This window comes from Anopheles gambiae, chromosome X (assembly GCF_943734735.2).
Source record: "Anopheles gambiae chromosome X, idAnoGambNW_F1_1, whole genome shotgun sequence".
Classification (NCBI taxonomy): domain Eukaryota; kingdom Metazoa; phylum Arthropoda; class Insecta; order Diptera; family Culicidae; genus Anopheles; species Anopheles gambiae.
In genome coordinates, this window is record NC_064600.1 from 4,112,637 (window position 1) to 4,328,615 (window position 215,979).

The following is a 215,979-nucleotide window of genomic DNA, read 5'->3' on the forward strand; positions in this document are numbered from 1 at the left end:
CTGTCAGTCAGACAATACATCTGTGTACATATGTGTGTAGTAGCCAGTGACTAAAAAAAAATTAATACAGAATGGTTTGCTGCGGAACAGGAATATCGACCACCTTATAGCCACAGAAGAGATTATGGAATCAAATAAAAACACTCCAACCACAGAGAAAGAGCAGCTAGAAAATGCAATCAATGGACGTTTTCTGAGCGCAAAAGAAAAATGTGAAAAAGAGCTTAAAATTGCGAAAAAAGTTTTAAAAACAAATTGGTTTTTCGATGCAATTCAATACAAATTTAACGTCAACGTTCTACAAGACTGCCATCTCTTATACTTCCTCTTATTCTTATTTTTCTCCTTTTGCTTCTTCTTCTTCTTCTTCTTCTTCTTCTTCTTCTTCTTCTTCTTATTTTTCTTGTTTTTTTTTTGTACGTGTAATACCAATAAATTATGGGAACAAACTAAAAATCTATGGGATACGTTAAAAAAAATCGTGGGAATGCACCAAAAAATCATGAGAACTGACCAATAAATCGTGGGAAACCCCGTAATTAATAATTTATAATTTCCAACATTTGCATAGTTTTATGGCAATAAACAAGATTTTGTACGTAAAAATAATGTGCAAAAACTGGCCCTGACTAACGCGTTAGTTGCAATACAGAGCAGTATAGTTTGTAAAGAAAAGTTGATAGTGGTGTCGTTTTGAGTATCAACCGTTTTGAGCTGAAATTAAAGCAGTGAATGCTTACTTTTGATGCTGTCTAATGTCCGTAAATTACAACAGGTTGTTCAGTCCACTTCAGACCTGTTACAGTGGAGTGGAAGGTGTTATGTACAAGTCCTTAGTACCCGTTGTTACCTTCCTGCCAATCTCCATAGAAATCTTCATTCATTATGGCGACCAAAATCAGAGTCATAAGCCCACCAGTAATTAATTCCAGTTGGCTAAGTTAATTTGTACAAACTAATAAGATTTTGTTTATTTGTACAAGTCGTTTTCTTATAGAGATTGCTTAATTGGTTGCCAAGTGCTTTGATTGATGGCTTAACAATAAAAAAGTAATGTTCCTAAACTACCTACATATGAGTAGGACATTCGCAAGTTGTTTATTTTAAGAATTGTTCATCAAATATTTGTTGCTAACAAGTTCAATCATCGGAAAGGCTATCACATAGTTTTTACAGCTTTTTTTACCATTTTACTAAAATCATGCGACATTGACAGCTCAGATTCATCAAAATAACTATGTTTGATTTTCTTTCTATGAATATAACAGTTCTGGCAATTCTTATCTTTTTTATATATGCATACATATAGAGAAAGTAGGAAAAACCGACAAGGTTTTATGATGATGCATGATCTGACAAATAGAAACCTGGGAAGTTGAACATATCTTCATATTTCAGCATTGACTGACATGTACTATAGAAGGAGAAGTGCTTCTACAAATAATTTTTGGCTCAAGCGGCTTGATACCTTTGCTTTAAACAAACGTATGCTTCATAAAGGCTTATACAAAAATAAACGAATTATTCCGGTGCCGTGACCAGGATACGAACTTGCACATCCAGTTTGGCAACACTGGTATTCATTGGATGTAATCATTGGCTATTTGGATTTCAGTAAATTCCAAATATGGACTGGTTTGTTTTGGTTTTGTTAGTGAAATGGCAATTGTAGCTCCCCGTCGCTGTAAACTATTGAAACCATCAGAAGTAAACAATTTAATACACTTCAAATAAAATTTTCCCATGGAGCGTACGCGTTTGCAATGGTTTTGTGCTGTCGTTTCTGCTCGCAATATTATTTGCCTCCGAGAAAAGGCTTTCTCCCAGCCACGCGCTGCCCGCCCTGCCGCCCATTTCGTGTAACAGGGCCGTCCGTCAGCCCGCGTTTTAACCTGGCCGCACGGGCAGGCATTGCGGACGACTGCGTAAAGTGCCGTGGTTACTGCTTAAGCACCGGCACCGCAGCACTGTCCACTGCCGATTAGTGCCCACTTGCGCTTGTGTGTGTGTGTGTATGTGTGTGTGTGTGTCTGCTGTTCGCAAGAGGTTGTGAAAATTTACCGGCATTAAAACACTCGTGCAGCCATCCGCCCAAGTGAGTCGTGTCGTCGTCGTCGGGCCCGCTCCCACCGTCCCCAATGGCCATGTTCCGGTTAATGTAAATCATGGGATTAACATCGCATAAACAGTACCATCGACGCAAATGGAGGAAGAAGCCCATTGTGCTAGGAGGTGGGAGCAGGGGAAAGTGATCACCGTCTCGGCCGTCTCTGGTGAGTACAAAACGAAAACTATTAACTTAATAGGTTCAAGGAGTGTCGTTAAAGGGATAAACGCCTCGTTCCGTACCGTACCGGTGCCCCCCCCCCCCCCCTCTCTCTCTCTTCGTCCCGCTCCCGGGCTCCGCGCTTCCAGCCCTTAACCATTTTGCTGCTGTCCAGATTGCCGTCCGAGGCACCGTCCGGGGTGACCGAAGCCATAAACGCTTCGTATCGAATTTAAATTAATTGTTCCCAATTGGCCCATGTGTGGCGCCGTGCGATGGTCGGGCTAAGGGATAAACTCGTGTCCCTGCCGCCCTCATTGCCCTTCCGCCCGCTCCAGCTGCCTGGAAAGACACAAACCCCCGTTGCACCGGGGCACGTTGATGGGCCAAGTTTTATCGTGTAGCACTACTGTGACTTAATTAGTAGAATTGGCACTTCGTACAGCCCGTCGCCCGGCCCCACCCGGCCGGATGCCGGCGCGCACACCACAATTTTCTCGCCGAAAATAATTCCCCGCACATTGGCGTGTGATTGATTCCCGTGTTTCCCCCACACCATCGGCCGCTATCCCCGCCGATCGCAGCAGCAGCAGCAGCAGCATTCGATCGCAAACACAGTTCCGGCGCGTCGGCTGAAAATTGCCATTTTCTGGGAATTTAATGCGCATTTCTGCGGCGCCCGCTGTACCACCATCATCATTTTCCCTCGGGAGAGAACGCTGAGGTGGCAGGAAGTGAACGGGGTAAGGAGGGTGGGGGTGGTGGTGCCTTTATGCATATCTCTCTATCCGGTGCAACGGTGCATCGGACAACAAATTCGACAAGATTGCTTCACGGTTCGTCGCCTGGCCCGGTACGGTGGAGACAAAACATGGCATATGGCATACACATAACCTCCAACCTCCATATGTCGGTGAATAAGCGTGGCTGTGTGTGTGTGTGTGTGGTGCTTGGATGCAGCTCTACAAAATTGCATTCACTCCTTGCTCGGTGGATGTGTGGGGTGAATATTGACGACAACAGCAGCAGCAGCAGCAGCAGTAGAAGCAGCAGCAGCAACAATAACAACAAAAAAGTCTACCCAGCTAGGAAATATTTCAAAGCCAAAGGACGCGCGCCCATATGCTGCTGGCGTTCGCCACCACTACCCCCTCCCCGGGGTGCAATGCATCTCCCCCGAGACCCGGTGACCCGGTGCATGCTCGCTGCACCCCATGCCGAATAAAGGAAAGTGCAACGAGAAAGGCAAACTGCAGGGGTTTCCCGTTCGCTTTTCGCTGACGATCAGACGATGAAACGGTTTTAATTTTTTTTTATTCTTTTTTTTTCGATTTTTATTGTATTGTCTGTAATGAATAAACATTGATGTATGCACGTCTCTTTGCACGTAGGAAATTTTTATGTTATTATTTTTTTTACGTATGAAAATTTTAATTATTCGTTTTGATTTCTAAACTATGGTTATTTTACATTACTTTTTTTCTTTATTTTTATAGAGACTTTGAGCCAATTGCCCTCATTCGCCTCTTGTACTACATTATAGGGTTGTTATAGCCAATTATATATTGTAGTATAGCTATCGGTTTTCGTCAAGTGTAACTTTGGCGTCGTAAACCCTCAATTGAACGCACTCAACTCTATTCTGATGTAGTAAAGTATGAAACAGTCGTTGTCAAGTTTGAACTCCGTGTACTCGGTATTTTTTAGGGTTTTATAGCTTTGAAACCAAAAAAACTAGAGAGGAATTGTTTGCGTGTTGGGTAATTAACTGCAATTTAGTATTATATGATATAATTTTATGAAAAAAATTAAACAATGTGATATAAATAAATTGTAAAAAAGATAAACCAATAATAAACAAATAAACCAATGTTGGCGGCATGCATTATACAAGCAGGAAAACGATACAAATAGGAGAAAAAGAATAGAAATTTATTTTTAAAGCTTATTTACAACATTTTTTTAAGTTGCAATAACTTTTTCGTATTATAAGATGCATATCAATAAGTATCTGGCACAAAATAAAATAAAATAAAATATTAAAATAATAAAATAAAAAAAACAATATTTTAAAACATTTATATTGTTGTGCTGCTTGTATATTCATAATATTCATCAAACTATGTTATTTAACATTGCATTTAAAATGAGCATTTAATTTGATCATTACAAAATTCGTTACAAAATTGTATCGTTACAAACGTTTTTAACAAGGATGAGTAACCCTGCAAAGTGAAGGAGAAACAGTGTCTGACGAGCGAACGAATTTTCCGCTTCCAGGAGCGTCCCGTACCTATCCGGAGCGCGCGCGTGCGTGTGTGTGTGTGTGTTTGTGTCAAAGAGGACCTAGGATAAGCACGAAAAAATATACTACTCCCCACCACCCCCTCTATTGCATCAGCGAAAGAAAAATGGTTAAAAAAATCGCTTTCCCCATACGAGCTCTGCGGAACGGAAGCAAGGATAGGGGGAAAAAAACCCACACTCTAAAGCGTCTTAAATCCGCAAAAGCTTACCATTTCTATATACGCCGCACCGCCCCCCCCCCCCCCCCCCCCCCCCCTACGTATCCCACTCAAGCATTTTCTCCGTACTTGCTTTCTTTCCTTTTGGGGGGAGAGGCAGGACCCGCTGCGAAGCAGATTCTTCGGGAGCTTTACGCATTGCTGCACCGCTTCTGTTTGCTGCTGCGGGGAGGGAGAAGGGGGAAATATGGGTGGCAAGGGGGAGTGGAGAGAGGGTGGAGGAGGGGGGGGGGATAAGGTGTGCACAGCGCTGTGCAAAATAATCTGCTCCCCCGCGCCGCTCTGTTTACGCGTACAAAGAATAACGAACGCTGATGCAATCTACGTATTTGCTATGATTACTTATTTTTAAGCGCTTCGTCCTTCTTTTTCCCCCACACTCCCTGTTCCCCCTGTTGGTTGCATTGCAAACAACCGCCAGATGACGATGCATCTTGCGGGCGGTTTGAGCCTTTGAAAAGCCTTTACACACAAATACACACGTGAGCGGGAGGGACTTTTCTTTTCCTTTCCCTTTTTTTTTTTTTTTTTTTTGGAGCAAAGAAAAACTGCAACAAAATCGTGGCGCCAATGTTTACACCGCAGATTGAAAAACTTTGATGCATGAGCTTTTGCAAAAGGGCGGTAGGGGGAAAGGGTGTGGAATGGGCGAGAAAAAATGCAGCACCAGGTGTAATTTGAATTCTTCGCAAAAGCGATACGTTGCTTTTATGTGCGAGCTGCATGAAATAATCTGGCAAGATGAATAGAAAACGGAGAAATTATGGGTGAAAAGTTGGAAAAGGTAAGAGAAAAGCTGATGTCGTGTTTTGAACATTTTCCCCGGTAATGCATTGAAAACATTTACGTTTCATAGCTACCTTCATACGGGAGATGATGGAGAGGTTTAACCGTTTTCTCCAGGATAGGTAGGATCCAATAGGACATCAAACGCACTGTGCAATGCAATATAAAGCAGGAAGTGCAGCTTACAGAACACTGCTCAACAAATAAATGAAGTACGAAGGCAAAAGCGAGCTTTATATAAATCGTAAACGATCACTACAATCCACCTAAAGGGCTCTTTCCAGTCAGCAGTATGCTGCTGTCAGTTTATATGTCTTTGTCAGTTAACACAGTTAACAGCTGTGTCAGTTAACCGAACTCCAGTAAAGAGGAGCACATTTCCAAGTACAGTCATTAAAGTTCATTAAAGTGAATAATACATTTTCACTAAATCATACAGTTGAATTTGTATCCTGAAGTAAAATCTAATCGTTCAGCCCAGCTGGATATGAAATAAAGCAATCAATTCAATACATTAACGTCGATCGGTCGAACAATCAGGACTACCAGCAGGTTTGTGAACATGGCCCGAAAGCTTTCCTCAAAGTGGGTTTAAAAATAAAATATCAAAAAGCAAGACAACTATTTGGTATGAGATATAAAAAAGGAAGATTTTGAGAATGAAAACATTATGACCAGTGCTGCAAAATGCCACTGTCAATGTCATGAAAAAATGCTGACTGAAACAAAATCCATTTCAGCGTCACGTACTCAAAGATGATAATCAGAGGTGCTACTCAAAACGGTTGGTGTGACCAATACAAGCTTCATGACATTTTTGCGACCATCGCTAGGTCAGTCACTAAGTCATGACTTTTTTTTTACTGTGATCAGTTTTGCAAAATTTCACTGACATAATCATAAAAAAAAATCCGGACGAAACAAAATCATGTCAGCGTCACAAAGTCTGCTGTGATGATCAGAGGCGAGCCTGAAACAGTTGGTTCGACCATCACATACACTTGGTGACATTGTGTGCTTGCGAGTGGTTCCAAGAAACATAATGAGCATGTTTTCTCACTCTGTTTGCCCTGACAGATAAAAGTATACTCATTTTGTTGCTTGGGACTACATACAAAGTATATTCCAAGAATGATCATATGGAAGAAAAAAATGTCATAACCAAGTGAGTTACCAAGAGTTGGGTGCTAAACAAAATGTCACCAAGCATGTGATTGGTCCACCAACTGTTTGAATCTCACCCCTGATCATGACAGTTGTGTACGTAACCCGGCAAAAAAGTCATGATTATGCTTGCACCGGCATTAAGCTCAGCTTGTCTGTCAGAGTATTGCGTTGGACTCAAGAATTCACATGTCGTGTTCAGCATGTCATGACGTACTTTTATTGAGTATCAGCAATGAGCATCAAGCTACCACGGATATTGTTCATTGTTTTCGGTGGTGAAAATCTCGCGATGCTCATGACATTTTGCATCACTGACTATGACACAATAATTTGAAACCTAATACACTGGGGAAACCTGATGTAAGGCAAGGAACATGCTTAGGCATAAGCTTAAGAGAAAGAAGAAGAAATAAGTTTTCGAAGAAAGGCACACTTGTCCCAGTTGAAGATTTGAACCCATGGCCGGCTGTATGAAAAACCAATAGTTTAGCAGTGCACCATTGAACGCAATCTACGGCATAGCCGCTTAGAAGCGTACAGCTTAATCAGCCAATCACATTAATCATTGGCTTACCGAAAGAAGTATTCCAGGAGGCTATTGACTAAGCACCTGTAAGTATGCAATGCGTGGCTTTCAGTAGTATTGCACTATTTTATTTTTAAATAAACGTGCATGTAAAAAAATACCCTAAATCACTTTCAACTCATTACTCGGAATGAATTAATTATTTAGAACAAATCTATTTCAAGCCAACGCTAGTGCTTCCCAAGGTCGAAATTAAATCAATTCCAGCAGCAACAATAACAACGATAAAGCCATGAAAAAACACCCTAGGCTAACCGCCTATCAGCTAATCTGAAAAGTTTACAAACACTCCACCGCTGCGGCAGTTAGCACGGAACAATGAGCCATTTTCAACAACAATCAAACTACACCGACCAACCAGCAGAAGAAGAAGAAGAAGAAGAAGAAGGCAAAACAGAACGGCACCATCATGACGAGAGACTTTCGCTCCCATAAGTGCATCCAATACACTTACACACACACACACACACACACGCCCACACAGCAACCAGCTGTGCCAGCTGGAATGGTTCAGCCCAGGCGCCACAATTTCATTCACAACTAGTTGAAAACTCCAATAAAATCGAGTGTGAGGTTTGATTGTTTCTCAATTAAGTAACATCGATATGTGTTTGCGTGTTTGCGTATGTGTGCGTGTGTGGTGCACGATGAACAGGCACATGTGTTGCCGCCTGCTCGCTCCCCGAACCGGGAGCCCGGTCCTCAGCTTGCGTGAGCCGGGCGGTTCATAAATTCGGGCCCAGCCCAAGTAAGCGGGCAAAACTTTACCGAAGCCCTTTGCCAGCAGGCAGTGGCCAGAACCCACCGGGAAGAATGTTCGAGCGAAAAACTTCTCACTAGGTGGTGGAGGGAGGGCCCCCACCACCAGCCCAGTTAAGGCCCACTACCCGGCAGGAGTTCCATACAAAAGTTATCATGTCACACGATAATTTCTCTTTCATTATCTTTAGTTTTCGCCTACTTGCTCCTTGCAGCAGTGTACGCGAGCATATATATGTGTGTGTGTGTGTGTGGACCGAATGCAGTGCCTTTACGGGGTCCGAGTGTTTTTAACCGATGTATCGATTGGTTTGTTTACCAGTGCGCAAAGTTGCTCATTTGCTGAAGATTGCTCCGCGCGTCGCACCACCTGCCCAGGGCGTGTGCAGGGCAAAACTTTTCACCGACGGTCGTGCCGAGCTGGCGGGCACGCAGAAGGTGATTGAAGAACTTTTGTGGCCACCAATTGCGGTGATGCACCTATCTGCGTGGTGGGAGGGGGGAGGGGGGGGAGAGCGCGCACAAGCTGCATTATCGGGAAGCAGCCGATCGTGCGGGGATTAGATTGAGTGTCCCGATGCTCGGAGACACTAGATTTATGGTTCTCCTCGGTCGTTTCTTTTCCTTGCTAGTCTTCCTCGCCTAGTCTGCTCAATAATCTTAAGAGGTACCAGGCAAGCATTAAATAATCCCTTATAAACCACGCTACCACCACCCGCAACTGGAACCAGGTGCAGATTGCTATCGAATAATGGCTTTCGCCCGTTAGCTGGAGTGGGCAGTTTTGTTAACCTGATTTTATTTATTTTTAGTTTCAGCATCTATTACCGTCAGCTCTCGTTTTTTTTAGCTGCTCATCTTCAGGCTGCGCTTAGCAGAGGCCAGTGTGTGCTTCACTTAAAGCCAGCTTTAACGGGGACGTTGCGAGATAATAGTGTATCAGAAAGGCAAAAAAAAGGGGCTGTATCTCTACGCACTGTTGAATTCGGTTAATATTCGGCATGGTGCATCGTGCATCTTCACAGCAGGGCGGCAAAAGTTCGTGACACTATGCCGACATTTCCGGCATTCCCGCTACCTTCAACGGATTGACTTCTTTCTGTTCCGGTTCGGGCAGCGACGTCCTGCTGCGTGCACCGTGGCAGGGGCACCGTTGGTGGATTCAATTCGCCAGTGCCAGCCAGCGAGAGCGGTGACACCGTCGGCCTTCCGTCCATTCCCCCCCCCCCCCCTCCCGGTTACACACAGCGGATCTCGGGTGCTCGGTGCTCGGTGGTGGACCATGCAAGTGTCCCCCATAAATTGTGCTCAGATGTCGCCGGCGCTACAGTGTAGAATTTATGGATTATGACGGTGCCCTTGCCGATGGGATTCGCTTCGTCAGTTTGCTTAGCCCTGACACATGATGATCCCCGATGCCTTTGCCACCGGTCGTCCGGCCCGTACAGAGAAAGTGAAAAGATGTGAAAAGAGTGTGTGTGTGTGTGTGTGTGTGGGTTGCATTCGGCTGCACCGACCGTACGGAAGCTCTCGGATGTCGGCTCCTTTCCGGGGCCTTTTGCAGCGAATTCGAACATCGAATCTCCCGGATGCAAAGGAGGAAGACACCCACGGGGAGCTTTCATTATTTTAGCCTGACGTCTCTAAGGGTGCCGCGTGCGTCCCGGGGGTCGGTAGATGGGTTGGTAGAAAGGCAACGAGATAGTTTGGGTGTATGTAGGTTTTTTTTTCTGCACAGTGTCTTTAAAGAGCAACGGTTTGATGGAGGCATTTTGGGGTTTTTTGTTGTATACCACTCTCCGGGCAATCCTGGAGCAACTTGTTGGAGTACAGTAGCAGTGAAAAGGCTGCAAGAATTTAAGCTTAGGTAATGCATGCATAGAGACATTCCTAGAACCAAAAATATACCTTTTTTATGAAAACGAATGTTGTATTCATTGGAAACCTTTACAGTGAGTCCTGGTTAAAGGAGCTTGCTATAAAGGAAAAATCTCAACAAGGAAACATTGATCTACGAGATCGTAAAAATTCTTCGTAGGCAGCCCTGGACTCTTGGAGTTTTTAGCCTTTGCCTTTGTTTCAATTGTTGCTAATTTCTGATGTCCCGATTGATGCTATAAAAACAAAATACAACAAAATTTATTTTAAAAATGAGTTTAACTCATTGTTAACAAGAATGAAACCATTGGAAGATCGTGTTTCTTGAATCATATATGTATTGTTTTTTGTTTCTTCTTTGCTTGAGTTACACTATCCGGCTTTTATTTCATTTCAATTGTATTATTACTTTGTTCCCTTTCACTAACAACAATTAACTAAATGGAATAGAGCCCGTAGTTCACCCGTGTTGCAATTGTGCAAATGAATCGAATGAAGCAATCAATCAAATCATCTATAAACAGCGCTTCAAAATGTCACTGTCTACGTTACAAAAAATAAACCCTCTGACTGATACAAAATTCATGGCTGACACTGTCATCAAAGCGCTTGACTGAAACAAAATCCATGTCAGCGTCGCGTAATCGCGATGTCCTGTGGTGTGAGCCACATAGTCAGTGTGACGTGTGGCAGCGTTGGTGACATTTTATCAACGTCATTGTCATCAACGTTTTCTGAATTGGATGAGCATGACAATTATCACGACGTTCAGTACAGTGCAAGACGACATGTTTTTTTTTCCACTGACGTGCCAAACAAGAAAACCCATAGAAAAATCGAGATGAAATTTAATAAGTGAGTCTTTACCATCGAATCCAACAAAATGCACGTAATTCTAGCCGATTCCGCCGACACTTCGCCCTACCCCGAACGGCTTCGGACCATTGCAATGTTTCATGACCTTTCCGATCATCACTGCCAGAAAAAAGGTCATGCCGGGTGGCTGGCCAAAACCTCGTTGAAAACAATGTCACCAATGCGGTCACCAAAGCTGTATGAGTATCACCTCTGATCACTCTCATCTTGAAAGAGTGCTCAACGCAAACTTTAACGTTGTTTCCGTCATGAGTTTCGATGATGGTGTGAGTGACATTTTGCAGCACTGTGCACCTAACATTTGTTAATACAGTAAAACACCAAAGCAGAGATGTCAAACCTTCGGTTAAATAAAACAAAACATAGCTATATGGCAATAAGTGGTCAAATGCAAATATAAATACAGCAAAGAAGAAGCGAACTGCAACCATGGTACGCCCGCTTTTGGGTGAACGTGTGTCTGCTCCCAATGGTTCGACATGGCTGATAATGGCGCTTTTGTATGAACCGTGAAGGAACAAAGACTATGCCGAGCCTCGACTCACTCATTACAAGCTTAACAGTTAAGTACAGTTTTAGCTATTTTTGTCTTTTTTTTTAAATACCAGCCATTGGTGTTGCCTAGAGTAACAGGTATGTAACAGTCCTGCAAAATCCTTTTTTTGTATGAAAATGTTGCAATAGGTGGCTTAAGTTTGCTAAAAACAATTCAAACTTCTCAATACTATATGTAATGTGATAGTATATTAGTGAAAATTTGCTCATTACAAGGCCAAAACTGAATTAACATGTGACGATAAGCTGCACGCTAGTAGTAGCGCAGCGTAACATTGCGTTTGACACCTCTGGAAGAAAATTGCTTTACATCTAACAGTTTCATGAGTTTTTACGCTTTTAGAAATAAAGTGAACCGGAGCTTCACGACTCACCATAAAACACTGAGCTGACCCAATAGTTGTACATTTTAATAAATCTTCTTCTTTGAGTTTGACATGACTGCCAAACATTTTACCGCGTTGGTCTGCGACCATCCGTTTTTGAATAGCATTTAAGCTGTCAAGTGCCGAATTCGATAAAAGTGAAGCGCTCTCCCGTAGCAGGAAAAACTCTTTGCCCAATACGAACTGTTTTCATTAAAAAAAAATCAACGTGCTTAAATTGTTGATGGGCCATCTTTTTTTCGGTAACTTCAATCGTTCGAATCCTCCAGCAGCTCACTTTCTACCATCAAACAATCATTCATATTAATTTCCATTAACGTCATTAATTTTTATTCCTGCCCGGCCAATCCCTTATTTAATTACCTGCAAAGGGGGGGGGGCACTTTCCAGCAGCCGTTGGGAGTTGACCGGATACAGCGGGTAACGAAACAACAAAGGTAAAGAAAAACAACCACAAACAGCTCGTGTTACTATTGATTGACCAGCATTGAAATATGCTCAGACCCAAGTGTACGTGTACACCCGATCGGCTTAATGATGATAGGTTTCAACCGATGCACTACGCCTACGCATCGATCACAAGAACTGGCACTCGGACCACTCCATTTCAGCGCAAATAATGCACCACACACACACACACACACACAGACGCGCAATGGTCGACTACTGCACCGCCGCAAGCATACAAGTAGAAGGCAAACAAATGTTGCCCGTTTTTCTCATCGGCCGGGCTCATCCCCAGCCGACCGACCGAGGCTGAGATGTGTTTGTTGTGGAGGAGTGTATGTGCCGGGCGCACTTTCCACAACCACCCCACACACACACACACACACAAACACACACACACACACACGGTTTTCGAACTTTTCATCCCATCTCATCGGTACGTAGGCCGGTCGTGGAGTTAAATTATGCACCGTGCTCTGCGCGCTGGCGGTGGCGGCTGATTTTCCAACCTCTTGCTGCTACGTGAGCCAGGGTTGCTACGGTCCCGGTTTCGAACCAGCGCGAATGCAAATCGTTTCAGGCGAAAGCCCGACCAGTCCGGCGAGACAAACCCGTAGCTTGCCACATTCGTTCCAACGTTCCACCGCGCGGCCACGCAGAACCACCTGTGCACGGTCGGACACGTGGGCGGGAGTCGTCGGGGCAGAAGTTTGCCGAATGTATCCAGCCCGGGACAACCGGTTCACTTTATGATAAATGCTCATCCGTCACGTTGCAATTCTACGGCTGGGGCTCGCTGACGGTCGGCTGCCGCCGTGACACGGTGCGATCGGGCGCTGACGGGGCGGTACCATCGCGGGGCGGCAGCTGTCAGGTACGGTTTTCGTCAAATCAGGACTGTTCACTGACGCTCGCGAAAAATTGACTTATTTATTCGATGATTTATGGCGCCGCCCGTACTACCTGCTGCATGCGCTGCCGCTTTCTTCGCTGTCTGTGCCTGCTACAACAATTGGCTTTTGATTCGTACGGGGGGTTTTTTTTTCTATGGTTCGAGCATTACTGTCGTGTTTCGGTTTATCTTTGAAAAGTTGGCATGGTCGGTATGTAGCACAAAGCATGTGAAAAGGAAGCTGCTATTGTTTCCAATTTTTGTTTCTTTTTTTTTGGCAAATGTACGTTTCACTGGCAAGAGCTCGTTATTTTTGTCCTAACTGTTGTTTTAAGCCATGCCTATCGTTCCATTCGTCATCCAAAAGCGATTGGTTAAGAAATATGTAAAAATGAAGCTTGAAATATCAAGGCTAGAAAAATCACAATGATCAATAAATCGAATAAAATCCAAATGACGTAGCAACAGTCGTTCTTGCTGTTACAGAAGTAAGTATGTGAAGCATACTAAATTAAAAAAAAAAAACAACAAATGTTTACAAATGATTCATCAGTACCATAGAAAGCCATTAGTCCATTGGGGATGTCAGAGCTCCGGAGCCAACTCTAAACATGTCCGAACGACTCCAGAACGACTTCAGACTCTGGACTCTGGACGACTCCATTGCACTTTTGACAGCTCCGAACATTTCAGAACGACTCCTAGCAACTCCCGAGCACTCCATACGACTCTGTACAACTCTGGTCGTTTCTGGGTGACTTCAGGCGATTCCAGACGGCTCCAGAAGAGTCTGGAAGACTCCAAACGACGAAAAGTATAGACGTCTCCGTAGACAACACCAGACGACGCTAGAGGACTCCAAGCGACTACAGATGATCCCGATTGATTATCAACGTGTTTAGACGTCTCTGGACGACTCCAGTGGACTTTTGATCACTGAACATGACTCGGAAGAACTCCGGATGACTCTAGATCACTGCATTCGATTTATTCACACGACTTCAAACGGCTCCGGACAGTTCCGGACGACTACATACACCTACAGGCGAGTCGAAACGACATCAGACGTTTCTGGATGACTCCAGGTGACTTTCGACTACTCCAGACGCATTCAGCTGATTTAAAATGACTCTATATTACTCGATATAACAATTCCAGACGACTCCGGACTACTCTAGCCAAATCTAGACAACTCTAGACAACTCAGGATGACTTCATCCATGCACAATCATGCAATACAGAATTAAGATTAAAAATTAAAACCATCCGTTATTGCTTAAAATTCATTTGGAGTCATTGGGACGCGTTCGGAATGGTGAAGATGTTTGAGTTGGACATTGGAACAACTTTAAGATAAAACTTATATTCCTCCCCTCATCAGACTGCAGACGCAAGTGTGCAACCACATTTTGTATCGTATTGCGTTCACCTCAGCGACAACTTCCAGCAACCCCAATTGCTAGCTGGAACCTATCGAGAACCTAATCCTAAGCGGCACTTGCACCATGCGACACGGGTGGCGAACGTTTAAAGTTTAAAATATAAATGTCACCAGCAGGGCATCAAAGAGTCATCGGATCCTGTTCCCAGCCCGCAAAACCTACAAAAGCACGCCACATTTGTTGACGTTACTCGATTAAGTTTACATCCCCATGATGTTGTGGTGGTCCGGCCCTGCTCGGCTCGAATATCGTTCGCCAACTTGCAGCGGCAGAAGACACACCAACCCCTCCCGCCCCCCCCCCCCCTCCCCCTCCAGAACAGAGGGGGGAGGGTCCCGAGTGGTCGTTCCGGGGTTGTGCAAACATTATCGTGAATGTGTAGCGGTGATGTAAATCGAGCCCAGTGTCCAGCCTGCCGCAGCGACTTCTTCCTCCCCCATCCCGTTTGGCTCTAGCACTCAGCTTGCCAATTATGGCTTGTCCGCATTATACTTACCAAGGGCTCGGGCCACTGGAGCCGGACCTTCTGGACGTAGGAAAACCGCTACCGCCAGAGCGTACTGCGGGTCAAAACTTTCCATTCCATTCCTTCGTAGGAAAGGGCGACACAAAAGCACATAAAGAGCACCGGACGGGTAAGCGGGCAAGTACGAGGGGGAGGAAGAGGGGTAATGATGGCGTACTATTCACCGCTGAGGACGGTTGTTGGCTGTTGTTGGCCTTTGAAATAAAAATCTTCTGTCTACGGTTACGGTTCCCGAACCCCGGAGCCAACACAAAACCGAAACCCATCCAGACACTCTTCCCAAAGTGAGGATCTTTGCAGAGAAGGAAAAGCGAGGAAATAAACTCTCCCTCCTTTATCCCGCTTATCTTCGGTATTAGTTTGTAATTTCAAGCGCTTCACCACGGCGAAACTGAACAACTTGTCATGGGGCTTGGTGCTCGAGCTTCGAGCCCGGCAACGTACGCCCCAGGAAACCTCAGATATTCCCCAAAACCAAAACCTTTCAACACGTCAAAACCAGCGCTTGGTTTTCTCTCGCAGTGTGGAAGCTGCACGGAACGCGCGGCGGAGTTTGTTTTACAAAACGCGAAACCGCCACGATCGTCTTGGGTTTGAAATCTTCGCCCACCATCCCGAACGCGGTGACACGCCGGATGGCGCAGCACCCGGCAATGTCTTGGGCTAACCGACGAACCAACGCAACGGCCAGGCCACAGAGCGCTCGGCTCACCTGTGCGCATGAACCCACGAGCCTGCCCTGAGTGTAGAGCCTAAGTGGAATTCATTAGTGGCCCATTGACTGGCCAGTCCCGGAACGAGAGCCGGCGAGCTCCCGGGGCATATTTACAAAATTGATGGGCTGCTCATGACACCCACCACTGGGATGGAGAGGGCCTGGCAGGACAGCCGAAGCCAATCGGTAAGCCATCGCAACGCACCAAAGAGAGTGTGTGCATCCCGAGAGCCGATACCAAGCGCAAGTGGCTGCTTAATTCTCGAACCAGTGCCTGCTGCCTCCGAGTTTCAGTGAAAAGCATGTTTTTCCAACCGCTCCCCTTACTTCGTCTTCTCCCTCTACGGCCCGTGCAGGTACGCCCGTTGTGTGCGGTTGCCAATCTGCAACCGAGCGTAATGGGAATTGCTCAATTATGAGGTTAAAGAAATTGCCATTCTGCACCACTAGAGATGACGATACTGTTGTGTCGTCGTTGTCGTCGTCGTCGTCGTCGTTGCTCGCTTGGTCGTAAGAGCCAAGCGTGACTACGAGCGTGACTGCTAAAGCTAGCAGGAAGGCGGATAGGGGTAGCGCTCTGCAGCCCAGGCAGGCATTATTGGCAGCGAAAACCGTAGCCACTTCCACAACGGCGAGGCTTCCACTGTACGGGCTTTTGCGAATCTACGTACGCCCGCGGTGGACGGCACTGTCAAGCTGTCAAAACTGGCGATAGGCAAAACCCAAAGCAGCCAATGTATGTGTTTGTGTGTGTGTGTGTGTGTGTGTGTGTGTGTGTGTGTGTGTGTGTGACAGGCAAGGAAGGAAGAAATAGAAAATGGGGATGCTGGTGGTTCGTATCTTCCTTCCAGGTCGGCATCAGCAGTTTCATCACGTTTGAAGATATTTTCAAGACATTATTAGATTTTCCTGTAGGCTTTACTTATCGTTAATAATTCCCTTCGGTAACCGGAAACGCTTTTCGCGCGGCAACAAAAGCCACCCTAGCACGGGGAAGCTGTGGGAGGGTGTGCCGGGACTGCAGCCCCCCCCCGGGGGGGGGGGGGGGGGGGGGCGATGTCTCGCTCTACATTGAACGCGCGTCAGCGAAGCGTGCACACGACCCGGAGCGAAGGCCCGGAGTGCCGCCTCTGAAGCCCCTGATTGAGCCATCCGTCCTGGGTTCGGGTGCGAGAGTTAGAGCAGCTGAAGACGTCGACATGCATACATGCGCCACGGATGGCTTACGTCTTTGATGCTCTCTGTCTTTCTCCCGCCGGCGGACGCACGGCTGACAAAAAGCTAACATCCGCCGGGGCCGACCGAGGACCGAAAATCCAACTGCCGCGAATATCCTCCAAGGTGCCAATCCGGGGGCGGTGCACAATCAGCTTCCGCTACCCTTATGCGCCCTTCCAGCCCAGCTACCGTGGGTGAATACAAATTTCAGCGCAATTTTCCCGAATCCGCCACGGGGACCTTCTTTTTTTTGTTGTTGTTCGGGGAAAGAAAGCTAAAGCGATAGAGAGCAACAAGGCATCCCGTGACGGAAGTCCCGTGTCTCGGCAGCTAAGCGTGTACACATACACACACACACAGCGCGTACGCATGCACGCATATTTGCGGCTGGCAGCACCCGGGCCAAAAACCATACGGTCGAATGAGCCGAATGACGCCTGACGGTTGTCTTACCCGGCCGCACCGGTCAATGCACCGAGCTGTTTGAGGGACTGGGAGGGGGGGGGAAGGATGGGACACACAGACACGGGCGGAAACATAATTTCATCCATCGGTAGAGAGAAAGCGCGAAATGCGGAGGGGGGAGGTTGCGGTTCCGGCAACAGCTTCCGTCAAGTTTGAGTTCGTCGTTTCTGCCAATTTTGAGGTGAAAAGGTTTTGCACTACCGCACCTCAAAACCCCACGCCTCGAAATGTATGCAAGCTCTGTGGCGTATATGTGTGAGTGTGTGTTTGAGGGGTGATTTTTTGCACCGCTTGCACGCTTCCGATTTGCATTTTGCCAGCTATGTTTGCCAGCAGTGTCTGCCAGTTACTGCCGCGTTCCGTGTACGCTGACTCTGCTCGCTTGGAGGAAACGCCGCCCAACCGTTTCGTGGAATGGTTGGGCTGAGGGTAGCCCCAACCCAAGACGTGCCGCCATTGACGCGATCTTTTTATCGGCAAACGGCACACACATACGCTGCAGCCACTAATGCATAGTAGCGTTGCAGTTTCTTATCAGCATCTTAATCCAATTAGGCTGATGGTAGAGGATGCTGGATGCTCCAACATCTCCACAACCGTGTGTGTGTGTGTGTGCGTGTTAGTGTGAATGGGTCGCCGCCTTATCAGACACTCCGAACGCATCGCTCTAATGGCATAGCAGCGGCTTACCCGTGGTGCGTTTAATGCCGTTTGGTACCATAGCGGACTTGAATTCGAGAAACGCGCCCCATATAAACTGAGGTTTTTCTGGAGAAACATTGAACGTGAACCGGAATTTGCCGAATCGGGTCTTTGCATCTTTGCATCCCATTTTGGAGAAACGGCTGGCTGGCTGCGGTGGGAAATTGTAAGAAGCAAACAGTGCACATAGACATTAGCGACTAGGCACTGAGTACTTTTCACTGGTGGAAAGCACGCCAATCCTCGGAGTCTATCAAGTGGATTAGATTTTCGCTCAGAAGGTTCTGAATGAAGCGCGAGGTCTGGCGATAGCTTGTTTGGGTTTTAACAAAACAGATGCAGCATCTTATCAATGTTCTAATGAATTAAAGTTATTCTAGTTTGTGCTTCTACCCACAGTAAGGACATTCAATGTCATGGTACAAGCTTGAAGCCCGAATTCGCTGCTACACATATTGATTTTATCTTCTCTTAATTAGGGCCTGATAACTGTTGATAGAAAGAAAGCTATTGGAGAGACTTACTGTCATCACGCATCTTCTGAAGTAGATATCAGAATCATCACTCAGTGAGTGGATTCGAAGAATCAGAGTGACTAGAGAGACCCGACTAATTTACTCACTCTTTTCAAATTCTTTGATATATTTACATTAGGACATTCTAATTCAATTCTCTCAGGGTTGACCCGCTCAAAGTCAACGCAAAGTATGAGTGAGTTGATTGGCAAACGACACATATAGCCTATTAGTCCAGAGTTACTTACCACTCACTCAGAAAACCACATCTCTGGCACACACATCTCCGTACGAGATCTCAATACGGTAAGAGCCCTCAAATAGATAAGATCAAAGACGTAATTGTGAAGCTCACCTCCGTCTAAAAAATCCTGGATCCATATGCACTCCAGCAGACAGTCTACCCCTTATTTCTCAGATGTCACTAGACGCTTGGTGAATTGGAGACAGTAAATCCAAAGTGTCCAAAATCACCTAATGTCTCTTCACGGCAGATGTCCTAGGAAATGTTTGGAGTACCATGTTGAACCTGTTCTTAGTTAACCATGACGTAGTTGCACTTTTGGTATGGTCCTAGCTGGAGATGTTTTCTTTCGAAAATGCGCCTAACTGACAACTCCAAAAACTCCTAATATATTTGATATGACCAAACCGGCATGGTCCTCTACAGACATTTGTGTTCCTCAACTATACAACGAACTAAATATCCTAACAATTGCAATGACTCTACATCTCCAGACTCTGTGGTTCTGTAATCCTTCAGATATAGACATTGTGATACAAACAGAATATCTGCCTCTTTCGTACAGAAGTCATCAAATTCCTTCCGTGGGTGGCAGGTCGTGTGGCGCTCATTACAATAATATAATGATCCTGGTAATGCCTAGCGAGATAGTATTTCAAAACGTCGTTCGGCAGTTCAGTCCTTTACGAAAGGCTCTTTCGGTGCGAAATTCCCACCCAAACTTCAATCGGGCAATGGAACGGGCTGCTCCATTAAACTTTTATCGGAAGTACAATCGTGAAGTATAATTGTGAACCAGAGGTTGCCACTATCGCATCATTTATAATCTGGTGCACAATATACGTTTCCGTAAAGAGGTGAACTTACGATGCACAACAATTAAGTTACTTTACAGTCGGTTGGAGATCATTCTGAAAAATATACCCCAGCACAGACGCTTTAAATGCCTTTTCACTAAGATGCAGATGCGTTGGAATTACATATTTGCTCCATACCGTAACCTCTCAAGACTCGCGAAGGGGTCTATACGGATCGATCTATTGTTTAAGTTGATTTCAACAACCCAAACAAGACTATTTTTGAAACGACATCTGTAGCAGGTATTCAATAACTTGAGTAATTATGTTTATCAACTTTTAGGTATTTAATCCACGGTACATTTAATTCACGGTACATTTGGATGTGGATATGGTACTAATTACTCTTCATATTAAACCATCTCTAACGTGAATCTATTCCTACTCCATGTTGTGTGAGTTTTATCGAAGCATATCAATCTCTCAAGCGACTTTAAAATTCGATAAGAACATGTAATACAAACCAAAGTCAGACGACGCAAAGAAACTCTCACTCATTCCTGAAGTGTCATCATTCGCGTTCTACCTTGTAGCGGGTGAAATGTTGCAAGAAGCCCCCTTCCCTTTCAAACCCTCCTTTTCCACAAATCCGATTGTGGTTTGGGTGAGAGTGGGTCTTCACGGTATTGCCAACGTGTCAATAATTCGCTTCCGATCGGCTAAGTTCCCTCGCTGCCGGCTAGATTGTTTCGCCATAATTCCTGGCGGATTTGTAAGACACTACACACTACACCCACACACACGCACGTGCAGACCCACCAGTGCAGTCATATGGAAGCGCATTTTGACAGCTCGAGGCGTGTAACAGGCACCCAGGTCGATTTGCGTTTCTGTTTTGCCTCAATTTTTTTTTTCCACGAAGCTTGCCCAGCTCGCCCATGGGAAACATCAATTTGTGTGCAACCGGGAGCGACTGCATCGCCCGTAATAGAGGACGAGCGGTAGAGGGGAAGTGAAGAGCACACAATTGTCTCTAGCGGATTGTGCAGCATGAAGCACTGTTCCCAATTTTTATTTTAAGGTTTTTTTTTTATTCGTACCGTTTACGTTTTTTCTCCCCCGATTGATGTCAGAATTTTCATTCTGCCTCGGTAGCTGTTCTATCAGCCAGAAAACGGTTAGCGTGGTTCATTCGGAGGAAGCGGATCGGGATCATGTGCTTGTATATGTGTGTGTGTGTGTGTGTGTGTGTGTGTGGATTTTGGAACACGCCAGGATACGAAACAATTCCCTCCGCCTCGTACAACAACAACCAAATAAAAAAGCCAATCTACCAGAATCAGGATCAGGGCCCCGAAAAACCGTTTCGGTGATGTTCGTTTCATTCTATCTCTCTTTACTTTCTCTCTCTCTCTCTCTCTCTCTCTCTCTCTCTCTCTCTCTCTCTCTTTCTCACTCATACACACTCTCTCTCGCTTTCTAGCCTTCTTTGTGTGCCGCTGTCTTGCATTTCCTGTTCATTATGGCGGCATTCGGGCTGGCGAAGCGGAAAAACTAGCGAGCGGAAAATAAAAATTTGTTTCAGAAAAATAAATCTCCCCCGCAACGGGTGGTAGTACGGGAAGGTTTCCTTCCTGTTTTAACCTTCCGGGCTCCTCCCCACAAACACACACACATACATACCATGGCACTATTGGCAGCAGTACCGCGGCACTGCTATTCCCCGCCGTAGGCTAGTTTTTAATTTTTATTCCACTTTATTTCGTTCTCCACTTTGGCAATCGGTTAGTGCGCGAAGGTAGTGTTTTGCAGTTGAATGAACAGCTCACTTTATCCGGAATCCCGAGCGCGATGGTTCTTACTCTTTCTAGCGTTCCGGTTTTTGGCTGTTTTTTTTGCTCTTGTCATTTGCCTTTCCTGTTGCTTCGGTTTCGGTTCACGGTTGTGCTCATCCTTTATTATCTGCCATTCGCGTTCCATCGCTGCAGCGTTACGGGGGCCGCAGCCAGTGTGCCCCGCACTAATTGTTAGTGGTTGTGTAGTGTAGGCTAGGCTACAGGCCTGCACTTTTTAGTTTCATTGCGCTCCACCACTTGGCCAAAATTTAACTCGCACTGGGAATGGGAATACTACCAGTGAAGCACTTAACGTGACTGTAGTTGTTTTTTAGTTTGTTTTGTTTTTGGCATGCCTTCTACTAGTGCCGTTTTGAGCGTGGAGATTGTTTTAGCTAAGCGTCGACCAGGTGGGAAGGCTTTAATTTTCAACCACGCATTAGAAACGGAATGACCGTGCAAAGGGCTTAGCAGTCTTATCCATGTTAAGATCAGCAAACTCCTAACGTCTGTAACACATCCCAGTCCGATACGATACAGTCGTTGCCACTAAAGCTAACCTTTAAGTCATCAATTGCTGCCACTAAGGCGTTTTGTTTCTGAAACTGCTTCAAGCGCCAACTCTAATCGCATAATCATGAAATTTGATAAACTCTGGCAAAACCGGAATCACTAGGTCTACCCGCTGTTGGAGTCACCCGGAGCCGTGCGGAGTCGTCCAGAGTCGTCCGAAGTTGTCTGGAGTCAATCAGAGTCGTCCGGAGTCGTCTGGAGTCGGAGTCATCTAGAGTCAGGAGGAGACGGGTAGAGTCGCCTAGAGGCATTCGAAGTGGTTTGAGGCAACCGGAGAGTCAGCAGCAGTAGAAGTCGTAAATGAAATGACAGCGGAACCCGGACAACTCTGGACTAGTGTTGGGTAAATTTGATTCAGATTCATGAATCTGAATGAATCTTTTAAATGATTCAATTCATATGAATCCCAGTTGCAGTGATTCAAGAATCTCAATGATTTATGAATCTCCAAACATTCTTGAATCACCAAAGATTGATGAATCCCAAAAAACTCATGAATTTCGATGGTTTCATGAATTTCAAAAGATTTATATCTCTAGGGATATAATCTGGGATATCTAGGGATTCATGATTCTCAAGCTGCTCATTATTCTTCTTTTTTGAAGCAACAACCTACATGGCCATGCCAGCCTATACAGGCTTTCGGGACTTCTTGGCAAGTCCACGCAGCAGGATAGTTTGTTTTGCTACGGGGAGACGGTCCATGTACGGCTTAAACCCACGACGGGATTAAGATGTTGTTTAAGATGCTGGGGATGTTGTTCGGTGAGATCGCGCAAATTTATTTTGAAAATCATACATCTCAAAAGATTCACAAATCGCTGGAGATATATGAATTTTAATGGATTTATTAATCATTTAGATTCATTAGTATTTAAAGATTCATATATCTTTCGAGATTCATAAATCCTTGGAGATTCACTAATCTTTGAAGAGTCGATTCGAGATTTGAATCACTCATCACTGAAGATTCATTTGAATAATGAGTTTTGGAGATAAAAACCAATTTGCTACTGATTACTTGTCATTTCATTACATATAGTTCTTTTGTTAGTTCATTTCATTTCTAATCCTAAGAGTTCATTCTCCAGTTCCAATCCGTAATTGATCTAGTTCAGTTGAAATATTTCACCATTTGAAACAATTCACGAATGTCATGCAATTTGAATTAATCCAAATTTCTAACTAAATAATATTCAAATTTCTAACTAATTCAGTAAATTCAATTTCCAACAGAATGTATTTCTACTAACAGGCATAAATTTCAACGTTCTAACTTAAACCGTCAAAAGAGCTCTAGCTACAAATTACAATCTTCTTGGCTTAGTACACGTACAAATGCTTTTTTTGTGTATCTGAATTTGCTCAAAAAATAAATACCAAGTAACAGTAATTTGTTCCGTCGAGAGGCAGAACAATTTGCAATACTGACTGTAAGAGGTGCCAGGAACTCCGGGAGGTATTGAATCGAGCGCTAGATTGAGCTGAGGAGGAGCAGTAAGTGCATTGTAATTAATGCACATCAGATACACCTGCGATGAATATGAACGGCCGTTTTGGCTGAGTTTTTCCGCTCCTCACCGTTCCCTCCGGCAACGAAACGACTCCACGGAACTGAACTGTGACTGTGCATAATAATTCTCACCGCTCTTCCCTGTGCTTGGCATGTCTCGCTGGACTGATGCCGGTGGAAATGGATGCGCAGGACGCGATTGGCAATTTGTCATTCCGATTATCGGCACCAAGATTGGAGGCGGAGGGCGGAGTTAAGGCCCACGGCGAGTGTTAATCGAGCTGCTAATCCTTGGGTAGTAACTAGACCCAGCAAGTGCACGGTGACAACAACAAAAAAAAAGGCAATAATGCCTGTGTAATAGTGGCACTCTTCCAAGAAGTAGATCCTGCTGGACTTGCACGGCAACCGATGATAGTCCCCTCCTCTTAGTGGTTAAGTGTTGGTTCAGTTTGGCTGCCTCAAATCTCCGTTTTCAAAACCCCAAAACAAACAAACAGCAAAAGCGGTCCTCAAAGTCAATGCTGTCAATCCTGGCAACGTGGTTCGTGGCATCGGGCACACATCGGGACGGGTTGGCTTTGTTTCCAGTGCCCAAGGTGTGTAATGCTGTTATCTGCCTCTGTCAAACTGCTGATGCCCTCTTCTCACTCCCCTCCACGAAAACGCTTTCGGGGACGGCCACTTATCGCAGATCTTCGACTTCGGGCCCAACAAGCATTTAATCCGTTTCCGGGGGTGGCACATTCGGTTGATGCCGCACAGCACACTTACAGGCAAGTCGCCGAAATACGGTACAGTTTTGCCTGCTCTGATCGCTTATCCAAAGGGGGACGTGGGCGCAACCCTCCGGAAGGTACTCCTTTTCGAGGTTTTGTGTGGCTTTGCCGAAGAATAAACCGTAAGAGTTCCCACAAAAAAAAAAGCATAACAGCCCGTCGTTCTCTGACTCTGCGTGTGTAAGGCGGATTTGCACGGTACGTGAAGGGGCAGCGACTGCCAGCAGCGGAGGGCGGTAGGTACAATTGTTGTTTAGTCGTAGTTGACCTCGTTTTACGAGACACCCACGGCACGGTACCGGTTGCGGAGTTTCGTAGCTGCATGCGCAACGGATTGTCCTAGTTCGCAAGTTTCGCATGCAAGGAAAGATCCCAAAACGGCCATGGTTTGAGGAGCCGTCGCCGCCGCCGCCACCACCACCGCCATCTCCTCCGCACGTTGGTAGACTCCCGAGCCTTCCCCATGGCAGGCTACAGTTTTCCGACGAATTTTCGGAAATATTTCACCAATGGCAGTGGAGGCGTAAGCACGCGGGCTACCGATCTAATCAGCTTGCGGCCCCGAGCATTGGCCGTGGTCGTGTGGAAAGTGTGGCAGCAGTTTTGGGCACTCCCGTAGTCGACTTTCGCTCGGTAGACTGGAGGATGTGCGTGGTTTGATGTGCAGTGTGTGCAAATTGTTTTTACCCACAGCTCAGCAACGGGACGGACGGACAGAGCGAGACAAGGCGCTTGGGGCAGCAGTGTGTGCATCCGAGGTCGCAGTTTCATACACTGCGCTGCACGGTGTGACTGTTGTCGCTCCAGCCGCGAAGTAGGGAATGCTGTGCTGGGAGGGCGCCAGCGACTACGATGCTTCGCCCGGTGGGCCAGCACTATCCTCGCAAGCGCTGCACGCCAACACGTTCATGCACTCGAGCCGGAAGTCCAGCGTACCATTGGTAAGTGTCAGTGTGTGTGTGTGTGTGTGTCTGTGTGTGAACTTTTGTGTCGTGCGAGTGGCGCTGATGCTATCGCCCGTGAAGATGGCCAGTTTCGGGGGTGCCATATCGTACACCTGGCGTGTCTTTACCCTATCTCCGGCGCGCGGAAAATCAACATTAACAAACCGGCAAGACCGGACACTCTGCCGTGGCGAAGGTGTTACTGTTGGGCTTACGGAAGGTGTGAATTTTGCCAGCTCTTGCCAGGGGCTTTTAAAAACCGGGCTCAGTGGATTGCGAAAAAGGGGGCATCGGAGTGCTTCCAGGAATAGGAGCTCCGGTCCTAGCGTGAGACTTTGCACCGGACCAGGATTGGTCGGGCCGTTTTTATCTAGCTGGAAGATCAGTTTTGGTACGATTTGGAACGAAGTAACAGCAATGGTACTGTTGCCCGTGTGCGCTTGCATTAGCAATGGTTTTGTGTAACATCCTGTGAAGTAACATGGCGCACTACTCCTACTAAGTTATTAATATCATCATCCCGATTGAGATCCGACCATGAAATGAGATCGCCAATTTCCAGTCAAAGTCTCTCCTAGTATTTCACGTATTTCCTATTGCTTTCCCGAAGGACGTGAAACGGTCCTGAAATAACTTCTCAATCAACCTGACACTGGGAACGACAGCACTCCTTGGCAGCGAACAAATCTAGCTGTATACAGGGTTTCTCTCCTTATGTTTGAAATACATAAGGAGTTTGATAGTTTTGCCAACATTTGTCAGGCTCACTGGAAGCTTCTGTACTTCGATGTTTAACGGACAGATATTGAGCCAACTGTTTTTTTTTCTTCATAAATTTGTTCTTTAACTCAGACACTTTCTATGAGCTTCGAAATGCATAAAATCATTATGAACTGAAACAAATAAACATATTTTCAGTAGTTTGTTGTTTATTATCATCACACTCACAATTTGAATACCCCAATTGTGTTGCTTCACACTACCATGTTTGCAAGTAGAGTAGGAAACCCTGCCTCATTCTTGATACTGCTGCTTCCTTGATATGCCAAAGTTTGTGTTTCATCAAGAGTTACTGCATCGTCTCTAACTTGCATTGTTTTTAAACTCACAACTACAGCTGTAGAAAGAATTCCATTGTAAAGGGAGAAAAACAAGCCCCAAAGTAGATTCGATTCGTTGCTCGTACTGTATCAGAGCAGCAACATACCCGCGGCTCCATCAGACCAGCTGGCGCGAAGCGCGCTAATACGCAACTACAATCAAATCCTGCTGCGTTACAAAAATGTTACGAAATAGCAACGGTCGCCTAAAGTACCTTCGAAAACAAAAGGTTCCGCTTCCGTGCCAAAACTAACAGCGTTTCTCGATCAACAATGCATACACACACACACACACACACAGAAAAGCTGCAACCAACCAAACAGTCGCAACCCATATTTGCGAAAGGATGTTACGAACAACATCCCGGGAAGCGCAGGGTAAACTACAACGTTACCGTGTTTCCCCGTCCCATCCCCGCATCCCCTTACCCTTCCGCCATGCTGTATGGTATCTGTTGCGAAACTTACAAAGCCCCCCCCCCACCCCCTGTCCGGAATTCTCGCACCCGTCACAAATCGCCCGTAACCCGCTCCCTTTGTTTAAAGGGGCGCCCGGAACAAAACGGCGCTTGCGGAAACGGAAAAGCCTACCACACCTACCCCCACCACCACCGCGTTCCAGCTCGCTGCCAACACCTTACCAGTGCGCCCCCTCAGGTGGGTTAGGATAAGAAGCATTGGCTCCGCCCTCCGCCCCGCCAGGCACGATAATTTCCCTGACAGTATGGATTATACAAACTGCCGCCCTCCCGGAAAAGCCCGGCAAAGGGAAGCGCGAAAGCCGAACCGCGACCGTGGCAATCGATTCGGGAGTATTGTTGATTTGCCACCCCGAGTGTGTGTGTGTGTGTGTGTGTTTTGTTTAGGTCATCCCCCTCCCTGCCTGCCTGTGCCAATTCCAGGCGTAGCACGTTCCCTCAGGGCGGCGGGCCCTAGTAAAGCGCAAAGTGCTGCTACGATACAATCATCAACCGTGCATAGAAATGTCTGCTCCTGGTAATATCCACAGCTCATAACTGGGGTACCAACTCCTTCCCCTTCCTACCTATTCCAGCATAACCCATAAATCAGCCTATCGGAGGTTTCGCTCGTTCGGATGGAGCTGGAGCAGGGGCCTAAGCCTCAATTCCCGCGCACAGCGCAACTCAATCCATCGGAATGGTGGATCGATTACCACGAAACTCCCTTTCGCACTCTCTCTCTCTCTCTCTCTCTCTCTCTTTTGCACACACACACTACCTCATTCACTCACTCCACCTTTTTTTGTGCCAGTCCAAAGGCAAGGTGAACCAACATTTTGCACATACACACAGGACACACAAAAAAAAGCCCGCACTCCAGGGAGTCACAAACAAGGCGAGGCATAACGAGCCGCACCACGAGCAGTGTGCAATAAATAGGCGGAAGAGTGTTTTGACTTTTCACGGGGGCTGGTGGCAGACAGGGTGGAGGTGGAGGGGGGGGGGGGGGCGAATGGTACCGCATTCTGCCGATAGAAATGGGTCCGCCCGGACCCGGAAGCAGCTCATTCGGCGATTGCCCGTTGGCGAATGCAGGAGGCCAACGAGTGTCTATATGTGTGTGTGTGTGTATGTGTGGTAATGTGGATATTGTGCAGGGGTCCAGCTTCACAGTGAGAGTGCGTGCCGGGTCGGAGCAGTGTAAAGTAGCGCTGGTGTCCAGATCGCGTGCTCCCAAAGGCTCCCAAAAGCAACCGATTCCAAGACGTTTGTGTGTTCTGCGGAACCCTCCAAGCAGCTGTATCACTATGAGGCTGCTGTAGTTGCGTGCTAGCTGTGTACGTCTGAGTCCGGTGCGTCCAGTCGACGAGTGATCGGCGTACGATTCGATGTGTTCATCTGCCATCAACCATGGCCTACGAAGTGCAAGTAATTATGGCGCGCGCAATCTTCTTCCCGTACCCTCAAAGTAACCTCAATCAATGCCCGGTTTTCGCGCAGAAGTTATGCCCAGCAGGGGCTGCCCAGCTCGCTTCCTCCGCTCAAATGCCATTTGCCATTGCCCCATCCAGCATTGGAATGTGTCTTGTTGTGTTGGGCTGTGGGCCCGTGTGCCCAACCCAGTTCCAAAAATGCAAAAACCCGCGTCGGTGAACGGTGCTCCGACATTCCGTACCTTGGGTGTGGTACTTCCATAGAGCGCAAGGGAGGTTGAGGAGGCGGCGCTCGACCGACAACGATCAAACCGACTGCCATGGTAACACGTCAAGCGGCCATCAACGTGGCAGCGCCTGACACGGCGCCATGACAGTAGCTGCTCCAATTATGGAACAAAAACGGGGTCAGCCCCAAGCCAACGCTCCTTGCTAAAACACTGGCCACTAGACGGGGGTAGGGAGCTTTACACGGCAGGCTGCCACTCACTACCAAGGCGCAAGGTGGGTGAGTGGCGCAGGAAGGAAGCGCTTATTGATTATCAAGCCTTGACGGCTTGGAGGCGAAAAGCGTCACGATGTTAGTTTTTTTTTTCGCTCTCCATTTATAGGCTGGCTAAATCCGTACCTCCGATCCGCAACATTCTTGGATTAGGTAAACGGTGCCTCCTGCTACTATTTTGTCAATGCTCAATGCCAACTGGTGAAGGGTCCTCTGCCCGTCCCGTCCCAATGCGAATGCGGGAATACAGCGGGATATCAGTGGCAATAAATTGTAATTACATTTGCAGGTCCGCTTAGAATAAAAACGTTGGCCTAACAACGGACAAACTTTGTCTGGTTTTCGGCGACTTACTGACGAACTGGGATACTGCGAAGAAACACGCGCTAAATGGGTTATGGGGAGCTCTGGGAGCTCTGGGAACTGACTTTCTGAGGTGCCTGGTGCTCCCTATTTCGGGCAGCCCATCTGCTGTCAGTCTTTGGCTGACTTCCCGGCGTGATGTTGACATTAAAGTGTGAACTCTCGTACATCTTCAAGATTCCACCGTGATATCTACACCTCCGGAGTATCAATATCCCCTTGCCATTGCTAACCCTTGTTCTGTTTTGTATCTTCCGTTCACTGCCGAAGCCCTGGAGCTCGACGACGCACGCAACGCATAACATGGAGCAGATCTCTGGGCCACCGGCCAAAACCGGCACGTTCTACCAGACGCCCCGGTCGCACCCGTGGCGCCCGACGATGGGGTACGAGGCGGTGGAGGTGACGCCGCTGCACGAGCAGCCCATCACCAACCAGCTGGTGGCGTCCTCCTACTCCCCGTCCGGCATGTGCTCGGATCCGGTCACCTTCCCGAACCTGGTGACCGGGTTCGAGCGGAACCCGCAGCACGCGGCCCGGGCCGCCCTCTACACGCGCTACACCCCGAACGAGTGGACGACCTCGAACGTCTGCACGTACGCGGACGCGGACAAGAACCGCAACTACTCGGAGAAGGTGCGCTCCGAGGCGGTGCGGTTGATGCGCGAAACGGACGAGAAGACGTCGCAGGGGCAGCGGGATGCGGCCCGCCGGCTCGGCGAGCGCATCACCGACATCACGTTCTGGCGCAACGAGCTGACGACCGAGCTGGAGAAGCTGATCGCCGAGTCGGCCCAGCTGACCGACACGAAGCGCAATGTGCAGAAGGCGCTGCAGGACCTGGAGCCGCCGCTCCACATCGCCCAGGAGTGCCTGTACCATCGGGAGTCGCGCAAGGGCATCGAGCTGGTGCACGACCACGTGGAGAAGAGCCTGCTGGTGGAGGTGGACAACCTGCGGGCGAGCCAGGAGAAGCTGTCGCAGCTGCTGGCGAAGATTACCAAGCAGCTGGCGGACTGCCGGGCCGCCCAGCACTCGCTCGAGGATGACATCAGCCACAAGGAGTCGGCCCTCGGGATCGATTCCATCTGTCACCAGGTAAGCGTTTTGGGGGGGGGGGGGGGGGTTTGTTTGGGACGAGCGCGACTATTTTTTGGTGTGACTATATTGTGATGCTCTACCTCCGATTCCTCCTCCACACAGCTCAACAACTATAGCCGGGGCATTAACTACTACGGCGGGATCGAGAAGTACGATCCGACGGTTAGCACGCCCGGCACGTGGTCCGGTTCGAGCAGTACGCGCATTAACAAGTAGGTTGGATCACACAATTCCCCACTCCAGCAGGCATATTTAGCTACCTACTCTTGCAGCTCGCACTCGGAACGATCGAAATCCTGCCAGCTGCGCAGTGACGCCGAGTCACTCATCAACGCTGTCGCCACCTCCGTCTGGGACTGCTGGAGCAACACGAACAACGCGTTCAACAACCGCGCCTCCGAGATGCTGGAAGCAAAGAGCAAGATGCAGCTACATCTGCACAAGGTAAAGCAGGGGTCGTCCCGAGGTCTTCCCAGTTCTCGTTAGCCTAACGTTCTGCCTTCATTTCCCCGTCCTTTTGTTGCTAACAGACCCAGCAGGAGATCTTCGACGTGGAGAAGCACATCGAGCTGCTGCGGAAGGCGATCAACGACAAATCAAACCCGATGAAGGTGGCCCAAACCCGGCTGGAGGCCCGCGCCCACCGCCCCGGTATCGAGATGTGCCGGTAGGTTACACCCCTGCATCTTGGAACTCGGTCTCGATCCTTGTCACTCACTGTCTCACCTACCTCTGCCTACTTTCTTCCACAGCGACAACGCTCACCTGCGCCTGGTGGAGGAGGTGTGCACGATTCAGGACTCGGTGGCGACGCTGCACCGCAAGCTGCAGGAGGCCGAGGCGCAGCACCAGCAGCTGCTGCGCACCAAGTCGCAGCTCGAGAGCAACCTGAAGCAGAAGGTGGACGCACTGTTTATCGATCGCGAAAAGTGCATGGGGCTGCGGCGCTCCTTTCCCGTGAACAACACGATCAAATATTGAAACAGCAATATGGTACCCTGACCTAAGCGCCACTGAGCGGGGAATTTCCAGCAAAAATATATTTGTCATGCGGGGCGCGGTAGAGCTTCGGTCGATCGGTCGTTTACGAGTGTCCCATCCCCGTCGTGGCTAACTCGTCATTTGTCTCACTGCTTCTACTTATACATATATAAATACAACGTAGTCGAACCAAACAACCCAAACACAGCAAGTAACAGCAAACGTATCTTATCACACGAGTAGCGCTCTGGATAGCGATAGATGTACTGCCGCAGGTGTTGCGCTATATAACGCGCTCGAAGCAAGCAATAAAGGTCCCACACGTCGTTGAAGTTGTTAGATTTGCCAGACAAAATGTGGAGGAACTCTGGCAGGCTTACTTGTCTGGGCGATTGGTAATATCACAGGCAGATCCGGAGGTATGCATTAGGTAAGCTATTGCCTCAGAATGTCTAGGCGGGACTGTACTTCTGTGCTAATTAGCGTTTTTGCAACGATCTGGGATAACTTCATGAAGGTGTGTCCTTAACTTTCTGCTATTCAGATATATCACAGACGTCTTTACAGGCAACTCCCCTATGTACGAATAGGATGTCAGTATCTAGTTTAGACTTCCTGAAGATGAAGGCATCATCGATCTCCATAGTTTCATTACATTCATTATTCTGCAAGTAAACAGTTCCTGTTACCAAAACTCTATTGCCATTGAAACTGGCTAAGAAAACAAGGACCTTGAAATACGAAAAAATCTGCTCTAAATTCTAAGCAAATTCTATGAAGAACTGGTCAGGAATAAAGCTTCTGTATCCTAACCTATTTGATATGTGACTTCTTAATACGCTGTCAATCTCTACAGTCAAGCATGTGTCCTTTCCAGTATGTAATTAGATATTCCACAAAGTCTATTCATTGCCAAAGATGAGAGACAATCCGATCATACGACCTTATACAGAAACAGGTATCGTCGAATATAATACAGCACCTACCATAACTTCATGGATAGTCGTTTTGCAATTCATTTCAAATACGGAAGCGATAGATTAAAGCAGCGAAAGTATGATTTGTGCTTAATGCTATGTTACGTCTTTGCACATTTTTCCACATCCAAAAATAATAATCATAATATATTGAGGAAGAATTACACAGAGATACTTTTTTTCACGATTGCAGCCAGTAGAATACATTGGAATCCCTCCTAACGAGCAAATCCTAATGCTCATATGCCTTAAATGTCTCTTCTAATGAGCAATATCATTTGAGTTCCTAATGCGTTTTTGGTCCCGATATGAAATCAAGATCACGTTCTGTTAACATTGGGGCTCTATATAATTTTCATTATGATTATGATTTTGAGCCTCGTATCTATCTCCTCCGAATTTTAAGCGAATCGCAAAGCCGACTGCCCATATAGTTATGGCAGGCGCTGTACAAACAAACAGACCAACTTATTGACTTAACAGTACTATACAGATGTTCACTACTCTATCATAAAACCATCATTGATCGTTAAGTCGCATTTTATTCGTAAATAAAAGAAGACGTCGGGTAACAACAGTAAGCTTGGTTTTAGTAAAAAGAGTAAAATGTAACAAAAATTATCAAATTATAAAATGAGCCTTGCTTTGCCATCTCGCCGCTTCGCAAAACTTCGCTCCCTAGTCTACTTTGGTCCGTCATTTTCGCTAGGCGGTAGGTTAAGGCGAACCGAACCGGGGCAGGCGGCCAAATTTGCCAAATAGGAAAACGCGTCTGCCAGTGCGTTCAACTCGGCGCACATATTGTCGCATCACACTGTAAATTGGAATGTTTTTCTTTTTGTTTTTTGTTTTTGTTCCTATCTCTGTCTTTCCCTCTCCTTGCACAAGCGTTCGCAAGCGGTGCGTGTGTGGAACGTTTAAAGTACTCATATCACTGGGCAAGGCTACTAGCTAGTGCACGCTGGGCTAGTCCTGCTGCTCCATCATGAAGCTCACCATCGCCCGGTACCGCTCCTCCATCGCGCCGTAGATCTGCTCGCTGTCCTTGCTCGGGTCGCAGACGCGCGTCACCGAGTGGGGCAGCAGCCCGGCAATGAAGTCGTAGTACGGGCCGGGTGCGCTCACCGCGCCCTTGCCGTCGCCGCACGGTGCCTCCCGGCTGCGGGCCACGCTCAGCACGTACTTGGCCCGGTACGCCGCCCCGACCAGGGCCGCCTCGGTCGTTTTCTGCGTGTAGACCGGCGCATTGAACACGTCCGACACGACCTGCAGGATGGACCGGTTGGCGGACGCACCGCCCGTCGCCAGGATCTTCGTGCTCTCGCCAAAGCTGAAGCCCATCTCGGTAGCGTACGTTTTGCGCGTCAGCATCTGGCCCTCGACCAGCGCCCGGATCTCGGACTGGGGCGAGCTGTACTTGAGCACGCCCTTCGCCAGCTCGACGCTCGCCAGGCTGGAGTTTTTGTTCCAGCGCAGCGAACCCTTGACCGGCGGCAGGATCTCCTTCGAGAGGAAGTGCAGCGCGAGGTTGCCGAAGTTGCCGCGGGGCGTCGAGTCGAGCAGCTCGCTAAAGTTCTCCCAGTTGTCGTTCGCTTCCGCCCGCTTGAAGATGTCCCGCACGAGCGAACCGTTACGGAAGCTGCCGAAAAGAAACAAAAAAAAAAAAAGCGTTAAAAGGGGACATTTTGTCTCCTGCTTGTTTCGCACACGAAGTGGTCCCTTGCGCAAGCAATAAAATAGGGTCCCACTGCATGCAAAGGCATGATTTACGACCGCGTACCATCGATCGAACGTGTGTTGGATCGATACAAGCCGAGCAGCGGCCGATACCTACCAGAGCAAGCCCATGAAGCCGTCGTCGGTCGGGTGCACCAGTACGTGGCCCTCCTGCAGGTTCGAGGGCGCGTTCAGCCGCATCATCACCGTGTCGCTCGTGCCGAGCGACAGCGCCAGCCAATCCTTGCCCACGTTCATGCCGGCCAGCGCGGACAGATTGTCCCCGGTGAACGCGACCACCCGGCAGCCGGTGTTGAAGTTGTACCGCTGCACGAAGAACGAACCGATCGGGCCGATGACGGTCGCGGCCGGCACCGGTGCGCCCAGCTTCGCCCGCAGGTCCGGTGCGCACGCGGCCAAACACTCGTCCGACCAGTCGCGCGTCCGCACGTCCAGCAGATTCATGCCGGACCCGTCCGAGCAGTCGATCGGGGCGACCTCGCCGAGAAAGACCGACGCCAGGAAGCTGCTCACGAGCGAGATGCGCTCCGTGTTCCGGTAGCAGTCCGGGCGCTGCTGAAAGATGCGCCTGATCTGCGGGCCGGTAAAGCGCTCGTAGCAGCGGGACCCCGTTATCTCGACCATCCGCTCCCGGCCACCGACGGCCGCCTCCATCTCCTCGCACTGCCGCCCGGTCGTGCCGTCCATCCAGATCGGCGTCCGGTGCACGGTGAACGCCGAATCGTCCAGCTGCGTGTGCAGAAACTTGTCCGCGTCGAGATGGCGCAGCGTGTCCAGCCCGGACCGGGACCAGTACAGCGAGCCGTGCTGCTGGGCCGAGCCGCTCAGCGCGACGACCGTGCTGAGGTCGGCCCCCTGCACCACGATCCGGTCCAGCACCATGTCGAGCGCCTTGATCCACATGACGGGCTGGACGTAGAATCTGCAACGAAAATGGGTGTTTGGAAAATCGTTACTTTCTTCCTCTTTTAGCGTGCATTTGTGTGACGCCATTCTTACTCATTCTTGGCGGTGCCAACGTTCACTCCGCCCGTCGTTCGGAATTCAGGCAGGTCCGAGTCGAACTTTACCTCCGCGTGGGCCACATTCTCCAAGTTAGCGTTCAACAGGACTGCTTTCAGCTAAAACAGAGAAAACATTTACAAAAAAAATTAAAATTTACAATCATGATTAATTTTATCTCCCAATGCTGTAATAGTTGCAACGGAAACTGTAATAGTTGCAATAAAAATAACAAAATGTCATACAAGTCCTTAGTAGCCGTTACTTCCTTCCTGCCAATCACCGTCAATGACGATGCAGGGTCTGACAATTGGTATAGAAACCTGCGGAGTTGCAAATCTCTTCATATTTCAAGAGAATTGACTGACATGTACTGTAGCTGCGAAATGCGGGCCACATCGAAAGACCTCGCGGGCCACCGGTTTGACAACTCTGAGCTAAAGTAACTGATGCTTTGAAGATATTTGACAGTGAAAAAAACAAAAACAATTGCTGTTAATCTGCTCCTAGCCGATAAGCTTCCTGATTAGTGCTGGGAGCTCGGAATCGGACCTGCCCGATACCATGTTCGGAATCAATTCCAGAGCCGATTCCGGAAGCAATTTCGGAGCCGATTCCGGAACCAATTCCGAATCGACTACGACATAAACTTCATTTTTCCCATCACTATTCCTGATCAACTTGTTCTGCTACAATGAACCTGTTTGTACAATGTTTGTTATTTGCATTTTGCACCAACTAACTGTAATTGTAAGATATTCAATCAAAATATACGCTTAGAATGGCGTTGAGTCGGTCCTACGTATGGCGGCACGGTCTATTTTGGACTTGAACCCATGACGGGCATGTTGTTAAGTCGTACTTCAAGGATTCATGAATCTCTAAATACACATGAGTCTCCAAGGTTTCTAGGATGCATGAATCTATAAGCTTCAAAAGTCCATTAAAATTCATACATCTCCAGACATTCATGGATCTTAAGAGATGTATGATTTCCAAAATATTGAATTTTCTCAATCCCACCTAAAACTTGCCCGGTGTAGGTTCAAGCCTCGCATGGACCGTCTCCCCGTAGCAAAACAAACTATCCGGCTGTGTGGTACCTTCCAAGAAGTCTCGAAAGCCTGTGTTTTTTTATTTTAGATATTTCGGAATCCCTAGAGATACGATTCGAGTTCGATTCGAATCTTTCCAACCGAGATTCAGATTCATTGAATCATTCCAAAGATTCCTTCAGATTCATGAATCTTGAATCAGATTTTCCCAACACTACAGTGTACCCAAACTCGAACAGTGTGATTCGTTACGTCCCAGATCACCGCCATGGTGTAGTTTTCCACACATTATTAGCGTTTGTTAGCCAGTTAACCCTATTGCTAGCCAAACACAAAGTACGAAGCTAATTGACCCCCACGCAAAATTCATATTCGCAGTATTGATGGGCGAGTAATGATGTCCGTCCCGACGTCCGGCCCGATTTTGCGCGCATCATCGAGCAATGCTCTTGCGCTTGCATGACGTACCCCGCGTAACGCTTTCTTTTCCAGCCCTGGGGTGGGCAAACACAATTAGCTCGTTAAACAATTTATACTTTTTTCATATATGTATATATATATCGGTCAATTTACAACCTTACCCTGTGCGCGATACCGCGGTCGAAATTGGAATTGGAAATCAGCCAGCCGTCCAGCCGAATTTTGCCGATCGTGTCTTCCACATTTTTCCAATTGCACCGTTACGCGTCCCACATTTGCGCCCAAAGTCAAGGCGAGGGCAGGACCGGGTGGGCTTGAGAGTTATCATCGCCCTCGAGCACGAGGGAAGCGACAAGCCGCGGACAGAGGGGAGTCCACTGAGCGGGGGGGGGGGGGGACCTGGATGCGATAATGCGCCCATCTCCCGGTTCCGCGCTTTGGTTTCGAACGCAAACATGCCAGCATTTTCTTTTTTTAAACGCCGCGTAAGGGAGGCAAGATCAGATAGTGGGGTTGTAATTATTTTACGAATTGACTTTGGCTTTACACACAACACTCAATGCCCGCCTGCGTTTGATAAGCCTAGGGCCTCGGGCCTGATGTGTGTGCACGCCTGCCTGCTTGCTGGACCGGGGGGAGCGATTGTTGATTGTTGTTGTCTGACCGCGCGTCGGAAGATCGAAACCGGGGCGACCTTAGCGGAGCACCGGAAGGTGACCTACCGACGCGCGGTCCCACACCCCGACGGCTTACCTTTTGCGTGCTCAGGTCCAGCCCGAGGTAGGTTTCGTTTGCCGACTGCATCGTACGCTGTTGATCGTGCGGTGGACACCCCCAGCAGCATGCGGGAAGGGATGGGACAGGGTGGTGGGCGGTGTCGATGTATCACTGTGTGTCACCCCGCTACTACCTGTTTGCCACACGTGGAAATCACTGTTGCACTGTCCGGGTACGTGTGCCTACAACAACAACGAAAGTAGAAGAAGGAAACCCATTTTTTTTTTCGAAACGCGACACGACACCCCGGACTTGTTTTGGGGACCGACCGGGGGGGAAAAAGCGCTTACGTTTTCACTGCCACGGCTGGCGATGGTCTGGCCTGGGCCCGGACGGTGGCGGTATGCTGGACCGCTACTTTTGCGCTGCCGTCTGTTTACATTTCGGTGCTGTTGCTGTTGTTTTGCTGTCTTCTAGCAGCACGGCGCGTCATTCGTTGCCAGCTGTCAGTTGGCTGTGTCAAGGTGGTTTGAAAGCATTCAAACTGTCAACGGTAAAAACAAACGCTGAAGGTGGGAGTTTTTGTGCTGCAAAAATTTGGTAAAACAAAAGCTTATTTTAGACAGTAAGCTTAGTTTATCTAGCCATTATCTAGCCATTATTTGCCCAAAATCCCGACCCACTGGTACGCGTGCAAGGGGAAGAGTAAAATATGTATGCCATCGATGCACGCCACATTGTTACAAGCTTTAAAATCGTTTATCACACTGTTGTACTTCGGATTGTTCTACAAAACTATTTATATGACACATCTATGCTATCCTCTCTACACAATCCTCTCCTTCAAGCAGCTTCCTTCCGGCTCAAATCAATCCTACCGGCGGACACGGTTCCTAACTAAGGTTCTTAAGCTAACGCCTGCTTTGCTTCACTCCTCCGCCTGCTTCTTGTTCTGGTGCTTCAACACCTCCGGCGTGTGCGGGATGGTGAACTGGGGCATCCGGATACGGCGCGGCGGCGACCCGATCGGCATCGGTTGGGCCTTAAAGTGCGGCAAGTTGGCGTGGGCCTCCTCCTGCTCCTTCACCGCTTTCTCGTGCTTCGCCTTGTAGATGAAGGCGTACTGGTAGTTGCGCTCGAACACGTCGTTCTCGCCGGCCGTCGCTTTGCCCCGCTGCCGCAGATTGTAGTCGTGCGAGGGCGCATTCTCCTTCATCTTTGCCGCCGGACGTTGCCTTTTGGTGGTGGTGCTTGCCGGCCGACTTGTATCCGCCGCCGGTCCGTCTGCATCCGCCGAATGGTCTGCAAAAGGCAACGTTTTAATGTTTTTGTTTTAACTTGTATTGCGAATAATCGCTGCAACTTTACTTTTAACGTCCATAACTATTGTTGAGTTTGGTTGATGATAACACTGAGAAGAATGATTGAATGTTTGTTTGATTGTGAATGGGAGCTGGGTATTGTGATGGATTTTTCAGAACCGACGCCGAGCGAACACACACAATTTGCTAAATAAAATGGCAGTTGATGACCGTTCAGATAGACATAGAGCGACAACGTCGCGCGAAAAGGTGCTCTAAATATCACTCCGCGTAGATCAAAGTAGCTCATTTGACCCAGTCAGCCTACATGCTTTTTGTTTATAAAACCCATGAAAATCAGTTAAAATGTGTTCAAGTCAAATTTTTGAGTTTGGCATTAATCTGGATCGTAAAAAAACTAAATAATTCGATAATTTCGGATGAAGCAGAAATGTCGCGCGAGACGAGTAGCTCTGTTTACAATATTGAGCTACTTTTTGTCGCGCGAGGCATCGTCGAGCGCGGCGCTGTCGCTGTACATCTATTTGAACGGTGACCGTTGACAGATTCAATGCCTAGTGGCGGCACGCACCCGAGAAGACGGTGTTTCAGGCCATTCAAAATGGCCCAAATAGCAAAAAGGTGCTTTATGGCAAACGAGGCACCACAGGCTGAAAATTCAATCGCTGCAGTAAGGTAGCGGTAATCGCTACTGCGGGCGTGTGTGCGGAAAAATCAAAATTGTTTAATTCTGACGCAGGCGGTTGCAAACTGTCACCCGCTGCGGGTGTCAAATGGGTACCCAAATAGGCAGCTCGTACTTTATAGCTGATTTGAGGCTTTTCAACAAAAAATCGGGCCCAAAATTGGCTGCTTAAGCAAATTTGGCTTTTTGGGTTTTTCGATCGTGCTGTCCGATGTTTGTTCCAAATTGTATTTGGAATTTGACAGATCACTTCTCAATTTTTTTTTTATAATTGTTAAACCATCAACATTGCTTAAGCAGTCAATTTTGGCATGCTAAAGATCGCTGCTTGAATTCGCCTTTTGCAGTAAATAAACAGCATCAAAGTTCCAGGTAGTCCTTCTAAATAGCGCCTAAGCAGCTTCCTTATGCTAGGGTGCCAGGAATTATTTTTCTTTGCTCTTTATTTTCAAGCAAGGCGTTATCAATGAAATAAACAACACAATGTGTGTTTTTTATATGAATATATATATTTTTAAATCCTTAATATTAATAAATTATACAAATTGGATCACAATTTACTGTACAATCACAATCACTTCCCTCAAAATCCCTTCTTCTAGGAACTAATCTAACTTGTGCAGCAGCAATGAGATGATTGACGGCGTCAGTCTTTGACAATTTGACAAGAGCCACCTTGTACCGATGTCATGCATTAAAAAGCTATAAAGTTCCACCAAGTGCGGTATGCTTTCTTAACAACCCAAGCGCCACAGATTAAGCTTAATCGACTGGAAAATTGAATATCCATAGAAAAAAAAATTAAAGCTCCACAGCTTCATTGGTTTGATCAATAGATGGCGTATTACAACTTATCATTATATTGCTATCCTTTTCTTGCAATGTGTTTCGACAAGTTTCATCTTATCATGACCTATATAGCCTTCTAACTTTCTGAGCAAAAATTTATATGAATGGTCGTGTGGTCAGATACGTGGGTATCAACACCAACGACCATTACTCAAATCTCACTTGCTTCAGTGCTGGTGGTGTCCGTTGGAGTTTAGTATTTAAACAATCGTATCGCCGTTCTAGTTCTAGCGATGCATAACTTCAATGCGAAACCATACAACAGTACAGAGGAAATGAGAAAGCTCTCCTCCAAGCGATGAAGCTCAACTGGTTGGGGTATCCCACCAACAGAGAGCGCCACCAGCTTTTTTGCTATTTTTAGAATGCATGAGTCGTTTGCCGTCTGCTAAACGAAATCTTTCTATATTCCGTTTAGGTAGAGTGCTTGAGTCGTTTAGAAGCCGTTTAGTGGTCGTTTAGTGGATTTGTGGCACTTGGGCCGTCTATCTCTTAATCAGCCACAAAGTACGACATTGGCACGATTTTTTTTTAAACAGCCTCAAATCAGCTTTAGAGTTCGAGCTGGTTATTTGGGTTGTCTCTTTAATCGCTGTATTGATGTACAGGCGGTGCCCGAGGTACACGGTAAATGGGACCGAAAACGGCCGCAAAATATAGCGTATCTCGAATTTCCGCATAAGTCGAATCTCGTGATTTTCAGCTAAAATATCACTAATTTTCGTGTAATTTTGCAAGTAGGGAGTGGTTGTAGTCACTTTATGGATTATTTGATATGATTCTGACTGAATATAACAGTTCCAACGCTTTTCAAATAGTTTCTAACATTCGATCAAAATGGAAATGATTTGGCATTTTACAATTGATGGGTCAAATCAGTACAATTTGCTCAAAGAATTTTCAAATTTAGAAAACCGCGTATCTCCGAATCCGCGTATAAAAGGTACCATGTATCTCGGGGTATCTCATTTTCGCCTGTGTCTACCCTTCCATGAATGAAAACAATATGTAAATTTTATCAAAATCACATACTCACTGTAAAATCCGTTGTCTGTACTGCACCAATGCGGCAAGCAAGCGCTCAAGCGAGAGCGGGGGAACGAAACAGCCGCAGACTGCTTTTATGGCACGGTCAAGCGGGTTTTATGGCAGCGGCACCAAAAGTGGCAGCCGTGCGCTATCCGTCGGCAAAAACGAGACAGCCCGAGGCAACGTTCGTTCGTCCCGTTCTCGCCCGAACGATCGCAGTGTGGCCGCTCGGTACCGCACAGCGCTGGTGTGTGTGTACAGCGGGAGCGCCAGTCAGTTGTTCTCGGAATTTGTTGTGCGAAGGCAAGAGGAGCGCACAATTAACGTACAGGCAGCGTAGCACAGGCAACATTGCCGGAATCGACGGGTAAGTGTCCGTACAGTGTCCGGCCTGGGTCCCCTGGCGCCGCGGCATCCCACGACCGCGGTGGGGTTGGGAGTTTTGGGCAACACGCGCTTAGCGGAAGAGAAGTTTATTAAACAAAACAACAACAACAGCAACCCTAAGACTGACAAGTGTGTGCTGCATTCTGCTACGCTGCTTGGTGTCTGTGCGTTCGTGTGTGTGTGTGTGTTTATCTCGGTACACTCTTTCTCGTTCCCGCTGTGTGCTTCGCTTTCTTCTGTGCGTTTGTGTGAATGACTTTTATGCGCTGGACAGCAGTGAATGTTTCTAGATAGATGAGTGTGTGTGTGTGTGTTTGATGGGGGGAGGTGGACGGAAGCTGAAAAGCAGCCTGGCAGACAGTTCCTTTTCCCGCAAACACAAAAACACAAAACACACATGCCCCGCGGGGGGCCTACAGAAACGGGTCGCGCCCTTCAGCGGCCGGAACATTGACGGGCTGGGGCTGGGGTGGGGAAATGAGAGGGCTTTATGGATTTTTGCGCTCGTGTGCGTGCGTTCGTGTCCGTGGGGTCATCGGGGCGAGCGGACGATGACGGTAGTAAATCCGCAATGTTGAAGAATGTGTTGAATCTTGGCTTGCACATTTAAAAAAAAAAACACTTTTTATTGCCAGTAACCCTGCACCAAAGAACCTGTATGTGTGTGTGTGTGTGTGTGCTTGTGCTGGAAAACTCACCCCCCATCCCGTCTCCCTATAAGAACGGCCGCACCACACACTTGGGTGGGCTGGGAAACAGCCAACGCACCCGTCTTCTCGGGCCACCCCGTCTGTTTCTTTTCGGTTTTGTTTTTTTTTTTCTTTTCTTTGCTTCATCACCAGTATCTTTCTCACCATTTTGGCTGTACAACACACAGGCCCAGCGTATGCGTATATGAGTGGCTGTGTTGCGTAGTGTGTGTGTGTGTTGGAGTTTTTTTTTGTTTACTGTTCACAATATTCTTGCGTGTTTTCCTTGTTTTTTACTGTTGTTGTTAGTGCGGGAAGGAAGTGCTTGCACATGATTTGCACGAGTTTTTCCGGAGTTTTTCCACCCGTCTCGCTCTCGCTCGCTTTAGGGTGAGGTGCAAAAATAGGTGCAAAAAAAAAGGACAGAACGGGAAAAATGGTTCCACATGCTGCAAACCTAAAAATTATAATAATGGGCGATGGGAGCCATGGCCGAACAGAACTTGGCGAAATGGTGCCTCGGCAAGGCGTTGGGTTAAAAGTGGAACCTTTTTTTTTTTAAAGATAAATGGTGCTTTTGATTGAAGATGGGGAGTGCGTGGGGGAAGGGGAGGAAGAAAGGGAGCACATTTTCCTCACATTGCGAAAAATCAATTTTTGGTCGGTGAGTGAGAAGGAGTTCGGAACCCGCCCTGAGAAAGCGACCGGATCTGTCAAAGCGATGCAAGCGATTTGTCAAAAACAACTAAACAAAGTAAACACACACACACGCATGTACGACAGGCCAGTAGAATGCGTCAAAAAACTGCTGTTTGCTTCTGCCGGCACAGTTCGGCTCTACCGGGGTTGGCCAAATATGGTGCTGCCTCTGGACCGTATTACGAGGTCTTCGCTGGGGCCCAAACACACACAGACATATCGCTGAGAGAGAGAGAGAGCGAGACAGAGACGGATGACCACAAACGCCTTATCTCCAGTACGAGGAACGAGCAGGAAAGGGGGCTAGAAATTAAAGGCAAATAATGCATGGGTAAAGGTAAAAGGAGTGTGTTGTGACCATTCCATTATCGACCGTTATCATTTTGCCATTCTTTCCCCCTGGCTCGTTTTTTTTGCGATTAAATGGTGTTTTGTGCTGATTTGCACATTTTTATCCCACCCCAGCCACTGTTATTTATGCGTTTTTTAACTGTGTGAAACGCCATTTATATTATTTCACATTACAATTACCTCTTTTAACGGGCAACAACACAAAGTCACCAGCCACAATGAAGAAAGTTAATGTTTATAGTGGACACACACAAGTTCGGTATCATAGTTATAAAAACCCTAATTTTTCAAATGTTTGAATACAAATTGGGACCGAAGAAAACATGGAGTAGCAGCAGCAGCATATGCGCGCCTTGAACCACGGGCGTCCCTCACTAGCACCAGCGTACGTGCGCATGCAAACGACTGCACCAGTTGCGGCTGCCTCAGCTGGTCGCGTTCAAAGCCGTACGGGTGTAGCACAAACGAACTAGAAATGCTTTCCCTAGAGAATCCTGCCATCGCTTATCAGCCCAGCCCACCCCGTTCTTTTCATCCTCTTGCATTCGCACACAGCCAGAGAAGACCGTTTTCTGATTTGCGTTTGGAGCTGCAAAAGGAGGCGACGAGATGCAAAAAATGTTACTCAAACTAGGCGCCTTTCCATCATCATCTCGTCTGGCATGAAATTTTCCTCCTGCTTTACCACTGTTTGATTGCCGGCGGAACGGCTTTGTATACGGGGGTTTTTTGTTTGTTTGTTTTGCAATTAAATTTCAGCTTTCGGAGCGGCCGAAAAGTCGATTTCTAGAGCAGACGAGCGGTGAAAACTCCACTGCGAGTTTTTGTTTTTTTTTGTTTCCTTCGGGCATCCAATAATCTTGACAGCGAGCGTTTCACTTACTTGGGGGATCGATGATATCGTTCCTTTCCTATGCAGATAGCTGCCTGGTTCCTTTCGATTCGCAGCACCGAAACATAAGCCTATGTGTGTATGACTGTGTATTTACTGGCTAGGTTTGGTGGGGCCGTTTTCTTTTGGCTGATAAGTTTCTTTTTCTACGAATGCAGCTCTAAGCACCCGATTACTAAGCCGATTTTTTATTCCTTTTCTTTCTGTTTTCTTTCTCTTCTCTTTCTCTTTTCTTTCTAGGAATAAGCCTACGTACGTGCTGAGTATTTGTATTTGAGATTACAGTGATAAGGAATATTTTTTATGCAAAAAAAAGAATTAGGAATATCAAACGTTTGTTGCTGATTTTTTGTTGTGCATGCTTTGTATGTGTGCAGGGCAGATTTCTTACGGTCAAAATGAGTAATCAAGCTTTAGACTTTGGTTGAGCAACACTAATGTGGCTTGTTTGATGTCACTTTGTTGCTGCTTTTTATAAATGTTTTCAGCCTTCTAAAAATGATTAATTTTTTTTGCATTTGTATCGGGCTCTCAATCCCAAGCCCTAAAAGCCTGTTTTGCATTTTGTATTTTACAATTCTGGGCACAAATTGTGTTGTTTATTTTATCTTTATGTTCTGTGTTCAGGCTGTTACGTACTAACTAATGAATCGTGCAAGGATAAATTGTTCAAACATTGTTCTAAATTAAATGTAATTAAAACAAAGGCTGCATAAGCAAACCTGGGTGGGTACGCGCAGTGGGGTGTTGTCGCAGCAGCAGCTACAGCAGACACCGGGCCAGCTATTAGTACCGAAAACAGCAAGCGCAATCCTTCAACCAACCCACACAACAGCAAAAAAGCAGACAGAAAAGCTCCCCCCCCCCTCCCCCCGGGACAAATTTGCCCACCCCACCACCCCGGGTGGGTCGTGTGGGTTGAGCGGGGGGACAGGGGTAGCCCCATCGACCATCAACCTCACCAGGCTCGCTAGGAACGGCGCCCTCCCCGGAAGCGCACCGGAAGCGCACGGCCCCCCAAAACAATCAACTCCATATACATACGCACACACATACACACATACCACGTACATTTACGCACGCACCTGGCGAAAGGTGTGTATGTGCTGTATGTGTGTGTATGTGTGTGTGTGTTCGTGAGTGTATGTATGTTTGTGTCCCCCCCCCCCCCCGCCGAGTCTTCTGCAGAGGTGCATATATACAAGTGACACCACCCAACCCACCCGCCCCCTTCCCCCCCCCCCCTGCGTGTGTGTATTCCTTTGTGAGTGATTTCATTGTTTATGTGTGTTTGTGTTTCTTTTTTAGTGTGCGTATGTGTGTTTCTTTCAATGTTGTAGAGTAGGCGCGCGCGCGTGCGTATGTGTGTGTGTGTGTGCTTACACCCTCCGCAACAGTGTGAGAGAACGCGAGTGTGTGTGTGAGAGGGGGTCGTCCTGCAGTCAGCTGGAGGATCCCGCCGTATCATCTTCTCAGAACTTACGAGATTTTAGAGGGAGATAAAGAGAGAGAGAAAGGTTTGTTGTGCGTGCTAGAGAAAGACACACACAGTAAAGGAGGGTACTGCCCCTTCCCCCCGTGTGTGTGTGTTTGTGCTGCTAAAATAGGTTTCCCGATTTGTATTTGAATCCTTCTTCGCCTCTCTCAGGTGAGTGAATTCAATTTTCTATATTTGTTTTAAATTTATGACATTTAAGGGGGTTCCTCCATCTTATTTCCGAGTTAGGCTTAAGGTGCTTGGGGGTGGACACCCAAGAGAGACATCATGTTACTTTTCAATTAGACATCATATACGCGCGCCTAGAAGCAACGCTAGACATTACATGACACTAATTAAAACCACTAGAATAAAACTCCTTTTTTAAACCGCGCCGACGAGGCGACGACACCTCACTTCTCCCGATTCAGATTAGATTTGATCTCACGACCTGTAAAAGGCGTCACAAATGGTGCTCGCACCGATACCACGGTACCACCGGACCGACACACACTGCCGCCCGTGCAAACGCGTACTGATACTTCGCGAGAGCAGATTGGTTGCTTGTTTTTTGTTTTCTTCTACTTCTTCCCGACAACAAATGACACTGTGGTGTTGTTGTGTTGTTGTGTTTGTGCGATTTCTGTACTTTTGTGCATCATTTTGCGCCGCCCTGCCGCAGTGCGCTCGTGCACGACGAATTAGGAAAACCTGATTGCTGCCATCCGCCCGCCTGCAAGGTCAGTGCGGTACGGCGTGGTGTGTGTCTAGTGTTCCGGCACTTACCCGCCCATATTGGTCCCTTATCAGCTGTCTGGCGCGGCTCTGCGTACCGAGCGTTGGCACAAGTTCCGCATTGCGCACCGTCGTTTGGCCGCTTTTGGAGCCAAAAGGACGCGTTTGGCATTCCGCGAGCGCCATCGCACTCCGGTTGACCGATCGGAAGATAGGGTCGGCCTCGCGCACGTCGTGCCCGATGCCGTGTCCGACAGAATCGAAGGACGTTACATGCCGGCGACGTTAGTGTGCGCGGCTCCTTTCCGGTAAAGTCCTTTTTTGGGGTGGACCGTCGCCGTCCCGGAGGTTGTAGTATGTCAAGGTCGGGGGAGGGGGGCGCAATCGCATCTCGGATCCGCTTTTGCAGCGCGGCCGCTACGTCCTTACACAGCAGAATGTCGTGGTGTTGCCGTGGTGGCCCTTTGGCGGAGGGGATGCTGCCGTGTACCGGTCTGCCAGCCCGCCGATTGGTGTCATGGAAGATTCGCCATGTTTGGTGGAGATGCATTTTGTCGTACCTTGAGGGGTACGGTGCCGTTGCCTTGCAATGCTCAGAAGCTGTGAAATACTTGTACTGGAACTTTCCTGAAATTTTTCGAAATTGGATGCTGCCTTCATCCCTTGAAGTCTTTGAATTGAATTGTATCAGAAGATTCGTATCTACTCTTTGTCCGCTACTCTGTTCCCTTTATGCCTTTATGCCCTGCTTTATTAGTCCGATTTGTAGCTAATCTGCAGGCAATTTAACAGATAGAGAGCGAATTTCCTGAAAAGATTTGTTTCCCTTCACAATTTCACGTCATGCCGCATGCGAGTTAAATGATTTGCGTTAACGTTGCACCACACTGTATGCGGAGCCAGAGAGATAGAGGGAGCGAGAGTGCGCGACTCTGTGGTTTATTTTAAAATCTATGCTCAATTAAAATTTTAATTACCACGCCCGCCTTTCGAGTGCGATTAGATGTGCCCTTTCCTGTCCGTCGGATTTTTGTTTTTGTTGCGGACAGACTTTCTTTCGTTACATTTTACCCTGTTGAGAGTGCTGCATTGAACATTATTTTCAAATAACCCAAATCATATCGTTTTGGAGATAGGTTGGGTTATTTAAAGTTAGATTTTTGATGGCCTTGCTTAGCATAATAGATAATAGATACTTACTTAGCATTAATCGCAATTTTTTATTGATGTTTAGAAGCAAACCGGGTTACAAACCAAACATCGGGTTGTTTAATCCGTAGAAAAGTCCAGGAACCATACATTATTTAGACATAGACATTATTCTTAATCAATGTAAGTGTGAAAACAGCGAAACCATTTGTTTCTTCTGCCAGTACTGTTTTTGTCCTTTTAAATATTTTTAATTTTTTTGTGTGCTGAAAATACAACCCAATATAGCACATAACACATTACCCCCTTCCACGGTAACGTTAATTAAGGGGTTAAATTTCTTATCGTCGCAAACTTTCACGAAGACCGCACTTTCCCCCGGGAGAGGTCCAGCTCAGATTCGAACGAGCGGCACGCGGTGTGCGGGTCTGTGTACTTGGGCATGACGCCAGCGCGACGCATGCCTATTGCGCTGCTTACAATCGATGAGTAGCGATAAACGAATGTGTTTCGATGCGACAGCTCGATGGTGGTATCCCGGTTGTGCGATAAGCCTTGGAATTTGCTGGCGTGATTATTGTGCCTTCTCCAGAGTTCTCTTAATTTACCGCACTGGGGAGCTTTTGTTTTGTTTTGTTTTTTTTTTGTTTTTTTTTTTGCAACTCATTTGCCTTCCAAACCCCCAGCCCAGGATTGTGTCATTGTGTCAACGCGCGCGTTCCAAGCGCTTCAATTGGAGCCGCGTCTGGTGCAGATGGTTCATCGGCGCGGTCGCTGCTTCCTGTCGCCAGCCAATTGTTGGACCGGCCGAAATGCTTATGAATTTATTGGCCAATAAAAATCGAACAACCTCATCGTCGCGAATAAATAAAAGACCCTACATGTGTACACACACACACACACACACACACACACTCACACATACAGAGCGCGAATCGTGCGAAGGTTGCAAGCAAGCCAATGACTCAAGCTGCCTCGAAATAGTTCGGGCGGTTGATGATGAAAGTGGAGTGAAGCTTCCTGTTTTGGATGGACAGCAAGCGCACACACACTCACACACCCGAACACGAAGGTCACCGGTATGGGGGGGGGGGGCTCTTCCCCTGTGTGCGCCCCTTGTGAGCAGCCGGAAAACCGGTGGAAATAGCGATGGGTGGACGCGATCAAACAGGTTCTGCTTCGCGCCGCGCCAGTGGGGAAATGGTTGTGATGCGGGTGCGCCGGCTGCAATTTATTGCCGGCCAGCTGGGCCAGGGGGTGGCCAACATAAACCAGAAGGGAACACCTGTGCGTGTGTTTGTGGTGTGAGAGAGGCGCTGGTTTTGTGATGAATCATTCCATCAACACTGATGAAAGCCTGTTTTTTGGAGGAAAATTTCTGTCCTCTCATGAGAGAGGGGTGATTTTTTGTCCCATTCCCCTTGCTTATGGACCCTTCCCCCCCCCCCCCCACCCCTTTGTTGCATTGATTTTGAGAGCGTCAATTTCCGCATGCAAAACTTTGGGCCGAGCTGCCGCACACACTAACTAGCTAAACATTTTAATGGTCAGAAGTTTGCACCGGTGTAGTCTACTCTGCCCTGCCTGGGTAACACGGGTGATATGCGCTGGACGATGGACCTGAGCAATGGAAAAATAACTTTTAATGAGTGGTGACACCGCTGCTGAGCACGCACGGCACACTAATTGAGGCGAAGTTTTTTTTGCATTTGGGGCGGGCGGACAGGAGGCAACTGAGCTTGAGTCGCCTCTTGCTCTGGCGATGATGATACCTAACGAGGAATTAGTTCTTTTCCATACCCCGTTTGTCCATCGGAGAGGTTTGCCTGGCCTTGGGAATGGTATGTGCTCTCGTTCGGAAAATGGCACGTGGTGTGTGTGTGTGTGGGCGCGTTAAAATCAACAGTTTTCCACCGGTACTGGAAACAAAATAAATGCACGTCCGCCTACACACGTGGGGAGGATGCACCACATCCACACAACTGTGTCACTGTGGCTGTTGGAAACTATTTGTCCAAGCTCACTAACAACAACTTCTCAGTGGATGCACTAATTGGCTGTTGGTATAATATTATTGTTAGTTTTTTTTTTCCTGCGAAAGCGAAATACGCATCGAGAATGATATAAATTAAGCATCGGGGAAAAAAACACCTGTATGTAGATGACAAAACATTGGATTGTTTTATTATCACAAATTGCCCATTAGCTGTATCCGTGTACTCTTAGATCCAGATGTTCCAAAGTTCAGAGCATAGGCAGTAAAAATACATTCATGCCAATGATTAAAACACCATTTGGAGTGCTATATTCATTGGGAAAGCCTGACTGAAACTGGCAATAACATCAAGCACTGTTTTATCCCTGATTAAGCTACCTTAATTAGGCGTTGTGTGGAGAAGGAAGCGTGTTATAAAATATAGTATGATTCGAAAATCGTGCTCTGTTGTTCTCTTCACATTCGCACACATAGCTCACAAATAATGCGTTAATCAATTTGGGAATTGAGCTGCTATGTTTGTTTGTCAGTTACGTGTCAAAGAGCTCTATCCAAACTCGCAAACTCCGTTTTTTTTCATTTTGCTTTTTTGTGATCCGAATTGATTTACATTTTATATTCAAAACTCATTTGAAATGATGGTGTGTGTATTTCGTTCTTTCATAACACACTGAATGCGGTGTGATACACACAATAATAAGGTGATAGAGGAATGGTATCACATTACACACACGCTCCAAGCTGAGAGGGATTCGAACGCACGTCCTACTGTATGACTGGACAACGCGTATTGTCGCAGGACCACGAGCCCGCTTGGATGAAGCACCGTTTAATAAGCAACTGGTTTCGCCTACGCGCGCTCACGGCAAGCAACACGACATCGAGATGAACGTTTTAATTGTCCGCCTGTACTTGAGGCTTGCTTCATGCGTTCCCACCTCCCTGCTGCATCAACACAAATCCTATAAATTATCTTTAAACCGTTTTTAACCCCCCCCTATGCTGTCCTCTTCTATTTTATTGCCATAGTGCGTGTGTGTGTGTGTGTGTGTGTGTGCGTACAGCAGTTGCGTAATATTACAAGCCCGATGTTTTGCTAATGTGTTCTGCCACGGTTTTAGCAGCACCTCTTCTTGCCCTGCTAAAGGAACTGCTGCTGCTGGCGATAAGTGGGAGGAAGAAAAAGGAAGTTTCAACACACACACACACACACACAGAGACACATTCACGCGGGGGAAGAAGCAAAAAAAAAAAATTGCCGCGTCGCCGAGGAAAGTTTCTAAGCGGCCGAGTGCATCCTAAATTTAGGACACATTCATTCCACTTCTAGCGCGCGCGTTGCCTGCCTCGGCGGTAATTTTGGGCGTGCGTGTGATTTTTGCTGCTCGTGCTCGTGGTGTGCCGCCCGCGCGTCCACACTAACCGGCCAGCAACGAAGGCCCAATTGCGCGATTACAGCCCGTGTGCGCTCTTGTTTGCACCATTTGATATTTGCGCTGCCGGGGCGGCCCTTTGCCCTGCGCCAGCTCGCGCGACGAGGGCACAATAGGGCGGAATATTGCGGTGAACCGTGGCCGTTTGATGACCAACGCACACACACACACACACACGCACATACACACTGTTGGTAGGTGTGTGTGTGTCTCGCACAACTCTCTTGAGCCGCTGAGAAGAACGCACGCAAGCCAAAAAGGTGCGCGCGGCTGATTGTGCCTAAAATTAGGCGAGAGCGCGCGCGCACCACAGACACACATGTTGGGTGGCCGATACCGGGCGGGAAAATAATTCGACCACAGCTTCCCCCTCCTCTCCCCGTGGGCCAGGCCTCCTACCGTGCGATGTGGGTCGATGTTTCGCTTCCCACCCCGTCACTTCGCTAGCGTTTATGCGCTGGGCGCAAGGGAGGGCGCGCAGAGTGTGGGGGATGATGCGATACGGAAACTATTTTGTTTAACCGATTATTTTAACGACTACTCGAAATGGGGTGGGAAGGGAGGAGGAGGAGGAGGAGGAGGGGGGGGAGGGTTTTGTGGTCGTGGTCGGTGGAATACGGCTGTGCATTTCTATTGCTTAATGACAGTAATTTTTAATTTGCTCAAGACCCGTTGCTTTTCTGCAATATGTCCCCAGCCCAAAAGCTGTGCCTCTTCCTCAGCCCCTCCTCCTGCACGATCGTGATCGTGCTGAGCGACATAGCGCGCAGTGTGTGTGTGTGTGTGTGTGTGTGCGCGGTGTCACCGGACGACAAATGAGGGTTTGTGTGTTTGTTTCCGTTGGCGCCGGTTGTTTCGAAATGTTTCGCTACCCACATTTCAGGCGGAAAAAAACGGGAAGGAAAGTGGAGCATGCGGACCGGGGGGGGGGGGGTGGGAGCGTGCAAATTGAAGATAAAAACGGAAGTATCTATGTGCGTGTGTGTGTGTCTCTATTAAATCATACTGTCCAATTTTGATAGAGTCTCTCCCCCTAGTGATGGACCGTGTCTAGCCGTGATAATTGCGGTTCGCGTTCTAGGCGGCAGTTATCTAATTGCAGCGGTAGGACCGCAGCATCCATTTTGTAGTTTTTTTTTCTCTTTCTTCCTCTTGACAGAGACAGAAAGAAGTGACGGTAAAAATAAGGCAAAGAAAAAGGCAAACAAAACCAGTTTCACGTCCTCGATTTAAGGTGTGCGTTGTGCGTGTGTGTGTGTGTGTGTGTGTGTGTGTGTGTGTGTGTGTGTGTGTGTGTGTGTGTGTGTGTGTGTGTGTGTTTTCGGCCGCGGTGCTGCACTCCCCCCACCCAGATTGATTGCAGTTTGGCAAGCGCAACATTACCAGCTAATCTTCTCGCCCTGCCACCAGCCGCCTCGGTCGGTTGCACCGAATGCGTGACCGAATTTTCCGAATTTTCTCCCCCCCCCCCCCCCCGTGCGCGCTGCTGCGTTCGATTGGTCGGGTCGCGCGCGCACACAAGGGGTTAGGCCGTGTAGTGGCGTGGCAGCCGTCGCGCAAAGGACATTTTTGGTGGCAAGCGAGTGGAAGCAAAACGAAATCGCAACTACAGCGCAGCGTGCCACTGCTGAGCGAGGGCTGACTGTGTGGCGGTGCCACGGGGTGTGCGATGTTGATTGATTTTCGGCTGGGTTGGCCTGTTCGTGCCTTTTTATTCTTCTTGCTGAACTGAAACTATATCATTGATGTTTTGAGAAGAAAGTGGTGAACCCCGAACCCCCCCCCGGTACGTTCGTGTTTGGTATGGCTTACGGCCAACGCTGGCTTTTTTAGTTCAAGCTCCGCTTCTGTTGCGTATTCGGTGTCAGCATTGCATAACAGCCAAGGGTCCTCCAGCGATGCCATTCAGCTTTTGGAATACGAGATATGCCAACTGTTCTTGGTTTGAGCTCTTCGCGAGAATGAAATGTCCATTTTGTTGCAATTGAAGCTATTTTGGAGATATTGAGGACTTGGACGCAAGTGTAAACCGTACTGAGGAGTAGCTTTGATGTCCATGCAACTCAATGTCCGTGCAACGAGAATCTTACAAGTGATAAGATACAGCGACTAGGCGGGAGTTTGTTCATATTGGAACGCATGGGACTAGTTATATCCCTTTAAGGTATCAGAAATTCTTGGTAATCGTCAATAACAATATTGATGTGCGCTATTTGGTTAACTATCCGTGACCTCTACAATCTGTATGATTAACCGATTTGAATTGAATGATATGTCGTAGAGCCTGGTATACATTGGAGATCTGTGCTATGTCTAGGATATATAGTATTTCATCACACGGATGATACCTGTTCTTCGCATCAGTCTTCTTTGGATGTTGGAAATATTTTGGAGATGCTGGGAACTTTAACGCATCATCTAGAATCTGAACTGTAAACCATGGTGATATGGTGACAGATGGTAAAACCTGAGCAATATTGGAGCGAAGTCTTGCATTGCTGAAGTTATGAGCATCCGGTGGCTATGAGATTTACTTCAGAGAAACAGTTTTCATGACCACGCAAAGCATATCTAGAACCTTATTCTATCTTACGGCGGCTGATTTTTAGCCTCTTTAATGATTAGAGACAGACATCATTTTAGTGGATGTTACAGATTACATATCAACAATGTCTAGAATTGTAATCTTAACTTCCTAGTCGCAAGGATAGTATAGGGACGTGGACCTAGCCATTTAGCTTTGTAGAGATATCTAATCTCGCTAGAGATATCCTAGAGATACCAAGAGCTTTAACCAAAAGGAACTTCTAACGTGAATGGCAGTTTTGATAACCATTCTAAGTATCAAATTCAAAATGCGCTATATGCTGATATTGTTTGCGCCATAGGCTGTCTATGTTGAAAGTCTAAGATCTTGCCTTCTAGACACTAGAAGTCCTTGGTAGAAATTGGAGATACTTGAGTGAGTATGCAAAGCATCTAGAGCCTAAGGCTAAACATACAATGAGTGGAAATACGACAACAGTTCAATGTCCGTAATATGTTGTAAGAGATAATTTCGTAAAAACATTGAAGGAGATTTAGCTTTGAAAATGAGTCTCAGCAGACATAATTGACAATTGGTCTTTTATGGGGCACTCTTCAGCAAAAAGATTTGCCTGGATATAAGACAGTTTTAGACGGTTCTTGCAAAGCTAGAAGTCTTTTACAGAAGCCGTTTTATTAGAGATGTTGCCGGCATCTTGGCTTAGCTTCTATCCAGTTGCCTTTTGCTTGGTGGCTGGTGATCACAGTTATAGTTACGAGTCAACGCTTTCGCCAGCCGCAAATCAATGTGGAAAGCTGTTCATTTCTTTGAGAGTGTGTATGTCGTGGAGATAGATTGATCAAATTTATCGCTTCCGATCGATCGTCATACAACAAGAGACCACGACCATAGCATTCACCAATGCACACACACTCACACAGTATCTAGCCGCGCTGTGCCAGGCCATACAAGCCGGTACCGCCAGCTTTCTGGGCGAGGGAAGCAAATTACCACCTTTCTTCTCCAGCCGCTTTTCGCGCCGTGAAAGTGTCCAAATTCTCCGCGTGCGCCACCGTTGTTTTTCCACATGTTTGTCCTTTTTTTTCTCGTTCGTTCGTTTGACTGCTGCGGTTTCGTGCTCCATCGCGGACTGAGCATGCGGAAAATTGTGTTACGCACGCGCGTGTGTACCGCTGCAGCGATATTTTTTTGTTTTGTTTCTGCTCTGCTGTTGCTCTCCACCTCTTGCGCACGCATCCCAGAGGTAAAAAAAATCGCTCTCGCTTCACACCTAATGCACCCCAGCAGCTCTGACGTTCGATCTGGTTTACATTTGTTTGCATCTGGTGTGCATTGGGGTGGCTTTTTATAATGTTTCTTACCTTGTACCCTTCTTCCTCAATATCCGGTAAAGAAGCATGAGCCCCGGCTCCACACTGATAAATGTGTTTTTTTTGGAAGCAATACAGAGTTTTCCAGGAGTTCTCATAGCTGTGGGATACTTTGTTGCCTCTTTCTTACTTGAAATGAACTTAATTTAATGGGAATTGGAATCTATAGCACCCTTGTTGGACAAATCCAATAGGAACATTCGAGTAGCCTGTGTATAGTCCAATTTCCATCATATGAAGTTCACTTCCCATAAGAAAAAGTCTAGGAAGTGTCCCACAACTATGAGAACTAATGGAAAACCCTGTAAGGACCTCGGCATGATTTACAAGAGGCTCTAAAAGCTTAGATCTGGTCACTCTTACCACAGTTAAAATTGGCTCCATGTAAAGTTTCTATTAGTAACAGTTTAAAATGCAACTTTCTTGCAAGATACTTGACGGGAAGAGGAAATGATTGGAAAACTGAGCATGGCCATCGCTGCAATATCCGCTCATGCTTGCCTGGTCCCAATGACACACCTGAAGGCAGCCGCAGAAGAAACAGTCAGCAAAAAAAAAAATAAACAAAAAAAAAACACTGTGGAAGTAATTTGATGGATGTTTGTGCAGGTTTTTTCTTCTGCTTCTATTTGTGTTTTGCTTTCTTTTTTGCAAGGTATACAAAAAGTAAACATCGAAGCAAGTCAATTGAAACACACACCATGTTGCGGAGGCGGGAGGAAGCGGAACCAAATAAAACAATGTAAAAAAAATACACACACACACTCACACAGAAGGGGAGACTTAAAGCAAATAAAAAAAGGGTGGCAAAACATAAAATAAACCCGGCGTATATCATCAAACCTTTCTCTTCTCTTAAGATGGATTGGATGGTTGATTCTCTCTGTCTCTCTGTCGGGCGCAGTTTTTGTGCACTTTTATTAACGCCCTTTATGATCGCTCAAGTACGCAGCGCTGAAGTTGAGAAGACAGTGCGGAGTGGAGAAGACATTTGTACTATTTTACAGGGTTTTCCAGGAGTTCGCATAGTTGTAGGACACTTCCTTGACTCTTTCCTATGTGAAATGAACTTCATATGATGGAAATTGGACTCTACGGCATCCTTTTTGGACAGACTTCTTGTGCATTCCTATTGGATTTTTTGTCCAACCAGTGTGCTATAGAGTCCAATTCCCATTACATTAAGTTCATTTCACGTAAGAAGGAGTCAATAAAATGTCCCACAGCTAAGAGAACTCCTGAAAAAACCCTGTAAGCCGAATTTCCTAATTTACCCGAGCCCGAGAGTAGCGCCACAAATTCAGCGATCTAAATTTTAGCTAGGCTTGGGTTTGCTTTCTTAATCCCTTCCTCCATGTCCATGTAGTTTATTGGTTTTCTCTGTGCTTTCGGGTTCAACCATTTCTAGTTTCACCGGCGGCGCCTCTAAATGAGGGGAAGGAAAATTTCGTTTGCTGTACGAACTGTCGTCATGGTGCTAATTTTCCCACCTGTGTGTGGTTGGGGTAAGAGCCCCATTCTACCCTGTTCCCTGTTGTCGCTCTGTCGCCGCTTCCGGCGCTTGCTGTGGTGAATTAACGGTTACAAACCATGTTAATCGAAGCTGGGTTGTTTTCCCTCAGCATTTTTTTTTCTTCCTCGGTTCGATTACGCAGAGACGCTTGTCGGTAAACGAAAGCTGACTTTGTGATCGCCTAATATTTGAAGCGTTTAAGCGGTTTACCATTAAAGAAAAGAATTGTATATTGAGCTCGATCCGAGCACAATTCGAGCAATTGTTTTAAATTCTTTTTCCAAACGCTCATTTCTAAACCATTTTGGGATCGAATTTATGGATCGATTGCTTTGACATTTTACCTTCATAACCTACAAAACACACATAAACTCTCGCACACATAGAATGGGAAAACGGTTCCACAGAGCAGCAGCAGACAACGCACCACAAAATCGTCTCACAAAACTTCGGAGCCATTGGACGATTTTCCTTCCATGTTGTTGTTTCGCTTTTCGCTTTGCTACTTTCATCGGAAGTCGAGCAAAAAAAAAAGAGGCTAGTGGCTAGCGGGGCGTGCAGTATTGTTTCTCTTTGCCGCAACCCAATCTGGCCTGTGCCAAATCGCACCAGCAAAAGGAGAATGCACTTTTCATTTCTTTCTTTTCCTTTTTTTGCCGCCGCCGCCTCTGTGATTCATAATCAATCTGTTGGATCGTGTTTTTGTTTTTTTTTTCGTTTGGTTTCTTCAGCTTTGCTATAAATCAAATCACTCACGGGAAGCATTTGCCAACCGCCCCTTTCTGCTGGTGCAAGTGCGGGCTGACACGTGGTGCGCAAACGGTTTGAGGCGTGCAAAAATTCGCTCTCTTTCTCCACGCGTGTATCTTCAATCACGGCCGGAAATAAATTCCGATTCGCGGCCGCACACTTCTTATAGTGCTAACCCCCGTTTCACCTCCCCCCCCCCCCCCCTCGTAAGCCCGCTGCTAATGGGGCGGATGCATTTTTCCGTCCAGTGGAAGTTGGCGGTGCTGGGGTTTTTTTTTTTTTTTGGTTGCGCTTTTCCGCACCGATTCGATTGCGTAGCAGTAGGGGGAGGACACTGAGGGGGTGGATTGGTGACTTGCGCCTTTCAGTTTTTGTGCACGCGGTGCACTGGTGCAGCAGAAGCAGAACAGCTTTCATTTTATGCATTAATTGGTGGGTTTGTTTCGGGTGCATTTCCTTCTCCGGTGGTGATTTGATTGCGGTGGCTTGAATTACCTTTCTCGTGAAATTGAAAGAACTTATAATGCGGTGCACAGTAGAGCTTTCCTTTCAAGAAGAACATCTGGATCGGCTACTTGAGTTTTTTTTTGATGTTGTTGCGAAAATTTGTCAAAATAGGAAGGCGCGCACGAGGAGAGTAAGAGACGACGAACCCGTTTTTTGACGCTTCATAACATAACTTATTAAAGCAACTGATTTAAACTGATTTTAAAAGGCTCACAAAACACCGTGTGAAAACGAAAAAAAAAAAAGAATCCCATTTTTAGCATAATTCCTTGCAGACTTGCCGCATTATTCCAAACTCTGATCCGATCGAGCACCGGCGGAAACGCGGAAGTAACACGTCCTCGCAAGAAGCTCCTGTTACGATTGCTGCACGATCGAGGAATGTGTGTTGCTGCGCTGTTTTCGTTGCCCGCGAACCGCCGCATCGATTGCCACTTTCTGCCTATCGGGAACGACGCTCGCCTGCTATCAACTGCTGGCGGGCGCCGAATGATGTCATTGGATCGAATTTATCGATCCGGGCCATCCGGGGAAAACTGCCCGCCCCCAACGGCCAACGGGGCTGGCAGAAGCTAGTGCTGGGTCCTGTCTATAGGAGTCGTCTCTCCCCCCCCCCCCCCCAGTATTTTCTCAAGTGTATGGGCAGAAGAAACATCCCTCCCACTTCCCACGCCACAGTTTTCTCAGCTCGCTGTGGGCGTGAGTGTGAAGATTTTTTGCACATCTTCGATCCACACTGCAAGACAGTGTGATGCGTCAGAACGGACGGCTGCATTAAGAGAGTGCTGCGGCACACACACAACCATTAGAGCGAAATGCGTTGGATAGATCTATAATAGTGGCCGTGGCCACCGCAAACAACCGCAGCTGTAAACGGGCGGGACAAAGAAATGCCGAACGGCGCGTGCACCACGCACAAAGGCAGCAGAGTGGTCCAGGGCACAGACACAGATAGGTCCAGGGATGTTGGTGTTTGCCCACCGTGGTGCTTGAGGCGGAATTTCTGCGTTCTGTTATGATTTTAGCGTTTTCGATTCTCTTTTTGTTTGTTGGAATGTTGAATGCTGCTCGCTTGGTGGAGAGAATTCGCTTCGGACTGCACGGTTTCAAACCGTTTTTTTGCCAACAGCTGCACCAACTATTTTAAAACACTGAGCAATTAAACATGGAATTTATTTAAAAAAAAGATACGAACGGTGAAAAATTACAATATATGACAATTATTGTCACGTGGTCGTATAACAGTCTTGTAAAACCTTTATCCGACCCCTTGATTTCGTTTCAGTTCGTTTATTAAGTTTTTTAACAATTTTATTAAAAAAAAGTAGTTTTTCAAGGCATTATAAAGGAAAATACAAAGGATTGCCTTCCAATTAGAATATCTCAAATCTGTACGAATTGTCACAAATCACTTTGAAGTCGTATAACAGTCTTATACGACCTTTATGCGACTTCGTGGTTCTATTTTTCTCATCTGGAGAATCGGTCATTGAAAATCGATTTAGTTACTGCTGCTTAAGTTAGTACTGTTCGATACATTATCCAGCACCCGTATAAACGTACTCAGCATAATAAAATGGAAGGTAAAATGGAACCTTAAAATGCTAACGCTTTTGTAGTGTAGGTGTGTGGCGGTTGAGCAAGCATTTCCAACGCAAATGTTTCATCTAAATCCATTTCTAACGAGGCCAACAAGTGTCCCCACGGTTCTTTCCAACTCCGCGGGTGTGTTGTTAGCGCATTGGGCAATCTGTCTAATGTGGGATTGTGTGCACCTTTTTTTCAACTCTCTCCCTCTCTCTCTCTCTCTCACTCTGTCACTCTAAACTACCCCACTAACGCAACGTGTTTCGTGTGTATATCGAAAGCTACGCGTGGGGTTCCCCTCCTGCAGAGTGCGAATATTATAGCTGTGTTGAGCACTGGAAATATAGTGGGGTTCTTTTTTTATTATTTGCACTACCACTGTCCATTTTAATTGTATAATAAAGACATTTGGACACCGATACCACCGGGTCCGATAGTGTGACGGTGTGGCTGGTGCAAGCCATTCTTAAGCTACGGTGGTGCCATCTAGATGGGCAGCTTTACACATTCGCGCGAGCGAGGTGTGTATCGTAAACGCAGCGTGGCCTTTCAGCGTTCCAAGCAGTGCCCGCTACCGGACAAGGGAAATAAAACTGCCTGCCAGAGTACGTGTGGTACAGTCCAATTAGTACAAAACATCGAAAGTATTATTGCGGTTTCGGGTATTATTGGTACGGGAAGGACGCGGTATCGGCTACAATTGATGCTTTTATGGCGTTGTCGGACTTGTTTTTCCCCTAATCGGACCAAATGAAGTCCCTGTAGAGGAAGAGCTTCTTTTTTTTTTTTGCAGCTGTAATGTCTAGCACAACAGGTTTATTTATTTGTTATTGCAACACAGTTACGCTCACCTTGGTGTCGCGGTCACCGCTGGGCGCCTGGCTCGAGAAAACCGTTTTCAAGTGGCTAATGTTTTTCCAATACCTTTTTTTAATCCTTTTTCAATCCGACTCGTCATGGTATTAGCCTCACGGCAGGGTCGTGTTGGTAAGGCTTACTGCAGCTTTACTGGCAAATCCCAGAACAATGTCGTTTTTTTTTTAATTATTCTTACAACTGCGAGCAACGCCTTCGCGCTCCTTGGAGCTCTATCTCTCTCTCGTTTGCTTAAGACGTCGTCGTGCTAATGGCCAACGCACAGCCATGGCGCACACAGATGTGCAAGATCCAGTATGCAAATGCACCGGTGCACAACACCCCGCGGCCGTGGGGTTTGGTTTGCCTACCAGATTCTTCCCTCCCTACGGGCTCCAAAGAAGGAAGAAGGAATTTGTTATTACTCGCTACAGTTACAGCAAAAAAAAACATGCGAAAAAAAACCATCCCCCACGATTTCTATTACTTTCGCTTCGTCTCTCGTGGGGCGCGCACAGCAGTCATAGTCAAGACCCGCCTCGACCTCGTTCCATTATATGGTGGTGCTGGGGAGGCGTTTTTTTTTCTCTCATCTTCTGATTTTGGCGTACCATTGATGCTGTTGCCTCGCTTGTTTTTAGGTTGTTGCCATCTTCTGACCCGTGTGCGGTGCGAACCTTTGCGAGACGCGAGCGGCACACACTGCTGCCATCCCCGACATGACGACGGCGTGATGTTTTGTGCGTCGCGCACTGACTCATCGCGGGCTTAAATATAGAACTGAATCAGGTCCATCCGCCCGAACGCATCGCGCGATTAGTCTATTCTCGTGAACCGATCTCTGCAGCTCTAGCACTTTTCTGGCCGCAAACGAAACCGGCGGTGCACAAGACCAAACACTACCTTGCTCACCCTACTTACCCGTACCCCGTACGCGAGAAAAGGGACGTATGGAATTCTTATGCGTAACAATGTTTCTTTTGCGAGCATCCGTTCGCTGCCTCAGCATTCTTTTCCACACCTTCTCACTTTTCGTGGGTTTTTGTGTGTATGTGTGTGTATGTTCTAATGCTCTTTGAAGTCGCTAATGGTTTATTATGTTTTGGAGTTAGACCTTTACTTCCGGCCGATGTGTTGCCAGCTGCAAACGCGTTGCGAAAATTGCGCTATGAGCTATACATTCAGTGGTTTCTTTCTGCCGTTTGATGTAATGCAGGAGATTGGAAGAAAAGACTTCTCAGTACCGAAGGAAGCGAAGATGTTTTCGGTGCAATGGAGCATCTAGCATGTTGTAATGCTTTTGAAGATCTTGCACGACTCATGGAATCTAATTTGCATTTTTTTGTTTTGTTTTTTGTTTTGAATGAAGAATGTCACTCTTATCAAGCCAAATGCTATCAGATGACGCAAAGATCCTTAGAAAAAAAGTAGAATTTTGGAAAGCTGCTCATAACTTGGAAGGTTTGACATTCGTTTAAGTAACACTTTTAAATACGATGTTACATCTCCAGAATTCTCCAGAGTATCTTCAGACATTTACATTCCAATAACTCCAGTATTCTCCAGACTGTCTCCAGATTTCTCCATTCCAATATCTCCTCTACTCTTCACCATATCTCCAGATATCTCGATTGGAATATCTCCAGAATTTTGTAGAATGTCTTGATACCTCTCCATTGCAATATCTCGATAATACTCCTGATTGTTCCAATCCAATGTATTTGGCGTTCTTCAGAATCTCTCCAATCCAATATCTCCTGTATTCTCCGTAGTAGGAGAATTATAATTCTCCAGAATGTCTTCAGTCCTCTCCGTTTCCATGTCTCTAGAATTCTCCAGTATATCTCCAGATCTTCTTTATTTCTTCTTTGGCTCAACAACAGTTGTCGATCAAGGCCTGCCTGTACCACCTGTGGGCTTAGCCTTCAGTGACTTAATATCCAGATCACTTTATTCTAATATCCCCAATATTCTCCACGATATCTTCAGATCTATGTATTCCAGTAGCTGGAGAATCATCCACAATATCTCCAGCTCTCTTCATTCCAATGTCCAACATGTATTGCATTTGATATATTACTTTTAAAAGTGAATTTAGGCCAATCCTAACTTCAGACTCTCAATGCCGAAGGTGACTTCGTGGGTTAGTCAATCGATGAACCCGTAATTGATAGCAGATCTCTGCCAATCGCATGTAGATAGGTCAAGAGCGATAGTGATTGTGCAGCGAGTGCTCAATTTAGAAGCAGAGAGGGGCATTAACGCTACCTTCCGTAAACTACATCCTTCTCCCTGGTCGACCAACGCAATGATGCTTTATAGTGTACAATATTGTGGCATTGGCCCAGTATAAACAGCTGTACTGTCGGCAGGGGGAGCTTTTTTTTCTTTGGACAGGAGGAAGCGAACCGCATCGCGGGATTGAACGCAACTAGTTCATGGACCAACCCAACCGTCGTTTATCAGTGCATGAACCCCCAAGATACACAGCACAGCGAGGGCGCTAGTGTCATTGCACACCACATCCCATCGTGTGTGTGTGTGTGTGGACGATGTTGGAACAGTTTGCAGGAGAGTCGATACTGTTTATTGCCTTCAATCGTGCTCCCCGCCGGGAAGTTTTAGCTAATTACTATCACTTTTCTTCCCCGGGGGCACTTTAACGCTAGCGAGCAGTGTACGCTCATGCTCAGCGAAAGACAAGGCGCATCCCTCACGCGCAGTTAAAATTACAAATTCTAAACAATTCGCAAATAGATTTTTATGGAATTCAATTTGCCCAATCTCACGCGGTGAGTGCTAGGTGGAGCCAAAACCGCGCACGCCACTTGAAAATCCCCTCGGGCTCGGGCGCGCTGGTGGTGGTCTGAGCTGACACACACACTCACATACACACAGCCAGAGTATTTATGGGCTGTTGTATATATTTCCACGCACAAAACTTTTTCGAAAAGAAATAGGTGCAAACGTCAAAAAAAAAAAAAAAAGAACAGGGAACAAATCCCCCTGGTGGCGGCGGCAGGTTTGAATGTGATCCATCCCGGGCGGCTGGCTTTTTTGTTTGTGCTTGAGTTGGTAATAGAGAAAAATAATGTATATATGTGTGTGTGTGTGAGGGAGAGACAGCGAGCGAGTGGTAATAGACCACTGTCGGTAGTGATAGTATTATGTGTGCGCTCACTCGTGCGAAGTAAACTAAAGTAACAATCAACCATTCCGCCCGGCACAGACAGCTCCCTCTGTGTGCTCTCCGTTCTGCTTGCGTTACTTTCGCCGTGCACTATGCGTCAGGGCAGGGTTGTTGAACGCCGTCGCCGTTGGTGTGGTGCGGGATTGGGCTCTAGAAGGGCTAACTTTGGCGTGTGCGTGCCGCTACTTTTGTTTTTGGCCGTGGTTAGGACGCGGCCGAAAACGTCACAAGTCATCCAACCCCATTTAGGTCCTCGATGTAGGGCGGGGTCAGTGCGAGTGGCCCAAGTTCGATGTCGCCTGACGGCTTGTGAATTTGCGCTGTCGGAAGATGACACTGTCCCAAACATGTTTGTGAGCTATTGCACCTCTGGACCATTTGCTCTCTGTAGTGCTGTTATGCACGGTAGTGTTTGCGCGAACTCTAGAGCGCATTGCTAGCTGCGTGTTGCCATCGCTATATCGAGGTTCAATCGATTTGCGCTGTGGCCAAGACAAAATTAACCCTGCATTCCCGGACCACCATCAGCGGGGAAGGCTAGCACGTCTCGTGGGCAGGATCGATGTTGTTGTAGCCGCGTGCTCAGCCATTTCTTTGTCATGCTGGTTGCGCCCATGTGGCATGCAAACGCGTTCCTAATGCTGTGGTGCCCTCTGGTGCTTTGCTTTATCATGTGTGTTTGCATGTGTGTGTACGGTGTGTGGATGTGGATCATCATCTACTTCCCGCTCGAACGACTCTCCGGCATAAACCATTGCCTTTTGGCGCTCGATGTTGCTTCCTTTTGCGCTTTACGTTGAGTTCTTTCCGTCGCTGCTGTGCTTCTGGTGTGTCATGTGGTGATGATGATGATGATGATGATGCTGTGCCCACCAATCACCACCGACCGGAATGGAATTGTTTATCTGGATGTAAACCCTTCGCTTACCACTTGGCGAAGGAAGATACAGCGGCCGGAAGGCCCTCCTCTCATTTCAGTTTTACATGCACGACGTTGCACGCTTTTCTCGGAATAGCTACGATGACAAAACAAAAACAAAAACATATAAACATACACAACTCCCCGCCGATGGAGTCGTCTTTTCCCGGTTCGTCATGTTTTCCCACTCAAAATCTCGGGTGGAAAATTAAAAAAAAAACTCCCAGAACAACTCCCCTCTTCATCGCGATCGAACCGGAAATGCACCGAGTGCAGCACAGTTCGGTCTCGGTTCACCAAACCGTCGATTCGGTTTGATTTCAGGTTTTTTGTTGTTTCATGGCGTTGTTTGTACTAAGACACAAGCCTACCCTCCTCCGCGATGCGCTCGAATGGCGATCGTGCACACGCTGCTCGCTGTCTGTCGGTCTGTGTGTGTGTGTGTGTGTGTGTGTGTTAGATGAACACCACCGCGATTCGATCAAGGGCAATTCACCTCGCTTCCTGCACGACTGAAGCGTTTCTTCCTGTCTGAGAGTGTGCGCGTTTTGTATGGTGCTGTCCGTGGGTTGCGCGCAAAACTCCACCCCCCCCCCCCCCTCCATCCAATGGACGGAAAGCGGAAGTACGCTAGAATTTCTTGAAGAGTGGGGAAGGTACCGTTGCCTTGCTAATGCCGGAATGTGTGATTGTCTACCTAAAGTTGCAAACTTTCAAGTGTGTTGATGTTGTTGAAGATGTTTCTAAGGCATCTAGTGCATCAAAACACATTCCAAGGATCGCTAACTTCGCGCCATTTGCATTAAGATCTTTGATGCTGTTTGATACATTTAATGTTCAAAGAGTTGTTGGTGGGAGCTCGGAATCGGACCTACTCGATTCAGATGCCGTGTCCGGAATCAATTCCGGAGTCGATTCCGATGCTGGAATCGATTCCGATGCTGGAATCGATTCCGATTCCGGAGTCGATTCCGGAGCCAATTCCGGAACCGATTCCAGAGCCGATTCCTGAGTTGTCTTGGGAGCCGATTCCGGAGTTGACTCCAAGCTCGATTCCAAAGTTGACTCCGGAATCGATTCCGCGATCATAATCGGCTCCGGAATCGGAAATGACCTGGGAATCGCTATTTGCCCCGTTAACGGAATCATAATGGACTCCAGAATTAGAATTAGTTCCGGGATGTGAATTAGTTATTGAATTTGAAAAAGTAAGTTTTAGAAGCCAAATCAGTCCTGGAATCTCCAAGAGAATTGATCTTTTACAAGTAAATTTTTATTTTTTGCAGTTATCAATACGTAGTATGATTGAACCCAAACGCCTATTTTTATGGCAATGCCGAAACTGACTCCGCTTGAAGGCCGATTCTAATTTAGGAGCCAATTCCGATTCGAGAGCCGATTTCGGTTCCGGAACCGATTCCGATTCTGGAGTCGATTCCAGAACCGATTCCGATTCCGGAGCCGTTTTCGGAATCAATTCTGGAGCCGATTCCGGAACCAATTCCGGAGTCGATTCCGATTCCGGAGCCGATTCCGGACCTACTATCCGGAATTGATTCCAGAAAACTGCGAATCGATTCCCATCACTAGTTTGGATGCAACTCACAATCGAAAGATAATCAATAATCATTGCAGACTTTTTACTATATCAGCCAGAGTTGAGATGTTGCCAGATATGCTGAATTGGGCTTCTCTTACACTTGGCACCTTCAGACATTGGACGATCAATAGATTCTTCAGAAGGATCCCAAAATCCCAAGGATCCCAAAGTGTGATGGCGCGCTTTGCTGGAGTTCTCAACGTACATGTAACTCCAAAGACCTTCAGCGTCTGTGCCTCTACACGAGATGTGTTAAAAAGAGCCAAGAAGTCCGTATGTAACATGTGTTGAGGGTTTTCACACCTAATGCCAACGACCAACGGCGTTCATCTTTAGATCTTTGATCCTTGGTCTTTGATCTGCCACATGCGGGAGCCACGCCAGACCCACTGGAGGAACTGTTGTGGAGAACGCGCGTTGTTCAACGACTCCACCAAAATCAATGTCACGCTACACAAGCCTGCCAAATTACCATACAATCAACGGTCTCCCGATTACGAGTTCTAGCCCCCCTGCGCCCCCTCGTTAGAAAATGAGGCTCAGTGGAGCGTAATGCCCATCCTCCCGTATCGCTCCTCTGCCGCTCCTACCAAAACAGGCTTCCGGAAAATTCGAAAATACAAAGTGTAACACTCACTTCACCTCTTCCCCCTTCTCAGAAACCCACCGGAACAAAACGCAAAACTTTTTTTTGTATTGGTGCGTGCCTCAGATCGTTCGCATTATTACTATGTGCCGTGCTTCCCGGTTTCGCGGTGGTTGGTCCGCAGTTAAAATGTTTATGAATTTTCGGCCCATTACATGCGCAATGTGTTGTGCGGCGTCACACATGCGGCGGTTGGGCGCACATACGCTGGCGTGTGATAACAAACACGGGAGGAAATGCAGCTCTTCCCCCCCCCCCCTCCCTTTTCACCTTTTACCGGAAGGAAGCGCGGGTAGGGCGGAAAATAAGGGGGCAAGGAGTTGTGCTGCATTGAACGGAACAAAACAAAAATGTGTACAAATGTGTTCCGGCAGGTGAGGATGTATGTGTGCGCTGGGAAAATTAAACAAAAAAAAAAAAGCATCCACCCACACGCCACACTTTCCGTGGCGCGATTTGACGACCGATTGGAGGCGGCACATAGGCAGTTGTGTAATGGCTGTAATGGGGGGGATGGGCCCGACCATCGGCCGAGTTACGTGGTAGTGAATCCGCATTATTGTGCAGCGCGCGCCCGCACACACATATGCAGCTGCGGATTAATTATTTTACCGTCCATTTTGTGCGGAATGCATTTCTTTCCGTTCGAATGAGCGCGCGCGGCTTCTTATGGCGTGCACCGGGTTACGAAGGCACAGACCGGGCCAGTGCGTACACAGCCTCCTCCCTCACGCGTGATGCGATTGAACTGTTGCTTCGGCAACCATCATCCGATCATTATGCGCTGTGATATGATGCTGTGGTGGCTTCCGTGCGGATATGTGTGCATATTACGTTAGCCGGAACGGGGCGGTTACGTGGGCGAGGAGAAAAATGCGCACACATGTTATGGGGGGGACTGTGATCTGCGTGATTAGTTGATCGCACGTGTGCACGTCCTGGTGCACGTCGGATTATTATGGCAAGTCCAAGATTCGCAGGCTCCAACAGTCGGCGGGCGCTAAGGTTTCTGTCAATCGGAGTGTGTTCAAGATGTAAAAAGATGTAAGAGGAGGCAGAGATCACTGTGTCAGGGACCCTTTTGACGTGACTGCTGACTAATTATGGTTATTTTTATAGCGACTTTGAGGCTGCGGATTGAATTTGTATCTCTTACGCGAATGATTGTACTTCAAATGACGATTTTAAGGGAAATTGATGAAAGCATCAATGTATTAATACTTTCCCTTATTCAAGCATGAGTTTCGTCTTTTAATTGTGCTATAAAATTACTATTATTATGAAACCATAAACTGTCTCTTAGCAGTTAATAATGATTTAAAATGAATCTTGTAAAGCCTTCGAGGTTCCCAACTGATTAAATACAATTGTTAAATTGTCAACATTGCCAAGCCTTAGTAACTGGTTCGCCCCAAAACGCTATAAACGTGTTAAGTACGGTGCTATAAAATAGTAAATACTAGAATCATCCCGTATATACGCTTCAGCGCCGTCCTAATTGATTGTATGGTCCGAAATCCATGTTAGCCATGTTGCAATTTCGCTATCGGTTGGAGATTTGTTTCGGGTTTTTTTTTTATTTAAAGAACAGCCGCTTGGCTTATCGCGGTTTTTTTTTTCGTTTTCGCATTAATGCCTCTCTAACACCCTTTCGAATGGCCACTCTTTGCCAGTACAAGTTTCAACGAAAACATGGATCGCTTCAACAGCAACACCTGCAACAGGTGCAATCAATCATGAAAAGCGTTACATGCCCGGGCGGGGGTTATCACGCTAAAGGGCCTCTAACGCACCCTGATGTAATGCCCTATTGTGTACGTGTGTATTATTGTTTACAACACTCACACACACACACACGCTGATGTTGCGTGGTGCTCTGCTGCTGCTTTTCAATCGAGGTGGAGGAATGATTCCGATCGCAACGGGGGACGCTGACAGCCCGTCAGCAGCGGCTCGACTCGGGGGGCAGATGGATTGGATAGCGCCCTTTCGGCGATGGCGCTTCGCTCACTGTTACGACGCATCAATATGTTGCCTCATGTGCCGTTTTCGGCTTCCCACGCATTGGCTCGTATTCGCGATGCGCACTGAATCATTTCTGGTGCGGGCAGGGCGGCGCACACAAATAATTCACTCCATCACCGCGTGTGTGCATAATGTCGGTTCTTGCGACAAGGAGAGAGAGAGAAAATAAAGACGACAGCTCAAGATACATAAGCGAGAGATAGAATTACGTATGATAAGCTTTTAATCTCTATTGCATCAACCTACTGCGTTGGATACGATTTGTACCCGGGGTGCACACAATTGGCAAAATAATTGCCCTGCGGTTGCATTTTATCGTCACTTTTATTATCGTCTCCGGATTATTTCCACCAGATTTTATATGCACTTCAGGCTGCTGGCGTTTCATCTCATAAAGCTGTAACGATAGTATATGCCACAGGTCGTTAAAACTGCTTGCTTATCTGAACGGCAAATGTTTATATGTTTGGTTGGCAAGTTCAAGGCGCACCCTGTTGCAGTTTTGCTGCCAGTTGCAAGCTGCTTCGTCTTTTACGATTTGTTAATTTGAATTACTATCAATAAACACACTCGTGTACACTCATTGTACTGTTTTGTGAATTTATTGCCTTTAGTTAATTGAAAAAAATAACGTTATTCGAGTTTTTGTTGCATAAACCTTCAGATGTTGTCATGATGCTATAATAATTATTAGTAGAGTCTATTTTTTATAGCAAAATACTGCTCACAGTTGCAGCTGGTCTAGGGTTATTGAATTATTATCGTTTGTGTTTACATCAAAAACAACAAAACATGTGTATTTAGTCTGAGAGAGACATGCAGTGTAAGCAACGAATCTTCTTTTTTCAGCTTCCTTTACCCATTCAACCGACGTACCTGGCATTTAGACCTCTGGTGCTGTGGTGTTGGGGAATAGTAAGAGGCACAACAGTCAAAACAGGGTGCATTTGTGTTTTGCTATCTGTCGCCGTATTTGTTGCAGGGCTAGCAGACGATCCAAACAAATAGTTCTACCAATGCACAGATGCACGCTGTCACCCGGAGGCCGCGGTTTGATGTTTGCTTTACCCAGAAGGGTGGCATTGCCACCATACATACGGTCCCAAGGCGAGACCTGCAAGCACAGGGTCTGCAGTAGTCAGCAGTGCGTTGGCTGCAATGTGGTGTACCGTCCAGGGAATGGGAAGTGGCAAAGCAGCAAACAAAAATCCTGTTCCCAGGTAGCGTTTTGCGCGAATAATTATTTGCTGGTGCGAAATTGCAAACTCTTCTTTATGAACTGCCACAAAGACACCTACACGTGTATGCAAGTACACGCAGAGCTCCTCTAGAATAAATATATTTGTTTGCATTGCTTGCTGTGAAGGTCAAATTTAATGAGCATATTTATCCACACTGTAACCGGGAATGACGAAAAGAGTCTACTCAATCATTCGATGTGTCAATGATGTAGTAATGAGGCACAAAAGAGTGTACAATTCTTCGCAGCGAATGTCTTCATTTGTTTACTTTTGCGCTTTTCCGGCAGGTGTCGCTGCTGTTGCTGCCTACTAATTCTCTTTTTGCTAATCAATCTTTCGGTGACATAAATTCTGTTTTAAGAGTTTTACAAATTGTAACTTTTCCCCATAATGTGAACCGGGTAATGTTTTTGGTGTCGGTTTTTTTTTCACAGTTATTCTTTCACTCTCACACGTTCATCTATCGCTGCTTGGTCGGTTTGGTCAGTACGAAATTAACATAAAATCATACGTCTGTCTATCTGTCTGTTGTGTGTTGTTTTCATTAGTGAGTCTACACACACACACACACACACACACACACACACACACACACACACACGGATCAAATAAAAATTCCCATTCACTGAGCGTTCACGCCGGTATGTTGTGACACCCCAGCAGAAGCAGCAGCAGTGAAATTGTTGCTCGAGATACGGCGAACCGCCGCGCAATGAATGGTCAGGCTGCAATGATTAACTAATTTCTATCTTTTACTGCCTCTCTCGCCCAGTGTGTGTGTGTGTGTTTGTACATGTGTTTGTATTTGGGGGAGTGGCGCGGTTGCATGCCCGCCCGGGGTGCGGTCTTGTACTTTCGTATGTTTCGTTCGTTTTTACTATTTCTCCGCCCCGGGGGAGTATGTGTGTGTGTGCGCTTTTTTCTTCGTTTGTTTCGCCTGTGTGTTCCTCTTTTCAAGTTCAATGCACACGCGAAAGGAAAGGGTGTTGGTTTGGTTTTATTTTCGATAAACGAAAGTAAGCGAGCGCCTGTTGTTTTGTTTTGCTTTTGGAGGGCTAGTGAAATGTTCTTCAGCGATGAGCGTTTTCCTTACATGTTTTTTTGTGATTTCTTTAAGACGTTCGATTGTGATGCTAGGGGTCGCGTTTGTGTGACACACGAAGCATTGAATTGGAAGGGCTTTTGCCGCCTAATCTTTTGCTTTCTCGGGGACAGATCGTGCCATTTTGTTGCACACTTGCACGCGCGCGCGCGCGCGCGCCACAAAACACAGTCGCGTGAAAGTCGTGGTGCGAGGGGAAAAAAAACCGCCGAAACGAGCGGGCGAGCCTGATTTCAAATTTGCTTCGCAATTTTATTTGACCAATTTTTGGCGTCGCGTATTTTTTCAAGATATTTTACCTCTCTCCCCCTGCAAAACCGTGAAAGTGCCGTATAGAAAGCAAACCTGTCGCGAGCCCCATCGAATTTGTCCCCTCACACAGGGCAACTGGCTATGAAGCAAAAAAAACGAAAGTAATTCACTAAACCGATTAAACTGGCAGCATGAAAATATGTTGGGCCTCTCGCGGAGAAAGTGCCGGATCGCGTCGTGGCCCAATCCCTTTCGATGTTGGACGGTCTTTGGTTTCATCTGGCGTCGCTGCATCGCTTGCTCTGCTCGTTGTGGGTATTTTTTCGGTTTTCTTTCCCTCTCTCTCTCTCTCTCTCTGCGCGATTACGCTTATCAGGTGTGTTTGCCTTGGATTGCGCCATGGAAAAGAGGCACAGATGTACAGAGCCCGCCAAGATGTTTACTCCGCGAGACATACTGGAGCCGCCGTGGGGGAGCTGCACGTCTCGATCATCTTTGCCGATTATCATCCCATCAAACCCGAGAAGGATGGAATACAGCACTTAGCACACTGACACACTCATTTGAACAGTTAAATGTGTGTACTATTGAAGAAAACAACGGACGGGATTTTCCGGTATCACTTTCATTGGGTCGCGTAGCTCTAAAGAATTCGTTCAGTTTTGAAATGCTTCATGCCACCGGTTACTCAGCACGATGCTGACGAAATCCAGCTCGCCCGTTGCGCACAAAACCTCCTCCTCCCCTTCCTCTACGCAATCGACCAAGTTCATGGCCATTCGCCGGCCCTTTCGCCCTGCCGCTCTCTGACCATTAATGTCAAGCCAAGGAATTTCACGGCCTGTGTGCTGCCACCGGTCGTTGTGTGCGACAGCGAGAGAGAGAGAGGAAAGGTTCCTATTTTGTTTTTATAGTGCCAACAAACAAACTGTATTCATACTTGCGAATAATTTACGCTGGATGCAATTTGGAAACAAATGCGCAGCATAAACACACGGCTGTGGCAACGTTCCGGCAAACGAAAACTGCACCATGTGTGTGAAGGTCAGTTTCTAATATTCGTACCGGTACCGGTTTTGCTACCGTAAAATAAACCTGTGGCCTGTGATGTGCCAGATGTTAGAAAGATTGCACGATGACTCAGTACAGCAACGGCATGGGACATTTTTACTATCAGTAAAGGGTTTGCCGCCTTACCGCAAGAGTACGGGGCTATTATTTGGACATTTTTCCCTCAATAAATGTCTAGATGGCGCCACGATGTTTTTAAAAACGATCCTACCAGGCTGCACATTTTGAATTAGTGGTGGGAGCTCGGAATCGGACCTACCTGATTCGGATGCCGTGTTCGGAATCAATTCCGGAGCCGATTCCGATGCTGGAATCGATTCCGATTCCGGAGTCGATTCCGGAGCCAATGTCGGAACCGATGCCAGAGCCGATTCCTGAGCTGTCTCCGGAGCCGATTCCGGAGTTGATTCCGGAACCAATTCTAAAGTTGACTCCGGAGTCGATTCCGGAGTTGACCTCGGAGCCGAATGCCGAGTCTGCTCCGGAATCGATTCCGCGATCATTTTTTGGCGCTGCCGAAACTCACTCCGTTTGGAAGCCGATTCTAATTTAGGAGCTAATTCCGATTCGAGAGCTGATTTCGATTCCGGAACAGATTCCGATCCCGTAGTCGATTTTGGAACCGATTCCGATTCCGGAACCAATTCCGGATTCGATTCCGGAACCAATTCCGGAGTCGATTCCGATTCTGGAATCGATTCCGGAAACTGACTGCCGGACCTACTATCCGGCTGATCGATTCCAGACAACTTCGGAGCTGGCCGGAATCAATTTCGACGAATCTTCATTTTTACTATCACTACTGTGTATATATCTATTGGTTGAGCATTTGAAACACTTTTTCAATTGAATAAAATGAACTTTGTTGCATGTGTTTCGTGCGTAGGAGTAATACACTGAGTCAGGAATAAGAACTTGATGTCAATGAAAATGTTTGTTTTCTTTACAAAAACGTACGAACCAGCTTATGCTTGCTTATGAAACTTCTACACCTAGGACATTTACAAATCTGTTTTCGTTCTCGTTACAATTGATTGAAATCAAAAGATCAACAATTATTTCATTGCGATTTCTGTCTCAGTGAAACCGATTGTTTTGGCGCGTTAATTTGTGCCAAACAAATAAAAAAAAAACCAAGGTGTCCCAGAAACCGAATTACTTCCATGCGATTGCGACCAATGTTTTGAAACCGCTTGACATCTTGCGCAGTTTCTGAGCGCAAGCGAGCAACCCTGTACTGCACCAGAGACGCATCAAGGTTTCAGACACAACGGAAAACAGACGCAGAAACGTAAGCAGTGTATGTGTCTGTTTGAAAGGAAATGGCTTATCGACAGTGTGCAACCAGTGCAAACAGCAACAACAGTTTTCGATCATCTCTTTATGGGTCAGGTAAATCAAATAGCTGAATAATCCGTCTGTAACGAGCGACGTTGTTGTTCAAATTGGCTTTAATTTACGCGCCTTCCTCTCTCTCTCTGTCGTTTGTGGATGCGTTGTGTGATACGTTTGCAAGGGTGTGGCACAAGCCAAAACATCAGAAAAAGAGTGTTTACAGTCGCAGACATTGCACACCGAAATTACGATCGCATGCGTCAAAGAAAGCAGAACCGAAATGTGCTGTTGGCGTATTTTAAGATGCTTTACATCTTGCTGTCTCGCAGGGTGCAAAAATGGTTCTAATTGATAGGCCTAGAAACCCTTTTTCTGCCCAATCTCTTTTGTTCTATTTATCCCGCTCTGTAGTGGGCGCATGCGAATAGTAGAACATAACACACACACACACAGACGACGGGAGAAAAGTAATTGTGCGATCATAATCGTGAATTGCATGCCCCGATTGCCGTCGAGAGCATCTGTAATCATGTTGTTGCCGCACGCCTCTCTGTCTATCTGTGAGAGTGTTTTGTGGTTCTGCACACACAGGTGTGTGGCAGCTACGAAGTGGAGCGGAAGTGGTGGAGTGCTCTGGGGTGTGTGTGTGTACCGTTTGACCAGCAACGGGCGCACGATCTAACGGACAGAACCGCCACGGTCGAGCGAGATTTAACTTTGCAGCGCGCTCGGGGTTGTTGATCTGCCGCACGCTTCTTCTCTATTACAAGCCCCACTGCATGGGCGCTTAAGATGTGCAACACAGAGCTGACTCACTTGCGGCGGCTCACTCTCAACTCTCTGTGGACGCTGACTCGAGGGGCGAAACACGTTTGCAAAAAACCATGCATCTGAGACTATATCTAACCGTGGATACAGCACACACACACACAAGGCCCTTGCTTGGCAATGTCACAAATAACACGAAGGCATGGTTGTTTTTGCGTTGAAAAAAAAAAAACTATTGGACGCATTCTTCCCACTGATCCAGCAATTTCTTGGAGTAGTATTGCGTTGTATTCGAAATATCTGCCAATTTCTGTAGGGCCAGGGAATTTCGCGCACCATGTGTGGGCCTGTTTTGGTTGTAATTCTTCCAATCACAAGCAGTGACATTTAGCAGCTCCAAGAAATACTGAGTACACATGACTCACAGCCAGCCGGTGCCAAATGGCGGCCCATATGGAGCGAAAATATATACCGCGTGCGATATTATTTTGTTTTTACATGCTTGCGGTGGGTTTACATTTTACTCGGCTTCCCTTTGAACACCATGACTCAGTCGGCTTTTCACAGCACGGCGTGTTTTGGATGAACGGTAGAGAGATGACATCACACAAGGCAAGCGGGGGGACCCCATGTTGACCTTAAGATATTGCGCACTAATCTTAAATCACTGAAGCAATACCCGATGTGAGTGGTCCAACTTTCGCTAGCCTACCACCCGCCTCCCAAAAAAAACAACACTTCGATTGTGGTTCCATTGCTGCAAAAGCGTGGTGAGCTCCTATAGTATTAAAAAAAGAAAGAAAGAAAAATAACAGCAACAAACGCATTGGGAAATTTGTTTTTCTTCTCACGAAAATACAAAGCGTATCGCGCAACGGCCCGACGGTCCATCATCGGACGGTTTTGCACTAATTGTGTAGCAGAGCTGTGAAGTATATTGATGCGAGCGTGCAAGGTCGTTTGTTGATCCCCAATGGCCGGTCGCCTTCGTTTCCAACCTTTACACTCTCTAGACCAGGCAATCACAGTTTCGCAGCGCGGCACCGGATCCCAAGGACCTCTCATTTCAGCGGTGCCAATACTCTGCCCCTTGTCTTCCTCCCGCTCTCTGCTCGCTGTGACATATGATTGCGTCGTTTAGATGGAAACATTTCAAACGTGTAGCTAAATGGTTCACCGATTGATCTGACAGAGAGTGGTCCCGGCTATCACCGTCGCCATCATCGTCGTCATCACTCCAACTGCTCGTCTGCTTGCGTCCAATGCCAACACAGGGTGCCAGGCGCTATCGGATGGCAGTGCGCGCCGCGACGCGCTATCTAAATCCAGCGAGGTCGCGTCCTATGTGATGCCACTACACAAAGAGGGGGTAGTTTAATGCTGCTTTGTTAGAGTATGTGTAGGGGTCCTACCTGCGTCGCTGCAGTCTGTTCGGTTAACGACTCGGCGGAGAGTGTGCCAGGGGTTCATTGCAAAAAGATAACGCGTGCGGCCTGGTTTTTTCCCCCTTTGCCCCTTTTGTTTTCAATTGGTGTTGGGGTGTGTGTGTGTGTGAATCATACACTACCAGACATCAGACACTCTCGCGTCTTCCTGGATGATAGCGGCAATCATTCGGATTCGGTTTCATTGTACGTTTGACAGAGGGGAAGATTGCTCCGTAGCGTAGAAGAGCTCGCATTGTGATTTACCTTGAGGTTCTGGTGTATTTTGAATTGTCTAAAAATCAAGAGCCTAAGTTCCAACTGATTGTTGGGGAATTTGTGGCCTCGAAAGACCAAGCATTCTTATTCATTTGTAAACAATCTAAAGACATCCTGAAGAAGTTATTCTGGATGGTAGGTACATCTAGAAACTAACCCAGTTGGAACTGTCCAACATTTTCCAAAGACATCCTGAGGAAGATATTCTGGATGGTCAACAAATGATGAACTTAAGCCCAGTCGGAACTGTTGGAGAATTGGTAGCCTCGAAAGTCCAAGAATACTCCCACTCCTTAAAGCATCGTTAAAAGACATCCTGAAGAAGTAATTCTGGATGGTCAACAAATCCAGAACCAAAGCCAACATTTTCCAAACACATCCTGAAGAAGATATTCTGGATGGTCAACAAATGAAGAACCTAAGCCAAGTTGAAACTGTTGGAGAATTGGTCGCCTAGAAAGTCCAAGAATTCTCCCAGTCCTTAAAACATCTTCAAAAGACACCCTGAACAAGATATTCTGGACACCAGTTAACAAATCAATAACCAAAGCCTAGTTGAAACTGTCTAAAACTTTCCAAAGACATCCTGGAGAAAATATTCTGGATGCTCAACAAATAAAGAACCTAAGCCCAGTTGGAACTTTTGGAGAATTGGTAACCTCGAATGTCCAAGAATTCTCCCACACCCGTGCAAAGCAACTTCAAAAGCAACCTGAAAAGAAGCAACGACAAACACTGCGTAAACAACGAATACTTATGCGTATCATTTACGTTATCTCTCTCTTTCTCTCGCTTTCATTGCAGAACTCGTTCCAAAACAGACACGATGAGTGAACAATTCACGCTCGACCACGAGCGGGCCGCCATGGCCACAGAGATGTTTCTGCATTTCTGTGCCGCCACCACAATGAAGCAGATCCGGGGCCTGTACTGGAACATGCTAGACACGATCGGGCTGCGGCCCGGACCGTTGGAAGAATTCTACCCCAAGATGAAGGCGGCCATCCGGGATTGGCGGGCGCAGGCACTGTTCAAGAAGTTTGATGCCCGCGCCGCCCACAAGGTATACTGTAAAGGCCGAGCGGCGAGCAAAACGCGCGTCCTGATCGTCGGTGCCGGCCCGTGCGGTTTGCGCACCGCCATCGATGCCCAGCTTCTCGGTGCCAAAGTGGTAAGTGATGGCTTGAACGTAATTCCTACAGAGTCCTCCTCGACTAAGCTCCATCTCTCTCTCTCTCTCTCTCCCTTTCAGGTGGTGGTGGAAAAGCGCGACAGAATCAGCCGCAACAACGTGCTGCACCTGTGGCCGTTCATCATACACGACCTGAAGGCGCTCGGGGCGAAAAAGTTCTACGGCAAGTTCTGTGCCGGCTCGATCGACCACATCTCGATCCGGCAGCTGCAGTGCATCCTGCTGAAGGTCGCCCTGCTGCTCGGCGTCGAGATGCACGAGGGCGTCTCGTTCGTGAAGGAGATCGAGCCGGGCGACGGGTACGGGTGGCGGGCGTCCGTCTCGCCGGAGGACCACGCGGTGTCGCACTACGAGTTCGACGTGCTGATCGGCGCGGACGGCAAGCGCAACACGCTCGAGGGCTTCCAGCGCAAGGAGTTCCGGGGCAAGCTGGCGATCGCGATCACGGCCAACTTCATCAACAAGCGCACCGAGGCGGAAGCGATGGTGGAGGAGATCAGTGGCGTCGCGTTCATCTTCGACCAGCCGTTCTTCAAGGCGCTGTACGAGAAGACGGGCTGCGATCTGGAGAACATCGTCTACTACAAGGACGACACGCACTACTTCGTGATGACGGCGAAGAAGCACAGCCTGCTGCACCGGGGCGTCATCATCAAGGATCTGAGCGACCCGGCCGAGCTGCTCGCCCCGTCCAACGTGGACAAGCCGAAGCTGTACGAGTATGCGCGCGATGCGGCCAACTTCGCGACCAAGTACCAGATGCCGAACCTGGAGTTTGCGGTCAACCATTACGGTACGCCGGACGTGGCCGTGTTCGACTTTACGTCCATCTTTGCCGCGCACAACTCGTGCAAGGTGACGGTGCGCAAGAACTACCGGCTGCTGTCCTGTCTGGTCGGCGACAGCCTGCTGGAACCGTTCTGGCCGACCGGGTCGGGGTGCGCGCGCGGCTTCCTGTCCAGCATGGACGCGGCGTACGCGATCAAGCTGTTCGCGAACCCGAAGAACAGCCTGCTGGCGACGATCGCGCAGCGCGAATCGGTGTACCGGCTGCTCGGGCAGACGACGCCGGAAAATCTGAACCGCGCGTTCGGCGCGTACACGCTCGACCCCTCGACGCGCTACAAAAACCTCAACAAAGCGTCCGTCCAGATCGGGCAGGTCAAGCATCTGCTCGACACGGACGATCCGGCCCTGCTGGAGCAGACGTTCTTCGACACGAACGCGATCGCGTCGGCGGTGTCGCCCGCGACCGAGCTGCCGGCGAAGCGCAAGCGGCGCACGGTCGACGTGGTGCCGCTCGGCGCCACGCTGCTGCGCTGGCTGAAGGCGCATCTCAAGGACAGCGGGTTCGTGCAGGAGCTGGCCGAGCCGGCCGAGTGCTTCACCAACGGCAAGGTGCTCTGCACGCTCATCCACCGCTACCGGCCCGATCTGGTCAACCTGGAGGAGCTGGCCGACTTCAGTGCGGACGTGTGCAACGAGCACGCGTTCAACATCTTCGAAACCCAGCTGGGTGAGTCGAGTCGGTGGTTTGGTTGTGGAAGAAACTCACCAAAAAAAAAAACGAACAAAACCCGATGACTAACCGCACCTTTCTCTTCGCAGGCATACCGCGCGTCATGTCCGGCCAGGAATCGGTCACGCTGGCCGGCGTCGAGCCGAAGGTGTGGCTCAACTATCTCGAGCAGGTGTGCGACGTGTTCCGGGGCGAGGTGCCGCACGTCAAGCACATCAAGCTCGACTACGCCGAGTTCAAGCAGAAGCAGGAAACGAACGTGGAGGCCTGGTCGAAGCTGGGCCGCATGGCGGCCGTCCAGCGGATGGCGGCGCTCGCGAGCGGCGTCCACCCGGCCGACAAGGACGGCGAGCTGCTGCACCGCGGGACCAAGGGCGACTGCATCGTGCCGGTCGCGACCGCGTCCGGCCCGTACGGCGGTGGGGCTAATGCCGGTGCCGCCGCCGCCCGCCCCAACGCCAAGAACTACTACCACCCGAACGCGGAGGAGGAGCGGTACAAGCGGGGTGTGGGTGGGGTCGCATCGCCGCAGAACGTAACGATGCGGCGCATGCGCAAGCGGCGCAGCAACGAAAAGTCCGGCAATATCGTAAGTATCGAGAGCGTGCGGATATTTCTCATCTCCCTCTGTCTTAGCATTCTCGGGCTGACGCCACCGTTCACGCGGCTGCTCGGGTACGGCCGGCTGTTGCCGCAGCAAGTCTAGCAAGCGCCCTCGATGCGGGGAGCTTAATGTAGGGCGAAGCGGGATAGAATCATTTAAACTACCGGTGGGGAGTGGGGGGGAAGGAGGTATCCTCTTGTCCGTTCGTTAGGTATCCTTCGCGTCCTGAGGATCCTGTGTGCGCTCCGCTGTGTTTGGTAAAGTGTTTGGTTTGCTCGATTTTGTTTTGTATTATTTTTTTTTAATGTAACATGTTTTGCCACTGAAACAAACTTTCGTCGCTTAACCTACTATGCCAACATACTGTGCGCTGTGCGTATTTACAAGACTCTGAAACGATGCGGCGGTGCGTAACGAATCGAACGAGTGCCCTCCCACTAGACTCAAACTCTCTTGCACATAACAATTTGTTAATATTATCAGTCGCATAAGTACCTCACCCCTCCCCCACCCATTCATAACTTTATTCTCCTCTTCCTTCTCATCCTCCCCACGCCCCCCCCCCCCCCCCCCCCAAAGCAATCTATTATAACATAAAAAGTAGCAATTACGTATCGCGCGCGGCTCACACAAGTCCGGTGAGCCTTAACCTTCCCACTTTCCAAGTTTATAAGTGGTACAACTCTTCTGCTCCCCCGCTCCGTAGCTTAGCGCTCTTACCAATCGCTTGTACAGTAACGCCAATAACCAATTTGTATCATTCCGTTCGATCAATTTACACCGCGTACTACTACTACTACTACAACTACTACTATTATTACTATTACATCCCGTGATTTTTGCATGTGTTGTCTGTCGTTGTGTCACCGCCTGTGCTCTGTCCTTAGATAAGTAGTTCCGTTTCGCTACCGATGTGATTAGATTAAAAAGAGGAAGCAGAGGAAAAAAACAACAAGCATACAACCTCTTTTTCTCTCTCTCTCTCTCTCTCGCCCTGGCACTTTCGTTAAAGGCCCTTGGATTGTATCATATCAATTTGGGTTGTCGCTTTGTTTAATGTTATGTTTTGTCTGTAAAGAGCTTATCATTATTGCGGTTGGATTCCGGGATTCGTTACGTGTTTGTTTCTTGTTATATATTTCTTTTTTTTTATACACCTACTCTTGCTGTTCGTTTCGATCGCAGAAACCATCATTTGCATGTATTATATAAATTGTGTATAGTGTAATATTGAAAAAAAAACAAAGTATCGAAGCTGCTCCAGTTAAAGAAAAAAAAAAAACAAAAAAAAAATCATAATGTATTTGTATAAAAAGAATAGCAACAACAATAGAAAGAAGTAGAACCCAGCTACAACACGCCCCCATAATTTAACGAACGTTCATTTGCATTAAAAAAAAAATCATTAAACCAACAACAAAAAAACCCTCGACTGCATCGCAAATAAATCGCAAAAAAAAAAATCATACCCATAAAAGGCTACTAATGTTATTTTTCAGTTGCATTCCGGTATTCTCGCCTCGACCGTACTACATCAACTGTCCCTAAACCTGCCCCCCCCCCTTTTCCATCCGCTCACCGTATTAGTTGTGTAACCACACATGCACACATCCCCATTCACAGCTCACTGTCCCCATATACCTTTAACATACACTAGCACCCACCGCCACAATTAACACTAAAACCTACTCGAGTACGAACCGTGCCCACGCTAAGCGTCCCGGTGGTTCAATGGTTAGATGCGCGCACCCGGCTCACGATGGTTTACTCTGGACCGTGGATCGATTCTCCGAAAAAGTCAACAATTAGGAACTTATGAAAGAGAGAGAGAGACGTATGTGAGTGGTGCCCAACAGTGCAGATAAAATAAGAAGACAACAGCAAAAGACACACAAACCCCACTCCTCTCTTCCACTACCACTGGCCCCCCAACTCTCAACCCTCTCATCGGTATGTTCGGGGTAGTGCATCATCGGATATTTAAATTTGTAGTCTCTCGTACTCGTCGTCGTCTCGCTCTCTCGTCCCTTCGTGTGTGTGTTCGTTTATTTTGCGTGTGTGAGGTGCCCAACCGCTGCGTTCCGTCTTGTTTGGATGCCGCCACGGCCAGGCTTTCCCCATGGCCATGGAGTTCCTTATCCTTCTCCGCTGTTTCTTTTCTTTCTTTCTCTCTCTCTCTCTCTCTCTTTCTACACTCAACTAAAACACGTGCAAACACACACACACACACACATCACGCACAGGAGGAGCGCACCCGCCGTTTGCAGGAGATCGAGGCGAACCGGCAGGACCGCCAGTCGAAGCGGCGAGAGCAGCGGGCCCAGCAAACGCAAAACTTCTACAAGAGCATCCACATGCTGCAGGCGAACACGCTGCTGCGCGAGAGCGACAATGCTGGCGCGTTCGAGGACTACTCGCTCTACCTGTACCGCCAGTCAGCGCCGGTGTTTACGGATCGTGTCCGCGAGCTCGAGCAGAAGCTGCGCTACCCCGTAAGCGTGCCGATCATGATGATGATGATGATGAATGCTTGTGATTTTTTTGTTTGTGGTGTTTCCGTTTGTTCTGTGTTTCTGTACTTTCTTGCTGGCCCCGCAGAAGCTGACCCACGGCACCTTTTCCTGAAATTTGCTTTCCTGCAGTTCGAGAGCGTGACTCCACGCGCTCGCTGTCTATTGGTGCCTAACTCTGCTGCGAACTGCTCTGCCGCATTTCTGTCCACCTAATCCGGCGTCGCATATTAATCTCTCCTGCTGCCGTTCTATTTGTGTGTTTGTGTGTATTGTCCCCGTTTGTCTGTGTCTCTGTGTGTGTTTTTTGTCCGAATTTCTGAGCCATGAGGCACTCCCTAACCCGAATAGCTGCTCGGCGCTGTTCGTGCTGTGTCCGTTTCGCTATTTACGAACCGCTTGTCAATGACTAACTTCGCTCTACCTACTCTGAACTCTGGCCAAGATGGCCACCAAACCAACGCCCCAAAGTGAAGCTCTACGAGCTCCACAGTAACGGCACTCTCTGCCAAGGCTGCAAATTGGATTTTCGCACTAACCCGAATGTCTGGCTGTCGTGTATGTGTTTCTTGCGGATCAAAAAGCAAAATTCATCCGTGTTCCATGTGGACCTATTCTCCTCTGAAGTGATCCCCAAACTCTGAGGAGCGGGTTGGTCCTTAGTGGACCCATCCTATGGCAGATGTGTCTCCCATTTGGATCCGATCCCGCTCTTCCAATGTGTAGTTGTGTGCTGCTGATTGTGTTGAATTCTGCTGACGCGTTTGTGCGTTTCTTTATAATTTGCAACTAACCATCCTTTTCTTTTTCCAGACTCCGTTGTTATTATTTCCGTCCACCTTGAACACCTTTTCCTGCAAGTTGCAATAATAATGAATAATTTTATTATGTTTTTAGCTCAGCTTCCTCCCCATTCACTTACTCATTTCCTTGCATGTGCATGTGGCTTGACTCCATCTAAAACCAACCCCATTCTTATTCGTTGTGCTCATTATCTCTCGCTAAGTATGTGTATGTGTGGTGGTATGAAACGTATCAAACATTAACGGTGCTTTTCTGGTAATGTAGAGAACCATTTTCTTCTTAGTAATTAGTAATAGTTGTAACTGTACCTGTACCTACCCGAAATGACGCACACTACTCACACGCACACATAAACACACACATTGACACATCGACGCGCATAATATGCACATATGTTAATACTTTTCGGCGTAGTTTCTTTAGCGAACTTTTTTGAACAAAGCATACAATTACATTACGAATGTCCTACCAAATAACAACTAATGACCGAGAACGGACCAGTGTTGGCGAAACGAGCGTGCACTTGCAACGTCACTCACACGCTTCTTTCTTCTTCTTCATCCCCCCCCCCCCCCCCCCCCCCCCGTTCAAACCCTTTCACCCGCCAACTGAAGGACCGTGATCGGGGTCTAGCGGCAGCGTATCCGCGCGGGCTGGCCGACGCCAGCGCCGATCAGTTCAGCGATCGCGTCCGCTCGATGGAGCAGCGCATCGACGGCAGGACGGTGCCGGTGGTGGAGAAAAAGCCGAAGGATCTGCTGCGCGCGATCGGCAAGATCGACAGCAGCGACTGGAACGTGAAGGAGATCGAGCGCAAGATCGAGCAGTCAAAGAAGACGACCGACATCGGCAAGAGCCGCGAGCGGGTGCCGAACTGGAACCGGGAGCAGTTCCTGGCGCGCCAGAACCGGCTGATGCAGCCGCAGGACGACGAGAAGTATCGCGAGATCGACAGCTCGCTGAAGGCGATCGACAAGCAGCTGAAGGAGGGCCACAATCTCGACCTGGGCGAGCGGGGCAAGAACAAGGTCGCGCTGATTGCGGGACAGCTGCAGACGCCCAACAAGCCGGGCAAGCAGCAGCAGCAGCAGCAGCAGCAGCAGCAACAGCAGGCACCAAAATCGGTAAGTTGTATTCGTCCACTCTCCTTCCTCGCGTTCATTAACATTCTCTCCCTTTTGTTTCCACAGAACCAGAAGGCGCTGGTGCTGACTGCGAGCGGCGTGGCGGAAAAGTGTCACTTCTGCAAGCAGCGCGTCTACCTGATGGAGAAGATCTCCGCCGAAGGGTTGACGCTGCACCGGTCCTGCCTGAAGTGTCACCACTGCCACACGATCCTGCGCCTCGGCGCGTACGCGTTCGACCGGGACGACCCGGAGGGCCGGTTCTACTGCACGCCCCACTTCAAGCTGCCCGCCAAAACGCTCAAACCGGCGGCGGGCAAAGCGAAGGGGCGGGCTGGGGCGGCGGCAGCCGCTGTCGCACCCGTCATTGGCCGCATGTACGATGCGAGCGATGCGGGCGGTGGCGGCGGCGGCGTAATGGTACGGTGCGGCCCGATCGGTACTGCCGGCGGGTCCGCGGGCGAGACGGGCGGCGTCGGTGCGTCCACGGTCGACTATCTGGCGCGCAACCGGACGCCCGACAACGACGACTCGGACGGCGACCCGAACATGGAGGTGATCGACGAGAACGAGTGGACGGACCGGAACTTCGGCACCGAGTCGGAGGTGTCCGAGGCCGAGCTGTCCAGCACGGACGAGTCGGACACGGACAGCGAGTCGGACTACGAGGAGACGGCGGACTCGCCGCTCGGCGCCCAGACGCTGCAGCTTGCGTCCGAGTGGATCAGCGACAAGCGCTTCTCGAACCTGGTCGACAGCGATGCCGACTTCTACAGCTATTCGAGCGAAGGTATGTGTGGCTGGGTGTAAACGCTAGTGATGTGCTTTGTGACTTTTGACTAACAAAGCGACTCGCAGCTACTCACTCTGTTCTGAATCCCGATTCTTTGAATTCCTTAGTGTCCGCCTGGCTAGTCTTACTTGGTTGCGTCTTCTTTTCTTTTTTTCATGGAACTTTCACACTGTTTTATGCTTGGTTTATCAATTTTGGCCCTTAACGTGGAACCCTACGAGCATTTTTTTACAGAAAAGCTCGCAAAGATCTTTTTTTTTTAATTTACCGAGTAAAATCTTTACCTATTATCGAGCGCATTTTTATTTTTTTAAGATGCATATACTCATTACAATACGATTGCGGTCGTGAAACCAATAATTTCACTGTTCATACAACTTAAATGGAAAATAGTCACTCACCTATAACGAGCGAGTCACTGAAAAGGATTAAACTCGATGTTTTCGTCACACACTGTAGTTCGGTCTTAATTGTGTGAGAGAAAGAGGCACGAAGGATTTGTTTTTCCGACAGAGAAAAACCATCCCAATTTTCCTGTTACACTCCTTGCTAGTTGGTGTTGTTCCATTTCTCTCCTTTTAGCGGCTCTCTACACTGTATGAATCGACTCTCTTCAGGCATTGATTCTTTCGACTCATTTTGCGACTCTTTAAGGAATTGAATCTTTCGAATCGTTTTGTAACTCTTTACGGAATTGAATCTTTCGACTCCTTTTCCAACTATACGGAATAGAATCTTTCGATTCCTTTTGAAACTCTTTACGGAATTGAATCATTCGTCTCCTTCCATAACAACTCTTTACGGAATTAAATCTTTCGAATCGTTTCGCAACTCTCTACAAAATTGAATCTTTCGACTCCTTTTAAAACTTTTTATGGAATTGAATCATTCGTCTCCTTCCATAACAACTCTCAACGGAATTGAATCTTTCGAATCGTTTTGCAACTCTTTATGGAATTGAATCTTTAGAATCGTTTTGCAACTCTTTACAGAATTGAATCTTTCAACTCTTTCTATAACAACTCTTAACGGAATTGAATCTTTTGACTCGTTTTGCAACTCTCTACGGAATTGAGTCTTTAACCCCTTTTGCAACTCTCTATCGAGTTAAATCTTTGGAATCCTTTTGCAACTCTTTACGGAATTGAATCTTTCGTCTCCTTCCATAACAACTCTTTACGGAATTAAATATTTCGACTACTTTTGCAACTCTTTACGGAATTGAATCTTTCGAATTCTTTTGCAACTCTCTACGGGATTGAATCTTTCGACTCCTTTTGCAACTCTTTATGGAATTGATTCTTTCGACTCATTTTGCAACTCTTTATGGAATTGATTCTTTTGACTCCTTTTGCAACTCTTTACGGAATTGAATATTTTGAATCCTTTTTAAACTATACGGAATTGAATCTTTCGACTCCTTCCATAACAACTCTTTACGCAATTGAATATTTTGACTCATTTTGCAACTCGCTATGGAATTGATCCTTTCGACTCCTTTAGCAACTTTCTACGGAATTGAATATTTCGACTCCTTTAGCAACTCTCTACGGAATTGCATCTTTCGACTCCTTCCATAACAATTTTTTACGGAATTGAATTTTTCGACTCCTTTTGCCACTCTTTACGTAGTTGAATCTTTCTACTGAACTAGTGAAGACTTAAGAACAACTGTGTTATTAATTCCTTAGCTAGGATTTGTTATACTGGAACGTTTAGCGTGATAAAACATACATTTTAGAAACACTAGAGGACAACTCGAAAAAAGTTGTTCTTTGAATCAGTTTAAGAAATAGCTCAGATAAAAGAATCAACCTTTTTAACATGAACCAGTTACACTAACGTTCTTTGTTTCCTTTCCTCCTCCCATTCAGATGACGATGCGGACTCCCAGACCGAAGGGGAAGAGCTGGCGCGGGCGCGCGAGATGCGCCGCCAGGAGGTGAAGCTGATGCCACCGCCCACCCTGCCGACCGATACGGAAACGGAGGTAAGCCTGGTCGTGGCTGGCTGGCCACCACCACCGCCATATCCGTTGGATTTTCTTTTTCTCTTCCACCTTAATGCGCCCTGCTCCTCCACCTCACGGTTTCCCGCCTGCCCGCGTCCCGCCCGTCCCACTAGCACGCAAATTGTACGGCAGCGCGGGGTAATCGCAATCACAAGCGGACGGTCGTATTTTGACACTCCTCCCCCACCCTTCCGCTCCCTGTGACTCTGTTGTTTGTGGGGAGTGTTTTCTTTTTTTTTTCTTTCTTCGTTTAGGATCAAACTGCGTGCGCTTTTTTGTTGTTTGTTTGTTTGTTTTGCAGGTGTGAAGCGCGCACCAGTGCGGAGTGAGGTTAATGGTGCTGTTCACTATATTACAATCTGTTTCTTTTTTTCCATTTTTCTTCTTCTTCTTCTTCGTTTACCCTGTTTTGTTTTCGGCGGTGCAAAACCGCGTACCTACCATCTGTCTCTTTCTCATGTATTTCATCAACAACCACAACAACAACAACATCAACAACAACGAAACGAAATTATGTGTTCTTTTTTGTTGCGTTTTGGTTTGTGCGCACAAAAACAAAACAAAATTGATCTCAAACTATCCAAATCACACGGAAACTGTTTTCCTCCTAACACACCCCATCGGCGTGTACGTGTGTGTATGTGTGTGTGCATTGTGTTAGAAGTGTCAGGTCGTCACCGTGCAGCAGGCAACCGTGGGCAAGGCTGCTCCCGCCCCGACCGGACCGGTGGAAAGTGCCGAGGATCGTGCCATCAAGGAGCGCATGCTGCAGAAGCTGAGCGTGCGGGAGCAGTGGCTGCACGCGCAGCAGGGTGGTGCCGACCAGGCGCTGGCGCAGCCGCAGCAACCGACCGGCCAGCAGACCGGTGCAGCAGCCGGTGGTAGCGCGCCCGATTCGGCAAAAGTCAAAAGTACCTCCTTTTTCGGCGGCCTCATGAACAGCCTAACCACACTTATCAAACCGAAATCACAAATCTCACCACCAACAGCAAGCACCACCACAACACCATCCCCACCACCACAACAACAACAACAACAACACCAGCAGGCGCCATCACCACAGAATTCGCCTCCATTACGCTCGTCATCCGCTTCCATACCGATGCAACAGCCCGTCGGCACTAATACAGCCTCACCGCAGCAGTCACCGCAGCAGTCACCGCAGCTTGCCCGCTCAGCCCCCGCTGTTCCACCGTCTCCGCTGGCGGTGGTAAAGAGTCAGACCGCCGCGGCGATGCCGCCAGCCTCGCCGACCCCGTCGCACAAGAAGCTGGCCGGCCGCAGGCACAGCAAACCGGACGGCGGTTCGCCCCACAGCCAGCGGTCCACCGGCAACAGCCGCCGGTCGAGCCTGGCCCGGGAGGCGGCGGGCGACCCCGAGCCGGACGAGTTTCTCGCCCAGCTGAAGCAGGAGCAGCTCGAGGCGGAAAAGCGCTCCAAGCGGCAGGAGGCGAAAAAGTTCAAGAGCAACATGCAGTCGATCCGGTCCGCGGTGGACGGCGGTCCAAAGGTGGTCGGCGTCAAGAGCGAGCAGGACGTGGCCAAGTTCTTCGCGGAGAAGCAGAAGGCACAGCAGCAGCAGCCACGCAAGCAGCTCCCGAACAAGGACGTTGCCGCACTGCAGCAGGGCAACGGGCTGGCCCGGTACTTCCCGGGCGGTGCCGGCAAGTCCACCGGCACCACGCCGTCGTCCGTCTCGAGCGTGGAAGGTTCGCCGGCCCTCGGGCGCAAGAAGCCGAGCGACGTCGATCTGGCCAAATACTTTGGCGCAAAGGCGAGCAACGCCCCGGCGGCGACGCCACCGTCCTCGGCCGTCGTGTCGCCGGCCATCTCGCGCAAGAGCAGCATCGAATCGCCCGGCCCGGTGCGGAAGCTGGCGCTCGGTGGGGGGGGCGTGCTGCCCCCGAAGCCGCCGGTCGTGCCACTGCCGCCGAGGAAGAACATACTCGCCTTCCAGCCGATACGCAAGTCGAAAACGGAGGCGGCCCTGCCGGCGTCCCAGCCGCGGGTGACGAACGGTGCCGCTGTGAAGCCACCGAAGCCGACCGAATCGCCCGCGGTACGCCGCAAGGAGGAGCCGGCTCCGAAGCAGCAGGAGCAACCGATCGATCCGGACGAGCAGCTGTTCGAGGCGCTGCTGCAGGACGTCAACGACGAGCTGGTCGACACGTTCGAGGCGATCGTGGAGGAGTCGCGGTCGAACAAATCGAGCCCGAAGCAGACGCGCAAAAACGGCAAAGCGGCCACGGGCCCCGCGGCCCGCAAAGAGTCGCCCAAGAAGGCGAAGAAACCGGCGTCCGGTGGAGGTGCGGCGAAGGAGACAAAGCCGGCTGCGCCGCAGCAGACCGTGCCGAAGCTGACCATCAAGCGGCCCGCGTTTAAGATAGCGATGCCGGTGAAGATGCAGGAGACGCTCGAGGAGATCTATCTCGCCAGCCTGTCCAAGCTGGACACGCGCTCGTCCTCGCTGATCGATCTGACCAACCACGGTGCGGAGGAGACGGTGGAAGCAGCGGTGACAGCGAGCGGCAAGCAGGCAGTAGCAGCAGCAGCAGCAGCAGCGCCCACCGCCCTAGGTAAAGTGGTGGAGGAGGAGCCGCAGGGAGACGGGGAGCGAAGGTCGAGCTCGGGGGGTTCGAGCACCTTTCGTTCCGGCGCCTCCCAGCCCAGCACCGATGTACTTACTTTGCAGCCCTTTCAGGACCCCCAGCAGAAGAAGCGGAAGCCGCAGCAGCAACAGCCGCCGAAAGCGGCGCCCGAGAAAGGCTCGGTGGTGGCGCCTGCCGCGCAACCACCACCACCATCCGCGAAGGCAGCGACGGCGAAGACGAGCGAGACAACATCGCCGGCAGTGAAGCTGGTGCCTGGAGCGGCGAGAGCGGGCGCAGCAGCGCCCAGTCGGAAGGCTGGCAGCCCGGCGAGCTCAGCAGCAGCAGCAGCAGCAGTAACGACAGCAACTCCAGCACCTCCTCCTTCTGGCACGCCGACCGCATCGAGGAAGGTGATTTCTAGCGTGCAGATCTCGCTGAAACCGTCCGCCGAGCCGCCCGAACGTCCGAGCAAGCCGGCCGCGCCGAAGTCGGCGTTCGCCGCCGTCTCGAAGGATCCGCTGTCGCAAAAGTCCATCTCCATGCTCGAGCTGCACCGTGCGCCGACGGTGGAGGAGAAGCAGCAGAGGGTGCGGCAGGAGGAGACGAAGAAGCAGGTGGTGTGCAATGGGCTTGCGACGCCCCCGACCAAGCGCAAGCAGCAGCAGCAGAGTAAGAAGCAGCAAGAAGTCGCGTCGCCCGAGCAGAAACAACCCGAAAAGAAGGATGGCAATAAGCCCACGAAACCAGAGGTGCAGGTGGAGGCGGCGTCGCCACTGCCAGCACAAGCCAACAGTGTCGTTCAACCGAGCCCGACGCCGCCTCACACCCGCTGCCGTACGCTTTCCTCCGACGAGCAGTGCTTCGAGGAGCTGCGCAAAAAGCACGAAGCCATTTTCGCCAACCAGCAGCAGCAGCAACAGCAGCAGCAGCAACCAATCACCAAAGCACAGCCAGAGCGAGCGCCCGAACCGCCGAAAACGCTCTCGGACGTGCGCAGCGCGCTGCTCACGGTGCAGCCCGCTGCGCCCGAGCCAGACGATCGCATCGATCCGCACTATCGCGAGGGCATCAACCAGCTCGTGATGGAGCTGATGCCGGGAGTCGCCCTCGACGAGGACGTGCCGGTGCCGCGCCAGCGCCAGAAGTCCTCCTTCCACAAGGAGCTGCAGAAGCTGCAGCGGGCCAACGCCCAGGTGGTTGCGGCTGGTCCTTCGACCACGACGGAGCCCAAGATGGAGGTGATCCGAACGCCGAGCGTTAAGTCGAGCCAGGCGGAGAAGCGGCAGGGCAGCGAGGAGAAGATGCAAATTCGGCTCGAGCGCTCGACCCAAATCAAGGAGCAGTACGTGAAGAAGGGCAGCGCGGTGCTGCCGTCCTCGGTGGCCGGTGCCGCTGGGCAGAGCGCTTCCTCGGCGGCGAAGGGCAAATCCTTCGTCATGCCGAACGTGCCGGCGGACATTGATCGCCATCGGGGCATACTGAGCCGCGATGCGGAGATGAAGGTGAAGGAGGTTGCTAGCAAGCGGACAGAGGTGGACGAGTTTGAGGATCTGCTGGAGAAGATAGGAGACGATGTGACGGCGACCGGAGATATCGATCTGGACGAACTGTTGGCAGAGGAGGAGAAGCCGAAACCGCCGAAGGCGCCGACAGTGGAGAAGAGGACGGTTGAAAAGAAGGTGGACAACCTGCCGGTAGGTAATAAGCAGGGTCCGACGAAACAGGAACCATCTGGTCCGTCTTACAGCAACAGTAAGCGTAGCGTAGAGTCGACCACCAGCGTCTCCACAGCGACGAGCAGCTCAGGCTCCACCAAAACCACCGCCAGCCGAGGCATATCGGAGGCCAAGCTCAACGAAACCATCTCCCAGCTCACCGACAAATTGCAGCAATCGCGCGTCAAGGCTGGCAAAGAGCAGGACCACTCGAAGGATGCGTTTGCGGCCCTGTTCAGCGCGACCGACGCCTCCCAGACCGAGCTGGACCTGTTCGAGGAGCTGTGCAAGCGGGAAGAGCCCGAGCCGAAACAGAACCGGTCCGATCTGGTCGACAGCTCGACGAACGCCAAACCTGCCGCCGTCATGCCGGACGTGATCAGCTCGACCAAGAAGCCCGAACCGAAGCCGCTGCAGATCCTCGACCACATGGAATCGCTCAAGAAGACGGCGGCGATGCCGCTGGTGCCACCGCCGCAGACGATCCAGGTGTACACGCTGCACACGAGCGCGGACGGGGAGCAGCCGGTGCAGCCGCAACCGTCCACCCAGGGCATGTCGGGCGACTACGCCCACATCCTCAAGGACATCACGTCCGGGCTGGTCGGGGCCGACTTTGCCGCGCCGGTCGTGTACGAGCCGCCGGCACCGGCACGCCGCGACCGCACCGACTTCCAGGCCTACAAGCAGCTGCTGGAGGAGAAGGCATCGCGCGAGGAACCGATACCGGTGCCGCCCGCCGGTCCGCCGGAGTCGCAGCCCCAGCGCCCGCTCCGGCGGCAGAAGAAGATCGACCGCACCGAGACGAGCACCTCGCCCATCCCGACGGCCGCCCGGGCTGCAGGTCGGGCCGCGTTCGACAACTCGCTCTGCATCGATCCGTGGCGGGCGCGCAAATCCGCCAGCATCGAGAACGTGGCGATCGAGCAGGTGTTTGTGAAGCAGAACGATGCGGTCGTGGACACGTTCTTCGTCGTGCCGGACAGCCGGCAGCGCCAGCCGAGCGCCTCGTCCAAGCTGCGGCGCTCCAAGTCGTACGACCGGCTGGCGGTGCCCGGCAGCGGCCAGCGCAGGGGCTCGCTCAAGCAGAAGCAATCGCTGGACGAGCTGCGCGACTTCGGGTACGATGTGGAGCCGTCGGTGCGGTCGCGCCACCTGGTCGATCCGCGCCTGCGCCACCTCGAGCTCGAGCTCGGCTCGGACGAGGAGCTGGCGAATCTGCGCGACCATCCGGCCCGCCGCTGGCAGACCGACCGGGCGAACAAGTCCCGCAAGAACCGCTCACTCACGGACGTGGCGAGGGGAGGAGCGAAGGAGGGGCGCGCGGTGGAGCCCCCGAAGGTGGACATTGATCGCGAGTCGCCCCGGCCGCGCACGACCGACTTCTCCAAGTGGGAGGCAATACTGGACCGGGGCGTCACCTACTACGAGGGGGGCGCGAAGCCGAAGCCGGACGTGAAGGCGCTGGAGAAGCGCATCGAGGATCTGGAGGTGCGGCGGGCCCGGCCCCTGCGCCGCAAGGCCATCCCGAAGGGCTACGATCCGGACGAGTACGTGCCGCGCATCAATCGGCGCGGGGCGGACCTGTACGACTATCCCGATCCGACGCTGCCGCGTGACTACGACCCGGAGGAGTACATCCCGAGGGCGACCCGCGCGGCCCATGCGGGGGTAGCGTCGCCGCCCGACCAGCCGCTGCCCCGTTCGTACGACCCGGACGAGTACGTCCCGAGAGCGAACCGGCGGGAGGCCGCGTGCTACGAGGTGCCGGTCGCCGTGCAGCGTACCCCGGCCAAGTACTACAAGGAGCCGTACTACCCGGTGGAGGTGGAGATGCCGCCGGCGACCTCCCACTACGGCACTACGGTGCCGCTGGGCCGCTCGAAAACGGCCGGCCACGTGCCGACGATCACGTCCAGCTCGAGGGAGCTGCCGCGGGACATCGCCCGCACGCAGTACGCGCGCCGGTACGATGCCGAGGATCGGCACATCGTCGACCGCAGCCATCGGCTGCACGAGAAGACGAACAAGTTCATCCGCACGCAGCTGACGCGCAACGACCCGAACCCGTACATACGCGAGATGCTCGAGAATGACAGCGAGGAGGAGTACTCGCACCACCATCACCATCACCATCCGACGGCTAGCGGCGTCGGCGGCGGCGGCGGCTACCATCATCCGCGCTCGGCCGCACTAGGCTACGGGACTGCGGGCTCGTCGTACGGCAGCTCGGGCGCGGCCGCCATGAGCCGCATCCAGACGAAGGCCATCACGCAACCGTCCCGGATGCTGCAGTACGGTGGGCGCAAGGACTACCCGACCACTACTACTGCTGCCGGCTCCGTTGGTGGAGGTGGTCGGTCGGTCGCGTCCAGCAGCTACGACCATCGGCGCCGTGGAGCAGGCGATACGTCGCGCACGCGCGACAACTGCAACATTTCGTAAACGCGGAGACGCGTCGAAGACACACCCGATCTGACGCTCTCTGTTTGTGCCATATACCTTTGCCTATATTCTACTACTCCTCCTGCTCCACCTGCAACACAGCATCCTCCATCCTCATCTGTCAAATGTGTAGTCGCGAGGAAAGCCATATCTTCACATCTTCATTACCATCTAGCGATTAGACCAACACGACCAAGTTCCTCTACCCTGTCGAGTGCAGCCTGTGTGCTCAACCCATCACTCACCTCTGTGCTCATCTACCTGTGCACCATCCAGCGTGTTTCTGTTTCTTCGTACGTGTCCGTGTGTCTCCACATTGCCTGCCTAAACGCTCTATACATCATAACCACCACCACCAACAGCAACATTTGCGCTATTTTATACAACAAGCCACCAAACAGCCACATCTCTACCAAAAAAAAAAAACAATCTCAAAACAAAATGGGGCTCCGTCCGTTAAAGTCGAGCCGCTGCTCTAGTTTGACAGATAGTTTCGGCAATTGAAAAAAAAAAAATTAAGCGTGTCCACCTGCTGTTTCTGTACCTGTGTCCTGTGTCGGTGTGTTGTCTTCTTCCCGCCCGACGAGGGAGCGATCCGTCGCATCAGCTATGTGTTTATGTGTGTGGGTGATGGTAGGTGTTCTCGCTACCACACACCACACACACACGCACACTCCGATCGATCGCTCGCGTGAAGTGAATATTGTCCCCACAACACACCACTCCCCAACATCCCCACACCGGAGAGGTAAACTTGCTGTGTTACGGTGTGACGCTGTGTTGTGTTTTCGTTGCGTTTTTATTTTGTTTCTGTTTTCATTACAATTTGCGTTGTTTTACGTGGAGTTTTGCTCTTATTGTTGTGTGTCTATTGCGACCATCTGGTTGGATATTTCTTTTCATTGTGTATATTGTTTCTTTTTTTTTATTTTACTTTCTTACTTACCCGTCTGGCCATCTAATCCCGTTTAATTTGTTTTATCATTTTCGTTGCTCGCCTTGCCCGCGCTTCAAACTTTAATTCAATTGTTTAAAAGCTGTGGTTTGATCCATTCAAAACACGACAGCATCTCGTCTCATCTTCAGGGTGAACATCGGTTATATTCAAAAAATGAAAAAAAACTGGATGTAAAGCACCATTGCTAGTACTATGTGGGTTAATTACTGATCCTACGACACGCCTTGTGCTGGCCTGTACAACAGTTGGGTAAACACGGATACTTTTGATGTACCAAACAAAGGTCACACACCAGTCTTCTTGAGGCCTCCTCATGGGCTGGCAATATTTCACATCACTTGTCATTCATTCTTCGTGTACCATGTAGTGCTGCAAGATGTCATGACCATCACGTGATGCTGACCACCGAAAACAATGCACTACGAAAATCGTGATAGCTTAATGTCCATTGCTGATACTCAATGGAAGTGCGGCACGACATGTCAAACGCGATGTGCGAGTGCTTGAGTTAAGCCCGACGGACTTTGACGGACAAGCTGAGCTTAATGCCGTCGCATGAATAGTCATGACTTTTTCTGGCTGAGATCAGTGCTGCCAAATGGCACTGTTGCAGTCACCAACACGCATGGCCGAAACGAAGTTGAAATCAGGTCACGTACACAACTGTCATGATCAGGGGTGAGACTCATACAGTTGGTGCACTAATCACATGCTTGATGACATTTTTTGTAGGACCCAATTCTTGGTCACTCACTTGGCCATGACATTTTCTCCCAATGATAATCACGACATTCTTGGGACATACTTGGCGAGTGGTTTCAAGCAACGAAATGAGCATGCTTTTTCGCTCTGAGAAAATAGGCTCATTTTGTTGCTTGGAACCACTCGCACACACTGCATATCTCCCATGACTATCGTGATGAATACCGACAAAAAATGTTGCGACCTAGTGACTGACCAAGAGTTGCAAAAATGTCACTAGGCATGTGATGGTCGTACCAACTGCTTGAGTCTCACCCCTGATTGGTCACCTCAACTTTCTAACTCAGTCTGATGGGCATGACAACAAACCAAACATTGTCCGATGAAATCATCCAATACGTTATCTCCCTCTGTCGGATTGTTGTTGCATTGGATTTATTCCTGCTATAATTATACCACAATTTGTACTTTTTTTATGAAATACAGTACAAAATCACCAAACATACCAGCCGTTTCCGAGAATTTGGATTTGGCAACACTGTGCCACGATTTTGCCTAAAATATTGTGTAGATAGTACACTATGAACCCTCAAAACACGCTCCATTAAAATCTCTCCCCCAAAGCCACCAGGACAAATATGGGTGGATAAATCAAAACCGAATTTCAAATGACGCGCTTGTGATGTTAAAATATCACAATTTTCCAATATTCAACAATTACTTTTTTATAACTGCTTTTTATCATTGTTTTAATACTAACTTTGTGTCTCGCGAAAGCCTACAATGCTGGAATGTGGCCCTTGGCGCAGTTTTAGTCCCCAGACACACTCACAGACACTAACGACGCAGAGATACCGACTAACGTTGTGACGCTTAACCTGCATCCCGCTCGCCAAAAAGCGGCGACGTACGACGACGATGCCCTCGCAATAACCAGCTCCAAAGCGCTCTTACCGCTGCCCGATTGTGTTGATCTCCTAAAAACTTGGAATGTTTGCCGTTTTCCTGTTCGTTCCCCCTGTTGTCACAGAGCACAGACCCCTGTTGAAATTGTACACTAATATACCGTTTCCATTTTTGTTCTGCTTCCCCAGGGTGCTTCCAACTCGGAGGTAAACTCGACGGAAATATCGACCGACTCGGAGTTTGACGACGAGCAGCCGCAGCGGGTGCCGCCGTCGTTCCACCTGGAGTTTAAGCCGCTGGTCGAGGTCGACCCGACGATCAAGCTCGTGCAGAACCGGGCGCCGCTGGCCGTGCCGCGGCCGGGCGACTACGTCCTGAGCAAGACGGCCAGCACCGAGGGCATCGCGTCCAAGAAGAGCCTCGAGCTGAAGAAGAAGTACCTGCTCGGCGAGGGCACGACCGGGCTGGGCATCCTCAAGTCCGGTTCGGCCTCGGCGCTCGACTCCAAGTTTAAAACGTTCCACTCGAACATTACCGAGTGCCAGAAGCTGCTCAACCCGGCGGCGGCGGTACAGGTCAGTCCGACGCTGCAACCGTTCCTGAAGGCGAGTGCGCCGGCGGTGCCGGTGCCAGCAGCGCCGGTAGCGCCCGGCCCAACCGAGTCGGCCAACGACACGGAGAAGGAGAACGTGTACGAGGGCAAGCGGTCAGGCAACGGGCAACCGAACGTGGTGGGAAGCGTGGTGGCCGGCGCTGCCAACAAGCGCTCCTCGCTGGTGGAAACGATCAACACCACGCTGGTGGAGAACAAGCTGAACGAGATCAAGTCGAGCGAGTGCTTCCCGGCCCTGCCGCCCAAGGAGGAGCCGCCGGAGCAGCCGCCGGTGACGTCACCGTCCCAGAACGGGTCGCCGGCAAAGCCGAGCGAGAGCAATGGCCACCTGGACCATGCTGCCAAGCTGAAAAACAGCATCAACAACAACAACCACAGCAGCAACGGCACACAGAACAACAACAACAACCACCACCACCACACACCCGTCAACAACAAGGCCAACAACCACAACAACAACAACAACAATAACAACAATGGCGAAGAGGAGGAGGAGGAGGAGGTGGAGGTGATCGAAATTATCGACATAGTGACGCCGGAAAAGGGGAAGGCGACGACGGCGTCCCCGACCCATCGGGAGGTGGCATCCTCCGGGGCGACCCACGAGCCGGTCGCAGGCCCGGAGCGGAAGTACATCGGTGCGCTGAAGCACGCGTACATCGACCTGACGACCGATTCGCCCAACTGTGACCGGTCGCTGGTGGAAACGACGCTCGATTTCAGCATCGCGCCCTCGAAGCTGGCTGGTGCAATCGTACCCGAGCGCCCAACCAACTCCACTGCCGTGCCGGACGCGGCGTCGGGCAACGCACGGAACGACAGCAACGACAACAAGATCGAGCAGACGGCGAACGGCAGCTCCGCGGAGCAACAGGCCCCGAAAGAGCAGCAGAGAGCGGTGGAGGAGGAAAGGGAGCAGGAGGAGGGATGCCACGAGACGACGCTGCAGGTGCCGCTGGACGTGCCCTGGACCAAGCAGGAGGAGATCGAGTCGGACAGCATCTCCGAGTCGGGCTCGAACAGTAGCGGCATCAGCAGTTCGAGCAGTTCGAGCAGCAGCACGAGCAGCAGTACGTCGAGCGTGGAGGACATACCGCACTTCATACTCGACTCGACCACCAGCCCGGAGACGCAGCACGGGGACGAGCGGTTCGTGCCGCGGCTCGAGGTGCGCGACGCAACCGGCGAGCTGATGCAGATCGACAGCCTGATGATCATCGACGGCCGGTACATAGGCGATCCGGAGGATCTGAAGCTGATGGAGCGGCTGCCGCCCGACACGCAGATAGCGGCCCAGCTGCTGCAGGCCGAGATGAACCAGGACAGCATCAGCACGGTGGTGGAGAGTGCACCGGAGCACCCGCTGCAGGAGGAACGCAAGCCATCCGCCGACGAGCAGGTAGTACCAGCTGAAGAGCAGGAGGAGGAGGAGGAGGAAGAGGAGCGTGCTAGCACACCGACACCGCCTGCCAAGCCGGAGGAGCCTGTGGCGGAGGTTCACGCCGCCGCCACCACCACCACGGCGCCGTCTCTCTCCAACTTTGTCTCGCAGCGGACCGGCGGCTTCCGGTTCGATTCGCTGCACGAGCACAAGCTCGACACGCTCAAGAACCTGCCGTTCGTGCTGGAGGCGCAGCGCAGCACCGTGCCGTCGAAGCCGACCCATCTCAGCCTGGGGGAGCCCCGGCCGCCCGAGAGCGAAACGGACGCGGAGCAGACGCCGATGGCGGGCGAAATGCTGCCGCCGCTGGTGGCCGTCGCCGCCGCCACGCAGGACCCGGACTCGGACTCGCCGGACGACACGGAGGTGACGACGCAGAACAACCTCACCGAGACGGAGCTGTCCGACTGGGCGGCCGACGACGCCGTCTCGGAGAACTTTGTCGATCTGGAGTTTGGGCTCGGGGCGGGCAGGGGCGCTACGGTGCGCCGCAACCAAAAGCCGAAGCATCTGCGGCTGCCGGCCAAGCGCGACGGCGGGGCGAACGCAAGGGGGGCGGTACTTCCACTGGCCGCCACTGCTCCGCTCGCGACCGAGGACGGCATCATACGGAATCTGGCGCTGGAGGACATCGAGTTCATGGACACCGGCTCGGAGGAGGAAAGCTGCATCGAGACGTACTCCACCACCAACCGGATGGTGGTGAAGAACCGCGGCTATATGGAGATAATGGACCCGGCGGTGGCGGCCCAGCGGACGGTGTACCATCCGCCGCCGCCGGTGTACGGGTCCGCGGCACCGCTGGTCGAGGCGATCAACAGCCAGGTGGCGGGCCGGCAGCTCGACTACATCGAGCAGGGCGCGTACCTGCTCGCGACGGACGACGCCAAGACGCCGATGAACGAGGAGCCGCCCGGGAAGGGCACGTTCCCGGGGGCCTGCCCCGGGCTGCGGCTGGACGCCGACATCGAGGAGGACAGCCTGCTGCTGGTCAGCTCGTCGCAGGGCACGGGCACGGCCACGGACAGCACGTACGGGGACAGCGACGCCACCACGATCGTGGGGCCGGCGCACTTGGAAGCCAGCGGCCGCCCCCTCGCCGGTGGTGGTGCGGCCGTCGCAAGCCCGAAACCGTCGGCCGGCAGCAGTGGCCGGGGCAGTGCCGGCGATGTAGAGGAGGAGGACCAGCAGGAGGAGCAGGGGGACGGTCCGGCCCGGAAGATCTCGGTCGAGTCGCTGTCCGGCAAGCGGAGCAGCCTGGAGCGGAAGGACGTGCGGCGCGACTCGCTCAAAAGCATCGAGGACATCGGGTACGAGAAGTACGTGAAGCGGCTGCAGCAGAAGATCCAGCAGATCAGCAAAGCGCGCGACTCGCTCGAGGTGATGAAGAGCGCGAAGCGCAAATCGCCCAAGGCTGACGGGTCGACGGTGGTGCTGCCCCTGCCCGAGGCGGTGCCGCCCGCAACAGCGGAGAGTGTGCCCGGGGCGTCACCGAAGGCAGACCATCCGCAGCAGCAGTCGCCACAATCGCCACAATCGCCACAATCGCCGGCACCAGCCGGCACGCCCGAGCCGCCCAAGAGCGTGGAGAAGAAAATCGAGGAGATCGCGAAGGAGCGCGTGAAGCAGAAGGATCTCATACACGATCTAGTCATGGACAAGCTGCAGACGAAGAAGCAGCTGAACGCGGAAAAGCGCCTCAACCGCAGCCGCAACCGGAGCAACGCGCTCGGCGGGCAGCAGTCCGCCGGTGTCGCCGACGTGCCGCCCGCGGTGGACGGCCCGTCGCCTGCCCGGGCAGCCGGCCACCCGTTGAACGGTGGGCCGGCCGCACCGGTCACGCCCGTAACGCTCGTAACGCCCCGTGCCGGTGGCGAGGCGGGCCCCACGACGGGCCAGCTGCGCGAGGAGGCCCGCTCCCGGGCACGCCTGAAATCTAACCAAGATTTGGGACTGTCGCCCGAGGACCAGGTGCTGCTGCTGCGCAAAAAGTATCACCTCACGATGCGCGCCCTCACCAACACCACCACCACCACCGACGACGATGACGACGCGAACAACCGGGCCGAGCCGAACAAATCCGACGACGCCAAGTGCAAGGATCAGCAGCAGCAGCAGCAGCAGCACCATCGCACGAAGCTCATCACCTCGAAAAGCGTCAACGATGTGTCGATGCTGAAGCAGCAGCAACAGCACCACCACCACCATCACCATTACAACCAGGCGGCCCTTGCGCACCACCACCATCATCACCTGCACCACCAGCACAGCCAGCAGCCGAGCTATCGGATCACGAGCACCGGGCTGGGTGCGGCGACCGGCGAACTGGCCGACCCGCCGCCGCTGCCCCACAAGCTCACCGACTACATCTCCGACCCGAACCTGGTGCACAGCGGGGCGACCGAGCCGGACAGCGAGGTGCGGGTGCGGGGCGCCGCCACCAAGCGCGGCAAGGACCGGGAGCGCCGCAAAAGCATCATCGAGAAGGTGTCGGAGTTTTTCAATGGGCGCAAAAAACCGACGGCGCCGGACGGCGCTGGTGGCAGCAAGGAGGCGTCCCCGACCAAGGACCGGCCCCCGAGCAATCTGCTCGCGGTCAACGGCCAGCCGGAACCGGTGAACGGGGGCGGCAGCACCAGCCCCTCGTCCGGCGGGGGCTTTTTGCGGTTCAAAATTTCCCCCAAGCTGAAGGACAAATCCAAGGTACGTGCGGCGAGGGTCTCTGAGAGGGGGCTGGCCGCCTCCTTTTTGGTGGTGGGACCTTTTGTTTTTTTTAAGGGATTGATCGCGCTTGGTAGCTCGGAAAAAGCGGTGTTTTTGTGGTGTGGCTCATACGTATGTTTCTTTTCCTTTTTCTCTCTCTCTCTCTTTCGCGCTGCGGTTTTTTGTTCCGTTTTCTCTTCCATATACCGATTCCATCCATCCACACAATCCTGCGAACAGTCATGCTTTGATATGAGAAGCATTAGTTGTGGTGTAAGCGCTTCTTTTTTTCGTGTTTTCTTTTTATACTGCTTGCTGTTGTTGTTGTGTGTGTTTTGTTCCATTTTTCTCTCTTTTCTGTTCGTTTTTCTCGTTGCATTCGATGAAGGCATGAATAGCTTTGATGGATTGCAGTTTTCATTTGTTTGTTTGTTTGTTTGTTTGTTACTGTTTTCTTCATGTGCATGTGTTTGTTTTTAGAGTTCTCTGTTTGAATTGGAAGTCTGAACTTTAGTAACCGTAGACGCTCTGTATCTGTTAGATTCTAAGCTTCAAATTCGTTTCTTTGTTTTCCTTTTTTTTTGTTTTGATAATAATTTCTAAACCCCTACACTCTTATAGAAACACATAGTACTTGAGACGCGGAACATGGACTAAATAGAGGACTGGGCTACATGTCGGTGGTAGTAGAGAAGGAAGAACGAGCACAGCAGTGTAATATACGTTTTGCAGACGCAACACAACAACACAAAACAAACAAACGAGAGTCGGAATTCGCTCAGAACTCAGAATAGTTGGGAGGGGCATCATTTAATTAGACAAAATTTCGTGCTAATTTCTATCGATTTCGGGCCATTGGATTGGATTTTTTTCGAACTAGAGACAAACACACACACACACACACAAACATGCTATTAGTACAGGACTTACAGGAAGGTAGTAGGATGTACTTTTTTTTCGATGCCGATGCGTATTGCTAGAATATCGCGGCTCTCTGCCACAACAAAGGCACAAAGGCAATAAAGTTTCCCCGTCGTGTTAGATTTGGTAACGCTTTGTTTCTTTGTTTTTTGTGGTAGTTGTAAAATATTGCATCTTTTCGCTCATTAACGGGTTATTACCACATCATCAAGGGGGATTTCAGTGCCATCTGGTGGCATGTGGTTCAACTAATTGAAATTCAAATCAAAGTCAAGAGTTCTGTTGGCACCGTATTGCTCTTGGGACAGTTATTTTAATGTTTATTTAGTTGATTTAAAATGGAATTAATGTTGAGCTGCACCCTATTATCCTGTACGGTAGAATTAATTCCTGTGGCTGACCTTCATTGCCATTAGTGAATGATGCCACGCAAACGACAGTACAAAATACGATAATTATGATAGAATATCGTTTTCTTAATTTCTATAAATCCTTTGGGAATTGTAATGTTTTCACTATAACCATCATTACAGGGGTTTCAGCGTTTCTGGTCCTTTCGGCACGTTCCTGCTAAACGCCTTGTGACGTGATGCCATCTGTCAAATCACGTGCAAGGCATGCATGTATCACACAGATCAGCAAACGAGTGTCAAAAGTATGCTAGAACCGCTGAAATGTCTGCTTGTAATTTGTTCTAATTACTGGACAATAACTGGAGTAAATTTAGATATTATTAAATGTCAAATACAGGCGGTCCCCGAGATACACGGTACCTCTTATACGCGGATTCGGAGATACGCGGTTTTCTAAATTTGACAGTTCTTTGAGAAAATTGTACTGATTTGACACATCAATTGTATATTGCCAAATAATTTCCGTTTCGATCGAATGTTAAAAACTATTTCAAAAAGTTTAAAACTGTTATATTCAGTCAGAATCATATCAAATAACTCATAAAGTGACTAAAACCGCCCCCTACTTGCAAAATTACACGAAAATTAGTGAAATTTTAGCTGGAAATCACGAGATTCGACTTACGCGGAAATTCGAGATACGCGGTATTTTGCGGCCGTTTTCGGTCCCCATTAACCGTGTATCTCGGGGACCGCCTGTATATATGTTTAATATCAATAGTTTATTGCACAAAACAATTTGAATAGCAGGGACGTAGAATATCATTCGTTTAATGATCTATAGAATTTGATGTTTATGTAGTGAGATGTCATGAAAAACAAACATTGAATTCGATCACTAAATAGACCTTAAAGATGAAAGCAAATGTAATTAAATTACAGAGTTTTCCAATCCAATCTTCAATGTGCACAGCATTATTCATCGTTTGCAAGATGTTTTTCAACAGCTGTCACTTGTTATATTTGCATCACAATAAAATTTCAATTATTACACATGATTTTCAACACATCATAAAGAACTGTCAAACTCAGTCCAGCTTGCGATGTGTTGAAAATCATGCGAAAGAACTGAAAAATGATGCAAATGGAACATTTGACAGCTGGCAAGCAATGAAAAATATTGTTGACATGAGAAATTGGTTCGGAAAATCCTGTATGTATGAGTAAAAGGACATTATTTCAGCTGTAGAAACTGTACAGGGTTTTCCGCATCACTTTCCAATGTCTGCAACATTTTTCATTGTTTGCTAGATGTTTTTCAACAGCTGTCAAATGTTGTATTTGCATCACAATGATGTGTCAGTTCTTTAACATGATTTTCAACACGTCTCAAACTATGATTGAGTTTAACTAGTGTGACTTTGTGATGTGTTGAAAATCATGTGTAAGAACGGAAATTTTATTATGAATCAAATACATCACTTGACAGCTGTTAAAAAACATCTAGAAGGAGGTGAAAAAATGGTGTGCACATTGGAAAGTGACTGGGAAAACCCTGTAAATTTCAGTAGATCTCCATATGACATGACATTTTCGTAAATGTAATATGCCCCAAGAGAGCTCGGAGTGTATTCCAATGACACTATCAGATGAACTGAAAACCTCCTTGCAACATCAATCATACCATGAAGGAGGGAAGCATTTCACTTTAACTAACACATGGCACACACACACATACAAACCACTTGCTCGAAAAAGGATGAATTTGCATGAATCGAGACACCGTGCCATTCCACGCTTAGATAAGGGGAAATGAACTCCCCCCCCCCCCCCACACTATAGCACACACTCTCCTGACTGCTGACCCTATGGTAACGCACAGGTAATGCACGGCAGATGACTGCAAACGTAACAAACGGGGAAGCCATAAAGTAACGCTAACACTTTTACTAACAATTTGGCATTCTGTTCATTTCAGTCCGTTTCTAATCCGTTCGTTTGTCGTTTCGCTAGAATGCATGTTCTCTCAATTTTCCTTATTATTTTGGTTCGTCTCGATCCACTCGAGCGAAACCCCCCCACCCCGCACATTAACCAATAGTGTGTTTACAAACAGTTAACCAACTGGTTTCGGTTGTTTGGTTTGGTTTATGTGACACTAATCGACTCGGGTGGACAAACGTTTTGTAACATTGCTTCTTATTGTATCGCCCAAACACCCGCCACCACTCGACCGTAAAACAGACGAAGGAAAGCTCTCCCTACGGTGCCCGGTGTGCCTCCGACGACTGCCTTAACACGAACGGAGCGGCGGCGACGGGTTCGCCCACCACCACAACGCCCGATGCTGCCGGCCCGAACCATCATCACCACAACAGCTACACGCCGATCGGGCGCAAGGAGGCGGAAGAGCTGGAACCACCGCCCATCCCTCCGCTGCCCCTCAACTACGAGCGTTCGGACGGTAAGCGGAAGGAAAACATTGCCACAAGAACAAACAAGCGATTGCAGGGTTGTCAAACTTTTTTTTCATAATTTTTTTTTTCAACAATTTTTTGTTCGAATTCTTCCCACACACACACACACACTCACACACAGACGAAGCAGCAGGTGCGGCCAACGAATCGAAAAACGAAATCAAGAAAATACGTGCAATGTCGAAAACATCGAGGCAAGCGGAATTGAAAAGGTAAGTGGAGGGAGAGTTGCAAAACCCAACAGCTAGCATTCGCTTCAACGCTAATTTTGCTTATTTTTTTATTTTTTTTTTTTTTTTTGGTAGACTGAGAATTGCTCAAGAGATACAACGAGAACAGGCCGAGATAGACGTCAAGATCAAGGATCTGGAGACGCGCGGCGTCGCGATCGAGAAGGAGCTGCGGGGCGAAAGTGAGGCGCTGCGGCAGCACGGGCCCGCCGCCAATCTCGGCGCGAACGACGAGGGGCTGGTGAAGGAGTGGCTGGAAATCATGAGCAGCATCACGCGGCTGAAGGTGCGGGACGACGAGCTGAGCATACGACAGCAGGAGCTGCAGCTCGAGCATCGGCACGCCCAGCTAAAGGAGGAGCTCAACATGCGGTTGTCATACGGCAGTACGTTGTCTTTCGCCGTTTACCCCTTTGTTTGTGGGAAATTGCGGGACTAATATCTCTCTCTCTCTGCCTCTCTTTTCTCGTTCTCATCCTTCCCTAGAGCTAGATAAGAACTCTTCCGACGTGGCGGCCGAGGGCGCGATACTGAACGAGATGCTCGAGATCGTGGCGAAGCGGCAGTCGCTCAGACCGTCGCCCGACACCAAGGCGACGGCGGCGGCGGTCGCCGCCGTTGCGGCCGGTGCCGCCAGCAGCCCCTTCACCAACCCGACCGGCCGGAAGCCGACCGATACCGACGTAAGCATTGCACGACTCTTTCCTTTCCCACTTCTTACCCGCTCCCCGCTGCTGCTGTGGTCGTTGCTGGCCGGCTGCTTGGCGGTAGCGGTGCTGGCCATTGCCGTTACGCTAACAAGCTAAACAACGTTTCGTTTTTTGCACTTCGCGTGTGTGTGTGTGTGTGTGTGTGGGTAATTTCGACACCTACACCAACAGCACCACTTACCTATTTGCACTTGTAGATATGTTATGTTGCACACGCAAATTCAAGTTATTTCAAGTTGTATAATCAAAACAGAGTAGTTTTGTCCACGCATCCTGCCCACACAGAGTGATGTTCTACTACTACTGCACCCCTTAAAGTATATTATTATTTGTTTATTATTATTAATATTATAATTATTATTATTATTATTATTATTATTATTATTATTATTATTATTATTATTATCTTCATTTAGCTTTTCTTATCCATTTAATTTTGTACTAACCAGTATTTCATTATTATTGTGATAGCACTTTTTTTTTTGTTCATTTGTTTTTCTTTTAAAGAAATATATTACATTAACAACAATTTATGATTTCGTTTTTATTTTAGATGTTTAAGTTTGTCCGTTTTTTTTCTGTATATGTTTGTGCGTGTGTGTGAGAATGTGTGGCATATTAATACTGTAGTATAATGGTACTGTATAATTTAGGTAACCAACATCACCACATTAACCGAATTTCGACCAGGAAAGGTATCTTTTTGTTTGTATCACAATACTTAAATCAACATTTACAACCATTTCCGTCAAGTTTAACGCACACATACATAGCAAACCACGAAACCACAGTCGAAAGCATGCCGTTAATGGTACAGAATGTAAGAGGCATGCAGTGCTGCAAAATGTCACTGTCAATGTCATAAAAAAATCTGACTGCAACAAAATCCATATCAGTGTCACGAACTCAATTCTAATCAAAGGTGATACTCAAAACGGTTCGTGTGACCAATACATGCTTCATGACATTTTTGGCGACCACCGCTTCGTCAGTCTTTATGTCATGACTTTTTTTTCGTGACTGTCATGACTGTGATCAGTTTTGCAAAATGTCACTGACGTAGTCATGACAAATTCCGGCTGAAACAAAATCATGTCAGTGTCAAGTATATTGCAAAGAATGTCGTGACCAAGTGAGTGACCAAGAGTTGGGTGCTAATCAAAATGTCACCAAGCATGTGCTTGATCCACTAACTGTTTGAGTCTCACCTCTGATCATCTCAGCAGTGTACGTGAGCTGATTTGAGTTTCGTTTTTAGTCATGAGTGTTGGTGACTGAAACAGTGATATTGACAGCACTGGTCACAGCCAGAAAAAGTCATGATTGTGTTTACGACGACCATGATGTCATGACGCACTTTTCAGCAATGAGCATCAAGCTACCACGATTTTTGTTGGTGAGCATCACGTGATGCTCCTGACATTTTGCAGCAGTGGAGGAAAGCCTATGAAATAATCAGCTTAACGCAGTTAATATCCCTCCCAAACCAAGGATGATCGGCATTACACTGCCGGTTGTGAAATTATATTTTGAACCTAACCATATTTGTCAATTTTTTTTCTTTTTCATTATAATTTGCAAACTTCTTAACACTTTTTAATTCTCGTTTAATATTGACTCCTCTTTCACTTCTACTTGCTATGCTTATCCGCGCGAGTTTGTCGCTTACGCATGCATCTAAGTCGACGTAGCTATTATCCAAACCTTTTGGCCATACGTCATCCAGAGGCGTCCAACCACTAGATGGCCCAATCCTAAGGGCTCGATGATAAAAAAAATAAAATAAAAATGAGTATCGTAAATTCAATCTAAAAACACATTGAAGAATAACAAAAATATTGATCAAACGAATGTATGCAGAATTCAGCCTTTTATGTATAAATTAAGTCATGTAAAATATAAACCTGCATCGAGCGGTGTAAATTAGTCTGCAACATGCGTAGTTAGTCACAAAACAAAAAAAAAAAAACAAAACAAAAATACACTCATTCAATTGCATTGCTTACTTTTCCTCAAATGTGTTCTCACCGCAATGATTTGGTTTTTATTTTTAGATATAAATTACCATCCAAACGGCGCACGGCACTGTGTGGGCGTGTATTTGAACGGAACAACAGCGGGGAAAGATTTCGGTTCGAATTGTTTGAACGGGGGTTTCTTCGTGCGACCGGCAAACCCCTTTGAAAAGCACACAAATGCTGCGATCATCATTTTGTACGCCGCCCACCCCCTACAACAGTGCATCATCATCCTCTCCTGCCAACGATTTTCTGGTGCTTTCGGTGCACGAGATGCGGCGTTTTTGTTTTACGTTACACCGGCGCGCAAGTCAAGCTTCTTATACATATATTAACATATATATATATATATTTTTTGTGTACATTTGTAAACTTATTAATGCATTATACGTTAAGGCGGAGAATGGCGGAGAGATAGGAGATAGCAGCGCGCAAAAGGAAGCCTAGCAGACGACGAAGAAAAAAAAGCAAGCTGAAGCAAAAATAGTGTCCAAGAGTCGTGCAGACGAAAAAGGGGAAAGGTGTGTTGCTGTGATGAGACAGGAGGAAGGAACAAAAAACAAAAGAAAAAAACGCATATATATATAGGGCAATAGTATACAGGAAACAGAAACAGAAATGCAAAACAAATCACTCGCAAGCGATAGGAGTGGATAGGGATGACAGGGGGGATGCCGCGCAATTACACTTACAGGGTTTTCTAGGTGTTCTCATAGCTGTAGGACACTTTTTTTACTCTTTCTAACGTAAAAAATGAATTTAATGTACATGAATTTAATATAATGAGAATTGGACTCTATAGCACCCTCGTTAGACAAGTCCAATAGGAATGTTCAAGCAGCCTGTCCAATTTCAAACATATGAAGTTCACTTCCAATAAGAAAGAATCAAGGAAGTATCCGACAGCTATAAGACCGCCTGGAAACCCCTGTATTGTGTATGCGTGTGTGTGTGTGTTTGCGAGAGACAGTAGTAGCCGTGTGTAGTGTTCAGGGTTTGTTTTTAGTGTTTCGTTTTGTTTTTATCGGCTCTTCTGCTTTCTTATAAGCTTGTGTTTTCGACTTTTGTTCGTTTTTAAAAGCCTGTTTTTTATTGCTGAATTTACAGTACACTTCAAACATTTGCAATGTGCAGTTGGCCAAGGTTAGACTGTTTCTTTTCGTTCTTTTTTTTTTTTGTTTTCGGCTGTTGCTAGCTAGTTCTTTGCCAGTTTTCAAGCGTGTCCCCATGACGTCATCAAGCTTTATCTTTTTGAGTGTGTGCTACAGTGCAGTTTGCGGTTTGACTGACAGGCAGGCAGGCGTATCATGAACTATTTATTTAAACTGTAGAGTTAAAGTTTTTGTTTGTTTGTTTCGTTCGTTTTGTTCGAGATTATTGTTTGAGAATATACACAAACCCAAAAATAAGAACTGTAGCGAGAAATGGATGGCCAACGTGATGAGTGTATGTGCGCGTGTGTCTGTGTGCTTGGTACTGTGAGAAAGAAAATGTCTGTCAATGTGCACTAAGCTACGACACAACTCGGAAGCACCAGTTCGTTCGGTTTTGAAATGAAAAAAAAATACAATTCTTCATCACGTGCATTCAGTATTACGAACACAAGCAAACACACACACACACACACCCATACATTGCACACGTCTCACGCCCCCTGAAAAACCCTTCCCCCTCGGCAAACGAAACAACTCAATTATGTTTGTGTAAAAACATGAAACGACCTAAAATACCCTATAGAGAGATAAAGAGATAGAGAAATAGAGAAAGGTGCTTCGCGAAAAAAAAAAAAAACATTTCGGGAGATTCAGGGTTTTCCAGGGGTTCTCATAGCTGTGGGACACTTCCTTGACTCTTTCCTGTTGGAAGTGAACTTCATATGGTAATTGGACTCTATGGCACTCCCTTTGGACAGGCTCCTTGGAAATTCCTATTGGATTTGTCCAACAAGGGTGCTATAGAGTCCAATTCCCATTACATTAAGTGCATTTCACGTTAGAAAGAGTTCATTAAGCGTCCCACCGCTATGAGAACTCTTGGAAACCCCTATAATGACAGGGAATACAGCTGTGTATGTGTGTGTGTGTGTTGCGTAATTTAATAGCATGTAAAAGAAGAAGAAGGAAAACAAGCCCATCCAGTGAGCGAGCGAGGAATGTTTTCTTTTACGGGAAAATATTTTTTTTAAAAAAAACAAAGGAAAGCTTCTTACTTTTCTCGCCTGCACGCGCGCTCAGTTCATTCAAAATGAAACACAATGAGGAGAAACAAATAGGCGCGCAGGCGGCGGCGGCGGCGGCGGCAATAGAAAGCTGAGGCACAGTTGTGTCTGTATAGGTGTGGTGTGTAAGGTGAAACTAATTTAGTTTTAGTAATGCAATTGTGTAAAACCGCGCGATAAAAAGGGGGCTCGGGAAGTTTTACACGCTTCCCAGGAGGGGGGGGGGGGGGGGGGGGAAACAAGTACTCTCTACGTTTCTTTCCGCTGCTGTGCGCGTGTGTGTGCGTGTTTAATTTCCAGACTAATTAGGTAGCGAGCACGTGTGCAGCATTAGCAGCGAAGCAAAAAAGGAAAATTATTCAAACAAATTAAGCTCAGTGACAGGTTTGCTTACAAGCGCGCACAGAGCACATTACACACATTAATCGATTTAAACAAACAAAAAAACGAAAATTACATTTACTGTGTCTCTCTTTCTCTTGTTCACACACACACACACACACACACCCACAAAACCCCCGCATCACACCACAAACAAGCAACACACGCCGCAGAGGACAGAATTGATCGTTTTTCGAGTTGTGCAAGTTTTTATTCTAGCAATATAGATGAAACATCGCAAAAACGTTTTTAATGCGTGTATATGCGTGTCAGTGTGTGTGTGTGTGTGGGGTGTGCGTGCGTGTGTTAAAACTCCTAATTCACATGACTAGTACGTTTAATTTGTGTTTCATTGTTTCATGAAATGAAATGATAGACAGTAAGCAAGTTAAAGAACGAAAGCAAACCAACAAACACAACCAAAATCAGGAAGCCGTGCAAACGCTGCAAACGCTGGAAGCGCTCTCCCCCAAGGGAAAAAAACAGAAGTGGAGGAAGGAGGGGGGGAATGACCCACACCCAATTTACCCCAATACATGCGTTGGATGAATTTAATGAGGTTTAAATAAAAGCACAAAAACTTACAAAACAAAGAGAAAACATTAATACAAAAGAAAAACAACCTTCCCTTCGGCCTTTTCTCTTTTTCTATGTTCGAAATTTCGGTTATTTTAAGCAAAACGAAAACCAACAACACAAAAAAGGCACAAACGACACAGAATCAGAATTGTTGTTTTTTTTTTAGAGTAACATTTCTTTAACTTTCATTTAAAAGTGTTTCGAGTGTTTGGTAGGATTCACGTTTCGCAAAGTTGTTTGTTTATTTGTTTAATTATTTGGTTTTGTTTTTCTTCTCTGTCTGACTTTGCGTGTTATTGCGGGGAGAGGGGGGGGGGGGGGGGGTACTATACTTTTTTGTTGTTGTTTTTTTTCTTTTCTTTAACACAACACTGCACACACTACTGTTTAGAGTATGGTTTAGTTTGTTTGTTGGGTGTGTGTGTGTGTATGTGTTTTTCACTTTCAGAACGGCGTCTTTTTTCGCTTTGTTTGCTGCTGTTCATTTCATTTGGCATCCTTTACATACTTTGGAAGGGTTGTGTGTGTGTGTGTATTTAAAAAAACGAACAGTCAGCGCTAAGGTAATTTTACTTAACTAATTAACTTATTTATGTGTGTTTCGTTTCTCTCTCTTTCTCTGCGGTATTCCAGCTTCGTTTGCCAGTGTTTTAGAATATTAACTTGCGTTCGTTCTTTTCCTCTCTCTCTCTCTCTCTCTCTCTCTCTCTCTCTCTCTCTCTCTCTCCCTCTCTCTTTCTCTCTCTCTTTCTCCTTCTCTTTATCTCTATTTCCAACTTTACACTTTTACGTTTTTAAATGCCTCTGCATCGGAACAACGCGAACGATCGATAATGTTTAAAAGCGTTATAAATTATTCGTTTAAAAAAAAAAAATCCTACACACTAAGCCGTCTACTGTACTTGCTACATTGCAAGTAATGCGTGGACTTATTACACTTCATATGAGCTGTGGAGCTGCTCGTAGCAGGTTCGTAGCTTCACGAAGGGGGGGTTACTCGTCCTGGTATGATGAACGGTTCGGTGTTGGTTAATTGGCACATTTTGGGGTTTGACAAATTCATTTCATTATGTTCTATCCTGCGCCTAGCCTGTGTAAGCGTTACATGCTTAAGTCTACCGAATGCGTATAATAAAAGAGAGAGAGAGAGCGAGTGTGTGTGTGTGTGTGTAAATGAGGTTGCTTTGATAGCTAAGACTAGGTCGAAACGGGCCGTTACACAAAAGGTAAAAGTAATGCTGTATCACATAATTAATTAACGCTTATTCGCTCTATAATGATGGCTTATAACGTAATCTTTGGATCTGTCCGTTGTTCCGAGGCAAAGTTTAAGAAAAAAAAAAATGCAACCGCCAACACACTCCAAGGGCCAATTTGGGAAATATAAAGCTTATAACAATCTGGCGATGCCAATCTCAACCGCTTTCTTTTAAAGCTCCCCGCAACAGTAAGCGAGTTTTGCGCAATAGAGTTCATTGCTTCGATTGGGGGGGGAAATGTAACACACACACACATACATGGCTTACATCATTTTCACTTTTTAACAGGCAATTTGATAGAATTTGTTTGTTATAAAATGCCTGTGCGTGTTCTTCTCTTTCTCCTTTTGTCTTGCCTCTGTACCTCTACCCTAACTGTGTGTGGCGTGGGAAGGATGCGTTTAAATGCATTCTACGTAAGCGGCTGTACGGTCGCCCTTTACGGGGTTCTAATTAACACGCACCCATACACACACACACACACACCTCTATATCGTGTCGGTTAACAATATCGCAAAAAGTGGGGAAGAAATTGCACTGTTTGGGCGCGACAAGGGTTGTGAGAAGGATGGAGCATATTTTATAATAATCCTTCTGTAGCGATATTTATAACTCGTACTACAACTACTCTGTGCCAGTGTGTGTGTGTGTCTATGAGTTTCCTTGTTGTTGTTTGAGTCACATTTCGCTTCGCGTACGATTGCGAGAAAACAGAGATCGCGTCAATGGCAATGGGAAAAACAGGCCTAAACTCTGATCTATCAAACAATCAAACAACCGCGTGTCCCCGCCGACAAATAGCAGCTTCTAGTGCACTTTTTATGTTAAAGCAAATCACTACCACACAGCACACGCACTGGGGTTGGCTGGATGGTTGAATATATTGGTTTGGATTGGTTAGATTGCTCTTTCAGCCACCGTTCCCTACCACGGCGTTCATGGTTTAACAAAATGTGCTACCGTCGTGTGTGCTGCGCTGTGCTGCCTCGTTCCGTAAAACGGTTTCAGACTCATTTTGCTTAGCTAAGAGTTTGGTTACATCGTAATAATAAATAGTTTTGCGGGTATTTCATACTCCAAACGACGTTCGAACGCTTTTTTTTTCTCTCTCTCTCTCTTTTTTGCTTTTCAGTAGTTTGGGCACGAGCCAACACTAAATGCTCGACCTCTCTCTCTCTCTCTCTCTCTCTCTTTCTCTCTTGTTTGGTTAAAAATGTAGCCTTAAAAAAGAACTCTTTGATGTAAGCATTTAACAGGGAAGGTATTTAACGAACGATTTTTTGTTTAACAGACTATTGTTTGCTGCTTGCCTGTTCCGCTTAGCAGGCCCGTAATTAGTAAACATGTCCCGATAGAGCTGGATGGGGAATGTGTGATGGGAGGAGAGGGGCAATAGGGTGGCGGGAAGGTGAAAGAAGCCAGGATTGACTAGCATAACAGGGAGAAGGGACGATCGGCCGTAAATTCATAGCTATTACATCACCAAACAAAAACCACTAACGTTCAATATTTTGCCATCTTTCTCCATCATGTGTGGCGTCAAATCTTTCTATCTCAGATCAAAAGGGTTCCGTTTGTACGCATCGTGTTATCATGTGTGCTTAACGCTTAACAATAATAAATATATCGTTCGAGCCGGCGCAGGACAGCGCAAACCGTTCGCCCGCGCCCGAAAACAAACTCGCTGCACGCTGCAGCAGCAGCCAAACCACTTCACGCTTTGAAGATTTGCGGAAACTCGTTCGCTATTTCGCGCACAATCTGCTGGTCGCTGGCGCTGCACTCCGTCTCCTCGCAGAAGATGCGGGTGAAGATCTTCATCAGGTCCTGCTTGCGGTGCTGGTGCTCGGGATAGTTGGTGTTGCGCAGGATCTTCCGGCACAGCTCCAGGTACCATTTGCGAATCTGGGCAAAGGGTGAGGAGGAGAAGGGGCAGGGCGTTAGCAAAGGAACCGTCATCAACCTGCAGCATGCGCGCCGCTACTTACCGGCTCGCCGGCGGACAGATCGGACAGCTGGCGCACGAGTATGTCGATCAGCACCTTGTTGTCGTTGGTGTAGAAGATGGACGCCGTCTCCGGGCGGCTGAACAGATCGACCAGCATCTTCAGCACCGGGTTGATGTTCATCGGCGTGTGCTTCAGCGTGTGCACCGGGTCCTCTGCAAAACATGTTGCGGTGGGATAAGAATTAATGCCTTTTTCTATTAATTAATTATTACGCAGCGTTGCGTAAGCCAATAGAAAGCTTTTGCTTTCTTTTTTTTTATTACATATTTTTTAAAGGAATCTTAACCAATCATTCCGTAAATCAGATGCTATCACCGCAGCTTCTACTATATGGCAGTCTTGTCCGATGCTATTTGTAATGAAATTTTTGTTCTTGCTTGTTACTTCATTTCATTCGCATATTTCAATAATGTTTTGAGTTCATTTTTCATAAAATTGATACGAAATACTTTGTTGAGCTTCAATGAAAAACTACCGGCCATCAGAGTTTGTTGTTTTAACAGTTAAAATCAATGCGTCGAGATGGTGTCGATCTTACTCGCACTGCAGTCGTGATGCAACAAAAAACACACTTTTTTATTTTTATCAAAATGTTATCAAAATCAATCCAGGAACCGTAGTTTCTCGCAAGTGAAATGGAACATAATGAATCAAAAAAGCTTTTCCGATGTCTGCTAGTAAGTTTAAATTGGCAATCAGTATTGCAATCAAGGGTAAACTTTAAGGTGTCGAAACTACCCCCAATTCCTCTACTGTTTCAAAGTTGACACCATTTTTTCGATAAAAAAAACACAAAGAAAAATATTTATTTTAGTTCCGTGAAAAAAATAGCAACAAAATGTCTACTTTGATCTGTTTTTTTTTAAATTGATTAATTAATAAAATTATTAAAAAATAATAAAAAATAAAAAAAATTTTAAATAATTAATAAAATTTGATTTCAACTGTAAAACTAGCCATGGGAATAACAATTTATTTTTCAGAATTATGCTTTTCGAAACTAAAAATATAATAGACTTCCCATTTCAATTTAAACCATTACAAACTGCTCCCAACGAAAGGAACCTCAAGAAAGATTTTTTTAATAAAATCATTTAACAAATTACATTTTTAAATATTTTTTTTAAAACTGTGTAAACTTTGAAATAACAGAACATGAAGACAGAGCTTGAAGAAGAGGTGACATATTTACATCGAAACCAAACAAAATCAAATCAAATTAGCAAATAAAGACGGCTGTAGTATATACACATACACAAACACATTTAAAGTCAATCATATTGCTATAATTTGAATAAAAAAAAGCAATTTTAAATCGAAATATTACATTACATTACATGAAAACAGTACATGAAACGTTAAAAGCAACTGTTTATGTGTTGAGAACGTATAAAAGTGGACCAAAAAGAGAAAAAATGGATGACTCAATAAAACAAAATGATAAAAGAAGAATAAACCAACGACAAGCAATGCAAAATGAAGGAAGATATTGGAGCAAAATGAGTTGAGTAATAAATTATTCAAATCATCAGTTATTTCAAAAACCATCTGCAGCTTTAAACAACACTCCCGGCCTGTGTATCCAGGTTTTGATAAAAAAAGGTAGACAACTTACCCTCCCGGTTGATCAGCAGCAGTATCTTCTCGGTAAAGGTTTTGGCCGTCTTGAACTGCTCCATCGCTTCCAGCACCACGTTCTCGGCAAAGTTGTCAAACTGCAGGTTGAACGACAGGATCAGGTTGATCATGATGTCGGGCAGCACCTCCTGGACGTCGCTCTCCGGCGGCGTCTCGATAATGTTCAGCAGAAAGATGATGAAATCTGCCCGCAGATGATCTGGAGCGAAACGGAGGCAAATTAATAAAACCATCGGTTTCGGTTTGAGCAGTTACAATCACGATGCTTGATGATAAGAGAGTTTGATTGAGAAATGTTTGATTGCTGTTGTGCTAAAGTTGTTTGGCTGATCGGTGGTTTGGCTAGAAGAAATTGCCTCCACACGCCCAAAATACCAAAAACAAAACCCTACCTTGCTGATTGATCGGCATCCGGCGCCCGATCGAGAAGATGATGATGAGCATGTTCGCCAGCTCCTGCAGCTTCTCGATGTTGCGCGGGTTCGACACCATGTCCTGCACGAGCTCGAGCGGCAGCACCGAGCCGAGCAGTATGTCGACGGTGGTGTAGTCGAGATGGCACATCGCGCGGAACGCGGCCAGCAGCAGCTTCCGGATCGACCAGCGCGTCTCCATCTGGTAGTACAGCACCAGGTTGATGATGCTCTGGTACTGGTCGCACGCCATCTCGCTGCGGCAGATCTTCGGATCGGCGTCGGTGAGGATGCGGATCAGCTCGGCCAGGTACTGCCGGATGTCGGCCTCGTCCTCGTGCAGCATCCATGTGCGCTGCTCCGAGTCGTTCTTGCAGTCGGACAGCTCGGCAAAGATCAGCCGCAGCCGGTGCGCATCGTGCGTCTTGCTCAGCAGCCCGTCCGGCACGTCGAACGGGGCGGCCAGATGGACGGCGACCGGCTCGAGATGGCGGACGACGGCCGGCGGCAGCAGCACCTCCAGCTCGGCCAGCACCACGCGCAGCGCGACGCAGGACAGCTCGTGGCTGAGCCGGGTGGCCTTGCGTATCGCGTCCACTATCTGGTACACCTCGGCCGCTTCCACCCTGGCCGGCGGCTGCTTGGCCAGATCTTCCGCCGGCTCCGCCGGTTCGTCGCCGGTCGCCACGCTGCTCTCGCCACACTCGGCGCCCGAGCCGGCCTCGCGCTCCGTGTCGCTCGCGAGCGTACCATCGTCCCCGCCGGCCGTCACACTGCCACCGCCGTCGCCCCCGCCAGCCGCTCCCTCGGCCGGCCCGACCGGTTCGTCCTCCTCCTGCGGCGGTGCATCGTGCGGCGGCTCCCGCACCGAAACCGGTTGCGGTTCGGTCTCGCTCACCGTCACGTCGTCGTTGTTGGTCGTCTCCAGCTCGTTCAGCTCGTGATCGGTCTGGTTTTCGGCCTCGGTCGGGGCACCGGCACCGAGCGACGGTTCCTCGCCCGCCCCGCCCCGATCGTCGATGCGCGAGATGGCCGTTATCTCGTCGCTCGTCGTCGTGAGCGTGCCGGTCGTGGCGGTGTTGTTGCTCGTCGGCTCCGTCTGCTCGGACGACACGGACGACAGCTCGGACAGGGTGCTGCTCGGTTCCTGGCTGGCTGCGGCAGCGGCTACGGCGACGACCGCCGGTGCCTGCTGCTGCTGCTGCTCCTCGGTCTGTGCCGGGCCGCCGCTGTGCTTCGTCGCCAGCACGCCCGTGCTGGGACTTTCCTGGATGAACTGGGGCGGCACCTGGCCACCGACGGCCGGGCTCGATTTCGATTTCTTCGCCGTCTGCATCATCACCGGCTGCTGCTGCTGCTGCTCAGACGGTGCAGGCGGCGAGTGTCGCTGGGGACCGTTCTTCAGCGGTGCCGTGCGTTCTGTGCCAACAGAAATCGAAATAAAAGAAATTAATCGAACGTGTGCTGGGGCGCGAAGTAATCGCTCCCATTACCGCTCGAGCCGTCGTGCTGCTGCTGCTTCAGGTGCCCGTTGCTCATCTTGATCGGCGAGGGCGGTTCCGATTCACTATCCGTCAGCTCGTACTGCGCACAGTTTGCGGAAGCGGAAATGAAACAAAAATCAACAAAATTCAGGTTAGCCAGTGCGAAGATGCTACAAACGGTTCTATGTAGGGCACGGGAAATGTGGCCCGTCCAATTTATTTTTGTGTTTCTTGTGCGCCCGACTGGGAAGCTGGCCAAATAGGTCACACACACACACACACACGCTCGCGCTTTCACACACAAAAAAGAAGCGCTAATTATGTGTGGCTGTATGTGTGTGTTCTGCTGGGTTTCGCCTACCTTCAGCATTTTTTCCAGCATGCGCTTCTTCTCCACTAGCCGGCTGATCAGTTCCTCCCGCCCGATGATGCCGTTTATTTCCTTCTCCGTCGACAGCCGCAACGATTCTATGCTGGATTCGAGAAAGCCGTTTAGAAAGAGTGGATTGACCTGTTGGAGCAAAAAAAAAAGGCGGAATGAAAAAGAATCATTTTAAGAAGAGTGAACCGTTTGCTCTGAATGGTAAACAGCAGCATTTGTGCTAATATAACCGGCCGATTCAATTCGAAAAGGAATATTAAGTGTCAAACGAGTACCATGCACTCAAGTTGTCACCTTATCTTGATAAAGTTTGGCACACTTTCTTGGCTTATTTGTTGAAACAAGGTGCTCTAATATGCCAAAACTGTTTAACATACAGTGAAACCCTGTATAACGAGTTTAATCTGTTCCTGTGACTTACTCGTTATACGGGAGGCTGCAAAATGTCACTGTCAATGTCATAAAAAAATCTGACTGAAACAAAATGTCAGCGTCACGCACTCAATTGTGATAATCAGAGGTGATGCTCAAACAGCTGATTGCTAGAATGTCACCGAGTCATTTGACACACCATATACACAACCAGTTACTTCGTCATGACTTTTTTTTTTTACTGTGATAAGTTCTACAAAATGTCCCTGACATAGTCATGATAATTTCCAACTGAAACCGAATCATGTCAGCATCACGAGCTCTACTGTGATGATCAGAGGTGTGAAACAGTTGGTGGGACCATCACATGTTTGGTGACATTTTGTACAACCAACTCTTGGTCAGTCACACGGACGCGACATTTTCTGTCCGTAATCATCGCGATGGTTATGGGAGATATACGGTGCTTGTGCGTGGTTCCATGAAACATAATGTGCATGCTTTCTCGCTGCAATGCGTTGTCATTATACCCAACTACCCAAAGCAGACAGAGCGAGAAAGATTGCTCATTTTGTTGCTTGGGACCATACGCCAACTATATCCCAAGAATGATTATCACCGACAGAAAATGTCATGACCAAGTGATTGACACATGAATTGGGTCCGACAAAAAGTGTCACCAAGTATGTGATTGGTCCATCAACTGTTTGAGTCTCACCCCTGATCATGACAGTTGTGTACGTAACCCGGCAAAAAAGTCATGATTATGCTTGCACCGGCATTAAGCTCAGCTTGGCAGTCAGAGGTATCGCGTTGGACTCAAGCACTCGCACGTCGTGTTCGGCATGTCAGGCCGTTAAAAGTTAAATAATTTGCTCCAGGACTGTATTGGTTTAAAATTATAAAGCGTTCGTTCATCACAATAAAGTATCAATGCAAAAATGTCAAAAACATAAAAATCTCGTACCTAAACCCCCTAAGAGAGATCAAAATGTATTCGGCAAATGTAAAATGTAAATGTAAAAAAATACCTTCAAAAACCCGCTCATTGCTTCCTTCTTAACATTTCCTGTATAATATTCATGAGTTATCCTTTCTGTTTGCCTAAGCACGTTAACCCGTACAGCCAAACGGTGACACTACACAATACTCCAAATGCCAATAAAAGTGTAAAAAACAACATTGAAAAAAAAAACAGAAATCCACACTGTCACACGTTAAACTACTTTCTGAAGAGCCCCTCAAATGGTGGGTGGGTGCGGAATAAGCGGACCGCTGCGAGCAGCAGATAATCAAGCCGCCTATTCAGCAGGATGAACAGGACACGGTGAACTCGTGCAAATATGTGCTTCCCCTCCCACTAACCCCCCCCACCCACCCACCCCTCCTTCATCGCATTTAAAATTACCGCATACGAACAACAAACGCAACACGCAGCGGCGAAAACGAAAGCGCCTTGCCCCCGGTGCGGCGGAAACCAGGATAAGCAAATGCAAGGCACAAAAAGCTCAACACACACACACAGCGCCCCGGAGTGGGGTTGGGAGTGGGACAAAACGGTCGCGCGTTTCGACAGCAGGCAATTGCTTCCCTTAGCACAGGGGAAAAGAAAACACGGAAGGGCCTTATGAGAAATGCATGTGCTGTGTGTATTGATTTTCTCTTCACGCCTTCACGGTGCTGCACGCGCACGGCGAGGACGATGGTGTGCAGGCCTGCTTGTGGTTTGATGCTGTGTGCCAGCGTGCGGGAGTGTTTATTAGCAGAACACTCCTCCCGTCCTCCCCGGCTATGCTAATCTCAATAGGGCTTTTCGCAAACATGCTCCCGACCGTGCCGCGGGATGCAATTTCGCACCGCGGAGTCCCCGGGATGCTGAGGTCGTGACCGTAATGGTGGCCATACCCTACCACCCCTACCATTTCTTCAGTGCAGTGTGTTTTGTGTCTGTATGTGTGTGTGTGTGTGTGTGTGTGTGTGTGTGTGTGTGTGTGTGTGTAAGTGACCCTCTACTTCCTGGAAGGGCGCGCGCGCGCCATATCTTTCCCATCAAACGGCAATCTGCAGCGTTTACCTTCAGCTTCATCACGTAGTTGGACGGGACGAACCCGATGTTGCCCTTCATGCTGACCACCTGCCACCAGTTCCGCTGCCGAGCGCTCGTCTGATGCAGGATGAAGTATTCGCCCTCGTCGAAGCTGATCGTCTTCGGGTAGACGGCGGTAAAGTCGTACAGCGCTTTCAGCATCTCGAACGACTCTGAACGGGTTGCGGTCAGTTTTGGAGGGGGGGGGGGGGGGGGAGTAAGATGGGAAAAGAAAAAGAGAGAAAAAAGAAAGGAAGGCATAAGTTTGCTTGGCTAACGCGCGCGGAAGGGAACACTCCGTTTCTAATGCTTACCAGCATCCTGCGACATGCTGTCTACCATGTTTGCTCCTCTTTTTTCTTGGTGCTGGTTGTGATGGGGGTTGTATGGGGGAACGGGGGTAGGATGGGAGAGTGCTGGAGCTGGGGCAAAAAGTTCGATGGACCTTCCCGACCTTCCCGAGCCCCGATGTGGTTGATTGGTGATTGCTGGCTGCCGCTGGTCCCAAAATTCCAACGGCACAGTTCGTCCACCCTTTTCCTTACTTTTTGTTGCTGTTGCTTGCTTGCTTTCTTTCTGCAACTGCTGCTGAGCTTAGCTCATCTGATTGCTGGACGAGGAATGCTCCCGCGTATGTGTGTGTGTGTGTGTTTCTGATGGTTGCTGATTGTTCGCCTATGTTTCTCCTGGGAGATTTATGTGCGTGCTGCTGTGCATTCCAGCATCCGCAAGACCATATCACACGGGCCGAGCTCTTCGTATCCACACACACACCGATGCACACCAGCACCACCACCACTGAGGTTTCCTGCCCTTTTTCGTTTTGGCCAAGGACGCGTATGTGTGTGCAAAAAACCTAACGCACGGGGAGTGTGTATGTACAAACCCGGGAAGCACACCACGGCAGGGGTCAGCGAATCTCCTCTGCAAATCGATTGATAAAAATAAGCACCAACACACTCACACACACGCGCGCGTACAGTGCGAGTGAAGCTACAGAGAAAAACAGGGCTGGAGCGAATGTGTGTGTGTGTCGGTGTGCGTGTGCTTTGGTTTGTTTTGTTTTGTTTTTGTCACAACGCTCAGTGCACGCACGCACGCACGCTTCTGCACGGAATGGGAAAGGGAGCTGTGTACTGCAGGCCGACACACTCGCACACAAACAATCTCTGCACTTTGTGGGTTCGCTCGCGGCGGTTTAAATTTACACTGGCCCACCAGCACTGGCTGCGTTTGGGAACTGTTTGGGGGGAGCGAAAATCCGTCTCGGCCTGTTTGCCTCTTTCCGTTTTGCGCACTTTGACACAACTGTGCGTGCTGCATGTGTGTGTGTGTGTTTGTGTGTTGCAGAACGAAGGTTTGACAGCCGATGGACGGGAGCGGCTTAGCAGAAAACCCAACAGATGGCGCTAACTTCCATCGCTGCTGTTTTGTTAGATTTTCGAGCAGCTCGAGTAGACTGCTCGCATTGTTTGCGGGTGGAAATCTTCAATTAAATATCAATCGTTAGTGTTTCTTTTTTATGAGCGCGTCGAGATGGAATGAATCTGTAAATTATATATATATATCAGTTTCGGGAGCAGCTAACTGAATTTTAGGAACAAAAAAATACAGCTGCAGGAACGGATAAGGAAATTTGAAATTGCCGTTAGCTGGTTGTTCTGTTTATGGAAAGTTGAAATTTGTCGGATTTAAAGAATGTTACCATTTTGGGGACAAGTTCTGATTCCCGACAGACAAGTGCAGACATTTATTGTATGTGATTGATTTATAAAATTGATGGATACAACGATTTTTGAGACAGGCTTAATTGTTAATTTTATTCAATTTAAATAAAGACGAAAAACAGGAATGACTTATTTGTTTTCTAAAAAATCTAATAGATGCATTCCTTCGTGGACTGGTGCAAAGTAATTTATAGAAAATTGGTTAATATATACAGAGATTTAATGTTTTACTCCTGTAATGTTGTTTATTATAAATATGCTGTGATATATTGACCTAAATTTAGCAATTATGGCTACAGCAAACTAAGCAAATTTAGGCTTAGCTAAAGACTATGTTGTAAAGCTTCGGCGTTCCTTTGATGTAATGGCAGTTGACCAGATGTAGTCATATTTATATTTGGGCACTCCAAGAAATTGAGCACGTTATGCAATATTCTCACATATCTACAAGTTCAGTTATAAGCAGCACAATTCTCTAGTGAACAAGATTTTTAAGCAAATGTTTTATTTTTATTTACCACCTTGAAACTTGTCGTGAAATTATTAGACACACTTTATATGGCATTAATATTCTCCAAGGACCTTTTTGTCATACATACTTACGGGGTGTATATAGCATAAACGCAATAATCGATGTCTGAGCCACAGTACGCTTGAAATGCAACAGATGACGCCACGGTATGGCATGTGAACCACAAACCCGCTCATTCGAGCAGTTCCCAGCAGGCCATTTACAAACCTTTTTCAAATTCAACTTCCGTTGAAGCTGTCCGATCACGTTGATTTGGCTTTTCTCAATGCTTCACCATTCAATAAAAGATTCACACGTCGCATTTCACTGATTGGATGTTCGTCCAACGCGATACAATTGTGTGTATGTGTGTGGGTGTATGATGTATCCCGCTGCGCAAATTCGAGCAGTTTCCAGCGCAGAAAATGCACCAAAATCTGCGCTGGCCAGCGCAGATTTTGGCCCGTTTCCCGCGCTGGACTTCAGCGATTCCCGCGCTGGGTCGAGCAAGTTTAGCGCCATCTTCTGGCGAAATGGACGAACTATTTATGGCGGCGGAGCAAAAAAAAAAACGGTCAAAAAAATTTAAAAAAATTGGCGCCCATTTTTTCGTCCGCTTCTTCTCCCTCCCTCACCCTGCCTTGCCTTACTTGCGCTTCAGCCCGTGCCTTCCGCCGCCAGCTGATTGGCTGTTGTGGTGTATGCGTTGATACTCATATGTGCATTGCGGTTGTGTATTGTTATTGGTGGGTGTTAGCATTTATTAATTTGTGTGTGACCTTGAGACGCTGTGGGAGAAGTTGGATTGGGATTCAGAGTGTTATCGGTGTATTGATGGTTTATTTTATTTCGTGCCGCTGCTGATGAGACCATTCGATGCCCCTGCCAGTTGTGGGTAAAGAAGCCTATTTAAAACAAGCGTAGGAGAACGTCTAACACTAATCTAATATTTTTTAATTTGAACATGTTTGATGCTTCAACGACCTTCTATGCATCATGTAGCACAGTGTATAGTGGTTATATTTTTTTTTAATTTGCCGAAATCTGTTTCGAGTTTTTGGGTCTCGTCACACACACGCACACACACAGCGCGGGGAAAGTGGCCGTTCACTCTATCATGTCACGATCCCCCACCCCGCCCGGCGCTAAGGATGAGGATGCTACAAGAAAGCTGAACCAACCGTTCTACCGATAAGGTAGCCGTAATCGATCATGCGTGGAAGGGGGGGGGGGGGGTGGTCTAGTGGGGGGAGGGGGAGTGCGTGCTTGCGCGACTTCGGGGGTGCGTGCTTGCGCGAATTCGGGGGTGCGTGCTCGCGAGCGCGCTTTCGTGGGTGCGCGCTGGCGTGCGCGCTTTCATGCTCGCGGGCGCGCGTACGTGCGTGTGTGCGTGCGTGCGTGCTGGCGTGCGCGCGTTCATGCATGTGTGCGTGCGTGTGTGTGTGTGACTTTGCGCGCGCATGTTTGTGTGTGTGTGTGTGTTTGTGTGTGTGTGTGTGTGTGTGTGTGTGTGTGTGTGTGTGTGTGTGTGTGTGTGTGTGCGAGTTTGCGCGCGCGTGTTTGTGTGTGAGTTTGCGCGCGCGTGTTTGTGTGTTTGTGTGTGTGCGTGCGTTTTGAAACCCCAAAACTATTTGATTCTGATGCGTACATTTTCATCCGCTACGGCTACAACGTCCACGCATTTTCGATCTCGCTACCTGAGAGTCAACACAACCATTGGCATTGGCATCTTTGCGATCGGCTGTGCTATTGGGGGTATTAAAAAGACACACGATCTAAGCAAACGTGCGTGTGATATATTGCACATTTTTTTCTAATTCAGCTAGCGGACGCAAGTGGAAACAACATTTTGAATTGAATCCATACAAAAGATGATTCTGGATTTGTTTATTACGGTGCGCGTATGGTGCTGCACCTGTCCGTCCAGAATCAGGTGGCTTGTTGGATTGGAGTAGTTATCATGACGCCGATTGCCGGCAATGCCTTGGAATGAGTTCGGATCGGTAGGTTCATGTTTTGGTCGAGTGCATTCCGTGCATTTGTCGCGTCACAGCGGTAGCCCGGCAGCAACAAAGTCAAGATTAACTCTAACCCAGGTGTGCACTGCTATGCTATGTTCTTTTTATTAGTATTATTATTATTATTATTATTGGCGTAATAACCAACGCGATCATGCCGGCCTTTTCAGGACATGAGTACCACGTAGCCGGAGCCGGTGACTAACCCCTTGCTACGGCGGACGGTTCATACGCGGTTAGAACCCACGACGGGCATGCAGATGCGCGGAATGATGGCAGTGCCGCGGGCAACTTGCGAATTGATGGCGGTGCCGCGGGCCCGTTCCTATCTAGTGTGCAACTTGCATACTGCCACACTGTCTCCTGCCCGGTGCATATGCAGCAGGCAGGGGGAAGGATGCACCTCCACGATAAAAAAAAACACCGTCATGAACCAGCGGTGGACCTAACGGTAGGCGGACTAGGCGGTCGCCGAAGATTTCTAGTCTACAAGTGGACAGATTATTAGCGACAAGGGCCCCCGGAAAGATGGTCGTTAGGGCTCCGTGGCTGGAGTACCATTTGCACCTCCCCTCCCCCCATGGCGACTACAATTTTAGGGACTGTGACCACTGATCATAGGGTTCCCATGGCCACCCCCCCTCCTCCCCCCCATCCGCAGGCAATTTAAGTATACTGTTCAATCTTCCAACAGCTGTGTGTCAGTACCCTCTCCTCAGGGGCCTCAATTCGTCTTTCCGCCTTCCTTTCTTTGACCGATGGATCATAACATTCCGGAAGAAATTACATTTGGCGACAGTTTTGCATACACACATGCGCCGGATGCTTAGCATTTCTATGTAATCCACAACAGACGAAAGCAAAAGCTTAGTGTTAGAAACGTGTTAGAGCGAATTAGGGTTCTGCGCGTTGCACAGCAAACCCTCCATCGTGCGCTAGCGATTCCGTACTCATTTTTACATTGCATCGATTAAACTCATTGCGCTTTTTTGGTTTGATTTGTAAAAATGCAACTTCATCGCCGCAATGTGTATAAACGGTTTTTTAAGCGCCACAACAACTCATGAGCATTGCCCAGGTGACAACTGTTCTACATTTTTAGCTTAAACTCCTTGCGAACAGATCGATTAAACCCATTGCCTCATATGAACGCTTGAAAACATGGGTGTGTGAGTGAACAACGATGTGTTGAAGCGTTGAAGTTTATGTCAGAACTTCGGTAGAAGCCGGACAAACAAGAAGCTTGCAGTTTCGTCCTCGGTGTTCAACAGCCAAAACACTGAGTAAAAAGAAATAAACGATCTATCCAGGAGCATCAGAATAGCTGAGAAACGCAGGGAAAATAACAAAACAACGTGAAAGAGTGTTTTATAATAAACTTGTTGTTTAATATGGATTGAACAGTACGCATGTTTTGTTTTGGGCCGGTAGCTTGTGCACAACGTGATAACATTTCTCAAAATGGCACCAGAAAAAACGCTTCACACTGACGTTTCAACTGTTATAATAGGCTTAAACTCTGCAATATCGCTTGCTCTTTAAGCCAATTTTAAGCCTGCTCTTTAAGCTTCCAGCAACTCGAAAAACGCTAACAATCTGCTCGAAAATGTCACTTGGGTGTCCACACGCGAGAAAGAGATAGCGCTATGGAGGGAAAAAGCACGGACGACGGCTGACAGCGATTGGCCGTCTGACGCACCAACACATCCAAACCTTCGGCAGCGCGCTCAGGCGAGGGGTATGAGGCGGAGCCAGGGACGGGCAGCTCGACGAGCTGCTCGACAAATTTGCCGTTGGAGAGAAAAGGAAGGCATGATAAAATTCTCAGAACGCCATGATTTCTTCCGTCGCTTTGCGCAGCGGGATGTTTTTGTTTTGCTTTTGGTTTTAATGTTGTAAAACGTTAAGTTGCTGAATGTATACATCGTGATGCAAGCGAAAAAGAAAAAGAAAAGTATGAAAAACATCGTATCGTATTATTTAAGCCTTGACATTAACCTAGACGTTGCTCTCGGTATCCCTTCACTTCGCGCAGGAACGCTTTACATATTTAAAAAACAAACGTGTCGCAATTGTACAAAACGGTCGCAAAATGGGGTGACGTTTGCCGCGCGGACCCTGACGGTTTGATAATAGATCTAGCCAACTTGATATATGGTCCTTAAATATATATATATATAGAGGGCTCCCTCTCCACTCCCTCCCCGATACGACCTTACTCGATCGAAACGTAGCCAGGGGGGGGTAGTGACTGTAAATGGAATGCTTAATGCTACAAGTTTAAATTCCAGTAACTCTTTCATTATTTCTTAGTTTTGGTTTGCTCAACTTTCGCTTGCTTGTGTGTGCTTATCTTAACGGGCGCTTTATCAAATAAAATACGATCCTCGTGCTTGTCGATGAAGTTGACGCAGATGACAACAACTCCAGGACGGCCTTTGCCAGTCAAGGTGCATGCTGGTGCGTGCCATTATAATGCCAGTCGATAGAGTTTGTTAACTTGTTACTATGCTCGGGAACATTAGTCATGGCCAGTCCGGCATTGGAAGCCGGAACTTCCAAATATTCAAGCCAAATATTACAGCGATTGGATTTTAGCAACAAGGACGCTCCAATATGGATACGCCCAGTTATTAAAGTAGTTAGTTCGAACGATAACACCATGATGCTTCTGTACAAGTCGACGATCGATGCTTGTAACGATGCTGTGAGGCAGAATGAAATCTTTACAAGAAACTGTCTAACATGGATGATTCCTACGGCTATTGAGAAGACATCTAGATCAGTATGCAATGGTAGATGGATGAGCTTGTTTGGTAGCGCCTTATCAAGACTGTTTGCTTGGGACCTGGCGTCCTTCACACCTGCGTAATGCTACTCCTTGTAGGAAAATGCACAAGTTTATAAGTACCTGGCTGCTTGCATCCCACGGCAAAAGACTACTTGATTAAGGGATTAAGTAATAGTAGTAGAGCGCATTCCCGCTTATGCAGATCTCCGAGCTGATGCCGAATCTGAGCAGAGAAGGCCTGTACTACAGTGAGCAAACTATTAAGCTGTATACACTAACATTCGCTGGAAGGTGTTTGCCAGAATGTCCAAAACCGGCGTGGAAAAATCGGAGCCAAACCTACTCTAAACAGCGTCCGTAGGAAGGGTGTCTGCTTCTGCTCGTCCACAAAAGAACAAAATGTTTCGCCTTATAAGTAAGTTACAATGCGCCACTACTTCAGGAGCAGTTTTGATACGTATGCGGCAGGGTGTACAGGTGTACAGAGCTCAGTGGCAGGTCCGGTCGGCTTGCCGCTGGAACTTTCGCAGCCGCCGGTGCCACTCATCGCGCCACTCGATCAGTATGGTGCGCGGTCCGACGCCCAGCGTTCCCGCCGGTCCCTCGGACTCGTTGCCCAGGATGAGATAGGACCTGGAAGATGGAAGAGCAGTCAGTTTTTCAGTCAGCTATATCAGGCGGCCAAACTGGGAAGTATGACGTCACCCTACCTATGCACCTTCAGCTTGGGACAGCGACAGTCCAGATCGTGGGCGCTGACGATGTACGGTACGTCCGACCATTTCGACGCCTTGGCCAGCGGGCTGGCGGGGCTGCGGCTGCGCTTGAACACCTTTTGCACGCTTAGATGGAACCGGACCGCGCCGTCCTCGGGTGGGGTGCCTCGGTACCGGGGCGGCGGTGGCTGGTACGGTTGGCTGGGGTTTCCGCTGCCGGTGCTGCCTTTCCCGGTTCCGCTGTCGCTCGGTTTCGTGTCCTTTCCGATCACTTTTGCCATTATTGCTGCCGGAGGGGAAAATAAGTGGTGAGAAGCGAAAAAAAACAAAAACCACCTTGAGCTTGGAGAGTGTACCACCCATTCACTTCCTGCTTGCTGGCGCTAGTTTATGTATTTTTTTTCCCCCTGTGTGCGTGGGACGGCATTCTGCACACTCGTTTCCGCCATCTATCTCTAGTACACCCTTTCGGATGGCTTGTTTATGTGCTTAAGCGGCTTACGCGATTTCGGACGTGATATGGAATGCATATCCCGGGCGCCACCATTAGAAGCGCTTATCGCCAGAGCGCGATAAAAGCGGCACAGCAATTAGTGTAAACGTTCGCGCGCGCCCGATAGGCTTGTAGAGATCGATGGGCGCCGTGCCGAGGCTCTAAAGCCGCCCGCGAGTGTGGGTTGGGAAAGTGCTGGCATTATTATTTTGCATAGAAGCTCTTGGTTAAAGCCTTAAAGTTGTTTTTTATTGCTCAGAACGGTTTACGAGTCCTACCAATAGCCGGTTGGAGACTCGCCAAATGTGTTTACAGTGCAGGTGTTCGTGATGTACCCAGTGCGATAAGGGGTTCCTGTATTTGCTACAGAAAATGCCCTCAATCTTAATTTACATAGAAGCTTAAGGCCTATCAGTGGGACGGCCTGTGTGCCTGTCTTGCACAAACAGGCTAGACAGTAGACAAGACCAACATGAATTAAGTCCTAGGATTGATTTACTTAGCGCAGAAGGTATAGGCTTCTGTGTGACACCTTATTTTATGGTTCACTACCGTGATCTACTTTGGGTTTACATTAATTTACTAGCTCTTGTTACTGTTGCGTTTGATCCAGCCAGGTAATTTTATGTTCCGAAACCTGATTTTTATAATATTACATCATATACCAGACTTCAGGATTTGTTAGAGTAGCATAAGCAGTAAGAGAGTTAAACAGTAGGACCATAACATGGTGATGGTTTGCTAAATACAACATTTCAAGGCTAACTTCAACCATGCACATGCGCTCCATCAGACTCCGCTATCCAGTCAATTCTTCAGTTTTTTAATGATTACAGAGTCTAGTTCTAGTATCGAAAGTTGCTTTCAGAAGTTGTTCCTGGGTTGTAAATTCATGAGGATTTGTTCCTGGACGTAAAATAGACTTACGACCTCCTCTAGGTTGGTGACAGGTTTGCAGTTAGTTCCAGCTAGATTCCAGATCAACTCCCCAACGCAAATAGCGGTTCAGGAACTGATACAAAGCATCATCCAAAACCTGGATCTAGATAAGCTCCTGGTGTGGAACGTGGAATTCCAGTTCAGTTCCAGGAGCGGGATGTGTTTGGGATCACTTCCCGGCATCAGTTTGAGCATGAGCTGAGCGAAACGCTGCAATGCAGCTTTCAGCAGCGGCATCTCAACTGCAAACGAAACGCACTCCATAATTAACGATTTGCGGGTTGCAAACAATTGATCAACTCAGTAATCCATCCATCGTTTGCGCAATGCTGTTGACACTTCACACTATCACCGTAATGTCCTTGTCAAGCAGACTGTCTTTTAGCAATCTACCCACTCAGACTGCATCTAATTGGTTGGTCCAGCTAGCACCGTCCCCGGACGGTGGACAGAGCAAACAGCTACTACCTGTTTGCGCGCCTCACTCGGTGTGTTAATCTGCATCTGACACCTTGTTTTTATTTGCTTCTGCAAATTGAATTTCCCAATAAAACTACCGACTCTGCGCAAATTTTGCCACGGCCACGGCACACCGAACAATGGCTAGCGCTGTTTGCACGGGTGCTGCGCGTCCTCTGGCTCACAGCCTGCGACCGTGTGAGCACTGGCAAAGAATGCACTGCACTGTGCAAGGCGGCGTTGTCACCGTGTCCCCAAAATGGCGCAGCCGCATCAGACGCCGCGCGCTTTCGGGACGGAAAGGTGTTAACACGGCAGCCTGACACCGATCGGTGAGCATGTTGACAGTGGGGAGATAAACACGCTCCTGTCCACTTTTCGGTGATGCCACCGCGACTACTTGAGCTGTGTGTGTGTGTGTGTGTGTGTGTGTATTTTTTTATATTTGTTTTACGCTTCCGGAGTGTATAAAAAAAATGAAAGGAAACACAAACAAACAAACGACAACCGCAAAGGCAGAAGCAGACTCGCAAAACGATCGATTGCGCAGGGGCACACTTACCGTAATCTCTTTTGCAAAACTTGTTTAGGTTTAGCCGCTTTGTGCTGATTTTGCACTTTCCGCACTCTGCAATGAAAAAAAAGAGAAGAGAGAAAGAGAGAGAGAGAGAGAAAGGGGGAAAGAGAAAGAAAAGAACGCGCGTTCGTGTGAAGATTGGGTATCGGGATATCAGAGCGGTTATATCTGAATGGGGGTGTAGGTGAGATCGTAGTGGCGCTACCACCTCGAGCCACGACACCATCCACCACCGTTCGAGCGGGAGAGGTGACGGTTTACGATGTACGATTTTTATGACGGGGATGTAGCGATCGAAACGAAGAACCGTGTTTCGATTTCACTAATGACTGGGCTTAATGGTTTGACACCATTCCCCATGGGGTGTGGGAGTGCGGTAGGAGTAAGGGGTACGGTGAGGGTCGTCGTGATGATCGCGCGTGTGGATGCATTAGGATTAACGCGCGGCAAACTCCGCGCGGGCGCCCGCGCAATCGCACTGCACCGATCGGCATTATCGGGCAATAATTTATATTTCCTGACGGTTGCCGCTCGCAAAACGGAGTAGGAAGGCGCGGAGTGGGGGTCAGATTATAAGGTACGGTGCGACGTGTTAATGGTACTGGGTCAGCAAGATAGCAAATCACTGCCGAGGGGCAGACACCGTCGAGTGTTCTGGAGTTGGCGCAGGGAGTTGTGGTATTTCTGCTACCTACTGTTGCTCCGTTGCTCCGTTTTGCTGACGACAGAGGACGCTATATTGTGTTGATGCAGTGATGCTGTGCTAGTTATTGAGCCTTTTTTGCTGCTAGAAATGTACCACCAAAACTAACGGAAGAGTTAACTCCGGGGGTACGCTCACTCGGCTCGTTTACCTCAAAAAACGTTCCAACCAACTTGTTTGCAGGCAAAGTCATCGCCCGGTTCCGGTCTGGGAAATAGTCCGGGTCCAGGTCTTGTTGCGGACGAGCTCCCGGTGCTTTGAAGCAATTTGCAAAGGCGTTGACAAACAAGTAATAAAACAAACCGAATCTCAACAATCACAACAACGCCCGTGACACAAGGCTGCGAAGCTCGTGCGAACTGTCGTTTTTGTCTGCCCGGCCCAGCTGGGTGGATCATTTTCATACCACCGCCGGATGCGGGCGGAACAATAATGGTGCTTGTCAGGTTGAGTTATCGGTTTTGCATTCCTGGCTTTTCCCCCGGAGCAGGACTTGGAAGGTTTTGAGAGTGTGTGTGTGTGTGTGTGCCCTGGTTATCACACGTTTTTATCGTCGGTTGCTGCCTCCGTACTCACGTCCGGAGCTATTGTCGTGTTCCATCACGTGTTTTGCTTGATTTATGGCGCCTAACCCGTTGGTGTTCCGGGTAATGGGACTAGTTTATTGAGTGGCAAAAATGGGGAAGTTTTAGTCCTTCGACAACGGAGTGTGGCAGGCAAACAAACGCTTTACTAGGCAAAACTTATGGCTAGCAGAATGTTTGTGTAGTGTCTTTTGGGAAATGGGGATAAAACTTCGCAGATATCAGGGGTTTGAGCGTAAAAGTATCCCCAAGATGCGGTAAGGAAAAGTGATAAGAATTAGCTTTGGAGCATTATCATCTATCCGCATATCTGGGCCAAACACAAGATAAAGGATAAACCGACGAGGGTGTGAACGTGGAGGAAAGGTCCTCACAAAACACATCAAATCAATATAAAAAACAACACAGTCACATACTTTTGCATCAGAATAACATCACTTCATGAGGCCATAGCCAAAACAGATCAGAGACTATTAAAGCTGTCTATACAGGGAGACAAATGAAGGCAATTGTCTCAAAGGATCTTAAAGAAGGATCTTATAGAAACAATAAACAACAATAGCACCTTTCTTGAGTTCCAGTCGCTAGAAACACTAAGCGTAACGACTTTCGCCAAAGGTTCATAAGTAAATCTAATTACCTGGTTGTTGCTTTCCCGAGGATATCTTATCGAAATCTTTTAACTAAACTCTCTACAGGATTGTCTACCTTATGGCAAAGCTCGATATATGCGAGATTGCACAATGCGCTAACCTTACTTACTTAGCGGGCACTATAACAGCTTTGTGGTTTTATATTGATGCCATTTTGACAATTTAATGATGATCTCAAAAATATAAATAACCACGATAAGGCTTAAAAATATATGTATTTCAGCTGTGGCGGTTTAAAAGACCTTACGAACTAGGACCTCTGTGGTTGACGTAAAGCAAAAGTCGTGGACGATAAACACTCGTCAAGAAGCAGATCAGTTAGTCAGGCACTAGATAGCCCAGAAAAAAAACTGGAAGAGGCATCTCAGGTGTCCTATATAGCACGGCAAGATTCAACCCTTCGTCCGATCCAGATCTAATTGTATCCTGAGTAATTGCAAATTTTCTCCACCTCTTGTCAAGACTTGGCTGGTTAGTAAGCAACATCCGGAAGATAGTCAGCAAAATGTTGTCCTTTGTTTATTCTTGATACTTTGATTCTCAACTCTGGACAGCATCAACATTCAGCCTTGTTGCCGCGTCCTGGTTCTTGGGACCCACATTAATTTGTAGCATTGTTTTGCCCAGCAAGACTCTGTTCCTGTTACTAGATTCTGCCATGCTATCTAGCGTAAATTTCAACATTAACTATTAATTCAAGATATTCCATGCATCTACAATATGTTCCAAATCCCTTATTTCATAGCATAGTCAAAGGTAACAACATGGCAGCAGCTACACAACGAAAAATCATTGAACATCCGTATCAAAAGGCTTTCTGGATGCTTCGATGGCTAAAAGATGACGATACGAGACCTCAGCCGGTATCTCCAGGCTCTAGTCTCTACCATGTCAGGTCATTAAATTGCCATCGACCTGGCTTTCTAGGCGACGATGGCTCTATTACTCCACTGATCTCCACCTAAATAGCCGTCCTGTATCTGCAGCAAGCAAACGAATATGGCGCCCCGAACATCCAATGCTTCCAATTATAGAAATTACTTTCACTTGCTCACTTTTGTTTGTGAACCAAAACCAAAAAAAAAGAAAAAGAAAGATGTGCTGAATTTTCCACCACTGTGTGCATTCTTTGTTGTGCAGCCGGGGCAAAACTTTTCGTTACTTTCATTCGCGCGCACCGCACGCACCCCAAACCAGTATGGTGCTGCTCCCGGAAGAAGCGCGCTCGGTGCATCCCATCCCAGGGTCTGGATTAAAATGTAATTATTTCGATTGTCTGCGGTTAAGCGCGGTAACGGCGCGGTACAGCCAGAGAAGGCAGCAGACACACAAACACACACGCAGACAAAAAGGAAGCAAAGATGCGATAGAGCCATATGTGCATGTGTGTGTGTGTGTGTCTGTGTATGTCTAGCATCCTTTGGAGTTGGGATTAACGTGTCGACGAGGCCCTCGGACGAGGTTGGAATGTTTCGGGATGAAAATGGGTCGAAACGCTGGTCCGACACAGACTCCGCCAAGGGGAGGGAGGGGAAGGAGGCGCGAGAAAACTCGTGCAAATGACGTTACCAGCAAAACGAACGCCAAACCAGTGCGCCTCTCTATTCTCGGCTCAGTGATTCATGCCAATACACACGGTAACGGGCTTCGTTATTTCGTTATTTGCCCATCCACAGACATCCAAAACACATTTGCATTCTTGGTTTCTTTTGTTTCGGTTTTTTTTTGTTGGTATGTGTGTGTGTGTTAAACTAATTACTTTTTCCAAAAAAAAAACAATAACCCACCGTTTGCAAACATCGGTATGGTGGCAACAGGATATTATTTTGCTGTTAATGTTTTGTGTGTTTTTTTGGAGGCCGAAGTGTATGTCTGACTGGATTGTTGGAATGTTTTGCATCCCTTGGTTTCGCCGGTGTCATCGGGAAAGAGATTTAGCCGTGAAAAGTGTATAAATTTCCGCTAATTCGGTAAGGATTGTACCGGGGGGGAAAATACAATTAGCAGAGAATGTTGACCACTAAAAGTGGGAAAGAGTCGTACAATTGTGAATAGAGAGCAGGGTCACCTGCCGTGCCCGGGAAGGCATTTGAATCTGGTTGAAGGCTTTATTAAGCCATCAGCAAGCAACACTGAAAAGTAGCTGCTCCAGAGCAGCAGAATTAATATTGCTCCACACAAACAAATCGCAGCTCAACCCACAGTGCCTGCACGTACGGACGTCTTACCATGCCCCCTTCGTTCGGAGGTTTATTTGTCTGCGAGAGCAAAACGCAACCACAAACCGAACCAGTGCTTTAACATCGTTCGCGCTCGAGTTGCACTTTTTAATTAAAACCACATTCGCCCGCCGGTTCGGACGCCCTAAATCAATACGCAACATGCTTCATTCATTAGCCGTGCAAGTGCAGCAGCAAGTGCGACAGAGTAAGAGTCCGAGAAAGAGACAGATATAGAGAGAGAGAGAGAGAACGGTCTCAAGATGCACCAGTCAGATGGCCAAAAGCCGAAGACGCTCAGCGCTTATTAAATCAAAAACCCCGCGCGAAACGAACCGCCGCCCAAACGGTGCGAGTAATCGGTCGTCGACAGCGGTTCCGCGCGGGACCCGCTCCACTTGCCCGCGACATGCGCAGCGCCCCCTGGACGCGATTATGATAAATCTTCATAATATGCGAAATTACTTCGCCCCGTAATGGTGATGTGATAAATTAATGAACGCATGATAAATAGCCGGGTGGTGCGGCCCTGGCGAGCCCATGCCGACGGGCTGCGGGTGGCGGGGTTTGTATATTATTATTTTCTTTTTTCTTCTTCCTCCTCTTATGTGTGTGCGTGTGTGTGTATGTGGCGGTTGATTTGTTTTCCGCGCCACGGCGGATTACGCGACCAGTGTGCAGCTCGCGAGCTGGCCTTGAACGCAACGCATGCATTTGTCGCACTTGCGTTGTGGATCGGATTGGAACTAGCATGGGACGTGCATGTGGTGCTGTTGGCGATGAGCAGCACCGTTTTTAGGCCGCAAACAGTGCGCTTAACTTCGTGTAACGCGATAAGATTTTACAATTTCAAAGCGCGAGAATGAAAATATGTAAACAAAATATCCAATCACAAAGCGCTAATGAAAGTGGGTACGAACGAACTATAAAATATGGCCACTGGAGCAGCAGCAGCAGCACGCAGCATGCTCGTCTTAAGTGTGGTGCATCTCATACCCACTGCACAACCCCTCCAGAAGCAATCAAAGATCGAAGGGAAAAAGATATTATGCATTGAAAACATTGCGCGCGCGCTCGCGCTCCCCATTACCATATTTATCACCCGAGCGACGAACCCGCGGCCAAAGCCCGGCTGGCGTTACACATCCGCTCGAGAAGCAATACATAATTAAGCGTTGAGTTGTTGAACAAATTGCGTCCTTTCGCTATCTCTCTCGCTCTCTGTCCGCGTCGCACCGTGTGCAGTGCAAACGTTGCCAAGTAAGAGGAGCGAGCGAGACGCAAGCCGAGGCGTGATTTGAAGTGTGATCTTTCACAGTATCGAAGCGAGTGTAACACGTGTTTTTTGTTGTTCGCTCTCTTTTTCGCTGTCCTTCTCGTCGCTGTGGCCTTTTCTTGATGTTGCTTGCTCACACTCCTAGTACCACCACATTTCACTTTGCGCGATGGTAGTGATAAATTAAGCATATGCACACGCTCTCCTTCCCTCGGGTTTCCTTTTCTGCACCTTGCCACGGTGGTTCGTAGTTGCCGGTTTTAAATTAGCTGCGAACTTTGCTGATTCGATGATTGAGAGAGAGAGAGAGAGAGATATATATACATAGAGCGAGCAAGCGTTTGCAGTTGTCAGTTTGGCGAAATGTCAATTGCGAGTGGTGCTTATTAGCTGACGTTTGGCGGGCGAGTAAGTGACGCGAGTGTCATCGTGCAAACTACTATTAGTGTTGACAGCGTCGAGTAGAAACAGCACCGGTTGAGGCATCAGCGTGCACAGGTGTTGCTCCGCAAGAGTGCGTTGGAGTAGCGCAAAAAATAAACATTGCGCTCAATGCTTCCATATCGCTGCTATTAAAAGGGTTTTATCGGAATTGCTTCCTCCTCGGGGGCACGTTTCTACGTCATCGAACCACTCCCTTATCCAACGCAAACGAAGCACACCTGAATCGGGGATCAACAGCCGAATGGCCGGTACCTTCGCGTGCCCATTGATTAATAGACCACACCGTTGAAGATTGATTGCACTCATTAGCGCACCCCGGAGGGCGCAGACATCTCTTGGGCAGTGGCGATCAGGACACCGGACGATCGGGTCAGCGATCGGGTATATTGGTGCGTGCATCAATCAACCGCGGTGGGCTACCGGGGTTGTGCGGTGGGCGTAGGTAGCATACCCGCTTACCGTTATGCGGCGATGCTTGGCCTTCTCGGCACGGGCGGCACTGCCAGCGGTCCGCTTTGACATGCTTGTTACCCTTTTGATGAATCATTCTGCCCACAGCAGTGAAAAACGAAAGAGTAATCACTTGCCGACTCTTGTAAACGATTGGATCTAAACAAGCAAACCCGTGCCGTTGAGTCCCAAGATTGGGTTTGAAAATTCGATGTGGACAAGCAGCTTCGTCGGAACTCGGCATCAGATACTCCGAGCGCGCGCACCTCACCTCGGGGAACACTGGGATATTGGGAAGGAACCAACAGGGGACGCGGGACCACGGGGTTTTGATGAAGAGTGATGAAAAGCGGCACTTACTTACCCCGTCCGGCATGCATCCGGTAGGTGGGTGCTTCCGGCTCGTGCTGACCACCACCGCCGCTGCTGACCGCGTACTGGTGGCTCTCTTCCGGTGCCGTATTCTGCGAATGGACCATGTTGATGACTCTCGGAATTTCTGGGGAAGATTTGCGGGAGAGAGAAAAAACCAAAAAACAAAATCGAGACATGTCAATAGAGGATAGCAAAGCAAACAATCGTTCGACAACTTACTGATGCACGGTGCGATGTGCGAGCGGCTCTGCTGGTAGCCGCGGGCACACCGATTGCAGGTCAGCCCCGTAACGCCATCCTTGCACGGGCACTGGCCGGTCGTGTGGTTGCAGGTTTTGCCGGACGAGCCGATCGGGTGACAGTCGCAGGCTGGAAAAAAAATGGAAATACATCATTGCGTGAGTGAGCGTTAGCTGTGAGTTATAAAGGCCATTTGATTCGCTGCTGCTGATACGGAATGCCTGCCGCTGGCTCGGTATCTTAAGCGAGGGCCGGTAATAATCGGGCATCGTTTCGCGGCGGGAGAACACTTCATTACAATCTCCATAACGATACCTGTACACTATAAAGCAAGATTTATCGAATGTCCATCATAGAAGCTGGAAGCTGGTATGGGCATTCCGTCCCCGCTGCCCCACACCTTGTGCAGCACGGACCAACCAAACGGGGCGCACATTACTGGATCGATCCTCGGATATTCAGGAGATGTAAATTCTAAGCCGCAGGCTAATAAATAAGACCGCAAAACTAACGCACTGCTTCAGTAGGGTCGTCATTTGTGCATGCTTTAGGCCTATTAAGGCAGTTTTAATGCCCGCGCGAATGGATGTGATACTCTGACCTCTAATCAAGAATGGACGTACATCACGAATATACCCTCCAAAGCGTTTCCACCAAAGCCAACCCACAACTGAGGAGCGGAAAATAAAAAAAAATAAAACATACAACTTGAGTTTATTTTTATTTGTTTTCTATGTTAATGTACCAGGCCCCGGCGCAACACACACACACACATTCACATTTGAATTCCACTCCCTAACGAGCCATAACGGTTGGTGCTGCTACCGGAGCTACGCAAGCACCCAACATCTTTTGCCTCCAGAGCAGAGGTAGAGGGAGTTCTTCTTAGGTCTTCTAATAACGAGAACGGCACACCACCACCATCGACATAAATCAGCAGTTTATTGGTTTCTAATACAGATATATCATACGAGAACAACTCGTCCGCGTGCGGGCAGGCAAGCAATAGCTTCGTTACAACAAATGGACTCACGGTATCTCCCGAGGGGATACGAATTCTCCGGGGCGTCGACGTCGCTCCAGTCGACTACCTGTAACGATGAGTGCGAACTAAAAAAAACAATTCCCATCAACAACTCAACAACCCCTCGGCTGTGCTTACAGTGTAGCGTGTTCAATTGGGGCGTGTTGGTTTACCGTAGTTGGAAGGAACCCAATCATCCCGAATCTGCTCCAAAACCAACTTGTTGGTACACCTTTTTGGGCATGGAGCATCGGTAACGGTAAGCTGCGAGGTGGATTTGTGGAGTTCGCCGGGCAGTAAGAAACCGAAAGACCGCACCATCAATGATGGGCGTGCAGTGGAGTTGAGCAGAACATGATCCTGTAACAGTAGGAATAGCTTGGACCTGCTCAGCGGAAGCTGCTCCGAATAGCACCGGCAAAGAAGCACGTAAAACAGTGCAGCCTTCTACCAGGATTGTTGCAGAGAAGCGTTGCAGCGGAGCAAAAACAAGAAGCCAACACCCCATTCAGTTGGGGGGAAAAAAGCGGGCTTCTATCTTCGTCGAATCGAACTGTTCATCATACACCCATATCGTGTCTGCCCCCCAACCCATTGCAAGCACCACACCACCACCACTAAAACGCGATCCCGAAATTGGCCCCCAGGAATGGGTGGAATTTATTGATGTTGAAGATATTCCAGTAATTGGTGTAATTTATCACCTCGTTTCTTTCGTTCAGTCAATTTTGCCCACCCATTTTTGTGAGTGTGTGTGTGTGTGTGCTTTTGGTTTTGTTTCTTTTTCACCCTCTCTTTTTTGTTGCCTTTCTGGACGTTGGTCGTACAGCCAGCAGTTCAGCAGCGGAGGTAGAATATGTGGAATATGTCTGAACCGGGCGGGCGCTGTTACTCGCTCGCTCTATCTCTCGTCGTGACCACCCTCGTGATCGGTGCAACACCAATCACTCGGCACTTGTAATGATGGTTGTAATAAAAACGATATGAAATATATGTTATCGTTATCGCTGATGCCTTCGTTTCGGACTACAAGCGCGCAGTCGGGATGATCTGCCGGTCGAACAGGGCGGTGTGTGTGTCTGCCGAACCACACAGCGAATGGCTGGCTTGGAAGCTGAGCTTGATGGTGGCAGTAGTAAGCCGGTCACCTGGTCTTCCTGTAGTCTTGGAGATTGGTGTGCATCTCGCTTTAGACAGCGAACCCGAGGGACCCGAGTGGCCATAATTTATGCTAAGCAGCGCCCGCGAGGAAGATGTTACGAAGCTTTATCGACGTGCAGGTTGCTATATCGACGGTGTGTGTGTGTGTCATAATCGAAGCCACCGTGTGTTGCCGCTTCTGCTTAATCCGCCTCGGGCAATATGGCACAGACTGCAGGCTAGCTTTTTTTTTTTTGGGAAAGGTAGAAGTTCCAGCACTTCCCCGTTGACCGCTCAATCCTTCCTCGAAATCGCCGTCGCTTTGTTCCGCAGTACTTCGGAAGACTTAAGACATTGTGTCGGCGCGTTATCGACACCGTTCCAGGCGTCGAATGTTTAGGCACTTTCTCTGGGTTTCTAGCGAGAAGCAGCACCACAAAAAAAAAGAAACAACGGGTACGCTTCGAGGTGAACATTTATTTGCAGATTTGTCGCAGAAGCTTGACCTCAAATCCTCTGCCACCCCGTGTGCATGTCGTAGCTTTTGTGGAAATGGTCATAACTTTATCCCGAGCGCACAAATTATCGTTTTCCACCTTTGCTGCCTAGGCGTGCCGCGGGAAGAGCCCCTTCTCCATGCGAGAGTCGTGCTCCGGTTCCATCGATCACCGCAGAACCGCTCCAGCCCGTGCGTTACCGTGCCAGAATTTGCAGCGCAATGAATTATTTCGACTCTGTGCAAGCCCGTCTTAATCTTGACCATAAATAGGCGGCTTAACTCTTTTGGCATGGGCCCCTGGCCACGAGTTGGAAATTACAGGGAGAGCACAAGACACGGCACAGGATTTGGCCCTCATGCTGCAAAGGCAACGATTGAGCTGCTGAAACAACAATGTTTTGGAAGCTCCCGATCGAAAGAGATTTGGTTATTTTTATTAGAACGTGTTAGCCGTGGTAACTAACGAGAGTTGGCGCAGATTTGCCCGAATACTGACGACTTTTCGGAAGAATTTCCGCCGATTTCGTACTGCTCTTACCCACCCACGCACTTCTGCAATGGGGGGGGGGGGGGGGGGGAAGAACAAAATTCCACCGCATTCCCTGACACTAATCGATTTGTATTCGGCTCGTTGATGTCGAAGATTAAACTCCGCACTCCTTCCCGCTACGCCAACGCCACAGCGAACGCTCTCCACGCTACACACTGTTATTAATAAATTTAAATCGCGCAGAAAAGTATGCAATCTTCCCCTGGCAAGGAAAATCAATTACCACCAAGCCGGGGCAGATGGAGAGAGCAGCACGGGGGGTTGAGGCTTTCTTGCCGTCGACGACGACGAGCTCTGGCAGAACTTACTCGACCGTGCCAGATATAATGAAATCAGAAGGAGCGTCTAACGTACACGGCGAGTTAAACGCTTACAGGCGGCCGCGTCTCCCTTCCTTTTTTGGTTTTTCCGATCCTCCCCCCCTCTCCTCAGGCTCGTACGTGGTACATAAATCTATCTCAAGCCAGCTTTAATACACGTACACGCACAAACTCAGGGCCCAGGGTACGTTCACATTGATTGATTCACGGTGGTAGCACGCAGTCCCTGCAGAAGACGAAGTAGACGAGCGAAAAAAGCGGCCGGAAATGTCACACTGCCAATGTGAACGCCCCTTGCCAGCCGTTTTTTACGGGTTAGGACTTATCTGCCTTGAGTTACTGCTAATTTTGAGGTTAAGTGTGAGACAGTTTAGTGGATAATTTGAAAAATTAGTCAGCTCGTAAATCGTGCACCGGATGCAAAAGGGTCGTGATCGAGAGTAGGTGTAGTGAGTGTGTGGAACATATATTTTAGGACCTCGTATGTGGTTTTGGCTATTCTTTTTCCAATGCTGGAAGGGTTGTTTTTTGTATTTGTGTGTGTGTGTGTGGGGTGAATGTTTTCCGTATTCTCTAAAAGTCACAAGAGCTCTTAGTTGCTTTATCGAGTGTGATGGAAATTATATTAATTACCCAAGCATCTGAATGAAGGTGCGTAGATATACTACGAGACATCTTGATTTGCATAAACGGTAATGGGTTTCCCTGGTGAGCCTGGTGAGTTACCGAGGAAAAGGATATTGGAGATCGTTTTGGGAGATTTATATCCTCAATTAAAGGCACTTAAAAGGCTCGTTTTGCCCATGCTGTTGATGTTGGCAGAATTAGTAAGTGCTCTTGTGGCTCAAGGATCACCTTTTGAAGAATCGGTAGTTCTCTTCAAATACGTATTCTTCCTTAAGCTAGCTATTGAAGACTGGGATATTGGAGCTCGTTTGGAATCAGTAGTTCCCTTCAAATATGTATTCTTCCTTGTGCTAGCTATTGAAGACTGGGATATTGGAGCTCGTTTAAACTGCACATACATTAATAAACAATGCTTGCAATAGCCAGGCCTTAAGGATCTAGTTCGTCGCTTAAGGAATCGGGAGTAATCTTCACTCCCAAGAATACACGACCCATCCTCTACCGGTAAAAGCGTGTGCAATAACTTGTCTTCCAACATCTCGAAAACCTTGCATCCAACGCATCCTTGTCTGCAGCAACTTGTAACTTCTTCACGGGCATTAATCAATCGGATTGATTAAAGCAATTTCCGGTGCCCCGTTTTCGCTCCCCGTCCCAGGGCCTGCGTGCGTGGGACACGTTGATTCCACTCTGGTTATACTGGCCATTGTTCATGTTCTGCCGCGGTTTCGGTGCTGCGTGGGTGCATTAAACAAGCACACAGGATGGTGTCCGCAGCGACGGCACAAAAAAAAAACAGGAACAGGATGGCGGGCCGAGCGGCGGTTCATCACCAAATTTGATACACGATCCTGCCCTTTCGAGAGCCGATGCGCCCTGAGGGACCTGAGGGGTTTGTCGTCATCGTCGTCGACGGCGTCGTAAATTGTGCTCCAATTATTTATGCAGTCTTGGCAATGCTCTTGGAAAAACCGGAACGTCTTCCAACCGTTTGCAGTCTGCGGTTGCGACGGTGTCTGTTTGTGTAGGGGAGGCATTTTTTTGCTTTTCTGTCCCTGCAAGGATGGTTGTTTGTTTTGTGCTTTCTTTAGCTGCTGCAGTGAAGCGGTGACATTGAGGCCGCTGTTGTTTTTTTTCGGGTTTCGGGTTCTGGGATTGTTTGCTGCACTACACCACACGGCCCGAGCGACTTTTTATGTTGAGCTTTGGTTTGTGTGTGTGTGTGTGTGTGTGTGTGTGTTTGTGTGTGTGTGTGTGTGTGTGTGTGTGTGTGTGTGTGTGTGTGTGTGTGTGTGTGTGTGTGTGTGTGTGTGTGTGTGTGTGTGTGTGTGTGTGTGTGTGTGTGTGTGTGTGTGTGTGTGTGTGTGTGTGTGTGTGTGTGTGTGTGTGTGTGTGTGTGTGTGTGTGTGTGTGTGTGTGTGTGTGTGTGTGTGTGTGTGTGTGTGTGTGTGTGTGTGTGTGTGTGTGTGTGTGTGTATTTATCGCCCTTCTGGTTGAGGTTCGGTGGAGGCTGTCGCTCGGGAACTGTGCAGTAATAATAGCTGCAGTTGGTCAATTGAGCTTCGGCGTCTTAGTTTGGTCGCTGCTCGTTGCAGAGTGACAAATGGGGCACTATTATAAAAGGCTTAAACCTTCCAAGTCGTTTCATTGAACGTGAACAAATGTTTCCGTATTTTGTTGAGCGTATTGCCTACATTCAGGGCGCAAACGAGGCTTTGTTCGCTGGGAGCAAGATACAAATATATTCGTTTTTTTTTCTACACAATTAGTTGATTAGGAATGTTTTGCTACGCGTATTGCCTACATTCAGGATGGAAAGTTACTTTGTTGGCTCAACATTTGTTTGTCATTTTATTCTCTTGGTTCATTGAGAATATATTGTAACGCGTATTGCCTACATTCAGGAGGAAATCAGGTCTAAAAACGAACATTTGTATAGCATACATTCGGGGGCTTGTTTCTTAAGCAAAAAAAAACCTATTTTCAACCGCACTGCACACGTTTCAGGGGCAAATGTTTTCTTTCACAACGATTAAACGCTGTTTTTGTGTTTTATTTTTTTTTGCAATCCACAGTTGAATAAAAGCAACCACAAACAGATTTGCAGCCACAGAGCGCGTTTGCCTATTACGGTTGAGCGTGAGCTCGTAGCTCACACGTGGCAAGCATAGCCAATATATCGAAGGTGTGCTCACCTACCGAGCGTGAATGTGGTTTTTGGACACACACACACATACAAAAAAACCGACTCGCTACTCAACCGCGTCTCCGTAATATTTTCCCGCCGTCAACGAGAGCAGAAGCGAATTGAAATCCTTCCACGAAAACAAGCGAAACCAGCAGCGCTACCGAAACGGGCTACGGAAAGGTAAATAAGTGTTCGTTTAAATTATTTGAGAAAATATCACGGGGTGTGTCTTCCGTGCTGTGCGGAGAACACTGCGCGGGAAGAGATAAATAGAGTGCTGTACGGAAAATCGCTTCCATCCTCCGCCCCCCATACGCTCCAAACCTCACGGCGGAAGGGCAAGAAAATCCATCAAAATAACACCGGAGCAGGGATTTGCATCATCCGGTATTCGGTTCAGGTTTTGATGGCCCAGCAGCAGGGGGAAAAGAACACCCGCGCGGTGGCACGCCTGTGCGTTTTGCCGAGTGACGCTTTCGTTTGAAGTCCCTTTTGCCTGCCCGCGGGGAGAAGGGATTTTGGCGCCTCCCGTGATCTTCCCGTCCTGTGGCTCTGTCAATGTTTTATTTTATTTTATTTTTTGTCTCCCCTTTTTATTTGCAGGAAGTGGGCAATTTCGGTGTGATGGATTTATTCCTTCCTCCTTCCCTTCGCGCCGCTCCACACCGTTGGCATATTTTTCGCGCCGAAGCGGAGGACTCTCTCAGCTCTGCGAGGACTTTAAAGTTCAACCCTCCGCGCAACAATCAAAACCGGGCGGCAAAGCGCAGTTACTGTTTTCTTTTATTAAATAAAGCCTAAACTTTAGGCACACACTTCGAACCTTGTGGCGGGGATTTGGAGCTACCGAAGAGGAAAAGATGGAGCAAAATAGGGGGGGTGGTTGTTGTTAAAAATTTGTCACGAAAAGTTCACGCCCCGTTGTGCTGGAAGCGGCAGCGTTTGTCGAAGCTTTTCCTTTCATCCCTTTCGATGCATTCCGAAGGTATTTCGGGGGAGGGGGGTATGGTGGTGGCGGCCGTCTACCCTATTCGCTCCCTTTTTTATGAAGTTCGAGGAGAGGGAGGACCCAAACAACCCGAACAACCCCCTGGGAAGAGGTTATAGTTGAAGGCTGCGAATGTGATACTTTTTCATGGCTTAACGCACACATGAACTCGTTAATGATGGCAGAGGCATTTGTAGCGTTATTTTTTCACCCTTCCACTACCTATCTTCCATTCCCAACGCCCCTCTCCCCTCCGCGCCATCAGTTTTGTCGATTTGCAGGAGTCTTGGAATGGAGATGGGCTCGGGAGTGCGCTCAATTTACGCGTTACGCATCCCGGGAAAGGCCTGGACCGGTGGACGTCCGCGGTCTTTATGGAACACTTTGAGAGGTACGCTCACACACACACACACACACACACACACACCCAAAGGGACAATCCGACGATTGAGACGCGAAGTTTCGGTTGGTTTACTTTGTTCGGTTAGCTAAAGGTCGCCTTTTAACGAGACGTTAAACGCGGAAGGTGGAGCAGGAGATGTTTGAACCTGATTGTTTGGGGGGGGGGGGGGGGGGGGGGGGCCCGTTTTCCAGAATTCCGGCACGGATCATTTGCTTTGATCCGTGGGCTCCATTGCCACGAGTTGATCGGTAGTAGTGTGTTTGGTTTCAAAGTTTGAAGTTTGCAAGTGATAACTTCAGGTTAACAAACAAAAAACGAATGGCGTTGAAAAGACACCCCAACATTGCAGGCTCGTTAGGATGGAAGATCTGACATCGATTTCAGAATAAAGAACTTGCCAGGTTTTTCGCTAACCCAATTCTACGCAATCTAAACTCAGGAACTGCAATGTTCGGAGGAGCGCTAGGCGAAAAAAGGGGTTCGCCTTGGAAATAAAATGTAATAAATTCGTTTGCTGAAAAGATAAACTCGTTCGCCCGACCAACTCCAAACTCGTGTGTGTGTGTGTGTGTGTGTGTGTGTGTGTGTGGCCATCACTGCAGTCGGAAGATATCCAACGCCGCTCGATAGATATTCTATAGACTGACGGAGAATTTCGCTAGTCGTTATTTCCCCATGCCCTACGTTTTTGGACCTGTTTGGTTGCGCTGCCTTCATTTCCACTTTGTATTCATTGTGGGAAAAGTAATAAAAGAGATTCACCCCAAGTATCTAGCAGATCCCGACGAGAGCACACGTATAGTATCGCACACACCACTCATATGTGTGTGTGTGTGTGTGTGTGTGCTCCTGTTTGTGTGCACGTTATCTACACCCTCGTAATCCCTCGTAGACGGGACCTTTTCTTTTCCATTTCGCTTGATTTTCATTATAGATCGCTCGTTTGGGGGTTTGCGGGGCCGAACTGCAGAGACACGATGTTTTTGCATACATCCTCCACTTCCTCTTGCTGCCGTGCGATAGAACCTATCTTGTATCGGCACCGGCACATTCCCCAAGTGAAAAATAAAACGCAAACAAAATCGAGAATGACTTTCGAGAGGCAACAACGCACACAGCCGGCAACGAAACAAAACAGAATTGACACATAAGCACCATGGAGCACCTTGTCAATGGTGACGGCTCTATCTGTCTGGGCCTCGGTCTCGGAGCTCGGGGGCGAGTTTGGAGTATGTTTTGGCGTACAGTATCGGACATTAAGATAGGACCCTTTTTTTTCAATGCACCGTGCACTTGTTTTGCCACGTTACTTGTGTTTGTGTGTGTGTGTATGTGTGTATGTGTGTGTGTGTGTATGTGTGTGTGAGTGTGTGTGTGTATGTGTGTGTGTGTGTGTGTGTGTGTGTGTGTGTGTGTGTGCATGTGTGTGTGTGTGTAGTAGTAGTAGAAAGAGAGTGTGCTTTTTAATGTGTATTTGCAAGTGCGCGGGTTTGTGTCTGAAAAACATAGCTTGCCATGATGTCATGTGGCGTTGAAATTAATCTTATTATGTGTGTTATCATGTGAAACATTGTGCGTTTACACTTGGATAAAAACTAAAGTTTGCATCGACAGCAGCGCTTGTTCTTCGGACGAAAACGCAGGTGTGCTGTTTCATGAATGTGAATGCGACACCGGTGCGAAATGGACACGCGCACAATAGCAATGAACTCGGCATTCCCTCACAGGTGTTTCTCCAGTGCACGCCATTGAAAGGCCTTCGTGCATCTCTGCGTTGCACGTTGTGTGCGAATGGTAAACTTTGTGCGTGCATTGAGCTGGTGCGCAGTTGTTCTTTTCAATGGGCGTTTTGTTTCATGAGCGCGGCAGTATTCTTTTCTCGATTTTGAAGGGAAGACGCTTACTCGCGTACTCGTTGATAGTTTTTATCCATGCGATGTTTTTGCTGCTCCAAAACGATGTAATTCATCGCGTATAGAAGTAGAACGCAGGCAGAGCACGGGATCAGCCGTGTCCAACTTTTTAACCAGCGCGTTCTTGACGGTCCAAGCAAGCAATGTTAGTAACAATGGGTCGAGGTAAACGTTGTACCGATTATCAGCGCCATATGTAAAAGCGAATGGCTGCTGCTGGCATTAAGCGCAAAAGGATCGAGTTCGTAATGGAACGATCGCGCACTTTTGTGGCAAACGCGCTTCGGACAACCGAAACGTGCTTAGACAACTGAAACGCGCTTGGACAACCGAAACGCGCAAGTCAACCGGACGTCCTCCGAAGACCACGGCGAAAGAAGACCGTAACATTGTTAATATATCGAAAACACACTGATCGCGAGGGCGGTGGTCCTGCTTATCACACCAAAAACCTAACCCAAAACACAAAAAAGCTACTTACAAATCTATCCGAAACGACCTACTTGTGAAACAAACACACACATCAATACACATTCAAACATACATCCACACACACACACACATGCACACACACATACACACACACACATACACACACATACACACACACACACAAACACAAACACATACAAACCACACATAAACTTGGCCCAACGGGTGCACGGTGCGTTAAAAACCCAATGCCCTATCTTTCTGTCCGATACTGTACCCCCCCCCCCCCCCCCCCCCCCCCGTAACGGTGACGAAATACTCCGGGGAGACATTGCACATCTAGCCGGGGTGCGTGCGTTTGCGATAATGAAAGTACCGCCATAAAGACTCGAGCTCAATTTACGTCCAGGGATCTCGTTTTGAGAGGGTTTTTTTATTATTTTGGTTTGTTTGGTGTTTGTGTTCCCTTCGCTAGTGTCCTCTAGTGTCCAGCAGCACGATTACAATACCTTTTTTTCCTCGCTTTCACTCTCTCTCTCTGCTTCTCTCTATCTCTTCTGATAGCCTGATATGCTTCTAGTGCGGCACACCGGGCCGTACTGACGAGCGTACAGCACTCAGGGGACTCTTTTTCCCAACGTTTGCCTGAGTATGCAATTCGGGCTGACACCTCGGCAGTTGAGTTCGACTTTACGGCGAAGGCTCACTTGGCAGTTTGAGTAATTCAATTTTGCAGCGAACCCTGAGGGTTGGGGAGGACCTTGGGGGGGGGGGGGGAGAAATTAGGGGCACGAAAGATCCTGCTCGAAATCTTCCGTGCAGTGCAGCGGTGGAATGTTGTAGCCCCGGTGCGCCCAGACCATCTAAAGTGCGAAACTGCGTGTACATCCCGGACGTGCCGGCGCATCGTCCCGTGCACGTCATGCATGAGGCGTTTTCGGTGTACGGTGTGTATAATCGGTAAATCTCACCTTCAACTTGTACCGGATTCCAGATTATCTTTTACCCCAGATGCCCCAGTCGCCATTTCGAGCACACACACACACACACACACTCATGCTGAGAGCTGCTGCCGAAGATTGGAAGCATCCGAGTGGTGAAGAGTGCGGGTTGCATTAAATCAAAACACACCTTGTGCAAGACACACACACACACACAGACACACGAAATGCACATGCAGGCCTCACACGATGCTGTGGTCCGTGTGCATTCAAATCCGACCGGGTGGGAGGGGGTTGCAAAGTAAGACATGAGATGAGAGGAGAAGGTGCAAAGCAAAAAAAAACACTTTGCTACTTCCAAGCGAGATTTTTTTTTCTTTCTGCAAGGCAGGTAGCAATAATAGCGATGATGATGTTGATAGCAATATCGCCGCTGGGCTAGTTGGGCCATAGTCAGGACCCAGACACATGCGAACGCTTTTAACCGACCCGAACCCGAGACGACGAGACCGCCACGGCACAACTTTGGGGAAGGGTGGTGTGGTAGCGCATGCACATTAAAAATTATTTAATGCGATATTTTGGCGCAGCAAAGTCATAAATATTTTCACTCCTTCGCTTCCTATCGCCTTTTGCCATGGGTGTGCGCTGATGCTGGCGGATTGCTGGGAGCGATTCAAAAGGGGTGGGGATGGCAGCCGTCTTGCAACCGGACAGTGGGTCATGGTGGGCAAAAACGGGGGTAAAACGCAAGAAAACAACCATTTCAATTGAAAATATGATTGAATTATGATGATCATGAAAGAATCAGAATCATAAGTCTTGATTCACAAAATAAAACATTTTTGGAGCGAATAATTGTCTCTGAATTCTTCAATTACGGCAAAATAATGAAAAGAAAAGAATACATGCTTTCAAAAAGTGATGGGTTAAGTTGGCAAAAATCCGGAGTCGACTCCGGTCCAACTCCGATAATTTCGGAACCGGGCTCCGGAAGGTAGTTCTGCCCAACATTATCTGGAGTAGTTCGGATTCGTCTGGAGTCGTCCGAAATCGCCCGGAGTCGCCCAGAGTCGTCTCTTTGGAATCGATTTAACCAATATCTTTTAGTACTAAACTTGCATTGTACTTAATTTATTTCAAGCATAGTACCTTTGCACTTGACAACTCTTGAATCCATCCAAATTTAAATGTTTGAAGTCGTTACTCTGCTACTATTTGAATCCATGCGCTGACCATTCTTACCATATTAGCAAACACATTCTTAACAGCTAAAATTTGGTAGTTAGGATCAATAATATCAGCGAACAAAAAACATACAGCAATGCTCACATCTTTACTTGGTGAGTTCTTGTGGCCTAAAGGTGGGCTGAGAGTCATTATGAACCAACTTGGCCTATCCTAAGCGTAAAGGAGGTCTAAATCTTCTTCTACCAAGAATAAAGATGCCATCATTACTGATCAATAGACATCTCAAAGAAAAAACTAATATGCCTTTTACCTCAAAATTCGTGCTAAAAATAGAAAACCCTCCAAACATTCAAAAAGTAATAACAAAAGAATGTGCTTATTTAACAGATTCAATAATTCAAAAACCCACTGCAAGTGAAATACATAAAACAATGATAAACTTTATTCCTTCTCCTTCAATTACACAAAATACATACCCAGCATTCAAATGGAACAAAATATGGTGAAATATTAACTCAATAGAACTCAGCTCAAAACAAAGAACCTTATACTATTTGCTAGTAAATGAAAAAATCAGTGCTCAGGATCAAAAATTTTAACATAATTACAAATCGGTTAACAGTACAAATTGCTCTTTTTGCGGAATTACTGAAACACTAGAACACAAATTTAAAAACTGCAGAGAAATCGAAGATTACTGGAACATGTTTAAAGATATTATTGAATCATACCACATAAAACCTCTTGCATTCAACGAATTATCTAATCCCGAACAGAGAGGCATATATAAGCAAAATGACAAAAAAAAACATCATGAGCCTTTTCATAAACTACAAAGAATTGATAGAAAATAATGAAATAAAACAAATAAAGAATAAAAACACGTGGAAGGTCATGATAAGTTAGTGAATAGTTTGTAAGTAAATATACGGATTTGTATTGTTTTAATGAAAAAAAAATCTTACGATCTGGACTGAAAACTGAGTGTATTTATGTTGAATAAATAGTAAACATGACAAGCAAAACAGACAGAATTTACTCGTGTGCTTGACAGCCAGCAACAGAAAACACAATCAAGCTGCACTAGAATTAGTGTATCACTTCTACGATGCCAACTTGTACATGCACTTTTGGATTCATAACATCTTCTTTCATTTGTTTATTTCGGTAGTTGAGTCGGTTCAAGCCTGCCGATGTTACTCCTCCAGGTTGTTTAAGTATAACTGATGGGTGTAGTAAATACTCAAAATCTTCAAAATCGAAAACAAATCTTTTTGAATGAATGCATTGCATTGATGTTAATTTTCCACACTACTTCACAGTCCCATAGTGCCGGGTGATGCACCACGCGTGTGTGCAAGCAGGTCGAAGTACCGTCAAGGAAGCAAAGGTGGCTGACACACAACTAAAAAAAAGAGCGGTCGCCACGGTCAAAGTGAAGGTTTTGCACTTATTTTCCTCACTGCAATATTGTTAGTAGCCGGTCGAGAGAAATTGAACGCTGACGCGGCAGGTGTAACGAGGAGCGTTCTAACAAACATATTTGTGCCAGTTTACAGACACTGGTGTTATAAATATGGGTTATAGTTGTAGTAGTAGTGGTGCTGCTGTTGTAGTTGTTTTAACACCCCCAAAAACTAGTCAACAAATAACAGCAAAATGGTGGGAGCTGTGCGCTGTACGCTCGTAATGGGCATGGGCATGTAAAATGTGTTAAACAAAAGTGACCCCCCGTCCAGCGAACGAAAGCCAGCCGAGCACTAATAATTATTAATAGGCAATTGGGCACAGCACGGGTTCGGAGCAAACAGTCGGCTCCGGCTCCTCGTCACACATTCATTGGAAAGTGCTAAGTACACCTGGACAGCTGCTAGAATATTTATAAATTCATTATCAACTCTCCAGGTCGTACCATAAATCGAGCATCACTCCCCCTGTCACCTGCTTCACACAGAGCGTTCACCGGGTGTGTTTTATATTGGTGTGCAAACTGGTCGTGGAGCTTGTTGGGAGTATTGTCCATTTGTTTGTTTTTTTTTTGCTTAATATCTACACAGGTTGTTCTAGCTGAAGAGGAGCCTAGAACATCTCCAGTGCCTGTACGATCGATTCTCGTGCACTGCTAGAAGCTGACCGATTCCTGGCCTCCCGGTTCATCATTAATGGGCAACAACAATTAAACGGACCAGTCGCGGGCCTGATTGTCAACTGTGGCCCGTTGTGTTGCAGTTCCGCTCTCGTCGGACTGTTCGCATGCCGGCCTCTCCGGAAGACGACGACAGCTCGGCACGGGGCAGGCTAGAGCGCGGCTGAACAATTAAAATTCAATCATTTGCAAGCGCACACCCTCTCGGTCGGTGGTTTTGGCCTCCGGTAGCAATAAGTGAGCGGCAAACGCTTCCGATCCACCGTCACTAGATCCGAGCGCGTTCTCATCGGATTTCTGTTTACCCCCGCAGGCTGTGTTCGTTCGGTGTTTATGCGCGATGCCGTTATCGGTTTCGTTGGTGAAATTAAATTTTTGGCTCATCTGGGCAGCCCGCTCCCGCGCCGAACGGAACCGCTCGACTTACAGCACCGGCTGCTGGGCGATACCCTAACAGCCGGGCGCGTCATTTTTGCTGTGCGGCAACAAAATGGCTACCGATGGCGTCCAGCTGGACGCTATCCGTCCATTGTTCGCTGTGCCGTAGCGCTATCGCAATGGGGGAATCGGTCCGTCGCCGTCGAACTCGCAGCAAAGCGCAGCTGTGAGAGGGCAGTGATAATGTTTCTTTATCGCGGTTTGTGCTTGATGAATTTTTGTGACGCAAAATCGTCCCACTCACATCGATGTGTGTTTGTTTGATGCGCTAAATAGATTTTAATCACCGTATCACAGTATCATCGGCCGCAGCCCCGGCCGACGGCTTGCGGAAAGCAAACCTGCAGTAACGAACAGGCGGACGGAACTACGAACTGATGTCCGCGAGTCAATAGCCACATCCAGGGCTGGTGGATGCAGTCACTGCCCACTGGGAGCTGCTCGGTCCAGCAGTGTACACACCGATACCGAGCCTGAAACTGATAGCACACTGTGGCCGGTACAAATTACCCGAACTCGCACTGTTTGCACATTCGTGCATGCGTACGCAATAAAGCACAGCCGTGCTATGGACGGGGTGGGGTATGGCATCGCACAGGCTCATCTGCCACAGCTGCCGCAGCTACGAGCCCGTCGGCCCATTACAGTCCTAGTACCAATTTCGGTACACTGGCACTTTGCTCGCCATCGTCGTTCGTCTGTTTGTTTGTTTCGTCCAGTTGTCCGATGCGCTCTCCCGTCTCTACTGTTGATATGGATTCGAAATTATGCCCCTGAGCGTTCGGGATGAGATACACATACACACCCGACCCGACCGGCCCGAAACGTGGCTCGTCAATATCTGTGGCACCCGGTCGTCCCTAGCCCCCCAGCCCTCACTCGCCAAACAATTGGTTTTGCGTTTGAAGTTCCAGCCTGACAGGCTGCGCCCTGGTAAGGTACGAGCACACCCGACCCACCTTATCGGGCGCCGCCAGCGCCAGCGGGACCGTGCGTAGGTGAGCAGTTAACTTGTATCCCTTCGCTGCGAGGGGGCTGGGACTCTTGCCTGTTGAGGCCTGCGGCTAGCTGACGGCTAAATTTCAAAAAAACGATATCCTTTCCAGCACGCGTCCAATTGGCCCGATGTGCCCGGATATTGCAGGCACCGTTTTGGTTTGTGTTGTGAAAGTCTTCTTTATTCGTGCAATTTTTCAAACCGTTCAAACTAACGCATCAAAAAGTGCTCGATCCAGTTTGCGGAAAGAGCTTATCTTCTACACCACGCTCCAGCAAACGCACAGCGAGTTTTGGTCCTTCGAACCGGATCGTTTGGATTTCGTATTCCGCGTGTGTTTGCTTTGCAATCAAACATATAAAGCTAACACACACGCACACACAGACACTGACACGAATGGGCATATGAGCGAAGGATGTGGATGAGGAGTGAAATTGCGTGCTAGAAATATCTCAACTTCTTAGCCGGGGCAGTAAAAGAACAGAAAAAAAGGGGCAGCAAACGCCCAAAACCCTGAGCTCCCGCTTGAGCTGGCACATCCATAATTCATCCATAATCACTTCGTTCCGGGTCTTCACGGTGGGCGAAGCGTCGGGTAAAAGCTGACAGTCATAATAACGGTCAAAGAACAATGCGGTGCGCCTAGGCGTGATGTCCTTAATGAAGCGCCGTCTACACTCGTGAAGCGGGGGAAGTGAGTGGAGAACCTTTTTCTTTGTCCAGAAGTTTGCCTGCAACAGCCGTATTGAAGTTATGATTTGGCTTTCGCTTAATTTCATCCCCACTGCCTGCCGACCGTGTAGCTGCAGCTGGAGGTAATTTATTTCCCATCTCAGACACCCGGGCTTATGTCAGGTTCGTCAGTCGGGAAATGTAGCAAACGGTGGGCACCTTTTCGGGACGCAGACCGACCGAAGGATGCTCTATATGCGGGGAAAACCACCTCAAAAAAAGGAAAGAAAATGCGAGATCGAAAAAGAAAAGTGCACTGGGACGTGAAAACGTGCCCTCGCGTGTAAGTCGAATGCTGAATTGTTGATTTTTTCGCCCACCCGAACTGTTGATGCCCTTGGGGGGGGGGGGAAAAAAGCCCCAGTGCAATTCCCGGTGCTAATGAAACGAAGGGACTAAAAGCGTAAAATTGAAAAGCGTCCTCCACCGAGTCCGTAAGTAACAAATCGGAAAATTGCTTCGAGTGTATGGACTTTTTTTTGTGGCCCTCTCGCCACGGCTCCCGAAAACATTTCAACAATACACATTTAGTAACGGTTCGCCCATTTTTGTACTTTATTTTTTTTTTGGGGGCAGAGCGTGCTCTCGCGATGATGATGGATTGCGAAACGCGGGAATGGCACTCGGTGGCGGTGTGCCAAGCTGTGTCTAGCACGGGACTCGTTCCCCGAGGGGGGGGGGGGGGGGGGGGGGGGGGCAAGGTGCCCAAGAGATCGATGGTGATGGGCTGGCAGGCCAGGCGGCCTAGGCTTTTTGGCGCACAGCGCCGGCAAACCGGCAGCACCGCCCGGGCGTGGTGATGAATTATTAATAATCTTCAGAAAGAAATTACTTTCGAGCGGAAAGACGACCCCATCCCACCGACCGGAAATCCGGAATATCTTCCTCTGCCAGGCCTGGTTGCTGCCACTGTTTTGGGTTTTATTTTGGGCAAATGTTTGGGGGGGGGGCTTTGGAGTTTTGCGGGAAATAGGTTCTTTGGGTGCTGTGGAGCTGTGTGATGTGCTCCGGCACAGCCGAATCAATCGGGGAGCTTGTGATAGAATTTCTTGCAGATAAAGTCGACACTGGCGCTAAAGCTGTCGCGGCAACGACCAGCGGCAAAGGTACTGCCGGTGTGGCGGCAGTGGCATGTAGCAGTTTCCGGAACTTTGCCGGCTCAAGAAGCCCATCCATTGAGGTAAGTATGAGCCAGGCTCAGCCGTGGCAATTTATTATTTAAAGTCCTGCCTCCCGCAGACCCAGCAGCAGCAGCACTGGGGAGCGCACCGAAGGCCACACGGCGTAAGTACTCGGGCCGGACGGAGCAAATTTGTCACCCGCAACCAATCTCGACTGCATTACCGAAAGGAATTCAAATTAGTTACCGATTATGGAAGCGCGTAAGCTCCTGCCGACTTCGACACAAATCGCTTTCAGCAAAAATGGTCTGCTTCCCGATATTGGCAGCTCTGATACTGTCCTTTTTTTTACGCTGTTGGTGTCACGCTCTGCTCATTCTCCACCGTAAAACGGGCGAGAGAGTAATGATTAATAGGGTACGTTTCGCGAAACCGTGTGCGAACATCGTCGGGTAATCTCTCCCCCCTGCTTGACGGTAGACATCATAAATCTTCATTAAATTATGTGATCTGATGAAATTTCCTGCGCTCCTTCCATGCCATAAACTGAGGTGATGCAGAACACAAGATAAAGAAAAATCACACGACTTGCACCTACACGGTGACGAAGTCACCAAGGTCCTTGGATTGATCTTATCGCATTGCGAGAACGCTCTGTTAGCAGGTAGTTGGGCAAATCTTGATTAGAACCTAAAAAAAAAAAACGTGCAGGAATGGGTCGTCGCAGGCGTACCTACCTTTGCAAACCTTCCGGTGCGTGATCGGCTTGGTGGCGTCACGGTAGAATCCCTCCCGGCAGTAGTGACAGTGGCGGCCGGTGGTCGCATGCCGGCAGCTTAGACACACGCCGCCGGATATCCGGCCGGACATCTTGTACAGCTCCATGTTGAACCGGCAGCGGCGCGCGTGTCCATTACAGTTGCAGGCTGGCATTGTTCCGCGACCGACACAATGGGACACCGTTCCCCGGAAATGAGCGTGGTAAGGGAGAGAGATAGAAAGAGAGAGAGAAAGAGAGAGAACAGTAAGATTAGTTGGAGGTGATATGTCGGTGCTAAAGATGTGAAGATGTTGAAGAAGAATGCTGGAAAAAAACATGGTTGGATCACCTCTTGGAGCATCTTCAGAAGGCGGTGAAGTAGAGTTCTTGCTTACAGAGGCACACGTCAACGCCACCTAAGGTTAATAGTTGACCCTTAAGAAGAAAGGTTTGGAGCTCTTCTCCAAACAACAAAAACAAAACAAAAAAGCGCTCCCAGGACGTGATCCAACAACGTGGCAGTGGATTACGCTCGAGGCTGGTCAAAGAAAACCCTCGGGGGTTCCGCACGCCAACAAGTCAAACAATAAGCCTAGCGAGAAGGAAACGCTACAGGGGTACGGGGTTTAAGGTCGCTATTTTAATCTTTAATTTCCGTCCGGACCCACCCCCGTAGCTCTCACACACAGAGATCATGCGTCTGATCTGGATACTGCCCTGGAGTGGCAAAAGTCGCGTAGGAAAGCAACGAAGACCCCACGGGCACGGCGGCGGCGGCGGGCGATGCTTCTACATTAAATTATTCATAGTAATGCAGCCCGGGGAACGCAAAGAGGTGAAGAGGATGAGATGCCGAAGCCGGCGCAAACTTCCGCGGATTTCCCCATGCCTTCGCTCCTGGAGTCGATTTCCGGTGTTTCGGCAGCGAGCAAAAATCATCCCAGCAAAGAGCTGTACCAACTTGTGCTGTGAAACAAAGCCCGTGTGACACTGCTTCGTTTGTAAATAATAATTATTTCAGCAGTGTAGCCGGCCGCGTGTAGCAAATGCGAGATGCGCCGCTGGCAGCGCAACAATGTCACGGGCAGCGCGAAGAAGGCAGAAGGCGGCGCGTATGATTCGTCTCGATTTATATTACGTTTTTATGACACATCCGAGGCAGTAAACACGCTCTTCACAGTTTATGAGCACTCTCTCACACACACACACACACACACACACACCCACGGCAGAGCAAAAGCGTCAGTGGGAGTAGAGTAGAGCGCTCGCTGTCCCGCCCGCAACCTACAGTGTAGGACCAGGACGGCTGGCAGCAATCGAATAAATAATGGCAATTTGTGCAGAGTGCGCGTCTCCATTTCGGTGTTTGCTTGCGACCAGCTTGACAAAACATCTCAATGTTCCTATTTATCATACCGCTAACGCTGGGAGCGGAACGTAGCAGCAGCGCAAGCGTATGGGAGCCGTAGTGGGCGCCCCCGTTTCGATTCCCAGGGGCTGTTTTGCTTCAGAATTGCTGATGGACCTGATCGCTTCTCACAGTGGAACAGTGGGTTTAAGGTAGCTCGTGCCTGGAGTACGAGTGTCTTGCTTCCGGAGCGCCCCGAGTGCCTGGATCTAGCACAGAGACTACTCCTGGAACCTGTTGGGGCCTCCCATAGCCGGGAGACACCAAAAACCCCTTTCCGAGGGGATTTTGCTTGCCCGCGGCGTGGAGTGGAATGCCAAATTAGAAATCTCAGTCAATTAGGACAAATCGCATTCGCACAATACGATGAGGTGTGCAAAAAACTTCCACCAAGCATCTTACCGCAACTGATACCGCCTACCCAGTGGGTTTGGATGCCGGGACGCTTCCCAGGAGGCATCAGCAGCCGTGGAAGGCAGCAGCAGCAAATCAAAATCATTCCGCTTTCGGTCGGCGTTAGCGAAACCTCACGATGAGTTGCTTTAATTCAAATTTAAATGCGAAAAGAGAAAGAGAGAGAGAGAAAAGACAACACCCCGCAGAGGACAACTACTCGCAAGCACGGAGCAGAATCGGCCGATTGAACCGCTTGCGGTGAGTTTAATCAAGATAAATGGTCACACGATAATCTCCTCATTTGGAAAAGGCCGCCGTGCGCCTCCTACGACGAAGGCTGGCTGCCGGTTTTGTGCGAGATTTGGAGATGCTTCGGCTGCCGTTGCGGTACAATAAAGTACTGGCGCAAATGGGCACAAAACCTCCCTGCGTCAAGAGGCTTGGCCCGCCGATTCCGCGCCGTATTGTGGTTTGTTTTCGTTTCGCGTTTCGCGCGGAGAGGGACCGCTTCGAGCGGCACGGGGCACCGCGCTAGGTGCTGTTTATTTCTTCCCCAACTGCCATTGCCATTGTTGCTGCTGCTGCTGCTTCAAAAAGATATCGCCTGCCCGTTTCTCGCCATGACTGTGCGCGACTGTGCGACCGGCCCGGTGGCGAGCCATTCTCGCGTACCTAATTTCAATTAAAAGATGTTTGTTTTTAGAGCGGTATCCGGCCAGGCAGTACACTTGTGGGGCGGGAGGTTTCGCATCGAGGTGTGATTGTTGGAGGCGTTGGAGCCGAACTCCGCTTAATGCTCGGTACTCGAAAAGCGGGCACCGTAATGGGCCGGAGGGCTCCCAAGATGGAATGTTGCGGCTGATGGCGTTCGTGTTGTTGATGATGATGACGATGATGAGGCATCTTTTTTTTTTTTTTTTTTGTTGAGCCCACGGACGCTCTATATCCTTCGGCAAAGGTTCAGGCACAGGTGGCCGCACTGTGGCCGCACACGCCTTTCGGTCGATATCATCAAAAAAGTAACGTGAGCTCATTCCGAAACGTGACCAAAACGCGCGTAATGGTGTCACTGAGGTACGTTTCACCGTAATTTTGGGTGATGTTTTCCTTGCGCTAACGATCGTGCCGAAGGATGGTTGGTGAGGTTACATTTTGAAGCTTTGCGGCACGCGCTCGGTGCAGCAGGGCTTTAGAATTCGTGCGCGCGTTTAAATTTACCCATTTATCGATGAAATTGGAAGAACTCATCAAAACGATCACGTGATCGGTTGAAGCAGTATCGATTTATGAGCCCCTTTTGCGAGAGCAGCATGGTGGTCTAATCGATAGCTACACTGGCTCTCACACAGTCCGATTAGGGTCAGAATCCCGCTTGAACCAATTTGAGGAAAAAACTTTTCCAGCCACGCGAAAAGAATGCTCTTACTGACACTGATAATGACAACAGTGATGAACAAATACAAAATGCAGGAAACAAATTAAACACCTCTTTAAAGCTTAATTGCAAATGGCTACCGGAGGCGATGCCGCATTAAAATATAATTCCATTCCATCCAAAAAAAACGCTGCAAAAAACTGCTTCGTTGAACTAACTGGCGCTTGTGTTGCTGGCACCAACATTAAGATAAAGGATTGACTAATAACTAACGCAAAAAAAGGAAATGAAAAATCCCACATTACACATTATCTCACCTTTTTCGCCATACCGGGCAGTAATAATGGGACGACACCCACCGTTTCCGTGTGCCCCAAACCCCACCCGACAGCGAAACCTAACCATTTGCAAGCAGCACATTCAACTTTTACCATTGCACCCGTTAATGGATGTAAATTTTGCCAGTGCTGCCGGGATCAAAATTATGCTCTGCACGGTACCCCCTCCCCCCCCCTCCCCCCTTGCGTGATCTTTTCCCTGCTGGAGGTGGAAGGTGCTGGAGAAAGGTCAGGCCACAAGGTAGGGATGGCGTAGCGCGCACCTCGAAAATGGTGAAAATGGCACGAACAGCAGCAGTGCAAAACAAAAAAAAGCACACATACGCAACCGAAAAGCCAAAGGGACGTGCGGGAAACTGGGACTGGTAATTAACTTTGATGTGGTTACCGCCAGCCCACCTCCCACCGCCTCTCGGTCGGTCAAAATCCTGTGTGACGTGTTGAAATATGTTGCATGCTCCATCGGGTGGGTCGTTTGGGCCGGGGATGTTTGTTTGGCAGCTGGTGCCGGCTACTAACAGGTTAACACTGGGAAGAAGCGGCAACAGAAGAAAGAAAAAAAATATGGAAAACCATACCGACATGAATAAAAACAGCGGCACATTTTTAATGACTTCCAGCCTGTGGGATGGCGGGTGGGAGAAAGGGGCTAGAAGAGTGAACCGTTTGCAACGGAACATCACAAGGGATTTTTGGGGCGGGCAAAAGGGCGACCCGCGACTTGTTGGACAACAATGTGGAGTGTCAAATTTTATGCCTTTTCCTCCTCCTCCCAGACGCTTGTGCCGTATGCGCTGTGCCCTTAACCTGTGGAGCGCTACCCGATCCCGTCGAAAGCCGTCAATATAGGGGTGATTTTGTTGTTGTTTTTGCTGTATTGGGCTTTGGTGACGGGTACGGGCACCTAGTTTTATGCGATGGCGCTGTCTTGCAGTGCTTTTTTTTAGCCGACAATCGACACGTTTACACGCTTCGCTTGCGCGCTTTCGGTCAAGCTGCTCTGCTTGCGCGCGATAGTACAACCCGGTACATACGATTATGCTGTGCTTTGGTTTAGATGTTTACCGACGTTTTTTTTTTTTTTTGTTTGTGTTTGGTTTTGCAGTCCAGGGAGAGGATTTGCTCCCACAGGATGCAGCCCCACGGCAGGGGGAGCGGTAAAGGTAAATGGGGATGATTTATTTTATGTGGCACTTTATTAGCTTCACTCGCAGGGTGGGAACGAAACGGCACCGGTAAAATAAATCGGGCAATAACGCACCAAGCACGAAAGGTACGGGTTTTATTGCCTTTGATGGGGAGCGGGTTGTTTTGGTGTAGCCAGTGCGATATTAAAAATGAGCTCCGGGCCTTTGGTTTAGCGAGCGAAAGTGTAAATATATTCAATTTCGGTTTAAATGTCACCCAGATTAACAGACACGGCTAAGATAAGCGTTGTGCATTTAATTTCGGTTAACAAACTTTTTTTAAGTAGTCTGTAGCGTCGAGTTGACGTTCTATTTTATAAAAATGAAAACCTATACTTGTTTTTACTTCTTCCCTTGTATTATATTTTTCTTGGCTGACAATAAATAGTATTTGTTGTACCTATTTCCTGGATAGGACTCAATATTCTGATTTTATAATTCAAAGGAGCTATAGACAAGTTTCAAGTTTTGTAGCAAACATTAATATTTCCGAAAACATAACCAAAGATCTTCAATGCACCACATATTGGCATGGAATGAATTTTAACTTCCAATAGAAAAGGTAGTTACAAAGATTGATGAAAAACAGAAGAGATGAGAATTGTAAACGTTAAAAAGCAATGCAAACAAAATAAGCTTTTTCCCTTTTGGAAATTCAATGTTCTACAGAGTCTCAAAATCTTGTAAGACCCTTTAATCTATCAGAAAAGTTTTTCCGGTCAAATTGGAAGACCACGGGGTCCTCTGATAGGAATCGATCCACCCTTTTAGCGATCGCAGTAGCCGTTGCGTTTATCAATTAAACTACCGATCTGTCTGATGGCGTGCACGCAAAACGAAGACAAAAAGGATTGTGCTTCCCAGAGCGTCAAAAAGTGTTTCCCAAAACCAACAGCCTGTACCAGTTTCAGTCGGTTGCTTAATTGAATAATATTGTTCGATCGACACAACAGGACACGGACATTCCTTGCCATGCTTTCGCGCAAGACGGCCTGATGTATATTTTTGTGTAAACAAAAAAAACAGAAAGCAAATTCCTTCCCTATGCACTTAGCGGTCGGTATCGCTTACATGTCGCGAACAAAACGCTTCCCCAACCAGGCCAATAATAAACTAACACACTGCTGGTGCACTTTCACATTCTTGTGTAAATTCTTTTCGCCAACACATCGCGCTGTGCCGGTTAAGCGGCAGATTTATCGCCTTATCGTTTGTGCGGGGCGGTGGGGACTGAGACGGTTTGCGCAGGAGACAGTTCGGCAACGGAGCAGCAGCAGTTGGGCGGATAAGCCGCCCAGAAGCTTAAGCTCCTCTTCGTCGGAGCGCAAACTGTTTGCTGGGAGCACAAGGGGGGGGGGGGGACTAGTGTCAGCTTTCTTTCGTACTTTTCCATAGGGAAGTGTAGGGGGGGGGGAGGTGTTTTAAGCATACAAAATATTGAAAAACCAAACATCGGGCCCAAAATCCCAAGAGCATATTTTCAGATCATCCTTTAACAAAATATGAATAGCAGCCTGCGAGGAATAATCGCATGTGGAGCACACACACACACACACACGCAAACACTCGGTCGGTGATGGAATTTACATCATCAAATTGTTCCACACAATCTTTGCCAAAACCAAAAAAAAAAAAACACGACTAAAAACCGACAGCATCGTACCGCATGGGAGGGAAAACTCCATCCAATGGGTTGCCGCCCATTTTTCTCGGCTACAATTTCCTTTTGAATATTTCCAGCAGCATAATCCTGCCCCGCTGGGTCTGGGTAAAGCAAAAAAGCAAAAAAAAAAAACGAAACAGAAACGGGGTGGGGAAAACCATCGTTTAGCCGAGCAGGGGGAGTGTCGGCGGAAAAAGGAAACGGCTCCCGGATACTCCCATTAATCGGTTCAATATTCCGGCACAGCATTTTCGGCAACCGGTGGGGGGGTTGATTGAGTTATAGCTGGCTGGTCCGGGAGTCTCCCTCAGTTTTTCCACCTTACCCACGCCTCCCACCCTGGGTAGGAAATTGTAGCAAAGCCCACCCCTTCCCCTCCACCTTTTGCCGCCTGGTTTGACACAGTGATTTATAATTTGGTTTAAAAGAGGAGAACTTTCTCAAACAGGGACCACAGTACTCGAGCGCTCGAGCGGGAAAGAAATATTTACGTGCCTGGGCTTTTTTTCACTCTTTTTTTCACCCTTTTACTGCCTCTTTTTGAAGTCAATGTTGTATATGTATATTTATTTTTCACGTTCAAATAAACCCTCTTACTTACTGCCCCTCCCCCCCGCTTCTCCACGCACCACTTTATATTGAGACATTTGCCAAGCGTAACTTCAAACCGTATTGAAATTTGTATTCCTCCCTCACTCAATTTCCCGTTCTGTTTTATTTTTTTTTATGAAATCGAAAGGGGAGCAAAAAGGGGTGAGCAGTGGTAAGTCCCATTTCCATTGAATGTTTTCCTGCACCGTCGTTGGGTGCCCCCCCCCCCCCTTGCCCGGCGCACAATGCTTGAGGCCAAAGCTGCCGATCAATTAGAGTGCACACATGTTGCAAAATTGCTTCCAATCGTTTGCGGTCTTGTACACGCTTTGCTGGGTCCGGATTGCCCCCCCCCCCCCTTCGACACTTTTCCCAGCCGTGTTGGTTTCGTTTCCATCCGGGCGAGGCATGCACAGTGTGTGTGCGCAGTTGTAAGCGCAGCGGGATAAGTTTTAAGTTTTAATAAATTTAATAAATAACCAAAAATCAAAAATCACCTGTACCCAGTGCTGCAAAATGTCATGAGTATCACGAGATTTTCACCAACGAAAACAATCAACATATCTGTGGTAGCTTGATGCTCATTGCTGATAGTCAATAAAAGTGCGTCACGACATGCTGAACACGACAAGTGAATTTTTGAGTCCAACGCGATATTCTGACTGACAAGCTTAGCTTAATACCGGCGCAAGCATAAACATGATTTTTTTCTGTCTGTGAACGGTGTTGAAAAATCCCACTGTTTCAGTCATCAACACTCACCACTGAAACGAAACTCAAATCAGACCACGTACACAACTGAGATGATCAGTGACGATACTCAAACAGTTGGAGAATCAATCACATGCTTGGTGACATTTTGATTAGCACCCAACTCTTGGTCACTCACTTGGTTACGACATTTTTTGCCATATCACAATCTCATCATTCTTGGAATATACTTTGTATGTGGTCCCAACCAACAAAATGAGCATGCTTTCTCGCGCTGTCGTGACCAAGTGACTGACCAAAAGTTGGTTGCACACAATGTCACCAAGGATGTGATGGTCGCACCAACTGTTTGAGGCTCGCCTCTGATCATCACACTAGAGCTAGTGACGCTGACATGATTTTGTTTCAGCCGGAATGTGTCATGACTATGACAGTGATATTTTGCAGAACTGATCACACCAAAAAAAAAGTCATGACATAGTGACTGACCAAGCGATGGTCACAAAAATGTCACGAGCCATGCATTGATCACACCAATCATTTTGAGTATCACTTCTGATCACAATTGAGTACGTGGCGCTGATATGGATTTTGTTTCAGTCAGATTTTTTTATGACATTGACAGTGATATTTGGCAGCACTGCCTGTACAACGTTACTTACGCTACAGCATAACAACATACCAGCCTGCCCTTTCTTACTTCCCGTGTGGGGTTGGGACTCCAAAACAAAAGCGTTAAAGTATAAAGTATAAGGTTATACACGGAAGTCTCTTTGCAGCAGCAGTTGAACGGCTAACCAGACTGTTCATCAAAAGAAATTCAATTTAAAAAAAAAAAACCGGCACATGCATATCAACCGCCCGCGCCTATAAATAGCTCCCACACTGTAAGGCTCGCCACCCGGCGGAAGTCCTGCTAGATACAAATTTTAATACCTGTGCAAGCCCACATCAAATGCAATTTCCCAGCGACCATCGGAAAAAAAAGCGGAAATGGGGATGCATAGGGCGGGCGGATGGCTCTGTTATACCGGTCGCGTACCGAGCACCGGCACCGAAATGGAATGGATCCGGCATCCATCCAGCAACAACAACAACAACCACAAAAAGAGGGGAACAGCATTGCAACAAGCATCACTGGACGCTATGGGACGCCACAGTGTGGTCACACGGTTTTGCACACACGAGATGACAAGAAAGCAACACACACACACACACACGCACACTAAAAGCACTGAGTTGGAGAAAAAAGAAAAACGGTAATGCTATTAATCAATTTTTCAGCCCATCACGTACTATATTTTGAGCACGGGGCGCATTCGTGCGCCGTCACTAAAATATTCATATTTTGACAGCTGGGTTGACAGTTGCTTTACACGTGCAGCCGCAAATGACAGTGCGACAGGGGAGGGCCTCAGCGGTCACACCGGGTCTAGGGGGTGTACCCGGTACGTGCTCTGGTGGCACATGCAAATGCAGCAAGTTCGCACGTCCACACGGGAGCTGACTTGCTGGGCAATGAGATGGAAATTTTAATTTGTCAACGCTGACAGCTGGTGAAATCCGTGCCATCTTTTCCGTGCGAGAAAAGTTGGTTGTTTTGTTAGTGTATATGTTGTGGGTGGGAGCAACAAAACCAAAAACTGGGGCTTCAACGCGTTTTTTTCTGGAAATGCGCAGCAGTGCAGTAGCTCAGAAATGGAGGATAAGCTGCGAGGCCTCCTGGTTCGATAAATTATCTCCACTCGGCAAGCACAATGGGTTCTCATTAATCCAGCCCAAAGTCACTGTGGCTGCTGTGGATTGGCATGCCAACCACACTGGCGATGCGTTGGGTCGTCAGGTCAGGCTTTGTGGCAGCGGAAAAGATGGCACGTTCCGGTGCGGTTCTGGTTTCATGAGCTGGAAGCTTTGCTCGGCCGATCGAGGATGCCTTTTGAGTTCGCCGTTCATACCCAGCTGATTCGGTGCGGTACGCACGAAAGTCTCGAGCAACTTGCAGGGTCTGATGTAGCGTACACCACACCATCGGGCGAAGATCCTTGACATTCCTAGTGAAGCGGTGGTGTACGCTCGGTGCACTCTCTCTTCTCTAAAAAAAACCTGTCTCCGCTAGCATTCCACCGGTGGGATGGGAAGCGGACACGCCAACCACGTGTCTGTCTGTCTGTCTGTCTGTGCTAAGCATCTCGGGGGAGGGACAGTAAATAGAGTCGCTTGCTCGTTGCGTACGGTGGAATCCCGCCCGGAACAACTTGTAACGCAGACCCGTACCGACGATTGCGACATTGGATGAGGTTGTTTTTCCCGAATTTTTGCATGTAGAACAAAAGCTGGCAACCGAACAGCGTTCAACCATCGAGCCTCGCACACGACACACACGGTGACATGATATTTCACTTTACCACCGCGATTGGTGCCGTCGCCGCCGCCGGGCGGAAGCTCCGAAACGGGGAAATGGATGCAAAAATTTGTAAAACACAAGAACTCCCAGCGCTTGGTTGGTAGTCCGTTTTTGGCTAGGCGTGGAAGCTGCGCATATAATCCCACCGTGCCGGATCACTTTCGCTTCCCCACCCCAGCGGCGTTTCGGTTTCGTAAGAAAACACGACGCTGACACGGCGCAGCATCTTTCCGGCCCGTTGCCGTTGCTACACACCATTAGGCTAATTAAATATTTCCATTAAATTGATTGTCATCGCGCCCCATCGCGATGGGCGGATGGGGTGCTTCCGAAGAGGGCGGTAAAGACACCTTTCTTCGGTTCGGGACGATCGAGCGTTAGGGGGAGGGAGGGGGAGTGGGAGGGAAGGGAGTACGCTTAACGCCGTAGGCACTTCCGCGACCGTGCGACGATAATGCTGTAATTAAAGCGCACCTGGCTGGCGTTTAAATGGCAACTACCAATTCTCCCCCCCCCCCCTAAAGGGAGGGGCAGGTGGGGAAGAGGTGGACGGGTTGAAGTTATTTGCTCCCGAAAGTTAAGCCGGCGGACGCGGTGCGTGGAGCGAAACTTTTCCTTCATTAGCAGCAGAGTGAGCAGCAGTTGATTAAATTTGAATCAACACTAAGAGGATTCGTCGGTTCAATTAAATGCGCCGTTTGAAAGAATGGCAGCTCCTCCAATCGGCAGCTTGGTGCGGCGTACCAGACAATTTTTTTTTTTAAATTTTGTTGGACAGTCACTTTTTGGATGGGAGTTAGTCGATTGCCAACATCACTTTCGTTTGCCCAGTGCTGAATGCTTTATATTGAGCTATTCGCATGGGTCCGTTCGGGGTGCGCTGGTGGTTCAATCGATTGCTGTATTGGTTTGTGTAAGGGCGGACGGGTCCTAAGTTCTCAGAATGGCTTTGCTTTGCTTGTTTAGGAAAAGCGCATTGAACGTAACGCGCTCACCAAGTATATATGAATGTCTTCATCAAACGAGAAGACAATAACTCAGGTTATTAGGAGACAAAGAAGATGAATAAGAAAAAGTAGACAATAAAAAAAAACAAATAAAATATTGCACAAAAAGCTCGCTTTATCTGACTGACGGACTGCTACAAACCATCAATTTCTCCTGATAGAGGTGTGATGCCCGCGAAACGGGAAACATAAATAATAATTTCTCCTAAACACGCACACACACACTACTCTGTCAGCTTTTTAGGAACATTAATAATCATCAAACTGTATACAGACAGTGTGTGTGTATAGACAGACAAAGACGACGGTGTGCGGCAATCTAGATCAATTTTATTTCGCTCCCGCAATGATGCATGACAGATTCGTTCCGATACTGCAGATTATGATGCAGTAATAAAATATGAAAAATGCAAAAAGCAAACCACCACCCTCACAAACAAGACAAGAAAAAAAAAGCATTTGCAAAACAACATGTCTGCGTAATTAATCATGGCGCACGGTGCTGTGAGTTTTGTTTTTTGTTGTTTTTTTTTCGGTATGATCAATCTACGGCGAGAAAAATTGCTCGGTTTCCGGGGGCCAAAAAATTAAATCCAACAGCCAAGGACACGGCCAGGACACGGCCAAATGCAATAATATGTGTGTGTGTGTGTGTTTGTGTGTGAGTATTCTTTCTTTCCTTTCGATATTTTCAGGAAGTAAGGAGAGCAAAACGGTGGACGGGAGGACAAAATCCACCTTCATAAACAATAAGAAAACTTCTCTTCGGGCATCATCAATCATCGAACCGATACCTAACAAAGACGTTTCCTTTCCATTGGCCACCCAGCCGAGAGGGCCGCGCGGTAGGAACGGGGGAAAAATACAATGCGCTCCAGAAATAATCTTCCCATTCCCATTGGAAAACCCCGCCCGCCCGAAAGCGGGAAAAATCATTGGCCGAATCCTGCCGACGTTCCGGCAAAACGAGGGGACCGTTTCTGCCCGTCCCGGGAAGGCAAACCAGGTTTCATTGAATTTCTATGATTTTCCTTCCGCTGCAATACCCGTACCCCCCACCCCCGCTAGACGCGCAATCCGGCAGCACTGCGTCAGTATCCACCGACAGCATCCGAGCCGAAATCGAACTGGAAAAGCAAGCTGCGCGCCACACTCTTGTTGGATTTCGCACGCAAATCCATCTCAATCAGAAGGTGTTTATAAAGCCATTCCGGCTTTTGGCAACACTGCTGCTGTCGGGTGAGTTTGTTACTTACTTTTTTTTTTCTTCTTGCATCTTTCTCCTTTCAAATGTGAAAAGTCGGGCCCCAAAATTTGGCTGCGGGAAAAGCCAAACCGTCAAAATGAATGATAGCTTAAAATGATTTTTTTTTTTTATCTTTTCTCTCGGCCTCTTCCCATGCTTTCTACGCTGTTCATTCGCAAAGGGTTCGTTTGTGCAGCGAAAAAAAAGGAGGAGGAAAATTCCCCTCCTCTGCCTTAGCCACTTTGGTCAGAAGGCTGGAGCAGAAACGCTGTGGCAGCACTGGGCTTAACTTGCATGTGGCAGCGAGGCGGCAACTTTTGGAGTACTTCCGGCGGCTGGTTTTAGCAGTAAAGTGACGTTTGAAATGCGGTGTGTGTGTGTGTTTTTGTATGATTTTGAAAGGTTCCGCTGCGCACTGACGGGTTGACGAAGGTAGCGAAGGTTGGCCAAAAGTAGACGTGATGGCTGAGCAGAAAATAAAAAGGAGTTCTAATTTTTTTCGATTGTATTTTTTTAAATAAATTTAAACAATATAGTACTTTGCACGTTTTTAACTACTTGAATTCGTAGCAGAAGGCGCTGTAAGGTAATTTAACGTTGTTCTTCATTTCATAATACAACAAAGCATAAGAAAGACACTTCCGCGCTACGCCAAACAAGCAGCAAAGTGGTATATTGATTTTATAAATAAAGAAAATTAAAGCAAACGCTGGGTAATTTATGTAAAACATCCACAATACACCGTATCGCCTGTCAAAGCATTTAAAGAACAGCAGCAATACTACGCCCCAAAACAGATCAAATTTGCATGAAGCAACGGGGACAAATAACAACAAAAAAAAGGAACGAAAAGTAAAGAGTAGATAACGAGGAGCAAAATGTAGCACAAAAAAAAAGGGGGGGGGGGGGGGGGGGGAAGGGGAAAACAAATTGTGCACAATAACACCAAAGAGGTCTGCAGCAAATCGGCAAGTTAATCAAAACAATAAAAAATAAACACACAGCAGTACCAGGAGAGTGGGCAATGAGCGACAAGAAACAAATGTTGATCTACTTTGCAGTGGATCCGCAGTCCGAGCAATGATAAGAGAGGGGTGGGGGAGGATGGGTGCAAGCGGCGCGCTAAGCCTAACCTCAAACACACTGCACACGCAAGACGCCTGGTACACGCGACAGCAGCTCTAAACAAACAACGACTTGTCTCTCTTTCTCTCTATCTCTCTCTCTCTTGTGCTGGTTTTCTGCAGAATGGTACGATCCGAGCAAGGGCAAGCTAATAGTCCCGACAAGCAAGGTTCAGAACCAACCAGCAAGCAAAAATCCCTAGCACGTTGCACGGGGCAGCGGGCAGCGGGAAGAAACGCCAAGAAACACAGCGCAAAGGTTTGGCGGAAGCAACAATAACAAACCAAACAAACAAATAAAAGGGAAGAATGAGTGAAAAAAGAAGCGAGTTTCCCGATGCGTTCTCCTTGTGCTCTGTGTGCGTGTGTGTGTGTGTTTACAATTCCAAAAGGAAGCAAAGGATAGCGAGCACCAGGCGGAAGCAAGGATGTGACAGATGGCGCGCGCACGCTCGCGTCCGTCTCTCTGTCACGGGCGTATGGTAGCGCAATGATAACCGCACTAATGATATACAAACAAAACCTCCTGTGGGGGATTGGGGGAGGGTGATTTGCAAATCAACCCTGGGAAATCCCTGGACCTCGGGGGGGTGGAGTGGAATCAGATGAACCAGATTTGTTGCTTCCACAAACGTAGCGCGGCACGGTTTTGCGTAATCTCGGCGGGAACCTTTCGCACACTTTAGCGCTCGGGCGCTTGATTTTAATAGTGTCCGGAATAATTAAACCGCTCTGCTTACTGTCTGTCTGTCTCTCTGTGTGTGTGTGCTAGTTAAGCTTTTGTTTTCTTTTTCTTCTTCCGCTCCGTCACACACCATCGTGATCGTTAGTGGACAAATATGTGTGCTGGATCAGGAAACAATCAGGAGCGGCAGAAGGCTGTGTGCTGTGCTGCCGGTTCAACCAACAGGGCGTATCAGGAAGTCGGTGTGTATTTAATCCGAGCGATTAACCGCGTACTGTCTCCAGCTGTCACTCTTCGCACCACCACTGGTTGGCCCACTGGTGTCACCGCGCTGTCAACCGCTTGGTCAGCACATCAGGTATTAGCGTGTGTTCCCGATACGGTGACTTGGTTGTTTGAGCTTCAACTTCCACACTGCATCTGGAGGAGGAAGATGGAACGGTATTGGGATGTTTTGCAGCTTGTTGATTGTTGGCTGCTTGCACAACACAACAAAACACACCTCCCACGACTGGTATAATACCCCCCCCAGGAAGCAGTCCCAGCAGCTCGAGGACACTGGACAAAGCTGTCGTAACAAATGAGCTCCCAAGTTGATACTCCCAAGAAAGAACAGAACCCTCCAAAACCTTGTAGGTAGGGTCCGTGTTTGGTGCTTTTTGGGCATAAAACAACACTCCGATGCGGAGTGTGTCCCGGAAACCTGCCCGACAGACGACGGCGACGTGTGTGGTAACCCGAAAAAAATAACCAACACAAGGTACGAAGGAATGTTTGCACACAATGCTTACACCATCACGAGCGGGGCTCACCCCAGGGGACAGTAGACGGTTGCCTTTAGCCAGCGAAGCTGCCTGCGGTTTTTCGGTCGGCATTGGATTTTTGGACTAAATTCTACGAACAGGTGTGTTTGTGTGTGTGTGTGTGGTTGTGAGAATTTCAGAAGCAGAATGGACACTGCGATGTGTCACAATAAATGTGTTGCTGCTTTTGTGCGCTTCTAGTAGCTGCCGATGGAAACGCTCTCGAAGGTGCCCCTTGGAATCAAAAGAATTCGCAGTCGGGACTTGGGTTAGGTATCTCTCTCGCCTCAGAACAGATAGGATCTTACGGTTAAAACCTATAGAAACGTGTCATCACACAAGCACACCAACCGTGCTCTTGTGTAGATATCTAGTTTCCCCCAAACAATGGCAGCTCAATCTGAAAAGAACACTGCCGCAGGTCCCCTGTTTGGTTGATCACGTTGGAAACAACAATGTCCAAAACGGGGCGATCGTTTAGCATTTCACAAAAAAAAACCGATGCCGTCGAAAAGAAGTGCTTCCGGTTGAAGTTTTAATTTACCATCCGCACCGCGTGCCGACTCCAAAGTCATCGCCTCGGTAGGCATGCGTTCGTGTTCCCCAACTTTGGAGGCACTGCTCGGGGCGACCGGGTCTAGGGGGCTTAACGAAACCTCATCAATTAAGAGCATCGGGCACGGCTGTCGGAAAGCGGCAGGAAAGAGCTGTGCAGTGCGGCCAATGCAGCCGAGGTACACCGTTCCGATGCGTCCAGATATTCCCGGTCCAGAAAGCTAGCCCTCGGGGCACGCTTATTTGTCTTGCACTGTTTACCCCGAAAGCAAAGGCTCTCCCAGGCTCTCCCTCCCAAGCATTTCGCTTTGTGAGCTGATTGCTTCCGTGAAACCCGAATGCAATGCAATCAAACCGTGTGTGCGTGTGTGCTACGAGAGTTCTTGGTATCGATGATATTGATGGGCTTTGGCGGAAGATACCCGTACCTCGGGTTGCGTCTGGTACACACAGATGCCCCCCGAGGCAGTTAATAAATTGCATTTCGACTTCCGATTTCCGACATATATTTGACACCGGGGTCTCCCTCCTTAGCCCCGGTAGGCAATTGGAAATCGATTCCAGTAAATTCCTGTGTGTCGGGTTTTGTGTCTCCCTGGGAGCTCCCAGTGTCCGATGAAAGATTGACTTGGCTGGGTAGCTAGCAGTGCTTCAAAAACGGAGCACCAGCAGTCTCCATCTGCATACGGCTTGGACAAAACCGCCCCGTAGAGGCAGTTTCGGCAATGTAATACCTTCAGCTCCCGACAGAGCTAATTGCCAAAGTCACCCAGCTAGCTGTCTCGTGCCGCCTTCGATGGCTCCCAGGTAGGTAGCTGGTTGGAGCCGTTCCATTTGCATCATTCGTTGTATCAGGCTGCCGAGCCTGAAGTGCTACCTCTACCCCAGCCCAATTGGCGACGGCTTTCTGCCGGTCAGCTATCGGCCTGCTGTCTTGCAATCGATTGATGTACACAAAGATATTTCGCCCACCTAGGAGAGAGAGAGAGTGCTCGGTAGCGTTTGGAAGCATTCCGCCCCCGGGCAGGGGGTAAAACAAAAGTTAAATATCAGGTTTTCGGTTAATGGAACATATTAGTAGCATCCCCGGTGTTGGGATAGGATGTAAGTAGTAGAATCGCAAAACCCTCCACACCTCCATAGGCCCGAGCCGTGGTAGGCGTTCCCGTGCGGCGTAATCTTCGCCTTGAATCTCAATATATTGTGCCTGACGGACACTACGCCTGTGTCTGCAATAACTTGAAGCGTCCGGGCGAGGAATGCAGGCCTGGACCGGGCCGGGAGCCGCAGCTTCCACGCACAACGGTACACACACACACACCGCGATTTGTGGGCCTTGTTTGACTTTTCCTTCGCTTCGAGCTTTTGTTTTTGTGTCTTGTGTGCTGTTCGCACACCCTTTCACCCTACCGCGCCTTCCAGCAGCGTCCACCACCAATATCGGATCTCAGCGCTAAGATCATGCGGTGTCTTCTGCTTTAAAGCGCTTCTTTCCATGGCCGCTCTTCCTTCCCTTTTAATTTGACGTTTATGCGTTCTGCCTTCGGTGCTTTCGTGTCTGTGTTTGCTGCGATATAGGCCCAGGAGAAGAGAGGTGTCTGGTGTGTGTGTGTGTGGATGCAACGGTCAGCGGTGAATTCCGGTTGTCTTCCCAAAAAGGTACGCCACAAACCTCGGTTCTTCCTTTTGGTTTCGTACCGGGATCACATTGTTTCTGCTGATGCTGCTGCTTATCTTTGTCTGCTCTCCTCATCACGGAGCAATAAATACACACACACACACACGCAGACACGCACATTTGATCTTCTTGTAATCATGGACCCGATCGAAAGTGTAATAAAACGCTCGATCGGGTGTGTTCCGTCTTCATTCGTCAGATCCTCTGGGGGCCCTGGGATCGAACGTAGTTTGCATCCTATCTTTGGTTCTTGTTTTGTTTTGTTTTTTTATTACTACAAAGTCACCCTGCGATCGTGAGGATGTAAATTCGAGTCCAGCAAGAGACTACAGGCGACATATCGCCAGAGCGTGTGCATTGTAACCTAGAAATTGTAGAAATACAGCGAGATGCGATAGTAAAGCTGACTCCGATGAAGTCATTTCGTGGTTGCAAGGGTTGGAACCGTTCACGGCCATCGGCTGTAGAGTATGTGAGTCACTTGTACTGTGCGAACGCCGGGGTTAGATCACGGCTCCGGTGGCGCTTGGCGAGTGAAACCGATCGCTGAACACTGCAAACGCTTCTATAGATGCCCCAAACAAACGGCCTGATCGATTGTGCCCGCGGGTACTTGGGCGAGCGAGGGCGATCATAGCGTCCACTCCCAGCAGCACCTTCCCACCGCTTGATCCGGTATTGAAATTAAGACAATAAGATAGGCAAGCGCGAGTGGCTGTTTGTTTTGAAACGTACGTTCGTTAGCGTTGTGACCGGACCGTTCTGTCAAAACGATGGCAGCTACCGACCACAATCCTATTAGGCCGATAATTGATTAAGGAGGGGTACGAAGGGCTGGAAAGTCATTGAGACTTTAATGGCGCTTACGACATCTTACGACCGCACTCGGGGTGGTTTTAGCCGGGGCGCGTACTCGTGTGTCATGAAAGTCATGTTCATTATCCGAACGTGACAGTAATGATTGCGGAATGCTAGAAACCTCACGAGCGCGGGCACGATCGCGATTTTGCACAAATCAGGGCGCGAAACCTTCAGGCCGTGGCTTACACAGCCTACCAGCAGGAAATCAGCGGGTTGGAAACCTATGGAACTACTAATTAAAGCGTGTCAGCCCGCCTCGACAAAACGCGCGTTAGTTTGATCCAAGAAGTGTTGTTGGAATGCTGAGAAGATTAGGCAGCAAGTGAATGGGGTTGAGCTTCACGTCTGCCAGTGCAGAAAATAACCCTTCCCAGCTAGCCATTTCTGCCGATAAGAATGTCTAACATCCGAATTTGGAGGAAAGTTGTAACTGAGCAAACCAGCACGGTGGAATTGTTTCATCCCGCTCAGCTTCCACGAAATCCAAGCCCCATTTCGGCCCCTCCGTCTCTAATTAAACTGGCCGCAAACCCGGGCCCATTCTCCCGAAAAAGCCATCCCGTCCTTCCCGCAACGGCCGCAAAACCGCTGACAAAGCCGACGCGGGGCTGGAACAGAATCTTCGCCAGGAAAAACAGGTCCGTACAACCGGGCCCGCCCGCAGCAGGCCGCTTTGTGGTTTTATTTCTTGAACAAATATTTTCATTCCTAATGAAGATATCGCGGTGGCTGCAGCGGTGGCGGCGATGACGGCCCTGCACCGATGGGATGATAAATGCCTACCCGATAAGCGGTGACCGCGCACAACCGGTCGGAATCATAAAAAACCGGGATATTAAGATATAGACACGGTAGAGAGAGAGAGAAAGAGAGAGAGAGAACCATTGTTGTTGGGGACCCAATTTCTAGATTTCCGAAAACCCAGCGACCATGAAGGGAAGGCCGGGGTCATAGCGCGTTTGTTGGATGTTCTTTGAGGTGATACCGTGATACTTTCCTGCCCATGTTCCTAGCGGCGCACGGCGAAGGCAGCGAGGCAGGAAGAAAGTATTCAGGTGAAAATGATGACCCTTTCCCCTCCTCTTCCTCTACCATTGCCAGCACTACACGGTTACGATCATCTGTTCCTGGAACATCAACACCTTTTTGACAACTGACGCGATACCGGTTTTTTCGGGGGTTTTTTTTATGGCGTGTCGCTTTGGGCCACGATGCCGAGCGGCGTGCGAGCATGCATCGTACCGGGCTGGCCTTTGTGTGCTTTAGAGCATGTGAGCATTTTGTGACGATATTGTGCCATTTTTCACACGCTCCACTAGCAAGCGGCGTAGAGTTCTTGCGCGTTCCACTACCGCTCGGGCGGATTTAGTTGCCTAATGCCTAAATTGGACCTAATACGCGTTACAGATGTCTTCAAATTCATCAAGCATTGTGCATATCAAAGATCTTACTACGATTAGCTTTTTATCTCATCGGATAGTGCTAGCCAAGTTAAGATGTTGCTGGTTATTGAATGTCTCAAGCAGTAAACACCGGCCTTGAGTCGGCAGAAGTTCTCAAATGACACACAAAAAGCGATAAAAGATTAATGGCACAACACTGCACACTTTAAGGAACTGTTATGCATACCTTTCCATTGTTAGTAAATACTATAAAAGCATTCAAACGCACTGGAATCTGACAATCCGGAACCGACGGGGAACTAGCGTGACAGGGGCAGGGTTGAAATTAAAATACCATCGTTGAAAATATGCTCCCTCATCCCGTACATTACACGATGCACTTACACAAGCACACAAACACAAACCCACACACACACACAGTAACACGGAGCAGTGAGCACGTTTCCGCTTCCAGTGCTGCCATCATAAAGTCATAAATTCCTAATGGTTATTAAAATTCATCGACATACCAGTTGCTGTTTACACAACGCTGCGTACTTCTGATCCAGTACCCGTTCCTTCGCCCCTCCGCGCGGCACTACTGGCACACCCACCAGCCCCATCCTACACATCGAGCAAAGGGGTCGTTTTGCTCTGGGCCAGCGAATGGGAGAGCAAGGATGCGACGTCGTCGTAGCAAAAATGTAGCAATAAAAAAAAAGCAGCAAAAGCCAAGTGAGCAAACAGCTAACCTGGCGCACCCCACCAGGAAGCTCGCAATGATGGATGTCAGGAATCAAGAAAAGATGGATTGAATTCCAAACCACCGGGCGTGCACAACCGGTGGAAAAGCGGAGGAAAACGCTGGACGCCGGCGTGAATAAGAGGGGATGAATATCGTTTTACTCCAGCCGGCAAGCGAGACAAAAAATGGCCCCCGGGATACGGCGGGCCAGGGGACGAAGCCGGCGTGCGGGAAGGTAAGTATGAAGTTCGAAACTCGGCACGATGTACTTTCCCCTTCCTGTGCGTTCGTTTTTCTTTTTGCTGCTGCTGCTGCTGCTCTCATCTTCTTCAGGCGTCTTGCCACGCAGGATGCGGGAGAGGATGCGTACGCCGGTGTAGGGGGAAGATACCAGAAGACCCCGCCGGCAGTACGCAGCCGAGATCAGTACACGAGCCCGAGCGAGTGTCCTCCGGGCCCTCGTTCAGCGGGTCCCCTGGATCCTTTTTGTTAATAAATTTAATCAAAACACCCCAACTCGTACGCATCTATTTAGCTTTAATTTAATTTCCATTCCCTCATTCCTAGCTCCCGGGGCACTATCGAGGCGGAGGTCGGCATGCCGTTTTCACCACACACACACGCATAGAGGCTCATGAAACAGACAGACTGTTGCGGATTTTCTTTGCCGCCTGCGGTTCTTTTGCAAATCTACGTCCAATGCAGTTATCTCGTCGGTCTTGACGGCTGTGCTATTGCTGCTTCGTATTGCCCATTCCGGCGGAAGAGTCCCAACCTTGAGCTTACTTCCGCAACAGCACCTCTCAGACGTTCTGGCCACTGTGTGCCAGTAAGGTAAAACCGAAGAAAAAAATTCGATTGCTGAAAAGATACACATCGGACATTTTGTTTTATTTGTTGCCGGGACGAGGCTTGACAGGGACGCACTTCAGTCAGCAGGATGACACCGGCACATGCGGCCGTAATCTGATCACAGTCGTTAATCAGAAGCGCTCGTAAACGTACCACCATTCGGTGACGCTTCATTGGAATTGGATGCCGAAATCCCAAGAACGATTTCGGAGGCCTTGCGGAGGAATTGGATTGTACATTTTTCATACACCCGTACTACCCGTTGGGCTAGCCAATACCGACATCAGCCCGAATACATTCCCATACCGTACGATTAGGTACAAGTAATTAAACCGCTTCCCAACCGGCCTACAGTTGCGGCACTCATCGACCTGTCAGCCCAGCAGCCGGATTCGGGGCAGTGAAAACTAATGAATCCTTCGATGGCCACCAAAGATGACATTTATCCCCTTCGTCATCATTATCATCAGTAGCAGCAGCAGCAGCATCCACATGATGGACAGTTCCGGCAACTCAAAACGACTTTAACCTTTTGTTGGTGGGCAAAACTTTCACCATCGCCATAAAACCCGATAGGCCGTTTGGTCAGTGAGCCCGGTTGCGTAAAAAGGGGCTCCTACCGAGACCATTTCTCAACCAAACTCAACCCCTTTTCCAGCCGGCTGCTGCTGCTACTGCTAATCCGTGCCGGGGAGTCGTATTAGTGGTCCTGCGAAAACCGGAAACGGTCATAAATATCCTCGACAGCAAACGAGCCGCTGCCCTACATCCATATCACCTCCTTGGGGAAAGGTTCTTGCGATGCGTGATGAGTTGGAGCGTCCACAAGACAGGTGTTCCTAGTGTCTTTCCCGGGTCTTGGGCCGTTGTTTTTGGATGGGACTAAGTCCATGAATAGAATCGTGCCCACAGCAAAAAGGGCACATCTTCATAAATATTACGCAACGAAGCATGTCTTTCAACGGGGGAGGGGGGCTCTCTTTATTGTCATCCATCGGATGATGCGAGTAATTTCGGCAATCATTTCGAGACCTTTCGTGTCATGATGAGGCTATATGGCGAAGTTGCACGATTTATTACGCACACGGGTGATGGTTGCTATCACGAATCTGCCAGGCGGATCTGCCATAACAGTTAGGAAAAGTTTGAAGTGGCACAAACTTTCGGAAGTATCCCGAGTGCAGCTCGACCACCGTGTGCTTCGCCGAGCAGTGTTAAAAATGATCAATTCGCTGTAATGGAGACCATGGCAACACATTCATCGCCATGTTTGAACCCACTATGTAGAGAGGTGAGCTTCAAAAGGGCACACTTTGGAGTGGTAAACATGAGAACCAGTTTTTTATTGTGTATGTGTATGTATGTGTGTTTGGCTGCTGAAAGCTTTCAACTAGCCCAGTTCTACAGTGCAACGGTAGACACACACACCGTGCCCTCGAACCTGCTAATGGATTCTTGTTCCTGTCGGTCCGATTCGACCCGTGATTCCCGCATTTCAGGGGTGGACGAGCTGAGAGGAGACGCAGTGCGTGTCATTGCGCTACGCCGCTTGATTATCACTTTCATCTCTGCGAGAGTGTTTTTTTGTTCCTCTGTTGGAGCTCCAATGGAGTTGGAGCACACCCCGACCCCGAATATCTAGCGCCAGAATTAGGGGAGCGAGCGAGCCAGTCGAAATGAATCATTTTCATCTAACATGTATTTTGAATTAGTTTGATCGATTTTAGTCCCTTCCTACCCCCTGCTCCAACTCCAATATCACTTCCGATCTTGGGTCTGTCCCCGCACGGCCAGCCGCCTAAGGTACAAGAACAGCCATAACAACAACAGCAGGCACTATTGTTTCGTTTCTTTTACATCGCACACACACACACACATACACCGGGACCACACCGAAAACACTCCCAGCAATCCCTTCACCCGGGGCGTGTTGTACATCACCCACGTCGGAGTTGTACCTTGTGTAACTGACCCTCCGCCACCCTGGAATGAAAAGGCTTGGCACCTTTCGGTGGGAACAGTTCTGGCAGGTTACAACCGAAACGAGATCAGTGGCCGATACGCCACATACCAACGTGTGGCAATGTATCTCGAAACAATCACCAACGACCTAACGGTGCGCGGGACATTGCATCTCGGAGGCTTGGCCTGGAAATGGCTCATCAGCGTCGCGGAGCGGCCTGGAACTTGCCGCTCGTATTACATCGTCCGTGCTGTTCGTAAGGAGTTCTGGAACGAAATCAATCACTAGAATTCGTGCGAACCTCAACATCCAGAGCGTTTACAACGCATTTTATCGCTGCAGGAGGAAGAACACGACGCGCCGGGAAAGTGTCGGATCAGCAACATGGATCTTCGGTTAGCCGCCGAACCTTGAGGCGTCGATCAGATGCAGACCTGCTCCGGTGTGTGTGGTTGTGTGGAATGCTTATGCGTGTTTTGGAGGAGTTTTTGGTTGGGTTCGAAGCTTGGCATCCACCAAGAACGTGGCTGGCCTGTGCAACTAACACCCCGAACACCCGGTTCGTTCGCTTTTCGCAAGCACCGCGCCATTTTTCGCATCCCATCAAGGATCAACGGCTTCCAAAAAAACCCTTTTGCATGCTAATGCTGTGGCTTTCGGTACATAATCAGGGCAAGAGAGAAGGAAGGAGATATAACGAATACGAGAGAGAAAGAGAGAGAGAGAGAGAGAGAGAGAGAGAAAGATAGAGAGAGAGAGAGAGAGAGAGAGCACCCAGTCCCGAAAAAAGAGCCCCGAAACGAATTTGGATGAAACGAGGACTCAGAATTTGGAGAGTGCGTGCGAAAGACTCGGGTTCAGGTATGCTAATGAGCTGAATATGATTTTAATGATCACGAGATATTGATGCGATTTTAATATTTAATACTGTTTTTGTTGTTGTTGCTGCTGCGTGTGTGTGTTGGCTTCTTCTCTAAAGGTGTGTAAAGTTCGCAGCAAGTGCCTAAAGGCAGTGCACGAGATGTTGATTGAATATTGGGATTTTCGTTCGGAAGATATCATCCTTTGTCCGAAAAGTTTGCAATGTCAGTTCTGGGCACGGTGACGAATAATTGAAACAGGTTAATTGAAAAGCGTGATCTAATTCCACACTGCAGCTACTGCGGGGAATTAAAAGTCAGATTTTCTGAGGATATGTGTGTGTGTGTGTCAGGCAACTTAGTCGCTTATTAGTACAGCACACGAGTTAGGCCACATTTTGCGCTTTCCGGGCACGTACCCGCGTAACCAACAGGCACACGATAATGCGTGACTCCCATTTACAAAATCGCATCCTTTCCAGCGACACAACGGAGATAGTCAGCAGCTGCACATGGAGCATGGAGCAAGCCACTCTTCACCATTTCAACGCGTGTGTTCAACGCTCCCTCTGTTTTTGGAGGGAAAAGGCTTCCTCCTGGTAAAGTCAATCACAAAACTGTGTTTTATTGTAGTGCATGCAGCGTTAACTTGGCCCGAAAGTTGCTCAACCTGAAGCGTAAACTTCAGGGCCTGACGAATCCTTTTCAAATCGTAGTAGCCCAAGCGTGTAATTAAAAACTCCCGCACAATTCTGCGCGGGCAAGATACGGCGGTGACATTAGACGTTTAATTCCCCTCCCCAACGAAAGCTACCGGGCATTGATGTCTTCCCCGCTCCCACCCAAAAACCTGTGCCTACTAAAAGTGAATGGCTGCTGCTGACAGGTTGGTGGTTGGAAGGAGGAATGGCCTAGGATATTACTCCACCTTCAATCTTTCAAAACTCTTGTCGCGGATAAAGCGGGCGTGCCCCTCTCCTTTCGTTGCTAGTCGCTGGTACTTTGTTAGCCCGCTGCTAGCCATAAATTGTTATCGGTAGTGCAGAAGTCAAGCATTTCTTTATCTTGTGTCCTCGCGAATCGCACGCCCATATCGTGGGGTCATAAACGTGTCGCTCGGTGGCACATGTAAATTAGTCCACCGAATGGGTCGCACACATTCCACTGCTCTGCCCAGCGGGACGTCCTGGACGAGTGCGTACGCGCTCGGGCCGGGCCGTGTTTGCAAGACGTCTAGCATTAGCGCAAGTGCGGGGAAGGGTCCGTTTCCTATCAGCTAGACCTGTTTGCCCCTTCTGGAGGTGTCACACCAGTAGGGCAGGCACCTTAAATTAAACTTTTCTGCGATAAAAACTGACCATTCTGACGCGCCCCGAAGGAGTATTGGAGCATTGCGTTACAGTTTTTATCCCCCTGCTGGGGCAGTGTCTGCCGATCTGTCTGCCGGGACACGCGGACACAACTCTTCAAGGTGAGAAACTACAACACAACCTGGGAGGAGGGGAGGCGAAGAAACGATTGATTTATCTGTACGGCTAACGCTCTGCCATTTGCCAACGCTCTCGACCTGATGCACACAAAGACTGTAAGGTGTGATTTATTCCGTACCCCCGGTACATTCGTGCCGCCAGCGAGAGGGCCCGCGAAGGTGTTGATCCTACGGGATAAACATGTGTAGCCCGGTGACCGGTAAATCCACCTCACTGTCGGGCAATTGTGGCTTATTTGTACGCTCAAATCCCACGGGGACGCAACGAAACCTCGCACCGCAGCGGCAGTTATCAATTGGAGCACGGATTCGACTCGAACCTTCGGCAAACATTCCTTAATGGATTACTGTCTGGGCTGAATTCGCTTGCCCTTCCGGCGGGGCGGTAAATAAATACGGCAAGCGACTTCGACACTCGTGGGTTTTACACTTCACGCTCGACTGATAAAGTGTATGCATACTGAGGGTTATGAGCGTTTTTGCACCGCACCGGACAGGGAGCGTTTTTAACAGTGGAACGGACCGTTCAACAGCATGCAGCAGCTTGCTACGTGCAGATTGGAGGGGTTTGACGCAAGCGACTCAATCGCAATATGATGAGGTGTGGCGTGGAAAATTATTGAGTAGAATACATGATGTACCTCTACCTAAGGAGGGCACATCATGGTTTTTTTTGTTTGGTGTCTAAAATGATGGCCCGTATTTCCTTATGAAGTTTTGTAGAAAGATGAAACACTTCAAAAATAATCGTTAAAGCTTAGAAACATGTATGATGAATAAAGGACACTTATAATGCAGCTTAGAATTAAGCATTTTGTAATATCGGACCAACTCTGCCGTCACGCGAATAGTTATATTCGAAGGTAAGTGTTGAAAAAAGTTAATTTATCATTACTTCCATTATGGATTACTTCCATGATTGACTGCTCCAGCGGTTTCTCTAATTAAAACAATATTTTTTAATGTTTATGCGATTTTCAAGCGGTTGATCATGCTAGTACCTAAACATATTATTCTGAAACGTATAATTAGATTTGTAATGTCTTCAGTCCAAAAATTATCTTTACAATGGTGTTGTTTTTCCAAACCATCAATTTTAGTAGGTTATAAATGTAACTATTCGTATCACAAATTGAGTTTAAATTCTCTTCAAGGATTTTCTTCCAGATCTGGGTTGACTACAGTTTTCATCGATCAAAATAACACATTGCAGTCGATTGAATTATGCGGGAGTTTAATATTGTGACATTTATCTTCGCTATTGTACGCGGGGTTTGTTCAGATTTCTTTGACTAACGCCACTATAGGAGCACACTATGAAATTTGTAATAACCATACCACCATGGTAGGTACAACGGAGCATTAAGAACAATGTGGATTTTGTGTTAATAAATTAGCTGTGATTAGGAAGATGTAACGTATACGTAACGCAACGTAATGTCATCGGCTCAAGTCTAGAATGGACCGTCTCCCCGTAGCAAGGATTGACTATCCAGCAGCGTGGTAATGAATTGAGTCTCGAAAGCCTGTATAGACCGGCATGTCCACTTAGGACGTTACGCCCAATAGAAGAAGAACTTATACCAATTGCGATACGTCAATTTATCTATACGATACATTTTTACATTCTTGATATCTTAAATCCATTACAAGTTATCTGTACGACTGCAAACTGCAACACTATTGGTAAATTTTCCTTGAATCGAAACAATTATGCACGAGTTTTCACTGTATGTGAGATATACACTGACGATCATTCGGGTCGTGGTACAAAGCTTACGTGTGTTGTACGCAGGGGATTTAATTTAGTTACTCTTTGATGTTTTCGCAACTAAGCCTCTTTGATGCAGCTAAGCCTCTGAATTTCATCAGCAAGCATCAGATGCAGGGCTTAACATTAGTAACTATTACTGTTTCACCTAAATATAGAACTCTCTTTTCTAGTTGCCACACAAAAGTTTCATGTAAATTTTAATCGGAAAAGCCTATCGCCTTGATCAATTGCAATCTTTTTTGTCACAGTTGGTTCTCTATAGATGAGCTCATGGTAGTGCAGGACTTGACCGATGTACCATTTTTTGCATGATTGATAGAAATAGTTTTCATCGTATTTTCTCTAATGCAAGCCTCGAGCTGCATAGGATCTAGGCACATTCTTTTCTGGACGAACTTGGCATAGTCGGAATGTTTATAACTAATGTCCATGAGTTTCTAGTTCCAAAAAAGTTAAATGAATGGAGGTTGAACTCAATTCATTTCATGATTTCTATGTTATTTTCTCATTTTCATTATTTTTGATACTATACCTACTACTTCACGATGCTCATGTTTAGGCATAATAGAATAGAGTGGTAATCTGCTTAGCAATTAAGGAGAAATGCAAGAAATACTTTACCATCACCAATACTGTTGAATTCAATTATTCAAAGAAATGCCATCCATTATTATGGAAGATAACAAACATTGAACAATTCATTGCTATTTTACTCATTCCCGACTAATAAAATTCCTTCTTTTTGAAGTCAAATGGTATCCAATATTAAGTTATTAACAATACCATTAGCAGCTGTATGTTGACGACATATCATTGCTAGCATTGGTACATCCACCCCACTACAAAGAACAACATTTGCAGTGAACAGCCCAGCAATGGACGTTTTGTAAGATGCATCCAGGCGAAGATGACGCTCGCTACAAATTGCCAAAGTGCTGTATCATGGCATCGTCGGCTGCATGCCATCTCCCAAAATATCAATATCACTCCTAGTGTGCACCGGAGCGGGCACTGTACACCGCACCGTCCGCCGCACACCCTTGCTGACTCGTTCATTGCGATTTCGGGGCGATTGTGCCGGGGCAGAACGCTGAAAGCAACCCCGGCGATGAATCGGACAAGAACGACCGCGCCGGCAAACCTTCCACGCGCCAGCCGTTGTACAAACTTTAAAGTAACGGCTCACCCACACACACACACACATACACACGACAGAGGTAGCCGGGATTGGGATAAGGGTGCCGTGCTGAAGGGAATGCTGAAACGAATTATTGGAAACAGCGTCAAGCGGCGTACATTATCCCTTGCCGAAGAAGGGCGCAAGAAGCGTTTCAGTCGAAAAAAGGGGCCACACACAAACGCACAGACATAGACACACATGCACCCTCTTCTTCTCACTCTTTCTCTTTTTCTCTCTCTCTATCTCTCTGTTTGTCATTCGCACTGTACTGGACCGGCCCATAAACGAAAGGGGGAAGAACAACAAGCGAACCGTTTTCGGGGCCGTACAATATTTGCTTTAATTGACCGTAAATCAATTATTTCTTCGCCTGCCGGAGCGCGTGCCGGGGTCACAGCAGCCACCGTCCTCCCTTCCTTCTCAACCCCCTGACGCACCCGCCCGCCTTGATTATTTGGGATTGGGTTTATTACAATTATGTGAAACAGATTGTTTAGATTTCCCGCTTGCGCCTTTTCGAGGGGGCCCGCGCCAGTGCCGACACAGTGAGGACATTCAACCGGGGACAGTCTCCGCTTGAGCCCCTCGGCTCGAGTAGGAATTATCGCTGCAAGCTGCGCAAACTTGCTAAAGCCAGCCGCTATCTTAAGCCCCCCCCCCCACCCCCCCCCCCCCTCCCCAGGCGAGTCGCGTCAAGTGGCTTACCTTTGCATTCGTTGGCGTCGCGGGCATTGGCCCGGCCCCACGGCCGATCGAAGTGGAACGGCTTGCAGCGCTCGCAGTCCCGGCCGGCCGTGTTGTGCTTGCAGTCGCAGCTCACCTCCCCGTCCGGGCCGGCCGGGACGCAGCGGAACGCGTGCCCGTTGCACTTGCACCGGCCGCCGACGGCAAAGTCGGACACGGCGTAATGGTGGTGCGGCGGCTGCCTGGCCCGCCCGTGGTTGCCCAGCACCTCGGCCGGCGGTTTGATCGTGGAGGCCGGCTGCTCCGCTGCGTTTGATTGTGAGCGGGTGGCCGCTGGTGGCGGTGGTGGCGGTGGTGGCGCTGCCTCCTCCGACTGGTAGTCGGGCGTGGTCGAGCCCGCCTGCTCCGGCCAGTCGGTTGCAAAGTCGGCGGGCAGGTCGCGGGGCTGCCGGCGGAACGCGGCACTGCCCGGCACCTGGGCCGAGCTGTGCCGCAGATACCAGGGATCCTCGAACGTGTCGTCCGGCGGCATCTGGTGCCGGTGGAACACGATACGCACGTCCGTGGCCGTCACCCAGTCCTGCAGCACCGGCGACGAGTCGAAGTCGGGGGCCGAGGGGCGGCCCTCGAGCGTGCTGAACGCGATCCGCGATACGGTCGGCGCCTCGGCCAGGCCGTGCCGGTGCGCATCGGTGCACCGGGCCTCCTGCTCGTTCGCGCGCGTTATGGTGGCCCGGTTCGGGCGGCCGTACACCCGCCGGCACTGGCTGCTGTAGAACTGGAACGGCTGCCAGGATTTGCCGTGGTCCGCGCTCTTGTAGATCGCGATCGAGTCCGGCTTGACCGTGCCCGGGCAGAACGTGAGGCTGATGTACGTCAGCTCGTACTTCTTGCCAAGCGACAGCGTCAGCGTCACGTTGTCGGGCGGATCGTTGATGGACGCGGGTGATCGGAGCGGCTCGGAGCGCCAGCAGGTCACGTTGTTGGAGTTGTTCACGTCGGTCAGGGCGGTCGGGGGGTAGCGCTTGCGCGGGTTCCCGTCGTCGCAGGGCAGGCAGCGGGGCCGCTGCACCGGCTGCTGCACGTCGCACAGCCGGTCGAGGCCGCGCTGGCCACAGGTGGAGGACGCTACCACCGGCATCCCGAGCGCGGCATTGACAAAGTCGGGCAGACAGCGGCGGGGCCGATCCTCATCGTAGCAGGGATCGTACGAAGCGTCCAGGCTGGCGGCACGGGCCGCTGCCGGCGCTAGAGCGACAACCACTAGGGCGAGCAGGGCCAACCACAGCTGCAGGCTGGGAGAGTACCTCCCAGACTGTCGGGCTATCATTTTTGCGGATTTACCACGATCGGTAAGCACTGGCACTGTTTGGGGCACACTGGGAATGTTACTCTGGGGTGATCTTGCCGACACGGCACACAAAACTCTGGCCCTTTTCCTGAAGTTCTTCGTTTTGGAGTTCACATCTGACGATTCTGTGGAGTTCAGAAGTTATCCCTTTCCAACATTCACGCTTCTCGATCTGATCTTCGCAGAACAGGCAGATCACACTGGCGCAGATCCTTTTTCACTTTAATTCCACCCACACACACACACACACACGCACATAGATACACAAACACACACTCGCACTCGTCTAGAGTTCTTTGTTTCGCTTTCGGTGCGATGCCTGCACGCCGTCTGAGGTGTACACCAGGATTCTGAGACGCGAGAAAGCGTTCGAATCGCTCGGCTGCTGAGGCAGGACACACGGCAGGACGCTCACAAGCACAAGCGCTGGGCGGTTGTTGCGAACCTCGCACCGATGAATGAACCGGCTGGCAACTGACTGACTAGGGGGCGCACGTTTCGGCACTGGCACAGGCTCATCTCGCACGGCGCGCGCGAGTACTCGGGCCCCGGACTTCCCGGTCTGGTTTTCGGGTGCTCCTGGTTCGGGTGCGTCGCACCAACCAAACCGACCGAAACAAAAACATGCCAAAAAAAAAAAGAAGAAGAAGGCAAAATAAAGGACACACTCCAAGCTGAACCCGAAGGCAATCGAACTTGTTTTGACGTCCTCCTCCCTTGTTCGGTCCTGTTTACCGCGTGTTTGCCAGCCCGCTCGTACCGTATGGGTGCGTTAGCGCGCGTGGACGAGGATGCACGAAACCGCCCGAAACCGGAACCAAAACGGCATCCTTTTCTGCTTCCTCGCAACATTCGCTAAACCTTCCTACCTTCCCTAAACAACAATAACAACAGCAACAACAACAACAACAACAACAAAACACATCTTCAGGAAAAGCCTTCCTAGCGCGGCTGGATGCTGCCATTGACCGCTCCGCATCACGAAGCGCAGCATCTCGGTCGCGTGAGTGGCCGGATTTTCCCCTACTGCCGAGCGGGCCCTCGCTTCGGCATTTGGGAAGTGCGCGGGCGCGCATCGGCCGTGAGTGGCCGTCGCTGTCGTTCGCGCTGTTGCTGTTGCGCTTCCTTTGCGGCCGGAGCGCTGTGGCACACACGCTCGCAGACGGCCAGGCGTCGCCGACGGTCCCGGTTGCCGCTGGCTGTGGCAGAGTGCGGCGGAGCTGCATTGGGACTGCTCGTGAGCCCATGAGTGCAACCGCGGACTGCGCTGAGTGTGAGCTGAGTGGGTGTCGGACGCTCGAGCGATGCAGTACACTGCTAAGCAATTCTGGTGTGTTTTCGAAAAATTGGTTTTGGTTTAATTTTTGAAAGGAGATTTTTTATTGCATTTGTTTGCATGGTCTATGCAAAAACGCAAAGCAATAAGGGGGTTAGCTGTTAGATATATATATTTTTTTAATATAATTATGTATTGCTCTAAAGCGAGGTGCTTATTGGTTTTGTATTATTGATGTAATTACTCACTTGATCATTTTCAACAAAATATCTTGTATCCCATTACATCTGCAGGGTATCTTAATTTTCATTTTGTATCCAAGATTTATAACACATGTCACTATTTTTTTTTTTTTGAAATCAATTAGACTGTATCCATGGCTTTATATAATTTCATTTATTTTTAAGTTCTATTTACTGTCAATAAACAAATTTGTTTGTAGACGAACTGGTTTAAATGATTAGAATTGCATAGTAGTAATGTTTTAATCTTGTGTCATATTCCATCAAGGCGTCAATAAGCTCTGTTATCCAATTTCGCATGTATTTTTAACGCTTGAGAGCAAAAAAACAAATTGCTAAAATTCCTTCGATAACGACATCGCTTTTGTACCGGACTTTTCAATTGCTACGCTTCGCATATGACATTTTCAAAGGCTGTATAAAAAAAAAATAAAAAAAAAATGAAAAAAAAATAAAAAAAAATTATTTAAGAGAATAATCAATAGCACGCCTCGGCATGCTCACAAGGCCCCTCGTTCCCATAATAGTCGTGTACGAGATGTTGAGCACATATTTGAGCACAAATGTGAGCTGTACCTAGCTTGTACAATAGCGTGTCCGGTAATTTCCACAAGTTATTACCACAGTTTAAACCTGCAGCACATTATTAACGTTCAGCACAATAAATTCGGTATGTTTTCATTGCTACAATCACTTGCACGAAGTGCACGGAACCGTGTATAACAGTAATGCTTTCATTATGCTACCGCCTTACCTTATGCGCGCAAAAACGTGGACAGATTACCCCCGGCTCCCAGTAGAGATGGACAAATATGCACCTGTGCAGCAGGAATAAGTACGGGCTTACGCACGTATGCACACGACGAGGTGCTGCGATTGGTGCTGGCAGCCCACCTCCCCCTGTCCCACCAAAAAAATAAAAAAACAAACGATGCGCGGATTCGTTCCAACCTGTCTTAATCCGTTCAGCGTAGCAACGCGCGGACGAATAACACTAACAGCAGCGCTGGCAACTATTGTCACTGTTGGGCCAATTAATTCCACCCGGATCGGTTTTCGGCGTACGTTTCGGGAGGTTGCGTTGCGAATCGGAATATACGTTTTTACATGACACCTTGTTGTGTATGTGTGTGTGTTTTGTTGTTGTTTGTTGTTGTCTAATATGTGTTGTTCCACCCCGAGATCCCCGTTTGCTGTGTAATCTGTGGGTGTGAGTGTTTTAAGCAGTCGTACTTTGTGAGGCTACGCCGGTGCTAGCGAGAGATTAACGTGAGATTTTCCATTTTCTATTTGTTTGGTTATGTTTTTCACGCTCATTTACGGGAAAAGGAGGCAAGGGGGAAAATAGAGAACAGGAACTACTGTTGCTTTGTACGGTCCACTCTGGTGCAGAGTGGTGTCTTAGTATTGTTTCTTTTTTTGATGCACCATGTGTTATGGAAGCGTTTTATTGAAAAATAGACACTGTTTTCGAACCCAAATAAACAATGTTAGGCTGCTTTTTAACATTGTTCTACTATATGTAAAAATTTGACGTCTAATTGAAAAACTGATGCCTTTCTGAACATTGTTCAATCCCAACTAAACATTTGCTTTCCGTAACATTAACGTTGGTTTATATTACCCGGGTTCGCTTCTGCTATGATCATTTTGTAGCGATTACATTATTTGTAGCTTTATTTTATATTATTTTGTACTTATTTAATAGTCAATTATAAGTTTATATGATATATGGTATATGGTAAAATTCTGGGTCGCAAAATTATTTGTCGCAAAATTCTTGGTCGCAAAAATCTCGGTCGCAAAAATCTTGGTTGCAAAATTCTTGGTTGCAAACAATCTTGGTCGCAAAATTCTTGGTCGCAAACAATCTTGGTCGCACACAATCATGGGTGCAAAAATCTTGGTCGCTGCGCAAGCCGAAAGAATCGAGAAGGAAGGGGTATGATGAAAATACACCGTTTTCGAACCCAAATAATCAATGTTAGGCTACTTTTTAACATTGCTCAACTATAAGTAAACATTTGACGTCTAACTGTAATACTGATGCCTACCTGAACTTCGTTCAATCGTAACTAAAACAAGTGATACCCCTAAACTTAATTCGTTTTCTGTATGAAGTTTAGAATTTGTTTTAGGTGTCCATATTTATTTGTTGTGAAATCCAAATCTGTAAATTAATAGTTTATACACCTTTAGGGATTCCTGAATCAAAGCAAGAAGAAGAAGAAGCTCTATTAATAGGAGCTCTATATTAGGAATGTTAATGACACTTTTGTGATTCTTTTTCTTGTTCTATTTAGCGTAACGTCCTACGTAGACATGCCGACCTATACTAGCTTTCGAAACTTATTTAGTACCACACAGCCGTAATCAGTCCTTACTATCGAGAAAAGGTTCATTCTAGACTTCAACCCACGTTGCCAGAACATGTTGATTAGTCGTATGTGTTGACGTCTGTACCAAGGGAGTATCCCAAGTTCAATAATTTGAAAATCCTAAATCTCTAAAGATTCATTAAACTTCATAGATCCATGAATCCATCGATGAATCTTCAGTAAATTCATGAATCTTCAGAGATTTATTCATCTTCAGGCCTTATTGTAAATTCATGTTTTTTTATCGTTAAAGATTCAATTAGACATTCAAATCTCTACGAGAGGGGTTTGAAATACAACACTATTTCGTACCTGTGTATTTCTTAGAACAAATCGGGCCAGCTACATTACCGTATACTTCTGTCTTTCAAGTAATAATTGTTTCTTGGTAAGTTGAGCAGATTCTCGTCCTGTTGTGTTGATTGCGTTCAAGAATTTAGATAAAATTCAACATTTCGCTTAAATTAATTCTCATAACTGTGATGGTGTTTCTTAGTAATCAAAGTTTGAGCAGAAAAATCTATGTAACCTAAGCCGAACTAAACGCACCACGGGTGAGGAGTGCTACTGGACCTTACGCTCACGGCCTAACAGCAACCACCGGAAATGCGAGTATTCGATATTTACACCCCGCTTGCTGTCCCCAGCCCACTGCACCACTTTTCCAGTCCAGCGAGGTACAACCAGTCCAGTCGTTTGATTTCAAGCCGCTCGCAACACCATTACCGCCCCAAAGTATCTCATCTGCAAACGCAACCGAAATGGCGGACGGCTGTTGCTGCCTTTAATTACAAATTTTTATTGCGTACCGGAGTGACCCACTCCCAGGGAGGGGCTGTGATGGGTGCGATACTTTTGCGCACTTTCCTCGACCCCTGTTTGAAACCCCACGGCTTATTGCTGGAAACTCGGCCTGTTGGTGGTAGCGCCAGGTTAATTGAATTTTATCGATTCCAAGGAAAAAGTCAGTCCAGTACCACGAACTGCCCTTTCGCGGTGTTTGTTTGTGCTTGGGAGGGGGCGTAAAAGATTCACTTTCGATTGAAGTTTGCTTTTTACGCTCTTTTCCGCCACGGATGCAATTGCTAAAACAGCGAGCGGATGTTAAGAATGGTTTCATGGATGGCGTGCAGACCGAAAGCCAGACCAGACCGATGCTTAGCGATTATGATTTCCTGCTGTTGGTACACAGGCCTGCTAGAGTGGAGTTGGATGTAAACATCGGGCAGGAATTTTGCATCCAATCGCTGCCGGAACACTTCAAACCGCGAACAGCGCATCACCCACACGTTGCAAAAGCGTCCCGTCATGCCGGAGATGATCTTTGACACCTTCGATTAGGTGTGAATAGAGGCTGATAAGTGTCGCGCTGCTATATCCCGCGATTGCCAAGTCAGTCCGTCCGTCAGACGGCGAACGGGGTCGTCCAAAGTGCACGGGTGAAGACGGCCGTCCTCTTGAGACGCTCCACGGGCGGATGCAGCTTCCACGGCACGGCCACGCTTCGCACAAACGTTTGACGTTATAATTGCTGCAAGCTCGCGTAGAATCGGTAGAGAGGAAGTTGTCTAGCCGCCCCGACACAAAGGCACAATCAATCGGCCCTCGTTTCGCGGCACCTTTTCGCAGGCTCGCGAGGCTCTCGCATCTCGCGTGCTGGGAAAGCCTACGAAGTCATCCAGCCGGTGTTTGCGATGACAGCCACCACCGCCAGCACCAACACCCAGAGCACATTGATTGATATCTGTACGGCATGTGTGTGTGTGTGTGTGTGTGTCGGTGAAGTAAAATGTAAATATTTATTGTTACCTACGGGTAGGCCCGCGCGGTCTGCAGTAATGATGGTGTACTGGTGTTCGCGACCGTTCGCAAGGAGGCAGGGTAATGAAGATGACGATAATGACAGAGTGTAGAGTGAAGCCGTCTCTGCCGTCTCGCACTCCGGTCCGCAAATATATGCAAAGCAAAGCGGTGGTAGAATTTCTCATGCCAGCAGCGTGGTGACAAAACCATTATGCTCCAGATTGTCTGTGCCGCGGTGAAGCGATCTGGTGTCTGGGACGGGGGTGTACCGTGTGCTCTTTCACTGTCCAACAGCTCAATCATAAATCTCATGCCACGGTGACGTGCCATTTTCTGGTTTTTTTTTCATCCCCAACGTTTTGCCAACCTTTCGTCGCCTTTCGGACGCATTCCAGAGTGCACGAATAAAGGTTCAATTGCACCAGGAATTGGGATCCGTTGGTGGCAGTGACAACTAGAGATATCGAGACAAAATCGTTTCTGCCGGACGTTGAGGTTCTTTCTACGCACGAGGCCCAGTGGTGTCAATTGCACTCCGTTTGGATGCGGTCCGTTTTTCTCACACGGTAGCTCGCAGGCGCAGCGAAACAGGTTGAACAGTTGCACTACCAATCAAGCGTAATGGAATGATGATTATCGTAATTTCCTAATGATGATTGTAGGTTTATTGTCCGGCATCGGTGTGCTAATGGCAGGCCGCCGTGACGTTCAGCTATGGCTATGCCAGTGCTAGAATCGAGACCACCAAGATATGGAAACACCGGCGATCTATTATTACCTGCAGCAATACTAGGATGTAGATGCCCAATATCCTAACACTACATACATGCATTCGTAGTCGCTAAATCTTTCAGTTCTCAGTAGTATTTTGTGTGACAATACTGTAGGAAATGATCATTTTCCATAAGGGAATTCAATATTCTATAGTTTGCTGCCTAAAAAGTTTTCAATATGTTTGCATGAATTATTGATACAAAATGCCTGTTATTAAAACTCCGATGGGATCTTTAATAGTTCGGGTCTATTGTCATGTACGAAAACTCAATTCCAAATAAAGATTATAGGTAGCTAACCAATATGATGAAAGCAGTAAATCAGAGGAAATACTTTGTTAATGTATACCGATGTTAAATTAAACTGCTCGCAAAAACTGTTGAATCATTTCTAAAACATAGGTCCTCTGAAGATCAAAACTGATACACTATGTCCAACACTGTATCCACTATATCGGAGCTATCCGACGCGCTTACAGAGCCCAACAGGAACAAAACGCCGCACTAGGTCACTCATCTGCGCCGCAGCGTCACATTCACACCTGCACACAATCAATAATTTCGCCTCCAGGTAAACGGCCGAACAATTAGCAAATGCCATCGAAGCGCTGCCATCTTCTCGCTTACTCCTCTTACACCCGCCACACGTCACCTTTCGAGTCGCCTGCTCTTTCCTTCCTGTAAGGTGCCGCCGGTGCTGCTCGATACTGTTTGTGTGCGAACAGTAATCCATTTTTCCCCGTGCTAACGCATCTGCCAGATTGGATCCTAATCCACCGAGCTCGAGGACTATGGAGAGAGGTTCTGGAAATAATCGAAATTACAGCCCATACAGGCACAGGCACACATGTAAAGCAACACCTTCTTGCAGGATATGAACGCTGGAAGGGTGATGAATTTTACAGTGCGCACCTTACTGTGAGACAGTAAGCACCGAGCCAATCGCTTCCCAAACTCTCCGCACTCCACGGGAGGTTATAGGGGATAGAGTGGATGGATATGCTGGAAGTAATTACAGCTATCGTTACTATATTTAATTAAATTATGAATAATTTATATTGGTTTTAGTACGGCAGCTTTCTCCGTGCAAGGCAGAGGCAGTTTGCTTGCGGTGACCCTACCTACTCATCCCACGGTGAACGAACCACACATTTCAGATTCTGCACATGTGTCGGAAATAACTGAAACCCACTCCGTCACACTCACACGCCAATGGCTACACTCAATCTGGCACACCTTGGGCGGGACGAGCCGAGGGTGTCTAACTTTAATTCCCCAAATACCGAACTTCGTAGCCCAACAGCTTTACCCTTCATTTTCAACAGCAGCCTCCATGGTGCAGTCAGCATTTGCTGGAAGGCAGCAAGCCGGAACCTGTCACGGGCCCGAAAAACGCTTGTCATTTGTGTGACGTTTACCTAACCACAAGCACGGAGTGCGCGCTGCCAACGGAAAGCCCCTGTCCACTATCCCGAAAGTGTGTTAGTAGGTGTTGAAAACTACCCCCTTGCCCGAACTGTCACCGAAATTGCGGGCGAGCTTTGCGCCCAAGCAAGACATCAAACCCGATCCGCTGGAGTTGCCGGCCGAAACATAACTTTCTGAGTCAAAGTTTTGGGTCTCAAAACTTTGTGTTCTCCGTTCTAAATCTCCATCAAGCGGGCAGGATCAATTGGTTAAGCATCTAATGGAACGGCTTCACTCCCCCCCCCCAATGGCTTCCCAAAGGTGTGTGTGTGTGTATATGTAACAGAACAGTAGGCAAAAATGTGGCAAAACAGCAAGAACTCGATGCTACAGCTGAACCGTAGCGAATGAAAGAGGAGAAAAAAAACATAGCCTTTCCACCCCATCTCCCCCTCATATGAGGACACGGCTTGCACAGACAACGCAACAACAACAAAAAACCACACCCCGTACACATACACACACACACACACTCCCCGGGCGAACGTGACTAAGCGCTCGCGCGAGCGTACCTTTTGTTGAAGAATTCTTTAAAAACTTCATAAAATATGCACCGGTTGCCTCCTGCCGGACGTGTTGCTTCAACCTCCGTTGCCTGATGGTTTGCGTTGTGTCCTCTACCTCGCCGGCAAACCCTCCTGCCAGCATCCTTCGGGGCGTCCGTAACTGCCATCGGCGAGAACATGGGGCAAAGTGTATTCCCCGAATGGGGCTGAACGGATTTTTTTCGAATCAAAAACTTGCAACGAACGTAGATCGTAGGGGAAGAGTTGTCTTAGAGTTGGCTCGAACAGGAAGAGACACTGTATCAACCAGATAAAAGTTAGACAGGTAGGCCCATTTTCCGGCTTGACGACGCTTGGGAGTTGGAGTGCAGACGGCTTGGAGTTGGAGTGGCTGGGATGGCCTTAAGCTGTACGCACATATCCTTGGCAGGCATTGCGTACTTGCGTTTGTTGTTTCGCGTGTACTCCTACTACACCCCGAAAGGTTGTGCCCTTCGTTTGCCTTCCAAATGCCCAATGGAAGTCGCCAGCTCGCCGCGCGGTGACTCCCGCCTGCCTGCTGCCCGGGCAATTGCACGACAAAAGCCGATGACAATCATGGAACATATTTTTCATATTTTCTTCACGCCTGCCCATCAGCCCCGTAGCCCCACTCCCGAAAAGCAGCTGGCCGGTACCGGTTTATGCTTGTAATTTTCAATTGCTACATTCAACCTCGGGACTCTCCTGTTCGATTTCTCTCTTTCTCTCTTTATATCTCTCTCTCTCACTCTGTCTCTGTAGCTTCAGAATTCCGGCAGCACCGAACGCCGCCGGAGGCCCCGGAGGCCCCGGTTGTGTCGGTTTCAGTTCTGCCATTCTGCCATCGTTGGGCGAGTTTGCAGATTTCAAACCGATCGGTTTCGATTCCCCTTTTTTGCAAATCGTTTTGCCGACTTCTTCTCCGCTCTGGCCTTGCCCGTGTGCTCTGCCCCGCATAATATTTATCGTACGTATATGTGTATCGCGTACAATGGCGAAAAACGGTGGGCAGCGAAATAGCGGCATCCTGAAAGCGGTGGCAGCTAGCCCCAAGCGGACTGTCCCGAACAGAACGAACACAGCGAAAAAAATGCGGGGTGGGGAGGAACGACATCGTACTTAATTCATCGATTCCAATCGGCAGATGTAGCCTAAAGGAGGTCTCGAGGCGGGCGGGTGGGCTTTATACATATACATGCGGCAGTAAGGCCTCCGCCACAATCCCCATTCCGTCCTCCAGGTCCGCCATGCGCACGGTGGTCAACGACAGTCGCCGCAGCGTACGGTTTTGGGATCACTTAATCCTCTCCTGGCACCATTCCCAGTGCCTGGAGATCTCGAGCGGCGAGCGACACCGGAGAGCGACAGACACCGAAAGAAGCCACCGGCCATTTTATTGCCTATTGTCAATATTGGCCGCTTGGTGCGGGTGGTTCGACCGAACAATTAAGCTCTCTTTCCAGGGGACTTCGGGCTGAAAAGTATGTCCCCCCCTCCATCCCGCTCGAACGTGCTGGGGGAACTATCCACTCCAATAAAATCTAATGGGTTGGTTCTTTTTTTTTTGTTGAGGTTATGAGTAAGTAGTGCACTGTTGCTGTCCTCGACGGGTTGTTGTGGGTTGGAACGCCGTTGTCTGCACACGGATATACGGTTAGGAAGATTCGATGGACTAGTTTTGCATCTCAAGTATCGTTTGAGGTTTTATCGTGCCTCAGACGATGTTGCTGTGGATATGTCACTTAGTCCTATTGGAAGTTGTCTGTGTGTCTTTTATGGTCTAATAACAGTAATAATACTGCTTTGCTAAGTCTGATTGGGGTCATCTACGTTCAAAGTCCTACAAAGTCCTGTAAAAAACTATTCGCTCAAACTGAAGCCACAAAGTCATAAAGTGTACCGTATTGGCATATGTTTGTGGAGCAATTCCTTAAGCCATAATAACGTTTGCAATCAATTTCTATCACACATTACCATGAAATGTTTTCTCAGGCCTTTCCAGGCCTTCTCTTTGATAGTTATTTGAAGTAATCTCAACACGCTATCTAATTTTTCGACAGTTTTTACATGTACATGCTTGAGTTCAAAAGCTATGAACGATGGAATTGCTGTGAGAAAAAAAGCACAATCACATGGACAACATGCCACTTGGAAAAGATGCAAATGATGCAATGTCCCTAAAAAATATTAATACTATTTTGCTGATAAATGTGTGTGTGCAAGTTGATGTAATAGTAGGAGAAAGGCTCATAACACGGCCTTGCACAATCAATGAAGCTTTAAACATAAACATTAATATAGAACAGTGCCTGGTGAATTATACATACGGCCATATTGGGTTGTCGTTCTAACTCGGTGGTTTTCAACCTTTTTGTTGCTTTTCCCCCCTTGCAGGGTGCATTTAGGATCTCATTCCCCACTCACAAGTTCATGAGCGGGGGGAATGTCTTGATAAAAGTAAAATTCGCCTCCTATCAAGGCTTTAGTAAAATTCCGCTCAGACTCAGTCATTACTGTCGGGAGGTGTTAAAATGGATATATTTCAACAATTCTGGTCGAAAGTAGATCATTGGGCAATAATACAAAAAAAAAAATGGAAAATAGATAAAAACTACAAAAATTGGTGTACAAATTACTTACTGCAGGAAAAAAAAAACTAGTAAAGGCAAAAGGGCTGTGCGGAAACTAATGGAAGTCATCGAATGATAATTCTTTGCAATTATGTGTACATCAACATTATATATTATTTATCTTTATTTTTTAATTGGAAAAACAATTTCGTTTGATCCATTTTTTTATCTTGAAAATTGATAGTTTTACAACTTATGACAAGTGGCCGTTTTCTAAATGAGATTATGTAATAGACAATGAAAAAACCTAACATCACTTACAAATTCTAGAACGAATAATATTTGCTTGCTCTGGTCAAATTTGATGACCATATTTTTTGTCCCACTAATCGTTAAATAAGATCTATTAACCTTGGCTCCAAAGCCTTAATGCAAACGACTTAAAAACGCAATTGAGAGCACATTGATTGATCGATCGATGGAAGCTTACTTACATTCAACTTACTAGTTTCATAGTTGACCGACATTAAAACTTAATAAACCGCTCAAAAATAATATACTTCTTCTTCTTCTTCTTCTTCTTCTTCTTCTTCTTCTTCTTCTTCTTCTTCTTCTTCTTCTTCTTCTTCTTCTTCTTCTTCTTCTTCTTCTTCTTCTTCTTCTTCTTCTTCTTCTTCTTCTTCTTCTTCTTCTTCTTCTTCTTCTTCTTCTTCTTCTTCTTCTTCTTCTTCTTCTTCTTCTTCTTCTTCTTCTTCTTCTTCTTCTTCTTCTTCTTCTTCTTCTTCTTCTTCTTCTTCTTCTTCTTCTTCTTCTTCTTCTTCTTCTTCTTCTTCTTCTTCTTCTTCTTCTTCTTCTTCTTCTTCTTCTTCTTCTTCTTCTTCTTCTTCTTCTTCTTTATTGTGGCGAATGGGTTACAATCTTCCATCACATATTCAAATACTTACCACTCTATGATAGTTTTCGAATACTAGAATCATATACCCCCGTTTTCTTATTTGACTCTTACAATTGTTACAAAGTCTACACATTTTTCTGGTATCACAGCTACAAACTTTAAATATTCTTTTCGTCTTTTGTATGAATTTTTTTATTTCCTTGATTATTTTTCCCGTTTTCTCTTTCCACAGTGCTTTACATATTTCTTCTGTGTTGTGATGTGTTTTTTTTTTGCTAATTTCTTACAGGTTCATCGGTTGATGTTTCCCAGTTTCGGGCACTCGACACTCTTCACAGTTGTCGTCCTCCACTATTCTCCAAACACTCAACCAATGTTTCGATAGATCATGTCCGGCTAACATTCTGTTAGTGGTTTTTGTTTCAATGGCTGTGATCGCTATGTTTGAATGCCACGGGTGTTCCTCAAATACCTTTTGATACTCAACAAATTAAAATACTTGCATAAAGTTTGTTGGACAATGGCATAACAAAACAACAATCAAGCAGATTAGTGTAACGGTCGTTGTTTTACAGGCATCGGGTTTTGTGTAAAATAATTGCCTATTAAATGCTGCTAAGAGAATGGCGAGTGAGGACTGCGGAGAAGTGGATAAGCCCAACACTTCACAGCGCAAAACAAACACGGCAAACCTTCCGTGTACGTAAGAGACACCCTCTGGGAACGCGGAAACACACACACACACACACACACACGCTGTGTGGGTCGCGTGGTCGGGCAGTGCGTTTTGTGCTTTTGCGTTTGCCGGTGGTGTTTACATATCGGAGACATTTGTTAAATTATGCGAATTTATCTGTTTTAGATTCTAATCGGCCACCATTCGCCTCCGACTGCGCCATATCTCACACCGTGTCCACCCCCACCCCCCTCCCACCCCTTCCACTCTTCCCATCCCATCCTACCCCCCCCCCCCCCGCCCCACCCCATGACTGGTCCGGTCTGATATGACTGAAATATTAATCAAACCGCCACGATATGATCTAATGAATGCCAAGCCAGGCCTCCCCGGGCCTCCGCTCGCCACGCCACGGCCTGCGCACAAAAATCATACCTGCTTGACTAATGGCCGGCAGCCATTTAGCGCACCCGCATAAAGCGAGCAACCATTTTGTCACCTGCCACCAGCCCCAGTAAAAGGGGTTTCGGGAGGGAGCAGGGAGCCCAGTGCCGGGCGGCGAAAGCAATAATAGTTGCCACTTTATCACGCACCTCGCGCTGCTGGCAACTGCAACTGGTGGACGACGTGTTCGCGTAGGCGTACAGGGGGGAAAGCCCCTACCCCTTCCCGCTGCCGCGGACTGAAGATGGGTGAGGATGGCCAACCGTGTGCACACGGCAGGCCGGGCTTGGCGAGCGGCTGGACGGGCACCGGATCGCACTATCAGGATCAAACTCCGCTCACGTTCAGCCCCTTGGACCGGGCTATTGATGGCCGTCACTTTGTTAGGTGACATTTGTGAGAAACTGCGTCGTCCCCGGTTGCGACACACACACACACACACACACATCGGTGCGTAATGCAGCACCCGCGGCAGCCCCAACCATTAGCTAATTGACTTCGGCGTGGCAGGGTGGGCAAGCGCGCGGGTTTTCCACACATTCGCGCAACGGTTTGAGCCACAACACATAAATCAAAATATGGAAAACAAAAACTGCACACAGCACAACCCCGTGCGGGAGCAGGTTGAAGCAGGGAGGGATAGGGGACGCTTAGGTGTTAATGGGCTGGCATGCATTTCGCTAATACCCTGGCGGCCGGTTGGCAGGTTGCTGCTGCAATGCGACTCGTTCTTTTTTTTTTCTTTCGTTTTTGTTTTGCATTCGGCATTCGGTTTGGCGTGGGCAAGTGCATTCTTGTGCAGGACAAAGGCGCAGGGCCCAAACGGGAACGGTTCATACATTGTACCTGCGCTAGCGCTTGGGTTAATTGATAAGACACGGTAAATCAAACGCTGCCCGGGCCCGGTGTCACGATCCTGTTCTTTTCCCCCACTGCCTAACACCGCTTAACATCGATAAATCTCGTGCCCAGCAATTAATCGGCTTGCTGTCGCAAGTCGCGGCGCTTGACGTAGTACGCTACTCCAAACGCAGAGCTCCAAAACAGGGGAAGACGTCCGGACGTCTTATCGTCACCGTTCGCGACGGAGCGGCAGAAGAGCGAGATCGCGGGATCACTTACAGCGCTTACACAGGCCCAGGAAACGCTGCACGGGAACCTATGAGAACGATTCAGCATGCAACGCCAGGCGAGAGACAATGAGCCCGTTGATTACCGGTGCTGGGCCGGGCAGAGCGGACCGTTGATTAACAATGCAAATTGCGCGCCCTGGGCGGAAGAATGCTGCGCAAATGAGCCCGTCACCCGTCACGAAACGGCATCCACGGCGGCCTCCGGAGATCCCGTTTATCTCGCAGTGGATTGCCTCCTCCACACACACACACACACACACTACGACAGCAACTACTCATCGGTATGCCGTTCCGTTCACGGGTGTCAAGCGATTTGCGATGAAATGAGTTATCAGAATTTTATGAAAATGTTAGACCTGCGTCGCTAGACGAGCCAGAGAGCGCCCAGGCTGGGTTCTTGGGTGCGCGAGCGTGTAATCGAAACCCGCGCACTGTGGTGCCGTGTGCTGTGGCCTCCATCGTCGATCAAAATGCCCCTCCTCCTCCTCCGGGCCCCACACACACGCAAGCACACGAGCCCCTGCACCCAGCCGGGGACTACCTCAAGCGATTATGTCAACTTAATCATGTTCGGATCGGTTTGATTTGATTTCTTGCAGCCCCGGGCGTACGAACAAGATCTACCACCCCTTTCCTCAACGGCAACAACAACAACAACCAACAACGCCACCCCGCTTTTGGTCCGGTGGTCCAAATTGACCGGTGATTCGCCGGCAAACCCGCCACTCGATGCCATTCGATACTGCTTTCCACAGCGCTCCATCTCTGCTCCACCATCCAGCTGAAATAGAGCTGTCCGACTTGGAAGGTGGAGGGCCTATCCCCCCACCCCCCTCCCTCCCCCCCCGTTGTGTGACCTTCCGTAACCTGAGCGATGGCTCTCGGGGTCTCCCGCGGTGCATTAAATGACGCGTTGTTCCAAATTTTAGCACTTCGGTGTTATCTGTTGGACAACTTTTGATTTCTCTATCTGGCCGGCTGGATCTGCTGTGGCAGAGCCGTCCGAAACGATTGCGCCGGGCCGGAGTGTGCGTGTCGGTCGAACCGTCTCAGCTAATAGCTTCGACCGTTCGGGCCACTTTGATTTCGATCATATTTTATGGAAGTTGATGCCTGGATGCCGCCGTCAAGCTGTTTTGGGAAATGATCGACGGCCGTGGCCTAAGGTTCGCCCCCCCCCCCCCCCCCCCAACGCTACCACTGCTACGGTGGGAGGCAGGTTGGGGAGGTGCTAGGGCCGTAAAACCGTGGCAGGCCTTTAGCTGAGGCATAAATTAAGAAAGAAAAAAGCTGTTACACGAGGTGCGTGTAGAAAATGGCCTTTTTGCTTCGGAGCATGGTGTAAAAACAGAAGACAACATTATACATCGGCAAACTCTTCTGTAAGCTGGCTTTCATGGCGGAAGTGACCTTTTGGCGGTGGGGAGCAGGACCGTTGGGGACCTGGGACATACGTCTTCGCCACAGTGATGGACCTCTTCGACTGGTGTCTAGACGGTTCAGAAAGGTTTTTTTTTGTGAAATTCTTTTCCCATCGCGCACAGAGCAAAGGTGAGAGTCTAGCAATTTCCGGGCTTAAAGCACTTGTGTGCCTGCTCCAATGCTCCACGCCGTCCGGTGAATTCGTCTTTGTGGCGTGATGTGAACCGGCGGGATCAGGGCTATCCGTTACAGGCGTCTCAAGACTTGCTAAGTACCACGCAAATGGACAGCCAGTTCTTGCTGCGAGAGGGCTGGGACTGGATGAGGATCAATGCTTGTAGGACCTAGCGCGTCTATTGCAGTACAACATCTGACTCCCCTCAAACATGACATTGAATTCTTCCGAACGATGTATTGGACGTCCATACATCATATCGAACGCTTGCAAGCGAGTTGTTGCTTAAGTTTATCATCCCTGCCCACAGTTACATCACCCGGATCAGACGAACCGTACATCAAAGCGGGCAACAAAGTTGCATATTCTAATTAGTGCACCTAATCAGGTACTATGGGGCAGAGCTGCCAGTTGGAATAGTTATTGATGCCATAACGCAAACATTATTAGCCCCGGCAGACAAATAAACAGTTCTGCTTTATGAGCGTTGCTACCGTGTAGGCTGCTTGGATTAATTATTCCAACGATGTATCTAGTCCGTTCGCTCGTGGGAATCCAAAGCATACCGGGGGGGGAGGCTTTATTATTATTATTATTATTATTGTTTTTATTGCCTTGCAGGGGGCGCTCTGGCATGCATATTTGATTGTACGACGTTGTGGCTGTCGTACAGCGTCAAGTTCTTTCCAATGCATCGTTCTGAGTGATGAAGCAAACGAGTTGTGCTAGCTTTATTGGCTGGGTGAAAGAATTGAAATAAAAAAAAATGAAGCTACAAAGTCACAGTTGACAGATCAGTGACATTTAAGGGTCTGGCGTGGCGACTCCACTCCAACTTCACCTCCCAATTACCATTATCCTAAGCAAGAGGAGCGTGCGAGCGTGGATGCTTGCTGTGCTTTCTGCCCTCCCCCTGCCCTGGTTATCGTCTGTTCGCACCCACTTTACCTCCGGCTCACTCGTCCGGCCCTTCTGACAGTGCGCACTGTTTATCTACGGTGTCGAATGTTTGAGTTACGAAAAGTTTCCCTTTGCTCTTGAGCGGATGAGCGAGCGCGTGCTGCTCTAGAACGGACGTGTGTGTGTCTGTGTGTAGTACAGTTCCATTGCTCTTGACGCCCACGAGGGCAACACCGTCGCAGCACCCGGCGAGCACCACGCACTCTCGTGCAGATGAACCGCAACCGTTCGCTTTCACCCTTGCGCACGTTTCGTTCTCCACTCAAACGATCTCTCTCTCTCTCTCTCTCACACTATCTCTCTCTCTCTGTGATAGACAAATTTTGACTGTAAGCCACACAAAACTTCCTTTCGAGAACGTGCAGCTATTCGAGTTTGCGGCTCATTCAACCGAAAACGCGCACACAACGCATCACCTACACCGCATCCAACCAGCACTCGAGCGGCTCTAGTCCTCGGAAGTGTTCATCGATAAACATTCCATTGCCCGTATGGTTTGGGATGTATAAGAAATACACACACACACACACACACACACGCACGCACAGTAGCCTGGACGCGGAGGAAAGGTGGCGCGTATATTCGTGGTCTGCGATATGAAATTAATTAGACAAATTAATGTATTAACACGTTTCTCATCAAACAGTGCTGGCGGATGCGTGCGAACGCGTTTGAGCGCTTGGCAAACAAGTAAACAGCGAACCGGGCCTGTTGTAGTTGTTGGAAGGTGAAGTAGAAGAAAAAGTGGAAAGAGAGAGAGACAGAGAAAGAGAGAGAGAGAGAGTTAGGGGAAGGGAATGTGTCAACATCCGGAATCACGTTCTCTGCTTCATCCCTCGAAGGGCACGGTGCGGATAAGATGACGAAGGTGAAAATCTATGCATTGTGCTGGAAATGTACATCAGCCAAAGGTGCCCAGAACCTTCCGCCGCGGTACCGAAGCGTCGACAACTTCCACAGCAACCAAAAAAGCGAGCGAGACTCACGCTACACATTGGGATTTAGATCTCGGCAAGTGCCGCCACGTCCGGGACCCCGATAACGACCCACGCTGGGGTCGAAAGTTCAGCAGCCGAGGCCGCCCTGAAGACTCGTTTCCTAGCCGCCAGCACGCGGCACGCCTCTTCAGCAACCTGATCCCAGCGCCCGATCGAATGCGGTTGAAGCTTACGAGGGACGATTAGGACGCCCACACGCGCCCGGGATTGCAGCGGGATCTTCAACGATAATGGCCTGCCCAATTTCATTACGGCCCATCGGTCCCCGAAGCCGTCCGCGCTTTTAAGGTCATTCTCATTAGCTTACCTGGGCCGTGGGTATTGTTTTTAAGATGTTGTTGTAGTTATTATTTGAAAGAATAAAATCGTTCATAATGAACCTTTTGATTGCAGTTTCAACTGAGCTCCAATTTCCGACGTGCGCGCTCCTGGGCGGGAGAAGTTCGAGGCACCCACCAAACTAGTGTGGGCACGACATCCGACGCTACAGGCTTCGGATGTATGTTTTACCAAACGCGACCCGCATAACAAACATGCGTATGTATTGCTTCCTGCGTGCATGTGCGTGTGTGCGTTTAGTTTCCCAAAAAAAAAGTCCACAAGTCAAAGGTTAATTAGCGAGTCGTTGCGTTTGCCTGGCGGGTTTCCCTTCACATGCTTTCCATCATCATAAAGATCGAGTACACCTTCTTGGCAACCTTTGGGGAAAGAAATACACAAGGCACTACTCAATGGCAAGCATACAACGGAGCGAGCAAGAAGGAGTTCTGTACATTCACGAACAGATTCATATTGATGTTAACAGGTTAGTCCACTCGGATGCTAGCTGCGGTGCAGCAGTAGGTGAACGATTTGCTTGTTCTGCTGGTGCATCTCGTGCCAGGCCGTGTCGTAGATCGATCCCGTCAGCTTGGACGCCTTGAGCTCGATCAGCGTGCCGGGGATGCAGAAGATCAGCAGCTGTATCGTGCAGAGCGGTATCAGGAACAGCCCCGGCAGCCAAATGCTCCGAAAGAAGGGCAGGAGAATGATGTGTCGAACGCTGACGTCCATCCCATGCGATGGAAGCCGCTTACCGTGCGCATCACGTACAGCGTCATGACGAGGTGGAACGTCAGCGACAACACCTCCACGATCGCTTGCGGCGAGTACACGCGCTCCACAGGATGCAGCTGAGCTGGTACAGATAGTTCAGCTCATACTCGCTGGTGCTGTCCGGATCGACGAAGGGAAGGTACACCCCAAACGGCAGTATCCGCTCCCCATTGTACAGCTAGAGCAGCCCCGGCCGACGGACGCAATCACCGCACCGAACAGAAACAAGAGCGTGTACAGCATCACACCGTGCCCGAAGATGTCATGCAGGTTGGCAAGCAGATAGGTGTCCCGGGCTATGTGCATCAGCCGCGGCAGACCGTCCCGGTGGCTGAACCCGCCCAGTATGCGGCCCCAGCCGATGCACCCGAAGCAGATGGTGGACAGCACGAACGATTTGCCGAACAGGTCATCGCGGAACAGCACCAGCACGTCGTAGAACGAGATCACCATGAACAGGCCCGCCATCAGCTTCGCCGCCGCGGACAGTTTGCTGTGCTCTAGCCTGCAGTCGTACCCGTCCATGCCCAGCATTCGGAGGATGTGGCACTGCCAGTACAGGATGCGGTCGAACCGTTCGATTGGACTTTCGCTGCCGACCGCCGTGGCGCCACCGGGTGGATTAAACCGACAGGGAGTTTACGGCACCGAATATAAGCGGAAACTCATCAAACAGACTGCTAATGAGCTGGAAGTAGGGAAGGGGGAAGAGGGCGGGATGGGTGAGGTAATTAGCTCTGGCGCAGCGGGTTAATAAGGATCCCCCATTGGAGTAAGTGCCTGGTGGATCAGCTACTGCAATATGCAAACTTCAATCGTAGTCCTAGACGTGGTGTGTGCGTAGGTGGAAAGGAGGATCACTGTAATTAAATTGCCGTGCTTCAAGGTCTTAACGTTAGTGTGTATGTGTGTGTGTGTGTGTGTATATATGACAGAAATAGAGACATATTAAAGCACATCCTCGGGTCAGGCTTTACATGTTGCGTAACATCATGAAGATTGAGTAGAACTTTTGCGACATCTGTAATTGGAAGGGCACATTAAACAGACCGAAAGCACGCCCAGCTTGGGTATACGTACATTGACGAACAGGTTCAGGCTGATGCAGGTCATACCAGCGCAGGTGAGCGTCTGGGGCTGCTGTGAGCTCAGCAGCAGCAGGCGAAAGATCTGCTTGTCCTGCTTGGACAGCTCGTTCCAGGTGAGGCTATACACGCCGGCCGAAAACTTGACGCCCTTATCCTCGATGATGGTACCGAGCAGGCAGAACAGAAAGAGCTGCATTGTGAAGACCGGTATCAACACCAGCCCGGGGATCCAGAGTGACTGTCGGGTGGGAAATACATGGATGAAGCGAGCCAGAGAGCTCCCAAGGGTTGGTGCACTGTTGGGGGGGGGGGGGGGGGGGGGAGACACTTACGAATTGCAATACGAACAGTGTGATAACGATCTGCAGCCCTAGCGAGAGTACCTCCACGGCCGAATGGACGTTTTTTGCCGCTTCGATGTTGGCGATGAAACTGTCCAGACACACAAACCAACAAAAAAACACAAACAGTATCTCCTAACTATCTCTCTCTCTGTATATATCCCAGGATTCGCCCAGCCCCACTACCTGATCAGTCGTTGCTGATTGCGAAGGATGCTGCGCAGCTTGCACCCAATCATCGCGTCCCTGTGCGGGTGCGGCGACCGTATCAGCTCGTCCAGGTCCTGCAGCTTCACCGCCAGTATGTCGTACTGTATGCAGATGTTCAGCACGAGCCCAAACAACATGCATACCGACGCGACCAGCCCAGGCGGCGTCCAGATGATGCAGCTCACCTGATAGATGTAGTTCAGCTCGTAGCCCACCAGCGAGTCGGGGTCGACGAACGGCAGCACAACACCGTACGGCAGGACCCGGTCGCCGGACAGCAGGTAGATGGCGAGCGGTAGCAAGCCGGCCGCCACGGACGTGCCGATAAAGACGAGCGTGTAGCCGTCCACAGCCCGCTGGAACAGCCTGGTGTACCACTGCAGGATGCGCTGCTCGCGCTGATCGTCCACCACCAGCCGGTAGGTGCGGTAGGATTGCTCCAGCAGCTCCGCCAACAGCTTGCTGCACAGCAGGAACACCGATATGTGGCCGATGCCGATCGTCGCGAAGAAGATCGTGATCAGCACGTAGACAAAGTTGAACAGGTCGTCCCGGAACAGGTACAGGTCGTACAGCGAGATGACGAAGAAGGTGAGCGCCAGGCACACCAACATGAAGGTGAGCGAGTGGATGCGGAACGCCGGATCGTAGCTATCGATGCCGATCAGCTTCAGCAGCAGGCGCTGCCGTTTGATCAGCCGATCGAAGGTGTGTATCGGATGCTCCGACATTGTGGCGTGCGCTATAACCCGAACGGTGCGTGAATGTGTCGAATGAGGCGTTTGCGGTTGACTTTCAACTGAAGCTGAACACCGTAGCTACCCAGGCGAGGGGTAATTAAGCCGTCATGAATTTTGAAACCATCCACTTTCCCGCGCGGACAGGTGCAGGTGGTTTCATCGCGTAGTTCACATGCGGGATCCTTCTTTGTAACCCCACCAGGACATTATAGGGAGCTGCTGCTCCGCTTGCTTCCCTTTTTCTACAGCCTATTCGCATTCGCATCGGTACCGCGTTGCTTCCAAGCAGCCAAGCCTGCAAGGGCACGCCAGTGCACCAAAAACCAAGGTGCACACCGGAGCGGAAAGCATTTGCATTTGTGCGACGACCGCCTGTCCGGCCACTCGCAAGGCGTGAATTTATCGAACACCAGCACCACGGGCTGCAGCAACGAACCACGTGCGGCCGCCAGTGCCGGGCCCATTTAAGGATCTAGCTCCGGAGCGCCATTAATTAGCAGCAGCACGGTGCTATATCGTGAGCTATAAATCATTCCTCTTTTAGTATTGGACGGGGAGAGAGGCTTGTGGTTTGAGGCAATGGGGGGGGGGGGGGGGAGGTAAGCGCCGTACGCCCGTTTAATTGCGTGCTAATGTAACACAGTTGGATTCTTTTTTTTAAGCGTTGAAGGTATGTGAAAATTACTGGAGCTCGTTTTTTACGACAATTCCTTTCTTTTTTTTAGATTCCGCAGGAAGTAACTTTTAAACGAGTCCAAGTCCAATTGGATGATGCATTTTGCTACTATTTTCGATAATTTTTCTTCAATGTTGAGGTATTTTAGTGCTTTGTGCTCTCTCATCCTGGTCACGGCACCAATATTCGTTTCCGCTGAAATTCCTTACCAAAATCAGTAGCAAGGCTTTATTCATATTTTTTTTAAATAACTGATCGATGTTTATACTTCCAGAAGATTCCAAACAGATCTCTGTGACTTCAGCAGCTCAAAAAAAACAACAACAACAACCTGAAGCAAAATGGTAATCCCAACCGCTAAGGTCGTCTCTGTGCTGCTGTTTATTTGCTGACCGGCGGGGGGGTTGGTGGTGAAGCCCTGTTGTCCTCGAGCGCGGTGGCCATTTATACAGCTTTTCCCGCTTTCTCCCGCGCTACACTGGCCATCGCGGCGACTGCGTGTACCATTGTGTGTAAATGAGACGAACTTATCACGGATTCGAAGAAGACAGCGCGTTTTACGATGCTCGTTGGTCGAGTGGTCGAGCGTGCACAACCCCCCCCCCCCCCCCCCCCAATCGCGCATCACCGACCATGAATCGATGCTTGCTCGATTGCGAAGGCAAAGATGCTGTGCGGTTTCTTCGTGTTTTTTTATATTAAATTATTATTTCCCTCTCAGTAGCCTCCAAACTGGCAATGCCCGATTCCATCTCCCTGCTAAACGCTGGCTGGCTGGTGTGATGGCTGGCGGAATGCAGCAAATGTTAGAATGTTTCGCTCCCTTTTAAGGGCAAACGGTGTTGCGTTTGTGTGAATTTTCGGCCAGCCGATTTATTGTTTGTTCTGTTTTCAAATTTTTCATCATCGAATTGAATTGTTAAAAACAATTCCAAAATAAAAAAAAACTGACCGCGAAGGATCGGGAATGTTTTACAGCACACATAGCACGGAAAGAGCAGCAAAGCAGCCGCCCCCAGTGCGCGCAGTCCCGCAGCCCTGCATGCATGCATGCAACGCAATTGTGCAACGCATAATACGATCGTAAATCAGACATTGATCGACGCTTGACAAATTATACGTGCCATAAGTGGACTTTGTGCGGTTTTCTTGTGCAGTGCAAGCAGTGGTGATGGTGGAGGTGGTTGTGATGGAGTTTTTGTGTGTGTGTGTGTGTGTGTGTGCGCTACAACGGCGATGACAACGTCGCCGCATCGCGGGGTGAGTGTGGCGAATTTATGGCTTGCTGATCGCTATCGCGCTCTCCGGCTCGAAGAAGCGCACAGGCGACCCATGCTGGGACGCGCGCGGAAGCCGAGGGGGTGAAACTAAAACGGAAAAATGGCAAAGATTTATTTTTTTACGAGCGTTACGACCGCTACTTATGGCACTTTAGCGAAACTGCAATCAAACGGGCTAATGGCAAATGAGCGCCCGGCAGATTGGTGCGCGCGCGTTTGCCATTGCGGTACAATTTGTTGCAGTGCTGGTGAGCGGAACATATGCTGCAAGCTTTTTAACACGCTGTTCCATCGCTTCTCAACCGGTAACAGCGTTGTAAAATGTGTTCGAACTGTGCCATAAAACTTTTAAGCTCCGCTTGTACATCGCGCTATTACAAACTGTAATAAGGGAAGTAAGATATGTTATGAGGTTCAGAAAAATTGGGACTTGAAACAAAGCAAGATGTCATATTTCATAGAACGAAAGGTATAGCAGATGTAGCAATGTATGTTTTTAGTTGGGGATCCTCTATTGCTTCTTAATTTTACTTAAAAAGGAAATATACAAGAACAAGAACAAGAACAAGAACAAGAACAAGAACAAGAACAAGAACAAGAACAAGAACAAGAACAAGAACAAGAACAAGAACAAGAACAAGAACAAGAACAAGAACAAGAACAAGAACAAGAACAAGAACAAGAACAAGAACAAGAACAAGAACAAGAACAAGAACAAGAACAAGAACAAGAACAAGAACAAGAACAAGAACAAGAACAAGAACAAGAACAAGAACAAGAACAAGAACAAGAACAAGAACAAGAACAAGAACAAGAACAAGAACAAGAACAAGAACAAGAACAAGAACAAGAACAAGAACAAGAACAAGAACAAGAACAAGAACAAGAACAAGAACAAGAACAAGAACAAGAACAAGAACAAGAACAAGAACAAGAACAAGAACAAGAACAAGAACAAGAACAAGAACAAGAACAAGAACAAGAACAAGAACAAGAACAAGAACAAGAACAAGAACAAGAACAAGAACAAGAACAAGAACAAGAACAAGAACAAGAACAAGAACAAGAACAAGAACAAGAACAAGAACAAGAACAAGAACAAGAACAAGAACAAGAACAAGAACAAGAACAAGAACAAGAACAAGAACAAGAACAAGAACAAGAACAAGAACAAGAACAAGAACAAGAACAAGAACAAGAACAAGAACAAGAACAAGAACAAGAACAAGAACAAGAACAAGAACAAGAACAAGAACAAGAACAAGAACAAGAACAAGAACAAGAACAAGAACAAGAACAAGAACAAGAACAAGAACAAGAACAAGAACAAGAACAAGAACAAGAACAAGAACAAGAACAAGAACAAGAACAAGAACAAGAACAAGAACAAGAACAAGAACAAGAACAAGAACAAGAACAAGAACAAGAACAAGAACAAGAACAAGAACAAGAACAAGAACAAGAACAAGAACAAGAACAAGAACAAGAACAAGAACAAGAACAAGAACAAGAACAAGAACAAGAACAAGAACAAGAACAAGAACAAGAACAAGAACAAGAACAAGAACAAGAACAAGAACAAGAACAAGAACAAGAACAAGAACAAGAACAAGAACAAGAACAAGAACAAGAACAAGAACAAGAACAAGAACAAGAACAAGAACAAGAACAAGAACAAGAACAAGAACAAGAACAAGAACAAGAACAAGAACAAGAACAAGAACAAGAACAAGAACTCCGAAAGATTTAATAATAATCTTAAGTCACTCATAAGTCACAAGCCAGGCATTGCTTACATTACAGCAACAACGGCCCTGTCCGGCCCTGAAGACTTTAATTTTGTTTTCCAAAAGAAAAACCAACAAATAATCCATTCTGTCTTCCCTTTCTATTTACCCACGGAAGAGTAATTACCTCTCCTTACGTATCACGCCACATACACAAACATTGGCGCACATACACACACGTGGTGCTATAATTTATCACTAACAGTTTATATTCCAAGGTTGATTAGCGCTATAAACAACGCTAGCTCAACCGTACACACAAACTGATGTGAAGTAATAACGTGCAGGCATGTATGTATGTGCAATGCGAGAAACGTTCCCGTCCATACGCGCGTTCCATTCGCAACGGAGGAGAGTTATGAGTAGAAATTTTCTTAACGATTCGGCCCGTTTAGCACGGTTTCGAGGCGAGCGCCCGAGTTCGGCATTGGGTTCTCGCAACATCCGTATCGAAACGGTGCGCTGCCAATGCCCGATGCAGGAAGGAATGCGGCGAGAATGTCCTGGCAGACCGAATTCTTCCAATTCCCCCCCACACGGTAGGCACGACAGTGTGTGGAGTGTGCGTGTAGGGAAGGCAAACGAGGCTGATTAATAAGTTCGCTTGGTCCGCATGTGCAACATCTGATCGGAACGCCGCCAGGAGGCTTCGCTGGCCGCAACGGCACAGCAACGGGGTAATAGGGATCAATTAATTTCCTATTCCTAGGTCGCACGTAAGGCACACGACGTGGCTGTACTTTCGCAACTTCTACCGTGTCGATAAGATTCCTGCTAACGGTGTCCACCAAAGATTTTGGGTCGAGCTAATGTTGAAGTTCTGTTATAGATTTTAGTATTTAAATTTTACCAACCAGTTGGTGCAATCTCTTGCACTCATCGATCCGTCAACTTCCATAATCTGGCTCGTTTCGGTCCGTTTCGCAAAATAAGAGTGACATATTTTCACATCATGTATCATGTACATCCCGCAAAGAGAGAGAGAGAGAGAGAGAGAAACAAATCCCCCAGTCCCTGGATGGAAAATGGAAGCCTCCGGGCTTCATCCCCGGATTCGTAACGCCTAACGCGATTAGATGGAGACTGTCGAACGGGCTGCGGAAAGGCGCTCGGTCCCGATGGCTTCCAAGGCAGCGCTGCTCCGCTCATGCTGCCCGGACGAAGATTGATGTTTTTTAATTAAATTAGGATTAAACGAATTTGCTACGCCGCTGGCGCTGATGGCGGTTTTGCCACTCCAACCCCAACGCGGGTACGGGTCCCGGAAAAGGTCGTTAGGGTGCAGATTAATATGGCGACCTGTGTGAATGATTAGCCCGGATAAGGGGAACGAAGCGTGCCCAGGACGAGTGCCCCAGGACGGAAGGACTACTTGCTGTCGCAAACTTCACCGAGAGGCAAGATTCCGCCCGGGATGAAGTTGACGTCGTCGTCGTCGTCCTTTTTCTCAACCTCCCCTCCCCTGGAGCATCGCTTGGAGAAAACTGCAAAACTTTCATTTTACGTAGCCGCACACACATACATCGCCACAGTGAGCGAAACTCACCGTCAGACGTTTCGCATTACTTCAAGTCTGCTGCAACCTGGAGAAGTTCCAGGTTTTGCGCCCTGCGTCGGACGTTCTGGTGCAAGTGCGGCCGCAGGATATCGCAGGGCTGCTGCCGGCAAAACCATTTTACTGCCACTTTGCTGACTCACATCAAAACCGAAGGGCGCGAGCGATGTGCAGTTGCGTTTCGAGTGTCTCCGACGCTTTCCCGTCAAAGTTCCGCCGGGTGCGCGGGTTTGCGGAACTGCATGCAATAATTACTGGCTAAATCGTTACCGTAGCCTGGAACCGGGCACTGCACTTACTACCGCCGGTACTAGCTTACTCTGTTGCGTTGTGCCTAGGTACGGCTAATTACATTTGATGACTTTTTAAGGAACTTTTGCCGTTTCGTTCTCGTGCCTGTTGGAGCTGTTGCACGTGCTGGCGAGCCCTGTCGGAGGGGGAAATTCTGCTTGACGATTGAATTATGCCGGTTCTTGCGGTAGTGCGAGCTTGGCTGGAATAGAAGGGCGCCAGTAGAGTTCTGCTTGGGATGGTCTGTTCACAATTGTCAAACAAAATCAAATTTTGGAGTTCAACATGGGAACATGTTCTTCAACAGTCAAAGACGAACTCCAAACAAGATGCTACGAATGCCAAAAGCAGAATATTTGCTGTTAGGTCTGAGCGTAAAGGTACTTCCTACCATGTGTATAACGGTTTGCGTTTAACAAATGCAGCGACAACATTTAAACCCTTCCAACGAAAAACTTCTTCTAGACATTACCATAAGAGCTCTCGGGCACATGTTCAAGCTTCCCGGCTTCATATTCTGTTTTGCAGCCAGCATTCCATGACCCTGACCGAAGCGTGACCCCAAGACCCGCCGGATGTCACACACATCTTCGAGGCGGGATGCCTCCCGCGGGAGGACCCGGTAGCTTCCAAACGGGAGATCCCGTCGCATCTTCCCAAAACCGGAAGATCCACGGGAGGTCTACGCGCCGCAGACACACACACACGCATTGGCTAGCATTGGGCTGCAGCCCCATTGTTACGTCGTCCCGTTTGAAGAGATGTATAAATCAGTCAGACCGTATCCTCTGGACTTTTCTTCATGGGGGGGGGGGGAGGTTGTTTGGGGGAGGCAGGGAGATCGAAGAAAAATGAAAACCCGTTCCAACCGTGATGTTTTTTTTCCACCACTTACCTGCAAAATGGCGAAGACGAAGACACCGGCAACAGGGAGACCAATCGGTTTGAATCGTGGAATAATTGTAACAATGCCAATAGTGGCGGAAGCTTTAGTGCTGCGGCCATTTTTGTTTTTCCACCCATACCGCTAGCTCTCTCTCTCTCTCTCTCTCTCTCTCTCTCTTCTCTCCCTACCAAGATTCCCATCCTTGACGTGTGGCCGTTGCACGAAAACGCCCGTTTCCGCACACTGCCTTGCATTTGCATTGAACAAGCAAACGAAACGAAAAAACGTGAATATTTTAATACCGCGCGCGTCTCCGAGTGCCCCCTTGCAAAACAAACCCCCCCCCCCCGCTCCTCCCTGAGGGACAGAACCTTCGGTGGTGTACAGATAATGTCCAGATTCCTCTCCCGGCTGCTGTTCTCGTACAGCCCCAAACTCTTTCCCCTCCACGTGGTGCGGCACACGTAAGCTTGCCGAACCCTTTTGTGGCGGCCAAACAGAGCTTGCATCGTGAGCCCCGCGTCGCTCGTCGACGGTGGCGCTTGGCTCGGGTATTGGGAGATGCCAGGACTATACCCCCCTGTGCTGATCAATGAATGGTGAAAGTTTTTGTTTTTTTTTTTTTGTTTTTTTTTTCTTCATTTCTTTCCTTTTTGTCCGCGGCTGGCGCGGCAGGTTCAGCGCAAAGCGGGATCACTGTGCGCGGCAGTTCGCAGCACGTTTCGTTGGTTTGGTGTGTTTGTTAAGAGGTATGCAAAATAAATGTTGCCCCGCGCTCGAAGCGCTTAGATGGTAGCCGCCAAAGCCAAGGGGGGGAGGCAGTGAGCGGAGCGATAAAGGTTGCCTCTACCGCTATTAAATGTCGATCATTATCGAATGTGTGTGTGTGTGTGTGTGTGAGTGTGTGAGCAAAGCAATGAAAATGTGAATTTCGTGTCACAAGTCATTCGGGGTGGAAGGGGGTGATTTATTTCCAAAGCCTTTGTAAATTCTTCTGCAAACGTTTTGGATGTTTCGTTGCAGTTCTTACAGGCAGCATTAGTAAGGTTCCAACAACATGGGTAGGGAGAACAAGTAACGCTTTCTAAGGGTTAAGCTTCTGAAAGGATTGATTCACTTCAATATAAATTACACAAACAACTGTTTCTCAATATTTTTTTCCATCTCAATATAAGTCATCTGTTGCAATTATATTGGAACGATACCAAACAATACAGTCGTTGCCACCAAATTTTGGCTCTAAGGCATCAATTTTTGACAGTGCGCATGAATTTTTGCCTCTAAGGCATCAATTTTTGACAGTGCGCATCAATTTTTGACTCTAACGCACCTATTTTTGTCTGTAAGTCATCAATTTTTGACTCTTGTAGGAATACAGGGTTTTACAAGTCAGAATCGAATGTCAGCAAAACAATTTCAGAAGCTCAAGATGCAGTTTAGCTGTCAAAAGTTGTTGTTTCACCGCACCGATGCTATTTTCAATAGCGCAATTTGATTTTTAAATCGCTCAAGTTGTTTTTTAGAGGCCTTTCGAATCGTTTTGCAAATTCAAACACGAATTTTGAGATTATTGATTTATGCCACCAGCAGATATTTAACAATTGTTATTCCACAACTCATAAATAATACAAAAACTGTGTAAATTGATTGCTTCTTGAGAAAAAATGATGAAATTTTAGAATTTCTAAAGCTTTTGTTTACAGCTGAAAATACGTGCCAATTTTTTTCACTCCATTGAAAGTGCCAAAATTGGCAAAACAATTATTTTATTTTCAATTGTATCAATAAAATTATTCACTATTTAACTTAATTTCAATCATTTCAGAACACACAGTTTCAGAAATTACTTAAAATTTTGTAAATAAAGCGATTGACTCACAGTCAAACATGGATGCCTTCGAGGCAAAAATTGATGCGCACTGTCAAAAATTAATGCCTTCGAGGCAAAAATCGTGAAACGCTGTCAAAAATTGGTGCCTTCGAGACAAAAATAAGTGAGTTAGAGTCAAAATTTAGCGGCAACGACTGTAATTGGATAGGACATGTTCAAAACATAGTTGGGCAACCCTGTAATAAAAACAACAACGTTTCAATTAAGTCTTTCTCTTCAATTCCCAGTAAGATTTGAGCTAATTTCAGTATTATAGGGTTTTCCAATTCAAATTAGAATCTAAACGTTGTTATTCACCGCATGCAAGATGTTAATCCACATCAATGTGATTTTTTTTTTTTAATTTTTAAAGCATGATTTTCAACACATCTCAAGCTGGATTGAGTTTGACAGTTCTTTGTTATGTGTTGAAATTTCATTTTGAAAC

General features: G+C 48.2%; 8 protein-coding genes and 1 pseudogene across 11 annotated transcripts; 2 read left to right on the plus strand and 7 right to left on the minus strand.

The window, feature by feature from the left end:
• The first annotated feature begins 24,946 nt into the window (after positions 1–24,946).
• Positions 24,947–31,687, plus strand: LOC1272048 (tektin-3). Of its 2 annotated transcripts, XM_310915.5 has the most exons (7): positions 24,947–25,080; positions 25,141–25,388; positions 29,521–30,348; positions 30,454–30,563; positions 30,624–30,795; positions 30,882–31,018; positions 31,104–31,687. In XM_310915.5, exons 2-7 carry the CDS (start codon positions 25,269–25,271, stop codon positions 31,330–31,332), a joined length of 1,596 nt encoding a protein of 531 aa, XP_310915.4. In that variant the 5' UTR covers positions 24,947–25,080; positions 25,141–25,268; the 3' UTR covers positions 31,333–31,687. The 2 variants fall into 2 exon arrangements, with proteins under 2 accessions (XP_310915.4, XP_061507586.1); XM_061651602.1 differs by lacking the exons at positions 24,947–25,080; positions 25,141–25,388 and adding an exon at positions 27,974–28,380.
• Positions 31,688–32,831: 1,144 nt separating this feature from the next.
• On the minus strand, positions 32,832–38,542 carry LOC1272047 (xylulose kinase). The gene is made up of 5 exons (XM_061651588.1): positions 37,591–38,542; positions 37,277–37,482; positions 35,046–35,167; positions 34,144–34,968; positions 32,832–33,948 (listed from the first exon to the last, which is right to left on the minus strand). Exons 2-5 carry the CDS (start codon positions 37,325–37,327, stop codon positions 33,276–33,278), a joined length of 1,671 nt encoding a protein of 556 aa, XP_061507572.1. The 5' UTR covers positions 37,328–37,482; positions 37,591–38,542; the 3' UTR covers positions 32,832–33,275.
• On the minus strand, positions 37,978–38,770 carry LOC133392199 (uncharacterized). 2 transcript variants are annotated; one of them, XM_061651614.1, is made up of 2 exons: positions 38,609–38,770; positions 37,978–38,542 (listed from the first exon to the last, which is right to left on the minus strand). In XM_061651614.1, exons 1-2 carry the CDS (start codon positions 38,619–38,621, stop codon positions 38,169–38,171), a joined length of 387 nt encoding a protein of 128 aa, XP_061507598.1. In that variant the 5' UTR covers positions 38,622–38,770; the 3' UTR covers positions 37,978–38,168. The 2 variants fall into 2 exon arrangements, with proteins under 2 accessions (XP_061507598.1, XP_061507607.1); XM_061651623.1 differs by having other exon boundaries at positions 37,978–38,524; positions 38,609–38,767.
• Positions 38,771–41,226: 2,456 nt separating this feature from the next.
• LOC1272045 (F-actin-monooxygenase Mical) lies at positions 41,227–109,699 on the plus strand. The gene is made up of 18 exons (XM_061641682.1): positions 41,227–41,492; positions 44,384–44,395; positions 76,720–77,086; positions 77,168–78,623; positions 78,716–79,215; positions 81,474–81,722; positions 83,159–83,668; positions 83,735–84,458; positions 86,336–86,451; positions 87,134–93,219; positions 95,914–95,926; positions 95,978–100,546; positions 100,787–100,819; positions 104,065–104,284; positions 104,419–104,509; positions 104,603–104,913; positions 105,014–105,210; positions 107,292–109,699. The coding sequence occupies exons 1-18, from the start codon at positions 41,242–41,244 to the stop codon at positions 107,295–107,297; spliced, it is 15,711 nt and encodes a 5,236-aa protein (XP_061497666.1). The 5' UTR covers positions 41,227–41,241; the 3' UTR covers positions 107,298–109,699.
• On the minus strand, positions 109,444–121,366 carry LOC1272042 (NCK-interacting protein with SH3 domain). Its single transcript, XM_061651650.1, has 9 exons — positions 121,295–121,366; positions 120,391–121,000; positions 120,065–120,249; positions 117,598–117,747; positions 117,246–117,336; positions 115,732–117,171; positions 115,317–115,538; positions 113,681–113,853; positions 109,444–113,597 (listed from the first exon to the last, which is right to left on the minus strand). Exons 2-9 carry the CDS (start codon positions 120,416–120,418, stop codon positions 113,406–113,408), a joined length of 2,481 nt encoding a protein of 826 aa, XP_061507634.1. The 5' UTR covers positions 120,419–121,000; positions 121,295–121,366; the 3' UTR covers positions 109,444–113,405.
• A 2,279-nt stretch (positions 121,367–123,645) lies between these two features.
• Positions 123,646–186,906, minus strand: LOC1272041 (netrin-A). Of its 2 annotated transcripts, none has more exons than XM_061657461.1 (7): positions 184,644–186,904; positions 155,639–155,827; positions 137,231–137,380; positions 137,001–137,135; positions 130,293–130,358; positions 127,834–128,125; positions 123,646–127,756 (listed from the first exon to the last, which is right to left on the minus strand). In XM_061657461.1, exons 1-7 carry the CDS (start codon positions 185,950–185,952, stop codon positions 127,612–127,614), a joined length of 2,286 nt encoding a protein of 761 aa, XP_061513445.1. In that variant the 5' UTR covers positions 185,953–186,904; the 3' UTR covers positions 123,646–127,611. The 2 variants fall into 2 exon arrangements, with proteins under 2 accessions (XP_061513445.1, XP_061513449.1); XM_061657465.1 differs by having other exon boundaries at positions 127,621–127,756; positions 136,997–137,135; positions 184,644–186,906.
• Positions 186,907–203,895: 16,989 nt separating this feature from the next.
• Positions 203,896–204,690, minus strand: LOC133390949 (putative odorant receptor 83c; the record flags this gene model as incomplete). The annotated part of the gene is given in 3 exon segments (XM_061641694.1): positions 203,896–204,410; positions 204,486–204,513; positions 204,515–204,690. Coding segments are annotated over 3 exon segments (252 nt in total), but the record flags the coding sequence as incomplete, so codon positions are not given.
• Positions 204,611–205,446, minus strand: LOC11176126 (uncharacterized; annotated as a pseudogene).
• A 150-nt stretch (positions 205,447–205,596) lies between these two features.
• LOC1272040 (putative odorant receptor 83c) lies at positions 205,597–207,729 on the minus strand. The gene is made up of 2 exons (XM_061641717.1): positions 206,423–207,729; positions 205,597–206,191 (listed from the first exon to the last, which is right to left on the minus strand). The coding sequence occupies exons 1-2, from the start codon at positions 207,175–207,177 to the stop codon at positions 205,798–205,800; spliced, it is 1,149 nt and encodes a 382-aa protein (XP_061497701.1). The 5' UTR covers positions 207,178–207,729; the 3' UTR covers positions 205,597–205,797.
• Between the last annotated feature and the right edge of the window lie 8,250 nt (positions 207,730–215,979).

Excerpts from the sequence above, each read along its gene's own strand:
- LOC1272048 (XM_310915.5), top strand. The coding sequence starts at position 25,269 with ATGCTGTGCTGGGAGGGCGCCAGCGACTACGATGCTTCGCCCGGTGGG. Across the intron at positions 30,349-30,453 it reads TCGATTCCATCTGTCACCAG|CTCAACAACTATAGCCGGGG; the intron begins GTAAGCGTTTTG and ends TCCTCCACACAG. Across the intron at positions 31,019-31,103 it reads CCCGGTATCGAGATGTGCCG|CGACAACGCTCACCTGCGCC; the intron begins GTAGGTTACACC and ends TTTCTTCCACAG.
- LOC1272047 (XM_061651588.1), bottom strand. The coding sequence starts at position 37,327 with ATGCAGTCGGCAAACGAAACCTACCTCGGGCTGGACCTGAGCACGCAA. Across the intron at positions 34,969-35,045 it reads GTTGGCACCGCCAAGAATGA|ATTCTACGTCCAGCCCGTCA; the intron begins GTAAGAATGGCG and ends TTTTCGTTGCAG. Across the intron at positions 33,949-34,143 it reads GGCTTCATGGGCTTGCTCTG|CTTCCGTAACGGTTCGCTCG; the intron begins GTAGGTATCGGC and ends TCTTTTCGGCAG.
- LOC1272045 (XM_061641682.1), top strand. The coding sequence starts at position 41,242 with ATGGCAGCGGCACCAAAAGTGGCAGCCGTGCGCTATCCGTCGGCAAAA. Across the intron at positions 78,624-78,715 it reads CATCTTCGAAACCCAGCTGG|GCATACCGCGCGTCATGTCC; the intron begins GTGAGTCGAGTC and ends TTCTCTTCGCAG. Across the intron at positions 86,452-87,133 it reads CGACCGATACGGAAACGGAG|AAGTGTCAGGTCGTCACCGT; the intron begins GTAAGCCTGGTC and ends GCATTGTGTTAG.
- LOC1272042 (XM_061651650.1), bottom strand. The coding sequence starts at position 120,418 with ATGGTAGACAGCATGTCGCAGGATGCTG. Across the intron at positions 117,748-120,064 it reads ACTACGTGATGAAGCTGAAG|GTCAATCCACTCTTTCTAAA; the intron begins GTAAACGCTGCA and ends TTGCTCCAACAG. Across the intron at positions 113,854-115,316 it reads GCTGCTGATCAACCGGGAGG|AGGACCCGGTGCACACGCTG; the intron begins GTAAGTTGTCTA and ends CATGTTTTGCAG.
- LOC1272041 (XM_061657461.1), bottom strand. The coding sequence starts at position 185,952 with ATGATAGCCCGACAGTCTGGGAGGTACTCTCCCAGCCTGCAGCTGTGG. Across the intron at positions 128,126-130,292 it reads GTTTTGCAAAAGAGATTACG|CAATAATGGCAAAAGTGATC; the intron begins GTAAGTGTGCCC and ends CCCCTCCGGCAG. Across the intron at positions 127,757-127,833 it reads CCCAAGCTGAAGGTGCATAG|GTCCTATCTCATCCTGGGCA; the intron begins GTAGGGTGACGT and ends TCCATCTTCCAG.
- LOC1272040 (XM_061641717.1), bottom strand. The coding sequence starts at position 207,177 with ATGTCGGAGCATCCGATACACACCTTCGATCGGCTGATCAAACGGCAG. Across the intron at positions 206,192-206,422 it reads AATCAGCAACGACTGATCAG|TGCACCAACCCTTGGGAGCT; the intron begins GTAGTGGGGCTG and ends CCCCCCCAACAG.